Source organism: Aquarana catesbeiana, linkage group LG03 (genome assembly GCF_042186555.1).
Source record: "Aquarana catesbeiana isolate 2022-GZ linkage group LG03, ASM4218655v1, whole genome shotgun sequence".
NCBI lineage: Eukaryota > Metazoa > Chordata > Amphibia > Anura > Ranidae > Aquarana > Aquarana catesbeiana.
In genome coordinates, this window is record NC_133326.1 from 217,670,631 (window position 1) to 217,958,988 (window position 288,358).

The 288,358-nt window shown below is 42.0% G+C and overlaps 2 protein-coding genes across 4 annotated transcripts; both read left to right on the forward strand.

Moving 5' to 3' along the window:
* Window positions 1–3,476: 3,476 nt before the first annotated feature.
* On the forward strand, window positions 3,477–147,624 carry POT1 (protection of telomeres 1). The gene is made up of 15 exons (XM_073619764.1): window positions 3,477–3,578; window positions 3,654–3,768; window positions 31,144–31,274; window positions 36,769–37,059; window positions 50,427–50,582; window positions 71,999–72,168; window positions 86,402–86,472; window positions 88,432–88,488; window positions 96,301–96,457; window positions 113,823–114,025; window positions 118,697–118,829; window positions 120,124–120,212; window positions 123,438–123,532; window positions 137,500–137,605; window positions 145,937–147,624. Exons 1-15 carry the CDS (start codon window positions 3,570–3,572, stop codon window positions 146,035–146,037), a joined length of 1,884 nt encoding a protein of 627 aa, XP_073475865.1. The 5' UTR covers window positions 3,477–3,569; the 3' UTR covers window positions 146,038–147,624.
* A 66,474-nt stretch (window positions 147,625–214,098) lies between these two features.
* Window positions 214,099–252,351, forward strand: GPR37 (G protein-coupled receptor 37). 3 transcript variants are annotated; one of them, XM_073619767.1, is made up of 3 exons: window positions 214,099–214,207; window positions 215,123–216,181; window positions 250,215–252,351. In XM_073619767.1, the coding sequence occupies exons 2-3, from the start codon at window positions 215,198–215,200 to the stop codon at window positions 251,031–251,033; spliced, it is 1,803 nt and encodes a 600-aa protein (XP_073475868.1). In that variant the 5' UTR covers window positions 214,099–214,207; window positions 215,123–215,197; the 3' UTR covers window positions 251,034–252,351. The 3 variants fall into 3 exon arrangements, with proteins under 3 accessions (XP_073475868.1, XP_073475867.1, XP_073475866.1); XM_073619766.1 differs by lacking the exon at window positions 214,099–214,207 and adding an exon at window positions 214,237–215,020; XM_073619765.1 differs by lacking the exon at window positions 214,099–214,207 and adding an exon at window positions 214,240–214,994.
* Window positions 252,352–288,358: the final 36,007 nt, after the last annotated feature.

Here is a 288,358-nt window from a genome sequence, read left to right on the forward strand (position 1 = left end):
AAGCATTTTTTACCAGGATCATGGTTGAGGCTACAGCCTTGATTCCAGTATCATTTTTTACAGCCGGCTATTCTCTTTCAGTTAACAGTAATCCGAGTGGCTGGTCCCACCCCCCTCCAGCCACCGCCATTAGTGTGCTCTCCTGATCGATTAGGAAACCCGGTATCGATGTGGCCAGCGGCATCCATCCCCGGCCTCACAGTGAGAGGAACTGATGCTGTTCCTCCCACTGTGTGATGTCAGAACCGGCAAGCGACGACTATTTCGTCACTTCGGCTTCCAGCTGTTTGTTTACTGGCCACATGGCGGCCAGTGAAGCATCCGATCAGACTGATCTGTGTCTGATCGGCTGCACTGGAACACAAAAGAGAGATGGAGGTCTAATAGATCCCTGATCTCTCCATAAAGAGTCATTGCTATTGCTGTCAAAAGTGATGTTTACATTCCTTTTGACAGCAATAAAAGTGATAAAAAAAAAAAATAAATAAAAAAAAATAAAAACATTGTAAGTCCTCATGCACACGGACGTTTTTACAGCTGCTTTTTTGAGCTTTTTTTGCAGCTTAAAAAGGCCTGTCTATGTTAGTCTATGGCTTCATGCCCACCTAGGCGTTTTTGAGCTGCAAGTGGCATAGGCGTTTTTAAGCTGTAAAAAAAACCCAGGACCAGTGGGTTCTGAGAGACGTTTTTCAGCTGTAAAAACGCTCTAACGCTGAAAACGCTGAAAAACGCTCAAAAACGTCATTCACCAACGTTTTTAAGCGTTTTTGATCCATTGAAAAAAAAAAAAAAAAAAAAATTTGAAAAAAAAAAACCGCTCAAAAACGCTAACGCGGAAAAACGCTCAAACGCTATTGCAAAAACGCTAAAAAACGCTGAAAAAAGTTAAAAAAAATCACTGCAAAGATACTGGCGTTTTCATAATGTTTTTTTAACAGCCTGTGTGCATGAGGGCTAAAAACGAAAAAAATAAAATAAATAATAAATATTTTTTTTAAAGCGCCCCCGTCACTCCGTGCTCACACTCAGTGGCGAACGCTCACGTCGGTCCCGCACGCATATGTAAACAGTGATTGTACCACACGTGTAAGGTATCAATGTGAATGTCAGAGTGAGAGCAATAATTCTAGCACCAGATCTCCTGTGTAGATCTAAACTGGTTAACCGCAAAGGGTTTTAAAATGTCACCTATTGATAATTTAAAGTACCGTCTTTTGTCGCCATCCAGTTAGCGCACCCAATTTTAAAGCATGACATGTTAGGTATCTATTTACTCAGTGTAATATCATTTTTCACATTCTACAAAAATTGGGCTAACTGTTTGTTCGTTTTTTAATTCATTAACCACTTAAGGACCGGAAGATTTTCCCCCTTAATGAAAAGGCCATTTTTTGCGATGCGGCACTGCGATGCTTTAGCTGACAATTTCGCAGTTGTGCGATGCTGTACTATAATACTATAATAAAATTGATGCCCTTTTTCCCCACAAATAGAGCTTTCTTTTGGTGGTATCTGATCACCTGTGCGGTTTTTATTTTTTGCGCTATAAACAAAAAAAGAGTGACAATTTTGAAAAAAAAAACAATATTTTTTACTTTTTGCTATAATAAATATCCGCCCCCCAAAAAAGTAAAAAAAACTAATTTCTTCATCAGTTTAGGCGAATATGTATTCTTCTACATATTTTTGGTAAAAAAACAAAAAAAGAAATGCAATAAGCGTATATTGATTGGTTTGCGCAAAAGTAATCACGACTACAAAATAGAACGATCGTGGGTAGCCGGTGGACATTGAGTCCGCCCCACCCACTGATTGGCTCCCCCCCTGGCCAGTGGGCGCGCGCGCCCACAAATCGCTGTGTATGAGCCAACATACAATGACAGCGATTCGCAGGAAGCAGCCACATTGCTGCAGTGCAACTGCGGCGGCTAGTCCTTAAGTAGTTAATGTGCATTTTTTCCAAAAAATATTGCGTTCAAAAACCGCTGCACAAAACCATATGACATAAAAAATTGCAACACCCACCATTTTATTCTCTAGGGCCTCTGCTTAACCACTTCCTTCCCCGCCCATAGTCAAATGACGTCTGCAGGAGGGATCGCCCATCCTGGGCGGGCATCACATGATGTCCTCGGCTTCCTGGCCATCTAGGGCGCGCGTCGCATCAATCGGGAGGGTGTGCTGCGATAGAATGCAGCCACGATGTCCGCCGGGCACCCGAGGTTGCCAGTAACAGAGCAGGGTTGTGGATCTGTGTGTGTAAACACACAGATCCATGTCCTGTCAGGGGAGAGGAGACCGATCGTGTGTTCCCAGTACAGAGGAACACTGATTGGTATCCTTGTGAGTCCCCTCCCCGTACAGTTAGAATCACTCCCTAGGTAACACATTTAACCCCTTGATTGCCCCCTAGTGTTACCCTTTCCCTGCCAGTGACATTTATACAGTAATCTGTGCATTTTTATAGCACTGATTGCTGTATAAATGTGAATGGTCTCAAAATAGTGTCAAAAATGTCCGCCGCAATGTCACAGTCAGGATAAAAATCGCAGATCGCCGCCATTATTAGTAAAAAAATATAATAATAAAAATGTCATAAATCTATCCCCTATTTTGTAGACACTATAACTTATTGGGATTTTTTTTTTTTTTTTTTACCAAAAATATGTAGAATACATATTGGCCTAAACTTAGGAAAAATGTGTTTTTTGTTTTTAAATTGGGATATTTATTAGAGCAAAAAGTAAAAAATATTGTGTTTTTTTTTCAAACTTGTCACTCTTCTTTTGTTTATAGCGTAAGAAATAAAAACCACAGAGGTGATCAAATACCACCAAAAGAAAGCTCTATTTGTGGGGGAAAAAAATGCGAAAAATTTCATTTGGGTACAGTGTTGCATGACCACGCAATTGTCATTCAATGTGCGATAGTGCTGAAAACTGGCCTGGGCAGGAAGGGGGTGAAAATGCCCTGTATTGAAGTGGTTAAAGAAGATTTACAAAAAAAAAAAAAAGAGAAGGATTAGTTAAACCCACAAGTGCTGACTTTTGAAATTTAGAAATGCAGCAATTTTGGATTCGGATGAAATCACTGTGAAAAACTTTTTGAAAGACATTTTATATACAACTATATGGATGAGACCAAAATGAGGGACAAATGAGAAAAGAAGGACTTTGTGCCAAATCAGGGACAGTCGGGAGCTATGCCATTACCGTTGACAGTTGACATGCATGCCTCCTCAATCCATCACATCACTACTTATTTCCTTTGGCACTCTGCACAACCTCCTACACCTGCCTCTGTCCTCGTATACTCTGCAGAGATCGGGCACATGTTGCATACAATGTATTCCGCATCAAGCAGTATGACAGCGCTCCTCTGACACTGCATTACACAGCACAGCGCAAGACAACAATCCCCCCGTTCTCACTCCTATCTCATTCTGCAATTCACTTCCGTAAACACAGCACGTCACCGCCCACCTGACGTCACCTCCGCTCTGAGTGTAGCGGCGGGGAGATCAGGCAGAGCAGAGCGGAGCGGTGTACAGGCTGTGCTGTGTCTGTACAATGATGAGTGTAGGTAGCGGAAAGGTACTGAATGCACATTATGTGGAAGCCGCTTTCTACTAATTGCACACATTTGTTTTTTAGGGCTCTGCACAGAAGTACGTTTATACCAAGCTGGACCAGATAAAGGAAGGAACGGTGGTTAACCTGTATGGAGTGGTGAAGTTTTTTAAAGTGCCTTATCGCAGCAAAGGGACGGGTATGTGCTCATAGACCTATAAAGGCTCAGCAGGACATACACTTCTATTGTGTGCAATGACCGATAGATCGGGAGGGCTTTTCACAGCACAACAGGAGCTTAAAGTGGTCCTCCAACCACCTTTATAAAATGAAAAGTCAGCAGCCACAAAAACTGTAGCTGCTGACTGTTCATTATAAACAGACACTCATCTATCTAGGGATCCAGCGTTGTCCTCATCCGGCCAGTTTCTTCACTGGTCTTCGATCCCGGTACTGGCATGTTATCTTTGGGCAGCTTGTTGTGACTGCTTGTGGCTTCAAAGCAGGCTGTCCACTGCGCATGCACAAGGCTTGCTGTGCCTTGTGAATGGTCTGGCAGTCCTCTTGGACCTGTGACGTGTCCCTGAAGACTGAGGGCGGGCAGGTGTTAGAACTTCTCTGAGAAGCAGTGGCAGAAGGTACCTGTCAAAGCTAGGCGAACCCAAAAAAAAAAATGGAGGTGCCAAATATGACAGAGGAGGAGGAGAAACAGTGGAGCTTCCCCTTTTTCCGAATTAAAGTGACACTAAACTCAGGCTTAAAAAGAAAACATTCTGTTCAAGTATGTATTCTAAAAGTAATGGTGCACCAGGTATGAGTCTTGATGAAATGGTCTTCAGGCATCCAACAACTCCACTCCCCTCTTCTCTACCAAAATCACCCAAGAATCCTGAATGTGCTCCATCCAGACCCTGTAAAAGAGGGATAGCCAAAAAAGAATCTTTACTATATAGGGTACCAAGCAGAGCTCCTGTTTAGAAGCAGAATCTGCTATCCAATGTTTCAGCCATTTGGCTGCCACCAACTGCACCGTTATCCTAGAACAACCAGACCAGGTCCTCCGCTGCCTTGGCCACAAAATAAACTCACTTCAGCTTCTCCAATGATGACAGGCCTGCTCCCTGATTACGTGGCCCAACTCCTGAGACTACCCAAGCCCTCGTGACTCTGGTCACAGAGGTCAAAGCTACTGCCAGCCTACACGCAATACCAACTGCCAGATGGATCCTCTTTAACCCCATATCTAGCCTTCTATCCTTGACACCCCTAAAGGTTATGGAGGCATCCAGGGGCAAGGTAACATGACAAGGAGATACCAGGGTGCCGTGATGAGGCTCTGTGGCTTACGCATGTATTTGCAAACGTGTGCAGACTAGACCCCTGTTTTAACGCATACCGTTAGATAGGTTGATTCGGTTGTCAGCGGGCTGGTCGTTGAGTAAGCTTGGATCTTTCCTTGGATTTATCCTTGGTCTTGTTTATATCATATGTTGCCTTCCAATGCTGCTTGCTGCAATGGCCAGTTATAGGAGGGCAGTGGACACCTTTTTTGTATAACGTGACAAGCAAGTGTGCTATGTGGCATCAACTCCTGGCCCATTATCCCATGCATCTGATTCCTCTGGGCAAAGGATAGAGCTTAGCTAACTTTTTCTGGAGATAAACCTTCTTATCTGGCTTTGCCCATTCCTCTTCAATAAGGATGAGCTCTGGCGTGTTCGCACAGTCCACGTGCAGAGCCCGCCAGGAAGTCGGCATTGCGCTAATCACAGGTAGTGAGACATTTCCCGATCTCCGCAGCCACGCCAGGAAGTGCTGACTTCCTGGCGGGCTCTGCACGTGGGCTGTGCGAACACGCTGGAGCTCATCCTTACTCTTCAATCAACTCCTTAATCTCAAACATAATTGGAAAAGTAGGTAGAGCTTTCTTCAGATTGTGAAAATGCTTCCTAACCTTTTGAGGAGGCTGATCCAGTTTGTGGAGGATGCTCGGACTCCGAAGAGCAGTCCACCTCCACCTGCCCTAATTCAGGAGAAGACACAGGGTCCTGGACTGCTTGTGAAGGCCTAGGTTTTGCACTTGAAGATTTCCTTGAAACCTCTTGAACGTTCTCTGCCACTGCCTGGCAAATATACCCCTTCACCATCATTGACTCTGCCTGCTCACCTATAGCTGCATCTTTAAAACAGCCTTCACAGACCATTGGAGAAGTCATGGTTGGAGAACCGCAAGTCCAGCAACTTTGCTATGTCTTGTGAAGGAATGACTTGAGGCCCTTTGAGTGTGCCTTGGTCTCTGGTGTGGACACACTTATAGTACCAAGAAGGGGCACAAGGTAAGATGACCCTGCCTGCCACAATGTCCCAGGTATCCCCAGACCTGCCGTCACCTGAAAGTAGAACACAGTCTCCCCTAGCTAAACTACCATTCCTACTTGCCTCTGGCTGTCTCTTTCGGCACAGAAGGTGGGACTAACAACTGGAGGATGACCTCCGGTTTCTAGCAGCGTTACTTACAGTTCCAGGTGACGAGATCACACATAGGAACTAATATTAACCACTTGACGACCGCCTCACGCCGATGTACGTCGGCAAAGTGGCACGGACAGGCAAAATCACGTACATGTACGTGATTTGCCTTCCGCGGGTGGGGGGTCCGATCGGACCCCCCCCCCGGTGCCCGAGGCGGTCGTCTTTTGTCCAGCGGCGATCCGTGATGAGGGGGAGACCATCCGTTCGTGGCCCCCCCCCTCGCGATCGCCGCCGGCCAATGAGAACACTCCTTTGCTGCTGTATGCTAAACAGCAGCAAAGGAAGTGATGTCATCTCCCCTCGGGTCGGTATTTTCCGTTCCGGCCCGAGGAGAGAAGACATCTATGTGAGTGCACAACACACACACACACAGTAGAACATGCCAGGCACACAAAACACCCCGATCCCCCCCCAATCACCCCCCCCCCCCCCCCCCCCTGTCACAAACTGACACCAGCAGTTTTTTTTTTTTTTTTTTCTGATTACTGCATAGTGTCAGTTTGTGACAGTTACAGTGTTGGGACAGTGAGTATTACCCCCCTTTATGTCTAGGGTACCCCCCTAACCCCCCCTAATAAAGTTTTAACCCCTTGATCACCCCCTGTCACCAGTGTCACTAAGCGATCATTTTTCTGATCGCTGTATTAGTGTCGCTGGTGACGCTAGTTAGTGAGGTAAATATTTAGGTTCGCCGTCAGCGTTTTATAGCGTCAGGGACCCCCATATACTACCTAATAAATGTTTTAACCCCTTGATTGCCCCCTAGTTAACCCTTTCACCACTGATCACCGTATAACCGTTACGGATGACGCTGGTTAGTTCGTTTATTTTTTATAGTGTCAGGGCACCCGCCGTTTATTACCGAATAAAGGTTTAGCCCCCTGATCGCCCGGCGGTGATATGCGTCGCCCCAGGCAGCGTCAGATTAGCGCCAGTACCGCTAACACCCACGAATGCAGCATACGCCTCCCTTAGTGGTATAGTATCTGATCGGATCAATATCTGATCCGATCAGATCTATACTAGCGTCCCCAGCAGTTTAGGGTTCCCAAAAACGCAGTGTTAGCGGGATCAGCCCAGATACCTGCTAGCACCTGCGTTTTGTGCCTCCGCCCAGCCCACCCAAGTGCAGTATCGATCGATCACTGTCACTTACAAAACACTAAACGCATAACTGCAGCGTTCGCAGAGTCAGGCCTGATCCCTGCGATCGCTAACAGTTTTTTTTGTAGCGTTTTGGTGAACTGGCAAGCACCAGCCCCAGGCAGCGTCAGATTAGCGCCAGTACCGCTAACACCCACGCACGCACCGTACACCTCCCTTAGTGGTATAGTATCTGATCGCATCAATATCTGATCCGATCAGATCTATACTAGCGTCACCAGCAGTTTAGGGTTCCCAAAAACGCAGTGTTAGCGGGATCAGCCCAGATACCTGCTAGCACCTGCGTTTTGCCCCTCCGCCCGGCCCGGCACAGCCCACCCAAGTGCAGTATCGATCGATCACTGACACTTACAAAACACTAAACGCATAACTGCAGCGTTCGCAGAGTCAGGCCTGATCCCTGCGATCGCTAACGTTTTTTGGTAGCGTTTTGGTGAACTGGCAAGCGCCAGCGGCCTAGTACACCCCGGTCGTAGTCAAACCAGCACTGCAGTAACACGTGGTGACGTGGCGAGTCCCATAAGTGCAGTTGAAGCTGGTGAGGTGGCAAGCACAAGTAGTGTCCCGCTGCCACCAAAAAGACAAACACAGGCCCATCGTGCCCATAATGCCCTTCCTGCTGCATTCGCCAATCCTAATTGGGAACCCACCGCTTCTGCAGCGCCCGTACTTCCCCCATTCACATCCCCAACCAAATGCAGTCGGCTGCATGAGAGGCATTTTTATGTCCTCCCGAGTACCCCTACCCAACGAACCCCCAAAAAAGATGTTGTGTCTGCAGTAAGAGCGCGGATATAGGCGTGACACCCGCTATTATTGTCCCTCCTGTCCTGACAATCCTGGTCTTTGCATTGGTGAATGTTTTGAACGCTACCATTCACTAGTTGAGTATTAGCGTAGGGTACAGCATTGCACAGACTAGGCACACTTTCACAGGGTCTCCCAAGATGCCATCGCATTTTGAGAGACCCGAACCTGGAACCGGTTACCGTTATAAAAGTTAGTTACAAAAAAAGTGTAAAAAAAAAAAAAAATATGAAATAAAAAAAAATAGTTGTTGTTTTATTGTTCTCTCTCTCTCTATTCTCTCTCTCTATTGTTCTGCTCTTTTTTACTGTATTCTATTCTGCAATGTTTTATTGTTATTGTTATTATGTTTTATCATGTTTGTTTTTCAGGTGTGTAATTATTTACACTTTACTGTGCTTTATTGTTAACCATTGTTAACCATTTTTTTGTCTTCAGGTACGCCATTCACGACTTTGAGTGGTTATACCAGAATGATGCCTGCAGGTTTAGGTATCATCTTGGTATCATTCTTTTCAGCCAGCGGTCGGCTTTCATGTAAAAGCAATCCTAGCGGCTAATTAGCCTCTAGACTGCTTTTACAAGCCGTGGGAGGGAATGCCCCCCCCCCCCCACCGTCTTCCGTGTTTTTCTCTGGCTCTCCTGTCTCAACAGGGAACCTGAGAATGCAGCCGGTGATTCAGCCAGCTGACCATAGAGCTGATCAGAGACCAGAGTGGCTCCAAACATCTCTATGGCCTAAGAAACCGGAAGCTACGAGTATTTCATGACTTAGATTTCGCCGGATGTAAATAGCGCCATTGGGAAATTGGGGAAGCATTTTATCACACCGATCTTGGTGTGGTCAGATGCTTTGAGGGCAGAGGAGAGATCTAGGGTCTAATAGACCACAATTTTTTCAAAAAAGAGTACCTGTCACTACCTATTGCTATCATAGGGGATATTTACATTCCCCGAGATAACAATAAAAATGATTAAAAAAAAAAATATGAAAGGAACAGTTTAAAAGTAAGATTAAAAAAGCAAAAAAAAATAAAGAAAAAAAAAAAAAAAAAAAAAAAAACACCCCTGTCGCCCCCTGCTCTCGCGCTAAGGCGAACGCAAGCGGCGGTCTGTCGTCAAACATAAACAGCAATTGCACCATGCATGTGAGGTATCACCGCGAAGGCCAGATCGAGTGCAGTAATTTTTCCAGTAGACCTCCTCTGTAAATCTAAAGTGGTAACCTGTAAAGGCTTTTGAAGGCTTTTAAACATGTATTTATTTTGTTGCCACTGCACGTTTGTGCGCAATTTTAAAGCATGTCATGTTTGGTATCCATGTACTCGGCCTAAGATCATCTTTTTTATTTCATCAAACATTTGGGCAATATAGCGTGTTTTAGTGCATTAAAATTAAAAAAAGTGTGTTTTTTCCCCAAAAAATGCGTTTGAAAAATCGCTGCGCAATTACTGTGTGAAAAAAAAAAATGAAACACCCACCATTTTAATCTGTAGGGCATTTGCTTTAAAAAAATATATAATGTTTGGGGGTTCAAAGTAATTTTTTTGCAAAAAAAAAAAACTTTTTCATGTAAACAATTAGTGTCAGAAAGGGCTTTGTCTTCAAGTGGTTAGAAGAGTGGGTGATGTGTGACATAAGCTTCTAAATGTTGTGCATAAAATGCCAGGACAGTTCAAAACCCCCCCAAATGACCCCATTTTGGAAAGTAGACACCCCAAGCTATTTGCTGAGAGGCATGTCGAGTCCATGGAATATTTTATATTGCGACACAAGTTGCGGGAAAGAGACAAATTTTTTTTTTTTTTTTTTTTTTTTTTTTTTTGCACAAAGTTGTCACTAAATGATATATTGCTCAAACATGCCATGGAAATATGTGAAATTACACCCCAAAATACATTCTGCTGCTTCTCCTGAGTACGGGGATACCACATGTGTGAGACTTTTTGGGAGCCTAGCCGCGTACGGGACCCCGAAAACCAAGCACCGCCTTCAGGCTTTCTAAGGGCGTGAATTTTTGATTTCACTCTTCACTGCCTATCACAGTTTCGGAGGCCATGGAATGCCCAGGTGGCACAAAACCCCCCCAAATGACCCCATTTTGGAAAGTAGACACCCCAAGCTATTTGCTGAGAGGTATAGTGAGTATTTTGCAGACCTCACTTTTTGTCACAAAGTTTTGAAAATTGAAAAAAGAAAAAAAAAAATGTTTTTTCTTGTCTTTCTTCATTTTCAAAAACAAATGAGAGCTGCAAAATACTCACCATGCCTTTCAGCAAATAGCTTGGGGTGTCTACTTTCCAAAATGGGGTCATTTTGGGGGGTTTTGTGCCACCTGGGCATTCCATGGCCTCCGAAACTGTGATAGGCAGTGAAGAGTGAAAGCAAAAATTTACACCCTTAGAAATCCTGAAGGCGGTGATTGGTTTTCGGGGCCCCGTACGCGGCTAGGCTCCCAAAAAGTCCCACACATGTGGTATCCCCATACTCAGGAGAAGCAGCTAAATGTATTTTGGGGTGCAATTCCACATAGGCCCATGGCCTGTGTGAGCAATATATCATTTAGTGACGACTTTTTGTAAATATTTTTTTTTTTTTTTTTTTTTTTGTCATTTTTCAATCACTTGGGACAAAAAAAATAAATATTCAATGGGTTCAACATGCCTCTCAGCAATTTCCTTGGGGTGTCTACTTTCCAAAATGGGGTCATTTGGGGGGGTTTTGTACTGCCCTGCCATTTTAGCACCTCAAGAAATGACATAGGCAGTCATAAACTAAAAGCTGTGTAAATTCCAGAAAATGTACCCTAGTTTGTAGACGCTATAACTTTTGCGCAAACCAATAAATATACGCTTATTGACATTTTTTTTACCAAAGACATGTGGCCGAATACATTTTGGCCTAAATGTATGACTAAAATTGAGTTTATTGGATTTTTTTTATAACAAAAAGTAGAAAATATCATTTTTTTTCAAAATTTTCGGTCTTTTTCCGTTTATAGCGCAAAAAATAAAAACCGCAGAGGTGATCAAATACCATCAAAAGAAAGCTCTATTTGTGGGAAGAAAAGGACGCAAATTTCGTTTGGGTACAGCATTGCATGACCGCGCAATTAGCAGTTAAAGCGACGCAGTGCCAAATTGGAAAAAGACCTCTGGTCCTTAGGCAGCATAATGGTCCGGGGCTCAAGTGGTTAAAGCATAGGGGAGAGCCTGGATACCATGACACCTGGTCTGCAGTACGCCCATTAGGCAAGGTCAGCAACCATTTAGGCTGCAATATCACACCCCGGCATAAGTGCACTCCCAAATGAAGGATTTGTGAGTCTACCATCTCTGGAGAGGCTCAACCAGGATGGGAACCATAACTGTTATTGATGGATGAAGCTTCTGTTAGCTGTCCCAGAGAGAGGACAAAACAGGAACGCTAGGTAGTGGAAATCCTACACCTTCATCTCTTCTCAGGGGGTTGCCCTATGGGGTCACAGGGTGGAGCCAACACATGCATTGCTTAGGCTGACACAGTGTGCTCTAGGAAAAATAGATGACAGGTCCATTGAGTAGTGAATGTGTATAGATTATTTTTGAGGAATATTGCTTAGTGTCAACTTAAAGTTGTTTCTAAAGTATAGGTGTTTTTTTACCCTAACACATTCCCTGCATTAAAGTGCTTGTAAAGGATTTTTTATTTTTTAAACAAACATGTATATACTTACCTCCACTGTGCAATAGAATTGGGCTCCATAGGCTCCTGCTGCTGTCAGTCAAATCTTGAGAGGGGGGAGCAAGGGATGTGGCTGAGCTGCGCTGTGTGTATCTATGAATGCACACAGCCTGGATTGGGAGCACGTGGCTTGGTGTGGGGGCACTTGGAAGACAGGAGGAGAGGAGAACACCAGTGGGAGACAAACAAAGAAGAGGTAATGCACCACTCTGTGCAATATTGTTGCACAGAGCAGATAAGTATATCATGTTTTTTTTATTTTAATAATGACATTTACTTTTAATATTACTTTAAATTTGGTTTACATAGTTACATAGTCAGGTTGAAAAAAGACACAAGTCCATCCAGTTCAACCAAAAAAAATAAAATAAAAAATATCGTACAATCCCATATACCCAATTCAATACCCACAGTTGATCCAGAGGAGGGCAAAAGGCCCCAGCAGAGCATGCTCCAATTAGCTACAGCAGGGGAAAAAATTCCTTCCTGATCCCCCAAGATGCAATCGGATTTTCCCTGGATCAACTTTACCTATAAATGTTAGTACCCAGTTATATTATGTACATTTAGGAAAGTATCCAGGCGTTTCTTAAAGCAATCTGAGCTGGCTAGAAACACTTCTGGCGGGAGTCTATTCCACATTTTTACAGCTCTTACAAAGAAGAAACCTTTCCGTATTTGGAGATGAAATCTCTTTTCCTCTAGAAGTAAAGAGTGCCCCCGTGTCCTCTGTGTTGACCGTAAAGAGAATAACTCAACCCCAAGTTCCCTATATGGACCCTTTATATATTTGAACATGTTGATCATATCCCCCGTTATTCTCCTCTTCTCAAGAGTGAATAAATTCAGTCCCTCTAATCTTTCCTCATAGCTGAGCTCCTCCATGCCTCTTATCAGTTTGGTTGCCCTTCTCTGCACTTTCTCCAACTCCCCGATATCCTTTTTGAGAACTAGTGCCTAAAACTGAACTGCATATTCCAGATGTGAGGTCTTACTAATGATCTGTACAGGGGCAAAATTATATCTCTCTCTCTCTCTGGAGTCCATACCTCTCTTAATACAAGTAAGGACTTTGCTCGCTTTGGAAACCGCAGCTTGGCATTGCATGTTATTATTGAGCTTATGATCTACCAAAACCCCCAGATCTTTCTCCACTACGGATTCCCCCAGTTGTATTCCCACTAGCATGTATGATGCATGCATATTCTTCACCCCCAAGTGCATAACTTTACATTTCTCAACATTAAACCTCATCTTCCTCATAGTTGCCCAATTAGACAGTGCATTGAGGTCGGCTTCTAAATTGGAGACATCCTGTAAGGACGTTATTCCACTGCATAGCTTGGTGTCATCTGCAAAGACAAAAATGTTACTTTTGATACCAGACCCAATATCATTTATAAAGATATTAAAAAGTAAGGGTCCCAACACTGAACCTTGGGGTACACCACTGATAACCTTAGACCATTTAGAGTATGAATCATTAACCGCTACTCTCTGAATTCTGTCTTTTAGCCAGTTTTCTATCCATTTACAAACTGATATTTCCAGGCCTGTAGACTTTACTTAACACATGAGCCGTTTGTGCGGAACTGTATCGAACGCTTTTGCAAAATCCAAGTATACCACGTCCACAGCCACCCCTCTGTCCAAGGTTTTACTTACCTCTTCATAAAAAGAAATCAGGTTTGTCTGACAACTTCTGTTTCATGAACCCATGCTGTCTGTTGCTTAACCACTTCAGCCCCGGAAGGATTTACCCCCTTCCTGACCAGAGCACTTTTTACAATTTGGCACTGCGCCGCTTTAACTGCTAATTGCGCGGTCATGCAATGCTGTACCCAAACTAAATTTGCGTCCTTCTCTTCCCACAAATAGAGCTTTCTTTTGATGGTATTTGATCACCTGTGCCATTTTTATTTTTTGTGCTATAAACGGAAAAAGACCGAAAATTTTGAAGAAAAATGATATTTTCTACTTTTTGTTATAAAAAAAATCCAATAAACTCAATTTTTGTCATACATTTAGGACAAAATATATTCGGCCACATGTCTTTGGTAAAAAAAAATGTCAATAAGCGTATATTTATTGGTTTGCGCAAAAGTTATAGTGTCTACAAACTAGGATACATTTACACAGCTTTTAGTTTATGACTGCCTATGTCATTTCTTGAGGTGCTAAAATGGCAGGGCAGTACAACCCCCCCCCCCAAATGACCACATTTTGGAAAGTAGACACCCCAAGGAAATTGCTGAGAGGCATGTTGAGCCCATTGAATGTTATTTTTTTTGTGATTGAATAATGACAAAAAAAAAAAAAAAAAATTTACAAAAAGTTGTTACTAAATGATATATTTCTCACACAGGCCATGGGCATATGTGGAATTGCACCCCAAAATACATCTAGCTGCTTATCTTGAGTAGGGGGATACCACATGTGTGAGACTTTTTGGGAGCCTAGCCGCGTACGGGGCCCCGAAACCAAGCACCGCCTTCAGGATTTCTAAGGGCGTAAATTTTTGATTCCACTCCTCACTACCTATCACAGTTTTGAAGGCCATAAAATGCCCAGATGGCACAAACCCCCCCCCCCCCCAAATGACCCCATTTTGGAAAGTAGACAGCCCAAGCTATTTGCTGAGAGGCATGTTGAGTCCATGGAATATTTTATATTTTGACACAAGTTGCGGGAAAGTGACTATTTATTTATTTTTTTTGCACAAAGTTGTCACTAAATGATATATTGCTCAAACATGCCGTGGGCATATGTGGAATTACACCCCAAAATACATTCTGCTGCTTCTCCTGAGTACAGGGATACCACATGTGTGGGACTTTTTGGGAGCCTAGCTGCATATGGGGCCCCGAAAACCAATTTCACACCAGTTTCGCAGGCCATGGAATGCCCCCCAAATGACCCCATTTTGGAAAGTAGACACCCCAAGCTATTTGCTGAGAGGCATGGTGTGTATTTTGCAGCTCTCATTTGTTTTTGAAAATGAAGAAAGACAAGAAAAAATAATTTTTTTTTCTTTTTTCAATTTTCAAAACTTTGTGACAAAAAGCGAGGTCTGCAAAATACTCACTATACCTCTCAGCAAATAGCTTGGGGTGTCTACTTTCCAAAATAGGGTCATTTGGGGGGGTTTGTGCCACCTGGGCATTCCATGGCCTGCGAAACTGTGATAGGCAGTGAAGAGTGAAATAAAAAATTTACGCCCTTAGCCTGAAGGCGGTGCTTGGTTTTCGGGGTCTCGTACGCGGCTAGGTTCCCAAAAAGTCCCACACATGTGGTATCCCCGTACTCAGGAGAAGTAACAGAATGTATTTTGGGGTGTAATTTCACATATTCCTATGGTATGTTTGAGCAATATATCATTTAGTGACAAGTTTGTGCAAAAAAAAAAAAAAAAAAATGTCTTTTTCCCGCAACTTGTGTCACAATATAAAATATTCCATGGACTCTACATGCCTCTCAGCAAATAGCTTGTGGTGTCTACTTTCCAAAATGGGGTCATTTGGGGGTTTTTGAACTGTCCTGGCATTTTATGCACAACATTTAGAAGCTCATGTCACACATCACCCACTCTTCTAACCACTTGAAGACAAAGCCCTTTCTGACACTTTTTGTTTACATGAAAAAATATTTTTTTTTTTGCAAGAAAATTACTTTGAACCCCCAAACATTATATATTTTTTTTAAAGCAAATGCCCTACAGATTAAAATGATGGGTGTTTAATTTTTTTTTCACACAGTATTTGCGCAGCGATTTTTCAAACGCATTTTTTTGGGAAAAAACACACTTCTTTCAATTTGAATGCACTAAAACACACTATATTGCCCAAATGTTTGATGAAATAAAAAAGATGATCTTAGGCCGAGTACATGGATACCAAACATGACATGCTTTAAAATTGCGCACAAGCGCGCAGTGGCGTCAAACTAAATACATTTTTAAGAGCCTTTAAAAGCCTTTACAGGTTACCACTTTAGATTTACAGAGGAGGTCTACTGCTAAAATTACTGCCCTCGATCTGACCTTCGCGGTGATACCTCACATGCATGGTGCTAATGCTGTTTACATTTGACGCTAGACCGACGCTTGCTGGGGTGCTTTTTTTTTTTTTCTTTATTATTTTTTTGCTTTTTTTATCTTATTTTTAAACTGTTCCTTTCATTTTTATTTATTTTTTAAATCATTTTTATTGTTATCTCAGGGAATGTAAATATCCCCTATGATAGCAATAGGTAGTGACAGGTACTCTTTTTTGAAAAAACTGGGGTCTATTAGACCCTAGATCTCTCCTCTGCCCTCAAAGCATCTGACCACACCAAGATCGGTGTGATAAAATAATTTCCCAATGGCACTGTTTACATCCGGCGAAATCTAAGTCATGAAATGCTCGTAGCTTCCGGTTTCTTAGGCCATAGAGATATTTGGAGCCACTCTGGTCTCTGATCACCTCTATGTTCAGCTGGCTGAATCACCGGCTGCATTCTCAGGTTCCCTGAGAGCCAGAGAAAAACATGGAAGACGGTGGGGGGGCATTCCCTCCCACTGCTTGTAAAAGCAGTCTAGAGGCTAATTAGCCACTAGGATTGCTTTTACATGAAAGCCGACTGAAAAGAATGATACCAAGATGATACCTAAACCTGCAGGCATCATTCTGGTATAACCACTCAAAGTCCAGCAACATACCAGTACGTTGCTGGTCCTTGTTGGGCATATATTGTAAACTTTTTTTCTTTCTCGAACATCACGGGACACAGAGCCTCAGTAATTACTGATGGGTTATATAGGATATCACTGGTGATTGGACACTGGCACACCCTATCAGAAAGTTCAACCCCCTATATAATCCTTCCCCTTGCAGGGATACCTCAGTTTTTACGCCAGTGTCTTAGGTGATGGACATGTAAAGATGTCCTGTGCTGAGCTCCAAAGGGAATATCCCATATCCTATACTGGGGCAAGCCAGGCGAACCGGATCCAGGTTCTAGGCCGAATTGGATGGTACCCGGGCCTCGTGTCTGAAGAAACGAGGTTTTACCTGTAACGCTTCTTTTTAGAGAGCTGGACCCCGCATATTAGAAAATGGTTTTCTAGCCTAATTTCTAGCCGGGTGCTTTACAGGTCCAGAACTGGAGGATCCCCCTATCCGTAGGGGGCCCCAGTCTCTGACGGTTTTCTAAACGGAGCCCACCGTGAGAGGTGAAGATTGGGTCTGCGTAAACTGAACCCTGCGGCTGGATAAGGTAAGAGGAGATTCCACAGAATTTTTTAATTCTAGTAGGTTTTCTCCTTTAAGGTAAATGCATGCTATGCCTATTGTGACCACCGGGGGCTGCCAAGAGCACAAACCTTGTCATGCTGATGTCGGTCTCAGTGTTCATGCTTCACAGCGTCTCCCGGCTCAAGGTAGGATGGATGGGGGGATTTCTCATGTTTGGATGTTTCCCCCCCCCCCCAGGCTAGGGGGAGGCCACAGGGGTCTAGACAGCGGTTATACCGTTCGGCACCGCCGTCCCCACCGCCATTGCCGTTTTTAGGCAGGCCCTTCACTACCAGCCTCTCTCCCTCCTCCCCCTCCCCCAGCCTTCCTCCATATTGTTTCCGGAGGGTCGGCCAGCGCGGAAAGCGCTCGTTTTTTCGAAATACGAGCGGGGGGGGCGGGACGTCAGCACAGGTGCTTAGACTCCCACTCAGGCCAGCTGCAGGCTATTAAAGCACTCTGTACAGGTGCACACAGCCTTTGGAGGGACACAGAGCTGACGGTCGCATGTAAGGTGGGACACAGGCATTCTCCTAGGCAGCATTTACTAAGTAACACCAGACTGAGCATTGGGTAGCAGGGCTTTTAGCCGGACTACATCGCTCAGCAGTCAGTGTTCATTTTGTGATACCTCCACCTTGTTGCTTTGCACTATGGGTAGAAGAGGTTCAAACACCCCCAGAACCAAAGACACTAGGGGATCTCGTTCAGGTTCTGAGGACCGCCTGTCAGCAGCATCCTCCCCCCCAAGGGGCCAGGGACGGCTAGCCAGGGAGAGCCATTGGGGTCAGGGGCTATACCTGCCTCCGGCACGTCAGCCCCTGTATATATTACACAAGAGGTTTTTTCCTCAGCTATTAATGGTTTAGAGGAAAGATTAATGGCTATGATTACGTCTTCACTTGGTGGAAGAAAACGCACTAGGCCTTCCTCTGTTTCCCAAGACCCTCAGAAAGAGGAGCTCAGGGATAAAGGAGACGAATCCCTCTGAGGATCGGGATGGGACAGATGATTCCTCTTCGGAGGAATCAGGTAGAGAGGGACCCTCTGCGACTTCCCAAGAGGAGAAAGTCTTAGTGCAGATCCTTACTGGATTGGTCCGCTCCACATTTAAGTTGCCCGTACCTGAAACTGTTAAAGAATCCTCTTCTGCTTTGGGGTCACTGAAACCGTCTCAAGCAGCACAGGCTTTTCCTGTTCATAATTTACTTGAAAAGCTCATTTATTCTGAGTGGGATCACCCAGACAAACGTTTTTTTCTGCCGAGAAAGTTTTCAACACTTTATCCGATGAAGAAAAATTTATTAAAATGTGGGGAATACCGGCTATTGATGCCGCCATTTCCTCCGTAAATAATAGTCTGAGTTGTCCTGTAGACAATGCTCAGATGTTCAGGGATCCTGTAGAAAAGAAGATGGAATCCCTATTGAAGGATGTTTTTTCCTTGGCAGGTTCAGTGGCTCAACCTGCAGTTGCAGTGATTGGAGTCTGTCAATACCTAAGAGACCATGTTAAGCAGGTTATCAAGGTATTACCTGAACAGCAGGCCCAGGGGTTTGCTAACCTTCCTGCGGCCTTATGTTACGTTGTTGACACCATCATAGATTCTATCGTGCAAACCTCTCATCTTTCCCGGGGTTTGGTGCATATACGTAGAATCCTATGGTTGAAAAATTGGTCAGCCGAAGCACCATGTAAGAAGCTCTGGGCGGGGTTTCCATTTTGTGGTGAAAGGTTGTTTGGAGAGGACTTGGATAGCTATATCAAGAGAATCTCTTGTGGGAAAAGCACTCTTACCTGTTAAGAAGTAGAGTAAGCGTCCCTCTTTCAAACGGACTCTCTCCCCAGCGCCTGGGGCTTCAGCCTCCAGGCAGTCTCGACGGCCTCCTCCGTTTGGGCCCAGGGACAAAAGTCAACTCCAGGGACAGAAGAAGTCCTGGGGGAAGAAGCCTACTAGGCAAAACACTAAGACCTCTGCATGAGGGGGCGCCCCCGCTCGCTTGAGTGGGGAGAAGACTGCGGCAGTTCTCAGGGCTCTGGCAGGAGGATTTCCAGGACAGATGGGTAATCTCCACGGTAACCTTTGGGTACAAGCTGGAGTTTCAGGAATTTCCCTCTCCTCGGTTCCTCAGATCAGGTGTTCCCAGAGACTCAGAAAAGAAGCAGTCGCTCCTTCTAGCGTTAGAGCGACCTTTGTCGCAGGAGATCATTATGATGGTTCCCGCAAAGGACCAGGGATTGGGCTTCTATTCCAACCTTTTTACGGCCCAAAAACCAAATGGGGATGTCAGACCCATTCTGGTTTTAAGGGAACTGAACCGATTCTTAAGGATTCAATCCTTCCGCATGGAATCAATTCGGACAGTATTCTCCACCCTGCAGGGAGGAGAATTTCTGGCATCAATAGACATCAGAGATGCATATCTGCATGTGCCCATTTTTCCTGCTCCCAAGTTTCTGCGCTTCGAGATAGGAGGGCGCCATTTCCAGTTTGTGGCTTTGCCCTTTGGGATAGCCACTGCACCTCGAGTGTTCACAAAGATCTTGGCTCCTCCTCTGGCCAGATTAAGGGCTCAGGGTATAGCTGTCATAGCATACCTAGACGACCTGCTCTTGATAGACCGGTAGCCTCTTTGAACGCAAACTTAAGGACCACAGTCGGGTATCTGGAACACCTGGGTTGGATCCTCAACTTAGAAAAATCTTTCCTAAAACCAGTAAGAAGACTGGAGTATTTAGGTCTGATCATAGATACAAGCTGGGAGAAAATATTTCTACCCCAGGCAAAGATCGCTGCTTTAAGAGAGCTGATTCTGGCAGTCAGGTCCAAGAAGGGTCCTTCTGTCCACCTTTGTATGAGACTACTAGGGAAGATGGTGTCTTCATTCGAAGCAGTTCCCTATGCTCAGTTTCATTCAAGAATGCTGCAACACAGTATTCTGTCGACCTGGAACAAGAAGGTTCAGGCATTAGACTTTCCAATGCACCTGTCGCATGCGGTGCGTCAGAGCCTCAATTGGTGGCTCATACCGAAAACCTGCAGAAGGGGAAATCCTTTCTACCGGTTACCTGGACGGTGGTAACAACAGATGCCAGTCTGTTAGCTTGGGGAGCAGTTCTGGAACAGTCTGCGGTTCAGGGGATATGGTCCAAGACAGAGAGGACCTTACCCATCAACATTCTGGAGATCCGGGCGGTATATCTAGCCCTAAAATCCTGGACTCTCAGGATCCAGTCCGACAATGCCACAGCAGTGGCTTATGTCAATCATCAGGGAGGCACCCGAAGCCGAGCTGCTCAAAAGGAGGTGAACCAGATCTTAGTCTGGGCAGAGATGCATGTGCCATGCATATCGGCAGTTTTTATTCCAGGGATAGAGAACTGGTAGGCGGACTATCTAAGTCGCCAGCAGTTACTCCCAGGGGAATGGTCTCTACACCCCGAAGTCTGTTGGGCCATATGCCAAAGATGGGGGGTCCCAGATGTAGATCTCTTTGCATCCCGATTCAACAAAAAGTTAGACAGATTTGTGGCAAGGACGAGGGATCCTCTTGCGTTGGTGATTCTGTGGCATCGGTTCTCATTGATTTACGCATTCCCACCTATTCTGCTACTGCCACGACTCCTTCGCAGGATCAGGCAGGAAAGGAAGTCAGTACGCTTGGCCCAGAAGGACTTGGTATGCAGAAGTAGTAAGGATGACGGTGGGTTCCCCGTGGACCCTACCGGTACACCCAGACCTGTTATCTCAAGGTCCAGTGTTCCATCCTGGCTTACAAATGCTAAATTTGACGGTTTGGCTATTGAGACCCACGTTCTGAAGAGTCGTGGACTTTCAGGTCCTGACATATCTACCTTGATTAATGCAAGGAAGCCAGCTTCCAGGATGATTTATCATAGAGTCTGGAAAGCTTATGTATCCTGGTGTGAATCCAGAGGTTGGCATCTCAGGAAATATGTCATAGGTAGAATTCTTGATTTTCTACAATTAGGATTAGAGATGAAGCTGGCCTTGAGTACCATCAAGGGCCAGGTTTCGGCTTTATCAGTATTATTTCAACGGCCACTTGCTTCGCATTCTTTGGTCCGAAACTTTATGCAGGGGGTGATGCGTCTTAATCCTCCGGTTAAAGTGCCGCTAAACCCCTGGGACTTGAACTTGGTCCTGGCTGTGTTACAGAAACAGCCTTTTGAACCAATAAGTCAGATTCTTTTGGTCTTGTTGACAAGGAAGTTAATTTTTCTGATGGCCATCTCTTCTGCTAGAAGAGTTTCAGAATTAGCAGCCCTTTTCTGTAAGGAGCCTTATTTGATTATACACAAGGATAGAGTGGTACTGCGCCCTCATCCTAGTTTTTTGCCGAAGGTGGTTTCTGATTTTCATTTAAACCAAGACATTGTTCTGCCTTCCTTTTTTCCAGATCCCTGTTCTCCGGAAGAAAGATCACTACATTCTTTGGATGTAGTAAGAGCAGTCAAGGCCTATCTCGAGGCAACTGCTCAGATTCGCAAAACGGATGTTTTGTTCGTGCTGCCAGAGGGTCCCAGTAGAGGACAGGCAGCGTCAAAAGCTACCATTTCTAAATGGATTAGACAATTGATCATTCAAGCTTATGGTTTGAAACAGAAGATTCCTCCGTTTCAGATCAAGGCACATTCCACAAGGTGCTTCTTGGGCAGAGCATCACCGGGCCTCAATGGCTCAGATCTGCAAGGCCGCAACCTGGTCTTCAGTTCATACATTCACCAGATTCTATCAGGTGGATGTGAGAAGGCATGAGGATATCGCCTTTGGGCGTAGTGTGCTGCAGGCAGCGATACACTGTCCTCGGTCTGATTGCACCCTACTTGGTCGTGGTTCCCCCCCCCCCCCTCAGGTAGCATTGCTCTGGGACATCCCATCAGTAATTACTGAGGCTCTGTGTCCCGTGATGTTCGAGAAAGAAAATAGTATTTTTTTAAAACGGCTTACCTGTAAAATCCTTTTCTTTCGAAGGACATCACGGGACACAGAGGTCCCGCCCCTCTTCTAATTCACTATATTGCTTGGCTACAAAACTGAGGTATCCATGCAAGGGGAGGGATTATATAGGGGGTTGAACTTTCTGATAGGGTGTGCCAGTGTCCAATCACCAGTGATACCCTATATAACCCATCAGTAATTACTGAGGCTCTGTGTCCCGTGATGTCCTTCGAAAGAAAGGATTTTACAGGTAAGCTGTTTTAAAAAATCCTATTTTTTCATGCAGCCTGTGGGCTGAACGAAAAAAAGAGATTGATCGGTGGGTATGCCCACCATTAGAATACCTCCCTTCATCCACCCACTTCTAATGATGGGCATACATGCACTGTATATATATATATGCTGAAGCATGGGGGCATCCTCCCGCAAAAGTTAGGAGCAAATCGCTCCTCCGCCCTCTGCTGCCCCCATGCTTCGGCATATATGCTGACGTATGTAACTGGTGGTGGTGAAATCACCTCCGACAGCGCTGGAGTCACGGCTTTATGTATCGTGGGAGCAAACGCTGTTGCTGTCAAGATAAATAAATCCGCGCTGCAACTGAATGGCGTACATGCTAAGCAAATGATGGTTAACAATAAAACAAAGTAACATTACAGTATAACAGTAAGACTTACCATACCTACAAAGCAAATACAAAAAAAAACATAGTAAAAAATAAAGAAACCTGTGCCTAAAATATATATATATGGCGAAGCATGGGGGCATCCTCCCACAAAAGGCAGGAGCAAATCGCTCCTCCACCAACTGCTGCCCCCACGCTTCGGCATATATGCTGAAGTATGTAACTGTGGTGGTGAAATCACCTCCGACAGCGCTGGAATCACGGCTTTATGTATCGTGAGAGCAAACGCTGTTGCTGTCAAGATAAATAAATCCGCTCTGCAGCTGAATGGCATACCTGAAAACAAAAAAATGGTTACCAACAAAACACAGTAAACAGTAAAGTATAAAAAAATTGCATATCTGAAAAGCAAACATGGTAAAACATAATAACAATAAACCATTGCAGAATAGAATACAGTAAAAAAGAGCAGAACAATAGAGAGAGAATAGAGAGAGAGAGAGAGAACAATAAAACGACAACTATTTTTGTTTTTTTTATTTTATATTTTTTTGTGTTTTTTTTTTTTTTTTTTTTTATTTTTTTTTTATTTTTAATTTTTTTTTTTTTTTTTTTTTACACTTTTTTTTAGTAACTTTAACTTTTGTAACTGGTACCAGGTTTGGGTCTCTCAAAATGCGATGGCATCTTGGGAGACCCTGTGAAAGTGTGTCCTAGTCTGTGCAATGCTGTACCCTACGCTAAAACTCAACTAGTGTATGGTAGCGTTCAAAACATTCACCAATGCATAGACCAGGATTGTCAGGACAGGAGGGACAATAATACCGGGTGTCACGCCTATATCCGCGCTTGCTGCAGACACGACATCTTCTTTGGGGGGTTCGTTGGGTAGGGGTACTCGGGAGGACATAAGGAAAATGCCTCTCATGCAGCCGGCTTACTGCATTTGGTTAGGGAAGGTGAGGTGGAGCACCATCTGGATACAGAAGGGCTCTGACGATCTCTTCCTGGAATTTAAGGAAGGATCCAGTCCGTCCTGAAGCTTGTATAGCACATGAGCGTTCAGCAAAGCCAATTGAAATAAATAAACAGACACTTTTTTGTACCAGCGTCTGGCCTTACGGGCAACTAGGTACGGCGTCAACAACTGGTCGTTGAGGTCCACCCCTCCCATATTTTGGTTATATTCGTGGACACAGAGGGGTTTCTCCACAACACCAGTCGCCGTAGTAATTTGGACCGTCGTGTCTGCATGAAGGGAGGTAAGAACGAAAACATTCTTATTATCTCTCCACTTCATAGCAAGCAAGTTATTACACTGCAAGCAGGCTCTCTCCCCCAGCCTAAGACGGGAATCTACAAGCCGCTGGGGAAAGTCCCGGCGATTAGGTCGCACAGTGCCACATGCTCCAATCTGTTGATCAAAAAAGGTGACTAAAAAGTGGCACGCTCGTGTAAAAATTGTCCACGTACAAGTGGTACCCCTTTCCAAATAAGGGTGACACCAAGTCCCACACAATCTTGCCAGCGCTTCCTATGTGGTCAGGGCAGTTTGTCAGCTCTACGTGACTATCTTTGCCCTCGTAAACCATAAAACTACATGTATAGCCTGTGGCCCTGTCACAGAGCTTATACATCTTGACCCTGTATCTGGCACGCTTGCTGGGAAGGTACTGTTTGAATGACAAGCGGCCAGAAAATTTAATCAGGGACTCAACGCAGACAACTTGATGGGGAGTAAACCAAGTCTGCAAAACGCTGGTTGAAGTGGTTTATGAGGGGGCGAATTTTGTAGAGCCGATCGTATCCATGGTCTCCATGAGGACGACAGAGTTCATTGTTGTTGAAGTGCATGAACCGCAAAATCTTCTCGTATCGTGCCCTGGTCATGGAGGCAGAGAACAAGGGCATATGGTGAATTGGGTCAGTGGACCAATATGACCGCAACTCACTCTTTTTAGTTATGCCCATGTTGAGGGAAAGGCCCAGAAAGATCTTAAATTCGGAGACCGTAATTGGTCTCCAATCTCTGGCAAGGGAGGACTGGGGAATAGTGGCGATGTGTTGACCAGCGTATAAATTGCTTTGGTCCACAATAGATCTATAGAGATCTTCGGTGAAAAACAGCGAATAAAAATCCAGTGGCGTAAAATCAACGGTTTCCACCTGAATTCCAGGTTGGCCAGTGAATGGGGGGAAGTACGGGTGCTGCAGAAGTGGTGGGTTCCCAATTCGGATTGGCAAATGCAGCAGGAAGGGCACTACGGGCATGACGGGCCTGTGTTCGTCTTCTTGGTGGCAGCGGGACACTCCTAGTGCGTGCCACCTCGCCAGCTTGAACTGCACTTATGGGACTCGCCACGTCACCAAGTGTTACTGCAGTGCTGGATGTATGACCAGGGTGTACTAGGCCGCTGGTGCTTGCCAGTTCACCAGAAGGAATAGCGGCGCTAGTACTGCTCTGCTCCATACGAGGGACCTGCGGTTCTTGCACATCAAGGACAGAAGAAGAAGTTTGGGGTCTGGTACGCCTGACCTTGGCAGGGACCACAACTCCGTCGTCAGAGCTATCTGTCATGGAGCCGCTGTCCTCTACAGTTAATGTGTGTGTGTCACCGGCGCAAAACCACTACTTCCTCCAAGACCCTTAAAAAAGTCCCTTAAAAGTGTATGTGTCAAAGTTGCTGCATTCAAAAAAGACCCTTCATTGAGATGGGCTGGAAATGCTGATTAATGTGTGTGAATGCGCTACTCCCATATTACCACCACTTACAATGTTCTTTTTCTGTTTTTCCAAACAATCACTTATAAGTATTATCATGTGCTTTAAGTCAAACCAAAATTAAACATATATTATCCAATACATAAAGGGTCCTTCAAAAGTCCTGCAAAATCCTTTATCAATTGTTGTGACTGATGTGCTCCTATGTTCCTTCAGTAATCATATGTGACTTAGTGAGACACCTCCACCATTCAGATTGGCCACTCACTAGATGCTTATTTAAAGATGCGCCTTTGGTTCATTCAAGGGATAACCACTCCACCTAAGTAACACTCCTCACCGGCTACACTTGGACTCTAGTGCTCCTCATATAAAAGCATAGGGACAAAAAACGATCATAGCGCAATATGTTTAAACTATTTATTTAAAATCCAAAGAAAGAGTATCCACTCACATTTAAAAGTGCCCTCGAGCCGGCACGAAGCTTATCCAGCAGTTATGGACGGGTGTTTGGCTGTTTGCATGGTCCGCCTAGTAGTACTGTGCGGCCTCCACGTTTAGCTTGCGCTTCAAGCCTCGTTCCCGTTCCTGTTCGTGTCCGGTCACGTGATGCAAAAAAATCTCCCAGCGGCCTCTACGCGTTTCGCATCATAGAATGCGTCATCAGGAAGCTCCTGATGACGCATTCTATGATGCGAAACGCGTAGAGGCCGCTGGGAGATTTCAGCTATAAAACGCTGACGGCGAACCTATATACTTACATCCCTAACTAGCGTCACCTGTGTTACTAAAACAGCGATCAGAAAAACGATCGCTTAGTGACACTGGCGACGGGGGTGATCAAGGGGTTAACCTTTATTAGGGTGGGTTAGGGGGGTTCCTCAGACCTAAAAGGGGGTACCCCAGACCTAAAGGGGGCTAACCCTAACTGCCCTAACACTTATAACTGTCACAAACTGACACTAATGCAAAAAAAAAAAAAAACTGCTATTGGTGTCACTGTGACAGGGGGTACAGGGGGGGGGGGTGATCGGGGGGTGACTGGGGGGTGAAAAGTGTGCCTGGCGTGTTCTACTGGAAGTGTAGTGTTTGGTGCACTTACTTGATGTCTTCTCTCCTCGGCGCCGGAATGAAAAAGACCGGCTCGAGAGGAGATGACATCACTTCCTCTGCCTCTGTTTACATTACAGAGGCAGAGGAAGATTCTCATTGGCTGGGAGCGATCGCGAGGGGGGGCCATGAATGGATGGCCTCGCCCTCACGTCTGATCGCCCGCCCGCGGGAGGCAGATCGCGTACAGGTACGTGATTCTGCCTGCCCGTGCCATTCTGCTGACGTATATCGTCGTGAGGCGGTCAAAATGTTTTTTCTTTTCCAGCAAGAACTCGTCTATGTGGTCTTTTATTAAACGCTCCAGTATCTTCGCGACTATAGAAGTTAAACTAACAGGTCTATAGTTACTTGGTAAAGACTTTGATCCCTTTTTAAATATAGGCACCACGTTCGCCCTGCGCTAATCCAGTGGTACTATTCCCGTCATTAATGAGTCCCTAAAAATTAGATACAATGGCTGTGAAATTACAGAGCTCAATTCTTTTAGGATCCGTGGGTGGATGCCATCAGGTCCAGGTGCTTTATCCACCTTTATTCTGTTTAAATATTTCTGGACCATATCACTTTTGAGCCATTGTGGATCATTCAGGGCTGTGTCACTACCACCCCATTATGTACATGAGCTCCCCCATGCTCTTTTGTATACACAGAGCTGAAGAAAGTATTTAATAAATTAGCCTTCTCTTTGTCCCCAGTCACCCACTCTAGATTATTTTGTAAATGGCCTACATGCTCAGACCTGACCTTTTTACTATTAATATATTTGAAGAATTTTGGGGGGTTTGTCCTACTATCTTTTGCAATCTGTCGTTTTGTTTTGAATTTTTGCATCCTTGATTTCCTTTTTACATATTCTGTTAAATTCTTTGTAACATTTAAACAACACTCGTGTTCCTTCATTTTTATATATTTTTTTTAAAGATCTTTTCTTATTATTTATAGCTTTTTTAACTTTGACCGTGAGCCACATAGGTTTTTTTTTTTTTAGCCTTTTAAACTTATTTCCAATGGGATTATACTTTGCAGTGAGGTCCCAAACAGTCTTTTTGAAGAATTCCCATTTCTGTTCTGTGTTTATCGATGCCAATATTCCCTCCCAGTCTAAGTCCTGGAGAGCAGCCCTCATCCTTGGACAATTTTCTCTCTTGAAGTTAAGTGTTTTTATCTTTCCTGTATGTATTTCTTGTTTACAGCTAACATCAAATGAAATCATGTTATGATCACTGCTACTCAGGTATTCCATTATCTGAACATTAGTAATAAGCTCAGCATGGTTTGAGATTACCAGGTCCAACAGAGCTTCATTCCTAGTTGGGGCCTCAATAAACTGGACCATAAAATTGTCCTGTAATAGGTTTATAAATTTTTGCCCTTTAACTGTCCCAGCAGTGCCATTACTCCAGTCAATTTCTAGGTAGTTAAAATCCCCCATTACTATCACTGTCCCAGCCCTTGCAGCCCTTTTCATCTGTGCAAGGAGCTGAATCTCCACCTCCTCGTTAACATTGGGTGGTCTATAACAAACTCCAATGAATAACTTTGAACTATGCACATCTATATGCAGTTCCACTCATAATGCTTCAGACTCATCACACTCTCCATCAACCAGGTCCTCTTTCACACTTGCTTTGAGATCACTTCTCACAAAGAGACAGACCCCGCCCCCTTTCCTTTTTGCCCTCTCCGAAAGAGTGCATAGCCAGGAAAATGAATAGCCCAGTCATCTGAGGATTGAAGCCAAGTTTCAGCAGTACCGATTACATCATAGCTCTCCTCATGCACCAGAGCTTCCAACTCACCTATTTTGCTTGGCAGACTTCCGGCATTGGTGAACAAACACTTTAATGCATTATTACATTTTGCTCTGGTGTTTTTCATATCATTTTTAGTAGTACGAATGGCACTATAGTTTCCAATGGCTGTTTGCAACATGGGAACTTTCTTGTCACCTGCCATAACCCTCCCCCCATCTATCCCCATTCCACCCTCCATTAACGTCTGACCCCTAACTGACCTGTCTGTCCGATGTAATTCTAGTTCACCCTCCCCCCTCAATCCTAGTTTAAATACTCCTCCAGCCTTCCCATAAACCTCTCCCCCAGCAAAGCAGACTCACTTCCATTCAAGTGCAAACCATCTTTAGCATATAGGTTGCACCCCAATGAAAAGTCAGCCCAGTGTTCTAGAAGCCCAAATCCCTCCTCCCTACACCAGGTCTTTAGTCATACATTCAGCTCTCTAATCACCCCCTGCCTTTCCTGTGTTGCGCATGGCACAGGCAATATTTCAGAGAATATCACCTTGGAGGTCCTTCCCTTCAACTTGCAGCCTAGTTCTTTAAATTGATTCTTAAGGAGCCTCCACCTTCCATGTATACTGTCATTGGTTCCAACGTGGACCAAAACAGCTGGGTCATGCCCAGCCCCTCCCCGTAATTTATCCACCCGGTCCACCACATGCCGAGCCCTAGCACCAGGGAGACAGCAAACCATTTGGTTGAGGCGATCCTGGCGACAAATTATTCTATCAGTCCTTCTGATTATAGAATCCCCTATTACCACCAACTGTCTAGGCCTACCTGCACTCCCCTCACCACCTCTACTAGATGGGCTGCTCTCCCGGCTGTTAGGGGTAGCAGTGACATCTAGGGCTGCCACCTCTGTGTTTGCCACCTCTACATCTTCACCCAACTTGGCAAATTTGTTTTGATGCCCAAATACAGGACTGGCATTCCTTTTCTGCGAGCCCCTTCCACTCCCTCTAACTACATTAACCCATCGTTCATCTGATAATCCTATGGATGGGCTCGGGCGTGTTCGCACACTCCACGTGCAGAGCCCGCCAGGAAGATGGCACGGTGCTGCGCTAATCAAAGGCAGTGAGACATTTCCCGATCACTGCAGCCGCACATCGGTAAAATGTCTCACTGCCTGTGATTAGCGCAGCGCCATGCCGACTTCCTGGCGGGCTCTGCACGTGGAGTGTGCGAACACACCGAGCCCATCCTTAATCCTGACTTGCCCCTCCACATCAACCTTACTGACCACCTGCCCAGCGAGCAGAGGAACCCTTTCAAGGTTGTCCTTTCTGCCCAGTGTTGCAACTTGCTCCTCCAGATCTCTAATGCGAGCTTCCAGAAGGGTAACCTGCTCACATCTGTCACAGCGGTATCCATCCTGGAGCTGTTGCACCAATTTTGCATACATGTGGCACACTGTGCACTGAGCAAAACCTTCAACCATGCTAGCACTCATTTCCCAGTTACAATACAATTACTTAAAGGAAGTTTAAGATGTTACTTACAGATTAGAAGACTTCTGTCTTAACTCCTGTTTTCAACTCCTGGTTATTAACTCTCCACTTTAGTTCAAAATTCCACTTATGTTCACAAAATCCACATGCAAGCCACCATCAGCAGGTTTGTTTCTTTTTAATTAGCATCAGGGACAGATGGCATACAACCGTGCAAGGGCTTTGTTTGCCCACATAGGGATTCCCAGGTCAATTTCCATGCAAGCAGTCCCATGCATTTCAATTGGGATACAGCAGCTGCACGGATACAGCCACCCAGGTGCAAGGCCCGAATGCAGACAGTTCTGTGCTTTGTATTAGTTACTTACCATAGGATCCCTTCACAGCGCAGGAGCGCATTTTTAAAAATTTTGGTATCTTTCCCTAAATGACCAAAATAACAGATTCTCTTTAACATCTAAAATGTATCTAATGCTGGGCGCTTAAAAAAAAAAAAAAAATATATATATATATATATATATATATATATATATATATATATATATATATATATATATATATATATATTATAACACAAAACATCGCTAGGTATTTAATTACAATCCTGTGACTTTTAGTTGTCAGCACTGAACACCATTGTCAGGAATTTGTCCACAAAGTCCGTGGATTGATGTTAGAGGCAATTGTGTCCTTTTGATGTCACATCACTTTTCACTTGTATACCAACTGCAGAGGCTATTGAGGCTGTAAGGAAACATCTGAAATAAGATAAGACTCTTAACAGTTGAACAGAACTCTACCCAGACCCAAATATCTTTTTTGCTGGACCTTTGTCTCAACACCACCTATTTCAAGTACAAAAATAACTTCTGCAGACAGATACATGGCAATTATATGGGATCAACAGTGTCTCCAGTTATACTTTACTTGCTGGAGGTGGTGGGTTGGCGTCTCGCTCTCCACCTCGTCCAATCAGAGAACACTTTGCAAAGCATTCTCTGAATGGCTGACCTACTGTGTTCACGATGCAACAAGGCAGCTGCTTGGCAGGAGGCCCAGAAGCAAATGTAGATCACTGGAATAGCCGTGTCTACTTCAGTGATTTCTAACTTCCAGGACAACGTGGCCAGGTATGGTGTATACTTGGTTACATTGGTCCAAGCTGGAGAAATGTAAAATATCCATACCTGGAATTCTTCTTTAAACTCTAGGTTTTGTTTTGTTTGTAATGAAGCCCTATTGCCACTAGAAAATCCTTTGTCCCTTCAGTGGCCTGCAGAAAAAGTCCACTGTGTGTGAAATTAGCGAAATGTTGGCAGCTGTCTAACAAGCCCCATTGTCTTTGTCAGAACTAAAGCAATATTTATTAATTTATATTTTGCAAATATTTTTGTTTTCAGATTATTGTTCTACTGTTACCATCATGGATCAATCCAATGCCAAGCTTACGTGCACATTTTTCAGTGGAAATCAAGACACGCTACCAAAAATTTACTCAATTGGTGATATTGTAAGATTTCACAGAATAAAGGTATGTTTTTGTTTGCCTTTAAATGTATGTTTCACTTTATAGCAGCTTGGATACCCTTTTATAACATTCAAACAGCAACATTGCTTTGTAAGTGGTTTACATGTCTTAAAGCAGAACTTTACCCATAACTCTTTGATAAAAAATAATGTTCTTTAGCAAGGAACATGCATTCCTCATTAATAATTATGCTACCACAATTAGTGTGTGCTGTAAATTGCCTTCATTTTTGTTCCTGTTTCTTCTTGCTGGAGGTCACCATTTTGCTGAAGCACAGAGCCCTTGAACAGCAGAAAGTCTTTAAGCTCTTAGCAGATTAGCCTGTAGTGGCGCTGAGTGTGTTCAGAGCAGGGTGAGACAGTGTATTACTGGATTTTAAACAGTATAGGCGCTTATTTTTTATGTTTTACATAGCTATACCTACAAAAGAGGCCAACCTGAAGTCAACAAGCATACTTAATTCTCTAACTAAAGGTCCACTTTAAGGCTGAGGGAAACTTCATGGAAGTAGGTGTTTCTGTGTTCTCTGGCCTCAATTTATGAGAATTTGCTTCCTAACACGTTATCAGCTGTGACCAATCACAGCTGATCATCGTGAGAACCAGTAAGTGCCGGTAAACAGCATTCTTCGGTTCGCGCTGACAGGGAGAGCCAATCAGCGGCTCTCCCTGTCAGAGGGGGTTCTGTGCTGATAATCAGCACACTGATTATCAGCCCAGCCCCCATCAAATGTACCAATAAGCTGCCAAACAGTGCCCAGTCAGTGCCCCATCATAACCCCCTGCCAGGGCCCAATAAAGTACCAATCAGTGCCCACCATAGTGCCAATCAGTGTCCATCACAGTGCCAATCGGTGCCCAGCATTAAAACCTGTCAGTACCTGCCCAATCAGTGCTGTCCATCAATGCCACCTGTCAGTGCCAATCAGTGCCCATTAATGCCACCTATCAGTGCCGCCTGTCAGTGCCCTTCAATTCTACATATCAGTGCCAACTCATTAGTGCCCCTCAGTGAAGGAGAAAACTAAATTTTATAACAGAAACGAAGAAAAACCTTTTTTTTTTTTTTTTTTTCTCCAAAAATGTCGGTCTTTTTTAGTTCAGCAAAAAATAAAAACTGCAGAGGTGATCAAATACCACCAAAAGAAGCTCTATGTGTGGGTAGAAAATGATAGAAATTTAGTTTGGGTACAGTGTTGTATGATCGCGCAATTGTTAGTCAAAGTGCGACAGCGCTGAAAGCTCAAAATTGTCCTGGGCAGGAAAGGGCGAAAGTGCCTGGTATTAAAGTGGTTAAGCAACACCCTTATATAAATAACTGTCTGCTGGTCACCTGTTTAACCACTTAACAACCGGCTCATAGCCGAATGACGGCTACAGGGCGGTTCGATAACTCTGGGAGGGCGTACTACTGCTACCCTGGGGTGCGCACACGGGAGCATCCATGACCGCCTAGTCCAGGGGACCCAGCGGATCATGGTAAATGGCCGCTGACAGCCGTCAAATGACGGCGCAATCACATGTAAACAAACCGGCATGATATCTGGTTCCTCTCTCCCCTCTCCGTCCAGTGTGAGCGGAGAGGGGAGAGATCGGATGCAGCAGCACTGCAAGCTGGATGTGTAGTGCCCACAGCGCTGCTCAGTGACAAATCCAGCACTCATCCATCCATCCCTCCTGTATAAGCCATCCACACTTAGCCATATCCCGCCATCCACGCTCAGCCATCCGGCCGTCCAAGCTCAGCCATCCCACCATCCACGCTCGGCCATCCACGTTCAGCCATCCCGCCATCCACGCTCAGCCATCCCGCCATCCACGCTCAACCATCCCGCCATCCACGCTCAGCCATCCCGCCATCCACGCTCAGCCATCCCGCCATCCACGCTCAGCCATCCCGCCATCCACGCTCAGCCATCCCGCCATCCATGCTTGCTCATCCACGCCATCCACGCTCAGCCATCCACGCTCATCCATCCCTCCATCCACGCTCATCCATCCCGCCATCCACGCTCATCCATCCCTCCATTCATGCTCATCCATCCATGCTCAGTCATCCCTCTGTCATACTTATCCACCCATCCATGCTCAGCCATCCATACTCAACAATACTCATCCATGCTCAGCCCAGCTGTACCGAGCTGTACCCGGCCATGCTCGGCCATACTCAGCCGTAACCAGCCATACTCAGCCGTACCCAGCCATACTCAGCCGTACCCAGCCATACTCAGCCGTACTCAGCCATACTCAGCCGTACCCAGCCATACTCAGCCGTACCCAGCCATACTCAGCGGTACCCAGCCATACTCAGCGGTACCCAGCCATACTCAGCCGTACCCAGCCGTACCCAGCCATACTCAGCCGTACCCAGCCATACTCAGCCGTACCCAGCCATACTCAGCCGTACCCAGCCATACTCAGCCGTACCCAGCCATACTCAGCCGTACCCAGCCATACTCAGCCGTACCCAGCCATACTCAGCCGTACCCAGCCATACTCAGCCGTACCCAGCCATACTCAGCCGTACCCAGCCATACTCAGCCGTACCCAGCCATACTCAGCCGTACCCAGCCATACTCAGCCGTACCCAGCCATACTCAGCCGTAGCTGTACCCAGCCATACTCAGCTGTACCCAGCCATACTCAGCCATGCTCAGGGATACCCAGCCATGCTCAGCCATACCCAGCCGTACTCGGCCTCTGTATGTGGCCAGGCTGTGGAAGTCTCCCACATGTGGTATTGCCATACTCAGGAGGAGCAGGAGAATCTATTTTGGTGTGTCATTTTTGGTATGAACATGCTATGTGTTAGAAATATTGTATAAATGGGCAACTTTGTGTTAAAAAAATGCGTTTTCATTTTCTTTCCACATTTTCCAAAAATTTGTAGAAAAAAAATGACACGTTCAAAAGACTCATTATGCCTCATAGATTATATGTTGGGGTGTTTACTTTCCAAAATGGGGTAATTTTTGGGGCGTTTCCAGGTTCCAGGCGTTGTCCTGGTTCTCCAGGGCCTTCAAAAGTGTAAGAGGTAGTCAGGAAATTTGATGTGTAATTTATGCTCCAAGAACGCCTTATGGCGCTCCCTGCATGTTGGGCCTCTGTATGTGGCCACGCTGTGTAAAAGTTTCACACATATGGTACTACTTGGGAGGAATAGCAGAATGTGTTTTGGGGTGTAATTTGTGGTATGCATATGCTGTGTGTGAGAAATAACCCGCTATTATGACAGTTTTGTGAAAAAAAAAAAAAAATCTTGATTTTGCAAAGAATTGTGGTAGAAAATGACAACTTCAAAAAACTCACCATGCCCCTTTCTAATTACCTTGGAATGTCTCCTTTCCAAAAAGGGGTCATTTGGGGGGTATTTATACTTTCCTGGCTTGTTAGGGTCTCAAGAAATGAGAGAGGCCGTCAGTACTTCAAGTGTGATACATTTTCAGAGATTGGCACCATAGCTTGTGGACTCTATAACTTTCACAAATAATATACACCAATTTGGGTTATTTTTACCATAGATATGTAGCAGTATAAATTTTGGCCAAAATTTAGGAAGAAAAATTACTAATTCAAAATTCATTCAAAATGTGAGTACACCGAAAGCTGAAAATTGGTCTGGTTAGGAAGGGGGTTTAAGTGCCCAATGGGTACCGTATATACTTGAGTATGAGCCGAGTTTTTCAACACATTTTTTTGTGCTGAACGTGCCCCCCTCGGCTTATACTCGAGTCAAGCCATTTTCTGGTGCAAAGAATGACATTTTCCGAACCAACTTTGGGGCCTCGTATCTCTGGACCACTTGATGCTAGGTGTGCAAACCCAGTGGAACTAGCACTAAAACATATCGCAAGCTGGGGTTCCTAGCACCAAGCGGCCCCAAGATATGGGGCCCCAAATTTGGTTTGGAAAATGTCATTTTCTGCTGCAGAAAAGTGCTTGACATTTTCCGAACCGAATTTGGGGCCCGTATCTCAGGGCCACTTGGTGCTAGGAACCCCAAATTTTGTGTGCAAACCTAGTGGAACTAGCACTACAACATATCCAAATCTGGGGGTCCCAGCACCAAGTGGCCCTGAGATACGGGGCCCAAATTTGGTCCGAAAAATGTCAAGCACTTGAGAATGACATTTTCCGAGCCGACTTTGGGGCCCCAAAGGTTTTCTGACAAATCTGTTGAGGTGTACTTATTTATGCTGAGCACCGTAGATCACCCAGGGGGGAGTGTTTTGTTTTTTTTTCTCAACAAAGTGGAGTTACTCTTTAACTTTTCAGTATCTGCTGACTGTGGTATAAGTAATAGTTTTTTCTTTTCTCCTTTGTATGCTAATTGCTAGTTTTATCTGCCAAATTGATTCTTCTTTTTAGCTTCAGTGATCATTCTGGCAGCGGTCACCAGTGAGGAAGGCTGTTTTCCATATGATCATTGAGGCTATAAAACAATATCACTGTGACAGACTAACTGATAAGCAGTATAAAGTGAAGAAAACAAACTTTTGACAATAATTAACAGATGTGAAAGAGCTAAGTATACAGTATCTAAAGCCAAATGTTTGTTCTTTCAAATTTTGGGTAGAGTAGGAAAAGGTTAGAACCCCTGTCAAGTTATTGCTGTCTGTGTTCCTGAGGTTCACTCTGACAATTTGCTCTGGTGACCATAGTGGACCAGATGGAAATTATAACTTTAGTTGTCACCAGAACATGAATAGGGAAATCTTCCAGTGAGGACATTTGTTCTGGTGACAACTTAGTAAAAGGGATTAACAACTTCAGTACCAGCCTGTAAAGCCCCAGGTTATTTTTCAGTTTTCATTGCCATGATACTTTGACAATTACTCAGTCATGCATCATTGTATTCAAATTAATTTCATATAATTTTTTGAGACAGCGCTCTTTTGATGGTGTATAATAACCACTTTGTTTTTTATTTTTTGCTATAGCAATTTACTATAACAACAATTTTGATAAAAACTGTTCTTTTACTTTGTTAAAAAAAGAATAAACTAGCTAGTGCCATAGATTGAAATTTGGCCAGTTTAACAGAGACCAGCCCAATTTTCAATTCATGTTTTTTTTTTTTTTCATTGTATGGATAGAACAAGAAAGGGTTTTGATTGGTTGGCGCCACCCTCGTGAGGGTGCCGACCAATTAGACTGCTCCTAAATGTACTTCCTGACTGGGTACGTTTTGGAGATTAAGCTGTGGGGATTTCTAAGCCCCGGATCCATAAAGGCGGCTATAGCAGGGCTCAGAACGGGAGATCGCCAAGCTTCAGGTCAGTGGGACTGGGGGGGTGAGGAGGGGATCCTGTGTAAGTTCATCTTACAGATTTTTCTGTAAAGGTGAACTTGCCATTTCAGATTTGTGAGACTGTTATTTTGAATCTTTTTTGACTATTGTTTATTGTACCATATATACATTTGGTATTATATTTGATAAACATGCGCTCTTTGATTTGTCAAGCAGTAGAAGATGTTTCCCTCCTTGTCTTCCTTAGATCACACAATTCAACAGTGAATTTTTAGGCATCAGCAGTAATGGATTTTCAGCTCTAGTTTTTGAAGGCACAGCGGGAGCTCCACCATTGCCAAGAACATCCAGCAAAACTTACAGCTTCACTGAAGAAGACCACAAAATTGTAGAATCTTTACGAATCTGGCAAATGGGGCAACAGACCTTTTCTAACTTAAGACTAAAGCTTTCAGACATAAAGCCTGAACAGTATTTTAATTTAATCTGCCATCTAGTTGGGAAAGCAGCGTTGGATAAAGCATGCTATCTTCTTAAGGTAAAGTGAAGCATGCACTTGTGTTTGCATGTGTTTTTTCCATTATACATGTGTAGAAATGGGGAATCGGTAATTCTATCTGTGTTAGCGTGCCACATCCAATATATAGACAAAAAACTCTATAAAACCCCTAATATGGATTTTTTAGGCACATATATCGTAAAGAAGAGTATTGTAGTAAAAAAAGTCTTATTTATTTAAACACATCATAAAAAAGGTTTTTACATATAGGACATGGAATGTATATATTTGGAATGTTATCACCATACATAACACATGACAAATATAATACTCTTCTACCCAACGCATTTTGGAGTATATAGATCTTCTTCTTCAGGGGTATGTAGAAGAGGAAAAATAGGTCTATAACATGGTAAAAGAAGTAAGTATTACAAATAAATAACATTCAAAGGTACAGTATTCTAGTTATAACCCAATATACAAAAGTTGAACCTATAAGGTACACTTACGTGTGTGTTAGGGTAATATTCCAGATGAACATTCCATCACTTAACAATTAAAAACACAAGAAAGGAACGTGCTCTGTCATTCTCTGCCTCAGTGTCTCAATCACAAGAAGTGGTGTTGGCGCTGCACCATGTAGTTTGTTTGAAAAGATTATTAAACACCCACATATCCCTCCGTGTTCCCCACAAGAACTGTTGAACTAACTTATTGTTGCATATACACTGTTTTTTCAGTGTACTCTCACATCCATGACCTGCTCGGCCGTGGCGTTTGGCTCTTGCTTCAGCTGAAATATTCAGGTACAACAAAACTCTAGGACATATGTATGAATATACATTCGTACTGATACGTAGCTCTATTACTATGATATTCTAGCAACATGATACAGTTCATATTATACTCTAGTATTACTTTACTTTGTCCTTACTTCCAGGACACGTCCACTTTTGACTTCAGTGAGTTCCTCTGGCCAATCTCTGTGGGGAACACGGAGGGATATGTGGGTGTTAATCTTTTCAAACAAACTACATGGTGCAGCGCCAACACAATTTCTTGTGATTGAGACACTGAGGAAGAGAATGACAGAGCACGTTCCTTTCTTGTGGTTTTAATAAGTGATGGAATGTTCATCTGGTATATCGCCCTAACACATGTAAGTGTACCTTTTTATAGGTTCAACTTTTGTATATTATTGAGTTATAACTAGAATACTGTACCTTTTTGAATGTTTTTTCTTTGTTATACTTCTTTTACCATTATTTTATAGACCTTTTTTTTCCTCTTCTACATAATCCTGAAGAAGGAGATCTATATACTCCAAAACGCGTTGGGTACAAGAAGATCATATTTGTCACGTGTTATGTATGGTGATAACATTCCAAATTTATACATTCCATGTTCTGTATGTAAAAACCTCTTTTATGATGTGTTTAAATAAGTAAGACTTTTTTACTATACTCTCCTTTTTACGATATATGTACCTAAAAAGTCCACATTAGGGGTTTTTAGAGTTTTTTGATTATGCATGTGTACAACACATTGGTGTTGATTTACTAAAACTGGAACACTCAGAATCTGGTGCAGGTGTACATGGAAGCCAACCGGCTTCAGTTTGTTCAATTAAGCTTTGGCAATAAAATCTGAAAGCTGATTGGTTTCTATGCAGAGCTGCACCAACTTTTGCATTAAGTAAATAACTCACATTGTCTTTTAGAGCAAAATTTCCCCAAAGACAGTATGAAGCAAAAGTAGTAGCTGGCAACTCCAACGTCCATGTGGATATCTTTATTTCTTGCACAGGAGCAGATAAAATAAATGGTTACATGTTTTGATGAGTAGAAGAGTAGGTGTGTGTCATTAGAAAAAGTGTAGGCATGGACCATAATTTGTGAAGATCTCAACACACTTCCTTTCAAAATGATTTGGAGTGATGAATGACTCCCCCGGGGAGTTCTCTACATTGGATACATTTTTGTCATTGTCCGCAGCACCACTATAGTGTTCAGCCCAAAGACAGTGGTTGTCTATTATGAAATTATTTTCTTTTCTTAATATTGCTTGTGACAAAAGCTTGTGATATAAGGGTAGACAGATGCATTTTATATAGCAGAACCTGGTATATTGGTGATCCTATACATGTGTTTTTTTTAGTAAAGAGAAAAAAAAGTCTATTAAAAAGCCGGCACCACTATTTAATACTTGGATTATATATGTTTAACAAACACAATGGATGTATCTAACCGTTTTTGTTTTCCCTTGGTCTGAAACGCTTTATCTAGTTGCTTTTCTGTTACTTGGAGAACTTTTTACACACGATCCAATTGTTGGCCAACCAAGCGTCTGATTTTTGTCCAAAGGGAGTGTGCCAGGAACTTGTCTTGCATACTAACATCACACAATTGTCGGCCAACAAACATAAATGTAGTGACGTACTGGACGTACTACGAGACTACAAAGAGGAAGTTAATTTCTCAACGCCACCCTTTGGTTTCCTTCTGCTAATTTCATGTTAGTAGAAGTTTGGTGAGTGTTAATTCGCGCTTTTTAGTTCGTGCTTTTCAGTTTGTTTCTGAACGGCCATTTGTCAACCAGCCATATTGCGGAATCAGAGGAGAAAACGTATTGTTATTGGGCTTGGAGTTATTGCTTTGACCCAAGTCCAGTCCAGGAACAGGAGGAGGAGGAGTTCTTGGACCAAAAATTGGTTGCTTAATCGTGACAAATTATGTCATATGCCATTGCTGCGGAGCTCCAGGAGAATAATCCGGATGCTTTCCGGAATTCTCTCCAGATGATGGGCCCCTGCTTTCACCAACTCTTGTCATTGGTGACCCCCTATATTAAGAAGCAGGACACATGCATGAGGCTTGCCATCACTCCAGATCAAAGGCTCATAGCCACCTTGCGGTACTTGGCGACGGGGAGAGGTCTCCAGGACCTCAAGTTTACCACTTGGATCTCCCCCCCAGGCTCTGGGACTCATTATTCCAGAGACCTGCTCAGCCATTATTCAAGTACTGCAAAATGACTATATAAGGGTAAGTTTTTACCTTTTAAGATCACATTCTATGTATTAATGTTTGCTAATGTATTGTATTAATTTGTTGATTACATAATTATTAATATTGTAATATGCTGTGAATGTCCTCGTGCATGCTGTAAGCTTTTCCTGCTCCTTTTTTGGCCTACATGCATATTTTCCATAATTAACCTTCCCAGCATGCTATCCTGGGCCCATAGACACCTAGCCTAGTAACTTAACAATGTTTTTTGTCAGCTACATTTTGGGGCTTACCCTAAACAACTCCTAAAATGTGTACAAATGTTATTGTACACAAGTGCAAGAGACCATTTTTTGGGGTCCAGACTCATTTGGAACCCCCCCCCCCCCAATTATTTATGCAAGCAGCTCTTATGGAAGTGGAGAGAGTTACCTGTCCAAAACATCTACCCATTACCTCCCCCCGCCCTAAATTTTGCTAATGGGCCACCAGAGGGAGAGATGAATCAGATAAGTTGACCTTACACTTTTGTCTTTAAATATTAATTTAAGTTTTATCCTTATGTTGGCTAAGCATGTTTGTGTCAAATCTGCTTGCAATGTTATTTGCAGAAAAATAATTTCTTTTTTTAATCCACAGTTTCCTTCCAACCCACACCAAAAAGCAGGATGTTGCAGCCCAGTTCCACCATCAATGGGATTTTCCCAACTGTGGTGGTGCTATTGATGGCAAGCATGTCCGGATTGTCCCACCACCCAACTCTGGCTCATATTATTTTAATTATAAGGGCTTTTGCAGCATAGTCATGCTAGCTGTAGTGTCTGCGAACTATGAGTTTTTGTATCTGGATGTTGGGAAGAACGGCCGCAACTCTGATGGAGGAGTGATTATGCAGACAGAGTTCTACAAGCGGCTCCAGAATGGCACCTTAAACTTGCCACCTGCTGAGGAGAATGTTAAGGGCCTCAATTTTGTTTTTGTTGCAGATGAGGCCTTTGCTCTGGGGGAACATCTAATGAAGCTGTTTCCTATGAGGAACCACACCCCAGAGCAGAGAATATTCAATTACAGACTCTCTTGTGCTAGAAGGGTGGTCGAGAGTGCCTTTGGTCTCCTATCAAGTCTTTCAGGCTGTTTTTGACTCTCATAAACCTGGTACTCTACAAGATCAACCATGTGGTCCTGTGCTGTTGTATTTTAGATATTTTTTTTTAGGAGGAATGCTACCAGCTACCTTGCCTCACTGCCAAGTGACTTGGACCCTGCAGTGGCAGGCCCAGCTGAAGAGGCTGCAGCTCGGCCGTCTGTGTGCATGCTGACGCCTATTGAAAATGCCCGCGCTGTATTGCCCTCACAAATTGTCAGAGATTTACGGCAGAAATACCTTGATTATTTTGTGGGTAGAGGGGCAGTGGCTTGGCAGCAAATTGTAGCTGATTATGCCTAATATAATTTTGAGATCATAAACTCATATTTCATTTGAACTACTGTTGTCTGTGTTTCTTATATGTCTAATATGTTCACAAATGGGCTTTATTTTGGCCACTTGCTCCAATAGTGCAAATGTACCTTATTTGCTACATGAGGTGACAATACCCTTTTCAGCTAACTATTATGCTTTGCTGTGGGCCTGCTACACACACACACACACACACACACACACACACACACACACACACACACACACACACACAATATGTTTGTTCTTAATGGATCTAATGCATGAAGTTCAAAAACATTATGCCTTTTCAACTCTTATAATTTTTTTGAGGACTAAAAATTGCAGGAGTTGGCCACATTTAAGAGCACATTGTTACTGTAACTAAAACAACTTAACAAATACACTGGTATTGAGCAATGAAATAATAATCCACACATTGTTTAGTAAAAAACATTTCACTGAAAGTACATTCACATGTGTGTTTTAAGGTTTTAAAACAAACCAACATCTTGGTGTATAACATATGTTTTGCATTATTTCTCCATTTTTGGGGCTAAACAGGCATGTTCTAAAACATTAGATACACATCAAAAACTCAGGAACTTACAAATTTCAATTTTGGTAAAGTGAAGGCCAAATGAGACATTAGTATCCCAAGACTGTGTGGATGTTGCCTTCCTCATATGGGGTGATCTCACCCCTCTAAAAGCCAAAATTTGAAGCAATGTACACATAGAGGCATAACAATAAAATTTCCCTTATGATCCCAATGCCGCAAATGTGTGTAGTTACAAGCATCTTTTTTTTCTAAACCCACAAAACACACAGTGTGTCAACATGTGCTATCTCCCATCACGGGGTATCAATAGACGTGTTTCGGGGGTGCAACCCCTTCCTCTGAGCTTCTTTAGTTATGAGGAAGGGGTTGCACCCCCAAAACGCGTCCATTGATACCCAGTGATGGTAGATAGCACATGTTGACACACTGTGTGTTTTGAGGCTTTTTGCAAACTAAATGTATGGAAATACACACATTTTAGGCATGGAATCATGAGGGAAATAAGAATGTTAAGGCACAATTTGAGGGCACCTTCAAATTTTGGGTTTTATATTCTTAAAAACACAGAAACATTACAATTAACATTAGTTAGGGCAGTGTTTCCCAACTCTCCTCCTCAAGATGCTCACCCAGATCATGTTTTCTATACTTGTACAATTTGGCACAGGTGATGTTGCCATGTTCACTGTTAGTAATTCGCACAGTCCTTTTTAGACTGAGGAAAATACAAAAAACATGACCTGGTGGTGCACCTAGAAGAGTTCTGTCCCTAAACATTCACATTTCAAAGTCCGAAAAACATGGTAAATATTAAAAGGGCAAACAGGAGACAAGCATGTCCACAAAATCTCTGATTCTTCGTTGTAAAGCAGTGGCAGCCTCCTTGATTTGCTCCAGATCCTTCAAACAATGCAACATACCTGCACTCATTCTGCCAATAGTGCATCATGGAAGATCATGACCTAGTAAGAAGAGTAAAAAGTATTAAGGGAAAGATGGTCAAGTGGCTGAGGCCCTACATAGTGCTTTATGGTCAAATTCGGTAAATACTTACCTACCCAGTCTATTGTTGAGTGCAACCTGCTTGCCCGTCAGACACCTACTCTACTAGGAATGTACATACTGCAACTACTCCTGTAATCTTGGCCCTGGTGCCTGGGTTTCCAAAACTTGGGTACCTAGCAAGACTGCCAGCTCCTTCCACCTCTTCCTTCTCCATGATAATGTTAATGCACTACATACTTTGCTAATGTATGGAGTGGGTGTTTTGTTTGGACATCTAAACACTCGACACGTATACACATTTGAAGCCATGTTCCAACAATACTTGCACAAACAAGAGGCTCCCGAATACTTTCTTCCTCTTCTGGGTCGCTTTGGCCCTCAGTGTGACTTGCGTCAGGGGATTTGATGTCCACAATGGCAAGGTCTGTGCTGGGTCCAGGAGTCAGATCCCATGCCTCCAAACAAACATCCTGGGTGAGCTCACTACACTCTCTTTCCTCTAAAAAGAAACAATACACACATTCATTAAGCCACCCCAAGTCCCATCTGTTTCTAGCATCCATTTTGCTACATTAGTTGACCAACCTTGCACTAGGTCTGATGTCAATGTTTGCTCCTGACTTGTGGACTCCACCATGCTGCACTCTGGTTGTTTTTCTGTGTAAAATGCATAGAAAAGGGATGGTGATGTCATTTTACAGAGGACAGAATACCAAGTCATACAAAGATTTTAGAAAACCTTATATATATAATTGGAGAAAGAACATACACAGACAGCTAATTTACACATATACATATTGGTTAGATCCAAATATTGCTTACTTTTTTTTATGATCTGATGTATGTACTCCATCTGGTCTTGTTCACGGTGTTTGAGATCAGATTTAGTCCTTTGATCATTCCACATCATTCCAAAAATCACTCTGCAAAATGGCGATGACCTTCTCCAAAATGATGTCCTTTTGGCTGTTGGCATTTCGTAATTGCGCAGCTTGCAGTCGTAATCGTGCTTCTCTAGGATGCACACCATCTCACCCTTGCTCATGGGGGTTGCTTTGTGCCTCTTATGAGCTCCACCAGTGCGGAGCTGCCTGTAATCCGCCAAATACACCATGTTGTCCCTCCCGAATGTATCACCGCATGCGTCGCATGCAGAAGAAAGTTGGTCACGCCCCAGTGTCATGGCGCACTGAGAGCGGAGTTTCACGCATGCGCAGTGTATAGAAATCCAGAGCACGCGGTCAATGGAACGGCCATAGGAACGATCTTGGAATGGAGGACAAACGAACACGAACGCAGAAAGGAGCCATAAAACGAAGGTACAATTGGAAATTGGGGCATAGGTGGTTAGTGGCCTATACTACTTAGATTGAGGCCTGTATTGGAACCAGCTTATGAGTTAAGCCAGACATTATGGTTTATCTTGTGTTCTGTCTTGCAGGCATCATATCATTTATCATGATGGATAAATTTACTGCGCCTGATTTTTTACCTCAATTTATTGATCTGTACCGGGAGCCGCCCTGTCTCTGGAAGGTCAAGAGTATAGACTACTCCAATAAAATATTGAGGGAAGGCAGCTTTGGAGAAACTGCTCAAATTGGTAAAACCAGTGTATCCCAGGGCAGACATCAGCTATGTCAAGACAAAAATATCAAACCTGAGGAGTACTTTAAAAGGGAGCTCAACAAGGTCATGGACTCGCAGAGATCTGGAGCAGCAGCAGATGACATGTCCCCAGGTTGTGGTATTACAACAGCCTGCGGTTTTTGACTGACCAGACAGAACCCAGGCCATCGCTGTCTACACTCGCTTCGCCATCTGCTGAGGCCACAGCTCCTGAGGTCCACCCAGATCCTGCTGCACAGGAACATGTGGAGGAGCCCAGATTGACCCAGGTTTAGCATTGTTGAACATATTTGTATCCAAAAATACAATGATGTTAACTAGATGTTATTATTAAAATATTTCTGCCTTAACAAAGTGGTTTCCATATCAATAGACAGTAGTGACCAAAAATTATTTGTACAAGAATTAAAAATGCTGGGGTCAGAATGGTGGTCTTTTCTATTTGTCCACATTCAATTTGCAACAGTGAGTAGATCAAAATTGTGTGTGATTGATGACCAAACCCTAAAAAAGATTTGAATTATGTCCCATTTTCATACACAGGAAAGTGTCAGGCTGGAGGAGCCAGCGGTCAGCAGCCAGACCAGAGTCCCAGATCCCTCCCCTATGCCCTCCTGCTATAAGGGCCAGGAAGAGCAGGAATCTGGAGGAGGCCACAGCTGCCTTCCTCAGCTATGCCACTACTGCCATCCAGACAGACCCAGATGAGGCTAAGGGATTTGCCATGGTGACGGCCAAGAAATTAAGGGAGATGGACGGTGAGCAAAGGAGCAGGTATGAGGAATTCATCCTGCAGCTCCTCAACAAGGGGGTGAGGGGCCAAATTTCAGAGAACACACGCCTGTGTGGTTTTGTTGCTCCAGATCCCCCACAGCCATCCCACCCACCACAGCAGCATGGCGATCAGTGGCAATACCAGCCACAAGACCCCCAACAAGGCTGCTGGACTGGGGATTTTCACCCCTTCACCAATTACTAATTTCCTTTTTTTTTGTTTGGTTTGGAATAATGATTTTTTTTTTTATATATATTTTCTGTATTTTTGTATGCATAGAATGCACTTTTTCAGTATCACCAGCAAAGCAGCTTCATTATTATCCCATTAAAGAAGAAGAGAATGTGCACTGCATTTCGACATTTCATAATTTGCCGTGTCATGAATGTTCATTCTCCTTTACGTATGCTAGTTTACAAGACCGACCGTTTGCGGCTCGTTCCTTGCTTCCGATCATGCGTGTTTGTACTTTCGACTTTTGTATGACGGACCTGTGTACAGACGATACGAAAATCAGACAACAGACCGCTGTCTGCCGAAAATTTACTTGCCTGCCATCCAACATTTGTTGGCCGAAAGTTGGACAATTGTCTGAAGGAGCGTACTAATTTTGGCCTGATTTTAGGCCAATAGTCTGTCATCAGACAATCCCCTGCCAACAATCGGATCGTGTGTATGAGGCTTTTTCTTTTCAAAGAATTTTTGTTCGAATTTTGCACCATTAGTGGGACACAGCAACGACTGATTTTCGTACAGCTATCAAATTTGAGTGATCTGACATGTTGGAAATTTTTAGAAAAACAAAAGAATTTCTAATCAATGATGGGAGAATTGTGTGAGAAATATAATTGAAAAAGGAATACACATTAGTGCAAGAAAAGAAAATTCCCGGAAAGAAAAGAAGATTCTCAGACATGAAAATTCTTTTCTGTAGCAACATGAGGTGAAATTGAAGGGTTGGTCGAATTTTGAAAATCAATGGTGGCACCATTAGATCACAAAATGCACAAAATTTCTGGTTTTGAAAAGAAAATTTGTTCGGAATTCGACCATGTATGGCCTGCCTAAGTCATTTTGAAGGTCCAATTGTTTTGTATTGTTGTAATCTTTTTTGTTCTTTAGAATGACGTCACTGAGCATGCCCATGTTTCCCCTGATTTACGGTACACTCTGTGTGCTCGTCTGTCTATTATCAGGTCTTCCTACGGCATAACACTGAAATCCCACGAGACTGCATAATCACTGTTAAATAATCACTATCATAATCACTATCAGCTAAAGCTGATAAGACTGACATAGGCAAACACTAGACAATCGGCACAAGTAAATACTATGAAATAAAACAAGTCAGCTATGAGCAGAGAAGCTATAGAAACGTTGGATTGAGAAGGAGGCTTGGTTAACAGTACAGGAAGTGCTCAATGTAAGGGCGGAAATGCACTCTACTGTGGACTCAGAAAACAATACTTAAGATGGCGCTGCCTTACCCCTGGAAACACGTTTTTTAAAGTTTCTTTAAACAGTAAGTAATATGCGATTTGGACTGGATTACAGTGGCTATAGTTTGATAATTACTTTTTATAATGGACTAAATGAAAAGAAGCATCAGAGTGGGAGAGTTTACTTCCGCTTTAAGACTCGGTAGGACCACTGGTAAAAGCCATATTAACCACTTGCCGCCCGCCATATAGCAAAATGATGACGGCAAAGTGCTTTCAATATCCTGACCGGACGTCATATGATGTGATCAGGATATTAAGCCGCTGCGCGCCCCCAGGGGCACGCATCACGGCGATCGTTGTTGCGGTGTGTCAGTCTGACACACCCCAACTCCGATCTAGGTAAAGAGTCTCTGACGGAGACTCTTTACCACGTGATCAGCCGTGTCCAATCAGGGCTGATCACGATGTAAATAGGAAGAGCCAGTGATCGGCTTTTCCTCACTCGCGTCTAACAGACGCGAGTAGAGGAGAGCCGATCGGCTGCTTTCCTGACAGGGGGGGTCTGTTCTGATTGTTTATCAGCACAGCCCCCCCTCGGATCCCGCCCAGAACCACCAAGGAAGCCCCCCAGGACCACCAGGATGGCCACCACGCTGGACCACCAGGTATGCCCCCTAGACCCCCAGGGAAATACCAATATGTGCCCAGGCAGCTGCCAATCAGTGCCCACTCCCATGCCTACCACTGCCAGTGCCACCAGGGATGCCTATCAGTGCCTCATATCAGTGCTGCGTTTTAGTGCCGCCCATCAGTGCCACCCATGAGTGCCCATCAGTGATGCCCATCAATGCCCGTCAGTGCTGCATATCAGTGCCACCCATCGGTGCCGCCTACCAGTGCCCATTATCAGTGACCGCTCATTGGTGCCACCGTATCAGTGCCTCTCAGCGCTGCCTTATCAGTACCCATCAGTGAAAGAGAAAACATACTTATTTACAATTTTTTTTTAACAGAAACAAAAGCAAAACTTTTATTTTTTTCAAAATTTTCGGTCTTTTTTTATTTGTTTAGCAAAAAATAAAAACTGCAGAGGTGATCAAATACCACCAAAAGAAAGCTCTATTTGTGGGAACAAAATGATAAAAATTTAGTTTGGGTACAGTGTTGTATGACCGCGCAATTGTCATTTAAACTGCGACAGCGCTGAAAGCTGAAAATTGGTCTGGGCAGGAAGGTGTGTAAGTGCCCTGTATTGAAGTGGTTAAAAATGGTTTCTAAAAGCTGCCTAACATCATCATCTTGGTTATTTAAGAAAAAAGTTTTCTTGCCATGCCACTAGAGCTGCACGATTCTGGCTAAAATGAGAATCACGATTTTTTTTGCTTAGAAGATAGATCACTATTCTCTCACGGTTCTGGCAGCATTTTCATTTTATTCTTTGAAGTGTGTTTTTTCCAAAAAAATTGCGTTTGGAAGACTGCTGGGCAAATACAGTGTGGCATAAAATATTGCAGCAATTGCCATTTTATTCCCTAGGGTCTCTGCTAAAATATATATAATGTTTGGGGGATACAAGTAATTTTCTAGCAAAAAAATATTGATTTTAACTTAAAGAAGTGTCAGAAAAAGATTTAGACTTTAAGTGGTTAAACTTCCTGCATTTATGTTGAAAACTTGGCAGACTGCCCAAACTTTTTTTTTTTTTTTTTTTTTTTTTTACAAACAAGTGTATCCCTTTGATACAAGAAGGAAGGTTAATTACAATGTTTCATATTCTAAACTCAGCAGACTGGATGTTTTCTTTTGACAGCTGAGTGAGCAGATTGTCTGTCCACTTGTTATATGAAAGAATTGGCAAACTCGGCAATATAGATCGTCAGAGGGGGTGAATCGAGATTGCGATTTTTTTTAACGATTAATTGTGCAGCTCTGCATGCCACGTTTCCTACCTCATTATTTTTTTAATAAAAATATATTGAAAGTATGTATTGAAAATGAAAAAGAGGGTCTTGTCCTGGAAACTCGTTGATGTCTTGTTGTTTTGATTCACAACATGCTCCTATGCTTACTCTGCATGTACCACTGAAGTCACTGTCTGCTTAGCTGACAGCACCTTTAGCTTACTGATAACTGGTCCTGGCATCTGATAGCTGCACCGCTAGTGAGTCTCCCTGCTTTCCCTGGCTGATGATCAAGTTATCAGAGCATGCGTTCTCAGATGTAAGTGTGCTATACTTCTTATCCAATAAACTTTTACTAATTTCTAGTCATTCCTGCACCCTTCTTTTTAAACGTTTACTATGGTTTAAGTGCATGCCACTTCATGGACTTTTTTCTGTTATTTACAACTTTTTTTTTACTGAGAGTCGGCAGTACAGCTTTCATTACACTCCTGGCACTCTGATAAGAGAGATGCTGTCTTCTCATACACAGCACTTCTGCTCTCCACTCCCCACTGCTGTTTACAGAAGGCTTTGTATTTTGTGAATGGGTTCACATAATACAAAGTGCTCTGTGATTGGACATGAGGGAGGGAGGGGCAGGCACAGTGACTGCTTGTGACTTTGCAGGTGCTTGAGCTGAGACCAGAAGGTCCAGCATCAGAGAGCCTGAAGTATAGCAGTAATTGTATGCATGCACCTTGTTGAATCTAATCCATAGTAATCTAACAAAGGCTAAATTGTTGGAGTTCAGCTTTAATAATCCAGAAAAGAATCCCACAAAACAAGCAATATGCAGATGACCAATGGACAGTGGTGTTCAGCCATGTAACTGTAGAAATGTAAGCTGGTGAATACAAGCTTCTTCAGTACTGTTAACTTCAGAGGTTTTTCTTGCCTAGTATGCTACAGCAGAGTCTGTCTCGTGCCGCAATATGTTATGCATACTTTTTCTGTATATTTTATGGCTTCTGATGTGAGATCTTAGCGCAGTGGGTGATCTTTGATACCATATGTTCTGCAATACAGATGAAAGTGGTGAAACAAAATGTCCTGCAAGACCGTCTGTTTTTTCATGCCATTACAGGTTTGGTTTAAATGTGACTATTACAGAAAACAAATTATTTAGGATAAGCTCTTTTACAACTTTGCAGTTAGCAGTAACAATGCAAAATGGATTTCTGTGGGAAAAAAATAACCGTTTTGCAGCATTACATGCTGCAAATATTGTGCTTTCAAATGCAATTTTGAATGGTGTTACTCTTTTAGGTAAAATAATCGAAAAATAGTTTGATTTATGAGATAAAGCAACCATAGAGCAATTTCTGCCTATGATTTTTCTTCTAAACGCAGGAGAAAAAAGTTTTTAAAGTTTCACAAATAATCTCCACAATGAATTATAGTATAGCCTCAGTCATGGGTTTTATTACTGTTTTTTTTTATTATTATTATTATTTATTGGGGGGGGTCCCTTTTAATTGTTTAAATACTCTCTGAGGCTTCTTTGTGGAGATTTTCACTTTCCTTCTGTCTTGGAAACTACTGTCCCCAGTTTTGACTGCAGCTTTCATGTGAGTGAATTTGGTTTCAACAACTTTATTTTACAGGTATGGGATGGCAGCAAATGTGCTTTGCCCACATGGAAAGTTTGTGTTGAAGAAGAAGCTCTTGAAGGGGATGCTGATTTTCTAAGTCATCATCAGCATCTTACTGTAGATGTGTTGGTTTATGATAACCACGTGGAAGCTGCAAAGTCCCTTAAGGTAACACTTAGATTTTGCAATACACTTTATGTACAAAATGATCCTATTGTAAGTTTTTTTAATAGTTTATGCCTTGTCTCTTTACACTTTAGGCCTCTTTCACACGGATGATCCGTATGTCCGTTTTTCATCCATCCGTTTTCGGATGAAAAACGGACATACAGTCATCCCTATGGAGCGTCGGATGTCAGCGGTGACATGTCCGCTGACATCCGACCCCGCTCCGATCCGAAAAGTGTAACGGAGGAAAAACCTACTATTCCCTCCGTTATCGGATCGGATGACGACGGACACTACGGACCGTCATCATCCGATCCCCCCATAGGGGAGAGCGGCGCTCTGACAGGTCCGTCGCTGCACAGCGTGCAGCGATGCACCTGTCATCTTCCTGCTCAGCGGGGATCGGCGGAGCGATCCCCGCTGAGCCAGCGTGTGTTCACGGGGCGGATCATGACTGATCTGCCCCGTGTGAAAGAGGCCTTAAGCAAAATAGTCATGGCTAAAAATATTGGCACCCCTGCATTTCTGTTAGATAATGCACCACTTCGCCCAGAAAATTGTTGCAATTACAAATGTTTAGGCATTCTCGTGTTTATTTACTTTGTTTATATTGGGATGACACAAAAAGGCGGAGAAACAAAAAGCCAAATCTGACACATTCCACGCAAAACTCCAAAAATGAACTGGACAAAATTATTGCCACCCTCAATTTAATATTTGGTAGCACACCCCTTGGAAAAATAACTGAAAGCAATTGTTTCCTTTTACCATCAATGAGTTTCTTACACCTCAACTCTACTGGAATTTTGGACCATTCTTCTTTTGGCAACTGCTCCAGGTCTCTCAGATTGGAAGGGTTCCTTTTAGCAACTGCTTTTTTAGGATCTCTCCTCAGGTGCTATATAGGATTTAGATCTGGACTCATTGCTGACCAGTTCAGTACTCTCCAGTGCTTTGTCTTAACCACTTAAGGACCAACCTCGTTTTGGATTTTAGGTGTTTACATGTTTAAAACAGTTTTTTTTTTTTGCTAGAAAATTACTTAGAACCCCCAAACATTATATATGGTTTTTCTTCTAACACCCTAGAGAATAAAATGGCGGTTGTTGCAATACTTTTTTTTGCACCGTATTTGCGCAGCGGTCTTAAAAGCGCACTTTTTTTGGAAAAAATTCGCTTTTTTGAATAAAAAAAATAAGACAACAGTAAAGTTAGCCCAATTTTTTTTTATATTGTGAAATATAATGTTAAGCCAAGTAAATTGATACCCAACATGTCACGCTTGAAAATTGCGCCCGCTCGTGGAATGGCGTCAAACTTTTACCTTCAAAAATCTCCATAGGCGATGTTTAAAAAATTCTACAGGTTGCATATTTTGCGTTACAGAGGAGGTCTAGGGCTAGAATTATTGCTCTCGCTCTACCGGTCGCGGCGATACCTCACATGTGTGGTTTGACCACCGTTTTCATATGTGGGCGCTACTCGTGTATCCGTTCGTTTCTCGTCGGGACGGGGAGTTTTTAAAAAGTTTTTTTAATTTTTATTATTTATTTTACATTATTTTATTTATTTTTACACTGTTTTTAAAAAAAAAAAAATTGTGTCACTTTTATTCCTATTACAAGGAATGTAAACATCCCTTGTAATAGAAAAAGCATGACAGGACCTCTTAAATATGAGATCTGGGGTCAAAGAGACCTCAGATCTCATATTTACACTAAAATGCAATTTAAAAAAAAAAAAGTCATTTAAAAAAATGACATTGAAAAAAATGTGCCTTTAAGAGGTGTGGACAGAAGTGACGTTTTGACGTCGCTTCCGCCCAGCAGTGTCATGGAGATGAGTGGGAGCCATCTTAGCCTCACTCATCTCCAGGCACACCATAGAGAAGGACGCGATCGCCTCCGCCGCTACCGACGGCTCCAGTAAGCAGCGGAGGGCACCGGATTGCGGCGGGAGGGGGGGGCCCTCTCCCGCCACTGATAAAAGTGATCTCACGGCGAATCCGCTGCAGGGACCACTTTTATCTTAAAGCCGACCGCCGCACAAAAACGGGGATACCGGGGTTATGGCAGCTAGCTGCTGCCATAACAACCATATCCCCGTTCAAAGTTTGGACGTACATCGTCGTGCGGCGGTCGGTAAGTGGTTAAACTATTTCTGAGTGCTTTTTGACTTGTGCTTTCTGTCATTGTCCTGCTGTAAGAACCATGACCCCTGACGGGGACCCAGCTTTGACACTGGGCCCTATATTGCACCCCAGAATTTTTTTGGTAGTCTTCAGATTTCATAATGCTATGCCAACATTCAAGACATCCAGTGCCAGAAGCAGCAAAGCAACCCCAAAACATCAGTGAAACTCCACCATGTTTGACTGTAGAGACTGTATTCTTTAACCACTTCAGCCCCGGAGGATTTTACCCCCTTCCTGACCAGAGCACTTTTTGCGATTCGGAACTGCGTCCCTTTAATTGACAATTGCGCGGTCATGTGACGTTGTACTGAAACAAAATTGATGTCCTTTCTTTCCCACAAGTAGAGCTTTCTTTGGTGGTATTTGATTGCCTCTGCGGTTTTTATTTTTTGTGCTATAAACAAAAAAAGCGACAATTTTGAAAAAAACACAATATTTTTTACTATTTGCTGTAATAAATATTCCCCAAAAGTATATATAAAAAAAAGTTTTCCTCAGTTTAGGCCGATATGTATTCTTCTACGTATGTTTGGTAAAAAAAAAAAATCATAAAAAGCGTATATTGATTGGTTTGTGCAAAATTTATATGCATCTACAAAATAATCCCGTGCCATTTTGCTGACGTACATCGGCATGCGCTGGTCAGCAAGCGGTTAAAGGCCTCATTTCTTTTTCTGAAAACAATAAAATGATGGGCTTTACCAAAAATCTAAAATTTTGTTTTGTCTGTCCACAGCACATTCTCCAAAAATGATTTTGGCTTTCTCAGGTAATTTTTTTTTTTATTTCCTCGATCAATTTTTCTCTTTCGTCCATGTCCAGGGAGATTAGCTACAGTACCATGGGCTGTAAACTTCTTGACAATGTTGCGCACAGTGGACACAGGAATGTTAAGATCTCTGGAGTTGGACTTGTAACCTTGAGATTGTCCATGCTTTTCCACAATTTTTGTTCTCAAATCTTCAGTCAATATTTTTCTGTTCTTTCTTTTCTCCATGCTCTTTGTGGCACACAGACACAGAATAGAAAGGTTGAGTACATTTTTCACTATTTTATCTGGTTGCCCAGTGTGATTTGTATGTTGTCAGCACCTGTTAGTTGATACAAGTGAGTTTACAAATTACAGAAGCAGCACATACTTGGAATGCAATTATTTCCTACAATTTGGAGGAGGTGGCAATAATTTTGTCCAATCCATTTTTAGAGTTTTGCATGGAATATGTGCAATTTGGCTTTTTGGTTCTCCACTTTTTTGTGTCATCCCAATACAAAACAAAGAAATAAACATAAGAATGCCTAATATTTGTAATTGCAACAATTTTCTAGGCAAAGTGTTGCAATATCTGACAGAAATGCAGGGGTGTCAATATTTTTTGGCCATCACTGTGTTTTGCTTTTTATATGTGGAAAGTGCCTCTTATGTTAAACATGGGCATAATGTCTGTCTGTCTGTCTGTTTTTTTTTTTTTTTTTTTTTTTTTATATATATATAAACAGCAAATAGAATAATGTAACAAGTATAGAAGTGTTCAGGTGTCAATACCCTTGCCATTATCATTTTACAGAACTATTGCACCCCTTTATCTGTTAACACAATAAAAAGGTGTCATACTGTGCTGAGCTGCCGTGTGAAATGATTCATTCATGACAGTGGAATTGATTTTAAAGTATTACTCCAGGCAAGCTGCTAAATACACAGATGAAATATATGATAGCTGTTTTACCTGTAAAAGGGGAATATGTTTCTGTCCATCCAGTCCTAAGATTTGCACGACTGTGCCATACCGCAAGGTGAGCTATCAAATAAAAGCTTCATTATCTCCAAATCCAAAATACAAGCACAGTATGCTGTGGATACAAAAATCTTTATTTGACAAAATAGTATATTTGGCCAAATTCGGCCATTTTGCTGGGCATTTTCTGAATATAAACAGGAAATGGGCCCTTTTCACATGTAGCCGCCTCTGAAGCAGCCAGGACACCTGGCGAAACCGGTCAGGCTTTGTTTGTGTCCAGCTACCTGCCCCATTTGAAAACTATGGCTCTACAGGCCTAAAGTTGATGGCCCTTTCCAGTGGCCCTTTGGTGTTTATGGCTCTATTCAATGAGGACTGACAAATGATGACTCCACCTGCAGCATGAATAATAAGTACCAATGCACTTTTTGAGAGACTTGCCTTTGTGAATATCTATGCATAAGGGGAATATCAACTAACAAGTTGCATAACGCATGTTTTTTGCCTTTATCCAATTGTACTAACATTGAATGTGGAACTTTGATCCAACATCTGGGTTGTAACAAAATAACATACACAATGAAATATATGATATGCTACACCTTTGAAGAGCCTGTATGATGTGGAGATCATGTGTTAATGGGCTGCTATATATCATGCCCTATCAACACAATCAATACATGCCAAATGGGTGGCCACCCATTATAATTTTGAGTGTGTGATTGACATGATTTGACAGACCCTTAGAATATAGAAGTCTCATTGTGACATAAAAGACCCTAACAATAGGAGCAGGTTAGCTGGCACAAGTTTTAATTTGTCTTGTGATATATGTGTATTTTATAATTGTGCAATAAAGGTCGATTTTTGTATATTGAATGGGAGTACTCTCATGTTCATCTCCTTCCTATCCTTTTCTCCCTCCGTTGTGGGGATGTCATGATTTTAGGATATATAAGTAAGCACCTGAACTTTTAGTATCCTTATTAACACACATGGGTAGGGGTTGAGCATTATCCATTTTGTATTTTTGAGTAGTTTTTGGTGTTCTCTAGTGGAGTAGCTCCCCCACCTAATTACAGGTTAAAGTGTTTTTGAACTTTGTAGGACTCCATAGTGTGGCTTGTTCGTATTTATTTAGCCAATTGGCTACATTAATAAAATAATTAAAAAACACCACCCAGCCACATATGGTATAAACCCCTTGCTATTACATAGTAACTTAGCTTAAATAAAAGCACATGTCCATCTTGTTTAACCAAAAGAAAAAATAAATTAGAAAATCCCCATATAGACAATCCTATACCCACACTTGAGAAGGCAAAAAAACACTGTAAAGCATGGTCCAATTTGGGCTAACAAAAAGTTCTTCCTGATCCTTCTGAAGGCAGATAGATGTTCCCTGGCTCAACAATCTCTGGTGGTATTACCTGTAAATGTTAATATCCTGTTGCGCACAAAATTTCTGATTTTCTAAAGCAGATTCTTTCGAAATTCGACCCTGTATGGGCCAGCCTTAATTACGTATTCTCAAGAGAGAATAAATTAATTTCAGCTAATCTTTCCTCATAGCTGAACTATTTAATGCCTTGCATCCGTTTGGTTGCCCTTCTCTGTACATTCTCTAGTTATCCTTTTTGTAAACTGGTGCTCAAAATAGAATTGCATATTCCAGATGAGGTCTTACTAATGATTTGTACAGGGGCAAAATTATGTCTCTCTCTTTCTCTCTGGAGTCTATGCCTTCTTCTAATACAAGAGAATATTTTGATAGCTTTAAAAACTGCAGCTTGGTAGTGCATGCTATTATTAAGTCTATGATCTACCAGAACACCCAGGTACTTCTCTACCATTGTCATCCCTAGATTGTATAATATAAATAATTCTATGCATTCATGTTTTTAGCTCCCAAGTGCATAACTTAACTTTAGCAACAATATACCTCATTTGCCACATAGTTGCCCAATTAAATAGTGCATTAAAGGCAGTTTCTAAGTTGGAGACATCCTTTAAGAACATTATTCCACTATATACTGTAGCTTGATGTCATTTACAAACAGTAAAATGGTTCTTTTAACTCCAAACTCTATATCATTTAGAAGTATGAATCATTACTCACTAATCTCTAAATACAATCTTTTAACCCGTTTTCTATCCGTTTTATATACTGAGTTTTCTAAGCCTATGAACTTTAATTAACACGTTAGCCATGTGTGGAGAACTGTATCAAATGCTTTGGCAAAATCGAAGTATACTACATCCACAGGCACTCATTTGTCTCAATTTTTGCTTACTTTATAAGATGTTGGCCTAATTAGAAACAGTGGCTTTGAAATAACACAGCTCAACTATTTGAGGACACAGGAGTGTAAGCCACCTGTTTTAATTGCCTTTATTTTGTCTGAATATCTCTGGATCATATCAATTTTCAGCCATTGGGGTTTTTTTGGGGCTATCTCAGTACTATCCCTATTATGGATTTGAGGTCCCCAATTTTTCTTTGTATACACAGAGCTGAAGAAGGTATTTAACCATTTAAGCCCCGGACCATTTTGCTGCCCAAAAACCAGAGCACTTTATGTGATTCGGCACTGCATCGCTTTAACTGGCAATAGCGCGGTCGTGTGACGTGGTTCCCAAACAAAATTGACGTCCTTTTTTTCCCACAAATAGAGCTTTCTTTTGGTGGTATTTGATCAACTCTGCGGTTTTTATTTTTTGCGCTATAAACAAAAATAGAGCGACAATTTTGAAAAAAACGCATTATTTTTTACTTTTTGCTATAATAAATATCCCCAAAAAATATATAAAAAAAAAATTTTTTTTCCTCAGTTTAGGCTGAGACGTATTCTACATATTTTTGGTAAAAAAAAATCACAATAAGCGTTTGGTTTGCACAAAAGTTATAGCGTCTACAAAATAGGGGATAGTTTTATGGCATTTTTTTAATAATTTTTTTTTTTACTAGTAATGGCGGCGATCTGCGATTTATCTTCATTGAGTCCGCGGGACCCGCGATCCTACTCGCGGAGCTCGCGGCGGGAGCGATGACACGGCGGCAAATTCAAAGGGACGTACAGGTACGCCCATTTGCCCAGCCTTGCCATTCTGCCGATGTATAAGTACGTGTGGCGGTCGGCAAGCGGTTAATAAATGTCCTTTCTCTTTGTCCATAGTTACCAACTCTAACTTATCTTGTTAGAGGGCTTACATGCTCAGACCTGACCTTTTTACTAATAATACATTTGAAGAATTTTTGGGTGGTTTGTCCTACTCTTTTTTGCAACCTGTTGTTCACTTTGAATTTTTGTAGCCTTGATTTCCTTTTTTCATATTCTGTTTCATTCTCTGTAACTTTTAAATGATGATCGCATTCCTTCATTTCTGTTCTGTGTTCTCCGATGACCATATTCCCTTCTAGTTCAATTCTTGGAGAGCAGTCCTCAGCCTTGGAAATTTTGCTCTCTTAAACTGTTTTTTTATCTTTCCAGTATGTGCTTGTTTTTACAGCTTACATGTAAATTGTGTTATGGCCACTGCTACCCATATGTTCCTTTCTTTGAACAATAGTAATAAGCTCTGCACAGTTTGAGACTATAAGCTACGCATGCTTGTAATCCAAAGCATTCCTATTTTAAAGCGGGCTGCCCCATAGGAATCAGTGGAAACTCACATAATGCGTTCCAGTGCCACTGCTGGTGTATGCAGTACTGCATGTGGCCAGAGATGCGTGGGTGTCCGAGACCACTCAGACACTTGGAGACACTTGGTTCCCGAGTGTCTCTGTGTGTCTCTGAGTGGTCTTCGAACGTCACCAGCGCCCACATGCGGTACTGCACACCCCAGAGGCTTGAGACAAAGCTCGCAAATAGAGTCAGGATTTTTTTAAAAATGGCTTATATTACGAAACGCTCGTAAACCGTGTTACTTGCATTCCAAGGTATTACTGTTGCCCTTTTTTTCTTTTTTCAATGATTTTTATTGAAAAAAGTTTTAAGCAAGCAATGGGGTACAAAATAGTACAAGTATATCATAAACAATAGTATTACAGAGGAAAATATCAAAATCAACGTATTCTAGTTGTAACGGTCAAAATGATATGTAAACTATAGGCATAGTAACCATATGTGGTTCTTAAGCAAAAAAGAAGAAAAAAAGGGGGTGTCTGGGGAAGAGAGAGAGAGGAAAGTCCTGCAGATTAAATTCTGCATGGTTGGACCAAATTTGCCTATGCCAATCCAAAGAACACCACATTTCCATGTGTGGGCCAGGTTAAAGGCAACCTTGACGCCCACTCTTAAACATACAGAAAAAAAAATCCAGGTCAAAATTGGTAACTATGGACTGAAGGTATCTGATCCAGGGATTCCAGAGCTTTTCAAAGCGATGTTGTTGGTCATGAAAGATGCTAGCCCATTTTTATTTTTTCCTGATCCATCAGATTTTGCTTTTTCACTAATGCTAGGTTTATCACAGGATTTTTCCATGCTCTTGCTATGGTAATCTTAGCTGCCAGAAAGATAAAGAAGGTTAGAGTCATAAGATTTTTAGGTAACTCACTCGATAGATCAGAAAATAGTGCCATCTTAACATTTTTAGGAATATTCAATCCAGTCACTGAATATACCAAGTTGAATATTCTTGCCCAGTACTGTTTTACTTTTGGGCATGTCCACCAAACGTGGAGCATGCTTCCTTCCTGGTCACAGCCATTGAAACGGGGTGCGATGCATCCAGGTAGATTTTTACTAACCATGCAGGTACGAGGTACCATTGTGAGAATACCGTGTAATTCGCCTCCACCAGGGAAGTATTTAAAACTCCTTGTGGACCATGGTCGACCACTAGAACCAGATGAGAGTTTAGAACCCTGATCCGCAGAGTGTACAACTCTGATATACTACCGCGTGTCCCCGGGCCACTCAAACTTTTTCTTATAAAAAAAAAAGTCTGTGTGGTAATATCACAGCATCTGTAAATAATAATAGTTTCTGCCCTTTTACTCTTCCAGCAGTGCCATTACCTGGATTAATTATTTAAGGGTAGGTAAAATCTCCCATTATTATTACTGCCCCAGTCCTTGCAGCCCTTATCTGTGCAGGGAGCTGAGTCTCCACCCCTTTATTAACACTGGATGGCCTGTAGAAAATCTTAGCCTTACTTAATCTAAACCATACTTTAAAGTATGCACACCCACATGCAGCTTCACCCATAATGCTTCAACACTATCACAATCTCCATCAAGAAGGTCCTCTTTCACGTCCACTTTGAGATCATGTCTCACATAGAGACAGACACTGCCACCTTTTTGTCTTACCTTGCCTCTCTGAAAGAGCGCATAGCCAGGAATATTAATAGCCCAATCGTATGAAGAGTGAAGTCAAGATTCAGCAATACCAATTAAATCCTAGTTCGCGTCATGCAATAGCGTTTCCAACACTCTAACCTATTATTGCATTTTCCACTTGAGTTTTGCATATGATTTTTTTTGTAGTACAAATAGTACTGTAACTGCCAGTGGTTGATTGTAACATGAGAAACTCCTCATCACCTACCGTAGCCCCGTTTGATTTGTTTGCCCCATTATATTCTAATTCTCCCACCCCCCTCAATCCTAATTTAAATGCTCCTCCCAGCCTTCCCATAAACCTCTCCCCTAGCACAGTAGACCTTTTTCCATTTAGGTGAAAACCATCTTTAGTATATATATAGGTTGTACCCCCAATGAAAAGTTAGTCCAATGGTCTAGAAACCAAAATCTTTCCATCTTACACTAGGTCTTTAGCCATGCATTAAGTTTTCTAAGCTCCTCCTGATTTCCTGTTTTGCACATGGCACAGGCAATATTCTAGAGGATATAACTTCGGAGATCCTTCTCTTCAACCTGCAAATTGATTTTTAAAATTCTTCACTTTCCATGTATTCTGTTATTGGTTCCAACATGGACCATGATAGCTGGGTCGTGCTCAGTCCCTCCCAGTATTTGTTTACTCGGTCAACCACATGCTGAACCATGGCACCAGGGAGACAGCAAACCATTCAGTTGATGCTATCATGGCAAAAAATTGTTCTATTAGTCCTTCTGATTATAGAATCCCCTATTACCACTAACTGCGTAGGCATTCCTAAATTGCCACCACCCCTAGATGGGCTGTTCTCCTGACTGTTAGGGGTAGCAGTTACATCTATGGCTGCCACATCTTCACCCAACCTGGCAAATTTGTTTGGATGCTCAAGCACAGGACCTGCCTTCTTTTCTTGTGAGCCCCTACCTCTCACTCTAACTACATTAACCCATATTACTACCTGTATACCAGAAACAAAAAAGAAACTAGACTTTAAAAAGGTGCGGCCTCTCAAGGAATGAACCAAAACACAAATATACACTGCTAAAAGCAAATATTTATTCATGTAGAATTCTTATAATATACAGTAGTGCAAAGTTAAAATCCTAAGAGTAAAATAAAAATGGTTGTAATCGAGTGTTAATGCAACAGTAAAGTCTGTGCCATTCTGTGCACTGAGCAAACCCTTCAACCTTGCTAACGTCTATTATCCCAGTTACAGTATTAATACTACTTGCAAGAAGTTTAAACTGATACTTCAGGATAAGGATTCCTTTTGTCCTGACTCCTATTTAAATCTGGGTACACACTTTAAAACTGTCCGCTCCGGTCGGAGCCGCTGTACTCACTATGCAAAGTTAGTCCAGCGATCTCGCCTGCTGAGCTGTTGTGTTCTGACACAACAGAACACTCTGAACAGCGCTCTCTCAGCCACTGGCAGTAGTCGGTCGACTGCTGGTTTTCCAGCATGCTTGGCCAGCTTCTGTCGGATAGATCAACATACACACGGGCCGAATGTCGGACTTTTTTTTTTTTTTTTTAACAGTGTCTCCCGTGTGCACCCAGTTTTAGTCTCCACTTGATCAATTTCCACTTTGTTTACAATTCCAATGTGAGCAAGCTTATTATGAGTTGAACATATAGTTATATAACACCTGTAAACAATTACGCCCGTTATCTAGCAGGCTGAAGGAAGGAAAAAATTATGTTTAACTGCTTCCCGACCACCCGCCACAGTTGTACTGCGGCAAGGTGGCAAGATACGGCGAATCGCCATCATTGTACATCAGCTCGTTTAAGTGATATAGCGGACGCGCGCTTGCTGCTGCGGGAACGCACCCATGGGTCCCGAGGACTCTATGTCTGCCAGTGACCCACGATCGCGGTGTACAGAGGCCGAAGGGGTATCTGCCTATGTAAACAAGGCGCATCCCTGTTCTGACAGGGGACATGTTAGAGATCTTCTGTTCCCAGTGATCAGGAACTGCGATCTGTCATGTCCCTGGCAGCCCATCCCCCCTACAGTTAAAACACGCTGAGGGAACACAGTTAACCCCTTGATCACCCCCTAGTGTTTACCCCTTCTTTGCCAGTGTAATTTATACATTGATCATTGCATTTTTATAGTACTGATCAATGTAATAATGTCACTGTCAATTACACAAAAAGAGTAATTTGAGGTCAGATTTGTCTGCCGCAGTGTCGCAGTCCCGCTAAAAACCACTGATCGCCGCCATTACCAGTACAACAATCAAACAATAAAAAATAAAAGCCCCCAAATCTATCCCAAAGTTTGTAGACGAGAACTTTTGAATAAACCAATCAATATACGCCTATTGCAATTTTTTTTTTTTTTTTTTTACCAAAAATATGTAGAAGAATACATATCGGCCTAAACTGATAAGTACTTAAGAAAAACGCTGAGGTGATCAAATACCACCAAAAGAAAGCTCCATTTCTGGGAAAAAATGATGAATTTTGTTTAAGTACAACATTGCACGACTGCGCAATTGTCAGTTAAAGCGATCCAGTGCCGTATCGCAAAAAATGGCCTGGTCAGGAAGTGGGTAAATCCTTCCGGTCCTTAGGTGGTTAAAAAAGAAAAAAAAGAGAGAAAAAGAAGTGTTTTAAAAGCTGATGGAACATTCCCAAAGAAGATAAAACACTTGTACCACAAAAAGTCAAAAGCACAACTCTTGGGCTATTGGAGTCGAGATGTAGGCAAACTACAAAATTTACAAGGTGATGCCTAAGGAGAATACAGGTAAACAAATATTGTTGATGACCGTGTGTTAGACGTGGTATCTTACTGTGAGCCACGGTTTACTTCCGAGATGCCTCATGTCTGGAGACATCGCATTACTTTTCTATGCTTCTATCTATCAGGCGTTTCTTAGCCAATAAAGAGAGTTTCATGCACAATCTTCTCTGTATAATCTCTGGAAATTCAATGTGAACCTCAAAACAGTTACCACATTTATTGGGTGATGTACTCCTTTAAATTCTGTTGACAACCAGACATTTTAACAGACTGAGAACTTCTTATTCACTTATGGTGACAAATAATATAACTTCTGCTCAAGTCCCTGCTGGCAATAGTTCCAGAAGTTAATCTCACCTGTACATGGATATGAATGCCACGTCTGCTACAGTTTGAACGATCAACAATTAGTTACACCATTCAGCGAATACTTTGCCAGCTGATAATAAAGTGCACTGCTATACTCGCTTTCCAGTGATTCATATACAGCTATTTTATGTTTACCATCTGCTTACCACGGATCATTAGCTGACATTCTCTGGAGAACAACCATTCTCTGGAGGATATCATTTTTTTTTTTTTAAATATTCTTTATCATGCCAATGAGTTTTCTTCACTCTCTCTGTTTACGATTTAATGTGCATTTCTTTATTTGCCCTCGTGCTTGTGAATAGGTACCCTTGCCTTTACTTGTACTGAAAACAGAGGAAGCAGATGATTTTTTAGTCCATATAGATATGTATATTTTACACGTTTACATGTAAGTGTACAATGCAATCCCTTGACTTATACACAGGCTATTATTGATGATCCTCAATCTACCACAATTATTTGTGATACACTACACACGTGATAGTTATTAAATGCACAAGGGTTTTGCTTTTTTTTCTCCTAAAGCCTCATACACACGGACGTTTTACAGCTGCGTTTTTGAGCTTTTTTTTGCAGCTTAAAAACACCACTCCATGTTATTCAATGACCTCATATACTCCATGGTGATTTTGAGCTGTAAAAGGCATTGGCGTTTTCAGGCTTCAAATAAAAGCCAGGACCAGCGCCTTCTGAGGCTCCAGTGCTAGAGCTGTAAAAATGGCAGACGTTGATAAAAGATGTTAAACACGGTTTAACAAGGCTTAACGCTGTATACACAGCGTTAAGCCTCATCCGGGGTTTCTCTGCCTCTATTCAAAATCAGTGGTTCCCTATGGGAGCCCATTGAGTGAATAGAAGTCGCATCAGAAATCGGATCAAGGTGATCCAACTTGCGGTGCGACGTGTGTGCTGAGAATCTTGAAGGGGAACCCCGCCAAAATGTAAAAAAAAAAAAAATTGTGTGAGGTTCCCCCCCAAGACGATACCAGATCCTTCAGTCTGCTATGAATCTTAAGGGGAACCCACACGCCAAAAAAAATGGCGTAGGGGTCCCCCCAAGATCCATACCAGACCCTTATCCAAGCACGCAGCCTGGCAGGTCGGGCAAAGGGGGAGCGAGCGAGCACCCCCTCCCCTCCTGGACCATACCAGGCCACATGCCCTCAACATGGGGGGTGAGTGCTTTGGGGCAGGGGGGCCCTGTGTCCCCCCACCCCAAAGCACCTTGTCCCCATGCTGATGAGGACAAGGACCCCTTTCCGACAACCCTTGCCATTGGTTTCGGGGTCTGCTGCGGGGGCTTAATAGAATCTGGGGGCCCCCAGATCCTGGCCCCCCACCCTAGGTAGATGAGTATGGGGTACATCGTACCCCACCCATTCACCTAAAAAAAAAAAGCGTCAAAAATAAACACACTACACAGGTTTTTAAAGTATTTTATTAAGGTAGCTCCGGCTCTTCTCTCTCTTCTTCTCTTCTCTCCGCTGTTTTCTCTCTCCGCTGTTTTCTCTCTCCGCTGTCTTCTCGCTCCTTTTGCCGGGTCTTCTCCTCTGTTTTCTTGCTCTTTTTCCGAGTTTCCTGGCTCTTTTGCCGGGTCTTCTCGCTCTTTTGCTGGGTCTTCTCCCACTGCTCTTCCGATGTTGAAGCGACACGATCTCCCGGTGTAATGCTGGGTCCTCCGTGTGCAATTACTTATATTGGCATGGGGCGGGGCCATTAATTTGGAGGCCACGCCCCTTGTGACATCACCGTGTCCGGCGTGGCATCCAAATTACGTCATCAGGTGGCCCCGACCCATGCCAATATAAGTCCTTGCACACGGCGAATCCAGCATTACATCGGGAGATTGCGTCGTCAACATCGGAAGAAGAGCAGTGGGAGCAGAACCGGCAAAAGAGAGAGAAGACAGCGCAGAGAGGAGAAGAACCTTAATAAAATACATTAAAAACCTGTGTAGTGTGTTTATTTTTTACACTTTTTTTAGGCGAATGGGTAGTGTGAAACACGGAGGTGGATCGTTGATGTTCATATTCTCTGAATAATAGCCAAGAAATCATAAAATGTAAACTTATGAGCACAACTGTATTTGTTACCATATATAAGGGGCAAATCCCTATTATTGCCTGATCAGGAGTTAGATACCATATATAATTTGAGTACGCTATTACTCCAATGACTGGTTTATAGCATAAGTACCACATCAAAAAGATATATAGTTCATCTATATAACTTGACTCCGGTAACAAGTGGTTTATACCATATGTATGACTGGGTGGCATCTTCTGTATTTTTAGTTTACAGATGCCCAAAGCTTTTGTTTTATAACTCTTTTAATTATGATTTCTTTGTGGTCTGTGTCCCCATGAGGCAAACTCCTTCATTTTTCCGTGTTTACAATAATAATTGAGGGTAAATCTTTCCACTGTAGACTAATAAAAACCTATATAGCGAAATAAAAGCTAATAAAAACAAAGATTTTATCCATTCTAAACCACACTGAGAATTTAAAAAAGGTTTGACTTGCGTCTCGGTATAAGATCTACAGATTGTGCCCTACTTCTTTCTTTGTATACAAAAAAGATCAGGTAATGAGAAGCAGTTAATAGTGAATTTCTCAAAGAAAATGTTCGCCTGGAGGTTTAGTCTTCATTCTCCAGTCTAGTGAGATAATGCTGCCCCTATGTGGCTCAACTTCCACTTAACATGAATATACTGGTCTGCAGGAATTTTTAATTTTCATATTTACAAACCTAATAATTGAACATTACCACATCTTGCCTGGTAGAAGTAATGAGCTAAAGCCATTTTTATAACTGTGACATGTACAGTTGTGCTCATAAGTTTACATACCCTGGCAGAATTTATGATTTCTTGGCCATTTTTCAGAGAATATGAACGATGACACACAAACTTTTCTTTCACTCATGGTTAGTGTTATATTTATTATCAGTCAACTGTGTTTACTCTTTTTAAATCATAATGGCAACAGAAACTACCCAAATGACCCTGAAGTCAATGACCCAAAAGTTTACATACCCTGGTGATTTTGGCCTAATAATAAAATGCACACAAGTTTACACAAATGTGGTTTGAATAGCTATTAACCACTTCAGCCCCGAGCCTCATTTTAAGATTTGGTGTTTACAAGTTAAAAACAGTTTTTTTTGCTAGAAAATTAGATAGAACCCCCAAACATTATATATATACATTTTCTAACACCCTAGAGAATAAAATGGTCACCCTGTATTTTTTTTATATTGTGAAAGATAATGTTACGCCAAGTAAATTGATACCCAACATGTCACGCTTCAAAATTGCACCCGCTCGTGGAATGACAAACAACTTTTACCCTTAAAAATCTCCATAGGTGATGTTTAAAAAATTCTACAGGTTGCATGTTTTGAGTTACAAAGGAGGTCTAGGGCTAGAATTATTGCTCTCGCTCTAGCAATCGCGGCAATACTTCATGTGTGGTTTTAACAGTGTTTTCATATGCGAGCTCTGTGGGACGGGGCACGTTTAAAATTTCTTTTTTTTTTTTTTTTCTTATTTTACCTTTTTATTTTTACACTGTTCTTAGGAATAAAAGTGACACAATTTATTTTTCAATTACAAGAAATGTAAACATCCCTTGTAATAGAATAAAGCATGGCAGGACCTCTTAAATATGAGATCTGGGATCAAAAAGACCTCAGATCTCATATTTATACTAAAATGCAATAAAAAAATAAAATGTCGTTTGAAAAAAATTTAAAAAAGTGAAAAAAAATAAAATAAAACATATCTCTTTAAGAGTTAGGGGCAGAAGTGACGTTTTGACGTTGCTTCCGTCCTGCAATAGTATGGAGACGTGTGGGGGCCATCTTCCCCTCACTCAACTCCATAGCACACACGGGAGCAGACACGTTCACCTCCGCCACTGCGGATGGCTCCGGTAAGCGACGGAGGGCACCTGAGTGCAGTGGGAGGGGGGCCCCTTTCCCGCCGTCAAATTCCGGGTTCACACTGGTGTAACACTACACTCGTACTACTTTGGATCTGACTTTGCCCTGCGACTTGAAGTCAGAGACGCGTCCGACTTCAATGAACGGGGATCCGACTTGGCACCAGGCACTGTGTTTGGTATGAATCTTGAGGGGGAACTCCACGCCAAATTTTGAATTAAAAAACGGCATGGGTTCCCTCTCCAAGAGCATACCAGGTCCTTCGGTCTGGTATGGATTTTAAGGGGAACCCCCTTCGCCGAAAAAACAGCGTGGGGGTCCCCACAAAATCCATACCAGACCCTTATCTGAGCACGCAGCCTGGCCGGTCAGGAAAGGGGGAGGGGATGAGCGAGCGCTTCCCCCACCTCCTGAACCGTACCAGGCCGCATGCCCTCAACATGGGGGGTGGGTGCTTTGGGACAGGGGGGGGCACCGCAGCCCCCCCACCCTAAAGCACCTTGTCCCCATGTTGATGAGGACAAGGGCGTCTTCCCGACAACCCTGGCCGTTGGTTGTCAGGGTCTACGGGCGGGGGGCTTATCGGAATCCGGGAGCCCCTTTAATAAGGGGGCCTCAGATCCCGGCCCCCGCCCTATGTGAATGAGTATGGGGTACATCGTACCCCTATCCATTCACCTGGGGGGAAAAAGTGTCAATAAAAAAAACACACTAGACCGGTTTTTAAAGTAATTTATTAAGCAGCTCCGGGGGTCTCTTCCGACTTGGGGGGTCTCTTCCGACTTCTCCGCTCTCTCTGGCCTCTTCTCCCGGTCTCCAGTTCTTCTCCCGCTCTCCGGTGTCTTCTGCCGGGCTCCTCCGCTATCTTCTGCTCTTTTGCCTGCTCTTTTGCTTCTCCGTCGTCTTCTTCCCTCCGGTCTTCTTCCGATGTTGACACGACGCTCTCTCCCGCTGTAATGCCGGTTGCGCGGTGCGCAACGACTTATATAGGCATGGGGCGTGGTCACCAGGTGATGTGACCCTGCCCCTTGTGACATCACCGGATGACATGATGGGGCAGTGACGGCAGGGTGTGGCTGTTTCAAGATGCACAATAAGGAGTCACTTGAAGAAAGATGGGCTGCATGGTCGAGTCTCCAGAAGAAAGCCATTACTACGCAAATGCCACAAAGTATCCCGCTTACAATACGCCAAACAGCACAGAGACAAGCCTCAAACCTTCTGGCACAAAGTCATTTGGAGTGATGAGACCAAAATTTTGCTTTTTGGCCACAACCATAAACACTAGATTTGGAGAGGAGTCAATAAGGCCTATGATGAAAGGTACACCATTCCTACTGTGAAACACAGAGGTGGATCGCTGATCTTTTGGGGATGTGTGAGCTACAAAGGCACAGGAAAATTGTTCAAAATTGGTGGAAAGATAAATGCAGTATGTTATCAAAAAATACTGGAGGAACATTTGCATTCATCAGCCAGGAAGTTGCGCATGGGACGTACTTTTACATTCCAACATGACAATGATTCAAAACACAAGGCCAAGTCGACCTGTCATTGGCTACAGCAGAATAAAGTGAAGGTTCTGGAGTGGCCATCTCAGTCTTCTGACCTCAGTATCATTGAGGCACTCTGGGGATATCTCAAACGTGCAGTTCATGTAAGACAGGCCAAGAATTTACAGGAACTAGAGGCTTTTTGCCAAGAGGAATGGGCAGCTTTAGCATCTGAGAAGATAAAGAGCCTCATCCACAAATACCACAAAAGACCTCAAGCTGTCATTGATGTTTAAGGGGCAATACACGGGGGTATGTAAACTTTTGATCAGGGTCATTTGTGTAGTTTCTGTTGCCATTATGATTTAAAGAGAGTACACACAGTTGATTGATAATAAATGGCTTCAGCCAAACACTAGCCATGATTAAAAGAAAAGTTTTTGTGTTATCATTCATATTCTCTGAAAAATGGCCAAGAAATCATACATTTTTCCAGGGTATGTAAACTTATGAGCACAACGCTAAATAAAGGTGACCTGTTCAGCTTTATTGTCCATAGTTACAGGTTAAAAAGGACAGTGGCATGGGCCCTCGCTTTAGCAGTGCAATATCAGATGCATGTTTTTATTTTTACACTTCAGACACTTTTTATTGCTTATTTATGCTTTATGACCTTTCTATTAGTATCTGCTTTTTTTTTTTTTTTTTTGCAGATTATTTACAGCAAGTAACATCATTTAGAGAATACCAAAATAATTTAGTAAATATCACTATTAAGTCTGCTCAGTTTAATTTTTTTAATAATTTTAGTATTTTACAACTTTACTTCTCAGAAGGCTGCTACAAGAGACTGCATTCTGTCTCTAGTCATTCTCAATTATAAGGGGACCTGTAGCCTGTCATTGGTGTTGACAAGGGGTGTTTTACTGCCATAGATGTAGATCAGGGTTTGCGTATTGAAATTGTATCAGGGGTGTGTCAAATTATATAACATTGTTTTTACTGGGCAGTTTTGAAAAAAAATTTTTGTCTTGATAATCCCAAGCACCAGAGTTATTACTGCTTAAAAGAGAAGTATGGGAATGTTTTTGTTGGAATCATACTTACCTAGGTGGATGCAGCATCGGTCCCCCACCAGCTCTATGACTGAGAACCAAGCAATCAAACACCGCTGATTGCCCGGTTCTCAGAGCTTCGTGAGCAGAGAGCTGGTTACTATCAGTCACAGCTCTCTGCTCTGCCTCCCCGGGCTCACTGGAGCACTGGGCTGTGGAGGTCATGGGAGCAGCTGGCTCAGGCTCTCAAAGGCCTCACTGAGAGGCTGAATCCCGATCACTTGGGACCTTAAATAATGCAGAAATGTTTCTGTATCCCTCCCCAGATCTGTGCTTCGATACAATCCTGTCTCAGAGGTCTACAGACAATTCCTTGGACTTCATGGCTTGGTTTATGCTCTGACATGCGCTGTTAATTGTGGGACCTTATATAAACAGTTGTGTGCCTTTCCAAATCATGTCCAATCAACTGAATTTACCTCAGGTGGACTCCAGTGAAGTTGTAGAAATGATCAGTGGAAACCGGATGCACCTGAGCTCAATTTTGAGTGTCATGACAAAGGCTGTGAATACTTACAGTATCTCACAAAAGTGAGTACACCCCTCACATTTTTATAAATATTTTATTATATCTTTTCATGTTCCAACACTGAAGAAATGACACATTGCTACAATGTAAAGTAGTGAGTGTACAGTTTGTATAACAGTGTAAATTTGCAGTTGCCTCAAAATAACTCAACACACAGCCATTAATGTCTAAACCGCTGGAAACAAAAGAGAGTACACCCTTAAGTGAAAATGTCCAAATTTGGCCAAAAGTCTCAATATTTTGTGTGGCCACCATTATTTTCCAGCACTGCCTTAACCCTCTTGGGCATGGAGTTCACCAGAGCTTCACGGGTTGCCACTGGAGTGCTCTTCCACTCCTCCATGACGACATCATGCTGCTGGTGGATATTAGAGACCTTGCGCTCCTCCACCTTCCATTTGGGGATGCACCACAGATGCTCAAAAGGGTTTAGGTCTGGAGACATGCTTGGCCAGTCCATCACCTTTACCCTCAGCTTCTCTAGCAAGGCAGTGGTCATCTTGGAGATGTGTTTGGGGTCCTTATCATGTTGGAATACTGCCCTGCGGCCCAGTCTCTGAAGGGAAGAGATCATGCTCTGCTTCAGTATTTCACAGTACATGTTGTCATTCATGGTTCCCTCAATGAACTGTAGCTCCCCAGTGACGGCAGCACTCATGCAGGCCCAGACCATAACACTCCCACCACCACACTTGACTGTAGGCAAGACACACTTGTCTTTGTACTCCTCATCTGGTTGCTGCCACACATGCTTGACACCATCTGAACCAAATAAATTAATCTTCGTCTCATCAGACCACAGGACTTCGTTCCAGTAATCCATGTCCTTGGTCTGCTTGTCTTCAGCAAACTGTTTGCAGGCTTTCTTGTGCATCATCTTTACAAGAGGCTTTCTTCTGGGACGACAGCCATGCCGACCAATTTGATGCAGTGTGTGGCGTATGGTCTGAGCACTGACAGGCTGACCCCCCCACCCCTTCAACCTCTGCAGCAATGCTGGCAGCACTCGTACGTCTATTTTCCAAAGACAATCTCTGGATATGACGCTGAGCACGTGCACTAAACTTCTTTGGTCGACCATGGCGAGGCCTGTACTGAGTGGAACCTGTCCTGATAAACCGCTGTATGATCTTGGCCACCGTTCTCCAGCTTAGTTTCAGGGTCTTGGCAATATTATTATAGTCTAGGCTATCTTTATGTAGAGCAACAATTCTTTTTTTCCGATCCTCAGAGACTTCTTTGACATGAGTTGCCATGTTGAACTTCCAGTGACCAGTATGAAAGAGTGAGAGCGATAGCACCAAATTTAACACACCTGCTCCCCATTCACACCTGAGACCTTGTAACACTAATGAGTCACATGACACCAAGGAGAGAAAATGGCTAATTGGGCCCAATTTAGACATTTTCACTTAGGGGTGAACTCACTTTTGTTGCCAGCAGTTTAGACATTAATGGCCGTGTGTTGAGTTATTTTGAGGGGACAGCAAATTTACACTGTTATACAAGCTGTACACGCACTACTTTACATTATAGCAAAGTACCATTTCTTCAGTGTTGTCATATGAAAAGATATAATAAATCATTTACAAAAATGTGAGGGGTGTACTCACTTCTGTATGTACATATGTACATGTGATATATTTTTTTTTTTTTTTAATTTTTAATAAATTTGCAAAGATTTCAAACAAACTTGTTTCACATTGTCATTATGGGGTATTGTTTGTAGAATATTGAGGAAAATAATGAATTGAATCAATTTTGGAATAAGGCAGTAACATAACATAAAATGTGGAAAAAGTGAAGCGCTGTGTTTACTTTCCACATGCACTGTACAGTATCATTGCTTATATAGTATCATTTTATTATTTTTTTACTTACTGTTTTTCTCATGTAACACGCATTACATTTTTCCACTCACATGCAGGTTGGAAGTTACATTGTAATTCAAAATTTGCATGCAAAGTTACATAACACCTGTAATGAAAATCAAGCTCAAAATTCATATCTGGAATTTCACCTGCATGGAGGGACATTGTATGGACGAGGCATAACCATTCTCCCTGAAAATGACATAGATGTACAAGAACTGCAAAAGTATGTCTGTATAAATACTACCTCATTTTATGTGGCATATTCTCTTGCATTTAATCCAGGACAAAAGCCCTTCTGTTAAAGTGGTTGTGAACGCTTACATATACCCATCAAAGTGACTGGCCTCTGGTGATACACAGAGATTAATCAAACACTCTACCTGTTTATCTGTAGTCCTCTTTCCTCTACGTCAGTTCAAAGTCCAGAATTTACACAGCAGTTCTGAGCTTCCATAGGCACGGAGGCCAGAATATGACCACATGTGATCACACACTGCACAGCTCAGAGAAGAGAAATTAGTGTAATCTGAGATCAGATTGGAGGGAAGAGATATACACTCCCTTCTACACAATCTCATAGTAAAGTGCAGTAAAAAGTGCAGCTGAGGCTGTCAGTCACAGGCTGGAGGACTCCTCCCTCGCCCCATTGATCTCTCCGGGTCAGTACAACCTGTCAGAAATAAATCATGCACATGGCAGAGCAATGAGGCAACAAACAGAAATCACACTCAGTGCTTTGAATTGAGACAAGTACACATTATAGAAGGATATGCTTTGTTCATATTTCATGTCAGAGATTTACAACCACTTTAAAGATTGCAATATGGAAGATGCCGTTTCTTTTGAGCTCAATTTCTAGAGAGAGAAAATTAAAATGAGTGATGGTCAAAAAGCTTGACTAGTAGGACATATTTAACCGCTTCAGCCCCGGAAGTTTCCACCCTCCTTCCTGACCAGAGCACTTTTTGCGATTTGGCACTGCATCACGTTAACTGACGTTTGCACAGTCGTGCAACGTTGCACCCAAACAAAATTGACGTCCTTTTTTCCCCACAAATAGAGCTTTCTTTTGGTGGTATTTGACCACCTCTGTGGTTTTTATTTTTTGCGCTATAAACAAAAAAAGAGCGACAATTTTGAAAAAAACACATTATTTTTTACTTTTTGCTATAATAAATGTCCCCCAAAAATATATAAAAAAACTATTTTTTTCCTCAGTTTAGGCCGAAATATGTATTCTTCTACATTTTTTTGGTAAAAAAAATCGCAATAAGCGTATATTGATTGGTTTGCGCAAAAGTTATAGCGCCTACAAAATAGGGGATAGTTTTATGGAATTTTTATTATTAACCACTTAAGGACCGCCTCACGCCGATGTACGTCGGCAAGGCGGCACAGACAGGCAAAATTACGTACATGTACATGATTTGCCTCCCGCGGGTGGGGGGTCCGATCGGACCCCCCCCCCGCCGCCCGAGGCGGTCCCGTTTGGTCCCCCGGCGATCGGAGATGAGGGGGAGGCCATCCGTTCGTGGCCCCCCCCTCGCGATCGCCGCCGGCCAATCAGATCACTTCCTTTGCTGCTGTATGCTAAACAGCAGCAAAGGAAATGATGTCATCTCTCCTCGGCTCGGTATTCCGTTGCAGCGCCGAGGAGAGAAGACTTCACTGTGAGTGCACCAACACTACACAACACAGTAGAACATGCCAGGCACACAAAACACCCCGATCCCCCCCCCAATCGCCCCCCGATCACCCCCCCCCCTCCCTGTCACAAACTGACACCAGCAGTTTTTTGTTTTTTTTTTGTTTTTTTTTTCTGATTACTGATTGGTGTCAGTTTGTGACAGTTACAGTGTTGGAACAGTGAGTATTACCCCCCTTTAGGTCTAGGATACCCCCCTAACCCCCCCTAATAAAGTTTTAACCCCTTGATCACCCCCTGTCACCAGTGTTGCTAAGCGATCATTTTTCTGATCGCTGTATTAGTGTCGCTGGTGACGCTAGTTAGTGAGGTAAATATTTAGGTTCGCCGTCAGCGTTTTATAGTGACAGGGACCCCCATATACTATCTAATAAATGTTTTAACCCCTTGATTGCCCCCTAGTTAACCCTTTCACCACTGATCACCGTATAACCGTTACGGGTGACGCTGGTTAGTTCGTTTATTTTTTATAGTGTCAGGGAACCCGCCGTTTATTACCGAATAAAGGTTTAGCCCCCCGATCACCCGGCGGTGATATGCGTCGCCCCAGGCAGCGTCAGATTAGCGCCAGTACCGCTAACACCCACGCACGCAGCATACGCCTCCCTTAGTGGTATAGTATCTGAACGGATCAATATCTGATCCGATCAGATCTATACTAGCGTCCCCAGCAGTTTAGGGTTCCCAAAAACGCAGTGTTAGCGGGATCAGCCCAGATACCTGCTAGCACCTGCGTTTTGCCCCTCCGCCCGGCCCAGCCCAGCCCACCCAAGTGCAGTATCGATCGATCACTGTCACTTACAAAACACTAAATGCATAACTGCAGCGTTCGCAGAGTCAGGCCTGATCCCTGCGATCGCTAACAGTTTTTTTGGTAGCGTTTTGGTGAACTAGCAAGCACCAGCCCCAGGCAGCGTCAGGTTAGCGCCAGTACCGCTAACACCCACGCACACACCATACACCTCCCTTAGTGGTATAGTATCTGATCGGATCAATATCTGATCCGATCAGATCTATACTAGCGTCTCCAGCAGTTTAGGGTTCCCAAAAACGCAGTGTTAGCGGGATCAGCCCAGATACCTGCTAGCACCTACGTTTTGCCCCTCCGCCCAGCCCAGCCCACCTAAGTGCAGTATCGATCGATCACTGTCACTTACAAAACACTAAACGCATAACTGCAGCGTTCGCAGAGTCAGGCCTGATCCCTGCGATCGCTAACAGTTTTTTTTGTAGCGTTTTGGTGAACTGGCAAGCACCAGCGGCCTAGTACACCCCGGTCGTAGTCAAACCAGCACTGCAGTAACACTTGGTGACGTGGCGAGTCCCATAAGTGCAGTTCAAGCTGGTGAGGTGGCAAGCACAAATAGTGTCCCGCTGCCACCAAAAAGACAAACACAGGCCCGTCATGCCCATAATGCCCTTCCTGCTGCATTCGCCAATCCTAATTGGGAACCCACCGCTTCTGCAGAGCCCGTACTTCCCCCATTCACATCCCCAACCAAATGCAGTCGGCTGCATGAGAGGCATTTTCTTTATGTCCTCCCGAGTACCCCTACCCAACGAACCCCCCCAAAAAAGATGTCGTGTCTGCAGCAAGCGCGGATATAGGCGTGACACCCGCTATTATTGTCCCTCCTGTCCTGACAATCCTGGTCTTTGCATTGGTGAATGTTTTGAACGCTACCATTCACTAGTTGAGTATTAGCGTAGGGTACAGCATTGCACAGACTAGGCACACTTTCACAGGGTCTCCCAAGATGCCATCGCATTTTGAGAGACCCGAACCTGGAACCGGTTACCGTTATAAAAGTTAGTTACAAAAAAAGTGTAAAAAAAAAAAATATATATAAAATAAAAAAAAAATTGTTGTCGTTTTATTGTTTTCTCTCTCTATTCTCTCTCTCTATTGTTCTGCTCTTTTTTACTGTATTCTATTCTGCAATGTTTTATTGTTATTATGTTTTATCATGTTTGTTTTTCAGGTATGTATTTATTTATACTTTACCGTTTACTGTGCTTTATTGTTAACCATTTTTTTGTCTTCAGGTACGCCATTCACGACTTTGAGTGGTTATACCAGAATGATGCCTGCAGGTTTAGGTATCATCTTGGTATCATTCTTTTCAGCCAGCGGTCGGCTTTCATGTAAAAGCAATCCTAGCGGCTAATTAGCCTCTAGACTGCCTTTACAAGCCGTGGGAGGGAATGCCCCCCCCCCCACCGTCTTCCGTGTTTTTCTCTGGCTCTCCTGTCTCAACAGGGAACCTGAGAATGCAGCCGGTGATTCAGCCAGCTGACCATAGAGCTGATCAGAGACCAGAGTGGCTCCAAACATCTCTATGGCCTAAGAAACCGGAAGCTACGAGCATTTTATGACTTAGATTTCGCCGGATGTAAATAGCGCCATTGGGAAATTGGGGAAGCATTTTATCACACCGATCTTGGTGTGGTCAGATGCTTTGAGGGCAGAGGAGAGATCTAGGGTCTAATAGACCCCAATTTTTTCAAAAAAGAGTACCTGTCACTACCTATTGCTATCATAGGGGATATTTACATTCCCCGAGATAACAATAAAAATGATAAAAAAAAAAAAAAAAAAAAAATGAAAGGAACAGTTTAAAAATAAGATGAAAAAGCAAAAAAATAATAAAGAAAAAAAAAAAAAAAAGCACCCCTGTCGCCCCCTGCTCTTGCGCTAAGGCGAACGCAAGCGGCGGTCTGTCGTCAAACGTAAACAGCAATTGCACCATGCATGTGAGGTATCAACGCGAAGGTCAGATCGAGGGCAGTAATTTTAGCAGTAGACCTCCTCTGTAAATCTAAAGTGGTAACCTGTAAAGGCTTTTAAAGGCTTTTAAAAATGTATTTATTTTGTTGCCACTGCACGTTTGTGCGCAATTGTAAAGCATGTTTGGTATCCATGTACTCGGCCTAAGATCATCTTTTTTATTTCACGAAACATTTGGGCAATATAGTGTGTTTTAGTGCATTAAAATTTAAAAAAGTGTGTGTTTTTCCCCCCTCCCTGTCACAAACTGACACCAGCAGTTTTTTGTTTTTTTTTTGTTTTTTTTTTCTGATTACTGATTGGTGTCAGTTTGTGACAGTTACAGTGTTGGAACAGTGAGTATTACCCCCCTTTAGGTCTAGGATACCCCCCTAACCCCCCCTAATAAAGTTTTAACCCCTTGATCACCCCCTGTCACCAGTGTTGCTAAGCGATCATTTTTCTGATCGCTGTATTAGTGTCGCTGGTGACGCTAGTTAGTGAGGTAAATATTTAGGTTCGCCGTCAGCGTTTTATAGTGACAGGGACCCCCATATACTATCTAATAAATGTTTTAACCCCTTGATTGCCCCCTAGTTAACCCTTTCACCACTGATCACCGTATAACCGTTACGGGTGACGCTGGTTAGTTCGTTTATTTTTTATAGTGTCAGGGAACCCGCCGTTTATTACCGAATAAAGGTTTAGCCCCCCGATCACCCGGCGGTGATATGCGTCGCCCCAGGCAGCGTCAGATTAGCGCCAGTACCGCTAACACCCACGCACGCAGCATACGCCTCCCTTAGTGGTATAGTATCTGAACGGATCAATATCTGATCCGATCAGATCTATACTAGCGTCCCCAGCAGTTTAGGGTTCCCAAAAACGCAGTGTTAGCGGGATCAGCCCAGATACCTGCTAGCACCTGCGTTTTGCCCCTCCGCCCGGCCCAGCCCAGCCCACCCAAGTGCAGTATCGATCGATCACTGTCACTTACAAAACACTAAATGCATAACTGCAGCGTTCGCAGAGTCAGGCCTGATCCCTGCGATCGCTAACAGTTTTTTTGGTAGCGTTTTGGTGAACTAGCAAGCACCAGCCCCAGGCAGCGTCAGGTTAGCGCCAGTACCGCTAACACCCACGCACACACCATACACCTCCCTTAGTGGTATAGTATCTGATCGGATCAATATCTGATCCGATCAGATCTATACTAGCGTCTCCAGCAGTTTAGGGTTCCCAAAAACGCAGTGTTAGCGGGATCAGCCCAGATACCTGCTAGCACCTACGTTTTGCCCCTCCGCCCAGCCCAGCCCACCTAAGTGCAGTATCGATCGATCACTGTCACTTACAAAACACTAAACGCATAACTGCAGCGTTCGCAGAGTCAGGCCTGATCCCTGCGATCGCTAACAGTTTTTTTTGTAGCGTTTTGGTGAACTGGCAAGCACCAGCGGCCTAGTACACCCCGGTCGTAGTCAAACCAGCACTGCAGTAACACTTGGTGACGTGGCGAGTCCCATAAGTGCAGTTCAAGCTGGTGAGGTGGCAAGCACAAATAGTGTCCCGCTGCCACCAAAAAGACAAACACAGGCCCGTCATGCCCATAATGCCCTTCCTGCTGCATTCGCCAATCCTAATTGGGAACCCACCGCTTCTGCAGAGCCCGTACTTCCCCCATTCACATCCCCAACCAAATGCAGTCGGCTGCATGAGAGGCATTTTCTTTATGTCCTCCCGAGTACCCCTACCCAACGAACCCCCCCAAAAAAGATGTCGTGTCTGCAGCAAGCGCGGATATAGGCGTGACACCCGCTATTATTGTCCCTCCTGTCCTGATAATCCTGGTCTTTGCATTGGTGAATGTTTTGAACGCTACCATTCACTAGTTGAGTATTAGCGTAGGGTACAGCATTGCACAGACTAGGCACACTTTCACAGGGTCTCCCAAGATGCCATCGCATTTTGAGAGACCCGAACCTGGAACCGGTTACCGTTATAAAAGTTAGTTACAAAAAAAGTGTAAAAAAAAAATATATATATAAAATAAAAAAAAAATTGTTGTCGTTTTATTGTTCTCTCTCTCTATTCTCTCTCTCTATTGTTCTGCTCTTTTTTACTGTATTCTATTCTGCAATGTTTTATTGTTATTATGTTTTATCATGTTTGTTTTTCAGGTATGTATTTATTTATACTTTACCGTTTACTGTGCTTTATTGTTAACCATTTTTTTGTCTTCAGGTACGCCATTCACGACTTTGAGTGGTTATACCAGAATGATGCCTGCAGGTTTAGGTATCATCTTGGTATCATTCTTTTCAGCCAGCGGTCGGCTTTCATGTAAAAGCAATCCTAGCGGCTAATTAGCCTCTAGACTGCCTTTACAAGCCGTGGGAGGGAATGCCCCCCCCCCCACCGTCTTCCGTGTTTTTCTCTGGCTCTCCTGTCTCAACAGGGAACCTGAGAATGCAGCCGGTGATTCAGCCAGCTGACCATAGAGCTGATCAGAGACCAGAGTGGCTCCAAACATCTCTATGGCCTAAGAAACCGGAAGCTACGAGCATTTTATGACTTAGATTTCGCCGGATGTAAATAGCGCCATTGGGAAATTGGGGAAGCATTTTATCACACCGATCTTGGTGTGGTCAGATGCTTTGAGGGCAGAGGAGAGATCTAGGGTCTAATAGACCCCAATTTTTTCAAAAAAGAGTACCTGTCACTACCTATTGCTATCATAGGGGATATTTACATTCCCCGAGATAACAATAAAAATGATAAAAAAAAAAAAAAAAAAAAAATGAAAGGAACAGTTTAAAAATAAGATGAAAAAGCAAAAAAATAATAAAGAAAAAAAAAAAAAAAAGCACCCCTGTCGCCCCCTGCTCTTGCGCTAAGGCGAACGCAAGCGGCGGTCTGTCGTCAAACGTAAACAGCAATTGCACCATGCATGTGAGGTATCAACGCGAAGGTCAGATCGAGGGCAGTAATTTTAGCAGTAGACCTCCTCTGTAAATCTAAAGTGGTAACCTGTAAAGGCTTTTAAAGGCTTTTAAAAATGTATTTATTTTGTTGCCACTGCACGTTTGTGCGCAATTGTAAAGCATGTTTGGTATCCATGTACTCGGCCTAAGATCATCTTTTTTATTTCACGAAACATTTGGGCAATATAGTGTGTTTTAGTGCATTAAAATTTAAAAAAGTGTGTTTTTTCCCCAAAAAATGCGTTTGAAAAATCGCTGCGCAAATACTGTGCGAAAAAAAAAAAATGAAACACCCACCATTTTAATCTGTAGGGCATTTGCTTTAAAAAAATATATAATGTTTGGGGGTTCAAAGTTATTTTCTTGCAAAAAAAAATAACTTTTTCATGTAAACAATAAGTGTCAGAAAGGGCTTTGTCTTCAAGTGGTTAGAAGAGTGGGTGATGTGTGACATACGCTTCTAAATGTTGTGCATAAAATGCCAGGACAGTTCAAAACCCCCCCAAATGACCCCATTTTGGAAAGTAGACACCCCAAGCTATTTGCTTAGAGGCATGTCGAGTCCATGGAATATTTTATATTGCGACACAAGTTGCGGGAAAGAGACAAATTTTTTTTTTTTTTTTTTGCACAAAGTTGTCACTAAATGATATATTGCTCAAACATGCCATGGGAATATGTGAAATTACACCCCAAAATACATTCTGCTGCTTCTCCTGAGTACGGGAATACCACATGTGTGAGACTTTTTGGGAGCCTAGCCGCGTACGGGACCCCAAAAACCAAGCACCGCCTTCAGGCTTTCTAAGGGCGTGAATTTTTGATTTCACTCTTCACTGCCTATCACAGTTTCGGAGGCCATGGAATGCCCAGGTGGCACAAAACCCCCCCCCAAATGACCCCATTTTGGAAAGTAGACACCCCAAGCTATTTGCTGAGAGGTATAGTGAGTATTTTGCAGACCTCACTTTTTGTCACAAAGTTTTGAAATTTGAAAAAAGAAAAAAAAAAAATGTTTTTTCTTGTCTTTCTTCATTTTCAAAAACAAATGAGAGCTGCAAAATACTCACCATGCCTCTCAGCAAATAGCTTGGGGTGTCTACTTTCCAAAATGGGGTCATTTGGGGGGGTTTTGTGCCACCTGGGCATTCCATGGCCTCCGAAACGGTGATAGGCAGTGAAGAGTAAAATCAAAAATTCACGCCCTTAAAAACGCTGAAGGCGGTGATTGGTTTTCGGGGCCCCGTACGCGGCTAGGCTCCCAAAAAGTCCCACACATGTGGTATCCCCGTACTCAGGAGAAGCAGCTGAATGTATTTTGGGGTGCAATTCCACATAGGCCCATGGCCTGTGTGAGCAATATATCATCTAGTGATAACTTTTTGTAAATATTTTTTTTTTTTTTTGTCATTATTCAATCACTTGGGACAAAAAAAATAAATATTCAATGGGTTCAACATGCCTATCAGCAATTTCCTTGGGGTGTCTACTTTCCAAAATTTGGTCATTTGTGGGGGTTTTGTACTGCCCTGCCATTTTAGCACCTCAAGAAATGACATAGGCAGTCATAAACTAAAAGCTGTGTAAATTCCAGAAAATGTACCCTAGTTTGTAGACGCTATAACTTTTGCGCAAACCAATAAATATACGCTTATTGACATTTTTTTTACCAAAGACATGTGGCCGAATACATTTTGGCCTAAATGTATGACTAAAATTGAGTTTATTGGATTTTTTTTATAACAAAAAGTAGAAAATATCATTTTTTTTCAAAATTTTCGGTCTTTTTCCGTTTGTAGCGCAAAAAATAAAAACTGCAGAGGTGATCAAATACCATCAAAAGAAAGCTCTATTTGTGGGAAGAAAAGGACGCAAATTTCGTTTGGGTACAGCATTGCATGACCGCGCAATTAAAAGTTAAAGCGACGCAGTGCCAAATTGGAAAAAGACCTCTGGTCCTTAGGCAGCATAATGGTCCGTGGCTCAAGTGGTTAATTTTTTTTTTTTTTACTAGTAATGGCGGCGATCTGTGATTTTTATCGTGACTGTGACATTATGGCGGACACGTCAGACAATTTTGACACATTATTGGGACCATTGGCATTAATACAGCGATCAGTGCAATTAAAAATGTATTGATTACTGTAAAAATGTCACTAGCAGTGAAGGGCTTAACACTAGGGGGCAGTAAAGAGGTTAAGTGTGTCCTAGTTTGTGTTCTAACTGAAGCGGGGTTGGGACTGTGCAGGGAAGATAACAGATCACTGTTCATACTCTGTAGGAACAGACAATCTGTCACTTCTCCCCTCAGAGAACCGGAAACTGTGTTCCGGGTTCTCCTTGTCTCAGCGGCGATCATGGGAGCCTGGCGGTGTTTGAGACCGCTGGGCACTCGCATGGGCTCGGGGGGCGAGCGGGGGGAGCGTGTGCGCCCCCTTGTGGCCTCAGGGCAAAAAGACGTTACATAACGTCATGTCGCCCAGCTGTGCCATTCTGCCGCAGTACAACTGCGGAAGCTGGTCGGCATGTGGTTAAACATAAATTGACACCATATATAGTCCTTATGGATTGCTAACTATTGGACAAAATACTGTATAGTACTTAATTTGTCCCCGTTGGAGTGAACAAACTACTGAATGAATTAATTTTTTTTTTTTTATATAATGTATCTATAATAAAATTATATTATCTTCATTGGTAGATAAAGAATGATCTGCCTTCAAAATTATGTGACCTTAAACGTTTTTATTTTACTGTGAATCACCAAATTGCCCTACAGTTCTATAGACAACAATAAAATGATCTCCTTGGCCAAATCTGGCTCATTTTATCCCCCGCTAGAGGCCAAAGGGTTAAATGCGCCCATGTAGCACTTTGCAGGCTCTTCGCCAGCGGTGCCCATTCATTTCAATGGGCAGGGGCGGTTAAGGAGGGGTGTATACACCCCTCCTTCACCACCCCAAAGATGCTGCTTACAGGACTTTTTTTAACATCCTGCCAGCGCAGAGCCCCAGTGTGAAAGCACTCGGGCTTTCACACTGGGGCTGCAGGGGAGGCTTTTTTCAGGCGCTTTACAGGAGCTATGTTTAGCCCTTTAGAGACTGAAAAACGCCCCAGTGTGAAAAGGATCTAACAAACATTAATCTGCCCCCTGTATAACCTGCCTCCAGCCAGCTCTGCTGAGAAAAACGTATTTTCTAGCAACATGCTCCATACGCCCCAGATGTTTTTTTCACATTAATCAACATGTTTATTATGCTGTTTAAATTAATCTCTATACAGCAGTTATCCGGATTCTCAGCAATAGTGTTATGCAATTTCAGGGCTAGCCTGAAATGTAACCTTCGTATACTGGGCTCTGCATTATGGCACTTTACAGACCTTAGTGCATTGTCTTAGTTAGCCGCAAGGCTCTATCTAGAGCCATGGCACAGCCTCTGGTGTGGCGTAAACTCTGCTATTTTATGCGTTAAATTAGTCTCCTGATGTGGTTAACAAAGCCTGTTATGTGATTTTTTGGCAATGGACTCTGCTTTATGAAACTTATTTATGGAACTTCTATGCTTCATGTATTGTATCAGTAACCTCTATTTTTAGAGCTGTGGTACTCTCAGGACCTGGACTTGAACCTGGGACTTGAACCTCTGCTGCGTCCGGCAATTACTCTTTTTGCTGAGTTACCTGAGATGCTGGACAGCGCCCTGTCTGATCCATTGGACAACCCTGCCTTGTGCCTTAACTAATGCTGAACTCTGCTCCTCCTATGAACTTCCTGATTTAAGTCATGTCTCTGCACTTCCTGTATCTCGCTCTCATATTCCCTGCTGCCATCAATATTGCGCTACCACTCGTTATCGACTCTTGGCTTGTTCCACAAATACGCTTCTGCCCGATCCCAACTTGCATCTACTCGTTACCGACCTTTGGCTTGTTTTACCGACTACACTTCTGTTTGATCCTTACTTGCTTATCTATTTCTGGACCCTGGCTTGCTCACCTCCTGGTGGGGCAATCCTGAGGTCCGTGAACTGATACTAGCACGCAGCCAAATACATCTCCACCACCAGGAGCTCTGGTGAACACCGGTTTGTCCTTGGATTTTGCACCTCAGGTGAGCTCGCGTCATTCACCAGGGTGACTGCTTTCTGGTGGTAGTCTCGCTACTGCTATAGCAACTTGTCTTCGAGCCTGATCGTACCAGGTGCAGTCTTTTGCCATGGCCCAGTCTATCACAACTCATTTCACATCTTATCTTTTACAGCCAAGAAATCTACCATGTTAGCCTCTGTTCAATTTGCAGTTGCCATGGTGCTGCACATGTGATCAGTTATGGCACTAGCCATTCGATGGCATGATGGTTCGGTTGAGTGCACATGCAACTGTGATGGTTATTCATCGCATGCCTTGATTGTAAAGGTTTCAGGAAACGGTTAAATCAATGGGTTTCTCTCCACCTTAATGAGTGTGACCAGTCAGGCTGCAGTAAGAGTAGTTATCTCACAGTTTTGAACTTTTGAAATGTCATGCCTTTTTTAGGTAACAGTCTTGCCTGAAGGAACTCGGAGCTGATATAATCCCACGCTTCTTTCCCACCCTTCAGCTGAGGAAGCAGCACCGTCCTATTGCTGCTACTGCTTCTTCTAAGCATATAATGTTTCACTGCCTGCCTACTGTGACAACTCTGACCTTCATGATTACCAACTGCTTGCGTTTGTGAGTACGTGAGGCCATTCTTCACTTTGGGCCTTACCAATATGCGGTGCAACTTGTCTTTCAAATGACACTTAGATGACCTTAGTGCTGCTACAACAGGTGCTGTACTCCTACTATTGTTTCTGGTGACGATTCACCTGGATCCCCAGGAGGAATCAAGGCTTGTAACTTGGATCCAGGGACCCCTATTTCTGTACAGTTGTCCTCATCATTAGCTTCTATAGCTCTGCTGCCAGACCCCTGTTCTTTGTTTTCCAGGCATCTTATCTCCACTTCTGAATTCTGTCAGTCTGTGTACAATTAATGGGTAGTATGCTTGTAGAAGCTCTAAATGTTCTCTTGTAAAGTCTACCTCTGACCTTCCTGGGCTTTTATCTCTTAGAGCGCCCGACGATCCTTTAATAACACTGTATTTGAACAGATATGTCCTTGTTCCCAATCTGATTGATGCAGCACACTCTGGCTCTTTAAGGGATCTAAAAGATCAACCTATTATACCAGGTATAGGGTCTTTTAGAGCTTGAGCTGCTGCAAAGACCTTCCTCATGCACTCAGTACTTGAAACATGGGAAAAACCCATGCAATCATGGCTTCCTCCAGATGATGTTGATTACATTTTCTCCCTTTGATAGAGTTTGTATTAAAAATTGGTGCCTTCTTTCTGTGAACACTCCAGTTCTCCACGTAAACAGACATAGGTTGATGGCATCTCTACCTTTGGAGATTTCATTGATAGACAGTTGGACTCCCTATTTAGGTCTCAGTTTGACTTAACTGAAATAACACTTTTTCCTCTGTTGGTGGTGACTTTGATTTGTGAAACCATGTCACAATGGATTCGATCCTATCCTTTAAAGGGGAACCCTACAACACAAGGCAGAATCCCTGTGTTCTTCAACAAGCAGATGAAATGTGTTGGGCACTACTTTAGTTGCGATGCCCTCTTAGAAGCATCCAAGTTTGTTGCATGGCAGTGATGTCGGCCAATATGTGTAAAGCATATTGGCTTTGTGCTTGGGATGTTAAGGATACATTTAAAGAAGGTCTTATTCACTTACCCCTTGAGGGAGGGTGTCACACACTTGACAGTGGCATTCCTGATCCTGATTCCTGCTGGACCTTGCCTTGCACCTACTTTATTGCAGGGGATCTTTAAATGGGTTCAAAGAACCCCAGATTTCATCCACTTCAGCTGTATTACCTTGTAGGCAATAAGTCTGCTTCCCACTCAAACTACACATCTCAAAACCATTAATCTTCTGTTTGAAGGTACACCTTAATTTTTACCAGGGTGTTATTGTTTTCTCATCCTGTTGGATCTCTTGAGCGTTTCTTCCTCTCAGTTTGAGTACTCAAGCTTTAACCTTCAGCTTCTACAACCAGGCATCTGCTTTTCCTTTTCTTCTGGGTTTTCTGTACCTCAATGTACATATTCCTGGATTATTTAGGATCCCACACCCTAAAACATTGGTTTTCTTATGTTTACTGGAGCCTTCTTTTGGGTAAACTACCCCCTTTTCCTCTCCCACTCCTTTTTTCAGTGGAGTCATTTAGGATAATTGCACTTGTGGTGTTTAAATCTCCTCAAGCCCGTCTTTTCTTAGGCACTTATTAACCTACAAGGTTAAGAAATGTCAGTTTTTGCTGTTTCTCCTCCGTCCTAGTGCTTACTTTTCTTCCTAGTTTCCCCATTGTGGAATGCCTAATAGATGCTTAAAAGCAGTTCCCAGTCTAACATGTGTCATCCCCATTTTTGCTCTTTGAGTAAAGCTAATAATATCCCATTTACCCCATGTAGGATTTCATTGGTCGTAACAATTCCGTATTTACTGCCCTCTTTTTCATCTAGCCTTGCTCCAAAATTGTTTACTGCTGAAGTTCTTATAGTAAGATTCCATATTCAATGGATCTCATTGGCTGCTTCTCTATATATTTATATGACACAAGGCTTATTTTTATTTTTATTTTTTTTACATTAATAAAGTAGGGAAGAAACCTTTTTCAATTATTGTACACTCATTTAGTGGATAAAAGTTAATGCATCCTCTTCAAACAACATGTCGTATGTAACAAATTTCTGCAAATTACCGGTATATATTTTTGTAAATTTAAAAGGCTGGAAAATTATTATTTTTGGTATGGTTTTACGAATTAATTTCCTACGTAGGCCATGATTCAGTTCTTAATCAAAGGTCAAAATCCTGTGTGTGTTTTTTTTTTTTTTTTTGTTTTGCGATAGTACCAACCTGTGTCAAAAGTAACCTAACAAGAGTACCTTTGTATTTTTCAGAGTCCTAAATACTGTGAACCTAAATGAAGAACCTAAATGTTCAGTGGATTTGAGTTCAGATAATCGATTAAGTAAGAATTTTTTTTTTTTTTTTTTAGGTTTTAATGCTTGTCGTACAATTCTGTCTACTTGTCATATACGTTTTTGCACTTCATCACAACTTTCTATTTCAAGCTAATATAAAAAGGGTACAAATTTAGCGGTATTGTCTAGTATTGTGTATTGCAAATAATGCTTTTAAACCTATCTATAATTAAAAGTATCCCTATCTAAAGAATATGAATATTTGGAATTATAGCAGAGCTAAGAAGTACTGTTTGTAATACACAACAGCTAATATGATTCCTTTTACCTAATGGCAGCTATAGAGTGGAAGATTTGTCAGATACAGGATTGGAAAATATTCTTATTATAGACACAATCGAAGTGGAGGGAGCACATAATCATTTAGCAGTGCTATAAGGCAAAGTGTGATAAAATAAAAACAAATACAATTTTCTGGTATTTATAACTAGATCTTTTTGAACTTATAATAAGTATAACCCAAGATTTTAGTTACTGCACATGCTGTACGCCTAAACGATATGCCAGCATAAATATGTTGATGGGAGTGCACAGGTAATATTATGTAACAGAAAACAAAAACCACTAGAGGTGAATATTTTCTATAGTGTCCAATGTTCACTTTTACTTCTTAGGTTTTCTGTTAAACAGTTTATAATAAAAATGACACTTGCTTTGCTTATGCTGGCCATTAATTCAATGTTCCTTTGGCCGCTACAGCTTAGTCACCAAATAATATTGTGGTAGGTTTTGCATGCATGTCTTATGAATAGTTCCAAACACTCAACCAGTGATATGTGGCAGCCAATCTTTAGGACTGGTTATGTCCTGCCTCTAGTCTACTTTCCATACAGGAGAACAGCTGCACACCTTTGTTAACCCAGTGTTTCAGTGAACTTTATTGCATATCAGTGGAAATGGACACTGTGGCAATTACCTTGCTCGGAAACTTTGCACCCTGCCCAGGGCTTGTGAGTTTATTGCATGTTGGTGATGTCACCTGTTTTTTTTTTTTTTTTGTTTTTTATGAAAGGTTCCCTCTAGGGTGTGACAGAGGACGAGAATTCTGAAACACAGATCTCAAGGAGCTTCAGGCTCACTTTAATATCTTTACAACTAAGGCCGGCCATAGACGGTTTGAATCTCGGCCAGTTCGGCACAATTGCTCGGCAGGAGGGATTCCCCTGTCAGCTCTGTCTATATTGATGTCTATAGGATAGAAATTTGCACCATCTATGGCCTGCCTTAGTGTTCAATTTCACTTTCCCTGTGAAAAGGAAGCAGTCTAAAGCGGGCCATGGATGGTGCTAATTTCTTTTCTGCAGCCACGGGTTGCACAATTCCCCCATCAATACCGACAGTGCTGAAGGGGGAATCCCTCCTGCCAAGCAGTTGTCTGCTCCCGGTACAGGGGCACGCAGGGGAAGTTGTCCCCACCTGGAGAAGACCATGATTATTGCTAGCGGCTGTAGCAGCTGCTAGCAATAATCACAAGTGGATCTGACAGGCTGGTTGTATCCAACTTGATCATACATTAAACCTGCCCATACATGATTTGCACCATTGCGGCCAGCCTTAGACTGGGCACACATTGTATACAATGTAACAAATCTTGTAATCCGTGGGAAGATCTGCATGTGTCTGATCCACTTTAAAGAAAAAACTAAATTGCAGTAGATAATCTCCTCAAACAAGTATATCTCAGCTTCACTATTTTTGCCACTGCAAAAATAAATTGGTTCTTTTCACTTCGTGTAATACATGTAAATCTGATAAATGTCAGATTATTTTTTTTTCCTGTACAACATTTACATGTTTTTACCACCTATATAAAATTTGTATCTTTGAGTGTATGCATTGTTGTTCTCGGTGGTCACAATTGAGTACAGAACTTCTGGGTGAGATGCAGTCATACATTATGTTAAGATATTTTCTTTTTTTCCCTTGCTCTTTTATCCTGTATACAGGCCAGAAGTCGCCACCCTTTGATGCTCTGGAGAGATGCCAGCAGCTTTCTGTGACAGGTATAAAACCATTAATGGATTTGAAGATCACAGTGAGAAAAGCCTACAACACAGCAGGTTATGTAGTTATCTGAAATGAGCTGCTCAAAGCTCTCTTGTGGTAAGGCTCATATAAATGTAGATTTCAGATTAAGCAAAGTAATAAAATTGACAAGAAAAAAATAAATCTGATCCGTCATAGATATATTTTAAATTGAGTAAGTGACTCCATAGAAATAGATGTATCCACTGTTTTATTTCAGTTTTGCCTAGGCAGTCTATTTAAATGATTTTAGAAAGGCTCAAGGAGCCTGCTCTTTTTGTTACCTAAATTTTTCTGTCTTCACTAAGTTTTGCTCCTTGGAACAAAACCTTCCCCACATTCTGCATAGGGGTGGGGTGGAGATGTGAAGTAATTATAGCCCTACATAGGTGCCATCCCAAATAGAAAGTATAATCAAGAGTAAAGGTAGAATGGGTTGGGACTTTGTGTGCACCTACGTAGGGTCTAAACGAGAATATATACCACTGATTTAAAACAAATGTATTTAAACTTTATTTAGCATATGTTTAAAAGCATATAATAGTTACACAGATACAGTTACTGTTAATTAGGTCCAGGGTGTGCTAATCCTGGTACGATGGATCAAAAAAGTGTGGCCTACGCATTTCGCGGAAACCCCGCTTCGTCAGGGCCTTGAAATAGCACAAAAATACTAGAAGTATTGCAGTGACCTAAGAGTACAATCTTTTTGATTCAATAGTTTTTATTGAATATTTCATAGAAAACAGAAAACATAATACAAATTGTGTTAGATATTTCAATATACATCAAATACATTCAAATACTACTTTGTGCTCTTCTTGTAGCAACTTAATAAAAGCTAATCAGAAAAATTAAACTGAGCAGTGCATACAATTATGAGTCAAGGAAGCATCGCTGTTTGTTAGTTTGTTAATGCTTTTTGGGCCATATGGACCATTGTTTGTCAAATATATGGCATTGCATAGAATTAATGGCTATGAGGCGTTTGAATGTGTAGTTCCTATGGACTGCTCTCAAGACGTCTTTTAGATTAATGGAAGTTTTGTTTTTCCAGTTGCATAGTATCATTGTTCGTGTTTCTAAGAGGATGTGGGTCACTGCTGACCTAGGTGGGAATTTCTCTATACCTAAGTGTAGGATCGCCAGAACCGGCGCTGGAGGGTTAATACTACCGTTAGAGAGGAGATTAGTTGGAATATTTGGTTCCATAGGCTTCTAACGTTTGGGCATTGCCAGAGCATGTGTAATAGGTTTCCTATTTGTCCACAATCCCTCCAGAACCTGATAGGGTGTCTCCATCTAAACAAAAAAAAAAGTAGCTACAAATACTATAGCTGCTGACTTTTTAATAAAATATATTTAAAACGCCAAGAATTATTACACTGTTTTCTGTAAACCTAAACTCATGACCATGAACCTGTTAAGATTTGATTTGGGAGCCAGCTTTGATTTACTTATCACCCACAGTCGGTAGCTCCCTGCTGCACATGCACCAGATCGAAGGATGCATGGAGACTGGGCCTGTAGCCCCCTGGGTTGTGTGATGTGTATCCTAGAACAGTGCCTCTCAACCTCAGTCCTCAAGTACCTCCAACAGACCATGTTTTGAGAATTTCTCTTAGGCTACTTTCACACTGGGCTGCCGAGCGTTAGTGCTAAGGTGCCACTCATTTTGCGGCACTTTAGCTGCGCTTTTTGGCTGCTAGAGGGGCACTTTTAACCCCTGCCCCAATGTGAAAAGTCACACTAAATGAATGGGAGGTGGTTTTCAGGCATTATTTAGAGGCTATTTCTAGCGCTAAAATGCCAGAAAACCGCCTCAGTGTGAAAGTAGCCTTAGATAAAATAGCTATCCAAAATACCAAGCTATTGACTCTGATTTTAAGTACCTGTGCAGGATAAAGGAAAACCTGCAAACATCGCTTGTTGGGGGTACTTGAGGACTGAGGTTGAGAACCACTGTCCTAAAAGGTTGGAAGTGGGCAGGAGGGGTATTGGGGAGGATAGGGACATAGGGACAGACCAACGGACTGTCATCCTTACCTAGGAATAAGGAAATGGGAGAAAATACCTCTCGGAAAAGGCCCTTGCTGCTCAAAAAAAAAAAAAAATGTGTAAAAGAAAATGGGGCGGGGGCATAGGATTATGCAATATCTAAGATCCGAGTGAAGGTCTGCTTTAAATTTGTCCCCTAGACATCATGGCACAGCATCTATTGTGACTGTGCGCTTGTAATTGGTAGTTGATTCCTATAACATGTTTCCAGTGATTGGAAGACCAGTGCTGGTGTTGCTTATCCCACCGAAAAAAAAAAAAAATTTTGACGAGAGTGAGTCATTTTAACTGATGTACAAAAAAGTAATAAAGTGACCATTGGCTCTGCTGTTTGCTAAATATCAAAAATACGAATAATTTGGTATTTAAAAATGCTCCACTGTATGTACAGTGTATCAACTCTGTATTTAACCCTTATGTCCCGTACACACGGTCAGATTTTCCGAGGGAAAATGTGTGATAGGACCTTGTCGGAAATTACGACCGTGTGTATATATATATATATATATATATATATATGGATATAGAAAAGAATCACCCTCTTTAAAATAATCAGATTTTGTTGCCTTTCAGCCTGAAGTGAAGACAGACACAATTTTTTTTTATCCAGCTGTATTTACTAGTACAACATCCAAGTGAAAAATGTAACACCAACATGTCAGAATAAAATAAAACAATACAACAAACAGAATTATTGAGTTGGAAAAAGGATCATCCCCCCTCTCCTTATGTCAGTATTTTGTTGGACCACCTTTTGCTTTAATTACAGCCTTTAGTCTGTTGGGATATGTCTCCACTAACTTTACACATCTAGACTTTGCAATATTTGCCCACTCTTCTTTGCAGAACTGCTCACGTTCAGTTAAATTTGATGGTGACTGTTTGTGGACTGCAGTCTTCAACTCATTCCACAGATTTTCAATGTGGTTTAAGTCTGGGTTCTGACTAAGCCATGCAAGGACATTCACCTTTCTTTATCATACATCACGGGACACAGAGCCACAGTAATAACTGTATGGGGTTATATGGCACCTTCAGGTGGTGGACACTGGCACACCCTAAACAGAAAGTTCAATTCCCTATATAACCCCTCCCCTTACCGAGAGTAACGGGTAAAGATGTGCTGTGCTGAGCTCCGCTGGAATATTCCTTGCTGGGGTAAGCCATGCAACCGGATCCATTCAAAGTGTCTTTTCTAGGCCGAATTGAATGGTACCCGGGCCTCGTGTCCGAAGAAACAAGGTTTTGCCTGTAATGCTTCTCTTTTTAGAGCGCTGGACCCCGGGATCCAGTATTTGTTTTTTTCAGCCATATTCCTGGCAAGGTGCTTTTTACAGGTCCAGGGCTGTGGATCCCCTGATTAAAACGGGGGCCCCAGTCCCTGACGGTTTTTTAAACGGAGCCCACCGTGAGAGGCGAAGATTGGGTCTGTCACCACAGAACCCTGCAGCTGGATAAGGTAAGAGAGATTCCTAAGGAATTTTTCTAATTCTTGTTAGTTTTCTCCTTTTAAAGTAAATGTTGCTATGCCTATAGTCACCACCGTGTCCTGTCAAGAGCATGTACCTTTCCATGCTTGTCAGTCTTGCCTCTGTGTACAAGCTGCACGCTTCCTCCGGCCCAGGCTCCAGATAAAGTCATGGGAAGGGGGGGTTTTCTCCTCCTAGGAATATCCCCCCACCTGGGTAGCTTCCTCCAGGCAGTGGGAGCATGGCATCAGACGGCGGTATGCTGCGCTACTCCCGCCGTCATTACAGTGGTTCCAATGGGCAGCTCTCCTCCTCTCCTCCTCCCCCAGCCCTCCTCCATGTGGTCCGGTCAGGATTGGAGCCCGCTCTATTTTAAAATAGATTGGGGGGGCGCCGATGGGTGGTCAGAGGAAGGGGGTGGGGCTTAGCGGCATTGGCGCAAATTAGCATCCACAACAAGGGCTGCATAGCTATAAAATGCACCTTTTTTTAGGTGCATACAGCTAGGAGGGACACAGAGCGGATGGGTGGCATGTGAGTGACACAGGCATTCCCAGACACATTTACTTTAAGCATCAGGCTGAGCTTAATAGCAGCGGCAGTTTCTGGACTATTGCTCAGCAGTGGGTGCATTTTTTTGGTGGTACCTCTGCATTTGTGCTCTGCACTATGACCACTGGAGGTGGTTCAAATGCCGCAAAGGCCAAGGGCACAAAGGGGTTGCCCTCAGATCCTAAAGACCCTCCTTCTGCAACACCATCCTGTACTAAGGAGGCTGGTCAGAGTGAGTCATCAGGGGCTGCAAATGCTTCCGACACTTCAGCCCCTGTCTGTATAACTGAACAGGTTTTTTTCTCAGCTATGAGTGGCTTAGAGGAAAGATTAGTGGCTTTAATCACATCTTCACAGAGTGGAAGAAAACGCATTAGGTCCCCTTCTGCCACCCAGGATCCCCAAAAGGAGGAACTGTGGGAGAGGGAAGATGAATCCCCCTCAGGGGACCGTGAACAGGCTGATGATTCCTCTTCCGAGGAATCAAGTGGGGAAGGATCTTCTTCAGCTTCACACTCTGAGAAGTTGCTGGTGCATTATCTTACTGAAATGGTCCGCGCCACATTTAAGCTACCCTTAACGGAGTCAGTTGAAGAGCCCACTTCCTGTTTGGGTTCACTAAAGCCCCCGCAAGCCTTGCGTGCCTTTCCTGTCCATTCATTACTAGAAAAGCTTATGTATTTTGAGTGGAATCACCCACATAAGCACTTTTTTCCTCCTAAGAAGTTTTCAACACTTTATCCTATAGAGGAAAAATTCACTAAGATGTGGAGTATACCAGGAATTGACACTGCTGTATCCTCTGTGAATAAAAGTTTGACTTGTCCGGTTGACAATGCGCAAATGCCTAGGGATCCAACTGATAAAAAATTGGAATTCCTGTTAAAAAACATTTTCTCCTTGGCAGGTTCAGTGGCTCGCCTGCAGTGGCGGCAATTGGGGTATGTCAATCCTTGAGAGACCACTTGAAACAGGTGCTCCCTGAACAGAAGGCCCAGGAATTAACTGAGCTACCAGCAGCTTTGTGCCTTGCAATTGACGCAGTCAGAGATTCTATTCTTCAAACCTCTTGCCTTACGCTTGGGTTGGTACATATGCGTAGAATCTTATGGTTAAAGGGTTGATCAGCCGAAACGACATGGAAGAAGCTCCTGGCTGGTTTTCCTTTTCACGGTGAAAAGCTGTTTGGGGGGCCCCATGGCCCCTACCACCACGTCCAGACCTGCTATCGCAGGGACCAGTGTTCCATCCTACTTTACAAATGCTAAATTTAACGGTTTGGCTATTGAAACCCACATTCCAAGGAATCGTGGGCTTTCAGGCTCAGTGATACCTACCTTGATTAATGCAAGGAAGCCAGAATCATTTATTATAGAGTCTGGTAGGCATATGTTTCTTGGTGTGAATCTAGGGGTTGGCATCTTAGGAACTATGTCATACGTAGAATTCTTGCCTTTCTGCAAATGAGGCTAGAAATGAACTGGCCTTGAGTACTATCAAGGGCCAGGTCTCTGGCTTATCAGTATCGTTTCAGCATCCGCTTGCTTCGCATTCTTTGATCCGAAGCCTTCTACAGTGGGTAACATGGCTTAATCCACCGCTTAGGGCACCCCTGAACCCTTGGGACTTGAATTTAATTCTGTCTGCATTACAGAAACAGCCTTTTGAGCCAATACGACATATTCATTTGGTCCGTTTGACAAGGAAGCTAGTTTTTCTGGTAGCCATTTCTTCTGCAAGAAGGGTATTGGAGTTGCCGGCTCTTTCTTGTAAAAAGCCATATTTAATTGTTCACAAGGATAGAGTGGTATTGCCTAAACCAGGATATTGTTTTACCTTCATTTTTTCCAGAACCCTATTCTAAGGAAGAAAGGTCACTACACTCTTTGGATGTAGTGAGAGCCGTTAAGATCTATTTAAAGGGGACTGCTCAGATTCGAAAAACAGATGTTTTGTTCGTGTTGCCTGAAGATTCTAGCAGCATAGAAATCCACTATTACCAAATGGATTTGGCAGGTAATTATTCAAGCTTATGGCTTGAAGAAGAAGGTTCCACCTTTTCAGGTCAAAGCGCACTCCACCAGGACTGTTAGTGCTTCGTGGGCAGTGCATCACCAAGCCTCCATGGCTCAAATCTGCAAAGCCGCAACCTGGTGTTCAGTCCATACATTCACCAGATTCTATCAGGTGGATGTAAGAAGGCATGAGGCTATCGCAGCAGTATAGGTCCTCAGATCTGATTGCACCCTACTTTTGTTTGTGTCCCCTCCCCTCATGTGGCATTGCTCTGGGACATCCCATACAGTAATTACTGTGGCTCTGTGTCCTGTGATGTATGATAAAGAAAATAGGATTTTTATAACAGCTTACCTGCAAAATCCTTTTCTTGGGGTACATCACGGAACCCAAAGGTCCCTCCCCTCTTTCTGGTTACACATGTATTGCTTTGCTACGAAACTGAGGTACTCCCGGTAAGGGGAGGGGTTATATGGGGAATTGAACTTCCTGTTTAGGGTGTGCCAGTGTCCACCACCTGAAGGTGCCATATAACCCCATACAGTTATTACTGTGGCTCTGTGTCCCATGATGTACTCCAAGAAAAGGATTTTACAGGTAAACTGTTATAAAAATCCTATTTTTCTCCTTTAACGGTTGTGTGGTCATTTTTGCTGTGTGCAAATCATTTTTAGGAAGGGGGATGATCCTCTTTCCAATCAGTGATTCTGTTTTTGAATTCTTTACATTTTTGTTTCTGATTTGTTGGTGTTATAGCTTTCACTTGGATGTTTTAAGTTGCATATAAGTAAATACGACTGGATAAAACAGAACCCGTGTCTGTCTTCATTTCAGGCTGCAAAGCAACAAAATGTGATTATTTTAAGGGGGGGGTGATTATTTTCTATACCCACTGTGTGTGTATCTATCTATCTATCTATCTATCTATCTATCTATCTATCTATCTATCTATCTATCTATCTATCTATCTATCTATCTATCTATCTATCTATCTATCTATCTATCTATCTATCTATCTATCTCCCGTTGCAGATCCTGACTTCCCAATGAAGTTGCTTGATAAGAATGATATTTGCATTTACTGTGTCAGATACTCACATAAGCAAATGCAATGTCATTCAGGATTTCTTACCAATAGCAAGCCTGTTTAAAAAAAAAAAAAAACATTATCATGCTAACTTGTATTCTTGCCAAACCTGATTCTATCTTATCTGAATGTTATACTAACAGATTTTCAAACTGATTATGGTTTTTCTGTAAAGGGGAATAAAGCTGTCCTAAAGTAAATACTAAACCACCACTTTGAGTTTTACCATTTTGTTATATTACATCACATTATATCTCACACATATAATATATATCATTTTTTTTGTTCCCCTGACGGTTAATTATATATATTATTGTTAATCTCTATCAATATTTTGGGGTTACATATCTGGGGCTGAACTGATTATGTCAAATTTGCTTTCGCCGGAATGCTCTGGGGCTCAAGGGTTTTATAAGTAAAAGGTCCCAGGGGTTCAAGTGGTTAAAGACAAGGGTCGGCCTATTTTTGTTGCCCAAGAAAGTTCTTTTTTTCCCTTTCTGGCTACTGGGATTTAGTGATTGCTAGTATATGACTACAGAATGTCAACACAACAGAGTCTTGACTCTGACTTATGTCATCACAGGATACATTTGATATTGTTTTTGCAGTACATCCAACTCGTCAAGAATGGCTTACAACTCCTCTCAGCACGGTTGTTAAAACTAAACCTCCTCAGAAATTTCGTGTCAAAGTGAGACTGAGAAGTTTTCAACCTCAGCACCTCTATCAGTCTGTTAAGCTTCACTGCACTAAATGCAGTACATTGTAAGTATATTTCATACATTCTGACCTACATACAAAGTATCTTCAAAGATTGGGATGCAAATTTAGGAGGTATTACCTCTTTGAAACAAATCATAAATAAATCTATTCACGCTATAATTTTGTATCCATGGTGATTCACTCTGTCTTTTTCTTCTTGTGTGAATGTTTTAGGATTTTGCTTCTAGGCTGCATTTTTTAACAAATAATACATTTCTCTATCTACATCACATCATGAACTATGAACAAAGGCTTTCAGTTGCTACTGAATGCAAAAGAAACAAAGTAAATCTTATAGCTACAAATATATGAATAAATGATTTTGACATTAGCCTATGAAAATAAATGAGACCATGATAGCACAATAGCTACACAATTTCCTGCAAATAAATCTTTTTTTGCTCTCTGTTTGTACCTGTATTGCCAGATAGAAAAAGACTGATCAGTTTAAATTGAATACATATACAAGCAGTGAGGGGAGTGAATGTTGAGATTCTTCAATTATTATATTAGTAGTTCCCAGCTGACATTAAAATCTCATTATGATAACCAAACTGGGAAGTAGTCAGATTATCACCATATACAAAAGCAACAAAACATTTATTATGTAATTGCAAACATCAAAACACATTTAAAATCACATTGATCCTGCATGGCTGACATATACTATCTACCTGGGTCCAAATGCAAGCTGCTTGCTTGTATGTCTACCGTACATTTCCTATTTTTTTTTCCTTTTCGGTAGAGTTTTATTCAACCACATTGAAACCACCCTGTTGGAAAATTTCAGCTCCATCTGCACTGCAGACTATAGACTGCAGTGGTGATAAGAGTATTTTGATAGTGGGAAAGTCTCCCTGTTGTCAGAACACATAGACATAGGCGGGGAGGATTCTCCCATAGACCTTGAATGTTTGGATGGGGGAATCGGGTCATTTTTTTCCATTAAACCTGCTGGTCAAGCAAAAAACGCAAACTCATCTATGGCGAGTCTTAGCTTTGATGTGTGAATACTGGGACACAGTTGTCTAAGCCGATATCTACATGTGTATGCTGTCAAACTGAAGAGAACGCAAAGATCTGCTGAATTTACCTATCAGCTGCTCTAGCTGCTATGGTTGTGAAACTGATGTGGTTACACAGTTTTGCTTTGCACCTCTCTATAAAATCTGCTAATAAAATCTGCTGTTTAGTTTTTAAGAAACCATGCAAAAAGATCTGAACAAATTAATGGGGTGGGCAACTACATGGCAGATGAGGTTTAATGTAGAAAAATGTAAAATAATGCATTTGGTTGGCAAAAATATGAATGCAATCTACTCACTGGGGGGAGAACCTAGGATGGAAAAGGACCTAGGGGTCCTAGTAGATAATAGGCTCAGCAATAGCATGCAGTGTCAAGCTGCTGCTAACAAAGCAAATAGAATATTGGTATGCATTAAAAAGGGGATCAACTCCAGAGATAAAACAATAATTCTCCTGCTCTACAAGACTCTGGTCCGGCTGCACCTAGAGTATGCTGTCCAGTTCTGGGCACCAGTCCTCAGGAAGGATGTACTGGAAATGAAGCGAGTACAAAGAAGGGCAACAAAGCTAATAAAGGGTCTGCAGGATATTCGTTATGAGGAAAGGTTGCGAGCACTGAACTTATTCTCTCTGGAGAAAAGACGCTTGAGAGGGGATCTGATTTCAATTTACAAATACTGTACTGGTGATCCCATAATAGGGATAAAATGTTTTCACAGAAGGGAGTTTAACAAGACACATGGCCACTCATTAAAATTAGAAGAAAAGAAGTTTAACCTTAAACCACATAGATTTACTGTAAGAGCGGCAAGGATGTGGAATTCCCTTCCACAGACAGTGGTCTCAGCGGGGGGCATCGATAGTTTCAAAAAACTATTAGATAAGCACCTGAACGACCACAACATACAGGGATATACAATGTAATACTGACATATAATCACACACATAGGTTGGACTTGTGTCTTTTTTCAACCGCACCTACTATGTAACTATGTAGCAGAGATGTGTCCGGGATATGACATATATGACTATGTTCCCTTGCTGTATTTGGTGATTGATACCTTCGGGAACCGCCACACTAATTGCATGCAGAAATCTAAAACCTACAGTTGAAGGAAATCAGGAGAAGGGTTCACACTGATTTACCTTGTGCAAGATTGCTTCTGGTAATTCATGTTGAATGATACAGTGCCTTGAAAAATGATTCATACCCCTTGAAATTGTCCACATTTTGTCATGTTACAACCAAAAACATAAATGTATTTTATTTGATAGACCAACACAAAGTGGCACATAATTGTGAAGTAGAAGGAAAATAATAAATGGTTTTAAACATTTTTTACAAATAAATATTTAAAAAGTGTGGCATGCATTTGGATTCAGCCCTCCTGAGTCAATAATTTTTAAAACCACCTTTCGCTGCAATTACAGGTGCAAGTCTTTTTGGGGATGTCTCTACCAGCTTTGCACATCTAGAGTGACATTTTTGCCCAGTCTTCTTTGCAAAATAGCTCAAGCTCTGTCAGATTGGGTGGAGAGCGTCTGTGAACAGCAATTTTTCAAGTATTGCCACAGATTCTCAATTGGATTTAGGTCTGGACTTTTACTGGGTCATTCTAACACATGAATATGCTTTGATCTAAACCATTCCATTGTAGCTCTGGCTGTATGTTTAGGGCCATTGTCCTGCTGGAAGGTAAACCTCTGCCCCAGTCTCAAGTCTTTTGCAGACTCCAGTTTTCTTCTAAGATTGCCCTGTATTTGGCTCCATCCATCTTCCTATCAACTCTGACCAACTTCCCTGTCCCTGCTGAAGAAAAGCATCCACACAACATGGTGCTGCCGCCACTATGTTTCACGGTGGGGGGGGGGGTGTTCAGGGTGATGTAGTGTTAGATTTCTGCTACACATAGCGTTTTGCTTTTAGGCCAAAAAGTTCAAGTTTGGTCTAATCTGACCCGAGCACCTTTTTCCACATTTTCTGTGCCCCCCCCCCCCCCCCGCATGGCTTCTCACAAACTGTAAACGGGACTTCTTATGGATTTCTTTCAACGATGGCTTTCTTTTTGCCACTCTTCCATAAAGGCCAGATTTGTGGAGTACACGACTAATAGTTGTCCTGTGGACAGATTCTCCCACCTGAGCAGGGGATCTCTGCAACTCCTCTAGGGTTACCATGGGCCTCTTGGCTACTTCTCTGATTAATGCTCTCCTTGCCCGGCCTGTCAGTTTTGGTGGATGGCTATGAATTGGTAGGTTTGCAGTTGTGCCATGCTCTTTCCATGTTTGGATGGTGGATTGAACAGTGCTCCATGAGATGATAGAAGCTTGTGATATTTTTTTATAACCTAACCCTGCTTTTAAACTTTTCCACAACTTTATCCCTGACCTGTCTGGTGTTTTCCTTTGAACTTTATGTTGCTGTTTGTTCACTAAGGTTCTCTAACAAACCTCTGAGGGCTTCACAGAACAGCTGCCTTCATGCTGAGATTAAATTACACACAGATTGACTAGATTTACTAATTAGGTGACTTCTGAAGGTAATTGGTTGATACTAAATTTTAGTTAGGAGTATCAGGGTAAAGGGGGCTGAACACAAATACACGCCACACTTTTCAGTTATTTATTTGTAAAAAATTTTGAAAACCATTTGTCATTTTCCTTCCACTTCACAAATATGGAAAATGTTAAGGGGTATGAATACTTTTTCAAGGCACTATACGCTTTGCCTTCATTATGAGAAGAAATGTAAGGTAGACATACAAGCAGTTCTATTTTGGATCCAAGTCCACTAGATGTACAGTGAGGGAAAAAAGTATTTCATTCCCCTGCTGATTTTGTACGTTTGTCCACTGACAAAGAAATGATCAGTCGATAATTTTAATGGTAGGTTTATTTTAACAGTAAGAGACAGAATAACAACAAAAATATTCAAAAAACGTATCTCAAAAAAGTTATAAATTGATTTGTATTTTAATGAATGAAATAAGTATTTGATTCCTTATCAATCAGCAAGATTTCTGGCTCCCAAGTGTTTTCTATACAAGCTACGATTAGAATCACTCTCTTAGCCCTCGTTCACACCGGGCAGATTTGACATGCGATTTGATGCGTGCCAAATCTGAGCCTATTGCCGGCAACGGCACCATCCGATACGGTGCAACGCCGACATTGCGGCGCCGCGCTGATTCCCAAAAGTAGTTTCTGCACTACTTTTGGAGACCTCAAGAGCGATATTAGAAGACAGCTGTGCATGAACCCGCACAGATGTCTCTCAAATCTCCTCTGAAGTCGGACTAAATTGCCAGTTTGAAATTGTGCGAGTTCAGCTGAACTCACACAATTTCAAACCCGCATTCAGTGTGACCCTAGGCTTAAAGGGAGTGCTCCTAATCTCAGCTTGTTACTTGTATAATAGACACCTGTTCACAGAAGCAATCAATCAGATTCCAATACCTCCACCATGACTAAGACTAACGAGCTGTCCAAGGATGTCAAGGACAAGATTGTAGATCTTCACAAGGCTGGAATGGGCTACAAGACCAACGCCAAGCGGCTTGGTGAGAGGGTGGCAACAGTTGGTGCAATTATTCGCAAATGGAAGAGACACAAAATAACTGTCATTCTTTCTCAGTCTGAGCTCCATGCAAGATCTCACCTCATGGAGTTTGAATGATCATGTTAATGGTGAGGAGCCCAGGACTACACAAGAGAATTTTGTCAAAGGCAGCTGGAACCATAGTCACCAAGAAAACAATTGGTAACGCACTACGCTGTGAAGGACTGAAATCCTGCAGCGCCCGCAAGGTCCCCCTGCTCAAGAAAGCACATGCACAGGCCTGTCTGAAGTTTACCAATGAACATCTGAATGATTCAGAGGAGAACTGGGTGAAAGTGTTGTGGGCAGATGAGACCAAAATCAAGCTCTTTGGCATCAACTTAACTCACTGTGTTTGGAGGAGGAGCAATGCTGCCTATGACCAGAACACCATCCCCACTGTCAAACATAGAGGTGGAAACATTATGCTTTGGGGTTGTTTTTCTGCTAAGGGGACAGAACCGCTTCACTGCGTCAAAGGGGCCGATGGACGGAGCCAAGTACCGTCAAATCTTGGGTCAGAACCTCCTTCCCTCAGCCAGGGCTTTGAAAATGGGTCATGGATGGATATTCCAGCATGACAATGACCCAAAACACACAGCCAAGGCAACAAAGGAGTCACTTAAGAAGAAGCACATTAAGGTCCTGAAATGGCCTAGCCAGTTTCCAGACCTTAATCCCATAGAAAATACGTGGCGGGAGCTGAAGGTTCTAGTTACCAAACATCAGCCTCAAAACCTTAATGACTTGGAGAGGATCTGCAAAGAAGAGTCAGACAAAATCCCTCCTGGGATGTGTGCAAACCTGGTGGCCAACTACAAGGAAAACGTCTGACCTCTGTGATTGCCAACAAGGGTTTTGCCACCAAGTACTTAATCATGTTTCTTTATCGTACACCATGGTAATCACTATGTGGGTATATAGGCACCTTCAGGTGATGGACACTGGTATACCCAATACAGGAAGTTCACTCCCTATATAACCCCTCCTCTTACCAGGAGTACCTCAGTTTTTTCGCCAGTGTCTAAGGTGTTGGTCACGAGTGAAGATGTGCTCTGAGGAGCTCCAGGAGGGATCCTTGCTGGATTTAAACAGCCTCCACAGACCGGATCCATCCAAAGTGCCACTGAGGCCACGGTGGATGGTACCCGGGCCTCATACGAAGCACAAAGTTTTGCCTGTAACGCTTCTCCTTGCAGGGCTGGACCCCGGGACCCAGGGCTTTGGTCATGCTTACATTACCTAATGTTTTTCCTGGAGGGGTGCTATTACAGGTCCAAGGGAGAGGTTTGCTAACGCAGCCCGCCATGATGGGTGAAGGTTGGATCTGTCTTTTAATTCAGCAGAATCCTGTGGCAGGGATAAGGTAAGGGAAGAAGCCTAGGAACTATAAATGTCCACCTTTGGTTTTCTTCTTTAGGGAAAAATGTTGTCATGCCTTCTCCACTAGAGGGAGTATATGCACATACCTTAATCTGTTGTCTTCACTTCAGCTCAGTATCAGTCTGTGTGTGGCCACAGCAGCTTGCACAGTGGGTATTCCTCTTGTCCTCTTGAAGTAAGAGATCTACCATCTCTTACCAAGAGGGTTAGGGAATCAACAATCGTTGTTACCCCCTACAAACCATCCCCCCCCCCGTGGGGGTGTGGAGGTCCTGGTTTTCGGCTCCAGAGTTTTTTCTCCTGCTTGGCGTCATTAGGCTGCCTCTCCCCAACTACTTCCCCTGGTGATGGGTGTGCAGACCCGAAGGCCACCCGCGAGCGCGCGGGAACGTTTTTTGAAATTTCCAACGGGCGGGTTGACAGAGGGGGGGCCTACACGCCGCGCCGTGTGTGTAGGACGTAGCGTCCACAAGGACGCACAGCGCAAGCGCAGGGATAAGACAGTAACCGGAGCCGTCTCTCCTCGGCTGTATAGCGAGAAGAAGCAAGCCTGGCTACACTCGGGACACAGGAGCAGTGGGCATGTAAGGGCTGCAAATGGGCATTCCTAATATGGAAAGAACATTTTTCCCAGCGCTAGCCTGAACTTATATAGCAGCATTACACTGTCAGACTATGTTCAACAATTAGTGCGTTTTAAATAGTGCCTCTGCTTTTTGTGCTTAGGACTATGCCTGCCAAAAAAGACACCACAAAGACCAAAAAAGGTACCAAAGATTTCACCCCCAGGCGCTAGGAACTCCAGTCGTGCCTCCACACTGTCATCCTCGCCTGAAATACCAGATATGGCAAGCCCGGGTGAGTCATTGGAACAAATTGGTGGTGCAGCTGCTTCTCACATCTCAGCCCCTGTATACGTGACTGAAGATGCCTTTTCCTCCGCCCTGCTGGGCCTAGAGGAAAGATTAGCGGCTTTAATTGCATCCTCCATCCAAAAGGATAGGAAGCATGATAGATCCCCCTCCCCCACCTTAGACCCTTTGCCAAGGGGACAGTGGGTAGAGGATGAGGTGTTACCCTCAGGCGATCAGGAAGAAAGACAAACCGATTACTCCTCTACAGGGGAAACAACAGTGGATGAACCTTTTTGAGCCTCGCAATCTGAGAAATTGCTGGTACAGTCCCTTACGGAGATGGTTCGTTCCACTTTCAAGCTACCCCTAACAGAGTTTCTTCCTTGGGTTCCTTAAAACCTACACAGCCTTTGCATGCGTTTCCTGTCCATGCATTACTAGAACAGCTTGTTTATGCTGAATGGGATCACCCGGATAATCATTTTCTCCCTCCAAAGAGATTCTCAGTTCTCTATCCCATGGAGGGAGAAATTCACCAAAAAATGGAATGTACCATCAGTTGACGCTGTGATTTCCAGTGTGAATAAAAGCCTAACTTGTCCAGTAGACAATTCTCAAATGCTTGAGGATCCAACAGATAAAAAGTTGGAATTCCTGTTAAAATCCTCTTTTTCTTTAGCAGGTGCAGCAATAGGCAGCCTGCAGTCGCTGCAATAGGCATCTGTCAATCCCTAAAGGACCAGTTTAGACAGGCCCTTAAAGAGGTTCCTGTACAGCAAGCTCGGGATTTGGCTGAACTACCAAGAGCATTATGTTTTGCCATAGACGCCATTAAAGATTCCATTCACCAGGCGTCCCGCCTTGTGCTAGTACTCATGCATAGAATCCTGTGGTTAAAAAATTGGTCAGCCGAAGCACCATGAAAAGGTTTTCCTTTTCATGGGGATCATCGGCTATTTGGGGATGATTTGGACAAATACATCCAAACGATTTCAAGTGGGAAAAGTACTCTTTTGCCAGTTAAGAGAAGTAATAAACACCCTTCATTTAAACTGACTCTTTCTCCTGCGCCAGGGGCATCCGCCTCTAGGCAATGGCGACGGCCTCCGCTGTCAGACTCTAGAGAAAAGCCTCATGGTCAGGCCCAGGTCCTGGGGCGGAAACCTGCAAAGCAGAATTCTAAAGCCTCATAATGAAGCGCCCCCCCCCCCCCCACAAGAGTGGGGGGAAGACTTCTGTAATACCCAGAAGTCTGGCAAGAGGAAATTCAGGACAGATGTGTCATCTCCACAATGTCTCTAGGGTACAAACCAGAATTTTGGGACTTTCTACTGTCTCGTTTTCTGAGGTCAAACGTTCCCAAAGATCCAGGGAAAAGGCGATCTCTGTTTCGGGCACTAGACCGATCACTGGCTCAGGGGGTGATCATACAAATCCTCACAGAAGAGCAAGGTTTGGGGTTTTATTCAAACCTCTTTAAGGTACCAAAACCGAATGGAGACGTCAGACCCATTCTAGATCTAAAGAATCTAAATCAGTTCCTGAAGATCTGCTCTTTTCGCATAGAGTCGATCAGGTCAGTGGTTTCTATCCTACAAGGAGGAGAACTTCTGGCGTCTATCGACATCAGGGATGCATATCTGCATGTCCCTATATTTCCCGCTCACCAAAGGTTTCTGCCGTTCGAGGTAGAACAGCAGAATTTTCAGTTTGTAGCCTTGCCCTTCGGGCTAACTACAGCATCCTGGGTGTTTACAAGAGTTCTGGTCCCACCTCTAGCCAAGTTAAGGGCACAGAGCATAAGTCTTGGCGTACCTAGACGATCTATTGCTATTAGACCAGTCGGTGGCTCGTTTGGAGCAAAGCATGCGCATTGCAACCAGTTACCTGGAAAGTCTAGGTTGTGTTCTCAACCTAGAAAAGTCTTCCTTAAAACCACTAAAAAGGCTGGAGTACTTGGGTCTGATCATAGACACAGCTCAGAAAAAGGTGTTCTTGCCTCAGACAAAGATCAATTCCATAAGGGAGCTGGTGCAGATGGTTAGGTGGAAAGGAGATGCCTCCATTCGCCTTTGCATGAGGTTGTTAGGAAAGATGGTGGCTTCATTCGAAGCAGTTCCCTATGTCCAGTTCCATTCGAGACTGTTGCAAAACAGTATCCTGTCTGCTTGGAACAAAACGATTCAAGCTTTAGACTTGACAATGCGGCTGTCCCTAAGGGTGTCCCAAAGCCTCAGTTGATGGTTACTAACCCAGAATATGCTGAAAGGAAAATACTTCAGACCAGTTGTCTGGAAGGTGGTAACGACAGATGCCAGCCTTTCAGGCGGGGGAGCAGTGCTAGAAAAGATAACTGTCCAGGGACAGTGGTCAAGGACAGAAAGGACCTTGCCCATCAACATCCTAGAGATCCAGGCAGCAAGTCTGGCTCTAAAGGCCTGGACATTCAGGTTACGGGGTTGTCCTGTCAGGATCCAATCCGACAGTGCCACAGCTGTGGCTTACATCAATCACCAAGGGGGCACCAGGAGTCTCGCAGCACAGAGGGAGGTGAACCATATCCTAACTTGGGCAGAAAGGAATGTTCCGTGCCTTTCAGCAGTTTTCATTCTGGGAGTAGAGAATTGGCAGGCGAACTTCTTGAGTCGCCAGCAGTTGCTCCCGGGGGAATGGTCTCTTCACCCCGACATTTTTCGGGCTGTTTGCCAGAAATGGAAGACTCCGGACGTAGATCTTCTGACGTCCAGGTTTAACACGAAGTTGGTCAACTTTGTGTCCAGGATGAGGGATCCACTCGCATACGGAACAGATGCGTTGGTGACCCCATGGGATCAGTTCTCACTGATTTATGCATTTCCCCCTATTCAGTTGCTGCCACGACTTGTTTGCAGGATCAAGCTGGAAAGAAAGCCAGTAATTCTGGTAGCCCCAGCGTGGCCCAGAAGGTCCTGGTGTGCAGAATCGTAAAGATGGCGGTGGAGGATCCATGGTCCTTTCCACTACGGCCAGACCTACTCTCACAGGGGCCGATATTCCATCCTACCTTACGAACTCTAAATTTAACGGCTTGGCTATTGAAACCCACATTCTGAAGAAATGTGGGTTTTCTGGGTCAGTTATCTCTACCTTGATTAATGCAAGGAAGCCAGTTTCCAGAACTATATATTATAGAGTCTGGAGGGCTTATGTTTCCTGGTGTGAATCCAAGGGTTGGTACCCTCAGAGGTATATCATAGGCAGAATTCTTGCCTTTCTACAATTAGGGGTAGAGATGGAGTTGGCCCTGAGTACTATTAAGGGCCAAGTCTCAGCTGTATCGGTCTTATTTCAAAGACCGCTTGCTACACATTCTTTAGTCCAGGGTTTTATGCAAGGGGTGATGTGGTTTAATCCGCCAGTTAGATCACCTTTAAACCCTTGGGACTTGAACTTAGTTTTGTCAGGGTTACAAAAACAGCCATTTGAACTGATACAGCAAATTCCCTTAGTCCTTCTGACAAGGAATTTGGTGTTCTTAGTTGCTATATTCTCAGCAAGGAGGGTTTCGGAATTGGCTGCTCTTTCTTGTACAGAGCCATACTTGATTATTCACGAGGACAGAGTGGTGTTGTGCCCTCCTCCAGGGTTTCTGCCATTGTTTTTTCCAAAACCATGTTCCAGGGAAGAGAAGTCACTACATTGTCTTGATGTGGTGAGAGCGGTCAAGGTCTGTTTAAAGATGACAGCTCAGATCCGGAAGACTGATGTCTTATTTATACTGCCAGAAGATCCTAAGAAAAGACAGGCAGCGTCGAAATCCACTGTCGCTAAGTGGATTCGGCAAGTTATAATTCAGGCTTATGATTTAAGGGGTAAGATTCCACCTTTTCAAGTCAAAGCGCACTCTACCAGGGCGGGTAGTGCTTCTTGGGCAGTGCATCACCAGGTCTCCATGGCTCAGCTCTATAAGACTGCAACTTGGTCTTCAGTACATATTTGTATTTTATATTTGTATAGTATTTTATCAAGTTTTATCAGGTGGATGTAAGAAGGCATGAGAATATCGCCTTTGGGCGCAGTGTGCTGCAGGCAGCAGTATAGGTCCTCGAGTGTGGGGGTGCCCTACGGGTTGTGTCTCCCCCTCAAATAGCATTGCTATGGGACATCCCACATAGTGATTACTATTTTGCTCTGTGTCCCGTGATGTACGATAAAGAAAATAGGATTTTTGTAACAGCCTACCTGTAAAATGCTTTTCTTGGAGTACATCACGGGACACAGAGGTCCCTCCCATCTTTCTGGGGTTTAGGTATATTGCTTTGCTACAAAAACTGAGGTACTCCTGGTAGGACGAAGAGTTATATAGGGAGTGAACTTCCTGTATTGGGTATATCAGTGTCCATCAAATGAAGGTGCCTATATACCCACATAGTAATTACTATGGTGCTCTGTGTCCCATGATGTACTCCAAGAAAAGGATTTTACAGGTAAGCTGCTATAAAAATCATATTTTTGCAAAAGGGTCAAATACTTATTTTACTCAATAAACTGCAAATCAATTTATAACTTTTTTGAACTGCGTCTTTCTGGATATTTTTGTTGTTCTGTCTCTCACTGTTAAAATAAACCTACCATTACAATTTTAGACTGGTCATTTCTTTGTCAGTGGGAAAACATACAAATTCAGCAGGGGATCAAATACTTTTTTTTCATCACTGTATATGCATACTGTATGGCAAGCTATGCAGGATCATGTTGATGTTTGCAGTGACATAATGAATGTTTTGTTACTTTTGTATATGATGGTAATCTGATTACTTCCCAGTTTGGTTATCTCTATTTTCAAAGTGGGGTTATTACAATGAGATATTTAGGGATCCCTGATATAATGAAATATGTTTACTCCTACAGAGGATCACATTAGAATGGAAATTTTTGTGTGCTGGTCTTTTCCCTGAAGTATCACGATTTCAAAGTAGCATTTCAGTGCTACTTCAGGTGTGACTTGGAAGACATCTGTGTGACTTTGTGCACAGATGTCTATGGACGCCGCACCTGAACTTGCAAAAAGTAGTGCAGGAACCTACTTTTAAAATTGTTGTGACTCCAACGGAGTTGCACCAATATGACCACTTCCAATGTGGACAATAGGGTTTCAAATCACATGACATGTTGCACTGGTGTGACAGGGGCTTAACCTGATAAAGTCAAATCTTGTTGCTAAATGAGCTGGTTAAAGCAGAATTTACATCTCCTCTGAGCTTCCTCATCATACTGCCCCCTGCTACACAACTCCAGGTATGTGGGCCTCCCTGTGTCTGCAGACCTATGGAGTCCTACATGTGCTCCTATTTAGAGCTACAAACTAACTTTCAGACATTCCCAGCTTCCAACACACAGGCAGAGCGAGGAGGACACAGCCAAAGCCATGTCTCTCTTCCTCCTCCACAGCGGTGATTGAAAGGGCTCCAAAGTCAGCATGGCTTTGTGTCCAGTTTGGGAACGAGTGCAGGTAAAGTTGTAGTTCCACACAGAAACACATAGTGGAGACTCTGGTGGGACTGTAAAGATCCTGGAAGGCATAGGGGGCACCCCAATACATGGAGTTGGACAGTGCGGCTGGGGTGGAAGTATGAGAGTGAAGCTCAATTATAAAAACAGCAAGCATGTAAGTTCTTCTAATAGCAGCTTTATTTAGCAAAAAAAAAACACATTAAAGCGTATATTACCCCTGAACATTTCATGTTCCTGATATGTGTCTGTTGTACCATTGTTCTCAGTTTGATCGATCGACTTTGATACAACCAGCATATTGGATTTATTGCCAGCAGCTATAGCCACTAGCAGTCATCACTGTGTGTTCTCATGGCAGGGACGTCTACCCCTTCGGACACAGCTGATCACAGATCGGGCTAAAAAGCCAATCACAGTGGCTCTTTAACATACAATCAACTGGCTTACACTGCATCCAAATTGTAGAACATTTTAAAATCTATTACTTTCAATCAGTCTGGTTCACATATGTGCGTAGCATTGGCACTCTGCATTGCCCAAAAAACGCGTGTGTTTTCTAGGCAGTACGGTGCAAATTGCAGGCACATAATCTTCTATGGGAACGCATCTGATTCGCAGATGAGTTCCGTTGTGAGCAGATATTCTCTCCCCCTCCTCACTACACCTCCCCCTCTCCCTGCTCAGCTCATCTGCAGCTACAACACAGAGAATGGAGCTGGAATTCGCACCCGACTGGTGTGAATCCAGCCTAATACTTTTACCAGTCAGTAAACCTCCAGAAATTGCAGCTTGACATGCTGCAGTGCAGGTTCTAAAAAGTACATATTTATACACAGTACCACAAAGCTTAGAAGTGCTATATAAGCTGTTTTAAAATGGGCCTAGGGGTATTACTGGAAGAACACTTACTAAACATGACCGGCTGCTGTCCTTTGTGTACAGCAGTGAAGGGTGGTGGCCTGAATTGTTATGACGCATGGCAATGTTTATTTTTTTTACTTTATTGAATGGAGGTGCTGTGAGATGCACTGACATAAGGTGTGATGCGAAAAGCAGCATGTCTGAATTTTTAGGAAACTCACTGTATCCCACTATTCATTTCATTAAAAAACATGACATGCTACAAAATCCACAGGAATCCCTAATCATGGTAGAAGGTTAGATTGAGTTGCAGCTCATAATATGCACCTCTGGATGGCACCCTGACTTAATTTATAAACTGTTTATTTTCATAATAAAGTTCTTTAGATGCTTAGGTACAGAAATTAGAAATGTTAAACTGCTTGTTATGTAGGTTAACCTCCCTGGCGGTATGATTATTTCGGATTTTAGGTGCTGAAATTATTTTGCATGGAAATTTGGCGTTTTATATTGTAGGTCTGTAATTCTTAACAATAACACACTTAAATCTGTCCAAACAAGAGTCTAGTAGATATCCCGGGTATGATGAAGTTTGAAACACAAAAACATAAATTATAATATAATAAATAAATATAAATAATTAAAAAAAAATAATATAATAAAATACATTTCCCCACGATTCACTAGCGCTTAATTCTGCAAGTGTTCTAATTTACTATCGCTGTTTTCTAGCTGGTCTAAAGCCACTTTTGACGTAAAGGGACACTTTTTGGTTGCTATGGACAATCTCCAGTTTCCAGGCAGAAAGAACAGTATATATAACATAAAACTGCATGCACGGCATGGGCCAAAGCACTGGGGACAAAAGGGATGTGAAATAATTTCATACAGTACTGTAATCTGTTAGATTACAGTACTGTATGTGTTATGATTTTTACATTTTTTTGAATTTGCCGCCAGGTTCCGCCCCCCGTGCGTTGCGATGCTCGCAGGGAACGGAGCCTGGCACGGAGAGGTTTCGGAGGAGACAGAGCCCGCAGACACAGCGGGGGACATCGCAGGATCCTGGGGACATGGTAAGTAAAGCCGCACCAGGATCCTGCAATGTAATCCCGAGTATGGCTCGGGGTTACCGCTAATGGGACTGAAATTTAACCCCGGGCCACACTCGGGAAAACCGCCAGGGAGGTTAATAGACGTGTGTGAATAAATGTACTATAGCAGGTTTGTTAAAGCTCTGTTTTCACACGAGTGCTTGTATGAAGTTCAAACAGTGAAATGCAGCATCGGTCCCCCGCTGGCTCTAAGACTGAGAACCAAGCGATCAAACATAGCCAATCACTTGGTTCTCACAGCTCCCTGAGCAGAGAGCTGGTGACTGTCAGTGGAGCGCTGGACTGTGGAGGGGCGGGAGTGCCCAGCGAAGGCTCTCAGTGGGTCACTGAGAGGCTGAGCCGCGTGCTGCTCCAGGCATGTGGGCAGATCCTGACCATATTGTCACGATCTTTCCTGAGCCTGGACTGGCTCAGTGATGTCAGCCGACAGCGTGCTTCAGCTCACTGTCTGCTGAAAACGGGTCACAGGAGTGCAAAACGAACTGCACTCCTGTGAACTACAAGAGAGGTACAGCCAAAGCTCGTTTGGCTGTATTTCTCCTTTAAACATTTTGCTAAGCCTTTGTGCAGACATCCCAACCTGAAAAAACAAATTTCAGGGAGTTGACACTTAGCGCCAGCGACGACCCCCCCAACTTAATGCAGCCTATCATTGTTCATCCATGCCACCTCATCAGTGCCCATCAGTGCAGCCTATCCTTGTCAATCAGTGTCCTTCAGTGTCACCTCATCAGTGCCCACCAGTGCAGCCCATCAGTGTCCTTCAGTGCCACCTCATCAGTGTCCACCAGCTCTGTCCCACCCCCTCTCCTGGCCACAGACAGAAGACAGAGCAGCCCAAGTGGCCGCCGAGGCCGTACTCCATTCGGCCGCTCGGCCCAGCATGGAGATCGCTCTGGCGCTTGTTGGTGTCTGGGAGCCCACAGCCAAATGCGGGAGACACCCGTGACTCACGGGAGACTTGGGATGTCTGCTTTGTGTATAAGTACTGCTTGGACTTTAGAATAAGGGGGTAGGCTAGGAAAACTTGTTCTGAAAATAAAAAGTGCTGGGACAGTACAACTGTGTTGTTGCTATAGTACACTAATGTGGCTACAGTCACCTTACTGCAACATCAAATCTCTATTAATATTAGACCACGTGCACACTGTATTCTCTATGAAGCCTTTTCTCCTACAGGACTTTAGCAGCAGTAAAAAGCAAAGTTTTTGCATTCCGCATTTACGTGTGTTCATGTGTCAGGAGGTAATGCATTCCATTGGCCAGAATGTTCAGCCATTACAATATATTAACATGCAAATGCACATAAGTACCCTATTTTTCACACCATAAGACGCACTTTTTTCCCCCAGAAATATGGGGGAAAACGTCTCTGTGTCTTATGGAGCGAATATATGCTAGGCGCCGCCGCATTCGACTGCTCTGTCTTCTGTCAGGAGGATGGAATGACATCAGGTAAGGCTGTTTTAATGCCACTAGTAAGGCTGTGTTTATGGCAATGGTCAGGATGCACTTATGGCAATGTTCAGACTGTGTTTATGGCAATAGTCAGGCTGCATTTATAGCAATGGCCAGGCTGCATTTATGGCAATGGCCAGGCTGCATTTATGGCAATGGTCAGGCTGCATTTATGGCAATAGTAAGGCTGCATTTCTTTGGCACTGGTCAGGCTGCATTTCATGGGCACTGGTAAATATTTCAGGACACCATTTGATTCAGAATATTTTTTTTCTTGTTTTCCTCCTCTACACATAGGGTACCATAGAGGGGCGTTTAGAGGCTGAGAAGAAGAAAAGAAAAAAGCTCAAACGCCTGTATAAGCAGCATTTTTGAGCTCAAGTGTACATGGGGCTTTAAATCCATAGTTCAGTTCTGGATTTTTTTGTTAGGTTACATTCCAATTATTTTTTGTTTATTTTGTGATTTTAAGTTCCTCAACGGTACATAATCATATGAGATCCTGTTTATGCAGTGGTCTCCAGAAATGGGTAAAAAAATAAATTCCCATACATGGGAAAATAATCTGGTACATGATAGTTGAGAACTTTTCTGCCTGTTTTGACAGACATGCGGTGGCCTTGGTTGACCTTTTAGAAAGATGTCTTTTCTTCTGGGTATTTTCAGTAAAAGAAAATACCAAATTATGTATGCATAAAATTTGTGGCCACCCATGCGTATAAGGTAACTGATACCAGTGATATGCACGTAACAATAATACCCTAAGGTCAATTTGAATTCCTAATTGACCTTGTTTAGTTCTTAGTGTAGCTGATCTCCTCTAGCCTTCTTCAGCCACTTTTTTCTGTCTACATACACTCTTTCTAGCATCTTTTGCAGATCGCTGTTTTAGACTGGTTTCCCGATAGTAGTGATGATGATACATTTGTCTGCACAATGCGTGTCACTTGTGATCTCCATCAGGGGTGTGTGTGACAAGTTTACAACTCAGGAGCACTCCTTTCAGGAAGTGCCTGATCAAGGGCCCTTATTGCGGGATCTACCAGATTTTATTATAATGGAAGCTGCATGTTTTAAAGTAATAAAAACACCCTTTGGAGTTACACTAACATGTTAGTATATCAGATTGTACTGCTTGGGTTTAGATCTGCTTTAGGACACCAACATCAGTGAAAATGTAGATAGACTGATGCCGCGCACACACGGCCGGACTTCCCAAACAGAAAAAGCCTGATGGGAGCTTTCGGTCAGACATTCGGACCGTGTGTATGCCCCAATGGACTTTTTCTGTCGGCAATTCCGATGGACTTAGATATAGAACATGTTCTAAATCTTTACGTTGGAAATGCCGACGGAGTTTAGCCCGTTGGCAAGTCCGGCCGTGTGTACGCGGCATGAGTTTAACAATTTTCTCTGACTTGTGTCTGGACAGTCTGTTTAAAGATCCTCCTCTTTTTTCCCTACCAAACCTTGGCTTTCTGAAACCATTGACCAATTTGCTATTGCACCTTCATTTCTTATAATGTCCTATCTACATACAATAACAGTAGTATATTTTATGAATATGTTTTCTCTATTAGGCAAGATATCCCAGATGAAGAAAGGCTTGACAATATTTTGCAAGGAAATTACACCAACTGTCCCGACACAGATGCTCAAAATGCATATTGGTATCAGTCTGTTAAATGGAAGAGAAATGAAGAAAACAGAACGGTGACTATTCATTTTGTTAAAAAACATGACATGCTACAAAATCCACAGGAATCCCTAATCATGGTAGAAGGTAAGATTGAGTTGCAGTTCATAATACGCACCACTGGATGGCACCCTGACTTCATTTATAAACAGTTTATTTTCATAATAAAGTTCTTTAGATGCTTAGGTACAGAAGTTAGAAATGGTAAACTGCTTGTTTTGCAGGTTAATAGAAGGGTGTGAATAAATGTACTATAGCAGGTTTGTTAAAGCTCTCTTTTCGCACGAGTGCTTGTATGAAGTTCAAACAATGCAATACGTACATTTAATTATATACTGGTCTTCTATTCAAAAGGATCTTCATATTGAAATAGATGGATGTCTTATCAATCAGTCCGTATAGAGCAGAAACTGTTGTAGTCAATTTAGGAATCAAAAATGGAATAAATGGTGAGGTGTAATCATTTAGAATAGAACCATATTTGTATTGCTAGCTAGAACAAGTGGAGTTGTGCTTAAATCAGAAATGTCACTCTTTTTATTTGATTTGTATGTAATATGCCACAACCAGATTCCTGACAGCTACTCACATTTGGGGTTTGAATGTTTGATTCCTAAGTCAGTGCTGTGCAGCTTCCCTTCTCCCCTCTATTTGATGCATCACCGTTCAGATTCCGTTTTCCAGGGCATGTCTGACTCTGGGGGGCTTTGAGAACGTTTTTAACAATATAACACATCAGCCTTTTTCTGTGTGCAAGAAAAAGCAAGGAACCTACATTAAGTGATTTTGGGAGTACCACTCCTGCATTATAAGCTGGAAAAACAAAAAGGATTCCCAGACCAGCAACCAAAGGGAGTGGACAGTGGCACCAAGCTACTGTACACCTGCATTAAAAACTGAAGAGGGTGGGTTTTGCTTCACGTATCCCTCAAAGCTTTATATTCAGTTTTGATCAAAGTGTAGTAAAATAGTAGTAAAATGCTGTATTACTCTAGGTTTGCAATCAGTAATATGAAGTCAGAGGAGGTGTTATTATTTTTGAACATTTTTCAATCTAAAGCAGATGTTATTTTGATGCATGGCTGATCAGGTGTGGTCTGTGTTTATTCCTTTCTCTTTGTGCTTGTGCCAGCCGGCTGCATAGTAAAGAGGACATTCTGCTCAGTACCGACACTGTACAACTTTGCTTTTGTTTCGGTCCCTCGTTATGTGCATGGCTTCTGTAGTCATTGCAATCCCTTCCAAATTCTTGTCACTGCCTTTTCACAGGATCCACTTTGAGTATTCTGTGACGACTATTGTGCATGTTCTTTCATTGGATTCTTTTGAACTCTTTTGGCCTGTCAAAATCTGTTATGCTTTATAGCATTTTGAAATAAATGAAGAAGATTCTGAGGTTACGGTGACTTTCTTGTGCTCCTGATATGCACTGGATGTCAATTTGTAAACTACTTTGAAGTCAACCCGACTTAACAAAAATGTGGGTACTAGAACTGCCAAATCACAGACTTGGAACGACCACAGCTGTTAGAAGCAGAAGTTATAATCTGCCTTTTTGTTCTTTTTAGCAATGCTTACTGAAGCCACAGTATCAGAATGGAAGCCTGGAAGCTAGCCGCTTCAAAAAGTTTATTTTGTGCTGTTTTCTGACCCTTTTAAACTGTATTTATTGCAGTCTGGGTGTATAGCAGCTCTGCAGCATAAACAAATTAGAAATGTATCATATTATTGGTGGCCAGAAAATGCAAGCCAAGTTAACGCAACCCTTTGACTACAATACAAAAATAAAATAAAAGCACACATACACTCTATTTAGGGGTTTACTACAGGACACAATAGTGGCCGGTGGGAGGAACCACAGCTGGGGACCAGGCATCCAAGGCACCAGAAGTTTCAGATATTAGTGGCACTTGTAGCTCTTCAAGATGCAAATATTTGACACACTGCTCACCAGCTAAGTATTAAATCTCTTCTTTTAGAATGCTTGTATTTTATTTACTGTAATGACAGGTTATCCTAAAAGGATGCTCCAGGCAAAATCTTCAATAATATGTAAGTGAAAAGCTATTCGTTTTAGTGAACCGTGTGTAAGAAAAATATAAGTTCCATGTAGTCTTCACCCAGTATTGGGTCCTGCTTTAAATGAAGACTTACATTTGTTAGTTTCAGGTAAAGACTAGCAGTTCCATTCAGCAGAATGCATTGCATTGTAAAGCAATGTTGAAAAAAATGTATTACAAAGCAAGAAGTATAATTTCACTAACCGCAGAATAGCAAATAGTAATTAAAAGCTAAAACCCAAATTATCCTTGTCCCCAGGAATATACGTAAAGTAGGTGAGTGCTCATTTGCATGTTAACACACTTTGCGTAAGGCAGTCTATTCACTTTTATGTTTACAAACTTTTAATTTGGCGGTATCAAAAAACAGAATATATCACCATACAATAGATATTTTGATGAAGCACTACATAGTATTCATAGAGGTAGAGTAGTGTTATAAAGTATATTATACATCCTATACATTTAAGACTAAATTTAAGTCAGACGTCTGTGAAGTGTCTTAAAATCAAATTACAAAAAGAAAAGGCAACCTTTTTTACATTTCCACAAATATTCCATACAAATATTGATTTGATGACCTTACATCCCATTTAGCAGACAACAGGGACATAGAGTCATGACTAGTATGAAAGATTTTTTTCAATGTCAATATTAGAGGTGGAATGTTGGTGTAAATGTAGCTAAAGTACCATAGGAGGTATCACCCCCAATAGGTAGACAAGCGATACAAAAAACATAATAAAGGGGACTTTAAGTATACCTGTAATAGCAACGCATATGCTCAATATTAGATAAAAATCTCAAAAACTTACTTTTATTCAAATTTTACAATAAAAACTGGCCCAAAACATGCATAAAAAACATATCTAGAATTTTTTTTTTTACTACAGATAATGCATATAGGACCATACAACACTGAAATTACATCAATATGAAATGAGAACCAAAGTCTACGTGTTTCGCAGGAAATATCCGCTTCCTCGCGACTCTTTTGGTCTCAAATGTATACTGTAATTTTTAGAGTTTCTACAAAAAAAAAATCACAAAAAAATAAATATGACTTTAATTTTCCAAAAAAAAAAATCACTATTCAACATCATTATAGAAAATATATTTAAATTCAAAAAGGTTTTCAAATGAAAATATATAGAAATGTTTTGATGAAGCACTACTTACATTCTACATTCTACATACATTCATAGCAGTAGGTCAGTGTTATAAAGCATATCATACATCCTATACATATAAGACTAAATATGAGTCAGATATCTGTGAAGTGTCCTAAAATCAAATTATTAAAAGAATGGCAACCATATTTGTTTCCACAAATATTCAATCCAAATACAAATGTCAATTAGATGACTGTATATCCCTTTTAGCCAAAACCCAGGGCACAGAGTCATGAATAGTGTGAAAGATTTTTTTGTTAGTATTATAGAATCCCCTTTAGTGTCAATTTGTGAGAAGGGGATAGAGGAAGATTTCGAATTTAAAGCTATAGCCAATTGTGTGGCTACACAGATCGTATGGATACAGTACATGTTTTCTACGTGGTATGGGATCCCCAGAATCAGGGCAAACAAAAGTTATATTGGCATAGTTAAATTTAATATTATTACTTTTTCATTTTGTCATTTTTACGCTAACGTTTTTGAGGGTATCCAATCCCCATGTTTTAGTATTGTTTCACCCATTTTGACATATCCGTGTATCCATTCAGACACGGAGCCGTGGTTTGGCCTGGCCCCTCTCTCTCCTCATTGGTTAACTGAGTTTGATTGACAGCAGCGAGAGCCAGTGGCACCACCGCTGTGTCCCAGCCAATCAGGAGGGAGAGTCCCAGACGACTGAGGCACTAGTGGACATCGCTGGATCAAGAGGGGGCTCAGGTAAGTATTAGGGGGGCTGAAGGTGGCTGCTACACCCAGAAGGCTTTTTTTTTTCATGCATAGAATGCATTAAGATAAAAAACCTTCTGCCTCTACAACCACTTTAAGGATCTGGTACATTTATGTACATTACATAACGTCATCCCATTCCTGCGTTGAGAACTGCACCCTACAGTCCCCCCATGTATGCATTTATGGCAATTTATCCAGAAACAAAATGCCAACCAGAAAGTTATATAAAACCGAGTTTAAACCTTTCCCCCTAAAGGAATGACATATTTATGCATGCACTGTATAGTAGAAGAGGACGGGGATTGTAAAAAATGTTAAAGTATAGAAGTGTTTAATTTGTAAATAACAAAGGTTTTCCTCCCATGGGATATTCCTAAGTTGTTGAAGGTGGGCAAAAGTAATTAGCAAGTCGAGTTGTCCTGAAATGCTGAAAGAGTTGTCAAGTTATTGGCCCTCCACCCAAGAAGGCTCCTAGGTATAGGCAGACTATTTATTTTTATTGGCTTGCTAACATGCATAAAAGTGAATATGCACAATTTTTTTAATGCTGCACACCCAAGGCACAGATGATTTGCATCAGTTGATCGTGTACTGCAACACAAGTGTGTTGTGGTGTACTGTCTACATGTGTTGGGGTGCCATTCAAAATGAATGGCTTCCCAACGCACCACACTTTTTTTTGTGCATGATGGTAACATAGTAAAATGTCCCACAATGCATTGGTGTTAAGAAGTCCTGATAACTATTATCTACCTGTTATATAGTTTTGAAATACTACCTTTCTTTATGTGTAGGTGGGACTTTCAAGGAGTTCTGCAAACTATCAAGAGAGTTTAACAGCATAATCCCAGTAACATGTAACCAGGCCAATTTGGAATTGGATCTTTCAGCTCCATTTCTTGTCCAAGGCAACAGATGGCATTATGGGTATGGTGACTTTAAATATACTGAAACATAATGAATCCTAATATTTCTCATTTTATTGTGTGCAGTGTATTGTGCTAAGTCTTAGAAGAAAGGGCCACGAAGCAGACTGGATATTTGTTTGGTATTCAGATTGACAGTCTGACTGACACAATATATGTGGGGAATAGCACGGGCTAGGAGTGAACTGCAAGTACAAGGAGAAACAGCGCAAAATAACAGCTTCATGAAACATTCAGTCAGGTTGTTGTGGCAGCATATCTTTCGTATCTCACTGAGCAGCCAGATAACACAAGAAACTGCAATAGTGAATAGTTTCGCCAACCTTGCTACCACCGTCTATGCATTGCATAGCTGCATGCTTCACAAGACTGGCCGTACAGAAATTTCAGATTCTGAGGATCTAATTTCCCTTTTTGTGATCTTTACTAATCATGATCTATGGGCAGGGAGAGATTTACAATTAAATACTGTACACACATGCCTATAGCTACAGGGACAGTGTTTACCTGTATAAAAATTCCTCACACATGTTTCCATCATTAGCAGGCCTACTCATTTCATAAAGGATTACTGGCACATTATCATAATAATTATAATATTTTAAACTAGGATATACAGTCGACCCCTGAAAAGTCATGGTTCAGAGTTGGTGGGCTCAATCATTTGCAGATTTTTTTCCCAGCCTAGCATTTCAGCATCATAACAGTTCACCGCATGTAGCTATCTTGAGTGTTTCGCTGAGTGTTCTTAATTCTGTTCTTAAGCCCTAAGATGCCACCCAAACGCGCCTACCCCCTGAAGCACCTGAGGAAGAGGCGCCACCCAAGGCATTTAATAGGCATTTTTTTTTTTTACCACATCCAAAATTTGCGAATTTTCACAATTCGCGGGTGCTCAAAGAACATAACCCCCCGCAAATTTCGGGGGTCAACTGTATCGACAAAAAGATGTTGCATAGGGTGCCAAAACTTGCAGGCCTACAGACTCCAGTGATGTTGATCCATCCCTGGCTATGGGCCTAATAGTCCAAAAAAAGTTATGCTTAACTATTATGATCACAGCTTTGGAATTTACTTTGCTGTGCGTAATGATATTTTTTTTGCCCTAGGGGTTTAATTTAGAGAATTTTCCAGGCTTTTTCTCACATGCTCATGTCTATTTCTTTTTTATGCTCCAATTTGCATGTACCACATTGAAGGAATTGTCGGCACAAGCCGGACGTCACAGGCACAGTGCTATACTAATTTGACAATCTTTATCCAGCAGCTCAATTAACTCTGCTTTACTTTTTCAGGTGCAGAAATTGTTCAAGCCTGAAGTCTATAGAAACACTTAACTCTTTAACCCATGAAGGATCCTGGAATGCTACTGAAATAGCAAAAGGTAGAGTATGGGAAACCAATCAAAGATGTGTTAATGATTGCATTTTAACAAAACAATCGTTTGATGGGCAAAAATAATGCTGTGTATGTATTCTTATTTATTCGTATTATTTATTATATTTCTTCATTGATAAAAAGTTATTAGTAACCACCATGCTGGTCGTTTACATTAGGTTCTAAAATGTGTATCTTCTTTTAGGTTTTCCTATTTTTATGCTAGGTTTATATACTGTTCACTAGTCATAACCAGAGTAATCTAGTTTGTGTTATTTGCATCTATGTACCATCCAGTACAATAGATGGCCCAAACATTTCAGCGAAAGAGGGCTACATTGCTAATAGTATATATTAATAGGTGTATACAGTGTGTGTTTGTGAGATATATTTTTTTTCTCACTAGATGCAATTGTATTTAAAATACAGTGAATTTGTTAGTTATTTAGTAACACAGGCAATGCACTGTTGCATTAAAGCAATTCTGTCACCCTTAAAAAAAAAAAAAAAAAGAAAGAAAAAATACCCTGCAAAAAAAGATGTTATACTCATCTGTCCTTCCAACCATTCTTGTAATTGTTACTGTCTTGTTAGACAGAGCTACCAGCAGAATCTTTACATGTAGCACTCTCTCTTGGGTGTGCTGGATAACTATGTCCCCCATCTGGTGGTGTGGTTCATGCCAACCCCTATGTTAGTTAAACGTTTTCAAAGCAGTAATTAAAAAATTTGAAGGAGTAGGATGGAAAATTTTTCTCGAACAAATTAATTTTTAGCAGTGAATGTGTTTTTCTTTTAGGAAAGTCCATTCATTTAAAAAATCAAATGGAAAAAGCAAAGATTTATTTTTAAGTACTTTCAAACAACATTCATCATGTCATTAAATGTACGAATGGTAATTTTCATATAAATGTTCAGATGAACATCCGTGCGTTCAGTGCACCAGCTTTAGGCCCCTTTCACACAGGCAGTCCAATCAGGTCTTCCTGTCAGTTTTCCAGTCTCTTCTATGGAGCAGCATTTGTTAGCAGACCCATCTCCTCTGACACCTGCTGCCATCCGATCCGATCCTTTCTGGCAAAAACAGAGGGATGGTGGTCCTTTTCCCCATCCGTCCAGCGAATCGGATGGAAACGGACAGGTAGTCCGTTTCAATCTGATTGATCAATAGAGGAGAACAGGACTGTGTCCGCTCTGTATAGCGGAGCATACACGGACCTATCGTATACCTGCTCAGCGGGAATCAGCAGAGAGATCCTCTGCTGAGCAGGTGGATTCCGCTTAGCAGAGGCGCCCGTGTGAAAGGGCCTTAGAAGATGGAACTACAGCATGTGTCTCGAGACACAGAGAGCAAACACACCTGTAATGCTGCATACACACGGTCAGAATTTCAGTCAAAAAAAGTGTGATGGTAGCTTTTGGTCGGATATTCCGACCGTGTGTATGCGCCATCCAACTTTTTCTCTTTGAATTTCCGCCAGCAAAAGATTGAGAGCCAGTTCTCTATTTTTCCAACGGAAAAAGTTCTTGACGGAAATTCCGTTCGTCTGTATGCAATTCCGACGCGCAAAAAAACATGCATGCTTGGAAACAATTCGACGCATGCTTGGAAGCATTGAACTTAATTTTCTCGGCTCGTCATAGTGTTGTACCTCACCGCGTTCTTGATGGTTGAAAGCTAAGAGAACTTTTGTGTGACCGTGTGTATGCAAGACAAGCTTGCTCAGAATTCCGTCGGAAAAACCATCCAAGATTTTTCAGACGGAAATTCTGCTTGTGTGTACGGGGCATTTGTGTGTTTTTATATTAAATTTCTGCACAAGAATAAAGATTCCAGGAATAGTTAAGTATAAAAAGTCCTTTTTACACTGTATTTGTTATACTTTTGAATTTTTTAAAATGCAACAGAGTTGTTTCAAATAATAATGGACACATTAAAATGCTAATCCATCTGCTGTCGTTTTCAGAATCAAAAATTGGATTATACCCGGAATACATAACGGGGAAGGTGCTAATGTACTGTGTACATTACCTCAGAATAAGAGCAGATGCTGAGGTTAAAGTGTTAGTTCACCTTTACTGTCCTTGCTGTACTTACCTCCCACAATTCTGAGCTGCCAGGGTTCCCACAAGCCACTCCACTGGTCCGGCATAATTTGGACTGGACGGCGCTCTCCAATAAGAATCTGTTTGGCCTGTCCTGGTAGCACTGGATGGGGAGGAGCGAAAGCAGTAGGAATTTTAAACACCTAGACCAGTGGAGAGGATTGCAGGAGCCAAGTACAGCAGGGACCTGTGGGAATGGGGAGGGGGTCTGATGTTAAGTCACCTTACAGACTTTCTGTAAAGGTGAACTGATATTTTAACACCCAGCATAGAGCAAAAGAAGAGCAGGGTGCTGCTTAAAAGAATAGTTTTTGCTCTGTGCTGCAATATGCAGTGTCCGGGAGTGTAGAAATGGGTTTAACTGTTCCAGAGTTTGATGCCATGTATATTAAATGCTTTCTTAGACCTATGTGCTAGGACCTTCTCCCAGCCTTGACAGCCAGATCTCTTCAGTGAGATGCACTTCATGGCTTCCTTCTCTGCAGTGCATTTCAATATGCTTTCTGTGAAAAAATCCTATGGGAAGTGAGCAGATCCCTGTCAATTAAGGTGTTGCTAAACCCAAAAGTGAAAAGTGATGCAAGAGATCCCGGTACGCTATCCACGGGCTGCTAATGGGGTGGTAGGGTTGTCACTCCACCTCTCGCGTATATGGACTACAGTGCACTGTGCATTCACATGGTATGCTTGCCGGGTCCTGTAGACACTACCACACATCACAGGCAGCCCTGAAGAATTTGATAACAGAGGAGCCTGGGATTCGTAATCAGGAATCAGCAATATACTGTGGCTTCTCACAACCCGCAGCCCCTCGCTCTGTAGACCTGGGGGCAGTATAAAAAGCACTTAAAGGTAAGTTTTTTTTTTTGTTTTTTTTTATTGGCAGTTAATGGAGTGTCTGCCCTTTAATACAGAATTGATGTGCTTCAAGGTTGGACAGAGAATGATTACTCTCCCCAGGGTCACATTTAGCAATAGGGACCTGCAAGTGGGTAAAACCTTGTATCACCCCCACACAAAACATTGAAAATAAAGACAAGGACTAGTGTTTTCCACCAAACTTAATGTATTAAAATATGATAAAGCCATCCACTAAAACATTATTTTCTCTATTTTGTTGATTTAGCATTGGGTATTGAACCCTTGACATATGTATTTCTTATGAACCTTACACTGGAAGATGAAACCGGGTCACTTAATGCTTATTTGTGGAGGCATGCAGTAAGTATAATGATTTATGATTTGTAAGTATACAGTATATGCTCTGTTAAATAGGCAATGGAGTGATGTTGATGCTATAGGATGTGTTTGTATTCTGTGTTAATATTTCCAAGGGTTGAAGGGTTCCTGCACAAGCATTTTCTCCTAGTGGCTGTTTCTTACACAGCTTTTTTTAAAGAAATAGTTCAGTATGTATAGTCCATAGTATGTTTTGTTTTGTTGTATTATTTTTGGCGGGGGCTAGTGCACGTAAGGATTCAAAACTCTTGTCAGGTTGTTTTTTGACCCAGTATGCTGGGTCAAAACAGTAAGCAGTTTTAACTGTTGTTACACTAGATTTGATCAAATAATTGGTTGCTGTGGCAAGCTATTCTCTATTTTCTTCAGCTGTTTTAATAATGCCAATCTCTTTTAGGCTAAATCTTTCACTGTATATGTGCCCATTCACTTTATAAGGATGGGTAGCATGGTTATAGTATGGAATTCACACAGAAATACACAATAAAAGTGAGATATATAACAATCTCATCTCCACATACAATAAAAATGGCAACATTATAGGTAGAGTAACTTTTTCTGATCGTACAGGACTTGGACTTCTTTAAATCATTGTAACTGGTTTACAAAATTACATTTGAAATTTACAGTTGAAAAAAGTCCATTTAGTTCAATCAATAATATTATATGCCGTTACCTTGTGGGCAATGGCTAAAAGATTGCAGGGACTTCCCCCTATATAATCAAATAGCAAGAGATGTGACCTATTATCGCCACCGTGACATGCCTCTATCCCTAAATTACTTTGTATGTAAAAGGGAACAGTGGTCATGGGACTTTAAATAAGGCATGTCACAGTGTCAAAATAACATGAAGTAAACGGTATAGAAAGTTTATTACAATCCAAGAATAAATCTACATAATTGCAGAAAAACGCAATGAATCTCAAAAAAAGTCATAAAAACCAGCTGACGTATAAAAAGCACATATTGGAACACATAAATAGATATTGTATTGATGCATGATGGTATATGCACAATAATGACACAACCAAAAATGGGTATAAATTGCAAGAACCAGACTGTCTTGGCATCATTGAAAAATTGCCATGGAACTCAACGCGTTTTGTGGAACATGTCCACTCATTAGGAGTACAGTGTAAGAAATGTCTGTAATAGTGAAAAAGCAGTCTGGTACTTACTAGTCAGCTGGAAATTAGCCCAGTTCCCGAAGGGAGGGAGAGAAAGGGGGTGACAGCAGTGTCTGTTCCGGAGCTGAGGCAGGAATGACCCATCCATACCAAAGGAACAGCCAGGGGGGCAGGTCAGAAAACAGCAGAAAAGTTTTTTGAATAGTGGGCTGCAAGGACAACTTGCATCCTCACTAATCTAAAGATAAATATATATTTATATATATATACACATGTGTGATATGTAAAAGTAAAAATATGAATGTGTGTGTATGTGTGTGTGTATATATATATATATATATATATATGTGTGTGTGTGTGTGTGTGTGTGTGTGTGTGTGTGTGTGTGTGTGTGTGTAAAATATACCAACGTGTAAGTATATATAAAAATGTGCAAGTGTCAAAAAACTATATCTAAAAAAAAAAAAAAAAAAGCAAAGTGTATAGGTGAGGGTCACCTAGGATCCCAAAGTGAATCTTACAGGTGTGGTTCCATAGAATAGACTGCAGTTGCAATGCCTCTCAGGTGTTAAAGAGGCATGTACTGACCTGCTCAGGCTATATGCTCGAGATGCAGGGCAGGGCCCCGCCAGTGCTGTGCCATTTGGCCAATGAACACAATATGTGGACAAACCAACCATGAAAAAATGCCTTGAAGGGGCAGGTGCATGAAGTGGAATGAAATCAAGTTGCTGGGACGATAAAAAATATACCAAATGTAAAATGTACTGAAAAAAATGCTAAGCCATTAGCCAATGAGCGAAAGGGAGCAGGGACAGGATCCCCACACACCCACTGCTCAGCATGAGATGGACAAAAGACGCTGCCACATCCCAGCATCCCATAGACGTCACGGGTTGTCAGCATGTGCGGTTTTTATGACTTTTTTTTTTGTGATTCATTACCATGTATTGTGTTTTTCTGCGATTTATTTAGATTTATTCTTGGGTTGTAATAAACTTTCTATACCATTTACTTCATGTTATTTTGACTCCGCGACATGCCTCATTTAAAGTTCCCTGACCACTGTTCCCTTTTACATACAAAGTAATTTAGGGATGGAGGCATGTCACGGAGGCGATAATAGGTCACATCTCTTGCTATTTGCCAATATCTGGGTGGAATACACCCCGCGGTCCTTATTGATCTATTACGCCACCCATATAGACTTATTTTTTATTTCTTTTTTGTTTCCCTTTTCATTACCATATTATTATATCTATATTGTTTACCAATGTTACTAAGTTTGTCATTCTTAGTCTTGTTTTGCTGTTCACCTTCCAGCTGGCAGATGGGGGGTCATATTGCCTCTGTCTGGTTTCTGGGGCTGCGATGTGCTGCATTGTCTCCCCTCCTGATCCCCATTGGGGTGTGGGCGGGGAGTTCTATCCCGCACATAGGTGCTATGCACATGCTGCCCACCCGTGACATCTATGGACGCCGGGATGTGGCAGTGTCTTTTGTCCATCTTATGCTGAGCGGTGGATGTGTAGGGATCCACATCCAGCGCACGCTGAGGGTGGTCATGTCCCCGTTCCTTTGCGGTCATTGGCTAAGGGCATAGCACTGGCGGGGTCCCGTCCGAAAACTCGGGTACACAGCCTGAGTTGGTCAGTGCATGCCTCTCTATACCTGAGGGGCATTGCAACTGCAGTCTACTCCATGGAACCACACCTAAAAGATTCACTTTGAGACCCTAGGTGACCCTACCTATACACTCTTGTTTGTGTTTTTGCTTTTTTTGCACTATGCATTTTTGTTTCTTAATTTTTATTTTTAGCACTTTTCACATTTGGTATATTTTTTATTGTCCCAGCAACTTGATTTTTTTCCACTTCGTGCACCTGCCCCTTCAATGCATTTTTCCATGGTTGGTTTGTCCACATATCACCTATTGTGTTCATTGGCCAATGGCATAGCACTGGCGGGGCCTCGCCCTGTATCTCGGGCATATATAGCCTGAGCAGGTCAGTACGTGCCTCTTTACAGTTGCATTTCAACTGCAGTCTATTCCATGGAAGCACAGTTGTAACATTCACTTTGGGATCCTAGGTGACCCCACCTATACACTTGTTTGTTTTTTGAGGGGGGTTTTGTTAGATATAGTTCTTGTACACTTGTAATAGTCTTGTAATACATGTACACATATATATATATATATATATATATATATATATATATATATATATATATATATATATACAGTATATATATATATATATATATATATATAACACACATTCATATCTTTACTTTTATATATCACGTGTGTGTGTGTGTGTGTGTGTGTGTGTGTGTATATATATATATATATATATTTATCTTTAGATTAGTGTGGACACGAGCTGTCCCTGCATCCCACTATTCCATGGACTTTTCTGCTGTTTTTTGACCTGCCTCTCTTGCTCTTATATGGTAAACAAAGGGAAAATAATCAAAAGGATGATCAGCCACCTGGGTTGTCTAATGTACCACTACATAATAGATTTCAGCCATTACAAGGGTACCAAACAAACTCAGAGTATTATGATGGTGAACCTCAAACCCGTCCTTTTTTAGGAAGAGGGAGGGGCTTCCAGCGGAGGGGACGTGGGGGGCCTCCACACAGATGGAGACCTCCTCCGTACCCTCAAACCCCAAATCAGTACAGGAATCTACAACCCCCATCCCAGTACAGAGGCCCCCAATCTCAGGCCCAGTACAGAGGACCACAACCCTGGAATTACCTAAAAACACCCTATTGGAAAGAACAGCAACTACAAAAGAACCACCCTCAGCAATCAGCCATAGACAAAAACAATACAGAGGCTGTAGGGCAGGATCTAGAATCCAAAAAAAGAAGAAGGGGGTCCGAGTAGGGGGTATTTTCAATTTGTCCAAAGTGAAATTAACACAGAAGGAAACTAATATTTTAAACCTTGGTCTCAAATGTGGCTTGAAAAAGCCCATCAATAAGTTTGATGTCTTTATTGATGTTCACAAATATATCAGAAAATTGAACATCAAAAAATACTTCTTAGGTTGTAATCCTCCTCCAAGTACCGCTATTATACATAAACCTAATGAAGTGATCAATAGTGGTTTGAAAAATAGGTCTCTGTTTAATCCTCTAAACAATCCAAATCATCAAGTGGAGGTCTTTAAAGGACTGATCTTACGGGATTTGGAACATCTTAAACCAAAGAAAGAAATAAACATGTGACATATCAGCGAAGGAATCTCCAGTCTAGAAAAAAGGAAAGATATTATTATAAGGCCAGCTGACAAGGGAGGAGGAGTGGTGATACTCCCGAAGGAGATGTATCATGGTCAGATCATTGAGATGTTGTCTGATCAAGTGACATACAAGCCCTTGGAGAAAGATCCAACTAAAGCCTATAAGGATCAATTAAAAACCCTTGTGGAGATGGGATCGAAAAGCGGTGTTTTGAACGATAAAGAGAGGCGATATCTGGTACCTTCAAGCAACCGTATACCCACATTATACACTTTGCCCAAGATCCATAAAGATCCCAGTAACCCCCCTGCAAGACCGATAGTAAATAGTATAGAATCAGTCTCTGCAAGAATGGGTCAGTATCTGGATTGCTTCCTGCAAAAGAGCGTAGTAAATACTCGTTCGTATTTGAGAGATACAAAAAGCTTCTTGAATTTTTTGCAGGCGGTGGATTTAACGGACAAACCACAAGTTTTGTTGGTAACAGCCGATGTAGCGTCGTTATATTCCATTATACAGCATGACGACGCTCTATTGGCACTAAATTGGGCCCTCTGCCAAAGAGATGATTTGCCTTTTAAACAAAAAGTTTTTTTAAGGAATGCTCTCGACTTTTGCCTCGGTCATAATTATTTTTGGTATGACAACAATTTTTATACACAACAGAGAGGCGTAGCGATGGGCGCTAAATTCGCGCCGAGCATTGCAAACCTCTTTATGGCAGAGTGGGAAGACAAGACCATTTTTAAAGAACAACGTCCGGAACTAATCTTTTACAAACGTTTTATTGATGACCTGTTTTTTATCTGGGCCGGATCAACAGAATCACTAGAACAGTTTTTACAAGTTTTAAATTGCAATGATAACAACATTAGATTGACTTCTAACTGGCACAATGAAATGATTAATTTTTTAGATGTCACTATATATAGAAAGAATGACAAATTGGAGACCAAGGTATTTTTTAAAAAAACCGATAGGAATAGCTATCTACCTATCACTAGTGGCCACCACCCTCTATGGCTTAAAAATATTCCGAAAGGACAGCTCATGAGGGTGAGAAGAAACTGCTCCGAAGACACTGAATTCCATCTACAATCAAAAATTCTTGTAGAAAGGTTCGAGGCTAGAGGATACAAACCAGAGACGCTACAGAAAGTGGTAGAAGAAGTGGCAGCTGTACCTAGAACTGAGTGTCTACAAGAACCAAGCCAGGAGAGGCTCTCTAAGAAAGGAAATGAACGAAATAACGAATGGGGATTTGTCTCACAATTTCATTCCCAGTATAAAGAAGTTGAAGATATCTTTAGAGAACACTGGCACATCCTTCTAATGGACAAAAAATTGACAAATGTTCTTCCACCTGTACCTCAGTTCATCTATAGAAAATCTATGAATTTTGGAGATAAAATAGTTAAAAAAGTCTTAGATCCCCCCTCAAAACCACAGACGTTCTGGGACCGTAACGGGTTCTTTGCGTGCAGAAAGTGCAAAGCATGCAGAGAAGTCACCAGACCTCTGAGGGGCATTAATAACTTTATATCTCCAGTCAACAATCGCTCTTTTGATATAAAGCAATTTATCACGTGCAACAGCACTTATGTAGTCTACGCTCTAAGGTGTCCCTGCGGCCTGATGTATATAGGCCGTACCAAAAGGTTGTTGCGGATTAGGATTGCAGAGCACATTAACAACATAAAAAACGGTTATAAAGACCATAATGTGTCTCTGCATTTCAGGTTGAAACACAACAGGGATCCCAAGGGGCTTGAATTCTGGGGGATAGAGCATCTCCAAACCCACTGGAGAGGTATTAACCGCATTCGTGAACTATCGAAACACGAAACCCGGTGGATATATTCCGTAGATGTTCTTTCCCCCCGAGGCCTAAACATAGAGCTAGATATAAATTGCTTTATTAGCGACACATAACACACATTCCGTGATCTTTCAGTCTAGGTGTATACAGTCCCTGTTTGATATATCTAGTAATTTTTCTACTTTTAATTTTTAAATTTTTTATCATATTAATTTTTTATCATATAAATTATAAATATCATATCAATAATGAATTTAGAAATTTTAAAATTCCCTAGAACCAATATTATTCCTATTTTTTGGACATCTATTACCTCATAATTATTTTATATATAAATTTGTATATATATATATACACATTTTTACAATTTTATTAGATTTTATTCGGTCTTTGAATAGTAGGTGTAATGATTTAACTCTGATTCTTACAAATGAATGTAAAGCCATTTTAATGCATCCTCCATGCATAGTGTAATCATATTCAATTCATTTTAAAATTGGATTTATCAATGCATTGAATTTATCATTACTCTTCTAAATTACTCATATCCATGCATATTCAGGTTGAGGGCTCGCACCCTTGATGGGTGACAGCAGATTGTAATGGTATAGGGTAAATACAAGGGAGGATGCTGCTTATTTTATTTTCTGATTTTATTCTCACCATTAAGAATATACATATGTCGGGTATTTTTTTTATTATTTATTTTTTATTGTACCTCATGCATGCGTTGAAAATGTATAGAAACGCTATATATGATATAAGTATGTAAAGTAAAAAGTTTATAAGAGATATCCTTAAGCAAGACATATGAGTCACAATTTTCCCAGCGAAGTCGGCAGGGTTTAAAACAGTTTCAGCGTATTGAGTCAAAGTCTTCCTTTGCTGACAGCTCTGGGAGCATTGATTATGAAGTGGGAGTGACTGGCAGATCCGCCTCCCTCATTCGCTGCTTAAACCTTCCACTGTTATTTAAAGCCGGCCTCACGATTGGTAGATTACGCCCTCAGACGACGTCCGGAAGTGACGAAACGCGTCAGGATCGTAATCTACCGGAAGTGACGTGTGCGCTCCACGGAAGGGAACCAGGAAGCGATAAGACTAGCTGCATACAGCGCGCATCCCGGAATTCCTCCCAGAGGACGAATAATACAGGCACAGTGCACTTTTCAATGCTCTATTATACTTTTTTATCTGGTACGCATATTTTAAACGGGGGGAGTGTGTTGTTTTGAATTATTCAATAAACGTTCTCAAGCAATATTACGCTATATGGCATTTCATTTTCTCCCCATGTTACATTTACCGAGAGGGTTTTGCACCACCTGGTGGTTGAACTAAGGAGACGGAGAGTTTTCAAAGATCATTACCCAAAGGCTTGTGGTTATTGAAATTGTGGTGAGTGCAATCTCACGGGGGGTGACCCCCTCACGCGGTGATCATTATTGGTGGAAGGATCTCTACATATATCTTCATATCCACAGACCACAGCTTTATTTTGAACTTTCCTGTCTCTCCAACATCTGTTCTATATAAAGTGTTTTACAACATCGGACACTGAGCGCTGCTTCAATAAGCATAACAAATCAGAGACTTGGCGCGTTGTTTATGATTTCAGACTTATTGGTTGATTACATATAATGATTCTTTCATCACTCTGCTGGACTATAGCCACTGTGGCTTTTTATGCAGTTTCTGGATCAGTGGACTTCTCACCAGACCCATGGGGCACTCTGCCTGTTATAAGATGCAGGGCTAGCCTGTAATGTTGCTTTGCACCGAATCCTGTTGTAGGCATGCCCTTACAACATGTGGGATTAGCTGCAGGGTGCTTCACAAGTCCATAGCCATCACCCCAGATGAAGTCTAGTGAGACGAAACGCGTCGGGGGACTCCACTGCCTGCCATAATTTTACATTAAGCGCTTTTTTACTACAGAAAATGTAAGTGTTTTACCTTCTTTAATAAATTTGCTTTATAAAACGGAATTATGCTATGTGGCCCCTTTTTCATTCTTTATGGGCCATTCTCCCGAGACGGGCTACTACCTAGAAGAGGTTTCCTTTAAAGTCCTGGATGCTTTTGGAATTTCACTGCCATTTGGTTAAAAGATCCTCCTCTATTACCGGTTGGTAATACAAGCCTTTTTGACTCATTGAGCATATGTTCTTATGAGTCCAACTTCTCTGGTAAGCCTGCACTACTTCTGTGTGGAGGGCCCACGTTCACGTCTTTTTTGTACCAGTTATTCACATGTGAACAGAATTGCTTTATTCAAATATTGGACTATGAACAGTTCTTTGCACTCAAGTGATATTTGAAGACTATCAGAGACTATACTATGCACTATATAAAGTGTTAGAGATATCTGTCCACCTTTTTTTCTTGTGTATGCAATATTACAATCATTTGCTCATTTGATATAATAAGCACTACACTTTATATGCACATAGCCATGGTTTGCCTGATGCAGAGGAATATCTCTGCAGACCCTTGCAGGGTTATGCCCACCATGGATGACAAAGCCAGGATAGGGTTAATTCTGTTATTCCTGCCAATGAATTTGGTGAGTCCAAGATGGAAGCTCTTTAATCATTCTCCCAGGTTGCCCATTTACCTTTGTGGAAAGTTACTATGCATGTACACCCTGCCTTCTACTCTTTGGATTAATGACACCCACCAAGCAATATCTCCTGGTTCTCATCCCCGCAGCCACACAAATAGCGGTTTATGCTTGCTGATCCTAAGCTACAGCATCCTACATGTGCCTGCAACAAGGCATTCACAGCCCCCTGCACCACTGCTGCATTGATGAGTACCCCTTTGAGGACATTTGTTTACACGCATTACAGATAATAATCAGAAAGACAAGGGGTGCAATAGCTCAGGCTCAACATTTAGCTATATCAGGAGTTAAATTACATAATTTTAGGGCCCTGTTACCACCTCCTCATGGCTAACCCCATTGTGACTCTTTGCCACCTTCTGCTCCTTCAACTGGCCCTCTGGCCAATGCTTGTCATGAAAGGAATTTTCTGCCACAGTATCAGAGTTCATAGTCAGAATCTTGTTGAAGCCCTAAGCTACAGGGGTCACAGCTGTGCCCCTCTGATTTCAGTCTTTGAATATAGTACCAGAGAAAGAGGCATCTGCTGTGGAAGCATCCTTGCTCTCTGAGGCATCTGCTCAGGATGATGCACCTGCAATAGTAACTTCTCCAAAATTTAAGGAGACTATTGGTACACAGATTGAAGCTGTATGCTTCTGTTTAATGTTGAAACAACTTGAGTCAGCTCACCATTACATGTCTAGTATGTGGATCTTTCCTGTTTATGCTTCTTTTGAGGCTGTCCTCTAAAAGGGACTGGCTGCATGCAAAGAAGATTTTTTTCTCTGGCTAAAAGTTTTGCCTCAACATTAATCTGTTGAGGATGGTTTCCTTTGGAAGTGGGCAGTTCCTGCGCTATATCTAGCAATTTATTACCTCAACAAGACCCTTACAGTCCCCTGGAGGACAATACTATGTTTAAAGTTCTAGTAGATAACAAGTTAAAGACCTTCCTTAAAGCTATTTTTGCCCGTGCCAGCCTTGACATGCAAACTGAAGTTGTATCTGTGGCAGTTTGTCAGACTATTGCTGTCTGGACTTAGTATATGGCCCAGATCCCTTTGTTCATAGCCAGCTGAAAATGTTACCTACTGCCTTACGCTACTACATGAATTGCTTGCCAGACACTTTTTTCTAGAATGAGCCTTCTCTATGTACATATGCACAAGATTCTCTGACTTAAATGCTGGTCAGCTAAACTCCCCTGTGAGATAGTGAGATGCACCTGTTTTTACCCTGGTTCTGATCCCTTTTGGATAAGTACATCAAAAAGGTCACTAGGAGTAAAGGTATTCACCCGCCCCAGAGGATAAAGACTTGTCTCTCTACCGGTAGGTCTGCTATCTCCTGAGGTTAGAAAAGGTTCCTTTCATTCTTCCCATTGTTACAATGCAAAGTCTAAAACTAAAAGTTATACTGTGGCAAAATGGCACAGGCAGGTGAATCGCAGTCATGGTACGTCAGTACCATAGATGGCCACTAAGGGGCTCGTGCGCACCCCCTGCTTGCCCACGGAGCCAATGCGAGTGCCCGGCAGTCTCGATCACCACCTGGCTCCCGCGATCGCTCGGGGCACACGGAGAATCGGGAGCTGCGTGTGTAAATACACAGTTTCCGGGTTCTCTGAGGGGAGAACTGACAGATCCTCTTTTCATACAGAGTATGAACAGGCGATCTGTTAGTTTCCCTGCACTGTCCACATCCCCCTTCAGTAGAACACTTCCTAGGACACACATTAACCCCTTCACTGCCCCCTAGTGTTAATCCCTTCACTGCCAGTGACATTTTTACAGTAATCAAGACATTTTTAATCGCACTGATCGCTGTATTAATGCCAATGGTCCCAAAAATGTGTTAAAATTGTCCGACGTGTCCACCATAATGTCGCAGTCACAATAAAAATCACTGATCGCCGCCATTACTAGTAAAAAAAAATAATAAAAATGCCATAAAACTATCCCCTATTTTGTGGACACTATAACTTTTGCGCAAACAAACCAATATACGCTTATTGCTGTTTTTTTTTGTTTGTTTGTTTTTTTTTACCAAAAATATGTAGAAGAATACGTATCGGCCTAAACTGAGGGAAAAAAAAAATTTATATATTTTTTGGGGATATTTATTATAGCAAAGTAAAAAGTATTGCGTTTTTTCAAAATTGTCGCTCTTTTTTTGTTTATATCGCAAAAAATAAAAAACGCAGAGGTGATCAAATACCACCAAAAGAAAGCTCTATTTGTGGGGAAAAAAGGACATCGATTTTGTTTGGGAGACATGACCGCGCAATTGTCAGTTAAATCGCAAAAAGTGCAAAGCGGTTAAGTTTTCACCTTATCCATCATGGCAGTCACATCTGTTTTCTACTGTCCCAACAACTTTTGAGCCAGGGGATCTTTATCCCTGTACCACCAGCAGAATGCTTTCAAGGGCTCCGCTCAAACTTCTTTAAGGTTCCAAAACTAAATTGAGAAGGTTGACTCATTCTGGATCTGAAAACTCTAAACTTGTTTCTATGTGTTGAGATGTTTTGCATGGAAAATGCCAGGTCAATCATTGCATCCCTCCTCCTGTGGGTTTTCTGGTCTAAATCGACAATCAGGCTACCTAATCTGTACATTCCCATATTTTCCACCTCCTCAATGCTACCTGCATTTTTCAGTGGGCAAACAGCGTTAATAGTTTATCTACCTTCCCTTTGGCCCGTCAATGGTCTATCAATGACTTTTCTCTGTTCTCAGGAGAGCCATGTTTTGGGGTACCTCGAAGATCTGCTTTTAAAGGATTGGTGCTACCTATCATCCAACACACAGTAAAGGTTCTGCAGTTTGATCCTCAACCTACAAAAGTAATTGTTGGTTCCACCTCATAGATAGGAGTATCTGGGTCTGAGGCTGGACACAAATTCATCCAGAATGTTTCTGCCTCGAGACCAACGTCTTTATCTTTGTTTCATGCCAGGGTTCTTTGGGGCCAGAGGAAGCCCTTTGTTTTTGCATGGATGAAGGTCTTGGGTCTTATGGCGGACTTCTTAGAGGAGGTGCCATTTGCCTAGTTTCACTTCAGGCTATTGCAACTCAGCATTCTAGGCATGTTGGACAAACTGACTCAATCCATGGACTGCACAATGCACCTGAACCACAAGGCCAAACTCTCCCTGCCAAGGTGGATTTCCAGTCCAGTTCTGGAATTATGGAAACCCTTTCCTCTGCAGTCATTGGTGGTTCTCATGAGAGATGCCAGACAGTTGGTTTGGGGAGCAGTTCTGAACACCTTCTTGGTGCAGGGGACTTGGTTCACTAGAGGAGGCTCACCTTTCAATCAACATTCTGAAACTAAGGGTGATTCAGTTATCCCTTCAACTCTGGACTGCTCTATTGCAATGACATTCGACACGAATACAGTCAAACACTGCCTTGGCTGTGCTCCACATCAGTCATCAAGGAAGCACCATAAATCATGCTTCTCTAAGGGGAGCAGAATTGATCCTCCCTTGGACAGAACTTTCACGTTCCAGGCCTGCCTGCAATCCACATCGCATGCGTGGAAATTGGCAGGGGGATTTTCTCAGCCATCCGTATCTGGATCCTAGAGAATTGACTCTCAATCCAGAAGTCTTTCAAACCCTTCACAACAGATGCTGAACACAAAATGTGGGTCTCCTTGTCACCCATTCAACAACAAACTGAGCAAGTTTGTTACCAGGTCCAGGGACTCTCGGGTCTTTGCAGTGGATACTCTTGTGACAACGTTGGATCATTTCAACCTGATCTACCCCTTTCCAATCATCCAGATTCTCCCTCATCTACTTTGCTGAATTGGGAAGAAGGTAAAAACCTGTCAATGCCTTTGAGGGGCTTATTTTGCTTGGTGCAAGACAAGGAACTTGCATTTTGAAAGCCAACAATGAAAGACTCGATGCTGACATCTGTGCTCCTTCTTGCCATTCATTATCAAGGAAGTATGTTCCTATTGATGCGGCGCCTGCCATTCTGAAGCTGGAGGGTCTGACCACTGTCTCTAGTATTAGGTTTTTCAGAGCACCTGTGCCTGCAAAAACCTTCTCGTTTTATCTACTCTTCATGGTCTTCCTCAATGGTGTTTGGAAAAACCCTCAACATGCCCTTTACACTCTACAAAGGCTTACAGGTCTTGTTCCCATTTGTAAAGAATTTTTCCAAACAGTGAACTACATCCACCCACCTTAACCACTAGGTCTAAAACAATTATTGCAAAACAAAATCAAAGAAATTCCTGGCTCAACATACTGACCAACCTGCTAACCAACTGAATTGTCCTGTCTAACAGTATGTGGTAAAAACAGTTTAGTGCATATTATTAGACAAGATAATTTGGTTGGTTAGCAAGCTGGTTGGTAAGTTGAGCTAGGAATTTCTTTGGTTTTGTTTTGCATGCGTTTACAATCCATGTGCTCCTTGCTGCAAAGGCCAGTTATAGGTGAGGGCAGTGGCCATTTGTTGTATTATTGCATACAAACAATTTTTATCTACCATTTGCAGACAACAGATGGACCTCTATTTGTGAGGCTTTTCTGTAGGGCTACTGTGCTAAAAAGAAACATCTGAATAGCACAAACCCCACACCCTGTCTTCGACCTGAGATCAGCATGCCTTAACTAGTGAACTCACACAAGCTGACAAAAAAGCACGCAGGCAGTGCTGGACTTTCCTGTAAAATAACCAGTGTGCTTTTAAAGAATTGTTAGGAATATTCATTTGTAAAATATTGATTTTATGCAAAAAAAATGAAACATGGGTATAAATAAATTGATTGCATTTTTTTGTCAATATTGTTTCTTAGGCTGCATTCACACCTGAGCGTTTTCAGCTCATAAAATGCTTGCAAAACACCAGAAAAAACTCCTGAAAAACGCCTAACAAGCAAAATCCCATTCATTTCAATGGCACCTGTTCACATCTGAGCACAGATTAACATTTGTTACCTGAACTCCCTAAGCTCAAAAAAGAACATGAGCTTCTTTGGGGCAGATTATAGGCGTTTTTCTGCCTTTTACATTGGTGACCTGAACAAAATCATGAATGTAGCCTTAATGCTAAATATGCTAAATATTCTGGTTTATAGGCATTTTTTACATATGCTGTGTCTTCTGAAATTATAGGAGCAGTTCTTTCAGATTTCTCCTTCTGAGATATTTATGGTAAATATTTTACAAGAACAACTTAATGACATTATGACCACACTGTGCCCACCAGGAAAATCAATAGGTAAGTGCTTATTTTATGCACTGTGCATGTTGTCCAAGGTTACCATTTCTTTTGCTTTTTGTGAACTAGTTTCTCTTTGTTAAAGTGAACCTGTGCCCAGACTATGCACACTAAAATATATATTGAATTCACAGTAAAATCAGTTTAAAATAATCCTTTATCTCTGTAGCATTAAAGTGTTATCTGGTCTCCCACAGTACACAGAACATGGTAATGCAAATATTTTAGTAAATATAAACTGCTAAATACCTTTTCTCATTGGCTGTATATAGCAGTCTTATGACTTCTATAAGTGTCCAGCTGAGTACTGTTTAAAGATTGTAGGAGAAGTTTTCACCCTCCCTTTATTGTCCTATGAGGCTGCATGACCCCTGACCCTTTGTCTGGATAGTGCTGATTTGCCCTGTGCTGATCACATGCACCCTCCCTTGAAAAAAAAACTCTCTAGCAATACACACCAAAGTGAGTGAGTATGTGTAGATTGCCCTAAGGCTCTGTTCTATCAGGACATGAATTAGGGACTGTGGAAGAAGGGGAGGGTCAGAGAAGACAGGATTAAACAGCCTTTTTACACAATGCCCAGGATTAACCCCTTAGGTTCCACAGTACATCTAACAAACATGCTTTACTGCATATACAGACTGATTTTACTGTAGTGGGTTTAGTAACACTTTAAGCATTGTGGCCGCAATTCTTCTATGAAGTCTACTTCGGGATAGACATCTCTGGACAGACAGGTGGATCTGGGTCCCACTGGTTTCCACCAGTTCTTTACTGATGGCACTTCTGGACATTTTCAGATGTCAACGGAAAGTAAGCATAATGCGTCTTTCATCTGCTGCATTACATTTCCTTGGCAAACCATGTGTCTACGGTCCCCAGCATTGTCCATTTCTTTGTGCTTCTTCAAAAGAGCTTGAACAGTACATCTTGAAATCCCAGTCTGCTTTGAAATCTTTGCCTGGGAGAGATCTTGCTGATGTGGTATAAGTACCTTGTGTTTTGTTGCTGTGCTCATTCTTACCATGGTCTATGACCTGTGACTAATGCCTGGTACACACAATGAGATTCTCGGACGAATGATCATCCATTTTTTTTGCATGCTAGTCTCATATCGAAAATGAAAATTTTACTAAAGTTCCGAATATTCTCGTACAATGGAATAAAAATTTGGACGTGATGTAATGTTTTGTAGTGTATTTTATTTTTGAACGACAACTGTACTGATTAAACGAAAATTCTACGATGTGGTATCGCACAAGAAAATTTTCATGCTTATCCCATCAGATAATAATGGGATGAACTGTTGTGATCGGCTAGCTGAACGCTGTGTAGTAACGATCAGATTATCGCATGATCGCTTCGAAAACAGTATTTTTCGTACGATTTTTTAGTGGTGTAAGGGCCATAAAACTGTCTTCCACAACCTCACCTTAGCAGTCTGGCAGTTCCTCACCCAGTTTTAAGCTTCCTACACACCTGTTTCTGTTAATCATACACCTGACTCTAATCCCTTAGGCCCGGTTCACACATGTGTGGTGCGAATTGAAGCACCGGTTTCCCTGCGAAGAGAAAAATCAGTTGATCAGCGTTTCACATCAGTTTTTGGTCAGGATTACATCAGTATCAGGTCGGGTTTACATCAGGATTTTATCCTGTTCTCAATGGAATGCATCTGCGAATCAGATGTGTTCCCATAGAAGATAACGTGCTTGCAATTCGCACCTCAATGCACAGAAAACGCACACTTTTTTGGGCAATGCGGAGTGAGAATGCAACGCACATCTGTGAACCAGCCTCATTCAAATGAATGTATTTTAAAATGTCATGCGAATTGGGTGTGGTGTAAGCTGCATCCAATTCGTATAGGTGTGAACTGGGCCTAAAGGCCCATACACACGGTCAGAAAATTGGAAGATAAACTTCGTCCGATGAACAATCTGCCGATTTTCTGATTGTTAGTATGCTGCTTTTGACAGCCGATTTACAAATTTTCAGCAGACAAAAACTGGATGTGCAGGCTTGAAAATTTGTCTAATGGACCACAACGTCCGATTTTCTTTTCATTAGTACGGTTTTCTGGCAAAAAAAAAATCTGAAGAGCAAGACTAGGCATGCTCAGAAATGAAAGTACACATACAAAACAATTCAACACATTACGTCACTTCTGACGTTGAATTCTGTCGTCAGAAAATTTTCTGCTGTTGAGTACCCTCTTCACTGTCGATTTGAGACTAGCATCCAACAAAAAACTGATACAAATTCAATAATCTGACCGTGTGTACAAGGCTTTAGGCTGGCCATACATTTTACAATTTTCTTTTACAATTTTCCTTTGGATTTACCAAAACTATGTAATGAGCTCAAACCTAAACACTTTCAATTTGTATGCAATCAGGCAGTCCCTTGCACTACATAGTTGAACATAAATCTAAAGGAAATTGAATAAGAAAATTGTATAATGTGTGGCCAGCCTTACAGTGTGCAAGTATAAGAATTGATGCTGGTTTGAAGCCAAAGTGTAGTCACATCAAATATTGATTTGATTTAGATTTTTATTTTGTTTGTGTTTGCTGATTTGTGTTTTGTAAATTGATATAAATAAAGAACTAAAATGTATACTTTTTAAAGCATTCTTTCTGTACAGCATTTCTTTACACCTGCCTAAAACTTTTGCATAGCAATATATCTTTTATTTATATATATATATATAATATATATATATATATATATATAAAAAATCAGTGGCGGCTGGTGCTGTATATTTTGGGGGGGGGGGGGGCGAAAAACAAGACATCACACGCTTATGCCCTGTACACACGACTGGTTTTGCCGTCGGAATAAACTCTGAAGGTTTCTCCGACGGAATTCCATTCAAGCGGTCTTGCCTACACACGGTCAAACCAAAGTCCGACCATCCAGAAGACGGTGACATACAACATGTACGATGGGACTAGAAAAAAGAAGTTCAATAGCCAGTAGCCAATAGCTTCCGTCTCGTATTTGCTTCAGGGCATGCGTAGTTTTTGGTCTGTCAGAACAACATACAGACGAGCGGTTTTCTGATAGGAATTGGTTCCATCTGAAATATTTAGAACATGTTCTATTTCTAGGTCCGTCAGAATTTTCTAAAAAAAAGTCAGATGAAGCACACACACGATCGGAATATACGATGAAAAGCTTCTGTCAGACATTCCGCTCGTGTGTACGTGGCTTTACACCGCCCCGAGCCCACCCTTTTTTGAAGCCAGTTAGAGCATCTAGCTCTAATCACGTGCTTCTGGAAAAAAAAAAAAAAAACCCCATTGGAATCCAATCCTAATGGACAGGGGCCGCCACTGATCTATCTATCTATCTATCTATCTATCTATCTATCTATCTATCTATCTATCTATCTATCTATCTATCTATCTATCTATCTATCTATCTATCTATCTTTATCTTTGTTCAAACAGGCAAACTACTGTGTACACCTGTGTGAGGACCATGTGATATCATATTTTATATTTATTGATATACAGTTACATTAAAAACTATATTTAATGATATAGTGACATTTTATATAAACATTTTTTAACCCCCAAGCTATAATGTATGCAGTTCTTTTCCTCTTATACAGAGATATCTCATTTAATTAAAATTAATTAAACCCTTACTCGGATCTGTGATCACCCGAGTCTCATTGACTCGGGTGATCACAGCGCGCGCCGTGTGCGCCCTGCAGGGGGGCGTGGCCAGCTTGTAAAGAGGAGGACGTCTATTGAACGGACATCTAGTAAATGGACATCTATATCTTTTCTGGAGTTTTTTGTTAGCAAGTTACAGTTTGGCCTTAAAGACCTGATCCCAAATCTCACACAGTAGTCATTTATATGGATACCATAGTTTTTTTGTTTGTTTTTTGTTCAGATTTTTTCCTAATTATGTTCATACATTGCTTTTTAACTAGGTAACAATTTCATTCCTGAATTAAATCTTTTAAAATATGTAAACTTTAAGTTACAAAAAACGAATTGATTGCTTCATTTTGTACATTATCATGACTTCTTGCACCTGCTTTTTATATAAGCCTGTAGCTAGTGTTGGCCATTAGTAAAGACTGCTACAAGTAAAGATGATGTGCGGTTGCTGCACACTTCCAGCATCTATTACCATAGTGAAATTCCCAGAGAGAATTGCTTTTTCAACCTGGTAGTTTTGGCAGCTGTTGATCAGTCTTTCCTTGCAGATGTAGTTGCATATGATCCAGTAGGTGCTCCATGTTTGAAATGTAAAAATGGCATACATTGGAATTATTTGCATCAAGATCTTTTGTCACAATTTGAGATTGTTTTCTTAGCGTTACATATTTAAGAAATCCTCCCATGATATTATAGTTAGTGGAACAGGTCATAAAAGTAGGTTTATTCTTTTAAGAGCAATCTATGTATTATTGGACAGATTTGCTTTTATAATGAAAAATAATAAATTGAGAAGCAGGAAAAAGTAATGTAATATTCTTTATATCAAGGTCAACTAAAAGGAAGGGACTTTTTATCTGCCACCATTTAAAATGTAAAAATAAAATATCAGCCACACCCCAAACTTAGCACCTCTTGATGTATTTATTGTCCACAAAGTGACCGCATATAACATGTCTGACAGGTTTCATCACTCCTGGGTTCCTCACAAGGATAGGGGACACCCCTTTGCTAGTGCGCAAGCCAGGAGTGATAAAAACACATCAAGGAAGGTTGTTTTTTTCGGGTGGAGACATGTGTGAAGTCACTTTGCTGACAATAAATACAGCAAGAGGAGCCAGAGAAGAGAGAGTAGCCAGCACTCGGATTGTCCATGTATGATAACAGGAATGAGTCTTGAGCGGAGCTATGGCTTTGGGTATGTTCTTGTTATTTTAATTTGTCATTTATAATAAATAATATATATACACCAATCAGCCATAACATTATGACCACCCACGTAATATTCAGTATGGCCCATTTTTGCTAAAACAGCCCTGACCCATTGAGGCATGGACACCAAAGTAATATCCACATGAATGGTAAGACCCAAGGTTTCCCAGTAGAACATTGCCCAAAGCATCACGCTGCCTCTGCCAACTTGCCTTCTTGTACCGCATCATGGTGCCATCTCTTACCCAGGTAAGTGACGCACACGCACCCAGCCATCCACATGATGTAAAAAAAAGGGTTCATCAGACCAGACCACCTTCTTCCATTGCTCCGTAGTCCAGTTCTGATGTTCATGTGACCATTGTAGAAGCTTTTGGCTGTGGACATGGGTCACCATGGGCTTCACAGCCCCATACACAACAAACTGCGATACCCGTTTTTTTCTGCTTTCACCACATCTACTTCATGGACAACATGTTCACTTGCTGCCTAATATATCTTCCCAATTTTCAGATGCCATTGCACAAGATATTCCCTTTACCTGTGAGTGGTTCATAATGTTATGGCTGATCGATGTGTGTATATATACAGTATCTCACAAAAGTGAGTACACCCCTCACTTTTTTGTAAATATTTTATTTTTTCTTTTCATGTGACAATTCTGAAGAAATGACACTTTGCTACAATTTAAAGTAGTGAGTGTACAGCTTGTATAACAGTGTAAATTGGGTGACACAGTGGTGTAGTGGGTAGCACTTTCACCTAGCAGTAAGAAGGGTTGCTGGTTCGAATCCCAACCACGACACTACCTGCCTGGAATTTGCATGTTCTCCCTGTGCCTGCGTGGGTTTCCTCTGGGTACTCTGGTTTCCTCCCACACTCCAAAGACATGCTGGTAGGTTATTTGGATCCTGTCTAAATTGTCCCTAGTATGTATGAATGTGAGTTAGGGACCTTAGAGTGTAAGCTCCCTGAGGGTAGGGACGGATGTGAATGTACAATGTATATGTAAAGCGCTGCGTAAATTGACGGCGCTATATAAGTACCTGAAATAAATAATAAATAAATAAATTTGCTGTCCCCTCCCAATAACAACACACAGCCATTATTGTCTAAATCACTGGCAACAAAAGTGAGTACACCCCTAAGTGAAAATGTTCCAATTGGGACCAAAGTATCAATATTTTGTGTGTCCACCATTATTTTCCAGCACTGCCTTAACCCTCTTGGGCATGGAGTTCACCAGAGCTTCACAGGTTGCCACTCGAGTCCTCTTCTACTCCTCCATGCTGACATCACGGAGCTGGTGGATGTTAGAGACCTTGCACTCCTCCACCTTCCATTTGAGGATGCCCCACAGATGTTCAATAGGGTTTAGGTCTGTCGACATGCTTGGCCAGTCCATCACCTTTACCCTTAGCTTCTTTAGCAAGGCAGTGGTCATCTTGAAGGTGTGTTTGGGGTCGTTATGCTGGAATACTGCCCTGTCGCCCAGTCTCTGAAGGGAGGGGATCATGCTCTGTTTCTGTATGTCACAGTACATGTTGGCATTCGTGGTTCACTCAATGAACTCTAGCTCCCCAGTTCCAGCAGCACTCATGCAGCCCCAGACCATGACACTCCCACCACCATGCTTGACTGCAGGCAAGACACACATGTCTTTGTACTCCTCACCCGGTCGCCACCACCTGCTTGACACCATCTGAACCAAATAAGTTTATCTTGGTCTTATCAGACCACAGGACATGATTCCAGTAATCCATGTCCTTAGTCTGCTTGTCTTTAGCAAACTGTTTGCGGGCTTTCTTGTGCATCATTTTTAGAAGAGGCTTCCTTCTGTGATGACAGCCATGCAGCCCAATTTGATGCAGTGTGTTGCGTATGGTCTGAGCATTGACAGGCTGATCCCTAACCCCTTCCACCTCTGCAGCAATGCTGGCAGCACTCAAACATCTATTTCCCAAAGATAACCTCTGGATATGACACTGAGCATGTGTACTCAACTTCTTTGGTCGACCATGGCGAGGCCTGTTCTGAGTGGAACCTGTCCTGTTAAACCACTGTATGGTCTTGGCCACCCTGATGCAGATCAGTTTCATTGTCTTGGCAATCTTCTTATAGCCTAGGCCATCTTTATGTAGAGCAACAATTCTTTTTTTCAGATCCTCAGAGAGTTCTTTGCCTTGAGGTGTCATGTTGAACTTCCAGTGACCAGTATGAGAGAGTGAGAATGATAACACCAAATTTAACACACCTGCTCCTAATTCACACCTGAGACCTTGTAAGACTAACATGTCGCATGAAATTGGGAAGGGAAAATGGCCAACTGGACCCAATTTGGATATTTTCACTTAGGGGTGTACTCACTTTTGTTGCCAGTGGTTTCGACATTATTGGCTGTGTGTTGAGTTATTTTGTGGGGAAAGCAAATGTTCACTGTTATACAAGCTGTACGCTCACTACTTTACAATGCAGCGAAGTGTCATTTCTTCAGTGTTGTCACATGAAAAGATATAATAAAATATTTACAAAAATCTGAGGGGTGTACTCACTTTTGTGAGCTACTGTGTGTATATATTACAAATGCTACAGTCCACAAAAAAAGCTAAACATATGTTTTTTTTTCCTCTTAGTTTCTCTGACATATAAACTAATTCTACCCCATAACATTATTTAACATGTAGCACACTTATGATATTTCAACTGTAAGAAGTTATTCACCGTACAAGTATAATGCATTTATATGCAAATTTAATGTTTGTTATAACAGCTTTTTACAAAAAGTAGCAGTCCTTAAAAGTATTTATATTAAAGCGGAACTACACTGCAGCTGAGCACCACAAGCAAAAAATGCTATTTATTTTATTTTTAATATTCAAAGCAAACTCCCTCATCCATCCTTGTCTTCATGCTTCATTTGCTGAGAAATCACTTTGAACCCCCCACCCCCCTTTAGCATTTCTAGCTGTAGCCATCCTGAGTAAGGGCAGATGATTGATGTAGCATTTACTTTCTGGAATCCATCTGCCCCTAGCTCAGACATTCAGGCCGGAGGGTGTGATTGGATGAGAAAACCCCTCCTCCTCTAAGACTCTTGGGATGCATGACATTTGCCTAATTTGCCTGGGCCTGGAAACCAGAAAGGTAAAAAAAAAGTTTAAAACAAGTAAATATGATATTGTTTCCTATCCCTTTACTTATGCTAGCAGCATGAGGTTTAAACATAGTTAATGTTGATTGAGAGATGACTTTCCCCTTTGAGTTCTTTTATCATAAACTGATATACCCTTTTTTGTTCAGCAGTACATTTGAAACCCCTTTGTATTTTAGGTCAGAAAAGTGGATTTATCCTTTAAGTAGCAATCATATACAAGTATGTGTTTCTGTGAATGTGTATATATTGGTATATTCATTGTTTATATGCGATCCCTTTTGTTAGGTGAATACCCATGGATGGACTGCTGCATTACATCATATCATTCTTGTGATGGAAGAGAAGAGCAAAATTTGTATGAAATCTTTGATACACTGATTTCATAAAGAAGTTCACATTCATCCTCAAACCAGCATCTGTAGATATCACACATTCTTTGCACCTTGGACTCTGTTTAAAGGAGATGGAAAGCCCTGTGTGCAGCACAGTATTCATTGTGATCAGAAAAAGGAGGGCAGCTAGATGAAGATATGGATGTGAGCTAATTGCTTGATACCTTTCTATTTTGGATGAAAAGAAGAATGAAAAGAAGAAAAGTACAAATATGTGTATTTAAAATTTTGATGTACACATTTCAATGTCTTTATGTATGTAAAAGTTTCTATTGAAGTGTGTATTCTGTTCTCATTCAATTGTGTTTATATGTCAGTGTGTCAAAAAAGCCAATTCATTAAGATGTGCATTTTGGTTTAACCACTCTAGGGCTGTCCGATAGCAGTTTTACTGCTACTGGGTGACACCTATGCGCCAAATCACGTATATATACGTGATCCGACACTTCCAGGTAGGGGGCGGCTGATCACTTCTGCTGTGATTACACTCAGTGGAATCTGATCAGCGGGTGCAGGGTGCTCAATGCCCTCGATCATTGGGCAGAGAGACAGAACTGTGATCTGCCTATGTAAACAAGGCAGATAGCCATTCTGACAGGGGGGAAGGGATGGAGTTTGTGGCCCTGCAAAGCAGGGAATAAATTCCATCTCTTCCCATAGTTAAAGCACCTCAGGTAGTATAATAAAACACTGGTTAGGCAGTCAGTAATCCCTTTGATCGCCCCTGATGTTAACCCCTTCCAAACCAGTGTCATTACTACAGTGACATTTCATATATTTAGCACTGATCACTGTATTAGTGTCACTGGTCAAGTTAGTGTTAGAATGTCTGCCACAATATTGCAGTCCCGCTATAAGTCGCTGGTTGCCACCATTACTCGTAAAAGAAAAATAATTTAAAATATCCCATAGTATGTAGATGCTATAGCTTTTGCGCAAACCAATCAATATACGCTTATTGGGATTTTTTTTACCAAAAATGACTAGCAGAATACATATTGACCTACATTTATGAAGAAATTAGATTTTTACAGTTTTTTTAATGGATAGGTTTATAGCAAAAAGTAAAAAATATATATATTTTTTTTTTTTCAAAATTGTCAGTCCTTTTTTTTATAGCATTTAAAATAAAAAAACGCAAAGGTGATCAAATACCACCAAAAGAAAGCTCTATTTGTGGGGAGAAAAAGGACATCAATGTTATTTAAGTACAGCGCTGCATGACCACGCAATTCTTCAGCTTCAATCTTCATTGCAGCAAAGCAGGCCACCAGGTTAATACACAGGCGCTATTTCTGACATTTCAACACAATATTAACATCCATTCGGACATTATGGGCTTTGGTCTAAACATTGAGAACATTGCATGCTACTTAAGGACGGGAGGTGTAGTAAGGCAGACGCTCCTGTTGACATCTGATGATGAAACGCGTAGGACGGGGTTACGGACGTCTTGCGTCACCTCCGGTCAGTCGAGAATAGGTTTCTGACGGCATCCATTCACTCATGTTTTCATGCTTATATTATCCATACAAAATGTGAATACACTTCTCATTTAATAAACAAACAATTTTAAAACGGTTTTATGCTATGGGCATCCCTTCTCTTCCACGTGACGAACAAATAAAAAGTCACTAACATTGTTAAAAGCACAGACCAGGGCTGCCAAGGATTGCTACACAGTGGCAGATACTGTGACCGCCCAGTACCCCTGTGGGGGTGAGGCTATTTGGTGAGTGCATGCACATTAGGAGCACGAATAAGGAGCACCATCACTAGCTGGCACCTAAATAAGTTTTTTCAAAAACATCATTCCTCAACAAGGACTGAGCACAAGTCACTTTGTTAATGTGTATAGCTCATTAGATAGTACTGGACACTTTCTGAGCACTAGTCACTTTTTGTTAAATGCACTTTTATTAAGTTATTTTCACTGTAAAGTATATTTTGTATTAATTTTTTGTAGAATGTATTATCTACTATCTTTGGTTTATTTTATGAAATTCTAATCACACTATTGGGATTAGCATACATTTCAGTTCATAGGGATTTATATTTCACTAAGTACACTCTTTCCTACTGGTTTGCCAACATCAATCCAGCACAGTGGCAGCCAGAGGGTATAACACGTCCTGGACACATTTCTTTATACCAGAACACAACCAGTTTTAAAACATTAGTAGTTTGCCATTCTCCCCTTTCTGTTTGCCGTTACCAAATTTGTGAAGCGGTTGCCAGAGGGTGTAACACAGCCTAGACACACTTTCTTATATTAATAGTTACATTTTAGGTATACATATCTTTATTATCAAGTAGTGTCACATTTGCACATCAGTCTTTACCCTAAATACCAGCACCGGTCTTATACAGAGGATATAGCACCATTTCAGGAAAGCCATCATTGGTGTTCCCTTCATGTATAAAAATTCCTCTTTCTGAAACTCAGACGTGGACATTAGGGGGTAACACACCTGAATACTATTTACACAATATTATACCCTGTGGAGGGTATATGCACATTGATGCTGATATCTAGCCATGTACTCCTCCTTCTGATTTAGACGTAGCCATTAGAGGATAGCATATCTGTATATTGGTTTTAAGGTATCACACCCTGCTGGGGGCACACTAACTAACTGACTTAGATACCTTCTGCTGAAAATTCATTATTTATACATTCTTTTAGTATTCTGTTTACCAATTTCCTCACCATTCACACCTGGGTCTGGAGGACTGCAGAGGGTGTAACAGCTTTATTACAATACACTTTTTCCTAATTAGAACAGCGCCACACCTACATCCTCTTTTCCACTCAGTTAAAGTAATGCAGTCCTATATTGCAAAAAATGGCCTGGTCATGACGAGGGGTAAATCTTCCGGAGGTCAAGTGGTTACAGGTAAATTTTTAAGTATAACTAAAGGCAAAATATTTTTTCTTAGTTTTGGGTAAAGTAGAGAGGTATTAGAACCCTAATTAGATTAAATTTAAATTAAAATTAGATCTAGCACCTTGAGGCGATTCAGTTCGCATAAGCAGCGCTATACAAATCATTCATTCAACCCGCTACAAAACAAAAGGAGAACGAAGATTCGCAGTCCAAGGACCACGGCTATGGAACGCTCTACCTACCCACATCCGCATGGAAGAAAACCATCAAGCCTTCAGGAAGAAACTCAAGACCTACCTCTTCTAAGAAGCTGGACAACACAGGAAAGATCTAGCGCCTTGAGGCGATTCAGTTCGCATAAGCAGCGCTATACAAATCATTCATTCATTGAACCCCTGTCAGGTTTGTATTGCTGTCTGTGCCCGCTGTTAGAGAGATTCACCCTCTCTCTTTCTCTTGTTTTTCATTACCATAAGTGAAACTGAAAGAAAATCAAAAATTTTGGGTTGTCACCAGAACAGGATTGGAGGGGATCTCTTCCAATTAGGACGCTAGTTCTGGTGACAATTGGGGATTTCCTCTCACTTCTTGTTTTGGCTAAGGGACAGGAAATGAAGGAAAATCTCCCCAATGAGAACACAGATGTCAAACAAAAACGCAACAGGGGTCGCTTCTATTTCTACTTTAGCATTTTGTTTGTATTACTGCGATAGTCTTTAAGCTAGCTGAACCGGCCAACTTTCGGTATGTGTGTACTCTCCTTTGTTCAATAAAAGCCAGTCTAATGACTGACTTCTGTTGAACGACCCCGCCAAATAAATTAGCTTTCGACAAGCACTTGCAGTCAGTGGCTGCAAGCACTGATCAGTGTACTCTGGCGGGGGGGATCCCTGCATCAACATCACTTACGTTGATGCAGGGATCTGTCGTTTTGTTTTTTTCGTTCAGCCCTGAGTTAGGGAAGGAATGAGTGGAAGCAAACAATTCGGGATCAAAAGAGGGGGAGGTGTTGTCCCATCTAAGGATTCTGAGGAACCCCAGGGTCAGAATGTAACCAAGACCCAGTGGTGTATGCGGGTGGAACTCATCCAGACATAACAGAGGTTTGCACAGGTATACCCTATGAAGGAAAAATCGCCAATAATAAGACTATGCCCTCAGTGGAATCTCTTGGCTTAATAAGAGTCTTGCGTGCCCAGTGAATGATATTCCAGTCATTATGGATCCAGCTGATAAACAGTCGTAAACGTTGCTCAAAGCATCTTTTGCTTTGGTTAGGGCTGCTTTGCAGTCGGCAGTAGCAGCTATTAGCATCTGCCAAAGCTTTCAGGGAAAAATTAAGCAACTGTCTAGGAGAACGGACCCCACAGGCAGCAACATAGACCTCGGGGAAGGTTTATCCAGTTTCCCTCAAGCTTTTTGTTTTACTGTTGATGCAGCAAATGTCACGCTTAGGACTTTTGTTGGTACATACTATATGCACAGAATGCTTTGGCTAAAATGCTGGTATGCAGAATTACCCTGCAAGAAATTGCTGGCAAGATTTCCCTTTCATGGGGAATGTTTGTTTGGGCCAGATTTGATTAAGTATATTCAGGAGATTTCATGAGGAAAGCGTTCTCTTTTACCTCTGTGTAAGAAGGTAAACGCGCATCTCCAAAGGATGCCTGTTCCCTCTACTTCTTCTCCTGTATCTGAGACAGTCCTTTCCTTGCTGGCACGCTTCATCTTCCAGGGCAAAAACTCATAGCCAGTTCTGTAATGCCGCGTACACACGGTCGGACTTTCCGGCATACTTGGTCCTCTTCCCGACAACCCTGGCCGTTGGTTGTCGGGGTCTGCGGGCGGGGGCTTATCGGAATCTGGGAGCCCCTTTAATAAGGGGGCCCCCAGATCCCGGCCCCCCCACCCTATGTGAATGAGTATGGGGTACATGGTACCCCTTCAGGTAGCTCTCTTGCCAGCAGAGGTCCGGACTCCTGGGCTTCTGGGCTTCTTCTCTTCTCTTCTCTTCTCTTCTCTTCTCCAGATGTTGACACGACGCTCTCTCCGGCTGGACTGCTCTCCGAGGGCTGCGTTGTGACTTATATAGGTGGAGACCCCGCCCCCTTTTGATGTCACAGTCCCTGGGCATGCTGGGACTGTGACGTTTTAGGAGGCGTGGTCAACATCACCCAGTGACCACGCCCCCTAAAACGTCACAGTCCCAGCATGCCCAGGGACTGTGACATCAAAAGGGGGCGGGGTCTCCGCCTATATAAGTCACAACGCAGCCCTCGGAGAGCAGTCCAGCCGGAGAGAGCGTCGTGTCAACATCTGGAGAAGAGAAGAGAAGAAGCCCAGGAGTCCGGACCTCTGCTGGCAAGAGAGCTACCTGAAGACAGCAGAGGAGCCGGCCGAAGAACTGGAACACCGGGAGAAGAACCAACCGGACGCCGGGAGAAGATGAAGCGGAGGGACCCCCGAAGCCGGAGGAAGATCCCCCCCTGGAGCTGTTTAATAAAATATTTTAAAAACCTGTGTAGTGTGTTTTATTACTTACACTTTTTCCCTAGGTGAATGGGTAGGGGTACCATGTACCCCATACTCATTCACATAGGGTGGGGGGGCCGGGATCTGTGGGCCCCCTTATTAAAGGGGCTCCCAGATTCCGATAAGCCCCCGCCCGCAGACCCCGACAACCAACGGCCAGGGTTGTCGGGAAGAGGCCCTTGTCCTCATCAACATGGGGACAAGGTGCTTCGGGGTGGGGGGCCCTGCAGGGCGCCCCCCTCCCCCAAAGCACCCACCCCCCATGTTGAGGGCATGCGGCCTGGTACGGTTCAGGAGGGGGGGGGCGCTCGCTCGTCCCCACCCCCTTTCCTGACCGGCCAGGCTGCGTGCTCGGATCGGGGTCTGGTATGGATTTTAGGGGGGACCCCACGCCGTTTTTTCGGTGTAGGGGGTTCCCTTTATAATCCATACCAGACCTAAGGGCCTGGTATGCCCCGCGACGGGGCTCGCAAGGTGTCAATCTCGCCGATAAAAGCGGCAAGATTGACATCCTTTTCTAGTCCCGTCGCACCTGAGTCACGTTCAAAATGAACGGACTTGTCCGTGTGTGGGCAAGTCCGTTCATTCTGAAAGTCCGCCGTAACTCCGGCGAAAGTCCGTCAGAAAGACGGGCGGACTTAACCCACCGGAAAGTCCGGTCGTGTGTGGGCAAGTCCGTCCGTTTTAAAGTCCGGCGCACCTGGCGGACAAAGTCCGTCGGAAAGTGTGCCGGACCAAGTAGGATAGAAAGTCCGACCGTGTGTACGCGGCATAAGAAGTCATGGTCCTTTAAACCAACAAAGTTGGACGCTAATGCCTAGGACACACGATCAGAAATTCTAACGAAAAACACAGCTTTCAAAGCGAAAGTCTGATTGTTTTCGAGAGCCAAGTACAACATTTCATGCAAAATTATCCGAAAGGACAAACGCGAAAATTTCTCTTGTATGATACCATGCATGCTCAGAAACAACAGAATAAATTGAAATACAATACAACACATTAAATCCCTTCCGAAGTTGTATTCTGTTGTACGAGAAATTTTGTAAGTTAAGTAACCTTCTTTTTTGGTATGAGACTAGCATGCAAAAAAAAAAAAAGATGATTATTCGTCGGATATTCTCATCGTGTGTACGAGGCTTAAGTCTCCCTCGATGTAGCAGACAAAAGGGTCCGTTGTACAGTTGATCAGGGTTACAAAATGGAATCCCAAGACTTTCCCTCTCCGCATTTTATGCTATGACATGTATATATTTATCTGCAAAGAAGATTATTGCTGTTTCTGGCTCCTGATCACTTTTTTCAAGGGGTGATTGTGCCACTTCCAGAGGAGGAAAAGTTTCAAGGGTACTACTCAACTCTGTTCATAGTGCCAAAGCCAAATGATGTTTGGCTCATACTGGACCTCAAGTATCTCAATACGTTTTTCCAGGTGCAGAAGTTTCGTCCTTGTGCAAGGCCCAATCTTCCATCCTTCTTTTCTTTCTTTAGCTTTAACGGCTTGGACATTGAAGCCAGGTTCTTAAAGGATAGATGGTGTCTGATGCAGTCACCCCATGCCCTTGAGAGCCACGAAGGCTACTTTAAGGAGGATTTACCACAGGACCTGGAAATCCTGGAAAGTTGTATCATCGCTAGATTTTGGTTTTCCTTCAGTCCGGAGTTAATATAAAACTTACCTTCGGCACAATCAGGGGACAGATTTCAGCTTTGGCAGCCCTATTTTAAAGACCAAGTACTTCTCATTCTTTGGTGCGTGCCATTGTTCAAGGTGTCATGTGCATGGTGCCTCTAGTCAGGTCACCTTTGTCCCCATGGGACCTCAAAAAAGGGTGGTTCTTCAACCTCAGTTGTCCTTCTGAACCACACTGAAGTTGTTTGCCTTCATTTTTTCTTTTACGATGATGTATTTGAAATTGACTGCCGCAGTCATATTTGCTTTTTGTCCTTCCTAACGGCCCAAGGAAGAGTCTAGCAGCTTCTAAGTCAATTATTTCCTTTTGGACTTGTCAACCTATTTCTCAAGCTTATGGCTTGAAAGGAAAGGGTACACCTTTTCCAGTGACAGCTCATTCAGCCAGGAATGTTGGTGCCTCCTGGGCTGTCCATCAGGCTTCTGTGGTTTAGGTCTGCAAGGCTGCAACCCGGTCTTCAGTTTACACCTTTACAAGGTTTTAGCATGTAGATGTAAGAGCTGCTGAGGATACTGCCTGGTTGCTGTGTTCTGTAGGCTGTTGTGTTGTTTCTTCCTTAATTGTCAGTGGTGGCTGTGTCTTCCACTCCTCATTAGCAGTGCTTTAGGAAATCTTTAAGTAGGGATTATTATGGCTTCTCCCATGATGTACAATAAAGAACACTGGATTTTTGTACATGCACATAGAATCCATTTCTTGGAGTACATCACAGGAGACATAGAGGTACCTCCTCTTCTTTGTTGGATGTCTGGCTTGCTACAAAACTGAGTACATACCGTATTGGAGGGGTTATAAAGGGGTGGATTTCCTGCATTGTTTTGTCAGTGTCCAATCACCTGTAGGTCACATAACCAGATAAGTAAGGATTAATATGGCTGCTCTGCCGCTTTGATGTACTCCCAAGGAATTTTACAGGTAAGTATAAAAATCCTGTTTTTTTTTTTTTTTTTTCCTAATCGACACTTACTGAGTAGTTTTCATGGAACATATGTACACCTGCTTTTTCATGCAATTATCTAGTAACTTAATCTTGTGAAAGCAGTGCTATGCATAAAATCATGCAGATACAGGTCAGGATCACGTTAATGTTCACATCACACACCAGAATGAGAAAAGATGTGATCATGTATAGTTTGAGGGCCCATTCAGGTGCTGTGGGACTGTCTCCATTGTGGCCGGTTAACACAACTGAGATGCAATGGTGTGCAGGCAGTGTGAGCTGATGGAAAGTCCTATCTGCAGTACTTTTTTCCAGCGAAGCGCAGGTCACCGTGCGCCGGCCGATAGAACTCTTTGAATAGTCGCTGTGTGTGACATTTCAAGAAAGTTAGTTTAAAAAAAAAAAAAGACAACCGGTATCCGCGCATCAACACTGCGCTGGTCTGGCAGGACCGCACCACACACAGGCAGTGGCGTTACAAATGCAGCAGCTGGTGTGAACAAGCCCTGACTGTGGCATGATTACTAGTGCCAGATGTGCTGGTTTGGTTTTTCTGTAAATGGTGATCTCCAATAAGCATCAGTACTGGATGCACTTGCCTTGTTGATAGAGCAAGATCAGAAGGTAATGGCCAGGTTAAAACTGACGTAAAGTTTATGGTAACTGATAATCACTCTTAACAACTGTGGTGAGCAGAAAAGCATCTCAGAATGCACAACATGTTTATACTTGAGGCAGATAAGCTACAACAGTAGAAGACCACCTCAAGTTCCAGGCCTGGCTGACAAGAACAGAAAGTTAAGGCTGCAGTGGGCAGAGACTCACTAAAATGGACAGCTGAACTAGAAAAATATAGCCTTTTTCTGATGAATCTCACTTTCCCCTGAGGCACACAGATGATGGACTAGATATGAACATCCTTGAGATTTGATAGAACGAAAGATTTTTAGCATGATTGTACAGGTGACAAATCTGAAAAAAATGACATAATGTGCTCATGTTAACATGGACCAGAATTACAAAGTGATGTATGCGGAGCCCATGCCACGCAGAATTAAAGTGGAACTAAATGCTTTGGTATTTTTGCAAACAGACAGGCACTTTATTGCAGTAACGACATACCTGTTCGTAATCTCTGCATGTGCAGCTCAGTGCACATTTTGGCACACTGCTAGTGTTTCGGGATGACTGCAGTCTCACGAATGGGAGAACACCGCAGGGAGAAGATGTCTGTGAGGAGAAGGTGTCTGTTCTCTGTGAGAACTAATTTGAGTATTTGTGCCTTTTAGTTCCAAGAACAAAGGGAGCATATTATTATTATGTTTCCAAAAAATTGCTTGGTGAGTGTACAATAAAGCACGTACAAGTTTAAATGAGAAGTGCGGGAATAAAAAAATATATATGTATATACTCGCCTAGATAGCTGCCGCTGTCCCCCGCCGGCTCTACACAGAGAACTAAGTACCAAGGACCACTGATCGCTCAGTTCTCAGGTCAGCTCTGAGCACCAGTCTGTGCTCTGTCCCTCAACCGCTCACTGGAGCGCCGGGCTGTGCAGGGGGGTGGGATCGTCTGGCTCATGCTCTCAGTGGCATGCTGAGAGGCTGAGACAGCTGGTAGTCAGGCATCTGGGCAGATCCCAACATTATTGTCATGATCTCTGCAGAGCCTGGTCTGGCACTGTGTCGTCAGCCAACAGCCGGCTTTAGCTGGCTGTCGGCTGAATCTACGTCACAGGAGTGCAGAACTAAGTGTACTCCTGTGACCCACAGGAGAAGTATGGCCAAAATAGCTTTGGCCATACTTCTCCTTTAAGTAGACATCAGATGCTCATGATCCAGAATACATGAAATGGAAGTGTTGCAAGAGTGCAGGACAGTGATGCGGGGTTAGGGTATAATATGAATGGTAGCAGAGAGGTTTGGTGTGAAAAAAATAATTCCTGAATCTTGGAGTCAAGAAGCTACAGCACATTCAGTGCTGTTGCTGTAGGTCTTAAGTCTGTAGTAATGCCTGCTGATCACATAATCAAAACACAATGGACATCGAAAAAATTATCACTTCCAGTTACCCACATATGTACAGTTAGGAAAACAAATCTTGTCTACTTTTTTTATTGCCTCATTATATAATATGTGTTGAGTAACATGTCTTTTCCAGCTTGTATCTGTGTGTGGTAATTTCCTCAAGGGCGTTTTTAGCAACGGTTGTCATTTAATGAAAAATGTATGCGCATCTCTTAAAAATGTGTCTATTTCACTGCAGTATGCAGTAGGTGCTCTAACATTATTTTCACCTTTTCTTTTGCTGTCTACTAAAATCTGTTACCCATGCCTACAAGTCAGAATTCAAATTTAAGCTGAGTAGCTTGGGTAGGTAAATTAAAACTGACTGTTTTGGGTTACAGTTTATTCTTGCTCTTTGCATGGGTAATAAATTATTCTAGAGATGGTATTTCTTCAGGGGTGGACACATTTTAAAATATCCTATTTAAATTATGAAAGGAACACTTCATTTAGTTGACATTAGAAACATTTTAAAAAAGATGCCCTCTGTAACATTGACAATAGGGCCTATAGGATTTTTCTGTTTCATAATTTCCTATGGAAAGTAATATAATCCAGATTTCCCAGGAACATATTACCTTTGCATGGATGTATGGATCAGTACACCTATGTGAAGTCTAATTCAATTCTTTTTTTTTTCTCTTTGTATAGCAGCTTCCTTTTCTGCGGTAAAATACATCATTCACATTCCTTGACTTTGTGTATATCTATGTTTTTATGACCTCATCATTTTCCAGTTTACTTCTCAAACACTTCTGTGATTGTATTTCCTTTACTTTCGGCTTGGTTCACACCTGTGCATTTTTATATGTGTTTATCAACAGGAAGTAAACAAAAGAGGAAAAGGCTCAGGGCTAGAATATCACGTGACTGAGGCGCTTTTTTTTTTACAGCAATCAGAAAGAGAGGAGTGAGATGGACTAGTGAGCAGAGGATTACATGTATCCTGGATAAGGGTTTTAGATAAAAACAGCATTTTACAGCGAAATCTTGTATGACGGTGCTGTGCCCTGCCACGGTGAAAAAAGGAGTAAAGGTCACCCAGGCTCTCACTGATGCAGGTTGTGGGAATCTAGAATGTCTGTTCAGAATGGAGAAAACTGTTTTTGCATCAATAGATTAAAATAGATCAACCGGCCTGCGCATAGATAGATCGAAACTCGGCCGGTTCCTGCTGAAGTGGCCGAATTTCAATCCATCTATGGACGGCCTAACTCCCAGATAGGGTTCTGGAGTCCAGAGACAGTGAAGAGCCTTGGGAAGGATAAAGACTCCAACCCCATGCCCATGTTTTATTACAGACCAGCAGCATCTGTGAATTAGGGTTTTCCTAATTTGCTCAGGCAAAGCTGACTGAGACAAAGTGGTAAGTTTTTGCAGAGCTAGGCTGCAGACCTATAGCCAAAGGGGCTGGAGAATGTATATTCTGATGCTGAAAACCCTTGCCAGGGTAACCCTGTGACTTATTTTTGAGCTTCTCTTTTAAATCAGAATTAAACCCAAAAGCAAACATTTATTATATTGCAACTTACCAATTCTTGTAGTGATTGCATTTATTTTAAACCATTTACCACTGACAAGGGTGCTTACAATGGTCATCTTTTATTTATGTAAAACCTTTATCCCTAAATGGAAAAAAAGTTGCTGTAACTGCTTATTAAGTGTGAGCTGGATTTTGGCTTCATTTTAAATCTGAATCTGCTAGTGCATGTAACACCCCCCCCCCCACCCCCCCAAATTAACAATGCTGCTGTCCAAAGGTGCCCCTGTGCTCCTTTGTCCGGAGTGGAGGAACTCTAATACAGAAGATGTGTTACTGGCCAGATCATCCTGTGAGGCGGGGTTATTGATTGACTGGCGCAACCAAAAGTGACATGGGAGCCACGGCCCCGCTGGTTTTAACACACGCTGATTATTTTACTATACTTGTAAGTGCTTTTCTTTTAATAAAAACATATTGTTTGAACAAATTACGCTACCCTCTGTCATTTGAGCGCACTACAGGGCGGGCACACACCTCCTATATGCAAGCAACCCAGGGAGGAAATAGGTAGACTTTAAGGAGTATCCGAATTGGAGCAGAATTTAAGGCACCCCCTGCCAAAGGGGAAAGCAATATTAGACTTCGCTTATAGCAGGTCCAACTCGTGAGGTGAGAGCATAGGAGAAACTGTGGTGAGAATCACTAGATCACTGTGGCATACTACAAGAACTCATAGAAGATCATATTGGAAGATTTTATCTGCCACTGGATGAACACATACCTTTTTTCTCAAAATGTTTATTCATTGCACAAAAGTAGAGACTTTATACACCACTGTGGAATAGTTGAGCATTTTTATTTGCAATGTCATGCATGAAGTATGGTTATGATTCATTTGCACTGTATGCACTTTATATGTGGTAATACATTTTTTGATGTATACGATTTGTAAGTAATTAACACCAAGACAACACAGAGAGGCGCAACATTTACATACTTATTCTCTGTCAGTTTGAATGGAGAGCATCTGTGAACAGAACATTTCTTGCCACAGATTCTCAGTTGGATTTAGGTCTGGACTTTGACTGGGCCATTCTAACACATGAATATGCTTTTAATCTAAACCATTCCATTGTAGCTCTGGCTGTATGTTTAGGGTCCTTGACCTGCTGGAAGGCGAACCTCCACCTCAGTCTCAAGTCTTTTGCAGACTCTAACAGGTCTTCCCCTAAGATTGCCCTGTATTTGGCTCCATCCATCTTCCCATCAACTCTGACTAGCTTTCCTGTCCCTGCTGAAGAAAAGCATCCCCACAACATGATGCTTCCACATCATTTCACGGTGGGGATAGTGTGTTCAGGGTGATGTGCAGTCTTAGTTTTCTGCCACAAATAGCGTTTTGCTTTTAGGCCGAAAAGCTCAATTTTGGTCTTATCTGACCAGAGCACCTTCTTCCACATATTTGCTGTGTCCCCTACCTGGCTTCTCACAAAAATGCAAACTGGACTTCTTATGGCTTTCTTTCAACAATGGCTTTCTTCTCGTCACTCTTCCATGAAGGCCAGGTTTGTGGAGTGCACGACTAATAGCTGTGGACAGATTCTCCCTCCTAAGCTTTGGATCCCTGCAGCTCCTCCAGAGCTTCCATGGGCCTCTTAGCTGCTTCTCTGATTAATGCTCTCCTTGCCCGTTCTGTCAGTTTAGGTGGACGGCGATGTCTTGGTAGGTTTGCAGTTGTGCTATACTCTCCTTTTTCGGATGATGGATTGAACAGTGCTCCATGAGACGTTCAAAGCACGGGATATTTTGTTATAACCTAACCCTGCTTTAAACTTCTCCACAACTTTATCCCTGATCTGTCTGGTGTGTTCCTCTGCCTTCATGATCACTAATGTTCTCTAACAAACCTCTGAGGGCTTCACAGAACAACTGTATTTTTTCTGGGATTAAATTATACACAGATGGACTCTATTTACTAATACGGTGACTTCTGAAGGCAATTGGTTTCATTAGATTTTAGTTAGGGGTATCAGAGTAAAGGGGGCTTAATACAAATGCGTGCAACACTTTTCAGATATTTATATGTAAAACATTTTGAAAACCATTTATCGATTTCCTTCCACTTCACAATTATGTGCCACTTTGTGTTGGTCTATCACATAAAATCCCAATAAAATGCGTTTACATTTTTGGCTGTAACATGACAAAATGTGGAAAATTTCAAGGAGTATAAATACTTTTTCAAGGTACTGTATAAACACAAAGGATAGGGCACTTCTTATTATGAAAAAGGTTGAACAGTACTATGAGTGTACAGAATATATAGTTAAACAGTGAAACAAATCATTCAGTGAAAGTAATTAGTCCATATACCACAATCAGATGAAATATGTAGTGTAAAAAGAGGGTTCAAATTCTTCTCAGGATAGATGCTTGTGGCATATGGACTAATTACTTTCATTGAATGATTTGTTTCACCATTTGATTACAGTATATATTTTGTACACTTATAGTATTGCTCAACTTTTTTAATAATGGGGCTATCTGTGATTCAAGGCTCCTTTCCCCTGGAGAGAAGCTTCTGCAGGAGCAGCGTTTGTGCATAGAGAGAGTGTCTACCCTGGACTCAAAAGAAGTGTTCAGATCTTACCAGGCCATGGCTATTAGGAGACAATGGGGGGATTTACTAACACGAGCGTGCAAAATCTGGTGCAGCTCTAAAAGAAATCAATCAGCTTTCAGGTTTTATTGGCAAAGCTTAATTGAACATGCTGAAGTTAGAAGATGATTGGCTGCCATGCACAGTTGCCCCAGATGATTCTGAGTGCTCCGGTTTTATTAAATCTCCCCTGATATGTCATTAGGCAGGAGCCTATGCAGCCCAGATGGGCATTTAATTTGGCGCAAAGCTGACTGAGACAAAGTGGAGAGTCCGTGCGAAGACAGGCTCTGGGTCTACAAAGTCTGGATGTCTAGGAAGCTGGAGAATTTATGTTCTGATTCTGGAAACCCTTGCAAGAGTAACCCCGTGAGATATTTTTGATCTTAAATCTACGTTTTAAATCTTAAAACCTCCATGTTTTAGTGAGCTTTATATTGTTTGCTTGGACCAGGCTGGTCCAAACAAACTATTTCCAACATGTGCAGCAGCTCTGTTGCTAGGACACGGCGTGACCCCGATCTCTGTAAAGGGCCGCGGCTATTTAACCATGTGATTGGCTGTGTCCAATCAGAGCCGGTCACATGTAAACACGGAGATGCCGGTAATCGGTGCTCATCACCTCCCACTGACAGTGTGAGGAGAGGAGAGCCGATCAGCGGCATCTCCTCACAGAGGACATCTAGGGATGTAATCAGGGCACTGATCATCAGTGCTCTGATTACAATGAAGTGCCAGCAATGTGTGCCCACCACTGCCAGCAATCAGTGCCCACCTTTGCCCACAAGTGCCAGCAATCAGTGCCTACAAGTGCCAGAAATCAGTGTCCATTAGTGATGCCCGCCAGTGCTGGCTATCATGCCACCCTTCAATGCCCAACAGTGCCGCCTATCCATACCCATCAGTGCTGCCTATCAGTGCCCATAAGTGCAGCATATCAGTGCCGCCTCATCAGCGCCCATCAATGAAGGAGAAAAATTACTTATTTACAAAATTTACTGACAGAAACTAAGAAAAACTTTATTTTTTTTCCAAATTTTCGGTCCTTTTTTTTTTTTTTTTTTTTTTTTTTTAGGAAAAAAATAAAAAAACCCAGCAAGGATTAAATACCACCAAAAGAAAGCTCTATTTGTGTGAAGAAAATTATAAAAAGTTCACATGGTTAAAGTGTAGCTTGACCGCGCAATTGTCATTCAGAGTGTGACAGTGCTGAAAGCTGAAAAATGGCCTGGGCAGGAAGTGCCCTGTATTGAGGTGGTTAAATACATAAAATTAAAAATCAAACCTGGATACACCAACTACCTGCTTAGTGGAGCTCCGGGCTCCTTCAGAAAAAAATAAAAGTCAGCAGCTTCAAATACTGTAGCTGGTGACTTTAATATTAGAACACTTACCTGTCCACAAATCCAGCAGTGTCCTCACCCAAGCCGATTTTTTAATCGGCTCTCGGGTGCTACCGCCGACATCTTAGCTAAGGGAAGCCGGTGTTCTGCCGAGAAAGTTCCGCTCGGCGCATAAGGACCCCCCCAGCGCCTGCACAGTAGGATCCGGCGGAAATAGCCGAAGATAAATAGGGGAAAATCAGCTGTAAACAGCGCCTGTAAGAGGGCCCTTCGCGGGCTCGCTTCGCTCGCCGCGCTTCGGGCACGGCCTCGCTTCGCTCGGCTCTTTTAGATTCCCCCTCTAGGTCCACTTGGATGGTGGGGAAGGAACCTGGACCCAGGGCGTAGGCGCCGTGTACAGCTGATTGTAGATTTTGTCGTTCGGCTATCTCCGGCGGCTGCTAGTAGTTGGTACTGCGCAGGCGCTGTGCCTGCGCAGTACAGGGGGGGAACCTATCCGCCGAGGGAACTTTCTCGGCAAGACACCGGCAGTGAAGCCTTGCGGCTTCACAGCCAGTTCCCTTCTGCGCAAAGCTTGCTGCACTTTGTGAATGGCCTGGCGGCAGGGAGAAGGAGGCCTCAGCCAAGGTGCCAAATGTGGCAGCGGAGGGGGGAGGAGGCAGGTAATCGGAAATTCCCCTTTTGGGTGGAGCTCTGCTTTAATCACTTTATAATAGGCCTGCCTGTACTACACCAGTTGATCCCGCTATTATTGCGAACCCATGTTTTTGCATCACTCACTGAAGGCTCCTTGCTGTATCTCACATTGAGAAAGTGTTGGTTCATTACAGCTGGTCAAATTCCAAACTGCCTTTGATATTTAGTGCTTTTAGTCCAAGCTAACAGGAATTTTAACGTAACTAAGGCAACCATAAGTCAGAATATGTTGTTTACCCAGAAATAATTAAAGTGATCTTCAGAGAGTTCCTGTACAGTTTTACACAGGCAAACTGGCTATTCTGTCATTACAAGATAAACTGTGGAACGAGACTAATGTTTTGATGTTACAAATAATGTATTCCTTCAAAAGGTTAATGCCATCATTGCTGGCATCGATGAAAGCAGTAATCACACATTCAGAATGAGAAACCTGTTGCTCTGAACAAGTGGGGCTATCTCTGTCTCCATTGTAAGGAGACTTCATTTACATTTATTGTTACAGTAATGTGTTTCCCTGTGGTCCATAAATGCAGCTTTTGTCTAAACCATTCATCCAGTGATAATGACGTATCTTTTGAGGATGTTGATTTTAAAATCATTGTCTATTTTCTATTGTGGCAATGAGAACAATTATTCCGTTGTCACTTAATACTTTGCCAGCTGGAATTATGGCCATGCCAAATAGCACACATTCATTTACACATGTAATTTTATGAAATATACAAAAAAAGTTTGTGTTTATTATCAGTTTTTTAAATGGGATTCATTATATCTATGCTTTAGGAATTTGTATATTATATCAGAGATGTATTTACCGCTAAGATTTATTTTAAATAATTCTAAAGAATGAAATTATACTGACATCTTATTATACATCTTAAAGTTAAAACTAAAAAAAATAAAATTTGTGTCAGTTTTTGGAGAAAAAACAATATAAGGCTCCTTTCACACTGTCGTTCAGTTCCGCCTGTCAGTTTTGTTGGCGGACCTGAACGGGCGCTCCATGCTAGTCTATGGAACGACGGATGTCAGCGGAGACATGTCCGCTAACATCCGACCCGATCCGCTAAAATCAGACGGATGCCCCTACGTTCGCATCCATCCCTGGCGGATCGGATCGGGTGAGATCTGATGAAAACGGACATGCTGTCCGTTTTCTTCCGATCTCTCCATAGTAACTAGCAGTGCTCGACAATCCCCTCCCCACTCAGTGAGCAGAGAGGGACCTGTCATCCGCCGTCTCAGCAGAGATCAACGGAGAGATCTCCCGCTGAGCTGGCGGACAGAGGCGGACTCCGAGGCAGCGGATCCGCCTTGTGAGAATGATGCCTAATATGTTAATGTTTTTGATTTGCATTGGCAGTAGAAAAGCTACCCACATACACTATATCATACACTATAATATCACATAAAATCATACACTATATGCCCAAAGTATTGGGATGCCTGCCTTTACACGCATGTGAGCTTTAATGGCATCCCAGTCTTAGTCCGTAGGGTTTAATATTGAGTTGGCCCACCCTTTGCAGCTACTAGAGCTTCAACTCTTCTGGGAAGGCTGTCCACAAGCTTTAGGAATGTGTCTATGGGAATGTTTGACCGTTCTTCTAGAAGCACATTTGTGAGATCAGGCACTGATGTGGACGAGAAGAAATGCCTCGCAGTCTGCGCTCTAATTCATCCCAAAGGTGTTCTATCGGGTTGAGGTCAGGACTCTGTGCAGGCCAGTCAAGTTCCTCTACCCCAAACTTGCTCATCCATGTGTTTACGGACCATGCTTTGTGCACTGGTGCGCAGTCATGTTGGAACAGGAAGGGGCCATCCCTAAAAGTTGGGAGCATGAAATTGTCCAAAATGTCTTGGTATGCTGATGCCTTAGGAGTTCCCTTCACTAGAACTAAGCGGCCAAGCCCAACCTCACACAATAATTCCCCCTCCACCAAATGATTTGGAACAGTGCACAAAGCAAGGTCTTTTTGACCCCAGATCTCACATTTAGGAGGTCCAGTGATGCTTTTTTTCTATTACAGGGGATGACCCAATTTTTTTTTAAAAAAGACAGTGTAAAAATAAAAAGTAAAATAAATAAGAAAAAAAAATGTAAAGCGCCCCGTCCCGCCGAGCTCACGCGCAGAAGCGAACGCATATGTAAGTTGCGCCCGCATATGAAAACGGTGTTCAAATCATACATGTGAAGTATCACCATGATCGTTAGAGCAAGATAATATTTCTAGCACTAAACCTCCTCTGTAACCCAAAACTGGTAACCTGTAGAAATCCAAGACCTCTCCTCAGGGCCAAAATCTCTCCAATGTACGAGGTACTAAATGCCTCTATGGAGCCGGGAATCCAGAACTTGACTAACCTTGTACTTTAGGTTATCCTCAGAGACTGAAACCGAGGTAGGGAGAGGACTTATTGAGGACTAAAGGCTTCTTAGGAATGGGTAAGGGTATGAGAAGACCATCAGGAGTCTGAGGAGGGTCCCCCAGACCCTTAAAGATGAGCTGGACATCCAGCACAGAACCATCAGACTGGGCAGAGGTCAGTGGATCCCTGAGGCCAGGTTGATTAGAAGGTGACAGGTCACAAGAGTCAAGCTGGATAGCTGAAACACAAGCAGAATGCAGAGAGCCCAGAAAGAAAGATTGAAAACCCCACCTGGCCGAATGAGGCAGTCTATCCAAAGGATGGATTGAGCCCCTTAAACAGGTATGAATGGACGTAGTAGTAGTAGGGTGAGGCCAGGTTACAGAAGGTCCTGAATAAGAAGAAGCAGGAAGCTCACTGGGTATAGGCTGGACTGGCATAACTGGTGCAGAGGCCGACTGAATAGCATCGCCAGGTGCAGCGACTACCACAATTGCATCGCAGGGCATAGCGACTGTGGATCTGGTGGACGAGTTAACCTGGGTGTGTGTCCAAGGGAGTTTAGGGACAGGCAAAGGTAAGTGGTTATGCAAACTGGAGTGAATGATCTGCTCAGGTTCATAGGTGGGATCCTCATCCAGAGTGCCACATGACCTAGAGATTGTATCAGTCCGACAATTGCAGGACACATCCCAGAAATCGCTATATACAGCGGGAAGAGCAGAAGATACTGGGATTGTGGCAACAGGAAGTTTCTCCTTTGGGGCAATCTTGAGTAGGCAAGAGGAGGAACAGGAGGAACCCCAAGCCAGTATCTGTCCAGCAGTCCATTCAACGTGTGGAGAATGGAGCCGTAACCAAGGAAGACCTAATATGATAGGAGATGAAGCTTTAGGTAAGACAAGGAAGGATATCCACCCCTTGTGGAGTGTCCCTATCGACATCTTAACAGGGAGGGTCTGGAAGCAGATAGGGCCCCCTGGGGGAACAGTGCCATCAATCGCCAAGACCACCAATGGCGTTGTGAGGGGCAAAAGGGTAACTCTCATGGAAGATACAGTTTCCCAGTCCATGAAATTGCCAGCGGCTCCAGAATCCAGATATGCCGAGACCGAACGAGAGGAAGCGCTGACATGAAGGAACACAGAAAGGAGAAGACAAGAAGGTGAAGGTGATATTTCAGGGTCTAATACTCCACTTTCCAGATGTATTAGCCCCGAGCGTTTTTCCGGACGAAGAGAACAAATGTCACGAAAATGACCTTTGACCGCACAGTAGAGGCACAGGCCCAGAGTTCTGCGCCTAGCGTGTTCTTTGGGAGATGGCTTCTCTTTCACAAAAAAAGTATGTATTTTCTTTATCACATTCACTGTATATTGATTTTTTTCACTTTATGTTATATTCACTGGATGCTAGCTTCTCATTCATGAACAGCTATCAGCCCAATATTTACCCCTGGGGGTTACTCTGGGGATTTTGTATATCACATTAGCGCTGCATTTCCATTATGTTTTTAAGTAATTTTCTAGCAAAAAAACAAACTGATTTTAACTTGTAAACACCAAATCTCAAAAAGCGGCTTGGTCCTTAAGTGGTTAAAGTTTGTGTGTGTGTGTGTGTGTGTGTAAAGACAGGCTTTTGGTAATATAGGGTATCTTTTGTCATGTAATACCATAATTATCTGATTGTAATGCTATATACCAACCTTACTATACTCCTAAAGCTGCCGTTTTTACTTTCTGATTTTTACCGGCACGGTAAGAGAAGCATTGCCTTTTCTCTGGCTAGGAGTCTTTAGAGAAAATGATATTTTCCAGTATGTATCTTCAAATCTTCAATCCTTTATCATTGTACGTGTCTGTTTATTCAGCAGTACATGTGCTGCTAAAAAATAAAAAGTCAACCTTCTATACTCTTTGTAATGAAAGGCATCCTACAGGGTTTCATGCAGTTTGATTTTTGAAACCTTTTTAACTCAAAAAATGCAAACTTAGTATAAACTTGTATTAACGTTTTCTTTCAGCCCAGACTAAAGCCTGATACACACGCTAAGTTATCTTTTTTTTCGTTAAACCCAGAGGGTTGAATGAATAAAAAAAGGAGGAGGTCGTTCTACTAACTATGCAATGTTAGTACAGAGGTTCCCCCGGTGTGCTGTTGTGTTCTGGCAGGGTGACTGCCCCCGCCACAACACATCGGTCAGCACTGATCGAATGCCAATCGGCTGCTGGTTTTCCAGCATGCTCATTCGACAGAAGGTGATAGTGAGACTAGCTTCTGTCAGACTAGGAGATGTACACACTTGCCGAAAGTCTGCCGGTAACTGCCAAACCAATAATTTTCCAACATGTGTATCGAGCTTAAAGGGGTTGTAAAGGTAAAAGTTTTTTTTCACCTAAATGCATTCTAAGCATTTAGGTGAAAAAACATCTGACAATATCGGGCCCCCCAGTCCCTCCGTTTTACTTACCTGACCCCTCTAAAGTCCTGCGCTCGCCCCCGACATCCTCTTCGCTGCTCAGCCTGGCCGTTGATTGGTTACAGTGGATGGATTGAAAGCAGCACAGCCATTGGTCCGTGCTGCTGTCAATCACATCCAATGACGTGGCGCTGGGGTGCCGAGTGATACAGTGAGCAGCTATGGCCGCAAGCACTCAAGTGAGCGCGCCCGCAAGCACTCAACACCATGCGAGGGAGCTCGCATGAAGGTGTTGAGTCCTTGTGGGGGGGGAGCCGAGACAGCCGCCGAGGGACCCCAGAAGACCAGGTTCGGGGCCACTCTGTGCAAAACGAGCTGCACAGTAAAGGTAAGTATAACATGTTTGTTATTTAAAAAAAAATATATATATCTTTAGTGATCCTTTAACCTTTGTCAGTTTTGTACCGTTGTCTAGGTGAAGGGATTTTCCCTCACTTTCTGTCTTTGTCACCACCATCTCTGAGACCGGAACTGAAAAATCTTCACCAACTGGGAAAAAATCTGCAAATACTGACAGAGGTTTTAACACTTTACCCTATACAGTATATAAAACCAAAAAAAAGGTTTGTCTGGATTTTCACTTTAAATAGCAAATATGGTAATTTAGTTATCTCAATAAGGGAATGAAGATTGGAGTAAGCACAGAGCATCCCAGTGTAATGTCACTCATATAGTGGGAAATGTAGTCAGAGTCTGCTGTCTATTCAGATAACATCAACCCAGTTTATGGTATATAATGGGGGCTGGTATGCATGTGGCTGTTTCCTTCTCCAAAAAAATGAATATTTAATACTGTAGTTCAATATTTGGAAGTTAATTCATGCTCCTGCATGTCACCACTGAATGTTATACTGTATATGACTAACTAGTTATATATCTCTTCAGATCTCGAAGGCCTCTTGCACACTGCAGCTTGAAAAAGCTCAGTACAGCCTATTTTTCTAATGAGCTAAAATACAGCCCATTCATTTTAATGTGCCTATGCACACAGTCACGTAAACAAGCGCCATGCATTCTTCACTAAAAAAATATAGAAAAATCTGCTATGTTGGTCAATAATTCACGCCTCATGCATGCAAATATGCACAAATTTCTGTTTACATATTGTGCAGAACGAGAACGCGAGAATACGTTTTCATGCATTTGTGCGAAAAATGTACGAGTGCGAAAATGCAAATGCAAAAAAAAAAAAGTCTAAAAAAGTAGATGCTCAAACGGGAGTATCATGTGCAAGAGGTCTATATGTATTGTATCTGCCCCCTCTGTTCCCCTCTCTGAACACCTTCCATAACCAGTACAATGGGTGTTCATCTACACAACATACACGTTGACTTTGTTTTATTTGAAGTAAATGAAATGTGTGAGTGAGATGACATGGGGGTGGTAAAAGGCCTAAAAGAGTTTTTAGAATGATTCTGCACATTAGTATCCATCCTCTAGGAAAATACAATTTTGGGTCAACTGATCCTTTAGAAGTAGAGGGCTTGGCATGTCAATGGGCTTGTGTTTGTAAAGTAGTGAACTTTGTTATTACACAAACAGAGCATATAGCAACATGATATTGAAAAGAGATGGAAAATGATGGTTATAATAGCCAACTAGATGAAAAGCAGCATGCTATGAAAACTCCCCTCTGTGAGGAAAATAATGTCATACTGTACACTATTCTTTTTCATCATCTCTGTAATTTCACATTGCCCTTTGTTTTCTCTTCCCCCATTCGCATAAGCCTTTCAGCATGCTCTGTATGTGACTGCTTGCATTAAGCAAAACATATTTGATATTTTCCGTTTCAGCCAGTGCTGTCTGTTGCTGCAGGTGTATAATCTACATACACTGGCTTCTTCAGTGTCCACTTCAATCATCTCAAAACTCTGCTTTTCAAGCTCAGCTGTCACTTGTGCTCTAGAGCCTGAAGACATTGCAGCGTAAAACCACTGCTGAGAAACATCAAGGTTTCCTTTTATGCATTGGAGATACCAAAGCCATAGTTTATACAGTCAGGTCCATAAATATTGGGACATTGACACAATTCTAATCTTTTTGCCTCTATACACTACCACAATGGATTTGAAATGAAACGATCAAGATGTGCTTTAACTGCAGACTTTCAGCTTTAATTTGAGGGTATTTACATCCAAATCAGGCGAACGATGTAGGAATTACAACAGTTTGTATATGTGCCTCCCTCTTTTTAAGGGACCAAAAGTAATGGGATAGATTAACAATAATCCATCAAACTTTCACTTTTTTAATACTTGGTTGCAAATCCTTTGCAGTCAATTACAGCCTGAAGTCTGGAATGCATAGATATCACCAGACGCTGGGTTTCATCCCTGGTGATGCTCTGCCAGGCCTCTACTGCAACTGTCTTCAGTTCCTGCTTGTTCTTGTTCTTGGGGCATTTTCCCTTCAGTTTTCCCTTCAAGTGAAATGCATGCTTAATCGGATTCAGGTCAAGTGATTGACTTGGCCATTGCATAACATTGCACTTCTTTCCCCTAAAAATCTCTTTGGTTGCTTTCGCAGTATGCTTCGGGTCATTGTCCATCTGCACTGTGAAGCGCCATCCAATCAGTTCTGAAGCATTTTGCTGAATATGAGCAGATAATATTGCCCGAAACACTTCAGAATTCATCCTGCTGCTTTTGTCAGCAGCCACATCATCAATAAATACAAGAGAACCAGTTCCATTGGCAGCCATACATGCCCACGCCATGACACTACCACGATCATGCTTCACTGATGAGGTGGTATGCTTTGGATCATGAGCAGTTCCTTTCCTTCTCCATACTCTTCTCTTCCCATCACTCTGGTACAAGTTGATCTTGGTCTCAGCTGTCCATAGGATGTTGTTCCAGAACTGTGAAGGCTTTTTTAGATGTTGTTTGGCAAACTCTAATCTGGCCTTCCTGTTTTTGAGGCTCACCAATGGTTTACATCTTGTGGTGAACCCTCTGTATTCACTTAGGTGAAGTCTTCTCTTGATTGTTGACTTTGACACACATACACCTACCTCCTGGAGAGTGTTCTTGATCTGGCCAACTGTTGTGAAGGGTGTTTTCTTCACCAGGGAAAGAATTCTTCGGTCATCCACCACAGTTGTTTTCCGTGGTCTTCCGGGTCTTTTGGTGTTGCTGAGCTCACCGGTGCATTCTTTCTTTTTAAGGATGTTCCAAACAGTTGATTTGGCCACACCTAATGTTTTTGCTATGTCTCTGATGGGTTTGTTTTGTTTTTTCAGCCTAATGATGGCTTGCTTCACTGATAGTGACAGCTCTTTGGATCTCATATTGAGAGTTGACAGCAACAGATTCCAAATGCAAATAGCACACTTGAAATTAACTCTGGACCTTTTATTTGCTCCTTATAAATGGGATAATGAGGGAATAACACACACCTGGTCATGGAACAGCTGCGTAGCCAATTGTCCCATTACTTTTGGTCCCTTAAAAAGTTGGAGGCACATATACAAACTGTTGTAAATCCTACACCGTTCACCTGATTTGGATGTAAATACCCTCAAATTAAAGCTGAAAGTCTTCAGTTAAAGCGCATCTTGTTCGTTTCATTTCAAATCCATTGTGGTGGTGTATAGAGCCAAAAAGATTAGAGTTGTGTCGATGTCCCAATATATATGGACCTGACTGTATATGTCCCACCATTTTATTTTCTTCCAAATATCCTTTTTTTTCTCTACTATGGTTTCATTAGGGCTGTAACTAACGATTATTTTCATAATCAATTAGTTGGCCGATTATTGTTTTGATTAATTGCTTGGATAATAACCTTAAAAAAAGTGTGGTGTATAATTTAGTTAATATGTATAGGTTTAAAAAAAAAAAAAAAAAAAGGTAATTTTTTCTTAAATATCTATATGCAGTGCTAAATATAAATAAATCAACTATATGGTTAGGGAGCAAAATCTCTAAACCACTCTGAGAAAAACAGACAGAAGAGATATACTATATATACTATTAGAATCTGGTAAATATCATCAGACTCAGAGATCAAACTTTTTTATGTAAAGAAGAAACAATTAAGACAGTTTTGCCGATTTTCAGACAGAACTAATATATTATATGCTGGTTTTCGTTCAGAAATATACATTAATTTCAAAAATTTATGTTAAAAGCAAGTGAAATTTTCAAATGACATTCTTTCATTCAGCGAATGTACAAAGATTTTTCGTATGAATATTCTGGTCTGAAAATCAATACGTGTATGGCCAGCATAAGGTTCTGTTCACACATATGCAGTTTGCTTTTGATCCATTTTGGCAGTGTTTTTTGCTGTGCGTTTTGCATTTTTTGCACACGTGATTTTGCTGCGATTTGCATATTGTATTTTTTATGCTTTTTTTGGCCAATTAGTTGTTGGGCAGATTAAAAAATGCAAATTCTATTGAACCAAAAAAAGCACCGTTTTGTGTTGAAAAAATTCCTAAGACATTTAGTAGAAGCAGCATGCTTTTTTTTTTGTATTATCTGTCAAAAAAACTAAAATTGTTCCTTTATAGTACAAAAAGAGCAGATAATCGCTACTATAAGGGGTTTATTTATACTGTAAAACAGCGAAAGTAATAATATATATTACATTTTATATATATACATATATATATATATATATATATATATATATATATATATATATATATATATATATATACACACACACATACACCCAGAAGTAGGATATATGTACATTTTAACTAGGAGTCAGACATGAAGCTATATGAATGTTAGAAGGGAGATATAAATCTTTTATATTAAAGTACTACTAAAGCTGAGATTTTTTTTTTTTTTTTTTTTTATGGATATGATCATTTTAAATACCGTATTTATCGGCGTATAACACGCTCTTTTTTCCCCTTAAAATCAGGGAAAAGTCGCAGGTGCGTGTTATACGCCGATCCCCGCCGATCCCGAGCTGTCACATTTTCAAAATCGCGGACCGCGATTTGAAAATGGCGCCGCCGGCGCCGAAGTACACAGAGCCGGTCCTCGGCTCTTTCCGGCGGCTCTCGTTTACTTTCGGCTCCACTCGTAGTCCCAAGCGGAGCTATCCGAACCTACTCGGATAGCTCCGCTCGGGACTACGAGTGGAGCCGAAAGTAAACGAGAGCCGCCGGAAAGAGCCGAGGACCGGCTCTGTGTACTTCGGCGCCGGCGGCGCCATTTTCAAATCGCGGACCGCGATTTTGAAGCCCTGGAAGCAGGGACAGGGGATCCAAGGCTGCACTGGGGGAAGGCTGCACTGGGGAAGGCTGCACTGACAAGGCTGCACTGGGGAAGGCTGCACTGACAAGGCTGCACTGACAAGGCTGCACTGACAAGGCTGCACTGACAAGGCTGCACTGGGGAAGGCTGCACTGGGGAAGGCTGCACTGACAAGGCTGCACTGGGGAAGGCTGCACTGACAAGGCTGCACTGACAAGGCTGCACTGGGGAAGGCTGCACTGACAAGGCTGCACTGACAAGGCTGCACTGACAAGGCTGCAATGAAGGGCATTTAAATGTAAGTTTTTTTCCCTTCAACTTCCCTCCTAAAAGTTTTTTTTCCTTAAAATTCCCTCCTAAATTGGGGTGCGTGTTATACGCCGGTGCGTGTTATACGCCGATAAATACGGTATAATGCACAATGCTAGTAAAAGTTCACTTTAAATGTATTTGTAATGCCTTCTATCACCTTCAGTCTATCAGCCTCCTCCTTCTCTGGGTTCAGATTCTGATCTTCCCTGCACAGAGTCTTTAAAGTGATTCTTTTTTTAAATAACAAACATGTTATACTTGCCTGCTCTGTGTAAGCCCTGACTCTCCTCTTCTGGGGTCCCCCACTGACACTTCTGTCTCCTGCTGCCCTCAGAGTGCCCCAATAGCAAGCTGCATTGTGTAATATACAGTGTCCCTATAGCAGGGTAAAAAACTTCTGACTTTAGAACCACTCACTTCCTGCCCAGGACTACATGTCCCATGAGGCATTGCTCCCCACACATTCACATGTTCTCAGGCACTTACTGACATGTATGGATGGTATACTGAGCTGTATGTGTGCTGCACTGTATTTCTTGATATGTAAATAAATAATGCATTCTGTATGTAGGCTGACTAATCGGCTGGCCGATTAATCGATTATCAAAATAGTTGACAACTATTTTGATCGATTAGTTGTCGATTAATTGATTAGTTGTTTGAGCCCTAGATTTCATTTGTTTTTTCTGATCTCATCATGACAATCAATGCTCAAAATTGGCCACCCTAATATGAAAGCATTTTATTCATATTTGAAAAGACAAAGGTCCCTTAAAGGCATGTTTTCCCTAATTTTATAAGGATTGTACAGTATATGGGAGAATGTAAATTTTAGGGACATAATGGTCACCAAACATATCTACATATGCACAGCACTGCAAGAATCAGATCTCATTCACACACAAACACTGCCATACCCAGACTATGACAGATGGACACAGATGGCAGATACTGACAAACACAGCAATAATTAAAGCAGAACTGTCATGAAAATTGTGAAAATATTGACCAGTAGATTTCTAGTTGGTTGCAATTGGTTACTAAATTTTGCAAATCATTAATTCTGTTTGCACTCTTTATTAGATAAGGTCAATAATGAACATTAAAGTATATCTAAAGCCACAACTTTTTTTTTTTTTTTAGATTTGTTGTGAGTAGGGGGTGGTTAAAATCCATTTTCACTGATGTTTGTATCCCAATGGGGAATTACCACTTTCTTCCCTGTTGTTGAGACACAACAGGAAGTAAAGGAAAAATTCTACAAAGTGAGGGTAAGCCCCTTTTATGCTGCGTACACACGATCGGAATTTCCGACAACAAATGTTCGATGTGAGCTTGTTGTTGGAAAGTCCGACCGTGTGTAGGCTCCATCCGACATTTGCTGTCAGAATTTCCGACAACAGATGTTTGAGAGCTGGATCTCAAATTTTCCGACAACGTAAATTCCAAGCGTGTGTAGACAATTCCGACGCACAAAATTCCACGCATGCTCTGAATCAAGTACGAGACGGAAGCACTCGGTCTGGTAAAACTAGCGTTCGTAATGGAGATAGCACATTCTTCACACTGCAAATTTTTTAATCTTTTAATGCAGCTCATTCTCTTCTTCTTCATAATGCTAGAATAATTAAGTTGTTTTGCTGCTGATATTCACACAGAGTTCTGACAAACTGATTTCTTTATTATTTCTCGTGATCTCCTGAATAATCTTTATTTTTATTTTTTCACCAGATCTCCAGAATAATGTTTCGAATTTTTTTTATAGTAATCTCCTTTTTTTTTTTTTTTTTTTTATCAAGATCTTCCGCTTTTTTTTTTTATCTTTTTTTTCTAGTGATCTCCATAATATTTTTAGTCGTTTTGTGTGTCGAGTTCCCACAACACCATTATTCTCTTATATTTTTTAACCTCAAGGAGACTGGTGTTGGTGTCCCTTGGTATTACATTGTATTTTTGAAATGTACCTGCCTACTCACAAACAAACTGTCCTTTTTAAAGTAAAACACATAGCCAAGTATTTGTGAAAAAAAATAGACATTTATTAGGGGTCATAACAAAATAAAGAGGAAGGCAACACTAGATAACTGTTGAAATTGGCAAAGCCTTTGGACCCCAGGGCAGACATCAATTATTTGACAGGCAAAATTGGTAGCCTGAGGAGTCCATTTAATAGGGAGCACAATCCGGTCCAGGACTCTGAGAGATCGGGAGCAGCAGCAGATGACATATATGTCCCGAGGCTGTGGTCTTACAACAGCCTGCGTCTTTTGCCAGACCAGACTGAACCCAGGCCATCACTCTCTTGTCTTCCTTCCACGTTTCCTTCCAGGCTGTGGCTGTGGTGTTGGAGTTGTGGCAGGAGATGGAGGAGGAGTATGGTCCAACTCGCATACGTGACTTTTCTTGTGAGTTCGCCCATCACCCCCTTATTTAGGGCCTGGTAGATGACTTCCTCACAAATAAGGCGTTGGCCCACCTCCATTTCCTGCATTTTGCTGGCTGCCTTATCCTGGGCCTTTTTGTTGAAAGGCAGAGGTGAGGAACCTGTGATTCGGTCAGGCTACTGGGCCCGGCCACCTCCTGGCTGCCACTTACCCCCACCACCTCCTGGCTGCCACTTTCCACAGCCTCCTCCTGGCTGAGATTTTCCATGGCCTCCTCCTGGCTGAGACTTTCCTGTGTATGAAAATTGGATAGTTTTAGTTTTTTGGTCATCAATCACACACAATTTTGAGCTCATGACTGTTGCAAATTAAATGTTAACAAATAGAAAAGACTATCCTTCTGACCCCAGCATTTTTCATTATTGTCCCAATCATTTTTGGCTACTACTGTCGATTGATATGTAAACCACTTTGTTAAATCAGAACCTAAACCCAAATGTAAGAAAGGCCAAGATCATGACTAAAGTTGTGAAAAGTCTGCTCAGGAATTTTGGGGTACAAGGATCCAAGGAGCTATTGAGGAAATGCCGGTCAGACCTCAAATTGAGGGAGCAGGATCAGTACAGAAGGATCAAGAGAGTGCTGCAAAAAAGTAAGTATTTGTCGTGTGTTCCTATCACTATTATTATTATTATTATTACTTTCGTGCTGGTACATGTGCTTTTCTTTACTGTTGTACAGTTTAAAGTGGCAAGTTTCAGGTTCGTGGGCACAGTAATCATTCGTAGTAAACATCATTAGTTCGCCCACTAATACAATGTTTTTGGCAGATGCAGGTTAACTAAATTTGTTCATGGCTATTTGTATTAAAAGAAGTTTAGTACATTGTTGTCTAGATGGGTTTGTAACTAGAATGAAATGCGAACTAGATTTAGTGTAAGGAGAGGACACTCAGCAGCTGTTTACACATCTGGACACAGGAACACTAGTGTGGGACACCAGAACAACCTTTTTAGGGTGTCCCACACAGGTGCTCCAGTGGATACTAGGGGTCTCTCCATGTGTGAAAGTTTAATAACAAAAAAGGTAAATATTGCAGCTTTAGAAAGGGAAAAAACACGTTTTCAGCTTGGAACTCTGCCAAAACAGACAATTGTACGACATTTCCAAGCAATGTTTCATATTCCTATTTCTTGCCTCAAATATCTGTGTGCTAAGTATACCTTTTTTTTAATTCACATAGGGGAGAAAAGACTCGGGACATCTGAGGACACCAGGGACCCCCAACCTCCTAAAGAAGGGGAAGTCACCACACCACAACCTGAGGATGTGGAGGGAGAGGTTCATGAAGTGGTTGAAATAGTGACCACAACAGGTGAGTGTCTGAGACCACAGATTCAGGTAATAGATGTATGCCTGCATATTTCTAATACATGGTGTGTTTTTTTATTTTAGGTAATGTGGATGTTGTGGAAACAGAAACTCATTTCACCAGTGTAAGTGCACAGATCCTCACTGGGGAGATCTTGGTGTGCAATTGTGATTTAGAAAATATAAAGAACATCATTGATGTTTTAGACAGAATCTAAAACACACAAAATTTGTACCGTTTTGTCGTGGAATTTGTTATTTTAAATCCAGTTTTAAACTATTTTAAAAGCCAAATTTTAAAGAAGCATACCGTGTGTCAACATGTGCTATCTGACATCATGGGATATCAAGGTACGCGTTTTGTGAGTGCAACACATTCCTTCCAACTCAAGTAGATGAGAGGAAGGGGTTGCACCCCCGAAACATGTCCATTGATCCCCCATGATGGTAGCTAGCACATGTTGACATTAGGCATAGGATCAGGAGGGAAATCCACATTTTGACTCCCAATTTGTGTGCATCTTCAAAATTTGGCTTTCACAGGGGTGACATCACCCCATCTGATGAAGGCAAGATCAACACAGCTTTAACATACCAATGTCTGATATTGCCTTCACTTTTTCAAAGTTGAACTTTGTAAGTTCCTGAGTTGTGTATGTTATGGTTTTAAACATGCCTGTTTAACCAAAAAAAGGATATTTATAATGTCAAACATAAAAATGTTATACACCAAAAATGTTGGTTTGTTCAAAAACCCTTTTCTAACGCACATGTGAATGTGCTTTGAGTAAAATGTTTTATACTCAACAATGTGTGGCTTCTTCTTTCAATGCTCAATACCAGTTTTTAGAGTAAGTTGATGTTTACAGTGGCAATGGGGGTTATTTACTAAAGGCAAATTCACTTTGCACTGCAAGTGCACTTGCAGTGCACTTATAGTGCAAAGTGGATTTGCCTTTAGTAAATAACCCACACAGTGCGCTAAAATTGGCCCCAAATTAATTCATGGTGCTGAAAAGGATGATTATTTTTATCATTAATGCATTACATACATTAACAAAAAAAAACCAATGTGTGTGTGTAGCAGACCCACACCATAATAGTTAGCTGAAGAAAAGATTGTCACCTCATGTATCAAATAAATTACATTTGCACTATTGAAGAAAATGGCCAAAAAGAAAAGCCCATTGGAGAACCTAGGAGACTGCTAAAAGAAACATAATCAGTAAATCAAATGAAAAATTAGTTCATTTTAAACTAAAAATGTATTTTAAAAAGGTTTTATACATTTGCTGGCATATCAATGGCCCCCCTACCCGCAAAGTACTCCAGATATTTTTGTCTGACTTTGCGGGCACTTTGCGGGGGCAAGCCAGGACGGCCAGCTTCAAGTGCCATGCGGGTTGATTGATCTGGAAATCTGGCCTCAGGCCCAACTGAGGCCACATCGTTCGTAGCATTTTTACATAGAAAATTGTGCAAAATACAGCAGGCAAGCATTATATGGTTAAGTTTATATTCCGTCATGTGTATGGGTGTTAGAAATAGGTGGAACCGGCTGGCCATTATGCTGAAAGCATTCTCCACCACTCTTCTGGCTCTGGCCAGCCGGTAGTTAAAAACCCTCTGGTCCGGGGTGAGGGTCCTCATGGGAAATACAGGAGCTTGTATGTCGCCGACACCACCGCCAACATCACTATACTATTAAAACCCCTTGTAATTATAATAGTATGACCGCGAGTTGGAGGGTGGGACTATGTGGACGTGTTTCCCATCAATTGCCCCTCCGCAGTTGGGAAAGTCCCACCACTGGGCAAGATGGGATGCCACAGTCTGCCATTCCTGTGGTGTTGAAGGAAACTGTGGAGTCAAACAAGAAAAAAAATGAGTACTTTTGCACATAAACATTGCAAGCAAATTAGACACAAACATTCTTGGCCAACATCAGTATAACATTTATTTTAAGGAGTATTTAAAGACAAAGGTATAAGGTCCACTTATCAGATTCCTCACCCCCTCTGATGGCCCATTGTAAACATGTTATGGTGGGGGGAATGTTTTGGACAGGTAACACTCTCCACTTCATTGAGAGCCGAATGCATAAATAATGTGTGTTTCTTTGGCCAGCCCCTCCTTACTTACACTATTGGCAGCTCACTGGACAGGTAAGAAGTGTCATAATCCAAAAATATGAATACACACTGTACAAATTGAAGCATAGTTTTACATTCTGCAATTACCTATCAAGATAATAGGAGAACAAAACTTGAAACAATACCATTTGAAAGTATTCAGGTAGGCCCTTGCACTACATGCTTTGGTGAATTCATCCAGAAATCTGACCACAAAAGAGGTAGGTATAGTGTGTATGGGTTTGGCAAAGTCAGCAGATACAGAATTGGTATCGGTTGACTTAGCGGTTGGGGGGGGGGGGGAGGGATCCAAATGAGCTTGGGTCCCCCCAAAAAAAAGCCTCTTGCACTATGCATGAATTTAAGGACACAAATTGTACACATTTTAGGGGGTGTTTAGGGTAAGCATTACTATGGAGCTGACAAAATACATTGTTAAATGACTAGGCTAGGTGTGTATGGGCCCAGGATAGCATGCTGAGGAGGTTAGTGAAGGCAAATATGCATGAAGGACAAAAAAGGAATGCATGAAGGACAAAAAAGGAAGTTTAAAAACTTCCAGCATGCATGAGGACAAAGAGGAAATTCACAGCATATTACATTCATGGTAATTAGGGAATTATGAAATAAATACAATACATTAGCAAACATTAAATACATAGAATGTGATGGTAGCCTCCCTGGCGGTATGATTATGTCAGTTTTTTGCGTCTGAAAGCGGTACAATTGTTTTGCATAGAAATTTGGCGTTTTATATTGTAGGCCTGTAATTCTTAGCAATAACACACTAAAATCTGTCCAAACAAAAGACTAGTAGATATCCCTGGTATGATAAAGTTTGAAACACAAAATCATAAATTATAATATAATAAATAAATATAAATAATTATAAAAAATAATAATAATAAAATGAATTTCCCAGTGAATCACTATCGCTCAATTCTGCAAGTGTTCTAATTTACTATCGCAGTTTTCTAGCTGGCCTATTATTATTATTATTATTATTATACAGGATTTATATAGCGCCAACAGTTTGCGTAGCGCTTTACAACATGAGGGCAGACAGTACACTTACAATACAAATCAATACAGGAGGGATCAGAGGGCCCTGCTCATTAGAGCTTACAATCTAGAAGGGAGGGTCAAGTGGAAACAAAAAGGTAATAACTGTGGGGGATGAGCTGATGGAAAAAATGAAAATACAGTTGTTAGGTGTGGGTAGGGTAGGCTTCTCTGAAGAGAAGGGTTTTCAGGGATTGTCTGAAAGCTAATAAAGTAGGAGATAAGCGGACAGATTGGGGTAGGGCATTTCATAGGATTGGAGAGGCTTTGGAAAAGGCCTGGAGGCGAGCATGGGAGGAGGTGACAAGGGAGCTAGAGAGCAGGAGGTCTTGAGAGGAACGAAAAGAGCGAGTAGGTTGGTATTTAGAGACTAAGCTAGTGATGTAGCTGGGGGCGAAATTGTGGATGGCGTTGTACGTAGTTGTTAGAATTTTAAATTTAATTCTTTGGCCGAGCGGAAGCCAGTGGAGGGATTGACAGAGAGGAGTGGCAGACACAGAGTGATTGGTAAGGTGGATGAGTCTGGCAGCGGCATTCATAGTGGATTGAAGAGGTAATAGACTATGTAGAGGTAAGCCAATGAGAAGGGAGTTGCAGTAGTCGAGGCGAGAGATGGTCTAAAATCCCTTTTGACGTAAAGAGACACTTTTTGGTTGCTATGGACAATCTCCAGTTTCCAGGCAGAAAGAACAGTATATATCATATAAAACTGCATGCAGGGCACTGGACAAACCACTAGGGACAAAAGGGATGTGAAATAATTTCATACAATAATGTAATCTTACAGATTACAGTGTACTGTATGTATTATGATTTTTTGAATTTGCCACCGGGCTCCGCCCCCGTGCATTGCAACCCTCGCAGGGAATGGAGAGACGATTTTATCATTCAATCATGTGCAAGCTAAAATGCTGTTTTTTATTTTCCTTGCATGTCCCCCTCGGATCTACAGTGACTTCCAGCTAATTGGGCCTAATTTGGACATTTTCACTTAGGGGTGGACTCACTTTTGTTGCCAGCGGTTTAGACATTAATGGCTTTGTATTGAGGTATTTTGAGGGGACAGAAAATTTGCACTTATACAAGCTGTACACTCGCTACAATACATTGCAGCAAAGTGTAATTTCTTCAGTGTTGTTGCATGAAAAGATATAATAAAATATTTACAAAAATGTGAGAGGTGTACTCACTTTTGTGAGATACTGTATATATACCACAATCCTTGGGTCTCTCAAGCTGGCCATAGATGATGCCAGGAAGTTGAAAGAAAAAAACAAACTAACAGATTCCTCCATTCACACAAGCAAGGTGGAAGGAGGAATCCCCCTCCACCAGGACATTGTATTCATTTCCATCTATGACCAACTTTGGTCTGGTGCTCTGAAGGTAAAAGCTATACACTAGTTATATTTGACACAGAAACAGGCAGAGCAAATAACAGAAAGCTCACAATTCTGGAAGGTACATTGCCTTATTATTAAATTATTCATACCCCTTTAAAGTTTCCACATTTTGTCATGGTACAACTAAAAACGTAAATGTTTTTATTTGGGATTTTATGTTATAGACTAGCACAAAGTGGTACATAATTGTGAAGTGGAAGGAAAATAATGGTTTTTAAATTTGTATTTTAAATGTTTTTTAAATGTGCATTTGTATTCAGCCCCTCTGAGTCAATACTTTGTAGAACCACCTTTCTCTGCAATTACAGCTGCAAGTCTTTTCGGGGATAACTCTTCCAGCTTTGCACATCTAGAGAGTGACATTTTTGCCCATTCCCTTTGCAAAATAGCTCAAGCTCTGTCATATTGGCTAGAGAGCGTCTGTGAACAACAATTGTCAAGTCTTGCCACAGATTCTCAATTGGATTTAGGCCTGGACTTTGACTGGGTCATTTTAACACATTAATATGCTTTGATCTTAACCATTCCATTGTAGCTCTGACTGTATGTTTAGGGTGGTTGTCCTACTGGTGAACCTCCACTCCAGCCTCAAGTCTTTTGCAGACTCTAATGCCGCGTACACACGATCAGAAATTCAGCCAGCAAAAGACAGATGAGAGCTTTTGGTCGTAAAATGCGACCATGTGTATGCTCCATCGGACTTTTGCTGGCGGAATTCCCGCCAGCAAAAGATTGAGAGCAGGTTCTCAATTTTTCGGTCAGAAAAAGTTCCTATGCGAAAATGCAATTGTCTGTACAAATTCCGATGCGCAAAATTCATACACGTGCTCGGAAACAATTCAACGCATGCTCGGAAGCATTGAACTTCATTTTCTCGGCTCGTCGTAGTGTTGTACGTCACCGCGTTCTTGACGGTCGAAAGTTCATAGAACTTTTGTGTGACTGTGTGAATGCAAGGCAAGCTTGAGCGGAATTCCGTCGGAAAAACCATCTAAGTTTTTTCCGACGGAAAATCCGCTTGTGTGTACGCGGCATAACAGGTTTATTTCTAAGATTGCCCTGTAGTTGGCTCCATCTATCTTCCCATCAACTTTGACCAGCTTCCCTGTCCCTGCTGAAGCAAAGCATCCTCACAACATGATGCTGCCACCACAATGTTTCAGAGTGGGGATAGTGTGTTCAGGGTGATGTGCAGTCTTAGTTTTCTGCCACACATAGCATTTTGCTTTTAGGCCAAAAAGTTGAATATTGGTCTCATCTGACCAGAGCACCTTCTCGCAAACTGCAAACAGGACTTCTTATGGCTTTCTTTCAACAATGGCTTTCTTCTTGCCACTCTTCTATAAAGGCCAGATTTGGGGAGTGCACAACTAATAGTTGTCCTGTGGACAGATTCTCCTGCCTGAGCTGTGGATCTCTGCAGCTCCTCCAGAGTTATCATGGGCGTATTGGCTGCTTCTCTGATTAATGCTCTCCTTGCCCGGTGTGACAGACTCACCCAGGACAGGGGCTTTTGAAGGGGACTGAATGCTAGCCTCTTGCTTAACGATTATGGGCCCTGGCATTTGGGGGAACGATGCGCTTTGTGAGCTGTATGCCTGAGGACCCTTGAGGTGGTGTTACTTTGGATTCAGGTCCTTGTCCCCCAGGACACACAGACTCTGGGAACCCTGTGTATGCCATATTGGAAATGGTGACTGGGAGGGTATGTCTTGGATTGCTTAAAATGGGACAGTAATATTTATCCACAATATCTCCCAGGATATATGTGAAGACTATTCTTGGTTTGTTTGATTCTGAACTCAACATGTTAGTTGAGAGAGCTGATCACATTGGCCTCTAGAACTGGGTAGTAGCCGGACAGTCTACTCCTGCTATAGTTTGTTGCCTACTAGGCTGAGGAGGGGTGTCCTGTGTTTATACTAATGTGTCAAGCTCAGTGACAACAAGTCTGATCTGTAGTGAAATCCTGATTACATTGCAACAATGCTCCGGAGGACACGGAGTCACATCGGCTGCTTTAGGGGATTAGTTAATTAGCTCATGTTAATTAGGTTTCTGGTTACAGTTCTTATTGTTAGCCTGCTGTATATATTTGTGTGTCATCTCAAATAAATCAGTCCATGTTCAGCAACTAAACAAGTATTATCTTGTTTTGTGCTTGTGAGTGGTTGGAATATCTGATATCTATATTCAGACTGGGAGGAAGTGGTATATGACAAAAGCACTCAAGGGGAGTGTGTGACATTTCGTTACACCTGGCCTGTCAGTTTAGGTGGGCCATGGCTTGGTAGGATTGCAGTTTTGTCATACGCTTTCCATTTTCAGATGGTGGATTTAACAGTGCTCGGGGAGATGTTTAAAGCTTAGGGTATTTTTTTATAACCTAACCCTGCTTTAAATTTCTCCACAACTTTATACCTGACCTGTCTGGTGTGTTCATTGGCTTTCATAATGCTGTTTGTTCAGTAAGGTTCTCTCACAAACCTCTGAGGGCTTCACAGAACAGCTGTATTTATACTGAGATAAAACTACACACAGGTGGACTCTATTTACTAATTAGGTGACTTCTGAAGGCAATTGGTTCCACTAGATTTTAGTTAGGGGTTTTAGAGTAAAGGGGGCTGAATACAAATGCACACCACACTTTTCACATATTTATTTGTAAAAAAATGTGAAAACCATTTATTATTTTCCTTCCAATTCACAATTATGTGCCACTTTGTGTTGGTCTAGCATATAAAATCCCAAAAAATTACATTTACGTTTTTGGTTGTAACATGACAAAATGTGGAAAATTTAAAGGGGTAGGAATACTTTTTCAAGGCACTGTATGAGTGTCATCACATTCCCATATTTGTGATGCAATGCAGAGGAATTGCCTAGACATGCACTGGATGCTGTGTGATGCAGAAGAAGTTGTCTGTTCCTAGGAACAAGCTAGGTGAATGAATACATGGACACGGGGAATTGATTAGCCATGATATTACAAACATCAACCACAACATGTGAACCCGTCATTGCAGAATAAGGTAATAAAAAAAAAACAGCACATGGAATATATATACACTAGTACCAAGTTAAAACAATTGAAACTGTACAGTGCCTTTAATAAGTTGGATACTTTTATTGTTATAGAATCATCAAGCAATACATGGAATAGCACAGATCTAATTGCCATATGTTTCATTTTGAAGGGTACAGAAACTTTCAAACAGCATTTTCTAAATTTTCTCTCACTCTCCCTCAACTGTGCTGATCTAAGCCCCCTTCCCCCCTCAACCTACATTCCCCTGCAGTGTTTACATGCAGCTGGCCCTTGCTGTCCTTCCTGCTACCTGCATGTGTGCAGTAGAACCCCTTTCTAGCTGGGAGACTGTACTGTCTCCCAACCCCTTTGAAATCTATTGCATTTTACTGCTTCTGTGCAGGCAGCTTGACTTGACTGCTGAGCTCTTTAACCTCTAGTCACTATACAATGACAGTTTATATTTTTCCTTATTGTTCCAGGAGGGTGGACCACTACCTCCTCTGGGAACTAAGCTCATGTGATCATGCTGTGATTGGACACAGCAGATCACAGGAAAAAGGTACAGAGCCAATGAGGGCTCTGTACCATGTGATCGCTGTGACCAATCACAGAATGTAAACACAGGCAACAGCTAGCAGCCATGTGTCACTTACTGGTGGTGATCAAGTAGTAAAGTTTGTGTTCACATTAGTAGGAACCTGACGATTTTGGCCATCCCAACTCAACAGAATTTGATTGTGTGACTGACTTCTGTGGAAGGGATATTGAAATGTTTGATTTTTTTTCTTTTTGTTCAGCCTTTCAAAAAATAAACCGTGCATGGCCAAGTAGTGATGAAGCAAAAAAAAAATGTTTATTTCATCAGTGTTTATTGCAAAATGTAAAGATTAAAGTGATCCTAAAGTCTAAACATATTTTACCTTCTTGCATTGAAGTAAAGAATGTTTAGGCATCAGCATCCCCCCCTTTTTTACTTATCTGAGCCCTCAATCGATCCAGCGCAGTGCGCATCTGCAGCTCTTCTCTCTCTTCACTTTCGGGTCTCACTGGCTTTGGGGCAATGGGAGCCATTGGCTCCTGCTGCTGTCAATCAAAGTCAGTGATGGGGCGGGGCCAAGTCCCACTGTCTGTGTCAATGGCCGCAGCAGCGGGGCTCGGGAGCGAGCACACATGAGTGTGCCCACGGGAAGCAGCTTCCTGTGGGGGCAGTGGACAGAGAGGAGGGGTGAGGAGCGTTGGCGGGGGACCTAAGAAGAGGAGGTTTGTGGCATTTCATTGCACGGAGAAGGTAAGTATAGGCATGTTTTTTTTTTTTTTTGTTTTGGTTTTAAATGACCTGTGCAATCGCTTTAAATTCACCTTAAAAAAGAAATGCATATATTTTTGCTTAAAAAAAAATGTGCATTTATATATTTTTTGTAACAGGGTCCTGCGAGGCATTGCACCCAGAATCTATGGATCGTGGGTGCAATGCTAGACTCCTGAAGACTGATCACCGCACTTGTATTCCACTGAGAACTGCCACAGTGGCAGACAGTGCTTGTAGATTATTCATTCCCAGATGCCTGTAAAGGAATGACACGACTGTGAGCAAAGCCTGCACAGCTACACTGATCACAAAAGTGTGACAGCTGCTGTGGAACCCCTACATACTGATACTGGGAGAGTGGGGGGTAGGATTTGCTTAACAACATGTTACATGTTATCACATATCTCACATTCACATTAGATGAATATGAAGCAACACTGTAATGAATCAGCAAAGTGCAGTGCTTAAGATGTTATCATCCAGTGACAAAGTCCAAAGAACACAACACCACTGTTGAGAATGCATTGTTCACAGTGAAATGATTCCACAAAATGTTAAAAGTTAAAAAATGTATTGCCAACAACCTATTTACAAGCAAATTATAAACTGCACTTAACAAAAATGCCCATATAACCCAGAAATGCCTATATAAGTGCAGCATCGGCCTCCCTCCAGACTCCCGCCGAGTGATTGGCGTCTCACCCAGTACTAGTATGTTGTGACTTTCGCCGCGTCACTTCCCTTTGCTGTGCGATGAGCCCTTACTACATGTTATACCCCAAATACATCTGTAACATAACATGTTGCAAAAGGTGGCGTAAGCCTTTAATATTATACTGTGAGAGTTCTTTGATATATATATATATATATATATATATATATATATATATATATATATATATATATATATATCAATTATATTCACACACTTTTTTTTTTCATCTTTTTTGTGTGTTTCAACTTATAGAAAAATGCAATTAAAATGCAAGATATTACAAGCAACATGTTGTACTCAGAATTAGGTAAGGCAGTGCAGTGAGCCAAAACTATATGCAAAGTGCTGCGAATCAAAGCGGTGTGACTCTTATTTGGAAAAAGGAGATTTGATTGGTTGCTATGGTTTACTTTGTTTTGTATGTTAAAGCCATCCTTGTCTTAATGAATGAGCCTGAATGGGATTTTACGAGGCAATGTGCTATGAAAACATGCAGAGTTCTTGGAATGATAATTGTAGGATTTATTAACTTGGAAAGACATCTATCGCTTTTGCAATTACTGTGAAGAATTAAAAAAAAACCTTGTGTCTGGTGTTTTCAAACTCACTAGATTAAACAAGCCTTTAGATCTTAGGGCAGGTACACACATTTATGCAGTACTGTGATTAGAATGCACCCTGTTTTACAATGTGACTGCATTTACAACTTCAGAAAAAACTGTCCAGTAGATTTTTACATAATAATTCAAGTTTAGGACTTTTAGTGTGACGTCATGGGGGGGGGGGGTTTCTTTCACTTCCTGTCCTAGTGACACCATTAGAAGAAATGAGGGGGGCAATAGGCACCAGGACATAAAATGCAGTCAATATTCATTCTCAGAGAGGGCAGACACGCAGCAGGATGTAGTAAAATACTATGGGCGTAATACACTGATGGTCAGAGACTGCAGACTGATGCTGCAGATGCTGCAGGAGACTGCCAGAGACTGTGAACATACGTATAATCAGCATGCACTCTCAAGCAGAGTTTGCATTAGGCATTACAGAATGCCAATATATGGGAATCTCGGAGACTCTCATGCTCCACTAAGTTGATTTAAACATGGAAACATTCTAAGGCCCCCTTCACACTTGTGTGATTTGCCCTGCGACTTGGGACTGCAAAATCACATGATAAGTCGTACCCCATAATTTACAATGAGTACCATTCATACAGTATCTGTGCGACTTCAAAGTAGTTCCTGCACTACTTTGGTCCAACTTTGATGGGACTTGAAGTCCATAGACCTCAAGATTACACAGGCATTGCTTCAAGTCGTGGCAAAATCACGTGACTTTCAGGTCGCACAAGTGTGAAAGGGGCCTAACAACCATTGTTAAAAAATAATGGTCCCCAATTCATTTTGAACCTCCTTTTCATTTTTGAGGCATACAGGACCTGATCGCGAGATTGTGTTTCCAGCGCAATCCCATCACGCTGGTTCTCAGCAACAGGGTACTGTGCATGTCGCGCTGGCTCGCTCATCGGGAAAGGAAAACTTTTTTTTCCTTTCCCGATGAGCGACAGGCAGTGCTGACAGCTGTCTGGTATGACTCATGAGGGGGAACGCCGTGCCAAATTTTAAATAAAAAACCAGCGTGGGTTCCCCCGAGGGGCATACCAGGTCCTTAGGTCTGGTATGGATTGTAAAGGGGAACCCCCATGCCGAAAAATCAGTGTGGGGGTCCCCCCAAAATCCATACCAGACCCTTATCCGAGCACGCAGCCCGGCCGGTCAGTAAAGGGGGTAGGGACGAGCGAGCGCCTCCCCCTCTCCTGGACCATGTCAATAAAAAAACACACTAGAACAAATGAAATTATGATATTCTTGTGCTACTATAAAAAGGAAAAAAGATGACACATATAGCAGCCAGCATCAACAATGTAGTGACAATGTGAGAAATATTGGAATAAAAAATGCAGCGCTAAACACAAATATCAATATTAGGTGGTTCCTAAATATGTGACAATAAGACGTGCAACGTGATGGTGTAATAACCATATGTGAAGAGAAAATGATTCTCATAAATAATGATAGAATATTTCAGTCCAAGACCATATGAATGTCCAACTGAGTGAACACTATGGTCACACAAGTGTCCTGACAGTGTAAAAAATGTGTATTGCAAATGGACGAGGAAATAATCATAGGTGCCATGCAGATCTTAAGGGTGGTGTTCCGGTATTCAGTATCCACAGATGGAAATAGAAGGAGCAAATACGCTTACCGGAACAGTTGGACACGTTTGCCATACGGCTAGGTGTCATACGGGCTTGTGGATCAACTGATCCAAATGGATGCTTGGTAGAGAAGCGTGTGCGGCAGGTTCCACTGGTTCCCTTGTGGCAATCGTAGACGATCTGGAGAAATCAGATGTTCCGAGTCTAGGTGTAGAAACCTCCCCGGCAGATGTATGATAGAAAAATACACCTTTCACTCAGCCAGTGTAGGGACATGCAAAAGGATGAGAAGACCCCACATAATGCTTGAATCCACAAAAACAGGTTTATTTCAAACCAAACAGAATAATAGTCCAAATGAGAGCAACCAGAGTTAAAAATGATCACAGTGAAAGTAGCGTGGTACCAGAAACAAATAGTTAATCCCGACCCGACATGTTTCGGACTAGAGGTCCTCTAGTCCGAAACATGTCGGGTCGAGAGAAACACTCCTGGTATGGTCCACGAGGGGGGGCGCTCGCTCGTCCCCACCCCCTTTTCTGATCGGCCAGGCTGTGTGTTCGGATAAGGGTCTGGTATGAATTTTGGGGGGACCTCCACACCGATTTTTCAGCGTAGGGGGGTTCCCCTTACAATCCATACCAGACCTAAGGGCTTGGTATGCCCCTGGGGGGAACCTACGCCGGTTTTTTAAATCTCCTCCGGGATCGTGACGTTTCTGGCTCTGGGCTTTTCTCCTTATTACTGGAATTACTAATAACAGACACCTGCTCTATCTCCGCCATGTCGCTCCTACTGCGTGCCGAGAAGGGGCGGGTAATACACTAGAAAGAACGTCAGGGGCGGGCGACGCATGCGCAGTGTATATAAAGTACATGCGCGTGTCGTATGTATGTTCGGTGTGCTGAGGAAGGAGGACGAACGTGCTATAACAATGGTAAAAATGTTTTACTTTGGAAGATCAGTGGCCTATACTGCTTAAAGATTGAGGCCTATATTGGGATAAGATTATGAGAGTTTAGGCTGACATTAGTGTTTTTTTCTCTTGTGTATTGTCTTACAGAAAAAATGAATCAGTTTAAGGACCCTGAATTTATGTCCAGTTTCATTGACAAGTACAGGGAGATGAGGAATCTGTGGGAGGTCAAACACAGTTTATACTTGTATTACAGTAAACAAGTAAGGAAGGCAATGCTGGAGAAACTTCTGGAATTTGTAAAGACTCGGATCCCAGATGCAACCGTCCAGTTCTTGGAAAAGAAAATTGGGATCTTGAGGTATAAGAAGGAGCACAATAAGATCCAGGCTTCCCCGAGATCAGGAGCAGCAGCAGATGATGTGTATGTACCTAGGCTGTGGTACTTCAACAAACTGCGGTTTCTGGACGACCAGACTGAAGCCAGGGAATCTCTTTCGACTCTTCCGTCCACCCTTCCCTCCACCCCAGCAGAGGCTGACGAGGAACAACCTAGGCCTTCCATCCTGGAAGAAGTGGATGTGCCCAGCTGGAGTCGGGTATATTATTTTTATACATATTTATTGTCCTAATATTAATGATGTTAACTAGATGTGATAATTGATTACAAATTAACGATTTCATCAAAAAAATTATGTATACATATCAATTGACAGTAGTGGCCAAAAATGTTTGTGACCAGCTTGAAAAATGCTGGGGTCAGAATGATAGTCTTTTATATTTATTAACATTGAATTTGCAAGTCATGAGCTGAAAATTGTGTGTGATTGATGAACCAAAAATTAAAACTATGTCCCTTTTTTATACACAGGATGAGCTCAGCCAGGACAAGGGTCTGGAAAGTTGCAGGCAGGAGGCGGCCATGCCCAGTGTCAGCCAGGAGGAGGCCGAGCACAGTGTCAGCCAGGAGGTGGGCGGGCCCAGTGTCAGCCAGGAGGTGGCCGGGCCCAGTGGCCTCACCCAATCCCAGGTGCCTCCCCTCCGCCTTAGCAACAAAAGACCCAGGAAGGGGACAATGATGGAGGAGGCAGCACTGGGCCTCATTAGGGAAGCCAGCAATGTCCACAGGAGCCAACCTGACGCTCAAGAGGCCTATGGCTGCTATCTAGTTACCAGCTTGCTACAATTAGAGTAGGGCCAATGCTTACTCTGTGAGGGTATTTTTGCATAGGCCCTTCAGAAGAGGTTGAGGGGCCAGCTGACTGACAACAGCCATGTATGTGAGCTCGCCCATCCTCCTGCCACAAGTCCACCACCAGAGCCACAGCCTACAAAGAAGGGTGCACGGAAGCGTGGAGGGAAGGTTGCAGCGAATTGAAGAAAGTGGCCTGGGATCAGTCTGGTCTGACAGAAGACGCAGGCTGGTGTAGTACCACAGCTGGGGGACATACATGTCATCTGCTGCTGGTCCTGATCTCTGGGAGTCCTGGACCAGATTGTGCTCCCTATTATATGGACTTCTCAAGATCCCAATTTTCTTTTCCACAGACTTGATGTGTGCCCTGGGGGCCAAAAGGCTTCACAAATTCCAAAAGTTTCTCCAGCGTTGCCTTCATCTTTATTTTGTTACCCAGAATAAATGGATATTTTATTTTCTGAAAATACTTGCCTAGGTGTTTTTATTCAAAAAAGGACAGTTTGTTTGTGAGTAGGCAGGTACATTTCAAAAAGACAATGTCAAATTAACAAGGGACACCAACCAACCTCTTTGAGGTTCAAACAAAAAAAAGATAATAATGTTATTGTGGTAACTTGACACACACAAAAAAAAATATGGAGATCACTAGAAAATCATTTTTAAATAATCCTAAAAAAAAATCTTGATGAAATAACAAATAATAAAAGATGACTATAAAAAAAAATTTGAAACATTATTATTGAGATCTGGCTTTTAAAAAATACAATATTATTCATGAGATCTGAAGAAATAGTCCAGAAATCAGTTTGTGACAGCTCTGTGTGAATATGAGCAGCAAAACAATTTCATTCTTCTAGCATTATAAAGAAGAAAAGAAGGCGCTGCATTAAAAGATCACAGAATTTGCAGCGTGAGGAATGTGCTATCTCCAATACGAACTCTAGTTTTACCACACCGAGCGCTTCCGTCTCGTACTTGCTTCAGAGCATGCGTCGTTTTTGGTCCGTCGGAACAGCATACAGACGGGCGGTTTTCCCGATCGGAATTGGTTCTGTCGGAAACATTTAGAACATGTTCCATTTCTAGGTCCGTCAGAATTTTCTAAAAAAAAAAGTCCGCTTCCGTCTGACTTTTTCTGTCGGACATTCCGCTCATGTGTACACGGCATAACAGTAATATTCATTAAACAGGTATTTTGCAGGTATTCTTGGATATAGTCCTAACACAAAAACCTGTTATGTTATACTTTCAAGTTTTTATTGAGTTTTTTTTGCCAAATAAAAAAGCATAACCATACAGGTATATAAATACATCCAATGTATCCAAAATATTCCAGGATGATCTCCTGCAAATGTCAAGGAAGGAGAAGATAACTGGAACTAAGAGTAAAAAGTATTCCAATTTGCATACAAACATAACAGTAAAGGTGAATGTTGCACAAAGAAATGTGAATCTAGCATCAGCGATAAGCTAAAAGATACTCATAGGTATAGGGCAGTAGTCAAGTCCACCTTACAAAAGGAGAAGGCGAGAAACATATGAACAGAGGTCTCCGCAAATGGGCCCAGGAAAGTAGAAGAACAAAAGATGGAGGAGAGAAAAGGAAGGGGAAAAAAGGAGAAGAAAGGACGTTGGGGCCTGCAATAATGCATACTTTGCTGCAGATGGAGGGGTGAGCACATCTTATCTGAAAACCTGTTATGTTTCAAACCAGCAATTCCTAGTCACCACTTATTAACCACTTCCCTACCGCACTATAACCGAAAGACAGCTACAGCGTGGCTGTCCAGTTCTGAGCGGGCATCCACACACCAGGGGGCATCGGAAGTGTCTGTGATCACTGTGTGCCTTGGACAATGTGATTATTTTAACCGCTTGCCGCCCGCCGTTCGTCATATGACGGCCAGGCAGCGCAGCTCTCATTTTGGGAGGGCGTCATATGACGTCCTTCCAATTAAACAGGAAATCGCGTGCATCCCTGTTCCTTTGGTGGCTTCGTGTCACGGAGACACCGCTCGCCACCAAGGGGGGGGAACAGCCATTGGTCATGGCTGTTTACTACGTGATCGGCCATGGTGAAGTCACAGCCAATCACAGATGGTTCCGCCCCACTGTGCACGGCGCATGCACGTCGGTGGCGGCGTGTTCTCGGGAACACTGCTTGTCACCGACGCTGGTAAACAGCCATTGGCCGATGGCTGTTTACCACGTGATCGGCTGTGATCCTTTCACAGCCGATCACTAAATGTCAACAAACCGCGGTAACAAGATGTTACCAGGTTTTCCTCCTCACACACCGATCGTGTGTGAGGAAGAGATTGCGGAAACATCTCTTACCGCTTACAGTTTACACCATTCACACTGATTGCCCCCCCAATAAAGAGGACCCGTCATCACCCATTATAGTACCTGTCACAGTTCATCTGAGTACCTGTCAGTCCATATGAGTACCTGTCACAGTCCATCAGAGTACCCACGTACCTGTCACAGTCCATCTGAGTACCCGAGTACCTGTCACAGTCCATCAGAGTACCCGAGTACCTGTCACAGTTCATCTGAGTACCCGAGTACCTGAGTACCTGTCACAGTCCATATGAGTACCTGAGTACCTGTCACAGTCCATATGAGTACCTGAGTACCTGTCAAAGTCCATCTGAGTACCCGAGTACCTGTCACAGTCCATCAGAGTACCCGAGTACCTGTCACAGTCCATCAGAGTACCCGAGTACCTGTCACAGTTCATCTGAGTACCCGAGTACCTGTCACAGTCCATATAAGTACCCGAGTACCTGAGTACCTGTCACAGTCCATATGAGTACCTGAGTACCTGTCACAGTCCATATGAGTATCGAGTACCTGAGTACCTGTCACCGCCCTTCAAAGTACCCAATTACCAGTCACCAGCCCATCAGAGTACCTGAATACCAGTCATCAGCCCATCAGAGTACCTGAGTACCTGTCACCAGGCCATCAGAGTACCCGAGTACCTGTCACCAGGCCATCAGAGTACCCGAGTACCTGTCACCAGCCCATCAGAATACTCAAATACCTGTCTCCAGCCCATCAGAGTACCCTATTTGCAGCCCATGCCTCATAGAAAATATGTTGGGGTGTTTGCTTTCCAAAATGCGGTAATTTTTTGGGTAATTCCACTGTCCTGGTGCTTCAGGACCTTCAAAAGTGTGATAGGTAGGAATGAAATGAGATGTGTAATTTATGCTCCTAGAATGCCTGAAGGTACTACTTCAATGGTGGGCCTCTGTATGTGGCCAGGCTGTGTAAAAGTCTCACACATGTGGTATCGCCATACTTGGGAAGAGTAGCAGAATGTATTTTGGGGTGTAATTTTTGCTATATACATGCTATGTGTGAGAAATATCTTATAAACTGACAAGTTTGTGTAGAAAAAAAATGCGTTTTCATTTTTTTTCCACATTATGCCTCATAGATTATACATTGGGGTGTTTGCTTTCCAAAATGGGGTCATTTTGTGGGCAATTCCATTGTCCTGGTGCTCCAGGGCCTTCAAAATTGTAATAGGTGGTTGAGAAATGAGATGTGTCATTTATGCTCGTAGAACGCCTGAAGGTGCTACTTCAATGTTAGGCCTTTGTATGTGGCCACGCTGTGTAAAAGTCTCACACATGTGGTATCGCCATACTCGGGAAGAGTAGCAGAATGTATTTTGGGGTGTAATTTGTTGTATGCATATACTGTGTGTGAGAAATAACCTGATAATATGACAATTTTGTAAAAAAAATTTAAAAAATCTTCATTTTGCAAAGAATTGTGGTGAAAAATTACAACTTAAAATAAACTCACCATGCTACTTACTTAATACCTTGGAATGTATACTTTCTAAAAAGGGGTCATTTGGGGGGTATTTGTACTTTCCTGACTTGTTAGTGTCTCAAGAAATGAAATTCACCTGATGTACTGAAGGCCTGATCAGATGTGATCAATTTTCAGTGATTGGCACCATAGTTTGTAGACTCTATAACTTTCACAAAGACCAAATAATATACACTGATTTGCGTTATTTTTACCAAAGATATGTAGCAGTATAAATTTTGGACAAAATTTATTAAGAAAAGTTACTAATTAGGAAAATTTTTTTTGTTTTTTTCGGATAATTTTCTTTTATTGAAGAGAAAAAAAGGGAGGAAAAGCAGGTACAGATATCAATAACATTGGTATAACAACATAGAATTACACAGTACAGGTATACCGTTGTACAACAGGAAATCAAACACTTCAATGTCAAGTCGAACATAGTGAGATATGTGACCCGGCCTATAGGTACATTTGGTATTAAATAGAATCATACAAGATCTTATGTTGGTGAAACTAGATTGCAGTCAGTAGCTGTAGGAGTCAGTGAGGGTTGTATATAATATTGTAAGGGACTTTGGATGTTTAAGAAGCGGAATAGAGAGCAAGAAGGGTAATTGGAATTCAAGATCAAGTTGAAGTTCTAAATGGTGGGCTTGTATTTTGTGTGTGATATAATTTCGAGACAGGTATCTATAGGTCTTGTGAAGTGGGGATAAAAATCAGTTATGTCAGTATAACACTAATGTATTAAAGGGGAGAAAGGAGGAGAAAAGGGGTGGTGGGGTAGGGAAGAAGGGTGTTTGGGAGGGGAAGGGGCGGAGTGGGAAGGGAAAGACGGGTGTCTCTGGCTTCCCTTAGTTACTATCCTGTCAAATGTAAAAAAAAAGGGGGGGGGGGGGAATGTTCTGAACAAAAAGTGAGTTTGAACAGAGTTAGACGATTCAACTATGTGGGTGGGTTCATAATGTCAGAGTATTCTTGTGTCGTCTGATAGTGTAACCAGCAGGTCCATTTACAGTTAAATTTTGTCGGTGTGTCTCGAGAGATGTGGATTAATTTCTCGATTTCTGCTACCTTATGGATCCTTGTGAACCATTCTTTGAGGGTGGGTGTCTGTGTTGAGTGCCAGTGAATCGGGATGCATTGTTTTGCGGCATTGATCATATGCATCAACAAAGATTTGTGATATGAGGCATGTGACCTGGATGAATAATGGAGGAGGAATTGTGACGGGGTCAGGTCTAGATCATAAGAGGTAATTTGGGTTGTGATGCGATGTACTTCGGATCAGTAGTGTAGTAGGGGAGGGCATGACCACCAAATATGAAGTAGAGTTCCTCTTTCTTTTTGACATCTCCAACATGTCTCGGGGATTTCAGAGTTGAAGGTATGTAGAAGAGCAGGGGTTCGGTACAACCTAGATTGGATTTTAAAGCCATTTTCCTGGGTGGATACATTTATCGACCCTTTGTGTATGGTCTCGAATATGTTCTCCCAATTCTCTTCTGTGAGTGTGATGGAAAGGTCTTTTTCCCATTTTTTACATGCTAGATTGTCATTGGCTTTGAGATCAGCAAAGAGGAGGTTGTGTAAGTAAGAGATGAGATGAGTTTGGGGAGTTGTTTTAGTGCAAAGGGTTTCAAAGGGGGAGAGTTGTTTTGAACAAAGGGATGTTTTGTTTAAGGTCTTTAGGTAGTGGGCAATTAGTAAATATGTCTGGGGGGGGATGGGCTCTTTTTTTAGATTGTTGGCAATCTGTGTCGCAGAGAGTAGCTTACTCTGGTGAAAGAAATGATGGGCTCTTCCATGGTCAGATGGCCATTGGTCCCTCAGAAATAGCGGATGCATGCCTGGAGGGAAGTCCGGGTTCAGTTTTATTGGAGTCATGGGGCCAGGAATGGAGGAGACGGTCGTTTTCTTACATGTTTGGTGGAAACATTGTATTGTGGGGCCTATTAGTGGATGAAGGCGTATCTCCACAGGAACATGGCCCAGTGATATCCACGGGAGTGTACTTAGGGGTAGGTTTGTAAATGAGGCTTCTAGAGTGACCCAGTCTTTATGGAGAGAATGGATCTTCCAATCCACTATCCTGGTGAGAAGCGAAGCAATTTGGTAGTTTCGGAGATTTGGAAGACCAATACCTCCTAAGTGTTTTGGATGAGTGAGTTGAGTGTAACTGATGTGTGTGCATTCATTCCAAAGGAATTTGGAGCATAGCTGTCTATACGCCTTAAAAAAGGAGGGTGGAATGTGAATGGGGATTGTTTGGAGTACATATAAGATTCTCGGTAAAACATTCATTTTCAGAATGGCTGCTCTACCAACCGAGGAGAACAAAGGTTTGTTCCAATTTTTTAATCAGTGGTTAGTTTGTTCAGTAGGGGAAGGTGATTCTTTAGGTATAGGTCTGTCAATTTAGAGGGATACCCAGGTAAGTGATTGAGTCCTGTTTCCACTGGAAGGGGAAGTTAATTTGCATTGGTCTACTATGGTTTGTGGGAGTGAGATGTTCAGGGCATAAGATTTCGACAAATTAATTTTAAGATTTGAAATAGATTGGAATTGTTTAAATTCGGATAAGACATTTGGTAGAGTTATCAATGGGTTTTTAAAGAATAGCAAGATATCATCCGCAAATGCAGCGTACTTGTATTCCTTAGTGCGCGAGTGAATACCTTGAATGTCAACATTAGATCTCAATCTACGGAGGAAAGGTTTGAGGGTCAGTACAAAGAGGACGGGGGACAGAGAACACCCCTGTCTAGTCCCGTTGCGGATGGGGAAGGCATTTGACAGAGTGCCGTTCACCCTGACCCTGGCAGAGGGGTTGATGTATAGTGATAGGATCAGACCGATCATGAAGGGGCCCAGGCCTATGGCCTTAAGGACCGACGCCATATATTCCCACGACACCCTGTCAAATGCCTTCTCCGCATCCAAGAACAGAAAAAAGCCTTTCTGGTTTGTTTGAGTGATCAGGTGATGTAGATTGATGGCTTTGATGGTATTGTCCCTGGCCTCACGTCCAGGGACAAACCCAACTTGGGCTTGTGAAATTAAGGAGGGGAGAAAGGGTAACAACCCGTTTGCTAAAATTTTGGAGAATAATTTGATATCCAAATTTAAAAGTGATATTGGTCTGTAACTACTTGTTTGGGTGGGATCTTTCCCCTCCTTGGGAATGACTACAATGTGTGCCTCCAACATCCCTTGATTAAGAGGGGTTGTGGGAGATAAAGAGTTGAAGGCCTTTCTAAAGGGGGTTTGGAGGGTTTTTGAAAACGTCTTGTAATATGCCGCGGATAGACCGTCCGGTCCCGGACTTTTTCCAGGCTTTAAATGTTTAATCGCTTGCTCCCATTCAGATATGGTAATTGGGGATTCTAGGGAGTTTGCTGTATCAGCGGGGAGTTTCTCTGGGGAAAATTGTTCTAGAAACACTTTAAGTTCCTTGGACCTTATAATTGGAGAGGATGTAAGGGGTTCTGATCTGTGTAGGTCGTATAGAGAGGAGTAATATTTCTCGAACTCTGCTGCAATGTCATTATTGCTTACGAGACTTGTTCCTGTGGGGGAATGTATTTGATGGATTGTATTATTAGATTTTTTCTTTTGTAATGCCTGCGCAAGGAGATGGCCACTCTTGTTACCGTACTCGTAAAAGAGTTTTTGGGAAAGGATGTAGTTTTTCTTAATGTTCTGGTTCAGTGCATCTTGAATGAGCGTACGTATTTCAACTAATTCAGAATGTGTTTTCTGTGCTAAGTTATGTTTATGTAGTGCTTCTAGTTTTTTAAGTTTGACAAATAAACCTGCAAGTTTTGCTTTCTTAGCCTTTCTAATCGATGCTGCTATAGAGATCAATTTGCCACGTACTACACATTTGTGCGTCTCCCATTGGGTCATCTTTGAGGTGTCTGGGGTGTCGTTTTTGGAGAAGTAGTCAGAAAAGCATTTGTGAATCTCTTGTACATTTATCTCATCTGTCAAGATAGAGGGATCTAATTTCCAAATATATGTCTGATTGCTTTTGTCAGGGATAGTAAGGGTCATGGAGATGGGATGATGATCAGAGAGCGTCATTGGGTCTATAGATGCAGCCTTCAAGAAGGGAAGGTCTCTCTGGGTGATGAAAACGTAATCAAGATGCGAGTATTTGTTATGTGGGATGGAAAAATAGGTGAAGTCTTTTTCATTTGGGTAGAGAGTTCTCCAGGAGTCGTGAAGTGAGAGGTCTTGAGGGCATCGCTTAATTTGTCTGAGTGCCCTATACGGCAGGTGGGTTTTGCCAGAGGAGGTGTCTAAAAGGGGATCCAAAGGAACATTGAGGTCCCCTCCGAGAATCAGTATTCCTTCTTGGAAAGAGGACAATTGTTTTGTAATTGTTCGGAGGGGGACCTGAGCTGTATTAGGACAATAAATGTTAGCTAATGTGATCGGTCTGTTCTTGATGTGTCCCTTGAGAAAAATAAATCCCCCTTGCTTGTCAAGGTGGGTGTCAGTGATTTGTAAAGGAGAGTTTTTGGAGAGGAGGATTGAGACTCCTTTAGATTTTGTAATAGGGGAAGTTGCATGGAATCCATGAGGGAATGAGCGATTATTGAGTTTTGGTGTATTTTTGGAGCAAAAATGGGTTTCCTGGAGGAAAACTATATCTGTTTTTGAGCTTCGCAGGTAAGCTAAGAGTTGTGATCTTTTTTCTGGGGTGTTCAAGCCCCTGGTATTGAGGGATATAATTTTCAGTGGTGAAGTAAGGGGTTTCGTTTTGGGGAGAGCCATCTCAGAAATTTGGCTGGAGTGGAACCACTCCGAGCAGTTAGCTGGAAGGGAAGCCAGAGACGAGGGAAGGTGGAGTGGTGCTTAAGACTTAGGGAGAGGCGGGAAGGGGCTGGACGGGGATCACGGAAAGAGAGGGAAAGGGAAGGAAAGGGGTTATTGAGGTGAGGGGTATGGGAACTCTCAGCAGATTGGACTGGGAATAGTACCGGTTAAAAGGAACGTCCAGCAGTTCCTTTCGATGTGGTGGGGGGAACCGGCTTGGGTCAGTGAGATCTACCAGAGATCACTGTTGGTGAGGGTAGTAGGTGTCGGTCGATCGAAGGAGGGAAAACCACGTCCTTGTGAGGTCATTGGAATTGTGTTGGGAGGTAGCGAATAGTTTCAACTGTCTAATTGGAGTAGGTGAGAATCTCTACGGGTTCCCAAGAAGACGTATAGTTTAGAGGAGGCAGTAGGTATGAGAGCCTATTTACCTTAGTTGAGAGAGTCAGGTAAATAGTTTTGGCTTAGGCCTTGTGTATGAGGTAGAGAGCAATATTCTAATAGTGGTGTATGGAGCTCATCTCTAGATAAGGAGAGAATGTATGTTTGGGATGTCTTGGTGAGTGTTTTACCGGTCTACATAGTAAGTTCAGGACATTGCAATTATATATCGGTAGTATAACTATATTATGGAACTGTAAACGTGGAGCATATAACAAAAGGCATGAAACTTGGAACAATATGAATAAGGAAGCAGTCAACTAGGCAGTTATCGTGACAAGAACCATAACTTGAACTTTATCTCAATATTAACGATACTGATAATGAATATAATAGTGATAGTGACACTGGGTGTGGGTAGGGTTCGTGAAGTAAAGGACAAATCTTATAGCCATTGCTATCTATATAGAGGGTGACTATATTTAGTACCGTGGGGGGAGGGGTATCAATATGTATAATAGTGAGTTGATGTCTGGTTTTTCTATTTTGGTCTAAAGGAGATGTGCTCAGTTTTGGTCTCGAGGACGGCATTGATTACTTGCGTCTCTATCGGTTTTAGTTAGACGGTGTGTAGTTCGCTGCAGCTGGAGGTTTGGATTTATACCTCCATTTGAGGCCTATCATTGAAGGGGGAAAAGATATGGACATCTTACCTGAGCATGTCTCCTACCCAGCACAGGTAGCTAATCTAAGCATAATGGTTAGGGCTCCTGCGGGGTAGCCCTATCTAAGGTAAACAAATATAAAATGGAAATTAGGTCAATGTACCACAATTATATATCATATATCAATTTTCTCTGAGAGTAGAATTGAGGGGGAAAAAGTAGGAGGGGTAAGGAAAGCATACAGAGGCTTGAAGGAAGTAAGGAGTGAGAATGGAGCAGAAATGTTAAGTTTTGAAGGCTCAGAGGAGGGAAGAAGGGGAGAGAGGGTATGGTGGGGAAGGAGTTATAGGAAGGTTATATCGGTCATAATACTTAGGCTACTCGATTTAGATCTGATTTAGAGATCAAGTGGGTGGTCCGGATTAGGTAAAAGCATGTCTCTTGGTGTTTTGAGAAAGTTTTCTTGTGGAACTTCTATGGGTAGCAGTTCGATGTGTGATTTGGGTGAACTTCTAATGTTCAATGGATCCAATGTGAGAGATGAATCTTGGTCCGTAGGTATGAAGTGGTTATAGTCCGCTGAGTATTTTGTTTTTTGACATAAATTTTGTCTGATGAGAAGCTTGGTGGAGTGTGCATTGGGTTTTTAGAGAGGGACAGCTGTGAGACATCCTTTAGTTCGCTCAAACCTTGCAGTATAATTGCGGAGGAGAATCCAGAAACCGAAAGTCATTCCTGTGGGAGAGATTAACTTGTCCATAGAAAAGGGGGGTAGCCCAGGAGGTCTTGGAAGTCAATGTTGCCTGGGAAGGCTGTGCTCCTGGGTTATATTAGGTGGGTAGGAGACATTTCAGTGCTGTAGCAGTCTTGGTGTGAGGGTAATCTGGCATTCTTTGTTTTTACAGTTATACGACTCTAGTGTGCGTGGTTTCTAATCATTGTTGGATAAGCGGATTGGAACATACTAAATTAAAATAAGATAAAATAAAATGAAATAAACGGCGGTACTACTAAGGCAAGGGTTATAGTGATATGAACCCAGTGTCATTTATATGAGTACGGAGAGGACCCGACATCTGTTTAGGCAACCCGGAGCCTATGGTGTATATGGGACGCTGTCGGGCTACCATTTCGGGGCTCACTGTGGTCTCTCAGCGGGGAGCGAGAACGTAAAGGGTGCAGGTGGCGCCCGATACTGAAGTTGCCTGCTTCAGCGATTCCGTCCATGGAGGTGGCTCTTCTGAGAGATGGAGAGAGGAATTCACTGTATCAATCCGGTAAGGCTACTAGAGGGATATCCAGCTGGGAGCAAAAGTAATCCAAATCTTCCGGAACCCTGAGGGTCGCTGTACGCCCTTGATGGGAGGCTGAAAGGCCAAAAGGGAGATTATGGATCTGGCTCTGAGGACATCAAGTAGTGTCTGCAGTTCTCTCCTTCTTTGCAGAGTGATGTTGGACAGGTCTTGATATATTTTAACTGCAGAGCCTTGAACCATGAGTTGGTTGCGGTTCCTAGTTGAGCGGAAGATACTTTCTTTTACTAATTAGCAACATTTTTTGACAGAAACAAAGAAAAAGGCATTTTTTTACAAAATGTATTTTTTGTTTATAGCACAAAAAATAAAAAACCCACTAGTGATTAAATACCACCAAAAGAAAGCTCTATTTGTGTGAAAAAAAGGACACAAGTTTCATATGGGTACAGTGTTGCATGACTGAGTAATTGTCATTCAAACTGTGAGAGCGCTGAAAGCTGAAAATTGGTCTGGGCAGGAAGGGGATGTAAGTGCACTGTATTGAAGTGGTTAAAAAGGGTGATTCTTTTCTATACCCACTGTATATGTCACATTTGTCCCTCCACTTCACAGCCAACAATTCTTTGATCTGCAAACTCATGAACTCCCCACTTTGTAGTTTTGTATTCACCAGCCTTGCCACTCATAGTTGATTGTTTTCTTCAGTTGCACTACCGGGGACTATAATGCTCCAGGAAAGCTCTTTTCATGCTAAGCTAATCAAAAAGACCATAGCTGATCACAGTTGAAAGTCAAATGGCTTTGTGTGCTATTGAGAAGGTGATTAGCTACACCTGATTGAGTTTACAAGTATTTTTTAGGAGAGGGGGGTCTTTTTCCCAACTCAGTGATTCTGGTTTTTACATTTTTTTTTTTTTAATTCAGACATGATGTTATATCTTTCACTTGGATGCTAGAAGTAAATACAGCTGGATACAACAAATACTGTGTTCTTTTCTATACCCACTGTATATGTCATGTTTGTCCCTCCACTTCACAGCCAACAATTCTTTGATCTGCAAACTCATGAACTCCCCACTTTGTAGTTTTGTTTTCACCAGCCTTGCCACTCATAGTTGATTGTTTTCTTCAGTTGCACTACCAGGGACTATAATGCTCCAGGAAAGCTCTTTTCATGCTGAGCTAATAAAATACCATAGCAGATCATGGTTGAAAGTCAAATGGCTTTGTGTGCTATTGAGAAGGTGATTAGCTACACCTGATTGAGTTTACAAGTATTTTTTAGGAGAGGGGGGTCCTTTTCCCAACTCAGTGATTCTGGTTTTTACATTTTTTTTTTTTTAATTTGGACATGATGTTATATCTTTCACTTGGATGCTAGAAGTAAATACAGCTGGATACAACAAATACTGTGTTTGTCTTTATTTCAGGCTACAAAGCAATAAAATGTTGTTATTTTAAAGGGGCGATTCTTTTCTATACCCATTGTATATGCTTTCCTCAATCCACAGTGACACCTCTGTGGAAATCCTCGGAAGGAATGGCCAGTCCAGAAACCCGAATGTGTATATTTCCTGTGTTATGTACCGTAAATCCACTGAAATACCCAAACCCTTTCCCAGATATCAGGAGGAAATCATCACTGCCCTTGCGTACCAGGAAGGCCCACCAGAAAGCATTCGCTCAGATGCAGTGTGCAGACTCCACGAATACCATTTTACAGATAAAGTCCCTCGCACAAAAACAGGCCAAAAACGTCAAAACAAAAATGTTGGGTATGCTCCAGAGGCGGAGTTAGATGAGACAGCATTCATTATTGTCCCCAATGTCCTTTCCAACCAGACCTATACATAGGTGACTTACAATATTAGTGAAGTACGAAAAACGCAATTCTGACTTCCTGCCATTTCCCCCTATGTGACCATTTGCTGGGTATTTCCACTGTCCTGGTGCTCCAGGGCCTTCAAAACTGTGATAGGTAGAAATATAGATAGGTAATTTATGCCCTTAGACTGCCTGAAGGTGTCTCTATGTGGCCAGGCCGTGGAAAAGCCTCACACATGTGGTATTGCCATAATCAGGAGGAATAGCAGAATGTATTTTGGGGTGTAATTCTTGGTATGTACATGCTATGTGTTAGAAATATCTTATAGATTGACAACTTTGTGTAAAAAAACAAAAAACAAATACATTTTCATTTTCTTTCCACATTTTCCAAAAGCTTGTGGAAAAAAATGACCTGTTCAAAATACTCATTATGCATCATAGAAAATACATTGTGGTGTTTGCTTTTCAAAATGTGGTCATTTGATGTGTAATCCCATTGTCCTGGTGCTCCAGGGCCTTCAAAAATGTGATAAGTAGTCAGGAAATTGGATGTGTTATTTATGCCCGTAGAACGCCTGAAGGTGCTCTTTGGATGTGGCTAGGCTGTGAAAAAGTCTCAAACATGTGGTATCCCTTTACTCAGGAGGAGTGGCAGAATGTGTTTTGCGGTGTAATTGCAAGTATGTCTATGCCGTGTGTGAGAAACAACTTGTAAATATGACAATTTTGTGAAAAAAATATTTAATGTCTTCATTTTCCAAAGAATTGTGGGAATAAATTACAACTTCAAAAAACTCACCATGCCTTTTACGAAATTCCTTGGACTGTTTACGCTCCAAAAAGGGGTAATTTGGGGGGTATTTGTACTATCCTGGCATTTTAGGGCCTCAAGAAATGAAATGAGGCAGTTAGTACATCAGAATAGATCAATTTTCATTGATACGTAGCATAGCTTGTAGACTCTATAACTTTCACACAGTCTAAATAACATACACTGATTTGGGTTATTTATACCAAATGTATGTACAGGTAGTCCCCGAGTTATGAACACCCGAGTTACGAATGACTACTTACGTACAGCCTCAAATGCCGGCCACTTGTGCTCCACGCTGGACCTGGATACTTTTCGAGCACCTCCGGACACATCCCACACTGACGTACTATGCCCCACATAACATAACAAGCGCCCGGAACATCCCACATCCATGCACAGGCAGCAGTTACACTTACGAATGCAGTGTTCCAACTGGAAGTTACACTTACAAATGCAGTGTTGTGACTTACGAACAACTTCGACTTACGAACAAACCTACAGTCCCTATTGTGTTCGTAACTCGGGGACTTCCTGTAGCAGTATACATTTTGGCCTACATTTATGAAGAAAATGTACCTATTTGAAAAGTTTTATAATACAAGCAAAAAAAAAATAGGATTTTTTAATACAGCTTACCTGTAAAATCTTTTTCTTGAGAGTACATCACAGGACACAGAGGCTCTATTAATTACTTAGTGGGTTAGATAGACATCATCAGGTGATTGAACACTGGCAAACTCTAATTACAAGGCGAGTTCCTCCCCTATATAACCCCTCCCATATGGAAAGTACCTCAGTTTTGTAGCAAAGCAATAAGTATTCCAACGTATATATGCATAAATCCCGGAGAGGGGTGGGAGCACTGTGTCCCATGATGTACTCTCAAGAAAAGGATTGTACAGGTAAGCTGTATTAAAAAATCCAATTTTATTGTTCATACATCATGGGACACAGAGGCTCTATTAATTAGTGGGATGTCCCAGAGCAATGCCCAAATTGAGGGGAGGGAGACACAGATCAAAAAGCAGACCGCCATCGGACGTGAGGACCTATACTGCTGCCTGCAGCACACTGCGCCCGAAGGCGGTATCCTCATGCCCTTTCACATCCACCCGAAAGAATTAGTTGAATGGATGGATGGAAGACCAAGTTGCATCCTTGCAGATCTGAGCCAAGGAGGCCTGGTGAAGCACTGCCCATGAAGCACTTAGTGCTCTAATCGAGTGCGCTCTTAAATGAAACCATGAGCCTGAACAATAACCTGCCAAATCTACTTAGAGATAGTGGATTTTGACATTGCCTGGCCCTTTCTAGGACCTTCCGGCAGCACAAACAAAGCATCAGCTTTTTGTATCAGAGCAATCGCTTTCAGATAGACCTTGTCTTACTACCTCATGAGAGTGTAACAACATTTCTTCCGCAGAATGCGGACCCGTACAAGGACGGTAGGACAACATCTTGGTTCAGATGAAAACCTTAGGCAGCAAAAAGCTGTTAATTCTGATACCCCTCGAGCAGAGGATATGACAACCAGAAACTCAATCCTCTGGTCAAAAGAACCAAAGGAATATGGCGTATTGGTTCAGAAGGCTGTTTTTGTAAAAGCAGACCATTTAAATCCCATGGGCACAAGGAAAACTCAACTGGCAGAATTAAACGCGACACCCCTTGGATTAAAAGCCCGGACTAAAGAAAGGGGAGGCGAGTGGTCTCTGAAAAAAAACTTGATAAGGCCGAGAACTGACCCTTGATGTGCTCAAGGCCAATTTCATTTCTACCCCTAACTCTAGAAAGGCAAGACTTCTGCCACTGGCATACCTTTAAGGATGCCAACCCCTGGATTCACGCCAGGAAACATACGCCTTCCAGCCTCTGTGATAGACGAGCCTGGAGGCCGGCCCCCTAGCATTAACCAGAGTAGAGAGAACTGGACCCGAAAGCCCACGACTTTTCAGGATGTAGGTATCAACAGTCAAACCATCCAATTTAGATTCCGTAAGGAAGGATGGAACACTAGTCCCTGAGAGAGCAGGTCTAGGCGTAGTGGAAGAATCCACAGTCTTCCTACCGCCATCTTTACGTTTCCTGTATATCAAGGCCTTCTGGACCAGGCTGGAGCCACCGGAATAACCGGTTACTTCCCCACCCCAATCCTGTGAAGAAGACACGGAAGGAGCAGAACCGGAGAAAACACCTAGGTCAGAGAGAACTGATCCCAAGGAATTATCAATGCGTCTGTTCCGCACGCTAGTGGACCCTTTGTTTTTGAAAAAAAAATCATCCAGCTTCATGTTGAACCTGGAGGCTAGAAGATCTGCAACTTGGGTACTCCATTTCTGGCATATAGCCTGAAATATGGAGGGGTGTAGAGACCATTCTCCTGGACACAGCTGCTGGCGGCTTAGATAATCCGCCTGCCAATTTTCCATCCTTGGAAGGAAAGGCTGCAGATAGGCAAGGAACATGCCTCTCTGTCCAAACAAAAATGGTTCACCTCCCTCTGGGCACTCTGCTTGATTGATATGGGTCACTGCTTTAGCATTGTCGGATTGTATCCGGACAGGACAGCCTTGTGACCTGTAAGTCCAGGCCCCGAGGGCCAAATTTACTGAATCACCAAAATATTGACGGGCAGGAACCTTTCGGTTTGGACCACTTTCTTTGGAGCGAAAGCTCTTCTAGGACTGCACCCCAGCCTATAAGGCTGGTATCCATAGTTACCACTTTCCTGGTGACTGGAATAAAGGATTTTCCTGTAGACTTTTGGCTAACAACCACCAACTGAGGCTCTTACGTACTTCTAACGTCAGGCGCCTTGGAAAAACTAAGGCTTGGATCCTCTTGCTCCAAGCAGACAGTATGCTGTTCAGTAATGGTGTTAAGTGAAAACTGGGCGAAAGGAACAGCCTTAAATGAGGCTACCATCTTTCGGAACAACCTCATACAAAAGGCAAATGGAAGGTCTATCCCTTGCTTTGCCCACTTGGGCCAAATCTTTATGGTCTTGGCCTTTGATTCAGGTAAAAGATACCCTGCTTTGGGCTATGTCCCCAAATACTCTAGCCTCCATAGGGGCTATAAAGACCATGCTGGTCCAACCATGCTACCGACTGTTCTATCGTCAGCAGACTGCCTTGGTATGCCATTACAGCTATACCCTGAGCCCTTTAAACCTGCTAGAGGTGGGCCCTAGCAGTTTATAAAAGACTTGAGCATGGTGGCAAACCACAAGGGCAAGCCTTCCAACCAGAAGAGGTGCTGTTTCCCTGTGAAATGCAGACAAGTTCGGAAAACACATATGCAAACGATTCTCCATATGTGTAAGTGGCAAGAGTTAACGCCATATGCCTCAAAAGAAGTGTTCGTTCATGGAAGCATGAATTTTCTACAATATGTTTAAAACATAAAATGTGTGCGCTGTACACACGCATACCTATAGCACATGTGCCATGGAACGGGCACCTTGCAAGCAACCATGCGTCTCTGAATGTGTAATGCAAGATTATACATCATGTAACCAGGCAGACACGTATTGAACGTATGTGAACATAAGGAATCCTGTATAATTAAGGAGGCTAAATTAACATGCCTCGTTATGCAACCATGCAAATCTAGGTGATCATGCAACCTTAGGCAATCATGCATTCTTATGCGATTCAGCATCTTTTAGGCAACCAAACATTCTATGCATTATAAGCACTACTGAGACCAAGGACACTTGTGTGATCAAGCACCCCTGTGAGATCCAACATTTTTATGCAATCAAGCATCTTTATGCGATTTTAAGCATTTCTGAAAAAAAAATTAGCTTCTCCACGTGACCAAGTATCCTTGAGTAATCAAGGACTCTTGTGAGATCAAGCACCCCTGTGCGATCCCGCATCTTTATACAATCAAGCAATCATTATGCATTTTTAGGCATTTCTATAAAATCAAGCCTCTCTGTGTGACCAAGTATCCTTGGGTAATCAAAGACTCTTGTGAGGTCGAACACACTGGTGTGCTCCCGCAACTTTATGCGCCCAAGTATTCTTATGCGATTTAGGCATTTCTGTGAAAACAACCCTTTCTGCGTGAGCAAGTATCCCTGAGCAAACAAGGACTCTTGTGGGGTCAAGCATTCTTGTGTGACCCCTTATCTTTAAGCAAACAGGCATTTATGCGTTTTTAGGCAATTATGCGATTTTAGGCATTCATGCGATTTTTAGGCATTTCTGCGCAAATTATCACTTAACGACCAAGCATTCTCATGCGACTATGTAAGTCCACCACAAACAACAAAAAAAACATGTATTTCTATGTGTATTACATGTTATGCCACATGCATCTTTTACATTCCAATACTCAGATAATTTATGCAAATATGTGGACTGATTAAAAGGAAGTTATCCTCTGCTGACGTGCGTTCCCACACTCATGCGTTTAGCTGTTTGTGTTAGCAACAATGTGCACAGAACCGTGTACAGCACCTGGTATTCCCAGACGGTCTCCCATCCATCCTGCTTAGTCTCTGAGATCAGACAAGATCAGGCGCTTTCAGGGTGATGTGGCCGTAGGCATCTCAGCAGTTGTGCATTTGGCTAGTTTGTAATCAAGCACCTGCATGAGGACCTTGTGGAGGTTCTACACCTCTTTGTAGTAATAGACGGACATGGAAAAGGTACAAGAAGCCTATGGGAATTTAAGAAAAAACCCAAGTAGGAGTCAGAGGCTCCGGCCATCTAGGCTGAGGGTAAGTTATACGCAGCATGAATCTCTGTAAAAGATTGCAGCTACAACTCCAGAGCTTGTGAGGCCTCTGATACCTCCGCCTCGTCAGATTGCACCTGTTCCCTGTCCCCTGATGGTACTAGTATAAATGCAATCACTGTTGTGCCTAATGCCGCGTACACACGAGCGGACTTTTCGACCGGACTGGTCCGACGGACCGAGTCCGGCGGACAATTCGACCCTGTGTGGGCTTCATCGGACCTACAGCGGACTTTTTCAGTCGAAAATCTGACGGACTTTAGATTTAGAACATTCTTCAAATCTTTACGTCGGAACTTCGCCGGACCTAGTTCCTATCGAAAAGTCCGCTTGTTTGTATGCTAGTCCGATGGATGAAAACCGACGCTAGGGCAGCTATTGGCTACTGGCTATCAACTTCCTTATTTTAGTCCGGTCGTACGTCATCACGTACGAATCCGTCGGACTTTGGTGTGTGTGTGTAGGCAAGTCCGTTCATTGGGAAAGTCTGTTGGAAGTCCGCTGAAAGTCCGTCAGATAGTCCGTCGGACCAGTCCGGTCGAAAAGTCCGCTCGTGTGTACGCAGCATTAGTCTTACAATATTATTATTAGCTTAGTCTGCACAACCTGATGCCGAGTAGGTGTCTTAGACATGCCTGGATCCGAACCCACCAAGATGATCTGTGTCCCACCGCTTACAGGGCTCTGGCGTCCTGGGCTATTAAAAAACAGCCACCTCGCGCCTGCGCACTATTGCGCCATGCACGCCGCTAGCAACCATGCCCCCCTTCCTCTGCCGCCGTAAAAAGCGCTCCGGATCATTATGGCGGCAGCCGGGGGCGAGGGGGGAGAAAGGAGACCACCTGAGGACTGCGCGGGACCCCCAGACTGCGTGGGATCCCCCCGTTCAGTTTATGTGGCAGAGCCTGCAGCGGAGGAAGTGAGCTGCTTCACAGACCAGCTTCACTGAGCGTGTATCCTGGATGGCATCTAAGTATACACCAGGTATGTCTCTTACTCCCTCTAGTGGCGGAAACCAAGTAAGACATGCAAACCACTCAAAAGAAGATAATCCATAATGTGTATACTTTAGAATTGTCTTCACTTACCTTATCCCCGCCGCAGGAACTGCTGAGAACAGACAGATCCTACCTTCACCCATCACGGCAGGTAGCGTTGTGCCAACCTTCAGGGTTCTGGGTTCCTACTCACAGGATACTCTTCCCTGGACCTGTAGAAGACTCTGCCAGAAACTTTTCGTGCAACTTAAATTTGTGCACCAAAGCGCTGGATCCCAGAGCCCAGTCCTCAAAGAGACACATTACAGGCAAAACCTTGTTTCTTCTTTTACAAGGCCTGGGTACCATCCATCCTAGGCGTTTTCATTGGCCCGAGGTATGGATTCGGTTGTATAGCTCCTAGGCCCCCGCAGAGACCATCAAACAGAGCTTTCTTCTTATCTTTAACGTGACCAACCACCTTAGACACTGGTGAAAAATCTGAGGTACTCTCCATATGGGAGGGGTTATATAGGGGAGGAACTCGCCTTGTAATTAGGGTTTGCCAGTGTCCAATTACCTGATGTGAAAACTGTGGTAATTAAATACCACCAAAAGAAAGCTCTATCTAAAAAAAAAATAATGAAAAAAAAATTGTTTGAGTACACTGTCGCATGACTGAGTACTTGTCATTCAAAGCGTGAGAGCACTGAAAGTTGAAAACTGGCCAGGGCAGGAAGGAAGGAAGTACACACTATCAATGAACTTCTGTTGTTTGCTAACATTTGGTCTGGTAAATATACCATCAAAAGAATTTTGTTATATCCGTGTTAAATACCTGTTAACCATGTAAGACATTTAGCGTGACCTATATAGCTTTATGTGCCACTCAGGCTCTATGTGGGGTGTACGTGGTCATTTTGCAGCTGCTGCTGGGAGTGCCGGCAAGGGATGGAGCTCGTCCTAGTTCCGGCTGTAGATCAAAGGGAACGGGGGGAGGTAATTCCTAAAGCCGCACATCCGTCCTGTCTTGTGGTAGTGTCAGAGTGGAAACCTCAGCCTGGGCTCCATCCAGGCCACGCCCCCAATGCAATCCCCGGATGTGTACGGATGTGCGGCTTTTGGGATTACCTTCTCCCTTTCAATTTAAGAAATTTAGAGCCATCCTTTCCTTTTTTATTGGCGATCGGGGGGCAAAATTGAAATTAATTGGGCTATTTTCTCTTCAGGTTGAATGTTATTAATTTATAAAAAATTAAAGGGTTTGGGGAAATACCAAGGTGTGCACAGGGGGTGTGTGGGGTGTGCCTGGGCACATCCTAATCACTCTGTGCAGTGCAGATTTCCCCAAAGTTCACTGTGCTACTGACACCAGCCACTGTCCTACTGACTGACACCATCCACTGCCCTACTGACACCGTCCATGTTTGAAAATGTTTACTTTTAGAGTGTTTGTGTTTTGTGTGTGTATATATACCGTACATATACACACACAGGAATGTGTGTTTGAGTTTAGGGGTGCACACCCCAATGCAATAGGATGTGCACACCTATGGAAATACCATATTATGGGATCTAGATGGAACTGATGATCATAGTAAATTAGTAAAGTATTTATTTCACAAAATGATCAGCTCTATCTAGTGGACATAATGTAGTGTTTTCCTGATTCACTCTATTGTGTATGAATGAATAACATTAAACTTGAAGCAAAAATATCATAGTAACATGCAAGTGTGCCCACATTAACACGTTCAGTTTCACAGGATAAATAGCTCAGCAATCGTTTTTACTTTTTTTTATTACTACACACCTTAGTGTCTATTTTGTAGAGATGAAGCTAGTGAGAGGGTTTAAGCAGTTCAGCAAAAGACAACTGAGCAGGGCTGATAGCACTTATTCCACAAAAATGTTGTGCACTGTCAACCTCCAACAGGAATTAGAAGCTACATACAGTTCCGGTATATCAACGGGTATTTTTCTGTACTTGCGGGGTCTTCTTTAACTGGATAACACATGAGCAAATGTACAGCACGTTTTTTTGCTTTGCCCTGACATATATTTTAAATTTACTTGTATTTGTAGGGGATTTTCATAGATTTTTTTTTTTTTTGTTCCTTGAATGGATCACCATTCCCTGATGTGAGTGTGTGTTTACTGACAGTAGGCATTATGTTTGGATATATAAATGAGACCCATGCTACAGATATACAACATTTTAGAAATATTTAAGAGATTTACATCTGTGTGCTTTAAAGTTCAGATCCTGTTGACCAAGGAATTAAATACATGTTGCACAATGCTTGCAGAAGGAATGAATGCGTTTACCCTCAGGCAGTTCAAAGCAAACTTTGTTAATTGGTGTGTTAGGATTTTTATTCTTTTTTTACCATTGTACTAAATAACATACGTCAGCACTTGTACTCCTTGTTAATCCGGGTCTACAAGGAGATGATGTTCCTCAGTACATGTCAGAAAACGAATGTTTTCAGAATAAACTTTTTCTTTTTTTTTTTGCGCAAAAATAAAAAAGAAGGTTCTGAAATAAATATACTGTATAAATTAATGTGAAATATTTTGAACACGCATGGCTCTGTTTTTTTAACTTTATTCTTTTCTTTTTAACGATACCTCTTTAAAATAAATATAGACACACTATGAGGGTTATTTGCGAAAGGCAAATCCACTTTGCACTACAAGTGCACTGTAAGTGCACTTGGAAGTGCAGTTGCTGTAAATCTGAGGGATAGATCTGAAATGAGAGGAAGCTCTGCTGATTTTATCATCCAATCACGTGCAAGCTAAAATGCTGTTTTTTATTTTCCTTGCATGTCCCCCTCGGATTTACAGCGACTGCACTTCCAAGTGCACTTGCAGTGCAAAGTGGATTTGCCTTTCGTAAATAACCCCCCTATATTACTAAAAGGATTGGAAGCCCTGCCTTTACACGCACATGAAAGTCAATAGCATCCCAGTCTTAGTCCGTAGGGTTCAATATTGAGTTGGACCACCCTAGGGCCACAAGGTTTAGTAGTGTATCTATGGGAATGTTTAAACATGGATGAGCGAGTTTGGGGTGGAGGAACTTGACTGGCCTGCACCTGATAGAACACCTTTGGTAAGAATTATGCCCCGTACACACGGTCGGACTTTGTTCGGACATTCCAACAACGAAATCCTAGGATTTTCTCCGACGGATGTTGGCTCAAACTTGTCTTGCATACACACAGTCACACAAAGTTGTTGGAAAATCCGATCGTTCTAAACGCGGTGACGTAAAACACGTACGTCGGGACTATAAACGGGGCAGTGGCCAATAGCTTTCATCTCTTTATTTATTCTGAGCATGCGTGGCACTTTGTCTGTCGGATTTGTGTACACACGATCGGAATTTCCGACAACTGATTTTGTTGTCGGAAAATTTTATATCCTGCTCTCAAACTTTGTGTGTCGGAAAATCCGATGGAAAATGTGTGATGGAGCCTACACACGGTCGGAATTTCCGACAACAAGGTCCTATCACACATTTTCCATCGGAAAATCCGACCGTGTGTACAGGGCATAAGAGTGGACACTGTGAGCCAGGCCTCCAACATCAGTGCCTGACCTCACAAATGCGCTTCTGAAAGAATGATCAAACATTCCCATAGACACACTCCTAAACCTTATGGACAGCCTTCCCAGAAGACTTGAAACTGTTATAGCTGCAAAGGGTGGGCCAACTCAATATTGAACCCTACGGACTAAGACTGGGATGCCATTAAAGTTCATGAGCATGTAAAGTCAGGCGTCCCAGCAACAAATAAGACATTTAACAATAAACACATACTGTTTTTTTTTTTGTTTTTTTTTTGCCTAGCCGTGATTTAGAATGTATATTTATTCATTTTAAGCAGTAAATAAAGAACATAACATCTGGATCAACTGTGGATATAGGATTGTATTTTTCCCTTCTATTGGTTAAACTGGATTGACTTTTCTCAACCAGACTAACTATGTAACTATGCAACTATTTAACCGAAACTGCTATGTTGCTTAGCTAGCTATGATATATACATATTTTATATATAAAAATATACAGTATACTGTAGTATCTCATAGCTGAACAACATAACAGTTTGGGTTTAATGGTAAATGCCTTATTTGTTACAACCATATTTTTTTTAAATAAAAAGGTAGCATCATTTTGTTCCCCACTGCAGAGAATTTCTATTTCCCTGGTAGGAAAGAATTCGAGCAGCTGCTTCTAGATCTTACTTGCAGAATTAACAGCTTCTGCTGATTCTCCCTCCACCCTCTCCCCCTCCTCCTGCACAGCCTTTGTGTCAGCCTTAGTGCTAAGAGAAGTAGCTATGCTTTGCCCAGACAGAGAATGGCACCGCTGTTGCTATTTCCACTACAATATATCGAGGTAAAGGGTATTTTCCTTTGTTCTGAAAATTCTGAAGACATTGGAGCTGGTCTAAAACAAGTTTTTTTTTTTTTTTTTCCTTATTAAGCACCCTCTCTGTTGTTCTAAATGGCTGCAGACAGACGCTTATGAGGGCACATAGCAAGGTGTGATAATTGTGTAGAGTGACATTAGATAAAGAGATACAGTATAGAAGGGAGGAGAGAAGCTGTCTCGTTTACAACCCTACACAGGCGCAGAGAATGGTCTTGTAAAGCCTGCAGGCGGGGCTCTTCACTACTTTCCTCCATGCACAGCAGTGACAGCAGCAGTACAACCAGAGACAAGCAGCTTCAGAGGCAAAGGTCCTTCTCCTCCTGCACCTTGACAACTAAAAAAAAGATCCTGATCGTTTCCTCACCTCTCTGCAACTCAAACAAAGGAAAATCCAATGGGAACGTCATGTCTCTCTTGCCACGAAAGCCTTTTCTGGCCGTCTTTTAACATCCAGCCTTTAATCTGATCCGATGACATCCCTGCAACCTGTTTACAGTGAGCCGGGGAGGGATTATTTTCATTTGTGATTATTGGGAAGAGAAAGACCTATGTCTCGGTGTATTTGCAATGAAGCAGAGAAAGAAAATTTAAATGAGCAGCCGGAGTAAAGCTAACAGTTCTTACAAAGACTGTGGCACAAAAAGGGTGGAGCCCTCATATTTATGTGGATGTGCAGCAATAGCTTACTATAACTTTTCTACTACCAGTGTGCACACCTATGCTAGGCTGAGGACACTGCCCTGACCTGCAGGTGAATTTCCATGATGATTTAATAGTGTAAGGTGCAGTATACTTGCAAAGAAAGGTGAAACTTAAAACCAGAGAAGTGTTATTTGCAACATATTTGTAATCTTGTCTCTTTTTGCTGCTTTTGTCTAGTGCACCAGGATCAAGTGACATGCATGGAAGAGCAATTTTTTTTATTTTTTATTGACTGAATGTTCTACTTGAAACATGCAGTTATCATTTTACTCAATATTTTTGTTCTTTGGAGCTACATTAGTGAGCAATCAAAAATTACAGAAAGATCTAAACACTGTGCAAGGAGATGGATCAAGATGGTGCCATGGTGTATATTCCCACTTAAAAAAAGTTTCTTTAGGAAAGACATCCAATCAAACTTTTGACTGGAACTCTCCCCATGAAGGTTTTTTTAGGAACCTTATTTGTCAATTTATACATGGGAGCTTAAGTAAACCTAAGGAACCTGTATTGACTGAACAGAAGGTACACTGGCCAAGTGACATGCAAGAAGCAGACAGAACTCCATCACCAAATATGCAATCTGATACCTTTTTCTGGGAGCATAGAAAGGTGAACAACACATCCATGGAAACCAGGTATACTGAGCAACAAAATAACAAGGATCAGGTTATGATTCACAGGCAGGCTAGGAATAAAAGGGAAACATATGAGTGGCAATGGAAGAAAGGCAATGAAAACTCCAGTAAATCCAACAACGAAAAAAAGTTCTATGCGGACTGGAACGAAACTTTACAAAGTCCGGTTGCAGGAAAAGAGACAGAACCGCATGCTTTGTCCTTAAATGGATCTATTCCCTTTGCTACAAATGATCTTAAAGTGTTTTCTGACAACATGGAGGTTAATCAAGCATTGGTACCAAAAAATACAACCAACAATAAAAAATTACACATAAAGAACCCATTTTATCCATTGACAGAAGATTCATATGGTGCCTATGCAGTTATGTGTTTATCTATTATCATTTTTGTAATTGGCATAATGGGCAATATGGCTGTAATGTGTATAGTCTGCCACAATTACTATATGAGAAGTATATCCAATTCACTTTTGGCAAATTTGGCCTTCTGGGACTTTTTGATTATCTTTTTCTGCCTTCCACTTGTGATATTTCACGAACTTACTAAAAAATGGCTACTGGAAGACCTATCTTGCAAGATCATACCGTACATAGAGGTAATAATTATGACTTTTATAACACATGTTGTTTGACATTTCAAAAGTAAATACTTTGTTATTATCCAGACTCCTTTAGGCATTTGTCATTTACAATTTAGTGGGTGTTCTGAGTGTGTATTTACCTCCGTGACCTCTATGTGGGTTGAGAGGTCAATCTGGCTAAAAGTAATATTTAGTGTTAGGCTAAGCCAATTGGTTTCCTATATTTCTTGTAGTCTTTAGGAACAAGCTTTTCTGACATACTAACTAGCTATGTCCCCATTAACCTTGGAGTCTCACTTCTTCTGGCAAAAAAATAAAATAAAAACAGGTGTTCATACTTCTGTCCAGGTGTACAGACTCGAAAAACACAAAGATCCCACCACTGAAGCACGTGGAAGACGTGAAACTCACCAGTTGAATACTTGAGAGATATAAACTGTTGGGTGATTAAATCCTTCAGCCTGCAGACAAGATAAATTAACTGAAATTTGGTTTTAGGTGGATCAGTCCTTTATAAATATGTGCCTTGGTATTTGCTTGAAACTGTAAATGCTTATTTTATCTTATGGTAAATGCTTACTTTGTCGTAATTGTAATATTCATGCTTAAATTATAGCAATCAAAGTCAAAAACAGGAAACTTGGTGCTTGCATGCTGTTGTAGAACTGCATCTCCCAGCAAGTCCTTCAACTATGGTATGCGTGTATCATCCTTTCATGGAGCTACAAGTCACAGTGCAGTGATTCCAAAAAAAGACTGGGATGATATTCTTTTTCTTGTAGTTTTTTGGCAGCTACAAGCAATAGATTGACAAATTCTGATCTAGGGTGACAATCGCTACATATGTAATTTTATTTTAGATTCTATTGTACTCTTTTATAAACATGTTTTGTCTGTCAATTATTGCGATTTATGCACTTGCCATTATAACTATTATTGATCACATAAAACAGAATTGTACTTGATAAGTTATAGCAGGCACATTATCCAGCTATAGAAATACATGGAAAAAAGGCTGCCAAAATCTTGTCTGAGCCTTGGAATTAAATATGGACTCCTGAAGCTGTTTGCCTGCTTTCACTTGCTATGCATATTTGTTCCTTATTTAAAAAGTGACCAGCTTTAGAACAGTGCCAGTTTTTTGGTATTCACCCTGTAGCTCTGCCAAGTTCACAGTTTACTGGCTGTACTCCACTGTCATTCACATTATGCATGATTGGAAAACAAAAGAAGTGTCACTGAATGTCAACCATCATGTGCATTGCCAGCAGTGGCCTGTACATTTTAGGTTCCTGTTATGATTGTATTATATAAATGGCGAACATTGGCATTCAGAATTCTAATAAGCTGTAATAATGTACACAGAGTGATTTTTCACCCAGCTCCTAGTATGAAGGTGGAATGTGCATTTTTTACAGTTTCTTCACAGGCTCAGACTTGCTGCGCTTATTTGCTTCCAGTGAATGTTCTTTTCAGTTTATACATAGCTATATATTTATATTCTGTATGTGTCTGTCATGGCCAAATCTGTACAAATCATGGGATTTCCATGTGAAAACAGATACAGTAAACTGCATGTTCTTGTGCATAAAAGTATGTGCTCTAAACAGAAGCTTTTGTATGCTTAGTTCAACCCTACATGTTAAGACTAGGCTTCCTGACCCCACTCTCCCTGCAGCAGGCAGACCATCCTTTAGAGTTCTTCTATTCATATATTTAGCCAAATTTTACAGATATAACATATATACCTGCTCCAGAATTCTGGATGCCTAGACGTTACAGAATAAGAATGGGTGAAAAATGACTAAGAATACATGCAGATGTGTTTACCATGCAAATTAACTTTCCACATCATGTGACTGATATCCAAGTAAGTATCAATATAATGATGGTATGGTGCTCTCCATAAATGGACCAACATTGAGAAAATGGAACCAACATTAATTAGTCGTCTTCTTATAGTCCATACGCAGATATCAGGCTTTTATGTCTATCTCTGCCGAAAACTATTCCATATATTAGTCAAATTGGCTTCTGCTGTCAGGAAAAATCTTGTGGCCGGAGTAATTGAATGGTAGCCACTGCTGGGCCATTTTGTATTATGCAAGTTTCATCTGAGCAATGGGTATCTAGGTATTTCAGATTGGGCATAAATTTATATGGCTCTGGATGCAATAAAATCTGGTTGAGCCTCTACATTTTATAGGTAAGTCATGAGGGCAGATCCCTCCTCAAGGATATTTATTTTCAGCCAAATTTAGGTAATGCAAGTTTTAATTTTATCATTTCTACCTGCACCAAGCAGGGATTTTTTAATTGAATCTCTCACTTGTTTTACAGGCTTAGAATGTTTTTAAAATGATAAGAAGGTATTGGTTTTGTTAAACACGCTGTCTGTTGCTGCAGTGGTGATAGCATATGTCTCATGTATTCTTTTTAAGCAAATATTAATGCAGCTTAATCTATCTATGCTCTTCAGTACATGTGCTGATCTGTTTTCACCTGTAACAACCAAGGTGAAATCAGCTCTAGCCACTGTTTCATAGTGATATGGAGATATTGGGGGTTATTTACAAAAGGCAAATCCACTTTGCACTACAAGTGCAAAGTACACTTGAAATTGCACTGAAAATTCACTTGGAAGTACAGTCGCTGTAAATCTGAGGGGTAGATCTGAAATGAGGGGAAGCTCTGCTGATTTTATTATCCAATCGTGTGCAAGCTAAAATGCTGTTTTTTTATTTTCCTTGCAAGTTCCCCTCAGATCTACAGCAACTGCACTTCCAAGTGCAATTTCAAGTGCACTTTGCACTGGTAGTGCAAAGTGGATTGTCTTTAGTAAATAACCCCCATTGCGTTATACAGGAGTAGATTTTTTTTTTTTTTTTTTTGGAATAAACTTTATTTAGTTTTCCAATCATAAGAAAATACAGAGTTCCAAGATAGAGATAAGTATGATCAGGATCGCTGTATGACAGTTAAGATTACCATTACATCAAGAGATATCCTGTCATGTTAGAATGCGACATGTTATGACATTCTGAGGAGGTTGTAAAGAATAAAAGTGGAACCTCTTCCCCTCCACCTCCATCCGGCCAGGACTTACAGGTATGGTAGGAAGAAGTGGGGGGGGGGGACCAGGAGGGTAACCTGCGAAAACTAAATACAGGGCTCTTGAGTAGATATCTTAAACAATTTCCGCCCGGCCTATAGCATATTGACGGCTGGGAAGTGTTTCTGTTATCCTGACTGGGAGTCATATGACGTTCAGCAGGATAACATGCTGGCGCGCGCCTGCGGGGGCACGCAGCGCGGTGATCACGAGTGCAGTGTGTCAGTCTAACACCCCGCATCTCTGATCGTGATAAGAAGCCTCTGTCAGAGACTTCTTACCACGTAATCAGCTGTGACCAATCACAGCTGATCTTCGCATGGACCAGGAAGTGCCGGTAAAAAGCATTTCTCGGTGTGCGCTGACATGGACAGACCCGATCGGCGGCTCTCCCTGTCAGAGGGGGGGTCTGTGCTGATGATCAGCACATTGATTATCAGCACAGCCCCCTCAGATGTGCCAATCACCTGCCAACCAGTGCCCAGCAATGTTTCAAGGTTAAAATCTGCCAGTGCCCACCACAGTGCCAATCACTGCCCAGTAGTAACACCTGTCAGTACTTATCAATACCTCATCATCAGTGCTGCCCATCAGTGCCAATCAGTACCACCTGTTAGTGCCCATCACAGCCGCCTGTCAGTGCCAATCACAGCCGCCTGTCAGTGCCCCTTCACAGCTGCCTGTCAGTGCCCATAAGTGCCACCTATCAGTGTCGCCTATCAGTGCTGCATATTAGTGCCGCCTATTGGTGCCCATCAGTGCTGCATATCAGTGCCATCAATTCTACATATCAGTAGACCCCTGTACGCGTTACGTCCGTGGGCGGGACTTCATCAGCGCGAGATAGGAGGTCACCTCGCGCTGATGAAGTTCCGCCCACAGACGTAACGCATACAGGGGTCAGGAGTCACGTATGATGTCACCCGCAACCATCTTGCTGGTTATGTTTACATCATTTGTTTCTGCACTGGCATTCGGGTCTGAGTGCGGCCGAATGTAAGTGTGTTTCTTCACTTTTATATTAATAAATCATTTTAAACAGTGAGCATTTTCCTCTGCTTCATTTATATGGTTGAAGCTATTGAGTGTGGATTTGAGGACTTGAGGACATTATCCATAGTGGGGACCTTCTCTGCCTTGTGATCTGTTTATTGCTATGTGACCTGTCCCAGGTCGAATTGATGAGGTGAGAGGCCATCTTTTTCCTGTGGTGTAGGGATCACTGTCACTGGACTCATCATTTCAGTGTGTGTTTCTCACTGCACCTATTGGAGATTAGTGCTGTTGTCACTTGCACTTATTTTAGGACTCTCAGATATTTTATTTAGCATTTTTATATAGCATTATTGACTTTTATGAATTGCGCAACACTGTTCTATTTTAAATGTGTATTTGAGGTATTTTGTTTGAGTTAAACCTTGAGTGTCAGCTTGCAGTTCGCCTTCATTTATTTTAATTTACATTTGTCAGCGCTGAATATCCTTTCCTATTTTTCTGATAGACGTTTCGAATCCACTTATGTGCAGCTGACGCTGTAGCAAGTGCATGTAGACAGGAAGTGACTAAACGATGCTGGAGGAGATCAGCAGCATTGAGCTATGAATAATGTTTAAAAAAAAATATTTCAATTGTTTACACAGTGCTTTAGCAAACTAAATATCATATATCAGAGTTTAGGTTCACTTTAAAGTGGTTTTAGCAGACCTCAAACACTTTGCGAGTTGCTATATAAAAGGGCATGATGGGTTTCCCATTATGTAGTCTCATTCTTAGACTTGCTGACCAATGTGGCTAGGTAGAGCTCTGCAAACCTTTTCTCAGAGGTTGATTTGCTAAGCATAGTCGTTAGTGAAGTCCATTTGTAGTGAATTTAGGTTTACAAGTGTTTGCTGAGTAGAATTATTACACCAGCATTGGTAGATTTATCCCTACTCATTACTGTAAAATGTTAAAAAAAAAGGATGCCAGGAAAGTTTCCACTTTGAGGTGATAAGACATACACATTTTACATAAGTTGGAAAACTCCATTTCACTATCTTCTTGAAAGGTCATATTTCACACTGCACAATTCATTTCTCAAACATTTGGTTTAAACTGTTTAATTGAACAAACAAGTTGGAACAAAATAACCCCAAGGCTCAAAACTATTTATCAGATCAAGAAGCATGAGTAAGAACAGCTATGCTTAAAGCAAATCTGTCACACATGAAGGAACAACACCATGCTATACAGCAGGCGAAGATGACTCAGATTTCCACTTTATTTTGTAATGCTGCAATTTCTGGGTAATTGCCAGTGGATAATTAGCAGATTTACCATGTTTTATTGAAAAACACTACAAACACTCCAAATCTGCATGGGCACCATATTGAGTTAGGTCTCCCAATCTTGTTCTGAGCCTGATCACTGCACCCGGACTCAAGTTTGTATTGTATTACAACATTTATCCTGATGCAGAAATATGTTATTTTTACACTACTGTATGTGCATACTTTCCCCAGTATGACTTCTGCTGGGCTGGGTAAACTATAGCCTTGAACGCAAAGTTGGTATGTAAGTGGATATTCCAAAAGTTTGTGTTAAATCACATGATTTCGTTAATACAGCCATTGGTTACTGCACAATATCTCTGATTATGTGTGGGTAATATGATTAATGAGTTTACAAAGTATTATTGGCCATGATAGCAAGCACCACAAGATAGTGACCTGATAGGTCTGGCTTTAGTTGACCTGACCCGCACCCAGGATGTTGTCCACTGTAGGCTTGCCCACAAACATTTCAACATGGGGGAAGCTGTTGGCAAACTACTGAACCTTGCTGCATTGGATTTTTACAAAAGTCAGATCAATGTAACCCAAGTAGATATTTTGTTGTTACCATTGTTTTGATGTTTATTGGATAGCATAGCAATTCACTGACTGGCTTCACTTGTTACTTGATGTTCTTAATTGTAACTGTTGTGACAGTTGTCGTAGTCCTGTTTTATGCACTTTCACTGAAATGTGTCCTGTCAGATTAAAGTGTAAGTAAAGGGTAATAGGGGTGGCCAGTGGGGGGTCCACTCCATCCCTTTCAGTGCCATGTCCTTCTCTTTCTCATGCTTTGCCCATTGGGCAGGCACTGATGATGTAACTCCCACAAATGCTCCCTGACCTTACATGCTCTTGGCACCCAAACCATTCCTGGTTTTTGTAAGATGCCTGGACTGTACACTGTACTGTAGGTATATTGCAGTTAGTGTAGAGATTTTTAAAAATTGCTAGCACGTAAGTAAAAGTTTTTTTTTGCCAGAAAAGACATAAAATCTCTTCTACCAAAAGACCTTACCTGCTGACAATTTTTAGTTTTACAGTAGTTCAGCTTTACCAACTTTATTTTGCTTTTATAATCATAAATGTTCCTTAGAAAAAATACAGCTCAGGATTCTGCTTTTAAGAAATTCTGAGACATTAGAACAGTGTCAGCAACCTACCAGGGGCAGATCCAGGGGGGCAACAGGGCAGTTGCCCCCCCCCCTAGAAATTAGTGGCGGGCCGGTGGGTGAGCAGGCAGGCCAGCCAGTGGGCTGGCGGGTGAGTGGGCAGACCGATCAGCGGACCGGCGGGTGAGTGAGCAGGCAGGCCAGACAGCGGGTCGGCAGGTGAGTGGGCGAACAAGCCAGTCAGCAGGTGAGCGGGCAGGCAGGCCAGTTAGCGGGCTGGCGGGCGGGGGAGCAATAACATAATTTCTCACCGCCCACCCTGCATCACCGCAGTTCCGCCCTCACTGTGCAGCCATGGGCAGCATAGAGATTATATCATCTATCTCCTGCCTGCCTTCACTCTGGGACACAGCAAGTGACAATCCGCACCTTGTAGCTGGCAAGTGACACAGCAAGTGACAATCCGCAACGTGTGGCAGGTGACGTTGCAAGTGAAAATCCGCAACTTGTGGCAAGTGACAATCCGCAACTTGTGGCAAATGACAACACGCAACGTGTGGCAGGTGACATGGCAAGTGACAATCTGCATCTGGTGGCAGGCAACGTGGCAAGTGACAATCAACATCTGGTGGCAGGAGACGTGGCAAGTGACAATCCACCTCTGGTGACAGGCAAGTGACAATCCGCAACTTGTGGCAGGTGACGTGGCAAGAGATAATCCGCAACTTGTGGCAAGTGACAATCCACATCTGGTGGCAGGCGACATGGCAAGTGACAATCCGCATCTGAAGGCAGGTGACATGGCAATTGACAATCCACATCTGAAGGCAGATGATGTGGCAGGTGACATGGCAAGTGACACACTCAGAGCTCCCACTGATTCTGCGTTATGGTGAGAACTATTTCATTTTAGATACCAATAGAAATAATGCGCTTCAATCATCCCGACACCATATCATCCATGGTGCCATGATGATTGAAGCGCCAACACCAACCATTGCCTGATAACTTGCCCACAAAAAACACATATTTTCTGGCAGTGCCCCTCCTGTGACCAGACTCTGGATCCACCCCTGCAACCTACCAGATTGAAATTTACTGGCACAGCCACGTTTTTACTGACATTTCCAAACGTTACCAAATTGCAGTTTTAATTGTGAATATCGGTATATAGGCAAGTGGTCTACAACTATAGGAAGAGAATTTTTAATCAAAGCTGTACAGTTTGTTCTATCCACAAGCACCCGTTACCTGCATAGGCAGTTTTTGGGGAAGATGAACTAACCTTGAGCCCGGGTTCACACCACAACGGGCTGTGGATCGCACAGGAGCGATTCTATGCCTGAATTCGGCCCTGAAACGCAGCCAAAGACGCACAGCGTTTTTGTGCAGTGCGCACCGCAGCCGCCCTGGAGATATGTGAACTGGCTCCATAGGGAGCCAGTCACATTCTCCTGCTATGCGAATTAGAGGTGCGGAAACGCACCTCTAATTCGCATAGGTGTGAACCCGGGCTTAAACTTTTCTCCTTTACAAGAGACTTTTAGTAAACAATCCCACTACACCCCACCGACAAATTTGCTGTAAATTTATTTTTACATACAGCTGGCAAAAGTACCTAAATCTCCTTATATCAGCTACCTGTGTTAGGAGGACAAAAAGGACTGTAGAACCCAACTGTGCAGTCTAGCAGGGGTTTCTGGATAATAGCACTGAACAAAATTGCAAATTTACAAATCCTTTACCAATTAAAACCGTCCCCATTAGTGTTCAGTTTAAGTAATGTTTCCTAAATTACATAACAAGGTTATTATTTAACTTTTTAGTCTTTTTTTAATTCTATTTTTTAAATACCTTCCTGCGGAGGCAAGCACTTCTTTGTATGAAAGTTACAGTGACATGGAAGGACTGATTCATATAGGCAGATAGGAGAGGGTCCTGGAGTCTTTATTTGGGTCGTTTTAGTTGGAGAAAAAAAATGCAATCATCACTGCGAAGGAGGAGAGCTGCTCCAATGTTAGAGAAGGTTCATCTGTTCTTCTCAAACTCTATTATACTTTATTTAGTATGGATCCATAATCCTAAACAGGGTGTGGGAAAGGCAGCATAGTGGCTTAGTGGCTAACACTACTTCTTTGCAACAATGGGGACCCTAGTTCACATTCTGGTCAGAACACTATCTGCATAGAGTTTGCATGTTCTCCCTGTCCTTCTGTGGGTTTTCTCTGAGTAATCCTCAGATACTCCACACTCCAAAGATATGCTGGTAGGTTTTTTGGCCCTAGTATGTGTATGTATGCATATGAGGTAGGGACCTTAGATTTTGAGCTCCTTAAATGCAGAGGCTGATGTGAATGTACAATATATACAGCATTACATAAATTGTCAGCACTATATAAACGTATGCAATAAATTACATACAGTACAAAGTTAATCTTGGTCATTAAAAGCTTGCTAAAATTAATGGTGTGCAAAATGTATTAAGCCATAACAACCAATAAACTATCTGTCATTGGAATGACTGTTAAAACAATTTATGTTTAAATCTACATGGTTAAAAAATTTTATTTGCGCATTCCTGCTCTTAATAAAGAGCAATTCTGTGCAACAGGTGATATCATTCAGTTAGTTGCTATTGCTGATAATAAAATATTGCAGCTGTGCTAAAGTCGCAAAGTGCACTTAATGTTCCTTGAGATGAGCTCAATATAACCCACTGCAGACAAATTTGAAAGGGCTTCTCACTTAGGGATGGATCCGTTAGCCGTGCTGTGTAACATCCTTTCTATGCATGATGTGTGACTAACTAATTTAAACTAATTTAAATATATAAGCCAAATTCACTAGCGCTCAGAGAAAAAAAAAAAGAAAGAAAGAAAGAAAGAAAAATCTCTACTGGATATACCACAACATGTGTTCTAATAGTTGATTTCTACAATGCACAGCACTTTTGTACATCAAACTGTGGGTCTATACAAAAGCGCTGTGTATTGTAGAAGTCAACTATTTAAACTTCCAGGGCAGGGTATTATGAGTGGTGGCTGTGATGATGGATCTACTTTAAAGTTAGTGCTCACACTGTGTTACATTAGGATTTGTTTATGTGAAAGACAAAAAACAGCCTACAGTGGGTTTTTTACAAATACCACTTCTGTATGAAAAACAGGGTTCTGAGATTACCAGATTACCAGAAAATGTGAATGGGGTGGATTCTAAACTAAAGATGTTTGGATGCAAAATGGAAGCCTGTAAATGTAGGCTGTGCTCCAAAAATGCATTTCAAGGCTTAAAGATGACTGTAGTACACCCTTAAAGTGTATCGAAAACACACTTTTTTACCCTCTCCTCATTTACCATTGTCGCTGGGACTAAAATTAAGGTAAAACCCCAAAACTGTTTTCAATAAGTTGTCGCCAGGACAGGGCTAGAGGGGAAACCATCCAATGGGGACACTTGTTCCAGTGACAACTGTCTAAGAGGGGATTTTCTTTCTTTTGGAGAAATTTCTTCTCGCTTCTCATTGTTTGTACAGGACTGGAGGAAAATGTAAGGATGAAAATCCTGACACTGGTTTCAAACATTCCTTACTCAATTTAAAATGTACCGGTCATTCCTCTCCCCTTGTTCTATCACAGAAGGCCTTGTATTCTGTGAAAACAATACAAGATGTTTTAACCACTTCCCGACCGGCGCACGCCGATGTACGTCGGCAGAATGGCACGGCTGGGCAAATGGACTTACAGGTATGTCCATTTGAATTCCCTGCCGTGCCATTGCGCGCACGCCGGCCAGGAGCTCCGTGAGTTGGGACGCGGGTCCCGCAGACTCGATCGCCACGGGGATACCCACAATCGCCTCACAGAGAGGACGAACAGGGAGATGCTGATGTAAACAGCATCTCCCCGTTCTGCCTAGTGACAAGTGTCACTGATCACAGCTCCCTGTCATTGGGAGCAGTGATCAGAGCAATGACACTGCTAGCCCATCCCCCTACAGTTAGAATCACTCCCCTAGGACACACTTGACCCCTCCCCCTAGTGGTTAACCCCTTCACTGCCAGTGTCATTTACACAGTAATCAGTGCATTTTTAATCGCACTGATCGCTGTATAAATGACAATGGTCCCAAAAATGTGTCAAAAATGTCCGCCATAATGTCGCAGTCACAATAAAAATCGCTGATCACCACCATTACTAGTAATAAAAAAATTATTAATAAAAATACCATAAAACTATCGCTTATTGCGATTTTTTTTTTACCAAAAATATGTAGAAGAATACGATCAGCCTAAACTGAGGAAAAAAAATGTTTATTTTTTATATATTTTGGGGGGTATTTATAATAGCAAAATGTAAAAAAGTTTTTTTCAAAATTGTCGCTCTTATTTTGTTTGTAGCGCAAAAAATAAAAATCGCAGAGGTAATCAAATACCACCAAAAGAAAGTTCTATTTGTGCAAAAAAAAGAACGTCAATTTTGTTTGAGAGCCACGTCGCACGACTGCGCAATTGTCAGTTAAAGCAATGCAGTGCCGAATCGCAAAAAGTGCTCTGGTCAGGAAGGGGGTAAAATCTTCCAGGGCTGAAGCGGTTAAGAATAGACGAAGTGGAGTGCAATCCACTATCCTTTGCTGTATGCGCTGTATGAGAGCCAGAACTGCAAGTTTCAATGCTGTTAGTTTGATGCTTACACTAGCGACAGGGTGAAAGAAAGTTCAGCTTTAACCGATTGCCGACCGGCTCACACCGATATACATCGGCAGAAGGGCACGTACAGGCAGATTAATGTACCTGTACTTTGCCCTTTAAGAAGCGGTTTGCAGGCGCACGCCCGCCGGCCGCAACCTCCATGAGTGTGATTGCGGGTCCCGCGGACTCGATATCCACGGGGATACCCGTGATCGTCTCACGGAGAGGAAGAACGGGGAAATGCTAACGTAAACAAGCGTTTCTCCGTTCTGCCTAGTGACAGGACACTGATCACTACCCCCTGTAATCAGGAGCGGTGATTAGTGTCGTGTCACACACAGCCCTCCCCCCCTCCACAGTTAGAATCACTCCCTAGGACACACTTAACCCCTACAGCGCCACCTAGTGGTTAACCCCTTCACTCCCAGTGTCATTTACACAGTAATCAATACATTTTTAATTGCACTGATTGCTGTATAAATGTGAATGGTCCCAAAATCACTCCAAAAGTGTCCGATCTGTCCGCCATAATGTCGCAGTCACGATAAAAATCGATGATCGCCGCCATTACTAGTAAAAAAACAATTATTAATAAAAATGCCATAAAACTATCCCCTATTTTGTAGACGCTATAACTTTTGCGCAAACCAACCAATAAACGCTTATTGCGACTTTTTTACCAAAAATATGTAGAAGAATACGTATCAGCCTAAACTGAGAAAAAAAATGTTTTTTTTATATATTTTTTTGCGGACATTTATTATAGCAAAAAGTAAAAAATAATGCGCCTTTTTTCAAAATTGTCGCTATTTTTTTGTTTATAGCTCAAAAAATAAAAACCGCAGAGGTGATCAAATACCACCCAAAGAAAGCTCTATTTTTGGGAAAAAAGGACGTCAATTTTATTTGGGAGTTACGTCGCACAACCGCTCAATTGTCAATTAAAGCGACGCAGTGCCGAATCGCAAAAAGTGCTCTGGTCTTTGGGCAGCCAAATGGTCCGAGGCTTAAGTGGTTAAGGAATAATACATAGTTTTAAAATAATTTTCATAGAATTTATTAGGTTTTATTAAAATATATTCCCAGTATTCACATTACATTTTAAAAATGTTTAAGACTGCAAAGTTTTCATCATGAGAAAAAAGCTCATTAAAATAAATATAGGCAAAATGTTATCATCAAAGGCATTCTCACAAGCCCAAAAATGCATTTTTCTGCACAGTACCCATTTATGCCTGTTCAGAATTGCTGTATAAAAATTAGTTTAACGAGCCCTATACATAATGCGAGTGAAGCATTTACTTGTGGTCAAGATGTGCATTTATTAATGAATTGTCGTAATGAATAGTTAGAACAAAGGCACTCTGTTTATAGTGCTATGTCAAGGAACAAAGCACTTTGCTTAGAAGCTTGTGGGAAAATACACAATCCAAACCATTTAGGAATTTACCAACAAATATGGTAATTGTATAGTGATGCGACGCAAAAATGTTCTTTAACCACTTAAGGACCGGAAGGATTTACCCCTTAATGACCAGGCCATTTTTGCAATTTGGCACTGCGTTGCTTTAACTGACAATTGCACGGTCATGCGACGTTGTACCCAAGCAAAACTGATGTCCTTTTTTCCCACAAATAGAGCTTTCTTTTGGTGGTATTTGATCACCTCTCCGGTTTTTATTTTTTGCGCTATAAACAAAAAAGACTGACAATTTTGAAAAAAATATATATTTTTTTAAATTTTTGTTATAATAAATATCCCCCCAATTAAAAAAAAAAAAAACAAAAACAAATTTTTCATCAGTTTAGGCCAATATGTATTCTTCTACATATTTTTTGTAAAAAAAATTGCAATAAGAGTATATTGATTGTTTTGCGCAAAAGTTATTGCATCTACAAAATAGGGGATAGATTTATGGCATTTTTATTATTATTATTTTTTTACTAGTAATGGCGGTGATCAGCGATTTTTAGTGGGACTTCGACATTGCGGCAGACAAATTGGACACTTTTGACACTTTTTTGGGGCCAGTGACATTATTACATTGGTCAGAGCTAAAAATAGCCACTGATCACTGTATAAATGACAGTGGCAGAGAAGGGGTTAACACTAGGGGACGATCAAGGGGTTCAGTGTGTCCTAGGGAGGTGTTTCTAACTGTGCAGGGGAGTGGACTGCCTGGGAGTAAAGAGAGATTGCTGTTCCTGATCACTAGGAACAGACAGTCTAATTGTACTCTCCTGTCAGAACGGGGATCTGCTTTGTTTAAACTGGCAGATCCCCGTTCTGCCTCTCTGAGGAGCGATTGCTGGTGGCCGGCAGACATTGCGGCCGCCGGACCCGCGCACTGGCTCCCGCTTTGTGCAGCGGGCGCCCGCCCAGAGTGACTCATGCACGAAACGAACTACGAGTACGTAATTTCGCGCAATAGGGCCGCTCTGTCGCAGTATATATGCGGTGGGCGGTCCTTAAGTGGTTAAGCTCAAACTAGCCGACTAAAAAAGGATGATTTAGACCTAAACTAGCAACGAGCATGTAGGATCCTTTTTAATAGGAGAAATAATGTGTATACTAGTTTTCATAATTCAACTTCCATTAGTTTAGCATGGTTCCCCACAATGATTGCCTGCAATAGAATACAAAAGTAATGCTATTGCTATTTACCTTATTAGAAATGTAAAATATTTTTTTTAACTGTATGACTAGCCTTAGACCTTTAAAAGAGTGTGTTTCTATGGTATAGGGAGTTCAACTGGTTTCCAAAGCCATATGTGTGTTGCTGCTGAAAAAGCCAAATCACCAGTGAACTTGAATTTGCTATCAGGATGTCTGAAAAATGTAGAAGGGGTGGCAGGGATTCCTCACTTCGCTAACACATTCATTTTTGTCATCTGAGAATAGGCAGGCTTGTTTTTGGAGTAGACGTTTTAGAAAACATCTGTACTCAGTTCCTAATTTTCACTACATTGTAACACTTTAAGACAACTGTGACTGTAAATCTAAATACTAAGCTTAAAGTGGACCTTCACCCGAAAAGAACACTCGGCATCATTTTCCTTCTGCCCCCCAGCCAGTTACAAAATTGCAGGGTTATTCTTTTTTTGTTCTCACTTCCTCATTCTTCACCTAGGCTAGAATAATGTACCCTTGGCTCGCCCCATTAGCGGCCTCTTGAGATAAACGTCACCAGTGTCAGCTGGTGGGTTCTTCTTCTGAGGGGGCGGCAAACAAACACCTCCCGGCAACATGGCACAGCCCCCCCTGCGGGCGGTCTAGCCCAGCACTTACCCACTCCTGTGCCAGGGCTGTGGTGTCCTTTTCCGGAATGCGGGCAGCGGCCGCGGCTTCAGTGTCCGCTTCTTTAGCTTCCTCCGCCATGTGTGTTCCGCTAAATCGCTAGGCATCCAGTAGGATCACCTAACACTTTGGCCAATCAGGAAACAAGTCTCACAGACCTGCCTCCTGATTGGCGGGGAGGAACTTTAGTGTGTTAATAGCGAAAATTCATTCACTATGGTCACACAACTGGTTGGGCTTGGAGCGCAATGCTTTGCGCTCCGAACTCACCCTTTGTTGGAGCCTATTAGAGCCTCTGGCTCTAATCAGGTGCTTAAAAAAAACACCCCGACGCATTGGTCTGGTGCCACTGATATGTAGATCAGGGGACCGAACGCATGGTTAGGGGAGGCGGCATACATGCACCCTCTATGGACGGGCCACCACTGCACATCATACATCTTGTCAGTCTGTAATCTCAAGCATGAGGATTAGTGAGCTGATTGTGAGTGATCAGGAAATGAGAGCCAGCTCCCAAAAGCAAGATGGAAGCACAGAGGATCAGAAGCCCTGTGAAGAATTAGGTACACAGAAGACAAAGGTGGACATCATGATACTAGTAGTTACTGAATTGTTGGGTTTCCCATAGTCACGTGAAGATCTTCCTCAACCCTTCAAATACACCTATCCAGAAAAAAATTGTGAGCTACCATTGCTCAGCTTCTACTTCTAATGCTAGTTGCTTGGCTGTGGGGATGTAGCCCTACTTCGACACTGACCCAGAACAAACATGTTACAAGAGTCATAAAAGTCTAAATGTGTTATTGCTACTGTTTTTGTTGAAGCCAAAGTATTAGCATAAAAGACAGTTGACAAACATGTTTGCACTACAGAATATACCTCTCCCTCCTTATCTCCATAAAATAAAGGAGTATTCTGTAGTCCAGTAAGGCCTGCAAACATTACTTGGGATTTTAGTGCAGCATTCTCAATGCTTACCAAGAAGTTAGGAGCTTACTGTATTTGTGGCAGCATTAACAGGTATTTTTCTAGAGTTGCATTATTTATTGCACAGGGGTACTTTATATATTTGTTTTTTATTTTTTCCCAGGCATACACTTTAAGCTGAACCTAGCCTCTAACACTGATTTTAAGCAAACTATATACTATCACAGTGGTAAATACTAAAAAACAGTTTTAAAAAAAGTTTGATTGTCTATTTACAATGTGGAAAATCATTTGGTGCTGATTTTGAGGAGCTTGCACCTTTCCAAAAGTTCAGCTCCAATGCATTATTACTTTTTATAATGCATGTTTGGTACAAGGGGGCAAAAAAACCCCCCTGTAAACACACGCTCCCTCTCATAGATACACTTTGATAATGAAGTAAATCATCTGTAGTTGTAAACAACTGAATTACTTCCAGATAATGTAATACGGCGAGCCTAGGTATAGAAGAAAGATTAATTTGTTAGTGTAATCAATCATTTGTTAGCGCTAAATAAAGGAAAATGCACATGAATTACGCAAAGCAGATTTGTTTATGTACTCAAGCAAATATTAAACATGGCTGAATTTGTTTTTCTTTATTTCTACTGTTATTGAATTTGTGAGAGGAAATGAAAATTGGATTGGAAAGGTTAATGAAATAAAAAAATTAGATGTCACCAAAACTCAGAATGTCCTCTCCTCAATTATTTCTTTAAACTTGCAATTGACAGGGACTGTATTTAGTTGTACTGTTATTCAAGCTTCCCTGTTGTGTCAATTATCCTTGGTCGTTAAATCCAGTTTTGTGATTTTACAGGGAAAAATGTGTGTAAACACTAACATTTAATTACAGTATCGTATTTGCCTAAAGTATAACTGATGGAAACTTTTTTTATTTTGGATATTGTAAGGGAAGGTTATAACCCCAATAAGTTTTTTCCCCCATTTGGGAGATTTCATTTAATTTCCTGTTCCATAGCCAAAAGAGGAAGTGAGAGAAAATCCCTCAAAAGTGAGAGAAATCATTGGTAATCACCAGAACTAGTGTCTCCATTGAAAGACCCTCTGTTCCTGTTTGGTGGCCAGTCAAAATGTGAGATTTTCTTTCACTGTCAGTGATAATGGTAAACATGACAAATAGATAAGATTCATCTCACTAGTGTGGGCCCCACACCTGTATACTGGAAAAGGGGTAGGCAACCTTGGAGAGGTGGAGATCCACTTGAACAACATTGAAGGGATTAAAGATCACCAGCGCACAGCACACTTTTTTTTAAGGAGATAATCTAACATGGTCCCATTAAAAAGAAAGATTTAAAAAGCTTAGGGGGGCAGTACCAAGTGCTGCGGAATTTACCAAGAGATGGAAGAACCCATGTGAATGGGTATGGGGTATATTGTACCCCTACCCATTCGAAAGTGTCAAAAAGTAAAAGCCACAAGACAGTTTTTGACAACTCCTTTATTAAAAAAAAAAAAAAGTGTCCCGCGTTGTCCATCCTTCTTCAATCACGGTGCAGACGGACCGAAAAAAAAAAATCTCTGCCTCAATGACGTAACCGATAATGTAACATCATGCCATCAGAGGGGGGTGGGGTCATCTGGTTATGTCAGAGGGTGGCCCTGCCCTTGCCTTTATAACAGCTGTCACTGCGAAAAGACAGCAGTCGGCGGGACGTCTTTTTTTTTTTTCTATATTTCGGGTCCGTCATCGCCGTGAATGAAAAAGGATGGACATCGTGGGACACTTTTTTTTCTTTTTTAATAAAGGTATTGTCAAACTGTCTTTTGTGTTTTTTACTTTTTGACAATTTTTTTTGGTGAATGGGTTGGGGTACAATGTACCCGATACCCACATTTACATAGGGGGGCAGGGATCTGGGGACCCCCTTGTTGAAGGGGGCTTCCAGATTCCGATGAGCCCCCCCACCCGCAGACCCCCACAACCACCTGGACCCCAAAGTACCCTCCCCATGTTGAGGACATGTGGCCTGGTATGGTTCAGGAGGGGGGCGCTCGCTCGCCCCCACATCCTGTTCTCCAGACTGCATGCTCAGATAAGGGTCTGGTATAGATTTTGGGGGGACCCCCACGCCAATTTTTTTAAAAATGTTGGCATGGAGTTCCCCTTAAAATCCATACCTGGTATGGACTGGGGGGGGACCTACACCGTTTTTTTCTTTGATTTTTATCTATATTACCGGGAGTCGGCAATACATTACAGCCACGAGCAAGTTTAAATAACATTTTTTCGTTTAGAAATGTCATTTTGCTGCGGGACTGTAAAACTCATAACACATATGCGCTACTTTACAGGCAGACTAAGGGGACCCCCAGGGACGATATTTAAAGGAATGTTTCATTTTTATTGTTTTACTTTAAGCATTCTTAAAATCACTGCTCCTGATACAGGAGATTGCATTGATATTGCATTGATACATGTCCCCTGGGGCAGTACCCGGGTCACCATACACTTTTTATGGCAATAAATTGCATATAAGCCTTTAAAATTAGCACTTTTGATCTTTCATGTTCTTGTCCCATAGACTTTAATGGTGTTCGCAAATTTTTTTGCCTGTTCGCATGATCTGGTCCGAACCTGCGGGTGTTCGGCTCATCCCTAGTCAGAAGTGAGTACTGCAGAGGTCAGTAATATGTAACATAGAGTTCAGGGGTCAGGAGTAAGCAATACAGAGGTCAGTAGTATGTAATGCAGAGTGCAGGGTCAGTGGAATGTAACAAACACTGCAGAGGTCAGTAGTACGTAAGGCACAGTGCAGAGGTAAGTGCAGGGACTGACTTTTTCTGTACATCAAGAACAACATCAGTCACCAATAACAGTTGTTTTCTATGTGCCCTGTACTCACCACAACAGAACCTTGATGTGCGATGCAGCAAGGTGTGATGATATGCAGATATACTACATAATATTGCACCTCACTGGATGGCACCGCACAGCAATCGTAACGCACGATGCTGCTGTGTGGTGACAGGAATTAAGTCTCACTTTGTGTACTTCAAATAAAATAAAATTTAATAAAAGGAACTGTGTGATGCAATAAAACGCGCATCACTCTGCCCAACCCCCACCCCTCCCCCGCCACACTTCACTGCTGCCCACACACTAAATTGCTCTGTGAGCACTCTGGGCCTAAAGGCTTGGTTCATACTAGTGCATGCTGCATGTTGGGCAGCCCATTCATTTCAATAGTCTGCCCTACCATTAAGAAATGTTGGTTTCCCAAGCCTTTTGAAAAATTGAACTGCATGGCACTGCATCACTGTGTGTTTTGATGCGTGATTTGCCAATACTTGGGGATACCATTATGAAATAAATGACACCCCTGTGCATCTGCTAAAGAGAAGCGCATTTCTCTGCGTGTCAAGAATGCAAACGTTTTTGTGCGTGTTCCCGACATACAGAGATGTGAGCCAAGCCTAAGGCTAGGTACACATGGGTTGAATATCGGCTGGTTCAACAAAAACTGGCTGATATTCATTCAGTATGTACAGCTGTCTCTTCGACAGAAGCCGGTCTAACGGATGGCTTTTGTTGAAGGGACATGCTGGAAAACCAGCTTCCAATCAGCAATCACAGCCAATGGCTGATCAATGTGTTCTGGCAGGAGGACTGTCCTCCTGTCAGACTACAAAGGCACAGCGGAGGAGATTGCAACACTAACATCGCATGTGTTAGTACAGCGATGCCAGTCTTTTTTTGTTCAGCCTGCTTGGTTGAATGAAAAAAAATGTACGTGTACCAGGCTTTACTCAACAGCGGCCTGTTTGTATCTACAGCCCTTCCCATTAACCAATTTCTCCTCTCAGGCAGATGCCATTATAATGCAAAATAAATATGGATGCTGCTGGCAGATACACACACGCATCTGCATTGTAGTCAGCCACCTTAAATAACACTGCCTCCCCAGAACTGAGAGCCTAGCATTACAGCCTGCTGCCTTCTGTGGCACTGACCCCCTGCAGCAACCTGTTTTGCAGCACGTGTCTTATCTGGTCCACCAGATCCCAGTGTGGGTGCTTTAACACACAGCTCCTGATCCTCCTTCTTTAAGACACAGCTCCTGGTTATGCTGGCTGGGTGAGGGCTTGCATTGCTCACTAATCGGCACTGGCTCTTCCATTCCCGTCCATCCTGCCTCTTACTTAGTACAGTATGTCTCTTGGCTTTAATTTAGATTGCCTCTCTGATCCAAGAGCTGGCGGGGGCAGTCAGGAGCTGGCGGTGCAGCAGGGTCGCAATCACAATCTACCTGTCTGATGGCTGCAATCGACGAGTTGCTGACTCCCATTTTAAGGAGTCCTTCTGGTTCTTATCTTACACTACAGAAAAGTTAGTCCCTACGCTGTGGAGATGAGGGAATGGGCAGGATTCAGTAGTTTACCAACAAACAACTGGACAGGGTGGACACCAATTCTAGCAATTTTATCCAAAAAAGACACATGTCATTTCAAAAGAGGAATGAAGGCCCCTTGCAAAGTGCTCCAGTGCGGTTTTCCTGCGGCGCATTGTTTTTGTGTGCATTACCCAGTGTTTTCCTATACACTTCTATTAGATCAGCTGTTTGTGGTGCTTTTTTTGAGTGAAGGCAGAAACCCGCACAAAATCTGCGTGTATACTGTGCTCAAACACCCCCCCCCCTCCCAAAACAGTGTGAAAATGTCCTTAAAGTAGCTTTCTAGGTTTAATTTCAACTTGTTTGGGGCAATCCAACCCAAATGAACTATTTCCATTACAAAATAACTGGATGTTTCACTGGATGTGCCGCAATATACCATGGTGGGAGATTTACTAAAACTGACGCACACGGAATCTGGTGCAGCTGTGCAAAGAAACCAATCAGCTTCTAGGTTCTATTGTCAAAGCTTAATTGAACAAGATGAAGTTAGAAGCTGATTGGTTACTATGCACAGCTGCACCAGATTCTGTGTACACCACTTTTAGTAAATTCCCCCCATAGTGTCATTAGCTACAAAATACTTTAAGACCCCTTTCACACTGGGGCACTTTGCAGGTACTACAATGCTAAAAATAGCGCCTGCAAAGCGCCCTGAAAGAGCCGCTGCTGTCTCTCCAAATTGAAAGCCCCGAGGGCTTTCACACCGGATCGGTGCGCTGGCAGGATGCTAAAAAAAGTCCTGCTAGCAGCATCTTTGGAGCGGTGTATACACCGCTCCTTCAACGCTCCTGCCCATTGAAATCAATGGGGCAGCGTGGCTATACCGCCGGCATAGCACTGCTGCAGCAGCGCTTTGCGGTAGTTTTAACCCTTTCTCGGCTACTAGTGGGGGGTAAAGCGCTGCGAAATTGACGTTAAAGCGCCGCTAAAAATAACAACGCTTTACCGCCGACACACCCACCGCCCCAGTGTGCAAGGGGCCTAAATATAAAGTAAGCAGCACTGTGTTCTGGCAGCAGTACAGACGACTTCAGGCCTTATGGCAAGCCAAGTGTTTCTTATGCCGCATACACACGGTCGGACTTGCCAACGGGATAACCTCCGTCGGCATTTCTGACGGAAACATTTAGAACATGTTCTCTATCTAAGTCCGTTGGAAATTCCCACAGAAAAAGGGCATACACACGGTCGGAATATCCGACCAAAAGCTCCCATCGCACTTTTTCTGTACGAAATTCCGACCGTGTGTACGCAACATTAGCCATTCAGGAGAAGCCTTGTATTTGTATCAATGCTCTGAAATTGTTCCATCATATGCTGCATCTAAACCTCGACCAATCAGAGGAAGCGTTTTATTCAATGTCACTATTTAAAGTTACATGAAAGACTTCTACTTGGGGAAATGTGTGTATTGCACAAATGTACTGCATGTTATTTTTATTTTGCCCTAAAATGGCGCTTCGTAGTCACCACAGTAAAAACTATGATGTGCATTTAACTGCTGAACTGTGCACATATACTCAGATAGAGCCCACAGAATGTGCACAGCACAGGGAGAGAAAATATGAACAAAGTAAAGGGAACAATTGCATTTTTTTTTAAGTGTATCCAAAGCTTTTTTCTTGGATAAAAAAGGGAAGCATTAAACCCTCTTTCAGGTTTTTATTGATGTGTTCCTAGCAAAGATTCAAAGTGTATGTTACCCCGACATTTCATATTTCCGATATGTCTGTGTTATATTAAAAAGCATCACTTCCAGTTTTATTGTTTGCATGTGAGATCGAGGCATTGTTTTGCCTTGGTCTCACAACACTCTCCCTCCCCTAACCGTTGGTTGTGTTTTCGGGCTCTGGTAAGAGCGGGAGAGCCCGGGAACTACGGGAGAAGGGGCTCCGGCTCTGTGAAAGTAATCAGCAGTTACAGAGCTGCCGCATCACTTTCACTTCCAAGCCGAGGGCCGGCTAAACAAAACCTGCACAAGCTAATGGCTGCTACTGCGTCCATCAGCTTGTGAATAAAGGTTCATTCTTTGGAGGTACTGTACATAGTACGTCCAAAAAGCTGAACTAGTTATGATTTAGTTTATTGCTTGTTATGAACATGGAAATACTTGAATATCCATAACCTAGCCACATGTTCACTAGACAAAGACAACCTGGTACCATGTGGGTGTTTCATGACAATAGACACTTCAAATTGTATATTATTTTATTCAGTCTGCTGTAAAGTTACATAGTTGGCAAGGTTGAATATGGACAATAGTCCATCCAGTTCAACTTGTGTGGGTATGTGTTCCTGTAGATCATTACCCATATCCCTGTATATTGCGTTTGCTAAGATACATGTCTAAGAGTCTTTTAAAGCTATCAATACTTCCTGCTGACACCACCAATTGTGGAAGAGTGTTCCACATCCTTAATGCCCTGACAGTGAAAACCCCCCTACGCAGCTTAAGATTAAACTACTTCTCCCCTGTCTCATTGCATGGCCTTGTGTCTTCTTACACTCCCGAGACTGAATAGTTTCTTTCCTATGCTGAGATCACTGTTGAGATATTTGTATATTGCTATTATATCTCCTCTCAAGCGTCTCTTCTCCGGGGAGAATAAATTTAGCGCTTGTAGTCATTCCTCATAATTGAGGTCCTCCAGCCCCCTTATTAATTTTGTTGCCCTTCTCTGGACTCTCTCCAGCACTAGTGCATCCTTCCTGAGGATTGATGACCAGAACTGGATGGAATACTCTAGATGTGCCCGAGTCAAAGTTCTATAAAGTGTGAGAATTATAGTTTTATTTCTGGAGTAAATCCCCTTTTTAATGCATACTAATATTCTGCCAACTTTACTTGCTGCAGCTTGACATTGCATGCTATTCCTTAGTCTGTCTTCTACTAGGAAGCCCAGATCCTTCGCCATTTTGGATTTCCCCAGAGGTTCTCCCTCCTAGTGAGTAACTTGCGTTTATATTTTTAACCCCCAAATGCATTACTTTACATTTTTCAATGTTAAACCTCATTTGCCATCGAGTTGGCCACTCCATGAATTTATTCAGGTCCACTTCTAAGGTTTCTATATCCTGCTGTGATGCTATTGCCCTACATATTTTTGTGTTGTCAGTAAACACTGAGATTGGGCTATGTATCCCATCCTCTATATCATGTATAAATAAGGTAAATAGAGATGGTCCCAGGACAGAGCATTGGGGTATCCCACTAACCACTCTAGACCATTCTGAGTATGCCTTATCACCCCCCTTTGGATATGCCCCTGTAGCCAGTTTTCTACCAAAGAACAAACCTTATGGCCCATGCCTACAGACCTCAATTTGTAGATTAAGTGTTTGTGGGGCACTGTATCAAATACTTTTGCAAAATTCAGATACAGCACATCCACAGGCCTACCTTTGTCCACAAGGTAAATACTGGGCAACACTGCAACTATGAGCAAATATGTTTGCCCCCATGTATACATATACTGTAATTTAGAACTATTCCAGAAAACCTGTGCTAGTAGAGGTACATAAGCTTCCATTACTAACATTTCCTTTTGAAAATGCCATTTTCCTGTCTATCATGTTGCTTCAGTGGCTTCAAAACTTTTTAAGCCACTAACCTAAAGTAAGTAATCAAGATCAAGAATTCTAACTTTACTCACGTATACTTGTTTTGGGTCAGTGACTTGATGCCAGAGACAGCCAGTAAGCAAGCATTTTTAGGAGGAGGTTGACATTGGAAATTTCTTATAGCTCTTACGTTTGTCTTGATGCATTAGCACACATTATAAGATTGCTTTACATCAAGCTGATCTCTTTTACACGTAAAACCAAACAGTATTTAAAAGGTCCGCCTCCCATTTAATCCTCTAATAGCACTCACCAGGTAACTATCAGTAGCTGCATTCTTTTGCCTTTTTAAACTGATTGTAAAAGATGAATTTTACTATTGAGTGGAAAAACCACACAATAATCACAGTTATAAAAGGATTTAACACAAACTGTTAACTTCAGGATATATAAAACCTAGTTTGCTGAAAACAATTATTTAAACAGAATGAAAATGTTGTGATAATGCGGTGCAGTAAATTGGACAAACAAATAAATCAATCATTATATCATAAATCATTAATCAATCATTATAAAGACTTTCTTATGCCACAAAAGATAATATGGAACAGCATAGGACTTTGTATACATGAACATCTAGGGCTAATAATGCACATAGGGTGAAATGTAAAGGAAAACACTATCTTTCTTCTGATACTGTAGAAACAATAAGAGCTGGCGTCTTTTGTCATTTTGTCTAGCAGCTCTTTTTTGGATGCACAGGGTTGTTTTTTGTTGGTGGCAACAAGAAGTTTCCAGCATTTCCCATCGATAGCTTCTCTAATAAAAATAAGGGTTCTCAATGATTGTTCCAGGAGGGTAAAGAGTGTTACCCTACACCTGGGGTTGAAAAGCTAAGTGCACAGTAAATGGTATTTTTTTTAAAGATGAATTCAAGCCAAACAGCTAAGTGAACAGTTGCTGTAAATATATGTGAACCATTTAACCTGCTAAAGCATTTGTAATCCCATTCTGCCTGTCTTGAGATCAAGAAAACCCTGCAGGTTGTAAAGCAAGGTCTAAAGCCCAGTACACATATTAATAAAATCAGGTAAACGATTGTCCGGTTTTCTTTGATGTTTCATAGCAGGTCGAAACGGAGGATGGTACTAATTGTACGAAAATTCTCAAATGACAAAGGCTTTTTTTTGTTGTTCATTGTTTCTGATCATGTGCACTCTTCTGTATCCACTTTTTTTAGTACAAAAACAATATGAAAACAGTACAGATTAAGCAAAAATCATTAGTTCTGTTCACATACAAGAACATTTTTGGAGTTTGTCCCTTCGGAAATTTTTGTTTCGGATGTCGAAAGTTGTGTACACGCTATACGAAAATCGAATGGTCGTGCCTCATACAGAATTTTTCTTCCGATTTTCTCATAGTGTGTACCCCGCTTAAGCCCTCTCTTTTCTCAACTGCAGTTAAGCAAAGCAGCCTGGTCCAGAGGCCACATGTTTAGTGAAAAAACAGTGATGGAGCAGCAGCACACTGATGCACTTTGATTGGCTCTGCCCTTCCCTCTTTCAGCCTGATCACTGATTTTGTATTGGGTATTACTGAAGCTAAGGACATATTAAGATACCAGTTACTAATTGTTTGTAAAGATGTATTTTTGAGTAAAAAAAGTGCTTCTATACAACCATGAATAAAAAATACTACTACCGAGTGCCCAGCCTAGGCAGCCTAAATCACACGATATTGGAAAAATTATCAGGTTTTCTATCCAAATGAAAGAGCTAATGAATGTGCACCAACAATCCAGAAAATCCAGAAAAGCCCTCAGATCAGTAGATTTAACAAGCACTGAAGAGTGATACATACATTTGTAAGGAAAGGGAAGAAAATTATTTTAGAGGAAACCATTTCTAATCTGCCTAACTTTTTTCCCCCAATTATTGGAAAACTCATTGCACCGGAAAGGATCTGTAGCTATAGCAAAGCCTGGGTCAGGGGACTCTCATTTCACGTCTGTTGGTAGCTTTAGAGTATGTTGCGTCTATTGTTTTCAATTAGACAGCCTCTGTCTGGTAAGTTTGAAATTTAAGGATTAGGACAAACGAAATACAGTTGAGCATATGTGTACAATGGGAAAATAGTGTTACCCCCATTTACAGACTAAGTTATGCACTACACTTAGAAACAATAGTCTATTGCATACATTAAAGCCCAACTCAATAATTTTGATTTGATTTGAATATAAGGGAAAGGTTACAATCCCTGTCTGGTGTTTATCTATTTATGTGTTTCTGTTTCCCTTAAAGCAGAGTTCCACCAAAAAGTGGAAGGTCCACTTTTCTGCTTCTTCGCACCCCCCCCCCCCCCCATGCCACATTTGGTACCTTTTGGGGGGAGGGGGAGCAAATACCTGTCAAAAACATGTACTCGCTCCCACTTCCGTTTAAGAGCGCTGCAGCGACCTACATCATTTACGACCCCTCCTCCTTACCCCTGCTGCCATCTGGGAGACACACACAGGTCCCAGCAGAAAACAGAACCATTCAGAAAGCGCAGCGCAACTCGCGCATGCACAGTAGGAAACAGGCTGTGTAACCGCAAGGCTTCACTATCTGTTTCCCTTATTAAGGATGCCAGCGCCTGCACCCAAAGCCAATGGATGGGTTGGCTTCAGGTGCCGACATGGCGGGATCCCTGGACAGGTAAGTGTCCTTATATTAAAAGTCAGCAGCTACAGTATTTGTAGCTGCTGGCTTTTATTTATTTATTTTTTTAACAGGCTGGAACTCCTCTTTAAGGTCTGTACCAATGACAGGTTCAGAGAGACAAGAAATTATGGAAATTCTTTCCAATGGGGAAACAGATCATAATAAATATATATTTTTTACTAGAACGGGAAAAGGTTAGAACCTCTTTGAGCTTTAGTTGCTGTTGGGGTCTTCTTCTCCTAGTAGCTGGTAAGTGTGTTTATTTTGTTCACACTATGCAAAGACCTTCTACAGTATGTGTACCTTTCTCTAAAAGCTAGTTATAAGTGTATGCGGTTGCCATTTATGTTTAGCGTGATTGAATTGGCACAAGGACATATTGGATGCCTTCAGCTGCCAATGTACTCTTGCTGGGCTACTCGTGTGTCTCTGCACTTGAAGGAATGGGCTGCCTCCAGGCATACCTGTCCTACTTCATCCATCGCTATATATATGCTCTCATAGAGTAGAATTAGGACTGTAATGAGGCAGTGCAGCCTCCACATATACTGCGTTTGCAGATGTGCAACTAAAACCTTTGTTTTGAATGCAAACTGGTAGACAATGTTTTTTTTTGTTTTTTTTGCTTGCTAGCTAGTAAGTCTACGGGGAAATACATTTAGTTTTGTTTTCTCTATGCAATGCCCTTACATGTGCCCCTAGTTATACACTGGAACTGTTAGCATTTTTGTTGTGACCCCTTTGCCTTTCATTGTATGCTGACATTGTACTGCTATGTCTTGCGATCAGAGACATTGAGGGCTGCACTGATGACACTGTATGCCAGTGCAGTAGCCAATGTCTCTGATCAAAAGAGACAGCAGTACAATGTCACCATAGTGATACTTCAGTGCTTTGGTGACAGTATGTAAAACAGTGTCACTATGGTAACATTGTACTGCTGTGGTGGTGGTGATCATGTGCAATAGCTGGCTGCTCTGAGATCACTGTATATCAGTGCAGACAGCCATTGTCTCTGCACACTGCCACAGCAGTGCAATGTTACAAGACCAGTGTCCCCAATCACCACCACACCAGTAACTATGTCACCATAAGGCCTTGTTTACATGTTTGGTGCTCTCTAAAGAACAATCCATGTTTGGATCGCTCTTCAGAGAACATTTGACAGGTGGTGAGGAGACGTTGTATCGCCTCCTCGCTGCCTGCTTTAACCCATTAGATTCCACACAAGTGCCTCTATTCAACTGAACAGGTCAAGAATGGTGGGCATTATGCCCACTGAAAGTGACGGGGTATAATTCCTGCCATGGCTGCACATCAAAGCATTGCAGCCACTGCATTCATACTTCCCCGGCCACTACCTCTGCAGTTAAAGGGGTAGTGGTTGGGAGGCAGTAAAACTACAGCTTTTTACTGCCCCAACTTCACATGGGAATGAGCCCTAATAGTTCAGCTAGTCAGACCAGTGTAGCTAGAAACAGTGTTTCTAATTGCTGCCATGCCAGACCAGTGCAGCCGGCAACAGTTTTCCTGATCACTGCCACACTAGTCCCAGTGTCACCAGACCAGTGTAAGCCAGCAACAGTATTTCTGATTGCTGCCACACTAGTCCTCAATGTCACCAGACCAGTGTAAGCCAGCAACACTGTTCCTGATCACAGCCACACCAGTCCTAATTTCACTAGACCAGTGTAAACCAGCAGCAGTGTTCCTAATCACTGCCACACCAGTTCCAGTATCACTAAACCAGTACAGTTAGCAACAGTGTTCATGATAGCTATTAGCTATCCATACCAGTCCCAGTGTCACCAGACCCATGCAATCCAGCAACAGTGTTTCTGCTTGCAGTCGTGCCAGAGTTAGCAGACCAGCAAGTAACGTTGTTCCTGATCACCACCACACCATTGCAGTATTGCCTCTTTCTACTGCCTGTACTGACCCTGTCCTTTTTTTTTTACCACGTTTCTGTCTGCTGTCTGGACCAATCCTTTGTTTGACCATGTCTCTCCCTGCCTTCTGGACTGACCCATGTGCATGTCCCACTGACTATGTAACTGCGAGACTCCAGTCCCAGCCATCCCCCACAGCCAACTGCAGTCCTGCTACTACAGAAGCTCCTGTTCTTCCTTTCTTCAGACTCTTGTACTCCCTAGGCAAGGCCTGCTTAGCATACAGGAATGGAAACCACTATAGGGGATGCTGTACCAAGCTATATATTCCCTGAGCACTCATACAGAGGCAACCATTATAGTATACTGTTTTAGATACAATTGGTTCATTTTTGTGATACACAAGAGAAAATGTCTGATACATAATCAGTCCAAACATTGAAAAAAGTCTCAAACGTGTCCTCCCATACTCGGGAGGAGTAGCAGAATGTGTTTTTGGGGTGAAATTCTAATGCCCTGTACACACGGTCGGACTTTGTTCGGATATTCCAACAACAAAATCCTAGAATTTTTTCCAACGGATGTTGGCTCAAACTTGTCTTGCATACACACGGTCACACAAAGTTGTCGGAAAATCCGATCATTCTGAACGCGGTGACATAAAACACGTACGTCGGGACTATAAACGGGGCAGTGGCCAATAGCTTTCATCTCTTTATTTATTCTGAGCATGCGTGGCACTTTGTCCGTCGGATTTGTGTACACACGATCGGAATTTCCGACAACGGATTTTGTTGTCGGAAAATATTATATCCTGCTCTCAAACTTTGTGTGTCGGAAAATCTGATGGAAAATGTGTGATGGAGCCTACACACGGTCGGAATTTCCGACAACAAGGTCCTATCACACATTTTCCGTCGGAAAATCCGACCGTGTGTACGGGGCATAAGTATGCCCATGCTGTGTGTGAAAAATATTTTGAATAAAATTAATTCATTTTCTTTCCATGTTTTCCAAAAACTTTTGGCAAAAAATGGAAGTTTTCAAAAGACTCACTATGCCTCTTACAAAATACCTTGGGGTGTTTTCTTTCAAAAATCATTTTTGTGGGTGTTTCCACTGCCCTGGTGCTTCAGGGCCTCCAAAAATATGATAGGCAATCAGGAAATGTAATGCTTAAATTTGGAAAACTTGAACTGCCCCTTGGATTTTGTGGCTCTCTATGTGGTTTGATTGTGAAAAGGCCATATACATATTCTATCCTTATACACAGGAGTCGTAGCAGAATGTGTTTTGGGGTGTAACTCTAGGTATGCCTAGGCTGTGTGTTATAAATATTGACATTTCATTAACATGCATCAAATAAATCTTCATTTTGGTTCTGCATTTTACAAAAACGTATTGATGAAACAGTCCAGTTTTCAAGTGGTTAAAAAAATAACAGTACTCTTTTGACCCATCTTGTATAAGTAATGCCGCTACAGAAAACTGATTACTGTGGAGCAAACTTGTAGTCTTTGTCTCGCACATTAGTAGCAGAATAATTTACAGCGCATTCATTAACATGTTAATATTTACTGTGCTGATTATGAAAATTAATTGTTAGTGAAAATGCTGTGTCATATAAAAAGTGGAGTACTTAAAGACAGTTTTTTCCACTAGAGATGTGAAGCCACAGGATATTGATCTGTTTAGGTTTCAGAATCACTGGCAGATATACATAATGCATTTTATTAGATTTCCCCTGGTGTCGGTTGCTTTGTGTCCATATGTCAGTTTTACATAAAAATCAGACTGCCTGTCCAAATTCTAAGACAAAGTGAGGGGAAAGAGTTGTAAATCTAGAAGCTTGTCTCTGCTTTCTGACCTCTGCCGGATGTTTTGATACAAAATGTTCTGTTTCATTCACACCAGTGGGAGAGAGTTGCATGATATGAATAAATAAACTTATAAATTGAATTAATTGTAATTACTTATTCATCGTAATCATATACTTTTCATAAGTAGTTTCCAGAGATGTCAACCTGCAAGAAATGTTTATAGGATGATAACAAGTGGCACACTTTATGGCAAAAACTGGGTGTTGCAAAATTGTTTAAGGGGCCTGGCTTAACATACAATGCTGTAGTGGAGTGCTCCTCCACTCCCTATGCTCAGGGGCTGGTGTGGGCTTCTTTAACTAGTCTCCAACAATCCACTGTACTCCTGGAAATGCTCAGGGGATAAAGGTTTTCTTGTTTCCCACCCTTGGATGTTTAGGGAGTATTGATGAGGAAGAGGTGGCTGGGTATTTGTCCTGAAGCCAGATGGATGATCCTCCACCGTTAGTCCCAGCATGTGGGCAGACTGACAGAAGCCCAATAGCATGCGGCTTCTAAGGAAGACCCAACCACTGTGGAGAGCACTTCTTCAATTGCTATCACAGCACTGCATTTCAAGTGTCATGGTCCTGTGTCTCACCTATGTTACCAGCCCTGGGATACCTCATGTTTGCATGTGTTGCTAGACCTAGCTTGGATTTCACTTTGAGTGACATTGTGAGTATGGATAAACTCAAGTATTTGTTTGTGTACTGTACTCATTATTGAAGTAGTAATTTTCTTCTAGTTACTGTTTTCTATAGAACCTTATGGAGGCTGTGCAGCCTTCCAGTGCCCCGATTGAGCCACAGAAACTGCTTTGAGGAGGTCCTGTCTGTACAGCCTTATAATTTGTCTGTGCCTGTTTGCTTTTTTAATCCTACTATACACCTATTTAGTAAACTTGAAGTTATCCTCTGTTGATCATTCGCAGATTACAGATTCCGTTAGAAAAGTGGATGAGAATGCGCATAGTAAAAAAAAGGAGAGATGCTAAGCAAACGAAGGAAGTTGTGATGAGCAATTATCAAATAGGAACAGATCTGAACAATGAAGGATACAAGAGACTATACTGTACTGTAGTGGAATGCCCATTTACTCACCATGCTCAGATGCAGCACAGGCCCCTGTACTCCTTTTCCCATAACTCAGTTGGTTCCTGAACGTGCACTGAGAAGTTAAGCTTCTCTGCTTCCCTCCCTTAGCAGTTCAAAGAGGCCACAACTGATGAGACAGCGGTAGCTAGGCAAGTGATCTGCAGCAAGATGAGAGGTCCTTTACTGCCATTCAGGTAGGAGCCAAATAGCACACAGGTTGCAGCTGTTTACCTGTGTTATCAAAGCTACCCTGGACTTCAATTAGGAGAATGCTGTTCTTAAGCGCAAGTAGCTTTTTGTGGTATAAACTGTTTTACTTCAATAGTTATTCTCACCTAGACGCTCTGTTGTTATTAAAGTGGTAGTAAACTCTGTTACACCACTTGTACCTACAGGTAAGCCTATAATAAGGATTACTTGTAGGTACTGTGAATATCTTCTAAACTTGTGATGTAATTGCAGTTTCATTGCGGCGCTGGGGGGTTTCGTTCTAAGGTAATTTTCTCATAATGTGCTAGTATGCAATGCATACTAGCACATTATGACATTGCTTTGCAGGGTTTTTTTTTTTTTAAAAACCTGCGATTTACTACCGCTTTAAGACTTGTAGAGACTATGCTATTCAGCCACGTTACCCTGATTGATCCACAAAGACATTGCTATGAGCAGTCCATGATTGTGCAGCTTTCATAAACAGTTTTGTATTATTCTGCATGCTCTTCGCCATTCTGAATATGTTACATCAGTGAGTCTAACTTTGCACCTGTATAGCAAACTGCAAGTTAAAGATATTCCCTGTCTGATCGTTCGGCTTATTACGCATCCTGTTACACTGCAGTTTAGCGTGCTTACATAGAACATAAGAACACATATGGACATTACACCCTGTACACGGGAGACATGAAGCAGTACTGTCTCACATTTGTACACAAAGAACAGAGAATTATACCCAAAGTATAGAACCAAAAAAGTAGTGTAGAGTATCTATAAGTAAATGTTGTCAACCTTTTAAAAATGGCAACCAACCAAATAAAATACACATTTACCCTATTTTACACTAATGAAGAGTGTTAGGTCCCTGATGAATGAGAAAAATCAAGGGAGATTTGTACATCATGGCAGGGTAAACGAGAGTTTTTTTTATAAATGATGGATACCGCTCTTAGGTAAAGCCGGGCTGCTGCCTCCCCTAGGGGCTCCTCTAGTGAAGCACCAAAAAATATATGTCTATGTACAGGGGTGGGTGGTGCTGCCTATCACCTGGAGAGTGACTTCCAGTGATGACTAATGGTTTAAAAAGTGCATGCTGGGATTGGATTATGTGTAATAATATGTGGCACTACCTATCCCCTGGAGAGTAACCTCCAACTATGGCATTCCGCTAACCCCATGAGGTTACTGGTTAAACACAAGAGTCTTGTGTACTAAATTAGAATCACCCTGCTGGGCTATTGCACCAGGTGCAAAACTGCAAAGGCATGTGCCTATATGAAAATATTTAGTGGGTCCTTATATATACTTCAGAAAGTAAAAAAATATTATATAACCCAACATAAGAGAAAATATAAAAGGAAGAAAAAGTGTTTGTGCACAAGTCTTGTGAACTCACAAGAAATGTTTGTTTATTTTTCACTATTTAATAAATATACCACCAGCCGCCACTGGTATTTCCACTGACATGTGTATTTTAACACTGCCCATCATAACTGCATTAACAAAAGTTGCTGAAAAAAAAGCTAAGTGTTCTTCTGTTATGATACTTCTTGAATTTTATTAACGTGTATTTAAACCTTAACAGTTCATTTTCTTTAATTTGCATAATTTTGATCCTTTAAATATAACATTAAAAGTATTTTTTTTTTTAAACTTGTTGATAAGAGCAAAAAAATCCAATTGATCCTGCCAGAAATCCAGTGCTGTTCTGTAGTTCTAACAAATTTTTATTGTCTGGAAAAAACGGAACAAATGCATCATTTAGATATAAGGAATAGTAAACTACAATATATTACATTTTTATTCCAAGTTTAGATACACTTAATGCAACCTTTAGATTATGGCTATGTGGTTAAAAATGGGCAAAGAATTCAATCACCAACAATTGCTACTGTGTGTCCAACACAGCTGTGTAACAGCTTAAAAGAAAATACAGTACGTAATTTGTACTATGACTAATCACATGTAAACAGGAGTGCTGATGGTTATGTGCATATAGCCATGTACAGTGTTTTCTGTAATACTTGTCAACGGGTATAATTACACTGTGGCTCTTGTCACCATGACAACAGGCGTGTTTTACTCTGTATGAATGTATGCCCTAATGTACAGCTGGGTGCAAAAGCCTGAAATCTAGTTTAGCTGTAGCCTGATATAATGTAATATAATTTCATTTATATAATAGTTTTTAAAGTGACTGGCTGTTTACTAGTATATTGGCTATCTGTCCATTAACTGCAGTTTGTTTATTAACACTAGGCGAAAAGCTTTACTTGGGTTTCAGCAACTAATCAGATTTCTTGGTTAAAAAATTATGACTTGGTTGGTTGACATGGGTAACTGCAACACTTGCTCTCTTTACTCCATATGTAATTATTCTTCAGAGTCTGAGTATGTCTCCTGACTGTGTGTAGGACTTTGTAAATAAGCTTGGACCAAGGTGTTGTAGAAGAGCCTTGAGGCTAGTCAACAGCAACATCACACCATAACACTTATATACGTCATTTTTGTTTGGTTACTTCTCCTTTTATGTTTGACCTTTCTTTATAGTCACAAGAAACATAAAAGCAAAATGTGAACAAATTATCGAAAGAGTTTTGTAGCGTGTCATTGCAATATGTAGAGTTTTCTCATTTTACCGGTTATTGAATTCTTTATTAAAACTTTAACATCAGCCAACAAGACCAGTCCTATATTTTAATCTGCCTTGGCTGTTCATTGAATTTCATAATTATGTCCTCCTTTTTTCAAAACTGTATGTCTTATTTAAGTACACTTTTTCAGTTTCGGCTCAACTGTGTTCATTTCTCTTGCAGGTAGCCTCTCTTGGAGTTACCACATTCACACTGTGTGCCCTCTGCATTGACCGTTTCCGTGCTGCCACAAATGTCCAAATGTATTATGAAATGATTGAGAACTGCACGTCAACAACTGCCAAGCTTGCTGTTATATGGGTGGGTGCACTCCTCCTAGCACTGCCTGAGGTTGTTCTCCGCCAACTGACCAAGGATGAGTCTGCACTAAGTGCCAACACTCTCAGTGAGCGCTGTGTTGTTAAAATTTCTACCGATCTTCCCGATACCATTTATGTTTTAGCTCTCACATATGATGGAGCAAGACTTTGGTGGTACTTCGGCTGTTATTTCTGCTTGCCTACTCTCTTCACAATTACATGCTCATTGGTAACAGCAAGGAAAATCAAGAGAGCCGAGAAAGCTTGTACTAGAGGAAATAAGCGTCAAATTCAACTTGAAGGTCAAATGAACTGTACTGTAGTAGCGTTAACAATTTTGTATGGTTTCTGCATAATTCCTGAAAATATATGTAACATTGTAACAGCTTATATGTCCACTGGGGTCTCCAGGCAGACTTTGGATCTCCTTCATCTGATTAGTCAATTTCTTTTGTTCTTTAAATCATGTGTTACCCCGGTCCTTCTGTTTTGCCTTTGCAAGCCTTTCAGTAGGGCTTTCATGGAATGCTGTTGTTGCTGTTGTGATGAATGCATTCAGAAGTCCTCAACTGCAACAAGCGATGATAATGACAATGAATATACTACAGAGCTGGAACTTTCCCCTTTCAGCACTATACGTCGTGAAATGTCCACATTTGCTTCTGTTGGGACTCACTGTTGAACTTAAATGTTAATATTGACTGTATTTGTAAATATTACGTGATACGCATTTTAAATGATTTTTTTTAGTTCACAACTTTTTAAAAGAAGCATTTGACTTGTGCAAGGTCAGTTTTGGTATCTATATTTATTATGTTTTAGGTCTCCTAACAGGGTACATTTCCAAAAATAAACTATTAACTTGTTTTTGCACCTTAAAGAGTAAGTTCACCTTTATAAAATTGTTACATCTATTTGCTGTGTCTCTTCCAGTTTCTCAATTTTAATGAATAAGCGTTCTTTCCTTTTATTTAATTTTTTCAATAATTTTTATTGTTTTCCAAGAAGGTAATACAATAATACAATGTACAATGGTACAAAAATGCCCAAATACAACAGGACATAAGGCACTCCAGAGTATGTAGAGTATAAACCAACAAACTACAGGAGACATGATGTTAGCATTCAATTAAAGCAAGTACAAACTGTGGAGCCCCTATTTTGACAGAAAAAAAGGGTTCTGGGACCATGATAATCTATTTGTAATTTCCAGTCATGCATAGTCTACCACAGTATAGGTCACATAAACCTCAGAAGTGAAGCAGCATATACAGGAAGGTTTTGTTTTTAAGCATTATGTCTATCTATATAAAGTAATGACAAATAAAAGAATATTGTAGAACCTTAGCATGAGATATGTTGGTAATTACAGCTGAACTCTAGACCGATATTGAGAATTTCCATTTAATCCTGCTAGAGATTTATTTAAAAATGAAAGATAGCAGGACCTAGGCTTGGGTGGTAACAGTGTGAGTGAGTCAGGCATTACTGCATTTGCTCAATGCTTTTAATCTAACAATGAGAGCTTCCTGATAGAAATTGAGAAAGGAAAAAGTAGATTGATGACTTTATCGGTGTGTTAATATTCATTTATTGTGCAATTAACTGCAGCTGAGAAAACGTAGGTCACCAAACTAGCTGTGCTATCTGGCAGGGGTACCTGGATCACAAGGAAGGCTGAACAGAATAATAAATACTTTGGTAGGTAAAACAGTAAATATGTATGCGTTTCATCTGTGTTTACCCAGATTTCAGGTTTGAGCACATACCTAAATTTAATGGATCAACATGATGAGAAAAAAAGGTGAACTTACACTTTAATTAGGTAGTCTTTAGCTTTTTGATAATCATACAACTGGGTACGTTTTTAAATATTCTATGAAACTAGGTGAATTTATTAAACTTCAAGGTGGTTTGCACTGAAATTAAATATTGTAATGTTTTGTTTATCTTAACATTTCAAAAATTAGCTGTTGAAATAAATTTTATTTTGTTTTTTATGAAGTGTTTTTAATTATTGTGATTTTATCAGAAATCTATAATGTAACATTGATCACACCAAACTATAAATGTCTCTATATTTACCTGACTACACACAACCTCCAATCAGATTAATCAGATATTTGGACTTAACATAACCACTAACGTTTCAGCAACCTATGGCCCATGCAAATAGACAAATTTTAATTATACTTTATGTCTAAGGAGTTTCTGATTACATAACTCATAAGTTCAAAGTATATCATTAAGAAAGTTCTCCACAAAAAAAGTTTATCTTTACAAATCACCATTATGTGGTCTGTGTCCAGGAATCCCCCTCTTTCTGCCTTTCAGCTGCATCCTAGCTCCCAGGAAACAAAGTCCACAACTTTACAATAAAGAGGCAAGGAAAACAAGCTGAGATATCTGCACTGATGAGCTGCTCATTCTGTAGATTGACAGTTAAACAAAGCTCCCTTTTATGTTAGCCTTTGAAGCTCCTCTGTGAAATATAAAAACATTTAAACTGCTTCTTCCCATTGTAGCAAACAGCATTTACCCAGATCCTGCTCTCAGGACTGTACTCACAAGTCCTTTGGTGCCTAGGTGCCTCTCTGAGTCAGACAGCTGCTTAGTGGACTCACCAGACTGGATCTTATGTGAAACCCATCTTCTGTAGCTTGAACTCATTCTCTCTGCAGGTAGGGCCCCCGCTTTAAGGTAGTTGGGGCCGTGCTGGCTCCTGGGGAAGGTGCAGGATTGCCTGTATGCTTCTCCTACTGGACAAGGACCTTAAACAATGCAGTCGCAGATTATTTAGGTTCTCTCTAGCCACCTTCTAAGCATGCTCCCTCTGGGATTGGTGGGACCTCATAAATATTCAAACTGCCCACTCAACCTGCTCAACTCCTATGTTCTGGATCTTTCCAGAAAGCAGGGAGAAGCAATTGAGTTTGCCACCTGTGGGACCTGGATCAACCCAGAACAATCAGCAACAGCTCCACTGATTGCAGAGGAGCACAAAAAGAGCTAAATTTACCTGAAAGCCTAGAACCTAAATAGGGGGTAGCTACACCATATACAGTAGATGTGCTTACTGTATTTTTCCTAGTTATTGCTCGCATAGTTTGACTACCTTTAGCTGTGGGGTTTTAGAACACTTTATGGCCAAAAGTATATGGACCTAAAGTATGTTAGAGCATTTAAAGGATTTTAAAAGATGCTTCCAACCCTCTGGCAACAGTTTGGGTAAGGGCTTTTCTGTTCCAGCATGACTGCTACCCTGTACAAATCTGGATTTGACAGTTTAGTGTAAAGGAACTTGATTGTTCTCCACAGATCCTTGATCTGATCTCTATTGAACACACTGGGTATGAATTAGAATGCCAGTTGCACGCTAGGTCTTCAACATCAGTACTAGATATTATAGTTGCAAAAGGGGGTGGGGCAGAGGCAACTCCATATCAATGCCTATGATTTTAGAATGGATTCCTAGCAAGTGCATACAGGTATAATATAATGTATTTTTAATACCATATTAAGCATTTTCACCTGTGATCTATGGTATAACTACAGCAATTAGCAATTTTTCCTACCCTAGGTGGAGCTAAGCAACATGTTCCAACATGTTGAATATGTTGTAAAACATTATAAGAAATATAAACAGGCAAGTTCTATAGGCCTATGATATCAGTAACTGGAATCAGTTTGTGGCATGATAAGCAATGCTTAGTAATGACCAGCGGCAGCCTTGTGGTATAATTGGAGAGCGAAAACTGTGTGGGAAAAAAAAAATGGGCAGTGCCCTAGGGAAATGTACAAGCTGATTGTGCTAATATACCATGGTGCTGGTAAGAAAAAGATGATATTCTAAGACAAGTGGCGTAGATCAATCAAACTATGTTAACAAGAGTGATGTTATTTTGTTCTCACATCACATTATACCTCACCGATCAGTGACATTACATGCGATCCTATATGAAATCCAAGTTGGTAATATTCTTTTCTTTACACAACTGCCTAGGGGAATATATGTTCAAATAATTGTTTTAAGATAGGAGGGGTTGTTTGGGGATAAAACATTTACCTAAGACTTTAGGATAGGTAAACCTTAAATAGTCTGTACTGTGCTTGATACCCAGGTAAATGTCATAGATTCAGGTAATATGTTCAAAATACAAAAAAAAATGAGATCCCCCTACTCTAAATACTACTCTTAAAATGTAATCAGCTGTTTCTGACCTTAGCTATCCCTCTGCACTATCCACCGTACCTGCTGTGGCATGAAGCTCAATCCTCTTGAATTAGAATAATCCCCTGATACTGTTCTGGATTGTACTCACTTGCAAAACATAGTCTGTAGATTGTATTTGAGGATTTGTATGGGGCTTTGATAGTAGCTGCCTTCAGCAATTCACATCACTATCATTTCATTAATGAAAAGCCTTTAGCTAGATGTGAGCTTATTTTTATGTGTCGGGTCAGGAATAAAGCCCTTTATATTCTTCCTTTTAATGTGTTCCTACTTTATATTACAAGGCTCTTGATCCATTTATACATATGAAAATAAAACTTTCTTGAAAGGTATTACTTTAAAGGTAGATTGCAAGTCATACAACAGATGTAGTTTGAAAAAGGAATATAGTTCAGAAACCAAGAATATACGGAAAGTTTGATTTGTCTATAACAGTATCATTTGTGGGCCTGCTTACAACCCATGTTCTGATATTAATAATGTACTATTTTACATACCAAAATATAACACAATACAGGTAACATACATATTAAAAATGAACAGCATACTAAGCAAAACTAGCTCACATACAAGAGACAAGTGAATTTGTATTTATATTATTTATTACAGGCATTAAAGACAATTTACATATATTGTCAGTTTACATCAGTCCCTGCCCTTAATTGGATACGTACGCTAGGGACAATTTAAACAAGAACCAGTTAACCTTTTGATAATGTTTTTTGTGTGTGGTAGCAAACTGAAGTACCCAGCAGAAACCTACACAAGCACAAGGATAACATGCAAACAATGCATGAAGCACTGTGGTTGGGATTCAAACTGATGACCCCAGTGCTGTAAGATTCTTACTTGAATGTTGGTGTACTTTTGTATATTTTTTAGACCTGTGCTGTAATCTAGCATGTAAAACTTGTGCAGGTTACTGCACTATTTTATTAAAATATTGGTTGATAACCAGTTGCCCTAATAAAAAAACACCAACAGTATTTTATTCTTTAGGGTCTCTGCTTTCTGAAAATATGTAATGTTTTGGGAGATTTAAATAATCTTGAGATCTAATATGTGCATTTTAACATTTCCCCCAAACATTTTTAAAATGGCTCTGGCAGTGAAAAAGTTAAATTACACACTTGGGAGATTTCTTTAAGCTGTATTTGGTATCACAGAACAGTACAATTTTAATGGATAGTGTCATATACACTGTATTCTGACACCACATATTATTGGTTTGTAATTGATTTTTAAACTTTTACATTTAACTTGGCATAAATACAGCAGCATCAGCCCAATATGATTAATTTTAACTGGGAAAAAATGCTTTTTTATGTAGCTTTGGCTGTGATGCCTCATTTTTTCAAGAGGTAATAGGCCTAAAATGACTGGTGGAATTAGTAGTCTCAACAGATCTAAAAGCTATAGCAAAATTTACTCTTAAAACCATTAAAGCCAAATCTTGTAAACTTTTTTTTTCAGCCACAGCATCACACTGTCTTGTCTCAAAATGTTAATGAAATGTCAAAACAAAGTGCTCAAAAACTCTTCAAAAATGCAACCCTGCATTTTAAGAATCCCCTAGCATTCTGGTATCCCCAATTTGCAGGCTAACCAAGCAGCTTGGTTAGTCGTCAATATAAGAGCGAGAGATAAGGCAGTTTTTTGAAATACAAAAATAGCATATTATTTGAGAGCCAGTGGCCACAAATGTTGTACAGTGGCTGGACAGAATGTAAGCAGCTTGATTAGAAATCTGGCAGCTAAGGTCCAGCTGTGGAAACATTGTGTTGCACCTTTACAATGCCAAAGCACCAGAACAGGTCGCAAACTTTGAGGCAACACAGGATTTACCCTTCAGCAAACATTAGAAATTTGGAGGTCCAGCTGTGAAAACCATGTGTGACACTATTACAGAAGCACAACCTCTGAGTTAGAATGGGTAGACATGCCCTGCCTCGAGATGGTGTGGTCTGACCACTGCTCTGTATCTGATACTACCTCCATGTGTTAATCCACTGCCCCTCACTTTAGGTCTTCCTAAAGTTCTTAATAAAATGGATTGCCTAAATTGCATGGCAGCTATGACAATAGCGGGTGGGTGGGGGGGTATCTTTGCTCATCATACCACAGTCAGTCCTAGGTCCCTGTGATCTCCTTCAAGGCCTGGGATGTGAGGTATTTTAAAGGGATTGTAAAGGCAGAAGTTTTTTTATCCTAATGCATTCTATGCATTAAGATAAAAAACATTCTGTGTGCAGCAGCCCCCCAGCCCCACCCCAATACTCACCTAAGCCCATTTTTATCCAGCGATGTTGTAGGAGTACATCAGCTGCCTGGGACTCCCCTCCTCACTGGCTGAGACAGCAGCATGGTGCGATTTGCTCCCGCTGCTGTCAATCAAAGTCAGTCAGTGAGTCAATCAGGAGAGAGAGGGGGTGGGTCACGGCTCAGTGTCTGAATGGACACAGGGAGCAGTGACTCGGCTCAGGTGCCCCCACAGCAAGCTGCTTTCTGTGCGGGCACTCAACAGGAGGGAGGGGCCAGGAGCACAGAAGAAGGACCCGAGAAGAGGAGGCTGCTCTGTGAAAAACCAACTGCACAGGGTAGGTACAATGGGGCAAATAAGTATTTAGTCAGCCACCAATTGTGCAAGTTCTCCCACTTAGATAGATGAGAGAGGCCTGTAATTGTCATCATAGGTATACCTCAACTATGAGAGACAAAATGTGGAAACAAATCCAGACAATCACATTGTCTGATTTTTGAAAAAATGTATTTGTAAATAATGGTGAAAAATAAGTATTTGGTCAATATCAAAAGTTCATCTCAATACTTTGTTATATATCCTTTGTTGGCAATGACAGAAGTCAAACGTTTTCTGTAAGTCTTCACAAGGTTGTCACACACTGTTGCTGGTATGTTGGCCCATTCCTCCATGCAGATCTCCTTTAGAGCAGTGATGTTTTGGGGCTGTCGCTGGGCAACACGGACTTTCAACTCCCTCCAAAGGTTTTCTATGGGGTTGAGATCTGGAGACTGGCTAGGCCACTCCAGGACCTTGAAATGCTTCTTACGAAGCAACTCCTTCGTTGCCCGGGCGGTGTGTTTGGGATCATTGTCATGATGAAAGACCCAGCCACGTTTCATCTTCAATGCCCTTGCTGATGGGAGGAGGTTTGCACTCAAAATCTCACGATACATGGCCCCATTCATTCTTTCATGTACATGGATCAGTCATCCTGTTCCCTTTGCAGAGAAACAGCCCCAAAGCATGATGTTGCCACCCCCATGCTTCACAGTAGGTATGGTGTTCTTTGGTTGCAACTCAGCATTCTCTCTCCTCCAAACACGACGAGTTGTGTTTCTACCAAACAGTTCTACTTTGGTTTCATCTGACCATATGACATTCTCCCAATCCTCTTCTGGATCATCCAAATGCTCTCTAGCAAACCTCAGACAGGCCTGGACATGTACTGGCTTAAGCAGGGGGAAGCATCTGGCACTGCAGGATCTGAGTCCCTGGTGGCGTAGTGTTACTGATGGTAGCCTTTGTTACGTTGGTCCCAGCTCTCTGCAGGTCATTCACTAGTTCCCCTGGTGTGGTTCTGGGATTTTTGCTCACCATTCTTGTGATCATTTTGACCCCACGAGGTGAGATCTTGCGTGGAGCCCCAGATCGAGGGAGATTACCAGTGGTCTTGTATGTCTTCCATTTTTTAATTATTGCTCCCACAGTTGATTTCTTCACACCAAACTGCTTGCCTATTGCAGATTCAGTCTTCCCAGCCTGGTGCAGGTCTACAATTTTGTTTCTGGTGTCCTTTGACAGCTCTTTGGTTTTCACTATAGTGGAGTTTGGAGTGTGACTGTTTGAGGTTGTGGACAGGTGTCTTTTATACTGATAACAAGTTCAAACAGGTACCAGTAATACAGGTAATGAGTGGAGGACAGAGGAGCCTCTTAAAGAAGAAGATACAGGTCTGTGAGAGCCAGAAATCTTGCTTGTTTGTAGGTGACCAAATACTTATTTTCCACCATAATTTGCAAATAAATTCTTTCAAAAATCAGACAATGTGATTGTCTGGATTTGTTTCCACATTTTGTCTCTCATAGTTGAGGCATACCTATGATGACAATTACAGGCCTCTGTCATCTTTTTAAGTGGGAGAACTTGCACAATTGGTGGATGACTAAATACTTATTTGCCCCACTGTACGTATGACATCTTTATAATTGTTTTAAAAAAAAGAGACTTTACAATCACTTTAATATTCCTTTGTCCTTCTCTCTGTCTTGCTTATGCCCCAGTCAGGACAAGCTAATTTCCTTCCCTTCCATAAGTCGAAGGTCAGGTATTCTCGCTTTGAAAAAAATATAAATATGTGGTGCTTTAGTGCACACCAATTTACTGCACTGTACTTTTACTGATGAGAAATACAAGCAGATACTTATCCATCATGCCATACAATAAGCGAGACGTGTGATTGAAAAACTTGAAAACATTATCAACTCTCTTCAGTGTAAACAAGAACAAGGAGTCCTGGAAGTGATGGTTTGGCCCCACACAGCGCTTGATCTCAACATCATTGAGTCTGTCTGGGATTACATTAAGAGACAGAGGGATTTGAAGCAGCCTACATCCACAGAAGATCTGGGGTTAGTTCTCCAAGATGTTTGGAACAACCTACCTGCTGAGTTCTTCAAAAACTGTGTTTACAAGCCCTGTGTGTACCTAGAAGAATTGATGCTGGTTTGAAGCCAAAGGGTGGTCACACCATATGTGGATTTGATTTGGATGTCTCTTGTGTTCATTTACTTTCCATTTTGTTACTTGATAAAAAAACAAAAACAAAACTATTCACAATTTTTATTTCTAAAAGCATTCTTAATTTACAGCATTTTTCACACCGTACGAAAAAGAGCCTTGGGTGTACTCTGCCTACACAAAAAATACACACTTGATGTTCAATAAAGATTTATAAGGAGATGTAAAACTGTTTTTTTATATTTATGATGTAATTTAAATTACTCTTCTGAGTAACTTTTTTATTTTTTTTTTGCCATGTGACTGGCCCAGAACCAATCAGGCTGTCCAGACACTGTAGAGAGCATACATCAACAGAGTAATAGAAGCCCCTCAATGATCTTTACCTACAGATGTCAAAGAACAGGGAATGATCACAACAGTGCTGCAGAAATAGGGTACTTAAAAAAAATAGTGTCATGATAAATATGATTTCTGTGAATCAATTATTGTAATTAACACCTCTCTGTTTACTATCACTTTAAGGGGCTGACAGGCTGCAGGGTCAAACACTGGATGCATAGTTTTGGAGTCTTTATATCTAAGTTATAAGTTAAAGAGATATTAACCACTTCCTGCCCAGCCTATAGCAGAATGATGGACAGGCAGTGGTTCCTTATCCTGACTGGACGTCAAATGATGTCTTTCACGATAATAGCCAGCGCGCGCCCGTGGGGGCGTGCAGCGCGGCGATCGGTGGTGTGGCCTGTCAGTCTGACACACCGCAACACCAATCTCGGTAAGGAGCCTCTGATAGAGGCTCTTTACCATGTGATCAGCTGTGTCCAATCACAGCTGATCACGATGTAAACAGGAAAAGCCATGTATCGGCTTTTCCTCTCTTGCGTTTGACAGACACGAGTAGAGGAGAGCCGATCGGCTGCTCACCAGACGGGGGGGTCTGCGCTGATTATCAGCGCAGCCCCCCGAGGATGCCCACTTCAGACCACCAGGGATTGCCACCACTGATGACCACCAGGTATGCCACCCTTGGCCACCAGGGATGCCAATCTGTGCCCAAAAATCAATTCCAATCAGTGCCCACAAATGGTGCCAGTCAGTATCCAGTAATAATGCCTGACAGTGCCTCCTTATCAGGGATGCCCATCAGTGCCATCTATAAGTGTCCATCAATGCCACCCATCAGTGCCCACCTATCAGTGCCCATCAGTGCCACCCATAAGTACCAATCAGTGCCGCCTATGAGTGCTCATCAGTGCCACCTATCAATGCCCATCAGTGCTGCATACCAGTTCCACCTATCAGTGCCCATCAGTGCCACCTATCAGTGCCCATCAGTGTTGCATATTAGTGCCCATCATCAGTGCCACCTCATCAGTGTCGTCTTATCAGTGCCCTCCAGGGCCGCATCATCAGTGCCCATCAGTGAAGGAGAAAACATACTTATTTACAAAATTTTATAACAGAAACAAAGAAAAACTTTTTTCAAAATTTTCAGTCTTTTTTTATTTGTTGCGCAAAAAGTAAAAACCCCAGCAGTGATCAAATACCACCAAAATAAAGCTCTATTTGTGGGAACAAAATGATAAAAGAAAATTTGTGTACAGTGTAGCATGACCACGCAATTGTCATTCAAAGTGCAACAGCGCTGAAAATTGGCTTGAGCAGGAAGGGGGGAAAGTGCCTTTGTTTGTTTAAAAATAACAAACATGTTATACTTACCTCCTCTGTGCAGTTGGTTTTGCACAGAGCAGACCAGATCCTCCTCTTCTCGGGTCCCTTGCCAGTGCTCCTGGCCCCTCCTTCCTACCGAGTGCCCCACAGCAAGCAGCTTACTATGGGGGTACCTGAGCCACTGCTTTGTGTGTCCATTCAGACATAGAACCACGACTCAGCCCCACCCCCTCTCTCTCCTTCTTGGCTCACTGACTATGATTGACAGCAGTGGGAGCCAATGGTGCTTGCTGCTGCCTCCACCAATGAAGAGGGATAGTCCAGGAGCCAAGGCTCTCATGCACATCGCTGGATCGAGATGGGGCTCAGGTAAGTATTGGAGGGCTGAGGGGGGCTGCTGCTGCACACAGAAGGTTTTTTTTATCTTAATGGATAGAATGCATTAAGATTTAAAAAAAAACAACTTCTGCCTTTAGAACCGCTTTAAGTTTCAGCTAGTGCTAGTACTACTACATTTTAGATAAATACAGGTTGAGAAGAATGCAATTAATCTCAAAGCATACTGAAAGCATATTATTCCTGGATAGTAGACAAGTTTGTAAGAAAAATCATTAGGAAAAACACTGGTGTACATGTTTTTGCAACTATCCAAATTACTTGGGTGAATCTGATTCCTTTTTCAGTGGCATAATTCCTTCCTATTACATAACTAAACATTTAAACATTCTGCAATAACCTAGAATAACCTAGCACAATACTATGTCGGTACATTATTCAGAAGCTGATTATTGGTAACAGAAAGTCAAAAAAAGTAACTAACTGCTACAATTTAATATAAAAAATATTATAATCTTAGTCATGATTATAAAGCTTATGAGTTATAAGCCTGTTTTGAACCTCTGGCAAGCCAGGGAAGAGATTCACACAAACCTATTATTTGTATTCTTCTTCTTCTAAAATGTCCTTTTTTGTCTGTCACTAGGAGTCCCAAAGCCTTTGACCCTGCTTCTGTCTTTGTGGGTGTCTCCTTAGATTGCATGCTTGCTCCCTGAGATTAGCTGTATGCATCCATAGACAACCCCAGCAAGCCATGCCCTTGCTCCCTGCTGCCTGAAAATCGCCTCTTAGCAGCAGGCCTATTGCTCCAATGTCTTCGGTGTCTACTGAAGATCCAGGAAGTAAAGGGAAAGGCACTGATCCATCCTGCACCTAGCAGTGGTGATAAGGATATCAGTAAGTGTTTGGGGACTTTTGACATTAATGGTGTGAAGAGGCAGTATTGGGATTCAAAAAAGTGTAACTTTTACTACTATATTAATTACATTTTAAAGCCATTAAAGTAAAACAGCCAATTCAGTTTAAAATAAAAAAAGTCAAAACAGTGTGTATAGATATATAAAAAAAAATTCTGAATACCTTTTTTTATAAATTATCACATAACCTCTGTTCTCAGATGCATAAGGGGCTTGGTGATGCATGAGAGATGGTGGTGGAGAAACAACAGTACACTGATCTTCGCAGTGAATGCCTGTGCAGGGTGTGTCAGCACAAGTCTGATCATTGGAGGACAGGCAGGCTGTGCACCTAGCACAGCCAGAAAACTGACCTTGCTGAGATGGTTGTGCTCTCATGCCTAGCGTGGTCAGAAATAGAAAAGCAGAGGGACTAGCAGGAACACCAGGAATTTCACATGAATGGAGCAATACAAAGAGAGTAGGTTACTTTTTAACACAAGTACATGGTACTAAAGACACCTATCAGGAATATGACATTTTAGGGTATCATATTCTTTAAGTGAGTTTTGGCAAAATATTTACTAAGCCCAATGAATAAAAATAAATTCATTAGGGGCGCATGCACGGAGTCCTCCCAGCTAGATGCGCTGGATTAGAGCTCCATGACCTCGGGGAATACACCGCCCGATAGCAGCGCAACCCATCCCTCCGCTGGGTCACAACAAAGGCAGCAAGCTCCCGTGAACACCCGGAAATGACCATGGTGGTGTACAGCGGTTCCAAACATAAAACAATAGCCAAATCCATCCGGGATGTTCTCCTCATGGCGCTCCTCCAAGATGGCGCCGGCCCCTGCCTCCTGTTCAGAGACATCACAGGCGCTGAACACCTCCCTGCAATCCCCGCCTGAGACTTCACATGAGGGTGAGTGGGATACTGAACTCGGGTCTACCTCCCTGCCCCTACAATTTGACAGCATACAATCCAATCTTATTAAACAATTTGAAAGGATGCTCACAAGCCCTGCAGCATACCTCTGACACTATTACAGAACGGCTGACACGTGACATCAGAGATCTAGGACGCCGCACCACAGGGCTAGAACAGAAAGCAGAAGAGCTAGAAATCCTCACACACCACTATTCTGAGGAACTAGAAGCCCTGCATGAGGAGAACCTCTCCCTACAGTCCTAAGGAAGACTTTGAAAATAGGGCCAGGCATTCCAACTTACGCATACGTGGTATCCCTAAGACAGTCACAGATTTACAGTTCACCATTACAGCATTATTCCAGGAACTGGTGCCCTCGATTCCTATAGAGCACTTTGAACTAGATAGGATCCTTCGCACTCTGGCACAGCGTCCTGAAAACGGCCCCCCTCGCGACATAGCCATGAAGCTCCATTTCCTCCGTACCAATTGCTGACGGTATCACGTTTAACAGAAAATCGCTGGAGTTCCAGGGCCAACATTATGAGATCTTCCATGACCTTTCTCAGGTAATACTGATGAAACGGAAAGCCATGAAACCTCTCCTTTCTCCATAAGCAACGCACTGCCTACTGGTGGGGTTTTCCATTCTCCATTCGCTTTTCATACAAAGATTCATCCTACCAGAGCAAGTCAGCTGAGGATCTCCAATCAACACTTCAAAAACTTCACCTGATGCCTCAAGACCCCTTCGCTATGGGATCCCATCGCAGATCTGCTTCTCACTCCCCCAAGAAACCCCATGCATCCACAAATGCGGAAGATTTGCCTCGCCTGTTCCTGACCATGAAGACTCCATGGACTGACTGTCTATCCGCAAGCTAATGCCACTTCCCACTCAGCTCTCTTGGAGCATCCACATGGGACTTCCACCCTAACGTAAATATACCCTGCATCCATGGGACTTACTACCTTACTCAGTTACATGTTTATGGTTCTTAATGTCCATTTGCCTGAGTCACCTCTGAATGAGTTGCCTCACGCCCAAGCCTTGAACCTCTTAGTTTGCACAGTTTCTGCTAATTAATCGTTTTTTTTTTTTGCCTCTGTTACCGCTTCTTTTCCCTCCTACCATTCTTACTGCCTGGGCTAGGTTGAGCATTATTTATCCCTAGCAGTAAGAATTACCCTGACCTTGAAAGCTTTATATTTGTTCACGGAGTATGGCAGGATGCCAAAAACGGCACCCTACTTCATTGCTGTTACCCTTTTTCAGCTATATTCTAGGAGACCTACTACAATTTCCTGGGTCTCCTACAACATCCCCTCATAGTGTTCCGCATATTCACATATTTACCTATCCCATCATGAGGGCTGTAGATTCCTCGGATAATGTTCACTGCTGCCCACACTAAGTCCACAAGTACCCTACTTGGGCTTCTCACGGACCCATCTTTGTCCTTGGTAGTCACTTTTCCCGACTAACCGGAGGACATCTTTCCCTCCCCCTACTATGAAACTCAGGTATTTTTTCTCCTCCTCTCCTTCTCCCTCCCCCTACCCATCCTTTGACCCCTGCTGCAGTCCATTTCCCACCTATTGTTTCTCCCCTTTTTTTGACTCCCACCCTTCTCCTACCCCTGCACCTCTGCCTCATACCTCCCTCCCAGGGGCGTCTGTCAGACCTCAGGCTTCCTATCTAACCTGGTCTTTAGACCCGCTCTGTTATGGGCATGGCCCTACTAAATGTGCCCACGCCTAATGTCCAGGGTCTCAACACCCCCAATAAATGCACCAGGGTTTTTCGAACATTTGCCTCCGCAAAGGCACATGTAGCTTGTTTACAGGAGACGCACTTTACTGCCCAAACCACACAAAATTTTTCAGCCACCAATACCCTCAAGCATTGACAGCTTCCGCTTCCTCTAAAAAGAGGGGGGTACTCATTGCATTCCACCATACTACTCCTTTCACTCTCCTGGAGGTGATCAGGGACCCAGGGGGATGCTACCTTATCCTGACTGGTCACCTACTCAACAGCAAAGTTACCATTATCTGTTACTACACCCCCAATAAAGCCTAATCTAATTTCTTTCTCATCTGTAAATGTATTCGAATCACATAAAAAGGGCACCCTTCTAATCTTCGGCGACTCCAACCAGGTTTTATACCCATTCCTCGATAAATCTCCAGTCCCTTCCCCACCAAGTCACCCCCGTCTCCCTTTCTAATGACTCTTAAACCAATTCTCGCTTTTAGACGCCTGGAGAGAACAAAACCCTGCACGGCGCCAATACACCCACTATTTGCATCCACATAAATTATTTTCTCGTATAGACCACATCTTCCTAACAGACAGCTCCTCCCCCCTACTCCTGGTCTCTTCTATCGTCCCATACACCTGGACAGACCATAGTGCGGTTCTTGTGTCACTCATGAACATGAATAATCAAAAGTGCTAATTTTAAAGGCTTATATGCAAGTTATTGTCATAAAAAAGTGTTTGGGGACCTGGGTCCTGCCCCAGGGGACATGTGTAAATGCAAAAAGAAGTTTTAACAACGGCCATTTTTTCGGGAGCAGTGATTTTAATAATGCTTAAAGTGAAACAATAAAAGTGTAATATTCCTTTAAATTTCGTACCTGGGGTTGTCTATAGTATGCCTGTAAAGGGGCGCGTGTTTCCTGTGTTTAGAACAGTCTGACAGCAAAATGACATTTCAAAGGAAAAAAAGTCATTAAAAACTACTCGCGGCTATTAATGAATTGTCGATCCGACAATACAGTTGAGTTCATTGATAAAAACAGCATGGGGTTTCCCCACAGGGGAACCCCGAACCAAAATTTTTAAAAAAATGCGTTGGGGTCCCCCTAAATTCAATACCAGGCCCTTCAGGTCTGGTATGGATATTAAGGGGAACGCACGCCCAAATTTTTTTAAAAATGGCGTGAGGGTCCCCCTAAATTCCATACCAGGCCCGTCAGGTCTAGTATGGATATTAAGGGGAACCCCACACCAAAATTTTTTTTAAAAATGGTGTGGGGGTCTCCCTGAAAATCCATACCAGGCCGCATGCCCTCAACATTGGGAGGGTGCTTTGAGGTAGCTCCCCAAAGCACCTTGTCCCCATGTTGATGGGGAGAAGGGCCTCATCCCCACAACCCTTGCCTGGTGGTTGTGGGGGTCTGCGGGCGAGGGGCTTATCGGAATCTGGAAGCCCCCTTTAACAAGGGTACCCCCAGATACTGGCCCCCCTGTGTGAATTGGTAATGGGGTACAAATGTACCCCTACCATTTCACAAAAAAAGTGTCAAAAAGGTTAAAAAACACAAGAGACGGTTTTTGATAAGTCCTTTATTAATTTCTTCTTCTTTCATCTTCTTTCTTCTGGTCTTCCTTCGGTGTTCTTCTTCCTCCTCCATCTTCTTCTTCATCTTCTTCTTCTCCATCTTCTTCTTCCTCCACTCTTCTCATCCCGCATCTTCCTCCAGGCTTCTTCTCCGCTCCGTCCGCATGATCCGCCTCAGTGGGAGTCTTCCACCGTGTGACGCTTCGGTTCTTCTGACATTTCTTATATAACGGAGGGCGGGGCCACCCGGTGACCCCGCCCTCCTCTGACGCACGGGGAACTTCCCTGTGGCTTTCCCCGTGTTGTCAAAGGGGGGCGGGGTCACCCGGGTACGTAAACATTTTTTTTTTTATTTTGGTTCAGGGTTCCCCTGTGGGGAAATCCCGTGCTGTTTTTATCAATGAACTTTTATATGTATTGTCGGACCGACAATTCATTAATAGCCGCGAGTAGTTTTAAATTATTTTTTTTCCTTTGAAATGTCATTTTGCTGTCAGACTGTTCTAAACATGGGAAACATGCGCCCCTTTACAGCCATACTATAGACATCCCCCAGGTACGAAAATTTAAAGGAATATTACACTTTTATTGTTTCACTTTAAGCATTATTAAAATCACTGCTCCCGAAAAAACGGCCATTTTTAAAACTTCTTTTTGCATTGATACATGTCCCCTGGAGCAGGACCCAGGTCCCCAAACACTTTTTATGACAATACCATGCATATAAGCCTTTAAAATGAGCACTTTTGATTTCTCCAATAGACTTTTAAAAGGCTTTTGAATTTGCCGCGAACACCCCAAATTGTTCGCTTTTCGGCGAATTGGCGAACAGCCAATGTTCGAGTCGAACTCATGTTCAACCCAAACATAAAGCCCATCCCTAATCTCCACTAACTTTATGGAAAGCCCATAAACCAGTCATTAGAGGGGTTTATATCAGTCAAGCCTTCCACCTGCACAAGGAAAAACACATCCAACAAAAGCGTTTGGAACGTACCTTCTTTAAAGCTTCAGGAACTTTCCAATCCTGTCCCTCTTCTGACAATCAAAGCATTCTCGAAAAAGCAAGCTTAAAATTAGACCTTTTTTTGACAGAAGAGGCAGAAAAAACCATATGAAAATGTAGGCACACCTTCTATAGGAAAGTAAACAAACCTGACACCTTCTTGGCCCAAGAACTCCATAGAGCCAAACATACCCCCAAACCCACCAGGCTTAAATTATCTGCTAATACATATTCCAGCAACTCCCTAAAAATTATAAAGGAATTCCGCAGATGACTCACTGAACTTTATCAAGACCCCAAAACCTTTGACCAGGCCCAGGCGGAATCCCTCCTCTCCTCCCTACGAATGCCTGCTCTCAACTCTGAGCATTGTGAAAACCTTGATAGGCCAATCACAATGGATGAAATAGTCTTCCCGATCAAATCTCTAAAGCTGCACAAACGCCCAGGTCCGGGCGGCCTATCCGCGACATACTACAAGAAGTTTGCTGATACTCTCTCCCCCCCTCCTATTGGAGGTATATAATTCCCTCTTGGATGGCCACTCCTTCCGCACTGAATCCCTAACAGCTGCTATCTCCATGATCCCCAAACCCCACACAGATGATTCAGCCTGGTCTAACTTTATATAGATGGATGGTGCCGCGCTAATCCTAATTAAATATGTTCCTACTATTTAGATTAAATATCCAAGTGATAAAATCCACTGTGCCGACTAAAATAAATAAATAAAAATTGAAAAATTACGTGGGTCTAAGCAATATGCAGTCTACAAGCTGAAAAAAATATAAATCGATCTTAACTGACCAAAGATATAAATATTGTGATATTGTGGCAAAAAATCAGTATATTAAAGTGGCATATATTTAAAATAAATCAGTTGGCAAACTCAAACCAACAAAGTGCCTAGTGCCAACGCTGTGCAACCTAAATATCTGGATCATGAAATATCATATAAACATAGTGATATTGTGGCAAAATTCAGTGTATTAAAGTGACATATAATTAAAATAATAGGCAAACACAAACCAGCACAGTGCCTAGTGCTAACACTGTGCAGCCTAAATATCTAAATCGTAGAGTAACTAGATACTGTGAATCAACAAATTGTCCATAGAGTGCAACGTGCAATTAAGCAAAAATAAACGTGTAAAGTCCAAATTGAATAGTAATAAAAATTGAATGTCCCAACAAATTGAGTAAACCAAAGTAAATCACACCAGAAAGCACGTCCTTGTTAGTAAAAAAATCTTGTGACATATAGTGCTGGCATGCGCATGTAGCAGTTAAAGTGCCTGGTGACTTTAAGTTTCATGCAGCTTCGTGTGCAAAACACTCCAGTGAGCAGTGGCCCCTTACCTCATGGGAATGGGGCAACAGCATGTAACTAGTTCTTTAACCTTTTCCACCTGGCGGCTCCTACGTTTTTCTCACCGTCCTGGGGTGGGATACCCTCAGATATGGTCCAGGGGTTATTTAAAGACAAGGATAAAGGAACCCAATAGTGTAATTCCGTATTACCGATAACCAAGTTTATTTAGACAAAAAGCAGCAAGTACTCACATTTAACAATGAATAAAAGATGTTTGTATCCGACGAGCGGCGAGCTCGTAGCTTTCCTTCAGTGTATTCAGCCTATCCTGTCCCTACGCGTGACGTCACACCACACGTGACTTCATCAGGGGATCCCCTGATGAAGTCACGTGTGGTGTGACGTCACGCGTAGGGACAGGATAGGCTGAATACACTGAAGGAAAGCTACGAGCTCGCCGCTCGTCGGATACAAACATCTTTTATTCATTGTTAAATGTGAGTACTTGCTGCTTTTTGTCTAAATAAACTTGGTTATCGGTAATACGGAATTACACTATTGGGTTCCTTTATCCTTGTCTTTAAATAACCCCTGGACCATATCTGAGGGTATCCCACCCCAGGACGGTGAGAAAAACGTAGGAGCCGCCAGGTGGAAAAGGTTAAAGAACTAGTTACATGCTGTTGCCCCATTCCCATGAGGTAAGGGGCCACTGCTCACTGGAGTGTTTTGCACACGAAGCTGCATGAAACTTAAAGTCACCAGGCACTTTAACTGCTACATGCGCATGCCAGCACTATATGTCACAAGATTTTTTTACTAACAAGGACGTGCTTTCTGGTGTGATTTACTTTGGTTTACTCAATTTGTTGGGACATTCAATTTTTATTACTATTTAATTTGGACTTTACACGTTTATTTTTGCTTTATTGCACGTTGCACTCTATGGACAATTTGTTGATTCACAGTATCTAGTTACTCTACGATTTAGATATTTAGGCTGCACAGTGTTAGCACTAGGCACTGTGCTGGTTTGTGTTTGCCTATTATTTTAATTATATGTCACTTTAATACACTGAATTTTGCCACAATATCACTATGTTTATATGATATTTCATGATCCAGATATTTAGGTTGCACAGCGTTGGCACTAGGCACTTTGTTGGTTTGAGTTTGCCAACTGATTTATTTTAAATATATGCCACTTTAATATACTGATTTTTTGCCACAATATCACAATATTTATATCTTTGGTCAGTTAAGATCGATTTATATTTTTTTCAGCTTGTAGACTGCATATTGCTTAGACCCACGTAATTTTTCAATTTTTATTTATTTATTTTAGTCGGCACAGTGGGTTTTATCACTTGGATATTTAATCTAAATAGTAGGAACATATTTAATTAGGATTAGCGCGGCACCATCCATCTATATAATATTTACCTAGGCCAAGTGTTACCTATTAGGTGCATGCAGCTGTCCCATCTATAGCCAATTCCATATCTGATAGCGCAGGAATACCATTTTGTACCAACTGGTCTAACTTTAGACCCATTTTGATCCTGAACCTGGATGTTAAAATCCTGGCAAAAATCATGTCCATCTGTCTTAATCCCTACATCGGCTCCTTAACAGAGACCAGGTTGGGTTCATCTCTGCTCGCCAAGCAGACAATAACATTGGACGCGCAACACTTTTGTCTCATGCTATTCGCACACGCCACATCCCATCTTGCTTCATCTCCCTAGACATTCGTAAGGCCTTTGACACACTTTCATGGCCTTACTTGAACTTCATCTTATGCCAACGGGGGTTTGGCGAGCACTTTATGCAGTGGACTTCAGCTTTATACTCGAACCCCAAAGCCTTTGTCTCATACACTGGCTTTTGCTCAGATCCTTTCCCCATAGAGCAGGGCACAAGGCAGGGTTGCCCACTCTCACCACTTCTCTTTGCCCTGGCTATTTGAACCCCTAGCCCTCCTTATCCGCTCAAATCCCAACATTCAAGGTCTAGAACTGGGGGATACCAGCATAATCTCTGCCTTTTCACGGACGATATTCTTGTTTTCATGACCTCCCTCTGATCTCAGCCCCTAACTTGTTAGATACACTCTCTAGTTTTGGCCACATTTCTGGCCTTATAGTAAACCCTCAGAAATTGACAGCTCTTAACATATCCATGCTGCATTCTCTCTAATCCCACCTCAGTGAGGTTGTCCCCTTTCCTTGGGCCAATAAACATATCTAGGTATCAAGCTAACCGCCAATCCCTCAGGCCTATATACTGCTAACTACCCCCCATGCTCTCTTACATCACATCCCTAATGACCAAATGGACCCCGCTACCAATCTCCTGGATGGGCCGAATCACTGTTGTGAAGATGTCCATCCTCCCGAAACTCCTCTACCTATTCCGAGTTCTCCCCATCACAGTACCCCACATTACTTGCGAATACTGCAGCGCCGCATTTCCTCCTTTATTTGGAATAAACTGAGACCCTGCATATCTAAACCCACTTTGTACACCTCTGAAATAAGGGGCGGCTTAGTGGTACCACATTTTTTTAAATACTACTATGCTGCACAGCTAGCTCAGCTTCCAAAATATCATGCTACCTTAGAAACCCTGTAGCCATAGAGTCTGTAGACTGTGATCCTCTCTCAAAGGCCAATCTCCTCTGGTTGGCCCCTATCCATTGCAGATCCATCACCAACTCGATTACAAGACATGGCCTCGTCATCTGGGACAGAGTTAAGAGTCGATTTGGCCTCCAATCTCCCATAACCCCTTACTCTTTTTTCTCCACAACCCCTCCTTTTACCCAGCTTGGTCCTCTCGGGCTTCCTTTTCAGCCTGGTCTGGAGCTAGCCTCCTTAGGGCACATCAATTCTTTGTGTCTACCACCTTCAAACCCTTCGAGACACTCTGTGAGACACATAGCATTCCCTCCTCAGAACTCTTCCGATTTCTACAAATCAAGCATTTCTTTACGCCATATACCCCCTCTGATCCCTCAAACTCAGGTTTTACTCCCTTTGAACGGGTGTGTAAATCCGGCCCACATAGGCACAACAAAACCCCCAGACTATGTTAGCAGATGGGAAAGAGATCTTAACCTTACACTTGACAGCGCAGAGTGGTCCTCTATTTGGCAGGCGACTAAATCTTCCACCCCCAACATCGCTGACTTGCAAACTAACTATAAGGTGCTAACCAGGTGGTACTTGGTCCCTTCCAGGATACACAAATTCCTCCCTTAATACCCACCACAGTGCTTCCGAGACTGCAATATGGATGGAACACACCTTCACATGTTTACTATATCCCTAACACCTAATCCCACTGTTGCCCTCCTGAACAACAAACCCGAGGCCTTGACCCATTGTCAATTTAAGCTACTACTATGCGTCACAACAGCTGCCAAACAGACCATAGCAAAAGCCTGGAAATCCCCCTCCCTATATGTACTTTCAACCAAGCATAGAATCACCCAGGCAATAATCCATGCTAAAATTTAAGCAACTCTATTAGATAAAGTTCCTAAATATGAGAAACTCTGGAGCCTTTGGGTGACCCATTTCTTACCCCAGGGTTTAGACGAAACCCTGTTATGCCCATAGCCCTAATACCATGCTCTCTTCACCAAACCCTTGAGGTCTACCAACATACCCCCATCTTTCCCCCTCCCCTTCCCTCTCCTCTTTCTCCACTAATCCATTACCCTTCCCCCCTCCACTCTTAGTGTCATGGTTATGCAATAGAGTTTTGTCTGTCAGCTTACCTGTCTCCATGTGTTCATCTCTAGAGACCAGCTGACTCTCACCTGACTGCTTTTATAATCTCTCCTCTAGCATGGCTCCACTCCAGCTCCTATCAGAGAACTCTGTATTAACCTCTGCACTGCAGGCCAGCCCTGCTGATCAACCTTTGTGTGTTTGGCTTCCTGTTTTCTGCCTGCCATGTGCTCTATGTTTGTTTCTGTCACCGAACTTGCCATGTTCTCAACTATTCCTGTCGGCTCGTGACCCTGACCTTTGGCGTGTCCCCGACTATCCCTGTTTGCCTGTGACCATGAACCTTTGGCGTGAACTCTGTTGTCCTTGTCTACTTGTGGCCCCGACCTTGGCTTATTCCCTTACTATCCCTATCCTCCTGTTGCCTACTGTGGGTGTGAGCTGGGGGACCCTGGGGGTCGTGACCTGGGACCAGTTGCAGCCCAGTCCATCCTCAACACTAGAGGCTCTGGTGAACACCTGCTGGCTCTTAGACTCCGCGCCCTAGGGAATCTTACACGCTAACCCCGGTGTGATCTGTGTTGGTGTTCCAGCGGCCCTGCCTTCCTTACCACCCTGATTTCCATCCGCAGAAGTCAGCCGTAGGGTCCACTACCTTGCGGTGCACTCCTGATCCCAACGATGTGCATCTGTCACCTAGCCTCAAGATGACCTGACACTTAGTCTCTGACCCCCCCTTTCTTTTTCCTTTTTTTCTTCCCCCGCAGCCCGCCACCCCTGCTCTGAATTTTCATTAAGCAAACCCAATATGTGCCCGCATCTTCTATCATAGCCTACAGTCTCCCAGATATCATGCATTCATTACTACTCTCCTCTATCAGGGAGCCTCATTGCTGTCCTCAAATTTAATGATTGGTGATAACACTGAGGTTCGAGGCTGAACCCCTCCCCCCCTTCCTCCCAAATTCCACACCCCTGTAGTTAATGTGCTCTAAGCCCATATCGTACTCACTCACCTCGATGTAACCTTAATAAGGGCAACCCTCTTTGCTTTCCCTTATTTTTCCCTCTGTGATGTTTTTTGAAAGTTAAATAATGTTACATTATACCTGCTTTATCCCAAGGACCCTGAAAGTGTCACTCTCACTTCTATGCAGAAATATTTTGTTCCTTTCATTTCATTTGTTCCAATAACTGCTCAATGACTGACCGTATTGTCTTCCCCTCATGGCACAGTTTGCTCCCAGTTGGGGTACCTAAGGGTGCTAGACAATACTCCACACCATACCCTTACCTCCTGCAAAGGCCTGCGATATCTGCAGTCACCGGTTTACTACAAAATTGTCACCTATACCTTTCCTTGCACTACCTATTACTGGCTTTTACTGATTGTAAGTTATACTTATTCTTTCTGTATACCTTGTAAAACTTCAATAAAACGTTAAACAAGAAAAATAAATACATACATGCACTAACTGAAATATGTTACTCTTGTATACCATTGTTTTTGGAAGAACTGAGCAATTAAGCTTACCTTCCTCTAGAGAAGATAATTGCTTATTAACCTACAAGTTATTTTACTGAGCAATATACTGTATATATATATATATATATATATATACATACATACATATACGTATATACAGTGCCTTGAAAAAGTATTCATACCCTTTAAATTTTCCACATTTTGTCATGTTATAATCAAAAACCTAAATGTATTTTTTTGGGATGATATGTGATAGATCAACACAAAGTGGCACATAATTGTTAAGTGGAAGGAAAATGATAAATGGTTTTCAATTTTTTTTTTTACAAATAAATATATGAAAAGTGTAGCGTGCATTTGTATTCAGCCCCCTTTACTCTGATACCCCTAACTTAAATCTAGTGGAACCAATTTCCTTCAGAAGTGACCTAATTAGTAAAAAGCATCCACCTGTGTGTACTTTAATCTCAGTATAAATACAGCTGTTCTGTGAAGCCCTCAGAGGTTTGTTAGAAAACCTTAGTGAACAAACAGCATCATGAAGGCCAAGATACACACAAGACAGGTCAAGGATAAATTTGTGGAGAAGTTTAAAGCAGGGTTAGGTTATTAAAAAAATATCCCAAGCTTTGAAAATCTCACGGAGCACTGTTCAACCCATCATCCGAAAATGGAAAGAGCATGACACAACTGCAAACCTACTGAGACATGGCCGTCCACCTAAACTGACAGGCTGGGCAAGGAGAGCATTAATCAGAGAAGCAGCCAAGAGGCCCACGGTAACTCTGGAGGAGCTGCAGGATCTGTCCACAGGAAAACTATTAGTCGTGCACTCCACAAATCTGGCCTTTATGGAAGAGTGGCAAGAAGAAAGCCATTGTTGAAAGAAAGCCATGAGAAATGGGGGACACAGCAAACATGTGGAAGAAGGTGCTCTGGTCAGATGAGACCAAAATTGAATTTTTTGGCCTAAAAGCAAAATTCTATGTGTGTCGGAAAACTAACACTGCATATCACCCTGAACACACCATCCCCACCGTGAAACATGGTGGTGGCAGCATCATGTTGTGGGGATGTTTTTCTTCATCAGGAACAGGGAAGCTGGTCAGAGTTGATGGGAAGATGGATGGAGCCAAATACAGGGCAATCTAATGCCGCGTACACACAGTCGGACTTGCCAATGGGATAACCTCGGCATTTCCGACGGAAAAATTTAGAACATGTTCTCTATCTAAGTCCATCGGAAATTCCGACAGAAAAAGTCCGATGGGGCATACACACGGTCGGAATATCTGACCAAAAGCTCTGTCGGAAATTCTGTTGGAAATTCCAACTGTGTGTACGCGGCATTAGAAGAAAACCTGTTCGAGTCTGCAAAAGACGAGACTGGAGCTGAGGTTCACCTTCCAGTGGTACAACAACCCTAAACATATAGCCAGAGTTACAATGGAATGGTTTAGATTAAAGCATATTCATGTGTTAGAATGGCCCAGTCACAGTCCATACCTAAAATTGCGAATCTGTGGCAAGACTTGAAATTTGCTGTTCACAGACGCTCTTCATCCAATCTGACAGAGCTTGAGTTATTTTGCAAAGAAGAATGGGCAAAAATGTCAACCTCTAGATGTGCAAAGCTGGTAGAGACATACCCGAAAAGACTTTCAGCTGTAATTGCAGCGAAAGGTCTTTTCAAAGTATTGACTCAGGGTGGCTTAATACAAATGCACGCCACACTTTTCACGTATTTATTTGTAAAAAAAATTTGAAAACCATTTATCATTTTCCTTCCACTTCACAATTATGTGCCACTTTGTGTTGGTCTATCACATAAAATCCCAATAAAATACATTTACGTTTTTGGTTGTAACATCACAAAATGTGGAAAATGTCAAGGGGTATGAATACTTTTTCAAGAAACTGTATATATATATATATATATATATATATATATATATATATATATATATATATATATATATATATATATATATACAGTAAATATATATATTACTGTGCATACTCTACATTGTGCAGTTGCTGAAAACCTTAAAATGAATGTTCCCTTCCCAATTTTGTAGAGACTCTTAATATAAAACTATCATGACACCAATTTGTTTCTTCAGTATATTGCTGCAGTATATCAAACATTTCATATCATTGCAATCTTGTAGAGTTGAGAACGTACCCAGTTCTGAGAAAATAAATTTTTTTGTGAGAACCGATGATAACACTAAATGCAAACTAGGAACATTTGTTAATAAAAAGATCCTTCATTATGAACATTACTAATGTTACGGAGGAAATCTTCATTGTTAATATAAGTAAGTGGAGTAAATAGTTGATGTTGAAAAAAAATAGGTAAATAAAGCACAGCGTATATATTTTATGTTTCTATGTGTGGTTTATGGTTCTTCGTTTTTTTAATTGATTGTGTTATTTGTATTTCACTAGAAAATTCTTCACTGCTCAACATACCCAACCATTCACATCAATCCCTACCCCCATAGAGTTTACAGTATAACAGGGTTGATTTAATAAAGGAACAGAGCTTGCTCACACGGTGTAAGTTCACTTTGGTTAGCAAATAAGCTACACGATGTTACCAAAAGTATTGAGACGGCTGCCTTTACACGCGCATGAACTTTATTGGCATCCCAGTCTTATGCCCCGTACACACGGTCGGATTTTCTGATGGAAAATGTCCGATCGGAGCGTGTTGTCGGAAATTCCGACCGTGTGTGGGCTCCATCGGACATTTTCCATCGGATTTTCCGACACACAAAGTTTGAGAGCAAGATATAAAATTTTCCGACAACAAAATCCGTTGTCGGAAATTCCGATCGTGTGTACACAAATCTGAGAGACAAAGTGCCACGCATGCTCAGAATAAATAAAGAGATGAAAGCTATTGGCCACTGCCCCGTTTATAGTCCCGACGTACGTGTTTTACATCACCGCGTTCAGAACGATCGGATTTTCCGACAACTTTGTGTGACCGTGTGTATGCAAGACAAGTTTGAGCCAACATCCGTCGGAAAAAATCCTAGGATTTTGTTGTCGGAATGTTCGAACAAAGTCCGACCGTGTGTACGGGGCATTAGTCCGCAGGGTTCATTTGTGAGTTGGCCCACCCTTTGCACTCTTCTGGGAAGGCTGTCCACAAGGTTTAGGAGTGTGTCTATGGGAATGTTTGACCATTCTTCCAGAGGCACATTTGTGAAGTCAGGCACTAATGTGGACGAGAAGGCCTAGATCGCAGTCTCCGCTTTAATTTATCCCAAAGGTCTTCTATCGGGTTGAGGTCAGGACTCTGTGCGGGCCAGTCAAGTACCTCCACCCCAAATTCGCTCATCCATGTCTTTATGGACCTTGCTTTATGCACTGGTGCGCAGTCATGTTGAAACAGGAAGGAGCCATCTCAAGCTGTTCCCACAAATTTGGGAGCATGAAATGATCAAACATTCCCATAGACACACTCCTAATCCTTGTGCCTTCCCAGAAGAGTTGAAGCTGTTATAGCTGCAAAGGGTGTGCCAACTCAATACTGAACCCTACCAACTAAGACTGGGGTGCCATTAAAGTTCATGTGTGTGTAAAGGCAGGTGTCCCAATACTTTTGGTAATATAGTGTATGTTTACTTCACTCATCCCATCCTGGTTTTATAATTGATTGGGTGTTCAAAGTGGACATTATCTCACCTTATTTACCAAGCTAAGTTATCGGTCTCTATTCCTTTATGAAGGTAACCCTATTGTCCCTACAACAGTAATATATAACAGTACACACAAACTAGGGATAAGTTAGGTGAAAGCCAATGACCTCTTGGTATGTTTTGAAAAGAAAAACATGGGGAGACACACAAAAGATTACAGACTGTTCACTTTGGAAATTGTATGTACACTTTGCAAAGTTAAAGATGACTTAAATTAGCGCATTTGGCTAATCTATCACGTTTAAGGGAAATTAAACAGCATTTTTACTTAATGAATGGGTGATTTAAGTGGATATTCTTTATTCCTTTAGTAACTAAGACCCACAGACTCTACTCTGGTTTGAACACTATTAGAGGCATTCAGTGCCTGGAAGTTTTTCCTGCCTGGAAGTGTTTGTATTTTGCCTATCCAGCTCCCAGCTATGACATACAGCATATTTTACTATAAGACACATTTTAAGATTTCTAAAATATTACATATTGCTTTATTTTCAAGCTCTGTTCCTTTATTAAATCAACCCTGTTATACTGTAATCTCTATGGGGGTAGGGATTGATGTGAATGGTTGGGTATGTTGAGCAGTGAAGAATTTTCTATGCAATACAAATAACACAATAAATGAACAAACTGAAGAACCATAAACCGCCGTGCTTTATTTACCTATTTTTTTTTTTTTATAAGACACATTTTAAGATTTCTAAAATATTACAGATTGCTTTATTTTCACTTAAAACCACATTTTAAGAGAAAGGAAATTAGACTGTTTCCATCCTGTCTGCCTTTTTTATTGGATTGAGTCATTAACAGATGATGGCAATATTGAGTCAGACATTCATTCCTGCTTGAGTAAAGTCTTTAAAAAAAACAGTTGGGCTTCTGAAATGATCTGAATGTTCAGTCTTACATTATTATATATTTATGGGATTTGACATGTGTACAGTATATTTTGCCTCCTTATACTGTAAATCTTATCTAACTCTCATGGCCGATGCAAGGATTTTTGTCTACTTAGGGGAAGGTGCATTTTGCCGCCCTCCCCCCACCATCCTCCCACCACCCCCTCCACAACGGCAGTCCTGGAGACATTTTTTCCATTTTTAAATTTTTTTGTTTACATGTTTTAAAAATCATTTTAGGCCTGAAGATTACTTAAAACCCCCAAAATAGTATTTTTATTTTTTTGAAAGCAGACACCCTAGAGCAGTGATGGCGAACCTTGGCACCCCAGATGTTTTGGAACTACATTTCCCACGATGCTCAACTACACTTCAGAGTTCATGAACATCATGGAAAATGTAGTTGGAAATGGGGTGCCAGGGTTCGCCATCACTGCCCTAGATAATAAAATGTTGGTAGTTCTAATTTTTTATGTTACATGACATTAGTGCAAATGTTTTTGAAAGGCAACAAATGTTTATTTATTTTTTTTAATTTTTAATATGTCTCCTTAGATACTTAAAACATTTTTGGTTTAATTTTTATTTATGTTTACGTAACTTTTATTGTTATGATATAGGGGACCAATAGCCCCCTATGTGATAGCATATAGGTGACAGGTTCTCTTTATTGAGACCCTGAATGTCTCCTTTTTGATCCACTGCAGCTGAGGGAACACAGACCATGTTCGATCAGCTGCTTTCTCCAGCACTGATCCCAATGAATGACACCTCTGATCCAGGAAGTAATGTCATACACATCACTTCCTGGTCTGTGTAGAGGAGGGAGGCTGAGCTGACGGAGGTCTGCTGAGCTCCCTCCGCCCTTCCCAGTGACAACCAGCCATGACAGCACTGGGGCCATGGGACAGCAGAGCCCAGTGAACATGGCGAGCGGCCGGGAGTGTATAAACAAAAACATATGTCTGCAGCACTGTAAAAATCCAAATCTCCAGAAAGTAGCTGGGGATTCAGATTTTACCGCACCCCTCCAATCCTGGCGCCCTAAGACGGCGCTTAAGCCGCCGCCTCGTGTTAGTGCCGGCCCTGCTAACACTGTCTGAAGATGTCTCAAAATCTGAGAGTTATGCCCCGTACACACGGTCGGATTTTCCGATGGAAAATGTATGATAGGACCTTGTTGTCGGAAATTCCGATCGTGTGTACACAAATCCGACGGACAAAGTGCCACGCATGCTCAGAATAAATAAAGAGATGAAAGCTATTGGCCACTGCCCCGTTTATAGTCCCGACGTACGTGTTTTACGTCACCGCGTTTAGAACGATCGGATTTCCGACAACTTTGTATGACCGTGTGTATGCAAGACAAGTTTGAGCCAACATCCGTCAGAAAAAATCCATGGATTTTGTTGTCGGAATGTCCAAACAAAGTCCGACCGTGTGTACGGGGCATTGGAGGTGTTCTGAAGCCTGACAAATTTGACAATATCTGCTCAGCCAACATTAATGAAGTTAAGAATCTATAGAGCATCCTACATAAAGTAGATACATGTCTTTTTATTGTAGATAACTGGTTGTACTGGTCTGACCATCATTGTTTTTTTTTTAAATCATTGCAAGTCCCCTAGCCTATGGGGAAAAAAAACAGTGTATAGTTTATTTATTACAGGTACTTATATAGAACCATCAATTTATGCAGCACTTTACATATATTATACATCAGTCCCTGCCCTCAAGAAGCTTACAATCTAAAGTCTTTAACACATTCATACGCAGATCAGTTTAAACGGGGCCAATTAACCTACCAGCATGTCTTTGGAGTGTGGGCAGAAACAGGGTTATCCAGAGGAAACCCACGCAGGCACAGGGAGAACATGCAAATTTTGTACAGGTAGAGCCATGGTTGGGATCTGATGGCCCTAGTGCTACTAGGCAGAAATGCTAACCACTTAGCCACTGTGCTAGTTCTTTATGAGTGGTGGCCTTTTCAGTATGAGGCTCGGTTCACATTGTTGTGTTATCTGACATCGCATGTGATTCACACCACACTACTGTGCAAATCACATGTGATGTCTGTGCAATGTGAATTCAGCCATACAGATTGTATGGCTGAATTTGCATTGCATTCGGACCAAATTCGTGCAGGACCCTTTTTTGGTCCATACCAGAATCGGATCGCATGGGTGTGAACCCTGTCCGAATTGACAGTTCACACTGCGATATGCAAACTGACCTGGGGGTGTCATTAAGTTTGTATTGACACTCCCAGCGGTTCGCATAAGGCAGTGTGAACTGCCTGCGAGTGAGGTGTGATACGGGAACCCACAGTGGATTTGCAGGGTTTCCCACATCGCACCAATGTGAACCGAGCCTGAATGACAGTCTGTTCATATTGCTGGGTTATGGTGTATTTTGACTGAATGAAGCATTTGAAAGGTTGGAAAATTGAAGATCTTTGGGGGTTGCTCTAATACCGTTGCTGGTACAATGTATGGTACATCTCCTGATGTAGTATGGTGTGCAGGGACATGCGGTGAGATCAGTGGTGAGGCACTGACTAGTATCAGAGCCAGATAAACACAGGTTACATAAGCTGCGAACGTTAGAGTGAGAGCAATAATTCTAGCACTAGATCTCCTCTGTAACTCTAAATATGTAACCTTTAAAAATTTTGAAAGCGTCGCCTATGGAGATTTTTAAGGACTGAAGTTTGGCGCCATTCCACAAGTGTGCGCAATTTTAAAGTGTGACATGTTAGGTATCCATTTTTTCGGCAAAAAAAAAATCGGGCTAACTTCAGTGGGTTTTTTTTTTTTTTATTCATGAAACCGTTTTTTTCCAAAAAATAAAAACGTTTGAAAAATTGCTGCGCAAATACCATGTAACATAACAGGTTGCAACAACCACCATTTTATTCCCTAGGGTGTCTGCTAAAAAAAATATATATATACTGTAATGTTTGGGGGTTCTGAGTAATTTTCAAGCAAAAAAATGATGATTTTTACATGTAGGAGAGAAGTGTCAGAAGGGGTTAATTACCATAAGTAAGCAATATACAAATAATTATTATATATTGTTTTTTGGTAATTTACTATATTTTCAAAAACTGTACTCAAGCAGGTGGCTTAACAGACAAATTACTGAAGTTTGAAGTTATAACTTCAAACCAGTATTGTCACGGTAAATAGAGAAATAATCATAGGCGTGCACAGCCTATTGCATTAGGGTGTGCACCCCAAAGCTCAAACACATATGTGTATATATATTTACACTAAATTACCAGACATATTGGGACACCTGCCTTTACGCGCACATGAACTTTAATGGCCTTCCAGTCTTAGTCCATAGGGTTCAGTACTGAGTTGACCCACCCTTTGCAGCTATAACAGCTTCAACTCTTCTGGGAAGGATGTCTACAAGGTCTAAGAGTGTGTGTATGGGAATGTTTGACCATTCTTCCAGAAGCGCATTTGTGAGGTCAGGCACTGATGTGGGATGAGAAGGCCTGGCTCGCAGTCTCCACTTTAATGTCCAGTCAAGTTCCCCCACCTAAAACTTGCTCACCCATGTCTTTATGGACTTTGCTGTGTGCACTGGTCCAAATTATTTGGTGGAGGGGAGATTATGGTGTGGGGTTGTTTATAAGGGGTTGGGCTTGGCCCCTTAGTTCCAGTGAAGGAAACTCTTAAGGCGTCAGCATACCAAGACATTTTGGACAATTTCATGCTCCCAACTTTGTGAGAACAGTTTGTGAATGGCCCCTTCCTGTTCCAACATGACTGCGCACCAGTGCCCAAAGCAAGGTCCATAAAGACATGGACTTAGCAAGGGTGGTGGAAGATTAAATTCAAGTGCAACAATTCACAATATAATAGTAACTAAAACAGATAAAATTAAGTGTAACAATCTAAAAAATAAAAATTCCAAAGTGCTATAATGGTGTGAACCTCCCGACTAAAAAGTTGTTGCACTTGAAGTTAATTTGTATTGCAATTACCTGTAGAGGGGTTTCCACCATCCTTGCTAAGTTTTAAAAAAAATGCCTTATTCTAATTTTGATGTGTATTACATGTGAAATCACACATCGCTGAAATTATTGCACTTGAAGTTAATCTGTATGGCAAATATCTATAGGAGGGGTTTCCACCATCCCTGTTAAGTTTCTTTTTTTATTTATTTTTTTCAGTTTGATGTGACGTTACATTACAGTGTCAAGCACTGAGTGGCTCTTACGTGCCTCCCTGACTGCTCAATGGGAAACTGTTTCACAGGCAGCGCACTATAGAGTCTCTTGCAGCAGATCTCGGGACACACATTAGGGTGTGCCCAGGCACACCCGGCAAACGCCTATGTAAATAATACATTATTATGTTATAACATAGAGCATAATAATATGTGATTCAGCTTGATTAAAACAGTGCATTTTCAGCAGCAGAAGATTCTCATTCTCCCTCTTAACTGTGTGAGAAAAACATGGGATTATGGGTAAATCTTATACCCATAAACCCATGTTTTTTCCTTGTAATTAAGAGGGCTGGGCTGGAAGGGAACATTTGTCTTTTAGACACATGCCCCCTTCTATGACACTGCAGTGAGAGGAGAGCCTCCGCTGCAGCATTTTTATTGGACAGCTTGGGCCATTGGTGTTTTACCATTGTCCAAGGGTCCAAGCTCTCCATTAAGCTCAGTGCCTCTGACAAGAAGTTAGAGGCACTGTGAGCTCATCCTCTCAGTCTGCTGCAGAGTGTGCCAGCTTGTATTTAACCACTTGACATCCGCGCTATAGCCAAATGACGGCCACAGCGCAGACCTGAATTTCCGGGAGGCCATCATATGACGGCCTCCCCTGTGCACGCGACCCTGCGTGTGCCCTCCAGGGTGTGCGTGGAGCGCGCTGTGATCACCGAGTCGCTGAGACTCGGGTGATCACCGATCCAAGTAAAGGGCCGGTCCCGGCCCCGTACCACGTGATCAGCTGTCAGCCAATGACAGCTGTTCACATGATCAAAACAAAAGCTCTGTGATCATTTTTTTTTCTCCTCACGTTGACAGCGCGAGGAGAAAAAAAAGCCGATCACCGGCTTATCAGCAAGGGACATCGGTCCCGAAGAGGAAGAGGCAATTCTGCTTCATATGTGCCACCAGTACCCCCTGCCAGTGCCACCTGCCATTGCCACCTGACAGTACCCACAGTGCTCACCAGTGCCACCTATCAATGCCCATGAGTGCCACCTATCAATGCGTACAAGTGCCACCTATCAATGCCCACAAGTGCCACCTATCAGTGCCCACCAGTGGTGTCAATCAGTGCCACCTAGCAGTGCTGCCTATCAGTGTAACCGATCAGTGCCCATTATTGCCACCCATCAGTGCCCATCACTGCCATCCATCAGTGCCACCTATCAGTGTCCATCAGTGCCGCCTCATCAGCGTACATCAATGAAGGAGAAAAATTACCTTTTTTAAAATTTTATAACAAAATATAAAAATGTATTTTTTTTTTTTAATTTGGTCTTTTTACATTTTTTTTAACAAAAAATAAAAACCCCAAAGGTGATCAAATACCACCAAAAGAAAGCTCTATTTGTGGGGAAAAAATGATAAAAATTTCATTTGGGTACAGTGTTGTATGTCCGCGCAATTGTCATTCAAAGTACGTCAGTGCTGAAAGCTGAAAATTGGGCTGGATAGGAGGGGGGTTTAAGTGACCAGTAAGAAAATCTTTAAACTGGCCATGCTGTATGTAGCTTCTGACAGGCTGCGCAAGGAGCCCCGTATCTCTGGAACCATAGGTCCTAGGAGCCCCATATTTTCACCAGTGGTAGGGTAGGACTTTGGCTACCTACCAGCCCCCACCCCCTCCACAAATTTGGGGTCCCTGTGACCTCAGGTCACCGAACTATGACCTTCAAAACTCAATCGTTTTTTTTTTTGTTTTTTTTTTTATGTTCATGGCAGGCGAGGCTTTGCCTCACCTGTCTACCCTGACTGCAAGTCACCTGGTGTGTACATCACACAAATGTTTTCACTTTCATGTGATTAGGTCCTTAAAGAGGTTTGGACAGCCTCTGTTAACAATGAACTGCCATACTGACAATCAGGGAATCAGGGGCCAGGGGAAATAATACATATTTTTACTAGATATCCAGGTATACCCAAATAGACATGCGCTCCTTCTTAAACAGAAAATAATAAGTAAAATCTGGAACCAACTGAGATGGAAGCCATGTCTCTTCATTTTCACTGGATGCCTGAAAAATACTAGACTAGTATGTGGACTTCTGCGGGTGGAGCCAGTGATGTAATTTCCAGTTGGTGCAAAAACAGAAGTGGGGTGAGATACTCCATGACTGAATTGGGAATATTGCTTTATGTGGTTGTATTTGTGAGTGCATTTTACAGCAATAAAAGTGTTTTAAACTGATTATACGCTATGCACTATGAGATTTTGTTCTTCTTTCGCGCTATAGCGGAATTGAAGGCACGGAGGACTGGTTTCTTAAAGGGACTCCACATGAAATGGCCCTTAAAAGCCGGATGAATAAATATCATTAATAAATTGCTAAAGCACAAGTGACCTATTATATTAGGTCAAGCCTTAAGATGAGCAGGCATTGCACATATTGGTAGATTGGCAGTTTGAGCACTGGAGCACTGTTGTCAAAAGTATCTTGTGGAAGGTTTCTTGGCACAGCTCTACTAGAGTATTAGGCACGGAAAGGGCACATCTTTGTTGTTTTGACACTGAATGTAATGTTTAGGGACTTTTTATTAAGGACATTTATTTATATCTTAGCATATGTCATGTTTTGAGGAAGTTTGATGGCTATATGTTTCAAGTAGCCTCTGTATGGGTATACCAAGATTTTAGGTGCTTCTTGTTAACATAGATTTGTTGGATGTATTTATTTTTATTTGAGCATGTTTTTTTTTTGTTTTTGTTTTTGTTTTTGTCTTAAAGGGACAGCACGCCATTTATTTTGTGAAACTGAAAAACACTTACAGTGGGGAAAATAATTATTTGATCCAGTGCAAATTTTGTAAGTTTGCCCACTTACAAAGAAATGAAGGATCTATAATTTTTATCATAGATGTATTTTATTTGATAGAGACAGAGTAGCAATCAAAAATACAGAAAAAACACTACGGTTCAGATTCCATTGAGGGTAGAAATATGTTTGCTGGGGCTTGTAGTTCCACTGGCTCCTAGCCGAGCAGTTAGAACTCTTTTGGGGATACCACCTTATTATGCACGCAAGGTCATCGTTATGCGATGGAAATCATCCTTCGCACCATTAATTAACTTATGGAAACGTCTGGTCAGTTCAGCCCTGCCATTATACAAAACCACCTATGTGTCTAGAGGTTGTGTCAAGAAATTTCATAAAGTGTGGAACATTTGGGTGGAATTCGCTTATACTAATGCTGATTCTTCGGATGACTAGTTAACACTTGGATAGGTAATTAATATAGATCAGATATGGGAGAGTACGTATTTTCATAAATTCCCGAGTTAGCTCTGTAGGATGTTTGAGAGGGAGAGAGGCCAATAAGAATCCTAATTTTTCCGCCTGCGCGTGCGGTTAGAGCACACCAACTTTTTGATAGTTTAGAGTGCCTTGATTTTAGCTAGGTTATTTTTATTGTGCTTTTGTTTCTGTTTTTTGGGGGTTATTTAGCTATGGAATTGAGCCTGGGTATGCCCAATAGGCTCTGTTAAAAATAATTTAAAAAAAAATCCAGAAAAACACATGATACAAAGGTTGTAAATTGAGTTACAGTTCAGTGAGTAAAATAAATATTTGATCCCCAAGTAAAACGTGACTTATTACTTGGTGGAAAAACTCTTGGCAAGCACAGAGGTAAGACGTTTCTTGCAGTTGGTTATCAGGTTTGCACACATCTCAGGAGTGATTTTGGTCCAATCTTCTTTACAAATCTTCTCTAAATCTTTAAGGTTTCTTGGCTGTCGCTTGGCAACCTGAAGTTTCAGCTCCCTCCATACATTTTCTGTAGGATTAATGTCTGGAGACTGGCTAGGCCAGTCCATGACCTTAACCTCCCTGGCGGTAATCCAGAGTGTGGCTCGGTGTGAATTTCCCTTACCAAAAGTGGTAACCCCAAGCCACACTCAGAAATTGCATCGCAGTATCCTGGGAAAGTTACTTACCTTGTCCCCAGGATCCTACGATGTCCTCCCACTGTGTCCGCGGGCTGTGTCTTCCGCCTGATGTACTGTGTTCCGGGCTCCGTTCCCTGTGAGCATCGTGATGCACGAGAACGGAGCCCGGCACCAAATTCAAAAAGTGCAAAAAACAAAACACATACAGTACACTGTAATCTTACAGATTACATTACTGTATGAAATCATTTCACATTCCTTTTGTCCCTAATGCTTTGTCCAGTGTCCTGCATGTAGTTTTATTCTATACAGTATATACTGTTCTTTCTGCCTGGAAACTTGAGAATGTTTATGGCAAACAAAAAGCGTCCCTTTACGTCAAAAGTGGTTTTAGACCAGCTAGAAAACAACGATAGTAAATTTGAATCACTTGCAGAATTGAGCAATATTGATTCGCGGGGAAATTCATCATCAAACACTGAAAGTAACGACAGCGACAATTCTGCAACTGAGCAAATTTCAGTGTTTTTGATTTGATTACATTATTGAATAAATGTTATTATTATTATATTATTATTTGTTATAATTATTTATAGTTATTTATTATATTATAATTTATGATGTCGTGTTTCAAACGTTATCATACCCGTGATGTCTACTAGACTCTTGTTTGGACAGATTTAAGTGAGCTATTCCTAAGAATTACAGGCCTACAATATAAAACGCCAAATTTCCATGCGAAACAAAGTACCGCTTTGAGATGCAAAAATCTGACATAATCATACCGCCAGGGAGGTTAATGTGCTTCTTCTTTTGCCACTCCTTTGTTGCCTTGGCGGTATGTTTTGGGTCATTGGCATGCTAGAAGATCCATCCATGTCCCATCTTCAGTGTGCTGGCTGAGGGAAGAAGGTTCTCATCCAAGATTTTACAATACATGGCCCCGCCAATTGGCCCCTCAATGCGGCAATGTCAGCCTGTACTTTTGTCAGAGAAACAGCCCCAAAGCGTAATAAGTCCACCTCCGTGCTTGACTGTAGGGATAGTGTTCTTAAGGTCATAGTCAGCATTTTTCTTCCTCCAAACACAGTCAGTTGGGTTAATGCCAAAGAGCTTAATTTTGGTCTCCTCCGACCACAGCATTTTCTCCCAATCCTTCTCTGAATCATTTAGATGTTCATTGGCAAACTGCAGACGGGCCTGTACATGTGTCTTCCTAAGGAGGGGGACCTTGCGGGTGCTGCAGGATTTCAATCCATGGCAGCGTATAGTGTTAACAATGGTTTGTTTGGTGACTGTGGTCCCAAATGCCTTGAGATCATTCAAAAGCTCCTTCCATCTAGTTCTGGGCTGATCCCTCACTTTTCTCATGATCATCCTTACCCCATGAGGTGAAATCTTGCATGGAGTTCCAGACTGATGGCGATTGATGGTTATTTTGTATTTTTTTTTTTCTTTCTTGCTGATGGTCTTGTAGCCCATTCCAGCCTTGCAGGTCTATAATCTTGTCCCTGATGTCCTTTGACAGCTCTTTGGTCTTGCTCATGATGGTG

Coding starts and splice junctions, on each gene's coding strand:
- POT1 (XM_073619764.1), top strand. Junction 118,830..120,123: donor GGCAACAGATGGCATTATGG/GTATGGTGACTT, acceptor TTACTTTTTCAG/GTGCAGAAATTGTTCAAGCC. Junction 123,533..137,499: donor CTTATTTGTGGAGGCATGCA/GTAAGTATAATG, acceptor CTGAAATTATAG/GAGCAGTTCTTTCAGATTTC.
- GPR37 (XM_073619767.1), top strand. CDS start 215,198: ATGCAGTTATCATTTTACTCAATATTTTTGTTCTTTGGAGCTACATTA. Junction 216,182..250,214: donor AGATCATACCGTACATAGAG/GTAATAATTATG, acceptor TTTCTCTTGCAG/GTAGCCTCTCTTGGAGTTAC.